The 288,358-nt window shown below is 43.3% G+C and overlaps 2 protein-coding genes across 6 annotated transcripts; one reads left to right on the top strand and one right to left on the bottom strand.

Moving 5' to 3' along the window:
• Window positions 1-112,232: 112,232 nt before the first annotated feature.
• On the top strand, window positions 112,233-115,759 carry GSDMC (gasdermin C). The gene is made up of 7 exons (XM_059902397.1): window positions 112,233-112,236; window positions 112,479-112,508; window positions 112,801-112,827; window positions 113,664-113,794; window positions 114,116-114,245; window positions 114,703-114,776; window positions 115,463-115,759. The coding sequence occupies exons 1-7, from the start codon at window positions 112,233-112,235 to the stop codon at window positions 115,757-115,759; spliced, it is 693 nt and encodes a 230-aa protein (XP_059758380.1).
• A 20,792-nt stretch (window positions 115,760-136,551) lies between these two features.
• Window positions 136,552-287,159, bottom strand: CYRIB (CYFIP related Rac1 interactor B). Of its 5 annotated transcripts, none has more exons than XM_059901876.1 (13): window positions 286,843-286,950; window positions 250,701-250,753; window positions 189,555-189,593; window positions 168,929-169,011; window positions 161,081-161,202; window positions 156,882-156,987; window positions 150,460-150,596; window positions 148,912-148,989; window positions 146,805-146,921; window positions 145,747-145,826; window positions 143,983-144,109; window positions 142,475-142,545; window positions 136,552-137,289 (listed from the first exon to the last, which is right to left on the bottom strand). In XM_059901876.1, the coding sequence occupies exons 4-13, from the start codon at window positions 168,999-169,001 to the stop codon at window positions 137,226-137,228; spliced, it is 975 nt and encodes a 324-aa protein (XP_059757859.1). In that variant the 5' UTR covers window positions 169,002-169,011; window positions 189,555-189,593; window positions 250,701-250,753; window positions 286,843-286,950; the 3' UTR covers window positions 136,552-137,225. The 5 variants fall into 5 exon arrangements, with proteins under 5 accessions (XP_059757859.1, XP_059757861.1, XP_059757858.1 ...); XM_059901878.1 differs by lacking the exons at window positions 168,929-169,011; window positions 286,843-286,950 and adding exons at window positions 167,934-168,016; window positions 287,106-287,159 and having other exon boundaries at window positions 136,553-137,289; XM_059901875.1 differs by lacking the exon at window positions 168,929-169,011 and adding an exon at window positions 167,934-168,016 and having other exon boundaries at window positions 136,553-137,289; window positions 286,843-286,949.
• Window positions 287,160-288,358: the final 1,199 nt, after the last annotated feature.

Genomic DNA, 288,358 nt, shown 5'->3' with positions numbered 1-288,358 from the left:
ACTTTGCATTATTTGTACCATCTTAAATTTATTGAAGTGTTTGTTTTTAAATGGCCTACCATATGATCTATCCTGCACTTGAGAAGAATGTATATTGTGCTGTTGTTGGGCGGAGTGTTCTATAGATGTTTGTCAAGTATGATTGGTTTATTGTGCTGTTCATTTCTTATGTTTCCTTGTTGGTCTTCTGCCTACTTGTTCCATATTATGAAGTGAGGTATTGAATGCCCCAATTATTTTTTTTGAATTGTCTATTTTTTTCATTTCTGTCAGTTTATGCTTCATGTATTTTCGTGCTTTCTTGTTAGATGTATATATGTTTATAACTGTTACATGTTTCTGATAAATCAACCCTTTTTTAATTATAAAATATTCCTCTATATCTCCAGTAACATTTTTTGTTTTTAAATCTATTTTGTCTGATTAACACTTGAGCTTTCTTGCTGTCACTGTGTGCATGATACATCTTTTTTCCATTCTTTTACTTCCAATCTATCTGTGTCTTTGAATCCAAAGTGTACCTCTTATAGACAGCATATTATTTGGATTTGGTTAACCCAGTCTGACAATCTCTGCCTTTTGATTGGATTGCTTAATCTATTCTATATTATTGATATTTTTGAATTTACATCTGATATTTTACTTTGTTTTCTGTATGTCTTGTGTCTATTTTATTCATCTGTTCCTCCTTTACTGCTTCCTTTTTCATTAAGTATTTTTAACATAGCATTTTCATTTCTTTAATAATTTTTCATCATATTTTTGAGATTTTTTAAATGCTTGCTCTAGGACTTGCTATATACATCTTAACTTATTTTTTATAAAACTTCAGTTTACTTATTTGCAATATGAGAAAATAAATCTTTGCCATATGGACCTAACACTTTTGTTTGTTTGTTTTTGTGGCAGAATGTGAAACCAGTATGTAAAGTGAAAGTACTGTAAAGAATGTAACTGAGATGTCCCTTAGGAGCTCTGAGACTTAAGTAAACCTAACTCAACTCCCCCACCCTTCTAATATATAAATACAGTTGAATTCAGGGTCTTCCTTATAATTTCCCCCAAATTCTCTTCCTCTTGGTCCCATCAGTCTCCCTTTCCCATTTGCTTAGAATAGTCCCTGGCACATAGCAATCACTCCATAAATTTTTATCAAATATATAATTGAATCATTTCAAAAGATCTTAAAGATTCCTTTCAACTTTTACTATTCCATCTTTCTTAATGTTTCCCACTCTCATTACCCTCCAAGGGGTAGCAACAAAGAGCCACAGGCTCTGAACTACTCCTTGAACCACAGATTCTGCCCCTCAGGAAAATCATACTTGGGTATGAGAAGCCCTGAAGGATGGGACTCTTGATGGCTGACCCAAAGAGATTGGTCCCTGTTTATGGAACTCTGTAGCCCCCCTATACATCTCTTAATTGCACATTGAAGGGAGCTGCCAGAGCCTGGACTTCAAGGGCTTAACATGAGCATTTCTCCTTCCTCTTCACCCTTCACAGAGACCATGAGAGAGTCTTTGTTCTCCAGGAGAACAGCAGCCACCTGGGGAACGATACCATCTGCGTCTTTTAAGCACTCAGAGGGAACGACTTCCTGCCTGGAAGGGACTCCCCAGGCCTGGACCACTTCACACCCATTCCTCACAGCCTCTAAAACTATAACCACTAAGAGTCAATTACAGATAAATAAACCAACAGGCAATTACAGAACGGTGGGATGAATGACATGCCAGAGGTAGCATAGGGTGCTCTGGGGACAGAGGGAAAAGGAGCTGAAGTAGACGCTCAGCGTTTTGTAAGTGGTGTCTCCTCTCTTGCCCAAGGTGACCCATCTGTGGAACAGGAAAATACACTTATTTTTAGACAAGAAAAAAAGTATTTATTTCCAATCCCTACTACCTTGTCCAGAAGGGTGTGACATGATCAAAAATGGTGAAGTTGCAAATTGGAGATGAGATGACAGGAAAAGGGCTGGATCCAAGGAACCTGGGGAGATATGGTATGTGGGGAAGGTGAATGAGGTAGAAGAGAGAGAAAGAGACTCAGAGTACATAGCCAAGGGAAGAGATTTTATGGACAAGAGCATTGACTAGTGAAAGAACTGTAACAAATAATTTTGGGTGATGTGCAATGTAACCTAACCTTCCCCTCCATGTCCACAAAGAAATAATCAACTAAAAATTAAAAACTCAATAAGGATGGAGTTTATTTGGGGGTGGGACAGAGTGAAGAAAGGTGCTAAGCCCTGCTTAGGTGGTGCAGAGATAAGAGTAGAAGCAAGGATGAGAAAAGAAATGGCATCTATAGACCTGGTCACATCCAGGTAACCGGACAAATGAAGGGAAGAGCCAGAGGACTGTCCTCCAGCTCTGTGGTTAGATCGGTCCTCAACAAGAGGTGTGCACTGAAGCCTCAGCAGGAAGCTCCTCCCAACGTTCAGGGTAAGAGACCCGGGAAGGGTTCCAAGAAAGGAAGAAGGATTCAGAAGAGCGGCCTGTGACCTTCCTAGAGAAGGGATGTGTTTTGTTCATCTCTGTAACTTTCACACTTAACAAAGTATCATTGCCTGGGCTCAGTGAGCTTCTAGTGAGTGAGTGAATTAATTAATTAATTAATTAATTAATTAATTAATGGATGGATGAGTTTAAAAACCAGTGCCCTACCTGTCCACTGGTTCCAGAATGATTTCTTGGAATTGGACAGCAACCCAGATTTCTCAGAACAGCAGCCGGCCTGTCTCCCTGGCCTCTTTGGTTTTGGAAATCTTACCCTTCCTAACTCTCTAAAGTCTGATTTTGCATTCCCCATACACATGGGGGGAGGGGTATATAAGCTTACTGATCAACTAATCTAAACACCTAAGAATCGGAAGGGTTTTATTGTCCCACGGGTTCAGACACATAACTATGAACCTGAATTCACTCTAGGCAGCTTTTTTTCCTAAGGACTAGATAACGCCCCACACAATTTTAAACCTGCTTCCTTAAATGTACTGTGAACTCAACCATGCATGCCACTAGCCATGAGACCTTGGGTAGGTCACTTCTCCTCACCATGTTCAGTTTTCTGAAGCAATGTCTTTTGTTGCTCTGGTATTCCATGAACCTGAAACTTGACTGGGTCCTTTCTGTTGTACAAAACTACAGAATCTAATCTATGGTCCGAAGACCCCAGCCGCAAACACAGAAGCCATTTTTTGACCCATAAAATCACTTCACTTCCATACTTTCGTACACTGATACTCAAAAGAACAAGTTTCTGTTTGGAAAAGTCTGTTCATTGCCAACTGTAAATTTGGAAAGTAGACAAAGAAGATAATTTACATGAAGGGTTACTTTGAGTCAAGCACTCTGCCAGACAAGCTGGACACATGATTTCATTTAACCCCTCCTAACAGTCCTGCAAGGTCAGCATGATTGTTCCTATTTTACAAATTGCAGAAACCAAGGCTGTCAGTAGGCAAGAAGCCTACTGACCGTATCCAAAGTCATACAGGTGACAAGTGAAAGTGCTGTTCAAACCAAGTCCATCTGACACAAAGGTGATGTTCTTGCTGCTACAACAGGAAAAAATAAAACTAAGGTTTTTCAGAATGTGATTAGCAATTTGATCAACAGCATCCTATGGGAACCCAGGATGTATCCAATTGTACTTTCACCCTCACCCAGTTCTGCAAGAGGACAGTCGGTCTCCTTTAACTTGACTACAGAAATAGAAAAATCAACATTTCCTAAAGCTGTGTTAGGAGCTGATGATAAGTCATGATGCAACTCATAACACAGATTTCACCTCCCAGGTCTCAACTTATTTCATAGTTTGGTTAAAATAAGAGATGTTTCAGAAATATTTTGAAAAATATACATTAATAAGCTCTGATGTTCCTAAAAACAATCAAAACATCTCTTAAGAACTCAATTTAAGAACAAATTAATGCTTTGTGTTTTCCTGATACATTCCAAGAATTTCTAGATTAAGTCTCCTTTGCAGGAGTATCAGCAGCAGCAGTTCCAAGTTCATTTCGCTTGGGGGAAAAGAAAAAAAAGCCAATAAAGGAAAATCGTCAAAAATCAAAACCCCTGACCTAGATACATGATTCTACAGTTTTCAAAGTCCTGTCAGGCCTATTATCTCATTTGAGTTTCTCCCAACACTCTAGGAGGTAAAATGGTCAGAAATTAATGATGCCTGATATACCTTCATTCAGTCTAATGCATTCATTGAGAGCCTGTTGTGTGCCAGGTTCTCTGTTGAACACTGTAGATACAGTGACCTAAACACACATAATCCCTGCCCCCGGAGCTCCTGGTCTAGTCACTGTACAGACATTACACACACACAGTCATTACACAAACCTATATACAAATGAGAACTCGCACATTATGAAATTCACCCAGTAACAAAAGCTAGCAGCAGCTAGTAAGCACTGAAGCCATGCCTCAAATCCCCAGTCTTCTCTCTTCAAGAGTAGCATTGACATATATACACTACCAAATGTAAAATAGAGAGCTAGTGGGAAGCAGCCGCATAGCACAGGGAGATCAGCTCGGTGCTCTGTGACCACCTAGAGGGGTGGGATAGGGAGGGTGGGAGGGAGACGCAAGAGGGAGGAGATACGGGGATATATGTATACATATAGCTGATTCACTTTGTTATAAAGCAGAAACTAACACAACATTGTAAAGCAATTGTACTCCAGTAAAGATGTTAAAAAGAAAAAAAAAGATTTCCGATTTCACTTACAGGGTCATTTAACCTATCAGAGTCTCGATTTCCTCACCTGTAAAATGAGATGATGGTGGTGCCTACCTTATCTGTTCATGGAGGGACTTAAAAGAGATAATATATATAAACACAGAGTGAGTGAGCAGTTACTCTTGAGCACAGAGTAAGTGCTCAAGGAATGTTTGTTCCCTTCTTCTGCCCCTACCTTCCTCCTTTTCTTTCAAAGTTCATCTTTGATGAGAAGGCTTTTCTGCCTACCTTATCCCTCACCTACTAGGGTATCTACACTGAACCACAACAGATGTTGCTATCTATTTCACTCCTATAGAGTCTTAAAATAAGTTATTTTATTGTTTTCTTATTTTTCTAATCATAAAAGCAATAAACACTCATTGCAGAAAAATATGTGATAATATTGATAAAGCAAAAAAAAAAAAGGAAGACAAAAATGAAGCAATGGCCTTAAACTCAGCTATAATTACTCTGGGTATATGTATTTTATGCATGTACTTTCAGATATTTCCTTAAGCATATTTTCATTAAAAATTTTATAACCATTTTACAATATGCTTTTTCTACTAAGTGCTATATCATAAACATCTTTCTATTAAAATAAATGGGCTTTTGCATTATTTATATCAGTCCATTGCATAGATGGGATCTATTCCATTGTATGGATGCATTTTCTTAATCAGTCTTGTACATTTGCATATTTATGTTGTTTACAACCAGTGTTGCAATGAATATCCATCCTCACAGCTATTTTTTGGATTTTTTGCACATCCTGAGTATTTCCTTAGTATCCACTCATCCCTTTTAACACAAAGCCTTGTCCTGACCATAAGTTCCATTAAGTTGGCATCCATCTATGTCTTGTACCGCTTAAGTTCCTCCTCAAAGTCTACGAGTCTTTAAAATTTGAAATTTCTCATTAAGCTTAGACTGATGAGCCAGTCTATCCCATAGTCTTTCTTTGAGGGTTTAGGGTTGTGTTGTTCCATACGGTAGCCATCGGCCTTGTGTGTGACTATTTAAATTTTAAAAAATTAAAGTTAAATTAAAAATGGAGTCACTCAGCCACACTTTGCACATTTCAAATCCTCGAGAGCCACATGTAACTGGCGCTGCCATGTTGGATGGCATAGACAGAGAACATTCCCTTCATCACAGGAAGTTCTACTGAATAGCCCTGGTCTAGGGGGATATGGCTATGAATTTGCTTTGAAACAAAAGGATTGAAGTGGTCACTTTTGTTCTCCCATCCAACTCTCTTCAAGGCAGCCCCCAAGTAAACCTAAGACATAGATCCAAACTTCTGTCATCTCTGTTTATAACTCTTTGGTGGGATTCCCCTGCCCTCAGGATAAAGTCCACGGTGTTCCTCACTCCTCTCTCATCTGCTGAATCTTCTACCTCTCCCTCTCCTCCTTCTTCTCCACCCACTCTGAATGGCTGACATTTTCCAGAACATTCCATGCCCTGTCACACTTCTGTGCTGAAGCCAATCATGACCTCTGCTTGGATGATCTTTCCTTTCTTTCTATGCTTAGCTAAATTCCCTTTGTCTTTCAAGACTTGGTTTAAGCTTAGGCTTCCTTTGCCACGTCTTTCCAGCTAAAGAAGGTAAAGAAGGTAAAGAAGGCCTTGGGCAGGAGCTCTAGCCCCGTGCTCACAAGTTCACACATTATTGTAAAACTGGCAAAAATAAGATATTTTCACTGAATCATTTAGGAAATGCTTCCCTCCTATTATACTTTCCTTCATGTCAATCACATTGCTGTGGCTACCAACATTTGTAGAATAGCTTTGGGGAACGTCACTTAATCTGGAAAACGGAGAGACATTTTATATCTATTAAATAAGACAGAAATGAAAGCCTCCTGATGTGACTACATATAAAGGAAGCTTTATACATTAAGTTGTGGAGAGAAAGTGCAGACAAAACATGGAAATACTACTCAGCCATAAAAAAAGAACAAAATAATGCCATTTGCAGCAACATGAATACAACTAGAGATGATCATACTAAGTGTAAGTAAGTCAGAAAGAGAAAGACAAATACCATATGATATCACCTATATGTGGAATCTAAAATATGACACAAATGAACATATCTACAAAACAGAAACAGACTCAGAGACATAGAGAACAGACTCGTGGTTGCCAAGGGGGAGGGGGAAAGGGAGAGGGATGGACTGGGAATTTGGGGTTGGTAGATGCAAACTATTACATTTAGAATGGATAAACAACAAGGTCCTACTGTATAGCACAGGGAACTATGTCCAATCTCCTGCGATAAACCATAATGAAAAAGAATATTAAAAAAAGAATGTCTCTGTGTGTATAACTGAGTCACTTTGCTGTACAGCAGAGACTGGCACAGCATCACAAATCAACTAGACTTCAACTTATAAAAAAATAAAAAATAAATTTAAAAATGGAAAATGGAAAAAAAGCAATATAGAAGATTGATAAAATCAATAGAAATTATTCTGACCTCAAGAAGTAAACTGCCAGGAAAAAAAAAAATCAGACCATACCAAAAGTAGTAATTCACTAAGAGAAAGAAAAAAATTTGAATCCTCTGAACACATTGAAAAAATATTTGTTTCTTGCTGATATAACTGACATTGATAAAAAGATAAAAACTCATAATCCACCACCAAACAAGAAATGGAAGACAAATCTGTGAATAATGTCATTAATGAAAAGAGTGTGGCAGGCAGAATAATGTCTCCCTTCCAGCAAAAGATGCCTACTTTCTAATCTAATCTGGAACCCGTGAATATGTTACCTTATATGGCAAAAGGGTCTTTGCAGATGTGATCAAGGGCACAGACCTTGAGATGGGGTAATTATCCTGGATGATCTGGGTGGGCCCAATCCAATCCCATGGGTTCTTAAAAATGGAAGAAGGCAGAAGAGTAGATCAGAGAGAAATTCAACCACAGAACATCTTGGGCTTTAAAGACAGAGGAAGGGGGTTACCAGCCAGGGAATGTGAGTAGCCTCTAGAAGCTAGAAAAGGCAAGGAAGTGGACTCTCCTCTAGAGCTTCAAAAAACGAACGCAATCCTGCTGACACCTTGATTTTGCTCTAGTAATCTCTGTATTGGACTTCTGACCTAAGAACTTTAATAAATTTGTACGGTTTTAAGTCACTAAGTTTATGGTAATTTGTTACAGCTGTGCTAGAAAACTAACGAGCCTTTAAGATTAGACAGTGCACTAGAAATGTCCCGAAATCTGATTGCTCTCATTCATGTATGAAGGAAACTTGATGAAGATTTCCCAAAATCTGATAACAATCCTAAAAATTCACAGGGCATTATTCAAAATGGACTATGAAGAAAAACTGAAACTTTCCTAAGCTATAATTTTTTTTTTTTTTTTGGCCATGCCACGTGGCATGTGGGATCTTAGTTCCCTGAGCAGGGATCGAACCCACACTCCCTGCAGTGGAAGCCGTGGAGTCTTAACCACTGGACCTCCAGGGAGCTCCCCCTAAGTAATTTTTTTTTAAACTTTGTGCAATCATGTTAGAGGAAAGACTGAATTATCTTTCTGTTCTCCTTATAGAGAAATCACAAAACCATTGCCATGTAAAAGTAAACAAAGGACATATAGCCAAAAAGTTACGAAAAATATTATAAAGGTGGCTCAGGCATTTAATTAATAAAAGTGCAGTTGTCTTCATTTTGAGGTATTTGTGGAATACCTCCGTGACGTCAGTTGGGTTCCCCCAGATGCAAATCCCAAGGCAGGGAAAGTACAAGTAGTTTCTTTGGGAGGGAATACCAGCCCCAGCTTCATAGGCACACAACCTATGCACTCACTCAGGGCCTGTTTCAGAAGGGTCCTGTGCTTGGTTTAATGCTGTGCTGTCAGCATCTTGAAACTCATAATAACTTTTCAACAAGGAGCCCTGCAATTTCAGTTTGCATTGGACCCTGCAAATTATATAGCTGGGCCTGACTAGGAAGTACCAACAGGAGAGTGAGGAAGTGAGAGAGAAAGGAAAGCAGCTGATAAAGGTGTATTATCAAGCAAGTTGCTGCCGTGGACAACTGGGGCTCCATACCCCTGGGCAACTCTGGGAGTTTGTGTAGAAGATACCTTAGAGTTTTCCTACCCAACAAGGGCTACAGCTAGTAGGCTATATGTTGTTACATCACACACTTCTGGACCCATCCATTAAGTTATATACTCACCAAGAGTCACCAGTATGCTTTTCTCAAACCAGTTCATGTCATTTTCTCCCCTGGGAAGTGGGGATAATAATATTACAGGCTGGCTGTAATGATTAATAAGTGAATTTAGGCCAAGTACTGAACACAGTACCTGTAGTAAAGTTAAGCTAATATCATAATAATATCAGCTAACATCATAGGGGTGTCATTTAATTAAATAATCTGTAAACCTGAGTATATAATCTCAGTATAAAAAAATAATCTGAGTATAAAAAAAAAATTATTGTTTCCATGAAACCTTTGTTGAATTCTTTAGAAAAATTTGATAAAGTCTTGTCGGTTTTAAAAATTTTTGTTAAATTAATTATAAGCTAACCAACCATAACATTTGGAAGGGAAAGGATTGTAAAAAGTTAGAGGTGTGAAATCGAATTGCTTCAAAAGTTTCTTTAAGCTCATCTATTTTAGAGAAAATAGAACTAGAAACTGGGTGATGTTGGGTGTCTTTGTGTTTTTGTGGTTTTTTTCCAAGAAAGATGAAAACCAATACACAAATGATTATATCAGAAGATGGGTGAATGAATATACAGACATGAGTTTTAAGTAAAAACAAAAAGTTTTAATAGTACATGTATTTTTTTAAATAATTCCCCTCCTTAAAAATCTTTTTGATTAACTGGTCAAATACAGGTCCTCCTCACGTTAAAGGCAGGACTTCTAATATAGATGCTCAAACTATTGAATGAATAAATGAACAGTGATGCATAAATGAAAGATGAAATGAATGGCTAAATAAAGTGGCCATTTCTCTCGGTAACTGACCTGTTTTACATACACACTGCTCATCAGGGGTAAAAATAATTGCCCTTTTGTTACTGGTTTGATGGCTTGCTAGACCTTAGAAGTAAACAAATGTGGGACAGCTTCTTTTGGTTTTCTCTTTCTTTTCAAGTTCCCTAAAGCTCTTCTTTTCTCTGCCATCATTTTCCCATTTTCTTCACCTGCTTGGGTGGATGAAAGAATCTTAGTGAAATAAAAAGCTCAATGAGGTGAAAATACATCTCATAAACACTCCCATTAAGGAGTTTACTGAAGGGGCTTGTACTCTTGTCACTTAGATGACCATATTTTATTTCTCCCAAGGAAACTGGACACCCTTAATCCAAAAAGAATGCCATGAGAATCAAAGAGCAAGAGAGAGGGTCAGGTTGCAATCCTTTTATTTTCCAAAGAGGGTTCGGGGGAAGAGATAGGAAGACATAACTAACTATTCTAGCTAACTAGCTAGCGATTCTAGAGTCTTCTAAGCACAAAATTTAAATCATTCTAACTTCTGCCTGACTTCTTCAACCTCAGCCTGATGAACAAAGTGAGATTCTGTGTGAAAGGGGAAATCTGGGCAAAATGTAAAATAAAAGAGCTGAAGTATAAATAATAAATTTAGAATATACCTTTACATATAATATGTAGATATGTTGCACAAATGGATGTTGTCTTAATTGGATGAAGCAATGTAAAGAAGGAAAAGAACATGGGGTGTGGAATTGGACAGAACCAGGTTCAAATCCCGCCTAGGTCATTTACTGACCCTGTGACCCTAAGGCAGGTTATTTAGCCTCTCTGAGACTTGGTTTCCTCATCTGTTAAATGAAGATAATACCTATTCGCAAAATTTGTGAGGATTATATAAAAAATACTAAATATAAAATTATCTAGCACAGTGCCAATCTCAAAATAAATCCTATTTATGGATTTAAAGTAAGGGGTTTTACAAACTTACGGTTACCAAAGGGGAAAGGTGCGGGGGAGGATAAATCAGGAGGTTGGAATTAACATATATACACTACTATATATAAAATAGATAATCAACAAGGACCTACTGTATAGCACAGGGAACTCTACTCCATACTCTGTAATAACCTATATGGGAAAAGAATCTGTAAAAGAAGAGATATATGTATATGTATAACTGAGTCACTTTGCTGTACACCTGAAACTAACACAACATTGTAAATCAACTACACTCCAACATAAAATAAAAATTAAATAAATAAATAAAAGCCCTGCTACATAGTGTATATTTTTTTAAATAAATAAAGTAAGGAGTTTTATTTCAGTCTGGATGCAAAATCTCACCATTCATATCCTGGGAGTATTAGTAACTTTAGTAACTTTAGGTAGGTAAGTCTTTTTTTTTTTTTTTTTTTTTTTTTTTTTTTTTTTTTAAACATCTTTATTGAAGTATAATTGCCTTACAATGGTGTGTTAGCTTCTGCTTTATAACAAAGTGAATCAGTTATACATATACAATATGTTCCCATATCTCTTCCCTCTTGCATCTCCCTCCCTCCCACCCTCCCCATCCCACCCCTCTAGGTGGTCACAAAGCACCGAGCTGATCTCCCTGTGCTATGCGGCTGCTTCCCACTAGCTACCTATTTTACATTTGGTAGTGTATATATGTCCATGACACTCTCTCACCCTGTCACATCTCACCCCACCCCCTCCCCATATCCTCAAGTCCATTCTCTAGTAGGTCTGTGTCTTTATTCCCGTCTTGCCACGAGGTTCTTCATGGCTTTTTTTTCCCTTAGATTCCGTATATATGTGTTAGCATACTGTATTTGTTTTTCTCTTTCTGACTTACTTCACTCTGTATGACAGACTCTAACTCCATCCACCTCATTACAAATACCTCCATTTCATTTCTTTTTATGGCTGAGTAATATTCCATTGTATATATGTGCCACATCTTCTTTATCCATTCATCTGTCGATGGACATTTAGGTTGCTTCCATGTCCTGGCTATTGTAAATAGAGCTGCAATGAACATTTTGGTACAAGAGTCTTTTTGACCTATGGTTTTCTCAGGGTATATGCCCAGTAGTGGGATTGCTGGATCGTATGGTAGTTCTATTTGTAGTTTTTTAAGGAACCTCCATACTGTTCTCCATAGTGGCTGTATCAATTTACATTCCCACCAACAGTGCAAGAGAGTTCCCTTTCCTCCACACCCTCTCCAGCATTTATTGTTTCTAGATTTTTTGATGATGGCCATTCTGACCAGTGTGAGATGATATCTCATTGTAGTTTTGATTTGCATTTCTCTAATGATTAATGATGTTGAGCATTCTTTCATGTGTCTGTTGGCCATCTGTATATCTTCTTTGGAGAAATGTCTATTTAGGTCTTCTGCCCATTTTTGGATTGGGTTGTTCGTTTTTTTGTTATTGAGCTGCATGAGCTGCTTGTAAATCTTGGAGATTAATCCTTTGTCAGTTGCTTCATTTGCAAATATTTTCTCCCATTCTGATGGTTGTCTTTTGGTCTTGTTTATGGTTTCCTTTGCTGTGCAAAAGCTTTTAAGTTTCATTAGGTCCCATTTGTTTATTTGTGTTCTTATTTCCATTTCTCTGGGAGCTGGGTCAAAAAGAATCTTGCTGTGATGTATGTCATAGAATGTTCTGCCTATGTTTTCCTCTAAGAGTTTGATAGTGTCTGGTCTTACACTTAGGTCTTTAATCCATTTTGAGTTTATTTTTGTGCATGGTGTCAGGGAGTGTTCTAATTTCATACTTTTACATGTATCTGTCCAATTTTCCCAGCACCACTTATTGAAGAGGCTGTCTTTTCTCCACCGTATATGCTTGCCTCCTTTATCAAAGATAAGGTGACCATATGTGTGTGGGTTTATCTCTGGGCTTTCTATCCTGTTCCATTGATCAATATTTCTGTTTTTGTGCCAGTACCAAACTGTCTTGATTACTGTAGCTTTGTAATATAGTCTGAAGTCAGGGAGCCTGATTCCCCCAGCTCCATTTTTCGTTCTCAAGATTGCTTTGGCTATTCGGGGTCTTTTGTGTTTCCATACAAATTGTGAAATTTTTTGTTCTAGTTCTGTGAAAAATGCCAGTGGTAGTTTGATAGGGATTGCATTGAATCTGTAGATTGCTTTGGGTAGTAGAGTCATTTTCACAATGTTGATTCTTCCAATCCAGGAACATGGTATATCTTTCCATCTATTTGTATCATCTTTAATTTCTTTCATCAGTGTCTTATAATTTTCTGCATACAGGTCTTTTGTCTCCTTAGGTAGGTTTATTCCTAGATATTTTATTCTTTTTGTTGCAATGGTAAACGGGAGTGTTTTCTTAATTTCACTTTCAGATTTTTCGTCATTAGTGTATAGAAATGCAAGAGATTTCTGTGCATTAATTTTGTATCCTGCTACTTTACCAAATTCATTGATTAGCTCTAGGAGTTTTCTGGTAGCATCTTTAGGATTCTCTATGTATAGTATCATGTCATCTGCAAACAGTGACAGCTTTACTTCTTCTTTTCCGATTTGGATTCCTTTTATTTCTTTGTCTTCTCTGATTGCTGTGGCTAACACTTCCAAAACTATGTTGAATAATAGTGGTGAGAGTGGGCAACCTTGTCTTGTTCCTGATCTTAGTGGAAATGGTTTCAGTTTTTCACCATTGAGGACAATGTTGGCTGTGGGTTTGTCATATATGGCCTTTATTATGTTGAGGAAAGTTCCCTCTATGCGGTAGGTAAGTCTTTACCCTGGCAAGATGCATTTACTCTCTTTTTTTTAAATGAGTATATATGAATTGTGCTAAGCATTTATATTCATCTACTTGTTTAATCGTCATAACAATATTATGAGGAACCTGAGATCTAGGGCTACTAATTCACTTGTCTAAGGCCACACAGAGAATAAGAGAATGCCAGGGACTGACTGCAGATCTGTTTGACTTCCCTTACTTTCCTGGATTCTCCAATACTGTATCAAAGAGATTACAATTGCAAATATAAAAAGAACCTAATCTTTTCTTTTCCTGATAAGCATTCATAGGTTGCATTGACCATACTGTCTTGATTTGAAGAAAGTCTCTTTGATATTGTTTATTTGGGGAAATGTACTGCATGTGTTTATTTAATTTAAACTAGGGAGTCCTAAAAAATGTTTATACTCTTGGACCAAGTAATTCTCCTTCTAAGAAACTAGAAGAGAAATGAGAAGATTTCCATAATACATTCATTACACCATTATTAAAAATTCAAAACAATTGAAGCCACCCAGATGTCCAGCTAGAGAGGAGAGTCAAATTAACTCTGGCGTACCTATTTGAAGTAATATTACCTAGTGATTAAAATAACAGTTTCAAAGAATTTTAAGGACATCAAAAAAATTTTAAATGCTTCTGAAATAATGTAAATGTTAAGAGGCAATATACCCTAAGACTTAAGCTCTTTAGCCCTTGTATTAGTTTTCCAGGGCGGCCAAACAAATACCGCAGACTGGGTAGCTTAAACAATAGAAATTTACTTTCTCACAATTCTGGAGGCAACTTCTTAACAATTCTGAAAGTCTGATATCAAGGTGCTGGCAGGGTTTTCTTTTGAGACCTCTTTTCTTGTCTTATAGATGGCATCCTCTCTCTGTGTCTTCACACAGTCTTCGCTCTGTGTGTGTCTGTGTCCTAATCTCATTTTCTTACAAGGGCAGCAGTCACATTGGATTAGGACCCACCCCAATGACTCCCTTTAACCTTAATTACCTCTTTAGAAGCCCCATCTCTGAATACAGTCACATTCTGAGGACTTCAGCATGTGAATTTGGGAAGCGGTGGGGAGGATATGTGAACACAATTCAATCCATAAATGTCCTGGAATCAAACAGACCTGCATTTATATTCTGGCTCACCTACTAAAACTAAATCTCGAACAAACTATCCTCTCTGAGTGTCAGTTCCCTAATCTCTAAAATAATAATAATAATCATGTCTGTCCCACAGAGTTTTTGTAAGGGCTAAAAGAAATGCACATTTAAAAAAATTAACACAGTGTCTGACCTGTGCTCAAAACACAGTAAGTGGTAGCAAGTATAATTACTGACTGAAAAAAGGAGGATGCAAAACTGTATACAAAATTGATCTCCCCTGTGGTGAAATACATCAAAAAAAAGAAACTATGATAAATCTTTACATTTTTCTATTGGTAATATATATCAAGCAATTTTTCTCAATAGTTTTCGATAATATACACAAATTAATTTTCTAATTAAAAATACAGAGAATAAACTAGTGGTTACCTGTTGGGAGAGGGGTGGGGGCAGAGGCAAGATGGGGGAAGAAGATTAGCAGGTACAAACTACTAAGTATAAAATAGATACAAGGATGTAATGTACAGCAGAGGGAATATAATCAATATTTTATAACTTTAAAAGAAGTATAAACTATAAAAATATTGAATCACTATGCTGTACACCTAAAACTAATATAACATTGTAAATTAACTATACTTCAATAATAAATGTTAATCAAGAAATTTTATCAAATTAGAAAATTATCACCTTAATTTCATCAGGTGTACTAGAAGTTAGAGGTGAACAGGTCGATCAATATGACTTCATAAAAATTTCAAATTCCTGCACCACAAAAATCATTGTGAATAAAAACAAAACCATAGTTTTCTGGGGAAATATCAGAAATACATAGGTATTATTAATTTATTGCTGTTTAACAAATTGCCCCAAAACTTAGTGGCTTAAAACAAGCATTAGTTATCTCACAGTTTCTGTGGGTCAGGAATTTGGGAGCCACTTAGCTGGATGGGCCTGGCTCAGGGTCTTGTATGAGTCTGCAGTCAAACTGCCAGCTGGGGCTGCTATCATCTGAAGGCTTGACTAGGGCTGCAGGATCCTCTCCCAATATGGCGCCCTCACATGAGGGGCAATTGGTGTTTGTTGTCAGCGGGGTGCCAGAGTTTTCCCCCATGTTGCTTCTCATTTTCTATGGCCTCTGCCCATGACCTCTCCTTCAGGATCACCTGGACTTCTTTACATGGCTGCTGGGCTCCAATTCAGAAAGAGGTAGAAAGTATGCCAGTGAGTGAAAAAGAGCACCTAAGAGAGAAGCCTTAGTCTTTTCATAACCTGACATCAGAAGTGAGATCCCTTCACTTTTGCTGTGCTGTGTTCATGGCAAGTGAGTCTAAAAGTCCAGCCTAGACTCAGGAAAAGTGGATCACACAAGGGCATGAAGATCAGGAGGCAAAGATCATGTTAAAGGTTGCCCACCACAATGTATGATTAAAAATCAATAAAAACTACTAGATATAAAATCCAACGGAAAAATAGAGTTGAAGTTACTTTAGAAAAAAATAAATTGGAATGGTTAATACACATAAAACAATACTCAACCTCACTCATGCATAAAAAAAATGCTCGTTAAAACAACGAGATAGGGCTTCCCTGGTGGTGCAGTGGTTGAGAATCTGCCTGCCAATGCAGGGGACACGGGTTCGAGCCCTGGTCTGGGAGGATCCCACATGCCGCGGAGCAACTAGGCCCGTGAGCCACAACTACTGAGCCTGTGCTCTGGAGCCTGTGCCCCGCAACAAGAGAGGCCGCGATAGTAAGAGGCCTGCGCACCGCGATGAAGAGTGGCCCGCGCTTGCCGCAACTAGAGAAAGCCCTCGCACAGAAACGAAGACCCAACGCAGCCAAAAATATAAGTTAATTAATTAATTAATTAAAAAAAAAAAAAACAATGAGATACCAGTTTTCACATCATACCAGAGAATATTTTAAAAATCTGATAGTACCCAGTGTCGATGAGTATGTCGAAAACTGCTGTTCATTGTCAGAGGTGCTATCCTTGTAGGACAATTTAGCAATAGTTCTGCAAAGATGATAACCCACAATACCATTCAACGCAATAACTATATGTTCTGAAATTTTTTGTGCAGATATATATGTAAGTATATATATATTGATTTTCATTGATGCAATGCATTTAATTGAAAATTACTGAAAATAATGGACTAAATAAATTACAGAAAGCTAGGCAGCTGTTAAAAAAGAATGAGGCAGATTTCTCTATGCTGATAGTAAAGAGCTCTTTGTTATTTTACTCAATGAAGCACAGGGGAACAGAGGAGTATTTATAATATGATTGCTTTTGGAAAGAAAACATACACACACTTATATATACATAAAACTTTCTGAAAAACAGCTAAGAAAAATTTAATCGCAGTTGTTTCTGGGGAAAACGATAGTATATTTTACACTGGTCAAATTTTTTAACCAAATGTACTTGATTATAATTTAAAATATTAGATGTGACAATAACAAAAGCCTTAACGAAAGGTCATATACTAAAACAACACCAGGCTGACAGGGAGTGTGATTTGCCAGGAGAATTTCAGGTGAGGCTTAGGCCAAAGGGAAGAAAGGAAAGGAACCCTGATGTATTCATCACCCACGAAGCTCCAGGCACTTGGATTTAAGTCATCCCTCACCACCTACACTATGCTTTAACCATATAGAATGACCGGCTGCCTTCTGACCACACTGCAACATGCCCTTCCCTGTCATGAGTTAGGTCCTGGACCTGTACTGCCCTCCCTAACCTCCTCTACCTGCTGAAATCAAAGAGCATGCTGTAAATGTCTACCCTGAAATTACAACTTGTAGTCTATCCTCCTTTAGAAAAAAAAAAAAAAAATTTAGTTTTTAAAATGCTCAAAAAAAATTTTTTTTAAGGAAATAAAAAATGCTCTTTCTGAATTCTAAAACAGCCTGGGGACTTCCCTGGCCTGGTGGTCCAGTGGTTAGGACTCTGTGCTTTCACTGCTGAGGGCCTGGGTACAATCCCTGGTCAGGGAACTAAGATCCTGTAAGCTGCTCAGCATGGCCAAAAAAAATGAAATTAAAAAAAAAATAAACCAGCCTGGGTGAGCCCCTGCTTAGCCACCATGCCTCCAACACACCCTCTGAGGGCCTTGGCTCTCCATGGACCAGAGCATGGACAGGGTACCAGAACCTCCCTGCACCCTGGGAAAAAAGCACTCTCACTATCCCTCAGTGGGCAGTCACTGTGGTTCTACCTGCCTGTCTTGTGAGTTGGGTCAGCCTCAGTCTTTCGGGGCTGAGATCCTGCTTATGGGTCTGTGAGGCTGACAACACCTCCAATTCTTCTGAAGAGTGTCAGCAGCTTGCATTTCCTCATCAGTTGATGGTGATGTGCACACAGTGTGCCTCCAATAAAAGCTTGTTGAAAAGCAATGGGACTGAGCTGATGTGAATAACATCACCTCTGCACAGGTCCCATCCAAACCAACACTGACGGTCAGTCTAGGAGGAGAAATGATGGCAACAAGATCATCATTTCTGAGGAGTTCCTTGGGAAGAAGTTGTTAGTTCCTCCTTCTGCAATTCTCATCAGCCCTCTCCTCACTTCCTTGACATGGAAGATTATAGGGTAATAGGCACATTCAGACTTAAGGTACACCCCCTTGTTCCTTAGCCCCCTCTTCACTAACCTGGGCTGTCTCCTTTATCCTCCCCAGAGTCAAAACTCAGGGGATGCTTCAGATGCAGGGCATGGAGGTTTAAGATGCCAAGATTCATTGTGCATATGTTGAATTGCAATACCAGTTGGACACGCCAGGTGAAGGTAGAAGGGCATTTGGGGCAAAAGGGACTATGTAGACAAAAGCAGGGCAGGCGAGAAGGCCCCCACAGAGATATGGGTGGCTACAGCCTCAGGGGAAGGGAGCAGAGCCTGGATTAGAGCAGAGACGGCCACTGAAGCAATTGGCCTCCGTTTTATAACAGCAGAAACGGCAGCAAGAACCGCAGCGGTTCAGCAAAGCCAAGAAGGGGGAGCCAGATCTGAAATGGAGGCCCTCACCCACCCCACGCCCGCCCATCTTCTCCACCACCAGGGACAAAGGGCCAGTTTGAATGTGTGCCTCGCTATTTTAAGAACCAAAGATTTTCATTTGGCAGGCACTGTTCACGCAACACAAACTCTCTTTCCTCTGACATAAATTCTTTCTTTAAGAAGAAGAAGAGGAAAGCCTCCATCATCACAGCCCACGGGTCCAAACAATGGCCAGAGAGTAGCTGCCAGGGCTCTGTGAAGGAGGCCTGTGTGCCTGGGGGGCTGCCCTCCTGATCTTTTATCTCCTGCCTGCGCCAGGGCTCCTGTTTGTCCTGGGTGTTCTGACGACTTCTCTCCTTCAGCTGCTTTGACAGAATTTGCCGGCTGCCGGCTGATGCAAAACAACCCTCTTCTTGTGCCTCGGCCGCTCTGTCTTCTCTCCAGGCCACAGGGGAGAAAACGTGTCTTTGTGGCTTCCCTTCAATAGCTTTCTGAATCCAAACCCCTCGTGGGCTCTGGCAGGAGGAGCCCCGAGACCGTGAATAGATGGTGTTGTTTGCTCCTCTTTGCAAAGCCGGCCTCTGGGCATCCAGAAAAGCATCCGCCGCCCAGACCTGGTAGTTTGGGGGTAGATTCATGGGCGAGCTGGCAGATGCCCTAGCCCATGCAGAATTATTATTGCTCGTCTGTGTACAGCTCATTCAAGTCCATCTACAAAATGCCTTCAGAACTGCTGGCTCAATGGATTAACATTTACTGTGGACCTACTCTGTGCCTAGCACAGCCCTTACCATCTACTATCTCCTTGAGCCTCTAATTAGGCTCCACTATGGGTACCATAATAGTATCTTCATTTTATAGTTGAGGAAACCAAGTCTCAAAGGGGCAAGGTGACAAAAAGTTACAAGGATCCAGCCGGAGGTACCAGTGCTTCGGAGATGCTCAGGGTCCGCTAAAAAGCATCTGATTTTCTGCTAAGCAAGAGAGGGACTATAACCCCCACCAGCCTAGATGCTGGGTACAATGCTCCTCTCCCCACATGAAGGGCAAAAGGGGGAAATAACTGATTCCCCTTTCCCTCACCCCATATTCCTCCCTCCCACACTCCGCAAAGTCTCCTTCAAATAAAGAATGGAGCCTGCCACCAGGCCAACAGGTCAAGGTGACTTTCTTCACTATAACATTTTGAACCTAAGCATCCCTGATGTGTGCAGTTTGCCTTTACAGGACATTGTAAGGTGGCCTAGGATGTTCCTCAGGCTCAAGTAGCAAAGCTCAAAAGCCTTGACTCTGGAACTATGAGCTAAGGGACCTTCAGCAAGTCACTTCTCTGGGCCTCATTTTTTTCTCTGGTAAAATGGGAGCGCTGATCATACCACACAGAGTGTTGAAAGGGTTAAATGAAAGGAAAAAAATGGCTGTGGAAGGACAAAGCAATAATACCAGTTAAACTATTAGCAGCAGCAGCTGTATAAATACCGGTACTAGGGATAGTAGCAGTGGTAGTAACAATAATCTTACTACAGTCCTGGAGGCCTGAACATCAATGTCAATCCTACACTTTGATCAATCATAAAGCAACGTTTCACATGCGCTTACCAGAAACAATGCCGTATTCCAGAAACTCTCATAGCTTCCTCATCTGCAAAATGACTAGTGCTGGCACATGGGAGAGGTGGTCTAGTTGATATCAACCAGTTAGTACAGAGTATGCAATCTGACTACCAATGGGACAGATTGATCCCATAGATATGTTTTATCTGGAACCTAGTTGTTTTTTTTTTTAAGTGAGGCTGAATTATAAAATTGGAAGTTCTGACCACACTGAGCCTATATTTATACAAGAGAGCAATCAGGTAGATCTGATAAAGCATTCCTCCTTATACAGGGCAAGCAGGCTCCAGTTCACCACAGTCCCCACCACTCCCTACTGCCTCATCAACACTCAGTGTCATTACCATTTGTTATTGTGATTATATTGCTGTTATCCTTGTAGTAAATATCCCGTCCATGTGTATTAGGGCAACACTAGCTGCTGTAATTAACGAACCCCCAAATATCCATGACTTAATGCAATAAAAGTTTATTTCATGGTCTGGTAACAGTTGATGATGATGGCTTTCCTCTAGGTGGTGATTAAGGACCCAAGCTCCTTCCATCTTGTGATTCTGCCATTCCCTCTGGCTTTGGTATTTGACCTTCATCCAGAAAATGGGGAGAGAGAGAGAGTAGGAAAAAACCAATCTGCTTCTTAAAAGCTCAGGCACAGATGGGACATATATCACTTCCCACACACCTCATTGGTCAGAACTCGTCACATGGCCCCACTAGATGCTAGGCGGGCAGAGAAATATAAATTCCAACTGGAAAACCATCTCTGACAATAACTCAAGTACGGAAGAGGGAGCACTTACTTTTTGTTGCCATCAGTCTCTGCCACATCTTAGCTCTAGGAAAAGTGGGGGAAATAAAATACAGACTAAGAGCTATAGGATTTTTCTTACACTCACTTATTGTACTCATTTATATTCCATCCCTTATGGGTACTTTAGTTTTCAATGCCTGAATTGCAAGTCCAGAAACAGAGCAGATTCTGATTCCATAGTCTGGGTCTGAGCCTCAGATTCTGCATTTGTAAAAGTTCCCAGGTAATGTCGTAATGCCGATCTGTGGACCACGATTTCAGTAGCAAGACTTTAGCATGCTATCCTTCCTAGACCACCTGCCTCTCCTCCCAAACTCCACCCCCCTCCTATATAAGCTCCTGTATCTCTCTCTCTACCTCTGTCACACTTCAATGAAATTATGTTTATAAATCTGAAATGATGTTTATTAGTCTGTCTTCCCTAGTAGACTATGAAACCCTCTACAGCAAAGACTGTATTACTCATGCTCAGTACATGTTTGCTTGGAAGAATGCATGAACTTTTACTGAGAACCCAGCTATACTGTAGGCATACAATGTTGCATATTCCAGGATACATGGCAAACGAAATGAACAAACTCTTAGTACTTCTCGTGTACCCACCATGGTGAAACATGAGCCATAATGTGGCAGAAACACTCTGGCCTCAAGGGGCTTTGTATCTAGTTGAGGTAATGAGACTTAGCATGGGACTTAGGCCAAAAGAAAACTGAGGGAGAACAGTCAAGGGTCAGCTTGCATGCTGCTCACTCAGGGAATCTGGAGAAGGGAGAGTGAGAGGGGATTAATCGCTCTTTTATACACAGAATCAGCCATGTGTTTGCACTGGGGCCAGTCAGAATCCTCCTGTGTTATGGGCTGAATTTTGTCCCCCCCCAAATTCTTATGTTGAATTTCTAACCCCTAGTACCTTAGAATGCAACCATATTTGGAGATGGGGTCTTAAAAGAGGTAATTGAACTAAAATGATTAGGGTGGCCCCTAATCCACTATGACTGGTGTCCTTATAGGAGTTTAGGACACAGACGTACATAGAGGGGAAACCATGTGAGGACAGAGGGAGAAGATGACCATCTACAAGCCAAGGAGAGGGGCCTCAGAAGAAACCAACCCTGCCGATGCCTTGATCATGGACTTCTACCTCCAGAGCTGTGAAGAAAAAATGTTTTGTTTTCTCAGCCACCCAGTCTGTGGTACCTTGTTACAGCAGCCCTAGTAAAATAATACACCTTATGTATTAACTTCTTTGCCACTCAGGGTCCTTTCAAAGCTGGAGAAGGAGGTAGAAGGTGGATATTTGTTGAACACCTCTGCTGTGATGTGTTAGGCAACTCTTCATCACAGCCATGTAGGATAGAGAATTCCCTGGCAGTTCAGTGGTTAGAACCCCGCCCTTCCACTGCAGGGGGCACGGGTTCAATCCCTGGTTGGGGAACTAAGATCCCGCAAGCACGGCGTAGCCAATAAAAAAAGAAATAAAATTGTTTTTTAAATATAGGATAAATAGCTATATTTTCCGCTTTTTGTAGATATAGGAAAGTGAGGGTCAGAGAGATGAAGAACTTTTCCTCTTTCACAGAGAGAAATCAAGGAAGCCAGGTTTATAACCACATCCATTCACCGTAGACACTAAGCTCCCTAGGCTACACCACGCTGCTTCTCTCAACATCAGCCCATGGGCCTGTTGAGAACATCAAAAGGTAGACTGTGTATAGGAGCCGTGGAAAGTATTTTTAAACACTATACATCTGAGTAGCATTGCAGTTACTAAAACAAATCCGATGCCATTCCTGAACAAAGGGGATGTAAGAAAATATTGGGGCTCAGGCCTCAATATCCACATTTCGAACATTTTAACACTGAACAGCCTACAGCGATAGCGAATTCTACTCATGTTCCTAATCTTCCCACTCAAGTTGGCTTTGTGAGTTGTTGGTTTTATCAAAATTGAGTGAGAGAGTGTTCAATACAATGTTGGATTCATTGGGGAGAAAAAAGCAAAAGAAAAACCTCGGTTCTTCAATGCCAGGAGCTTACAAAGACATATAAACCATGAGGAATTCCAAGGACTTACTCAGAAGCCGCTCTGCAAATGCATTTCTTGAACAAAGGGCCAATGTTCCTTTCAGGGAAGAGTGCGGTACTGGTTTCCGGCATTTTTCTTTAAGTCATTAGGACCATGCCAACAAACAAACATATACTTCTCCTGGGAGAAAGACTCTCATTCAATGCAGCTTACAAGAGTGTGATTATTGGGGAAGGGGTGCTTCATGGCACGTGCCTCGCCAGCCGGCCCCCAAATGTACAGATCTGCTTAAAGGGCTTTATTGATGGTAGCCACAGACAGACCGGGGCTTGTGGAGAGAACTGACATCCCATGGATACTGACGGATCAGCACCATCCCGATGAACACACAACTCCGCCAGAAAGAGCTGAACAGTCTGCCTCATTCCTCAGGAAACTTGTTTCCTAAACGTGCAAAAATATAGGAATAAAAAACGCGTGTCTAACAGGTTTGCAATTTCCTTTGCAATGACAGTTCAAGGGTTTTGAAGTACCTGGGATGATACAAAATTGAATGACATAAAGTGACATGATGATTGAATTCTTAGCCAGATGCAAATTTCAGCTTTTAACGAACTGGAAATATTGTGGGGTGGCTCTGAAAACACACAAGCATTGGATTAAGACGGGCGATAATTCAGGCTCCCGCTCTGCTACCTACTAGTTATATGACCTTCCGTTATACCTCAACCTCTCTCAGCTTTAGTATCTTTATCTCTAAAGGATGATAATACTACCTCCTAGGAACTATGGGAAGATGAAATTAGATTACACAGCATGTTCAGACAGCGCCTAGCATGAGGATAAACTCTTAAAATACCTGACCATTTCTTCCGTTCCTTCAAGCAACTGGTTTCAAATACACAGCGTGTTTTAAGTACACCGAAGATTAAAGCGCTACTACTAGTAGTGCTAGTTAGTGAGGGGGTGGGTTGTTCTACTCCAGCAGTTAGGAAGGGACGGGTTTTCGACTCACCCATACCTTGACCTCCATATTCATTCATTTAGTCAAGCAACACTTATCGAGCACCCACTGTGTGCTATACTAGCTTGCTGGAACGGGGAGGGCCACAGGAATGAATAAGACAGTCTCTGGGGGCTCAGACTCTGAAGGGGGTGATAAATGTGTGCAACACACCATACAACAGGCAGAAGAAAGCAGAGTTAAAATGGAAGAATAAGCATTATGCAAAGAGAATCTGATGGATTTTACCTGAAGGCCAGCCACACATACACAATATACCATTGTAGACTGCAAGCTTTATGAAGATTAGGGCTTTGTTTCCTGTTTTGTGTGCTAGTACTTAGCACATTGTCTAATACTCAAGTAGGTACTCTAAAAAAAACAAAAAGGCTGTGGAATAAGTGAATTGATAACTACCTTAATCCACTTTGACTAGAAGACCCTAGAGGTAGAGAACTGCCGCAATCTGGAACAGAGGATGCGAGAGCAGGGTACTTTGGTGGGAACCTCCAGATGCAGAGAGTCATCGGGCACCTCCATCAGGGAGGGGTGGTACTCAAGACACGGGTCTGGGCTGGAGGTACAGGTCTGGGGTCACCTAAAGATGGGGACTAAAGCCAAGAGAGGCAAGCACCCGGAAAGGAAAGGGAATGCTGAGAGCCAGTAGAGGAGTCAAAAGAGAACAGTTTTTAGGAGGAGTTTGAGAAGACCTCTCAGAACAGAAAGCTCCATCATTGGTGAGTCAGGATATAAACGAGGAGGGAAAGGCTGATCAACCACTGGCCAGGAAATGCCAGCGGGAAAGGCAGCCCAGGGGGAGCATATGTTCCCTGGGCTCCCAGGCCCTGGTGGAAAATGTTATCTTCATATGACCACACACTCCCACGGACCCTTCTCCCACCCCAGCCCTTCCTCGGCTATTTGTGTTGATGCTGTGGTTTTCCTTTCTGACCCTTCTTACTGAAACTTTGGAAGAAAAGGGGAAGAAAGCCAGGAAGTCACAGAGGGACTAGGGTTGGTGGAGGGTGGAGGCCTTGACCCTAAGGGGGTCTCTAGGGAGGCAGCATGAGGCCATAGGAAGACCATAGGTTCTTCAGCCTCTCGCTTCATAATGACATCAGCAATTCTGTATCTTTTCTGTGCCTCTGCTTCTGCGTCAAATGGGCACACACACACACATACTTCACAGTGTTCTCTAGACCATGCAATAAAATTACGAACATGAAAAGCTTTCACATCATGTCTGATACATAACAGGTACCCAATAAACGCGAGCTTCCTTTCTTTTGGTCAAGTCTTATAACTGCTCCAGGTCTCTGATCTTTTAGAAAATAGAATTAAACTAAGTGCTACCTGTCTCACATGATTATTCTGAGGATCCAGATCAAAGGTGCTGGGTGTTTTATAATACAGATACCTTTCACCCCTGATATGCTATTTCCCTGCCTGCTTCTCCTATTGGAGAAGCTAGATATAAGCAAAAGAGTTGGTATGCTAGAACTCACATGTACCTGAGAGAGAGATATTTAAACAAGCGCATGAATGAATGGATGATGGAAGGATGAGAGGATGAATGGATAGATGGAGGGGTCTGAGTTAATTCTTACAGAATCTTCCAAATTCATGCTGTTGCAACTTCTGAATGGTCTCCTGAGAAAGAGGGGTCACAGAAATCATCTCTCGGGTGCCAGGACTATGAAAAGACTTTCCCCTTATTTTGTGTACCAGCAAGCTAGCCATTCTTCATCAAGTCTTGTTTAGAAATGGTTGTGCAGCCTGAGAAAATTGGGTTCAACTTGCATGTAGAATTTTGGTAATGGAGTTGTATAAACATAGCTCTTTATTAATCTAAATTACTGGCCTTCAGGGTGAGTTTATTTTATTTGCACACATGATCTTCAGTCCCTGGGAACCCTGAAGGACAACTGTGTTCCAGTGAGAACAAGCCTTTTGTGAACCACTTAGAAATGGACCCTCAGGAGGTGCTACGTAAACAAAATGTAATGAATTGTTCCCTCTGTCAAAAACGAACAATTCATAATGTGCCCTTGAATGAAACCAACTGGTCCTCTTGTCAAACACTCTGTACTTTGATGTCCATTTCATTGGTTAGGAAAAAAAAAGAAGAAAGTAACAGTCCTTTTTAATAATTTTTTTCAGAGTAAAAAGAGAATGAAGTATCAGCTACCAAGACATAAGCATCGATCCTAGCTGAGACAGAAGTCTGGCTATATAAATTAGACTTCCTTAACTGAGAAAAACTTGGATAATGCAATTAAAATATTTTTTACCAGTGTTGGAAAAACAAACTAAATAAAACAACAACAGTATTCTTAAGTGACAAGTGAGTGCAGTGGAAACAACAACAATAGTAATTACTAACATTTCTCTCTTACCAGGTACCAGGTACTGTACTTTTATACTTTACAGATGCAGTATTTAGCAATATAGTCTATACCACAAACCTACAGGGTACATGCTACTATTATCCCCATTTCATAGGTGAGAAGACTGAGGCAGAAAGAGATTAAGTGACTTATCCAAGATCACGCAGATAAATACATAGTGGAAACAAATATTCAAACTCTGGGCTGAGGAATCATTCTTGAATCACTGTGCTATAAAGAATACCAGACGAGGAATGATGAAATATCTTTTTAGTCCAGATTCTACCACTAACTCCCCATCTGCTCTGAGGCAAGTCACAGATAGACCTCAATTTTCCTATCTCTAAAACGAAAGGTTTTCATGAGATGACTTCAGCATTAGTTGGGGTTCTCCGGTTGCAGGCAATTGAAACCCACTTTAGCTAATTTAAGTCAAAGAAAGAGGAGGAAGAGGAGGAGAAGGAGGAGGATGAACTATCAGGAAGAATTCACTCCAAGACATTTAGGCAGCTCACAGAATGGACAAAAGGGAAGACGCTGGAAAGCCAGGCTTGGAAACAGAACTTGCATCAGGACAGGAATCAGCATGGCGTTTATGGTCTGGTTGAAAAGACCACTAAACTATCGCACTCAGGTGCCACCAAGAAAACAAATGAGCCCTCAAAATTTGCTCCATTCTTATGTCATTCTTTAAGATTTAAAGTCACCGTAGAAAGTACATTGGCCTTGCTTGAGTTAAATAATCATCCTTGCCAGGGGAGGGCAGGGCACCTGATTTACAATCCTACCAATACTGCATCCCCCAGTGAGAGTGGGTCCCAAAGAGAATCCTGTTAAAAGGGTATGAATTGTTTTTTAATCCGCTGCTACATGGAAGGTTACTTTCAGATGACTGCATAGCTTAAATAAGATGTACATAAATTCTGAGTTGGGCCCAGTTTATAGTCAGAGTGCCATAAATGTTGGGGATTGTTGTAGGAAGGTGGAGGCGGCAGCTACCATCCTGCTGTTTTTTCCACTATTGTTGTCATTCTCAACATAGAAATTGTAGGATTCTGTGAAGTAGCCAGGACTGGGTCAGGGGATCTATATCACCAAGTCACTGAGGGTCTATCAAAGCCACTTCTAGTTCAGTGGGGTGTTCATGTCTCCCAGAGATATTGATTACACTAAATTGTGCCCTTTGATGTGATTCTTCCTACTAGGGGTAGTATAGAGAATAAACGAGAAGGTAAATCATTTGGATGGTTTTTGCCATATTTCAGCTGAGAGATGATATATGTCTAAAGCAGGTCAAAGATAATAGGAGTGGAGAAGACAGAGCACTTTCAATAGACACTTTAAAGACTGACTTGACAGACCTCAAAGACCTGGCAAATGAAAGGGAAATGTTAAGGATGGCCTCAAGGTTTCTGGTATAGGTGACTGGGGGGATGGAAAAAACATTTACTGTGGAAATATAGGAGCCATTGGCGGTTTATAAGAAAAGGTAATGGACACAGTTTTGGACATGTTGAATTTGAAGTCCTTGTGTACACTTCTAGGAGAGACATCTAGAAGTCGGCTGCATGTAAGAATCGAAAGCCCAGGGGCTTCCCTGGTGGCACAGTGGTTAAGAATCCGCCTGCCAATGCAGGGGACACGGGTTCGAGCCCTTGTCCAGGAAGATCCCACATGCTGCGGAGCAACTAAGCCCGTGCGCCACAACTACTGAGCCTGCGCTCTAGAGCCCGTGAGCCACAACTACTGAAGCCCATGCACCTAGAGCCCATGCTCCGCAACAAGAGAAGCCACCGCAATGAGAAGCCCGCGCACCGCAACAAAGAGTAGCCCCACTTGCTGCAACTAGAGAAAGCCCGCACGCAGCAACAAAGACCCAACGCAGCCAAAAGTAATAAACAAATAAAGTACAAAAAAAAAAAGGAATCGAAAGCCCAGCATGGAGTCTGAGAATGATACTTGGCAATAATCCACAGTAGCATTAGTTTGAGGCATAGGTCTGCTTAATCAGGGAAGAGTTTATGAGTTGAGAACGAGTGAATGCGGGCTGGAGGGGAGAAAGAACTGGTGGTAGATCCCTGAGATACAAAGGGAGGTGGGAAAGAAGCCTGCAAGAAGATGGAAAGGAAGAATCAAGGAGAGGGGGAAGAAAACAAAGGGAGGAGACACTGATGTCCAAGACTAGGAGAGAGTCCATTAGCAATAAGATCTAAAACTCAGAATACAAGAATCTGAGGAGAAAAATCAGGTAGAAGATTGCTTTTGCAAGGGTCCTTGTGGGAGGGCAGAGAACTACATAATCAGCTGATGGACCTAAAAAGAGTAAGACGGACCATAGCAAGATGAGGCTGGAGGGTGGGCAAGGCCAGACCATGCGGTCTTGTAGACCATGATAAGGAGTTTGGACTTTATACTTAAGGCAAAGGAAAGCCATTGGGAGTTTCAAGCAAGAAGATTACATGACCACAGTGAGATTTGAACAAACTGCAGGGTAAAGATTCCTAGAAGGTCAAGAGTGGATACAGTGAAACCAGTTAGGAAAGTCTTGCAAAAATGTTGGAGTAATAAACATGGGCAATGGTCCAAAGCATGAGCTCCAAGTCAGACTGCCTGGATTTGATTCCTAGCTCTGTCACTTACAAGTTGTTGGCAAAATGTTGAACTTTTTGTTGCCTCAGTTTCTGTTATCTGAAGATAGGTTCTGCAAATACTCCCTACTTCCAAAGTTGTTATTAAGATCAAATGCAATCATATGTATCAAGCACTCAAAACAGTGTCTAGCACCTAGTGAACACTCAAAACATCACCCACTATTGTAGCAGTGCAGTGAGAAATAATAGTAATCAGAACTGTAGCAGAAAAAAGGAAAGACGTGGATGAATTCTTTTGGTGTCAAGAGCCACTGAACTTCAGCAAAAGCTAAATGCATGGAATTTGTCTTGTAGGAATGTAGAAAATGATATTGAAAGGTAGCTTGTAAAAGTATGGTATTTTGTGAGTTCTTTTTAGAAATTGTTACAAATTCAGATTGTGTATAATGAACATGCAAGTTGAAGTTCGATAAACAAACAAGCAATGTAAAGGTTTGCATTTCTCAGAACGGATGTGAGAAGCAAATTGTAACCTCGTCTGCAAATAGGCCCATTATGTGTGAAGCATTACCAATTGTTATGCCTGCATTTTTGGAGAGATTTCCCACAACAACTGCTAAAGATACAAGTGATGAAACAGAAAAGCTTGCAGAAGCAACAGCAAATTCTCATTCTTCTCTTGACACTGAGGTCCAAGAATCTGGGATATTTTATTAGAGAGGATTAAAAACTATATGTGAAGGCAGAAAGCACATAGCACAGCCTCTAGTTCATAGAGGCTGTTGAATAACTATTGTTTTATTTCATCACATTTGATGGCAATAGTTACTTCTTTGTTGGTCCTACTAACATTACAAACCATGAAGGTAAAACTAAAACGCTGAGGGCTTCATTAGCCATATAGGTTCAGAATATGCCACTTTGCTTGAGAAGATAATAGCTCAACATTTGCTATATTCATTTTCATGGCAACATACCTGATTAATGATAAAAATTATATTGGCTACATATTTGTTTTCAAACTTTAAAAAAAAAAACTAGGGAGTCATTTACTTTATAAGATAAATGGCAGCATTAAAAACATGCTATAAGTCCCTGCCCAAAGCTTCCTCACTCCATGACCCCCATGATCCTTTCTTATATAGACAGTAGACTGTTTTGGTTGAAAGAAAGAAAGAAATAGGAAAGGAGAAATGGAGGGAGGAAGTGAACTACTACCAAGCTGGCTACAGCCCAAGTGCTATGCTAAGTGCTCTCCATACATCTAATGTGAAACTCCCCACTCTCTGTGCAGTAGGAATTGTGTTCCCATTTGATAGAAAAAGAATCCACAGCTCAAGGAGATTAGGAATCAAGGTAGCAGAGCTACTGCATAACAAACCAGGGTCCAAATTTAGGTCTGTCTGACTCCAAAACTCATCTCCTTTCCCCTATACTGGTGTTCCTGTGGGACTCTTAAGGCCCTTAGAGCCCCGGGGGAAAGCTTTCTTCTTGAGAAAGGAAGCAAAGAGCTTATCTTTAAAAACCTAAATTTGATTAAAGAAAAGTACAGGTGTCACTTCCCTAGCAATAGTAGAATCAAAAACTCCTTGCTTAAGAATTCTTTGCAACAGTGAAACTGAGAAACTATATTGAAAGTATCGGTGTTCTTCTGGTCATCCACCATGCGCTCGTTAAGGCAACCCCAGGTGCACCTGCAACTAATTTTTTTTTTTTTTTTTACTAATTTTGTGGAGTCATAGGAGTAGAGTGCAAGCTGACCTTCATAAGTAAAGGAAATAGAGCAGTCATAAATAGGGTGAGGAATAGTGAAAAGTTGAGGACATTTATACAAGGAAAGTAGGTAGGAAATAGAAACTGACTCACAACACACCAAAAAAGCACAATTATTTGGAGTTTAGGTTAATAGTTGTTTTTAAAGACTTCTTCGTCATTTTATAAAAACATATGTTATGGGGCTTCCCTGGTGGCGCAGTGGTTGGGAGTCTGCCTGCTAGTGCAGGGGACGCGGGTTCGAGCCCTGGTCTGGGAGGATCCCGCGTGCCGCGGAGCGACTAGGCCCGTGAGCCACAACTACTGAGCCTGCGCGTCTGGAGCCTGTGCTCCGCAACAAGGAAGGCCACGATAGTGAGAGGCCCGCGCACCGCGATGAAGAGTGGCCCCCGCTTGCCCCAGCTAGAGAAAGCCCTCGCACAGAAACGAAGATCCAACACAGCCAAAATAAATAAATAAATAAATAAATAAATAAATAAATAAATAATAATTTTAAAAAAAAACAACATATGTTATGACTGTTAATTGTTTACATGCCTGTCTCTCTTACTTCGTTTTGAACTCCTTGAGCTTAGAGTGTTGTTTATCCTTGTATCTTAGTACCTAGCACCATAACTGGCATATGGAGGGTATTTAGTATGTGTTTTGTTTTGTTTTTTTAATTTTATTTATTTATTTATTTATTTATTATGGCTGTGTTGGGTCTTCGTTTCTGTGTGAGGGCTTTCTCTAGTTGCGGCAAGCGGGGGCCACTCTTCATCGCGATGCGCGGGCCTCTCACTATCACGGCCTCTCTTGTTGTGGAGCACAGGCTCCAGACGCGCAGGCTCAGTAGTTGTGGCTCACGGGCCTAGTCGCTCCGCGGTATGTGGGATCTTCCCAGACCAGGGCTCGAACCCGTGTGCCCTGCATTGGCAGGCAGACTCTCAACCACTGCGCCACCAGGGAAGCCCCTTAATATGTGTTTTGATGAGATGGATAGGTAGATAAAAGAATAAAGAATAAAGAGATATTAGAATAAATGAATGAACGAACAGAGTGAGTGCATTTATGGATGCATTTTCATTGATAATATTTCTCTGAATAGTAAGTGCTTTAGAGTTAAGATTGTTATCAAAATCCTATTATCCTTTCTGCTCTGTTAAAAATAATTAGGGCTAGATTTTTTTGGCCAATGGCCATGCAGACAGTGGTAGTGAATGGGTTTCATAGGGTCAGGAATTCGGGAAGGGAGCTCCTCAAATACAAAGGAAGGCAGTAGGTCAATCCATTATTTTAATAGATCGCTGGTATTCAAATGCCAAGAAGACCAAGCATAAATCTCCTAATGGACGTTGGTTGGCTATCTCTTTGCTGTCCACCAACCTCCTTCCTAATGGTCAGACTTCCATCTGCTCTCTCAGAGCACAGTTCATAACTTAGACCAACTCAATCAGCCCATTCTAGGCTCCAGCCAGAAAGTTGATTCACGGAAATTCTGTAACCTTAGCCAATTCAGAATGAATCTCAAGGCTTATGATGAGCAATTTCTGGGAAAGTAGTTTTCACACCTACTGGATGAGACCAGAAGACATGTTACTCCAGGAGCCATCGGTATGCATCTTGGGAACAAAGAAAGAAACAGACTTAGTGTGAAAGCAGGAAGAAAGATGGTAGAAAAAAATCAAGTCTTTGGTGATAGCATTATCTGAGGCTGAAGCTTCATCTCTGAACTTTTCAGTTAGTCGTTTGTTTGTTTTCCTGTTGTTTATAGTGTAATGTGTCCTGATACCATCATCACTTATGAAGCAAAAGCACATCTGGAGCAACAGGTGGAAGAGGGTCCTGAGGGATTTCCTCAACTTCAGCCAGTGCCCACACTTGCCTTTATGGGCCAGTAGATGTCTGATGCTTAAGAATGTTCAACAACTTAAAAGGATCGTGAAGGTCAGATGGATATGAAGATGTAGGTGTGAGCAAACTGTAAGGACTCTCCATGCTCACGAGCTTGTTCTTGTGCATCTTTGGGGAATCTGGATGGATCAAACACAGTCCATCCCTACAACCAGACTTTGGGATTTACTGGAGAAGCTAACTGACCTCTCATCAAGACACAGATCTAGATGACTCCCCTACCCCTCAGCTCTTTCCTTAAAATGACCCTATTGCTAAAACAGGCAATGCAATTAGGTGTCCCTCTCCCTAATTGCAGCTGCACCAAAAGTAATTATGACAGAATGGACTGAAAATGTGGAACTGAGGAATTGGGGAATGAGCAGAGCTCTTAAGGGGCTATCATTTTTTTTTAATCCCAGAGCACATCAGGGGTTGGGGGGTAGGAGGACATTGAGCAACAGCTGTCAGCTGGAAATCTAATATAGGGTAATGTAATCAGGTTGGATTTGCAAAGCCCATGTGGTTTACAATATGGGATAGAACTTTCTGAGCCCACATCACCCAAGTTCAAGAATCTGTTTTCTTCTGGATGGGAACCGAGGTTTCCAGCCACAACCACTTCATTCAGTGAGCTTTGACATGGATCTGATTATTCAGGGAGTTGCTCTGGTGGGCCAGAGCAGGCAGCCCATCCTCCAAAGTGAATGCTAAGCCCCCCTGCTAGCCCATACCATGAAATCAAGCGAGGAAAGTACAGGGTGATGCAATGAATTCCAACAGGATGGGGTAGGAACAAGAAAGAGAAACACTCAAAAACCCCCAAATCTTTTCTAAGTCAGTACAGCAACTGGAGGATTTAAAGATGAAATTCCTATCCGTGAGCCGATGGCCAAGCCAGGAGACAGCATAATTACAGGAGATAAGACTTGGAAGAGGATAAATTAGAAACATAGCCCCAATGTTACAGATTTGACAGGAAATAAAGATAACACACACAGTGAAATTTCTGTGATCAGGAGAATACCTCAGGAGAAAAGAATGTATATTTTTAAGGAACTACATTCACATAAAAATTTGTATAAATAAGAATGCATGTTCAGTAGTTTTATTTAATTCAACAAACATGTAAAGTGAGCCTCCTATATACCAGACACTGAGCTAGGCCCTGGGACTAGAACAGGATTTCTCAGCTTCGGCACTATTGACATTTAGGACTGAATAATTCTTTCTTAGGGGGTAGGTGGTGTGGATACTGCCCTGTGCATTGTAGGATTTTTAGCAGCACTTCTGGCCTCTTCCCACTAAACACCAGTAGCAAACCCCTCTCCAGCTGGGCCAACAAAACTATCTAAAGAAATTGTTAAATGTCTCCCCGGGGCGAGGGGGGTAAAAAATTTTCTCTGAGAACCGCCAGAATATAGCAATAATTAAGACAGAATCATCACAGGTCAATGCGTGTGCTCTGGAGTTAAAACTCTCTGTGTTTAGATCCTGAATCTGCCACTAATTGGCTGTGTAACCTCGGGAAATTTATCTAATACATTTCTAACTTCAGGATCCTCATTCATAAAGTGGAAATAACAAGAGTATCCTCATCCATAAAATGGAAATGACTCGGTGGAAATGTTGTGAGGATTAGTGAGAAGATATATGTAAAATATTTGACACAGTACCTGGCCCAGATTAGGAATGCAAATCTTTCTCCAAGGAGCTCACAGTACAGTGCAAAACAACTATAGCAAGTAAACAATTAATTTTCCTAGATTTCCCTTGAGTAGTAGTCAATATTTCTCCCAGATTGCCATTTCTCCCATTCCACCTCCGATTCACTTATATGAATATATCTGACCAAGCCCCGTATCCACCGCCATGAATCACACTAGACTTTGCACAAACCCTCTAGTTTCCATCATCTGTCTCCAATGCATCCTTCACCTTGCTGACAAAGTTTATTTGCTGAAAGATCAACTCTGAAAACCATGTTATTTCCCTTACTTTTTTGGTTCCATATGGCTTTGTCCGGCATTCAAAGTCATGCACAACTTAGATTCACCATGGTTTTCTAGCCCACCTGTCTTTCAAGAGTTAGTTTAACTCCAAACTCCTTCCAAAAGTTTTCCCAGATCCTCGCAGGTAGACTTCCTTTCTTCCTCTGCCACATGTTCCCTTGTGCTTTCACGCATTTAAAAATTAACTCATAACAATTTCTTCATTTAAGAGTTCTTCACGCTTGTCTGTCTCCTTCGTTAGCGTGAGAACCACGAGGGAATTGAAACCAATCTTTCCATCATTTCTGTATCCTCAAGACCCAATCTGCAATTGTACGCTACACGTAAAGGAAAGGAAACAGAACTTGCACGTCACAAGAAAAAACAGAATCCAGACAAGCACCAGCCAGAATAGATACCATTTTGTCAGCCAGTGGTTCTTGGCCTATTAGAATCGCCAATGAACCAGAATCTCTAGAAGAGGACCCCAAGTCTCAGTATATTTTTAATTCTTTGGGTGATTTCAGTGGCAGAAAACTATGGTTGTACAATTATTTATAGTATCTGAGAATGGTTTCCCCACCTGGGAGGGCCATTTGTCGGGCCTAGTCCAATTAATTGAGAGCGGCTGCCTGAGCATTGCCTTGAGGAGGATTTTGAGGATCCCTTGTGTCTCCGTAGAAGAGAGAGCGGCGATTGACTTGTCATGCCTCCGAGAGCAACTAATCAGGGAGCTGCGACAATCATGCTGCTAGTTGACATCTCTGTGATGGAGGCATTAATGAGGAGGAACTGGACGGACCTAATGACTATAATTTATATATGTATGTATCCATGTATATACACATATATAACACTATCATTTATATATATAAACATACACAGAGACATATATATATATATATATATGTATATATATATATATATATTTGTTATATACATCAATAGCTACCATCTTTAGCTATGGGCTAAACACTGTGTTAAACACTGGAGTTATTACTGAGCATCAGTGGTGTGGACTCTGGCCTCAGAGTGCAGACAATCAAGGGGAAGGCAGGTGTTTATAAAATAATCACATAAATAGATAATTTAAAAGTGGGAAAGAAAATTAAAGGATACTCTAGAAATCTCCAAAGCGGGGGTACTGAACTAGTTTGGAGGGCCAAAAGAGAAATCGCCCTAAGAAAGTGGCACTTGAGCTGAGATCTGAGTGATGAGAAAGATTTAGGAAGGGAAGTGTGAAGGAAAGAGTTTTTCAGACTAGAGGCCAACACATGAGGGGAGGATTAGAAACAAGTTTCCTACAGATAGAGCTCTGTGTTCTTAGCAAGTCGCTTCAACTCTGTTGGACTCATCTGTAAATGGGAAACTAAAAAATCATAGCACATTGGATTGTTTCAAGGCTGCAAGCAGCTACTCTGCGTTACATACGTAGCACTGCGTGTAGTACCATCCAGCAGCGGCGAATTGTTCCCCGGTAAAAAGTATGAATACTTTGGAGCCAGAGAGACCTGGGATCAGGTTTTGGCTCCGCCATTTACTAGCTGTGTGTCTGGTCAAATAATTTCACCTCGCTGAGCCTCAGTTTTCACATCTGTAAACAAGGTAGTAATTAGTTGAATTGAGAAGAAGACAGTAGTTAAGAGCCTGCGCTCTGGAGTCAGACTACCCCCATGAAAATTCTGGCTCCGCTAGTTTCTAGCTACGTGGCTTGAGCAAATTAGCTTCCCTGTGTCTCAGTTTCCTCCTCTATAAATGGGATAATAACTGGGTCATCTGTGAAAATTCGACGAAGCAATGTAATGAAAGAGTTTAACACAGAGCCTCTCACCAAGAATGTACTTGGCAAAACTGACTCTGTTGATAATTTCTGACTTGTTGGAATTTGCTCTGCATTATGATTCAGTCAGAACAGTACCTACTCATAGGAGTTAATTCTGATTATGCCAAAATGAAAGCTACAAAAGGCCTTGAGCTTTCAAGAACCCTCAAGCTAAGAGACCCATGGCAGAGCTGTCCCACAGTATGTTTCTGTCTGTGACCAAGCAGACCCGGTGTTGTATGACGCTGTAGGTTCACCTGGCACCTTGCTTCCTTGGTCCCAGCTGCATCTCTAGAGGTTTTGAGTTTCGCTCTCCACAATGCCAGGGTCCCACACAGAACCTACACACTTAATAAGAGACAGCGAGCCTGACTTCCTAGTGGCCAGCACAACATCAGAGGAGGCCTGGAATCACAGGTCATCATTTATTAAAAACACAGCATGAGGGAAAGAGTTGCAAGAGGCGTAGTTTGAGATTTTCCAGGTCTTTAAGGCCAAAGCACAGTTCAGAGCAGCAAGAAGATCAAGAAACTCAGACTACTTCCATCCAGCAAGATTTGGACATTTTGGCAGTCAATAAATATGCACGTACTGAGTTTCTGAATAAACGAATGAATGAACAAAAGAAGAGAGTGAAGGAACAAAAACAGAATGATACTGTACTGTTCCTTTACGTAGATTCTCTTCTTGGATCCTCAAAACAGTATTCCAGATACTATTCACCTCATTTGGCAAATGAGAAAACTTAAGTTTACCAGGTAAGGGGCAGAACTTTCTGACTTCAAGGCTTTGCTTTGAAACACAAGATCAGCATCTCTTACCACATGCTTCACGGACATTAATAGACATTAGTCAACAAAGAGCTACAGAGTCAAATCCCAACATTGTAAAATGCCTGCTTAAATAGCTTAGGACAAGTTTCTCTCCTGCAGTACTTCTCAGTAACATCAAAGTGCATATAATGAATTTGCAAGAAGGAGTATTATATACTATATGACCTTTGAGCCCATTCATCACAGAATACCTTGCAGGACTCGTATTCAGTGGAACAGACGCTGGGAAATTCCACAGTATGTTATACTACCTTTCTGACTGATGAGTAAATATAATGAAAGGGTGAATGAAGGAATGAATTCAATGACATTCTAGCAGTAAACTCTGGGTATCAGGTCTGGAATATGAGGCATGACCTGTATATTAGTTTGCTAGGGCTGCCATAACAAAATACCACAGACTGGGTGGCTTAAACAACAGAAATTCACCTTCTCACAGTCTTAGAGACTGGAAGGTCAAGATCAAGGTTTTGGCGGGGCTGGTTTCTCCTAAGGCATCTCTCCTTGGCTTGTAAATGGGCATCTTCTTGCTCTGTCCTCACATGGCCTTTCTCCTCTGTGTGTGCATCCCTGGGATCTCTTCCTCTTCTTAAAAGAACATCAATTATATTGGATTAGAGCCCCACCCTTATAATCTCATTTAACCTAATCACCTCTTTAAGGTCATCAAATACAGTCCCATTGGGGGTCAGGACCTCCACATATGGATGTGGGGTAGGGGACACAATTCAGTCCATAGCAGCCTATTGTTTCGGTCAGATGGGGTAGGCAAGGACATGCCTGGCATTAGTTTGCAAATGAAGGTTGGGCAGTGAGGGCAACCTCGGGACAGAAGTAACAGTAGAGGCTCCACCTGGTAGGAAAAGACATGCTCTGAGAGGGTGGGCAGCCCTGTCCATGCAGACAAATGGTAATAAGAAAGGGCAGCAAAATGCATGGGGGAGGGGAGAGGGGTTGCATTCTACAGGACTTGGGGCAATTTCAGGGAGATGTTTCCTTGGAAGAAGAGTAGGTAGGAAATAGCAGGTGGTGGTGATGTCTTCTGTCTATGTCCATTTTCCAAAAGTAGCACATTTTTAAATGAAAAGACATTAAATCAAGTGGTATAGTTAATCAAAACTGTGAGACCCAAGATAAAGTGGTAGAAGGACAGCACTTTTTTTGATCTCACGCCCCTCCCAGCGCCCCCCAGCCCTACTCCAGCTCCCCTCCTGAGACGTTGAATAGCGTTATGCTCCTGAGAAGAAGGGTGTCAGGAAACAGAGAGTGTGTGGGGTGTCAGAAGCAGAGTTCTAGGAAGGAGTTGGGGAGGTAGACAGATTACTGGGATGTTGTATTTTATCCAGGACGATGCTTTGGGCTGCAAGTTATTACTTGAAAAAAAAAAGCCATTTTTTTTTTGAAAAACATCCAAGTGGCTCAAACAGGGGCCTCTGGAGAGGAGGGGTGTTTACAGGGTTGCTTAATCCAGTGGCTGAATAACTTCCTGAAGGACCCAGGTTACTTCCAACCTTCCAGGCTGCCGTGCTCGGCATCTTCTCCTCAGGCTCACACCCTTTGTGGTCTCCACAGTGATGGTTGAAATTCCAGTCATCTTATGTAGGCAAATCGGTATCCAGGAGCAGCAACAGAGCACCCAAAGTTCCTTTCTTAAAATGAGGCAAACCTTTCCAGAAGGCTCTGAGCCATCACCCACTCATGCATCATTAGCCAAAATGAGTTACATGCCTAAACCAGTCACGGGACTGGTCCTGTGATAACTGGCTTAAACCAATCAAGAGTCATTCCCTAAGCCTGGGGCTGGTGCTGAGGCCAGCCTCCCTTGATGGTCATTAGAGGATGGACAGCTGAGCAAAAGCAGAGTTCTGTTAGCAAAAAAGAGAGGGTAATGGCCACTGGGTAACAGCAGCCAACAGTGTCTGCCAAAGACTGAGTAAGCTAAAGCCGGGTGACATGAACAGGGAGACAAAGCAGAAAGCACGAACCCAGGAATTGGGAGCAAAGAAGAATCTCCATTACCATGACTAAATTAAGGGGACGTACATGCTAAAAGGGCTACCTGAAGAGAACGTACCAGCCACGGTACGCAGACATACCTGCCCTGACTTGAATGAGAGACAGAAGTGGCAGAAGGGGTGCTAGGCTGATTGCATGGAGAGGAAAGTCAGTCATCCCCCACCTGAGTTATTATCTAGAGCACAGGATAGACCCTACCCTCCACCCCTAGACCCCAAAGCAGCAAGGACCAGTGTGACTGACTTTGCTCTTGAGCATTCTCAAGGTGAGCGCAGAGAACGCTTCATATAATATCAGAAGACTCCTGTTGAGCGTCCACCATAGCCACTTCCTGGGCTAAGGTACTTGGCAAGGTACCTCTGAGCCTTGATTTCTTCATCTGAAAAATACACGTGATAAAAATACCTCTCTTCAAAAAGGGAACCCTCTTACACTGTTGGTGGGAATGTAAATTGATATAGCCACTATGGAGAACAGTATGGAGGTTCCTTAAAAAACTAAAAATAGAACTACCATACGACCCAGCAATCCCACTACTGGGCATATACTCTGAGAAAACCATAATTCAAAGAGTCATGTACCACAATTTTCATTGCAGCCAGGACATGGAAGCAACCTAAGTGTCCATCAACAGATGAATGGATAAAGAAGATGTGGCACATATATACAATGGAATATTACTCAGCCATAAAACGAAATTGAGTTATTTGTAGTGAGGTGGATGGACCTAGAGTCTGTCATACAGAGTGAAGTAAGTCAGAAAGAGAGAAACAAATACCGTATGCTAACACATATATATGGAATCTAAAAAAAATGGTTCTCATGAACCTAGGGGCAGGACAGGAATAAAGATGCAGACATAGAGAATGGACTTGAGGACACGGGGAGGGGGAAGGGTAAGCTGGGACGAAGTGAGAGAGTGGCATGGACATATACACACTACCAAATGTAAAATAGATAGCTAGTGGGAAGCAGCTGCATAGCACAGGGAGATCAGCTCGGTGCTCTGTGTCCACCTAGAGGGGTGGGATAGGGAGGGTGGGAGGGAGACACAAGAGGGAGGGGATATGGAGACATATGTATACGTATAGCTAATTCACTGTGTTATACAGCAGAAACTAACACAACATTGTAAAGCAATTATACTCCAATAAAGATGTTAAAAAAAAACAAAAATCCTCTCTTCAAAGCCTCACAAGAATTCCAAGAGATCATGCAAGGGCTAGGTATTATCAATTTTATATGTTAATATATTAATTAATGGCTGTATTAATAGTCATTTGTACTCAAGGAAAGTCTCTGGTGCCCTCAGACTGAGCAAAGTATCTGACTCATTACACAAAATGTCAGAACCCTCGCCCCAAATCAAACCAGCCAAGAATTCAGTTAAAGAAACCATATCAAATTCATTTCTAATCAAAATGTAGATCCTTAAAAAAAAAAAAAAAAAAGTGGAGATCCTTGACTTTGGCAACCTCAGACTCCAAGAGCAGACAGCTCCTTCCTAGCTGTTATTCAAGCTTCCTTCCCATTCCTTTTTTTTTTTCCCCCAGAAACAGAACTAGTGTCTACCATGCTCCATGCTCAAGCAGTAATAACTACCCAACATGTCAGTTCTTGGGTTAAAAACTTATGGTTTTTCATTTCTGCTCCGAAGAAAACACCATGCAGAAATATGATCATAATATTCCAAAGGGAATGTGTACTCATTTTTCACATCTCTTGGATGCCTGTGATACTATCTCCCAATTTGTGCGTACCACAAATCCAGCTTTTAAAATAAAGATGGACTTTGATTACAGACCTCCTCTGATAGCACTTTGATTTTAGTGGCCAAAGTGTTTTCATCTTAGTTCTGCAATTAATTTGCTGTGCAACCTTCACCACGTCACTACCCCTCTCTTGGACTCACTTTTCTTCATCCAAGAAATGAGGGATTAGACTAGTTGATTACTTGGATTCATTCGAGTAGCCAGCACTTAGTAAGAGCTTTGGCTGGCAATTTTTAGCTCGAATTCTCACTACAGACCAAGACCTGAGTCTCAGCAAGATGAAGTCTGGGTTCGAACCCCAGTGTGACAGTGTACTACTCCTTCAGGCGTTATTATACTCTCTTGAAAAGTCCGCTCTTTTGTATTTTATCATTTTTTAATTTTTCTAAATAAGTCACTTATTTCTGGGACTTCCTTGGTTGTCCAGTGGTTAAGAATCCGCTCTCCAGTGCAGGGGACGCAGGTTCAAACCCTGATCAGGGAGCTAAGATCCCACATGTCGCAGGGCAACTAAGCCTGTGTGCCACAACTACAGAGCCCACACACTCTGGAGCCTGCAGGCCACAACTACTGAGCCCACGCACCACAACTAGAGAGAAAGCCCGTGCGTGCAATGAAGAGCCTGCGTGCTGCAATGAAAGATCCCGCGTGCCACAACTAAGACCTGACGCAGCCAAAAATAAATAAACTTTTTTTTTAAATTAAAAATAAGTCACTTATTTCTAATCTCTTCTTGATCTGGATTGTGATCTCGAACCATGCTATAGGTTATGGAATTTAAGTGTCAGTTCCAATAGCTTCCTGCAAAGGAAAGGACCAAGGTGGGAGAGTGCGGGTGTCCTGAAGGGGTGGGGAGTGGAGGGGAAACCTGAAACTCCGGGCATCCTGAAGCCTCTCCAGGCACCCCATTTTCGTGACAGGCAGCAGCCTCCCAGCTAGGTGCATCCCCGCCCACCACGTACACTTATTAGAAGCCATCCAAGCCCTTCTGAGAACTGTGGGTGAGAAGGGCAGGTCCCTCCCCAGGCCCACTTCCTTTCATCAGCTTCACAAAGACTCTCTCCAACACAGGTCATTACCGGGGATTAGGCCTCAGAGTTCAGGGGACCCCGAGGCTGGGTCACCTCCTGCAAAGCCCTCCTTTTCGGCCTTTCCCAAGCCTGGTGGGCCAGCGCCTTCTCCCCTCCTGGAATGATCATCTACAACAAAGAGTGTGATGGGGGGGGGGGGGGGGAAGAGGGAGATGATGCCCATTCTCCAGTCAGACAAAAGATGAGAGTAAATGATTCAGAGGAAGGTCCCTCCAGGTTGCTGAGGGGGCCTCTGTGAAATTAATATACTTCCCTAGGCCCGCTGAGAAAGCTGCTCCCCCTCTAAATCCATATGCATGAGACTGTCAGCTCAGGAACCCGGTCTGAGATTGGCTTAATGTCAGGAAGAGAAAGGGCTGCAGGCAAGAACTAATCCAAGACTTTTGTCTTTCTCAAGTCATCTGTGGGACTTCCCTTGGGGCAGAGGCACTCAGCAAAGACACTGATTTCATTGCCATTCTTAACAATCTTTGGAATGAGAGCAATAATCTGGGAATCTGGATTCTAGCTTTGTGAGTTGCCTCAAGAACAAAAACACCACTACTTGGCCGCTGTGTGGCCTTCAGCAAGTTGCTTGACCTCTCTGATCTCAGGTTCTTCAACAGTATCTCTCTTACTCAGTTGTAGGAAGGAATAAGCATGAGATAAGGTATGGAGAGTAAATAATTGGTCACTGGGGTGCTGTCTCCTCCCTTCCTCCCTGCCTTCTTCCTCCTCCTTTTCTTCCTCCCTTCCTTTCCTCTTTCTTTCAATTGAACATAAATTTCAGTACCTGCTCTGGGCGAGTGATTTTGCAAAGAGCTAAGGTTACCAAGGTAAGTGTTACACCACCTCTGCCTTCTTGTCCAATGAGGAGACAATTTCAATTGTGTGATAAGAGCAACAGAAATTATGCACAGGATGGGAATCTATAAATATTAAACACCTTCACCCTAAGTGTTTTAGATGGTGCTTCTGGGGCTCTCCTAAGCAGTTGCTAAGTCTGTAATTCACCAAGTTTTTACTCAGATGACCCCTACATGCTACCAGGGCCGAGTTGGGACCAGGACTCACATCTAGTGACTCCTGGTCCAAGTTCTTTCAACGTGAGCTTGATGACAGCAAATTAAAAGGTCGTGAGGGACTTCCCTGGTGGTCCAGTGGGTAAGACTCCATGCTCCCAATGCAGGGGGCCCGGGTTCGATCTTGGTTGGGGAACTAGATCCTGCATGCATGCCGCAACTAAGAAGTCTGCATGCTGCAACTAAGAGTTCACATGCCACAACTAAGAGTCCATATGCCGCAACTAAAGATCCAGTGTGCCACAACGAAAATCCCACATGCAGCAACTAAGACACAGCGCAGCCAAAAATAAATAATAAATAAATAAAAGAAAATTTTAAAAAAGGTCATGAGCCATGATATTAAAATATATCATTTAATCCAAGCTCAGACAGGAACTGTACTCCTTTTTGTTTTTATTCTTCCATCTCAAAAGAAAAAAGAGATAATGATTTTTAAAAGTAAGATCACTTTGGTGATAACACGAGTCTATACAAAATTTAGCTTTCAAAAACAGCTCATGGAAATGTAGACCCAGAGAAAAAAGGTCATTGGGGGGAGGAAGCATCACACTTACCCCACCCTTTTTGAAAACAAACCACAGAGAACCTTAAGTGGGCAGCTCAAATTCTAGCTGAGACGGTAGGCTGAGATAGATGCTTTAAAAAAAAATCACATGCACAGCTGGCCTTTGTGGTGGTGTTGATTATGTCTAGAAGGGCAGTGTGGAAAGGGCTCTAGGCATGACATCAAGAAGGGACCTCTGTAACTGCTAGCTGGGAGACTTGAGGCTAATCCTTCATCTCACAAGATGTACACTTCCTCACATGTAAGATGCTGACAGGGTCCAGTATGTCAGCAGGTGAGAAAGTGTTTCAAAAATATGCAACTGTGTTGTCCAATATTGTAGCCACTAGCCACATGCACCTACTAAAACTTAAATTAATTAAGATGAAATAAAATTTAAAATTCAGTTCTTCTGTCACACTAGCCACATTTCAAATGCTCATTATTAACATGCGCCTTGTTGCTACTGCATTAAACAGTGCTGAAATAGAACTTGTCATCATTGCAGAAAGTTCTATTGGCTAGCACTGACCTAGAAGGATATAATAAACCACCCTGTTAACAGCTGCTGTCCCTGGGAAGAGGATGGGTGCTGAGGGAAATGTTAAATGCTCACTTCCATATTGTTTGTTTATCTTGCCATGAGCATGCATCTTATTTATAACTTTAAAAATAACGAGCCACAAGGAAGTGATTACCATGAAAGACAGAATAATAGTTACCTCCAGGGCAAGGGGGGATGATCTGGAAGGGATTCAGGATAGACTTCTGGGACACTGGCCATGGACTATTTGGGCACAGACACTCAGCAAAAGAAATTGATTTTCCCGTTCCTAATAACCATCGGTACGGATAGAGTTTTATACATACGTGTGTGTATACATATATATGTATATCCACTTTTAAATTTTTATAATAGTGAAATTTGTTTTGTGCATCTTTTTCTATGTGTGTTTTATTTTGCAATACATATTTTAGTAAGACTTTTTTAAATGTATAAATAAGTTGTGGGGCGCTCGTTCTTGACAAGAAGGTACCATGTTTAGCATTCATAAATGATGTTGGTGTGACAAAGTGAGAGAGTGGCATGGACATATATACACTACCAAATGTAAAATAGATAGCTAGTGGGAAGCAGCCGCATAGCACAGGGAGATCAGCTTGGTGCTTTGTGACCACCTAGAGGGGTGGGATAGGGAGGGTGGGAGGGAGGGAGATGCAAGAGGGAAGAGGTATGGGAACATATGTATATGTATAACTGATTCACTTTGTTATAAAGCAGAAACTAACAAACAAACAAAAAAAACCAGTAATAAATGATGTTGGGCTTGGTAAATGAGAAACAGGGTTCAGCCTTCCCCTTCAACTCCTCTTTTTTAAGCTGCCCTTAACAATGGCAGCCCAGCACACATCTGCTCAGCACATACTCCCTAACTGGCTCCCACCAGGGACGCTCAGGAGAAATCAGCAGAACATAGCAGGTAATGGTGACATAATTTTTCTAGGGGGCGATTTGACAACATATACCCCCAAATTTTTAAACATGCATATGCTTTGATACATCTATGTTAATTAGATTTTTACCTTGAAAAACATAACTGTACAAAGATTTAGCTAGAAGGATGTTAATAATAGTGATTTTTATAATATCCAGGAAAAACAATTGGAAACAATTTAAATGTCCAAACTAATAAATGGATTAAATTTTGACATACTCAGACAACTGAAACCTGAACTATGAAAAGTCATGGTGTGGAGGAATATCTGATGTGAAAATCCACTCAGGCTATATTATTAAGAAGAAAACAGAAGATTACAGAAAAGCACATCTAGTATGAATCCTTTGTGGTCAAGAAAAAATTTGTATTAATAACTACCTTTGCTAATATACGTAGGTCTTCCCCATTCTAGGAGGTGGAGCTTAATTACTCTCTCCTTGAGTGTAGGCTGGGCTTAGGGGTTCACTTCCAAAGAATAGGGTATTGAAAGAGAGAGATAGTTAACTTACAGTGGAGAAATTTTGATCAAGAATAAGCCATGTACTCACAGACATAGAAAACAAACTTATGGTTACCAAAGAGGAAAGGGGGGAAAAAATTAGGAGTTTTGGAATTAACATATACACACTACGGTATATAAAATCGATAAGCAACAAGGACCTACTGTATAGCACTGGGAACTATACTCAATACCTTATAATAACCTATAATCAAAAAGAATCTGAAAAAGTATATATATGTACAACTGAATCACTTTGTTGTACACTTGAAACTAACACAATATTGTAAATCAACTATACTTAATAAAATTTTTTTAAATAAAGTAAAATTCTAAAAAAAATTTTTAAAAAGAATAAGTCATAGCCTCTAATTGGACCACTCCCAAAGTAGATCAGGTTAGATTATCAAGAAAAAATGAGTTGAATTGAACTGAAATGAAATGAATTGAATTAGACTGAATTGAATTTTAAAGTTAAATATGAGTCCCAACACAGGAGGTATTAAATTGGTATTGTTTGATTCTTTTTTCCCCAAAAACAATAAGGACTCAACTTCTCTTTGCATTACCATGAAGGCAGGAGACATAAAATGTCTCAGTCACTACATTATCCTCAGTGACTTCCGTACAACTTGGCACATAGTTGCAACCCAATGAATTTTGTCTTCTCTATCTGTTGCTAGCTAGAAATATATTGTACCCAATTGTATGGAATGTGAAAATCATCGTGTCTCCCCATGGTTTCATAAACTATGATTGAAGCTAACATACTTTACTGTTACTCTATCAGTTGAATATGCAAAGTGAAATATAGTATGCTACCTGAAATCTCCTCCACCTCTGAGGGAAATGTTCAAGTTTCCAATGACTCTATTAATGGAAATTGAATGACACGTTAAAAAGTTCAATTTTTTTAAATAGCTGCAGGACTCCCCTGGTGGCGCAATGGTTCAGAATCTGCCTGGCAATGCAGGGGACACAGGTTCAAGCCCCGGTCTGGGAAGATCCCACATGCCGCAGAGCAACTAAGCCCGTGCACCACAACTACTGAGCCTGCGCTCTAGAGCCTGCAAGCCACAACTACTGAGCCTCTGTGCCACAACTACTGAAGCCCACGGGCCTAGAGCCCGTGTTCCACAACAAAGAGAAGCCACTGCAATGAGAAGCCCGCCTACCACAACGAAGAGTAGCCCCCGCTCGCCACAACTAGAGAAAGCCCACGTGCAGCAATGAAGACCCAACACAGCCAAAAATAAATAAATAATTAATTAATTTTGAAAAAACATTAAAAAAATGAATAGCTGCAATGTCAGTGCTGTAGATGTCCCCCAGTAGGCAAAATCAGAAACATGTTAGACTCATTGGACTAAGAAATCCAGTGAAGGAGAGAAATAAACACAGGGAGCATGAGTGAATAGATGTCACAGAGGATCAATCCAATACAGGTGAGGCGAAATCATTCTTAGATCACAAGGCGAAATTTTAGGAAAGGTCCTTTCTGAAGAGTGGAGAACCCACGCTTGAGCATCCCACCCTCTACATTATATTCCTTTAGCTCCACATGATTCCTTCTACCATCATCAGTACATTTATTGACCACCTGCCATGTGCTGAGCACTGTTCTTTCTCCTGCAAACCTCTCAATAATGCTAACAGTTAATCATTATTATTATCTCCATGTTATAGATTAAGAAACTGAGGTAGTGGGGCTTCCCTGGTGGCGCAGTGGTTGAGAGTCTGCCTGCCAATGCAGGGGACACGGGTTCGAGCCCTGGTCTGGGAAGATCCCACATGCCACGGAGCAACTAAGCCCGTGAGCCACAACTACTGAGCCTGCGCGTCTGGAGCCTGTGCTCCGCAACGGGAGAGGCCGCGACAGTGAGAGGCCCGCGCACCGCGATGAAGAGTGGCCCCCACTCGCCGCAACTGGAGAAAGCCCTCACACAGAGACGAAGACCCAACACAGCCAAAAATAAATAAATAAATTAATTAAAAAAAAAAAAGAACCTACATATCACACAAAGGAAATAGTCCTTCAGATTCAATTTAAAAAAAAAAAAAAAGAAACTGAGGTAGTGAAAGATTAAATAACTTGCCTCTGGTCAAACAGATTAGCAGGGGTGGGCCCAGGATTTGAACCTACAATACACTGACTCTCAATCATAAAACTAAAAAAATAGCCACAGCAAGTGACTATTCACCAATCAACATCCCCACAAAACTATAAGCTCCCAGAAGACAGGGATCATGTTTGACTGTTGTTCCAAACTTTGGTGTCTGAGGCAGAGTTTGTGCTCAGTAAATGGTTGAGAGATGAGAGCTGCTTAGTTTTCATATTTTTCTTATTTTTTCATAAGAAATGTACATAGCATTTAATGAGCACAGAACTCAGAGGTTTATAATATTGACTGTTCATCTCTGTATCTTCAAGTCCTAGCACTGTATCTACGAGTTATTTAACACATTCTCAAAAGAATGAGACTGAATGAGGAGGTTTCTTCAGTGTCTCTATGTTCATGCTCTTACTCGTCCCTCAGTTAATACACAAAACCTGGCGTGAAAGACACAGGTGGAGATGTGCCCGCCTAATTGAGCCACGCATGACTAATGAACTAACACCCAAAGCCGATCCTCAGATTTCTTTCCACATAAGAAAAAATAAAATTAGTATGCTACCAATAATCACATGTTTGCCTATCTTCCCCTCAAAAGTCTAAAATTAGACTTTTGTATTATGATTCTTTTCATTAAGTATATATTGTTCACCTAACTGGGAAAAACGTAAGATTTGAAATATCAGAATAGATGATATACAAATAAAGTCCATTTAAAAATAAAATCAGAAGGGACTGGAAATTATCTAAAGAAAAAGGCTGACATTACTGTAGGCCTCTCTGTCAGAACCTAAAAATAAACTTGATGTGGTCCTAGACCCTCCTGTAGATCTTCTTTGGCATCTGCGTATCTCTTGTGGTTCTTACAACCTTCCACTGCTAAGGTGTGGTAGGTGAACTCCTGCGATCTCTTATGTAAGATCAGAAGACCTGCAAGGGTGGGACTGCGGCTTGTTGGTCTCTGCATTCCCCAGCTCGTAGCACTTGGCCTTGTGCATACTAGGCACCCAAGAACGTGAGGGCTGTTAAGCTCTTCTCAGATGGTGTCTACATTCCTGGAACACAGCATAGTGCCTGGAAGGCAGGAGGCACTTAGTAAACATCCACTGGGTCCGTCGATTGAATGGAACTGAACTGCCGTAATGTCGGTGCTGTACTTTGGACTCCCCCCTACTCCATTCTTTCAAACTACTTCAAGATGGCTAAGCACAGTCTGCTATGCACTCCACAGCCTTGGCTGTGCATCTAAAGTCAGCCAGTGTTCTCTCTAAAGTGCTCACTAGAACCAGAAAAGGTAGGCATCGCTTTCTCCTTTTTATGATAAAGAGACTGAAGCATAGAAGTTGAATACTTTTTCCAAAGTCATGTAGATACTAAGTGACAGAGCCGGGTTTGGAATGATGAACTGTATGGATGCAAAACCTGCCTCGTGTCCATTTTGCCTCCCTGCCTTCTCATCCCCAGACACTCAAATATGTACGTGCACGTATACACACAAATGGTCCTATTAGTTCTTCTGCCTGCAAGATATATGGGCTCCAAAGACTTACACACCTAGAGTCAAAACCAGTCACAACATCCTGCGTTCCCTCATTCATTAAATTCATTTGATGAATATTTATTGAGCACCACATGCACCTGGAATATCCGGGGATTCACCAGTGACCAAGGCAAGTTGGGAGAGAGAGCAGGGGTCCACAGCGCTTTCTGTGGAGGGCCAGAAAATAAATATTTTAGGCTTTGGAGGCCAACATGTCTGTCACAACTCCAGCTTTGTACTTACAGAGCCAAACAGCCGCTAGAAATATGTAAACAAATGGGTATGGCTGCATTCCAATAAAACTTTATTTACAAAAACAGGCAGGATTGATTTGACCCACAGTCATTGCCAACCCCTGAGATAGAAAATAAACATGGAAATAAATGGAGAGGAACAAAAGTTCGGAGATAAAGGTAGGTTCTATGACTAGAATAAAGCAGTATAATTAGTAAGATAGAGAAAGCTTTAGATTGGGTAGCACGGGAGGAGAAGACATTTGAGGTCAGGCCAGAATGCTGATGAACTAGCCATGCCCGGATCCCGAGAAAAAGAGCTTTCCAAGTAATAGGAAGAGCTAGAACAGAGAGCCTAAGACAAGGTGTGTCTGGGGAACAGAAGACCAGCATGTCTGGAACAAGGGAGATAGACGATAACGTCAAAGGGTGAACAGGACCAGATCCTGTGGATATTAAGGGCGTGAGGAGGAGGTGGGATCTTCTAATTGGGATAGAAAGTATCTGGAGGATTTTTCGCAGCGTTATGGCATGCTTTAATTTACAAGTTTGAAAATATTAACTCCAGCCGCTGCTTGGTAAATCAATGCTAGAGATGCAAAAGTGAAAGGGAGGAAAAGCAGGGAGGTGGCCTGCATATGGAAGTAGCAGAGCAGAGAGTACGAAGGGGTTGGATTCCAAAGAGATGGTAGAGCCACCGGAAGAAGTTGCTGGAGGACTGCACGAAGGGGAAAGACATTGAAGGATTCCAGCCTGTGTTCCTTTGGCTTGATGTATCAACAGAGAACAACTGCCAGGCAAAGAACAGACTCTGTGGAGGTCAAAAGGGAGTGGCGCAGACAGAAAGCACAGTTGGTTTGGGGACTCTGAAGGTTGACACTGACTTCACGGTGGCTCCACTCAGACCCATCTAAGAGGCCGCCACAGAGCCACCGGGGAATCCCTGCTGCATCACACCGCGTTGTGAAACATGCAAACCGGACAAGTAGGAACGATTCAAAGACTGTTCCAATTTCTTATCACCAAAACACCAAACCATGAGGAAACAAAAAAATAGACATGGCCCAGCTCAGCCGGGGCCAATGTGACCCAGGGACAAAACTCAACTATGCAAGTGCATTCTCCACCAGAAATCCCTCTTTTGGTTCTACAGGACGACATACTTAGAAGATCTTAAAAGTGATTGTAAGGAATGTGAATATAACACATTTCCTGGGGAAGGGGGTGCAGAGACACGGGACCGGGGAGACAGCCTGAGGAAATCAGTGGCTTCTCTAACGCTCTAAACGGCTGAAGACCAGGCTAATTCCACTGCAAGGAGCTCGAAAGCCTTTCACTCAGAGAGAGGCATACTTTCTGTTCTCTCATTATCAGAAAGGCTGTCAGGCACATAGTAAGAGTTATGTAATAGGAAGCAATACTTTCCGGCCATTTCTCCATCCTCCTGTTATATAATAATAGTGCCAAGATGAAGTGCCCAACGTCTAAGCCGCAGAGATGCAACCCTGTCAAGTAAATTTATAGCTTATACTTCCTTTTCTCTTTTTTAGCCAGAGCTCCCACCTCCTCCTTTCCCCTTCTCTCATGCCTTGCCAACAGGCCAGTCTCCAAGCTGACTTTTTTCTCATTAGGGGGACCTGCTCCATTCATGAAAAAAAAAGGGGGAAAGGTTACTTTCATTCATTCATTCATTTGCTCCTTCAGCCAATAACTAATCATTTAATAGCCTACCATGTAAGAGATTCTGTAACAAGGAGGAAAGAGAACAAGCTTCAAGTCATGGATTTGTGCCTACCAACTAGGTGACCTGGGATCTGTTAAAGGGGCTAAGAAGGGCAACCTAGTACAGTCTGGGGAGGATTAGAAGTAATAGAGGCAAAGCACCACTTCATAGCTATTATTCTCCTTCTTCATATTATCACGTATTTCGCATCAGGGTTACCAAAATGAAAAAGACAAAGTCTCAGCTCTTAGAAAATTCAAATCTAGTGAGGGAAGATACTAAAGTAAAAAAGGAAAGTAACCATTGTAATTTGGTGTAAAATGTACATGCTAAAAAGTAACAGAGTGCTATGGTGATGATGAGAAGGTATACCTATCTCAACCTGGTCTCTTTCATAACAAGTAGTAGCATTTCATGTCATGTGTGAAATTTTAGGATTCAAAACATAAGCAATCTTATAGCTAAATTAAAAAGGGGTCAGGACCATGGTAGGAATTTAAAACAGGATGTACCAACAGCCAATCCTAGGAATTCAAATCTCCTTTAAGATTCAGAATTAATCAATGCAACTCACCATATCAGTAGAATAAAGGGCAAAAAAAACCCCATATAGCCAACTCAATTGGTACAGAAAAAGCATTTGACAAAAGTTAAAACCCACTGATGATAAAAACTCTCAACAAACTAAGATTAGAAGAAATTCCTCAAGCAGATAAAGAGCATCTATGAAAAACCTATTCTAACATCATACACAATAACGAATGATTTAATGTTTATCTCTAAATTTGGGAAGAAGGCAAAAATATCTACTCTCACCTTTTTTTTTTTTTTTTTTCACTTTTTGGGATCTTAGTGCATGTGGGATCTTAGTGCCCCGACCAGGGATCAAACCCGCACCCCCTGCCTTGGAAGCACAGAGTCTTAACCACCAGACCACCAGGGAAGTCCCAACTCTCACCATTTTTAATCAAAATTTTACCAGATGTCTCAAGCAGTGCTATAAGGTAAACAAAGAAACAAAAGGCAAACATATTGGGAAGGGAGAAGTAAAATTGTCTTTATTTACAGATGGCCTGATCATAAGTGAAGAAAATCTTAAAGAATCTACAAAAATAAAAAGCTATTGAACTAATAACGGAGTTTAGAAAGGTCACAGGGTAGGAGGTCACATTAAGAAAATAGTAATAAGTTGTACTTCTATACACCAGCAGGTGAAGTTTTTAAAATACCATTTACAATAGTATCGTGAATATGAAACACGTAGGGATAAATTTAAACTATATTCAAGACCTGTACACTGAAGACTATAATTTAAAGGAGACCTACATAAATAGAAAGATGTGCTGATTTTCATGGATTGCAAGGTTCAATATTGTTAAAATGGCCATTCCTCCAAAACTAATCAACAGAATCACACAATTCCAGTCTTAATCCTAGCAGGCTTTTTTGTTTGTAGAAACTGACAAAATGAGTCTATAATTTATACTAAAACTTCAAAGCACCTGGAATAGTCAGCAATCTTGAAAAAGAACACAGTTGGAGACTAGCAATATCTAAGTTCAAGAATTATTATAAATTTACATTAATCAAGACAGTGTGATATTGGCATTAGGATAGACAGAAATCAAAGGAGAAGAAGAGGGAGTTAATAAACGGATCCTTGAACTGGTTAATTAGTGTTTGACCAAGAAGCCAAGGTAATTCAATGGTAAGAGAGCAGTCTTTTCAACAAATGGTGTTAGAACAACTGGATATTCATCTGGGGAAAAATTACCCTTAACATTTATCACACACCATTCACAAAAATTAATTTGAAATAGATTATAGATCTAAAAGTTATACTAAAATTATAAAATTTTTAGATGAACACATAAGAGAAAATCTTTGTAGCACTGAGTCAGGCAAAGACTTTTTAGGGAAAAAAATAAGGCATAAAGGAAAAAATCGATAAATTGGACTCCATCGAAATTTAAAACTCCTGCTTTTTAAAGACACCATTGAAAAAATGAAAAGGCAAGCCTAGAAAAAAATATTCACAACACATATATCTGACAATGGATTTGTATTCAGAAATAAAGAACTTTGCACCTCAATAATAAGCAAAACAGCCAAATTGGTGAGGGGGTGGGCGGTGAAACATTTGAAGAGAGATGCATCACAAAATATACAAATGACCAATAAGTACAAGAAAAAAGGCTCAAAAGTATTACTTATCATGGAAATGCAAATTAAGATCACCATGGACACCATTACACATTCACTAGAATGTCTAAAATTAACAAAACAATGCTAAGTGCAGACAAGGAAGTAACTGATATTCTCCATGACTTGACCTCTGTTAACATCTCCAAACTCATCTTCCCCTCTGCTCCCCGGAAACCTATATGAAGCCATAACTCACCACTCAGGGTTGCTTATATCTAATATCCCCTTTCTTTCCCTTTTTTGCACTCACTACTTTCTCACTCCCAACACACAGATGAGTTCCACTTTACCCCTTGATAATAGCTGCCTTCTGAGATAGTAGTATTTCTTTAACCTAGTTTTATCAAGAAAGAAGAATCTCAAATGAATGGATTTTCCAAATTATTAAAAAAAAAACTTTTAAATGTGAATTAAATATCTTCATTATCTTGGAAGGAAAAGTGTCTTGTCTCTCTTGGCTATGTAAATTGAGGGCATTAAACATAATTTGAGTCCTGTTCAGTGACCAAGGGTCCGCCCTCATTGCATCGCAACAGCCAAGGGAATTAGTGACCAATAGCACACTGTTGTCTTTGCACGAAATGCCAGAAGATGGCAAGAGAAGTTTTCTCTGCTTTTTCCTGGTTGGTCAATATCAGGGTCTCTGGATTTTATGCAGCTTGAGCTGAATCTTGCAGCCCCTTCCTCTTCACACTTTTAATTTTCTGTATCTAATCGGCTAGGTATTGGGAAACGAGGTTGCCAAGTTAGAACTGTTTCTTAAGTTCGTTCTTTATTTATTTACCTATTTTTGGCCGTGCCACGTGGCATGCAGGATCTTGGTTCCCTGACCAGGTATCAAACCTGCGCCCCCTGCCCTGGAAGCACAGAGTCTTAACCACTGAACCTCCAGGGAAGTCCCAGAACTGTTTCTGAAGTAAGAAAAAATAAGTTCTGCACCAAAGCCAGAAAGAAAGTACTTTGCTTTACTCCATGGCCTTTTTGACTCTCTGGCTTTGACATCTCTGAGTCTTTTTTTTTTTTTTTTTTGCCCATTTCCTGGTTCTCAGATGTTTGTCACACAGCCAATGTGGCCAGATAAGTGACCTCTGAATGAGGAAGGTCTCATCCACGTCCTACTAAATTACTGGGTGTGATCCCCTAGCGGTGGCTCATTAAACTGTTCAGACTAATGTTCACATCTGCTCCCACATCTCAGGGGCATTTTCCAGAAAGTTTCTCTCTCCCTTTCTGCCTTCTTAGCAAAACTGAATTATGACAGGAAACAAATATGCTGGGGAAGGAGCAATCCTGCCATCCTGCAAGAAGAGGCCATTCTTAATCAGTATCATCCCAGCCTGAGTTTTGCCCGGGTTTACTCTCACTGACCAACCCAAAAAAGGCCTCCAATGGTCTGCCTTTCCCCTCAGGCCAGCAGCTTAATGGGATGAGTATGAAAGTGTCCTCCCTGGACACAGCATAATTGGACCTTCAGTAAAAATTATAAAGGGAGTGTTTGGTACTAGTAAGGAAGAAAGGAACAACAAAAAAAAAAAAAAATCAAATTTTTTCAGCATCTTTCCAGACTCAGCTCAAACTTCACTGTGAATCTTTCCTGAACTTCCTCTTCTCACATCTGCAGTTAATTTTTCCTCCTATTTGCCCTTGCTGTTATGTGTAAACCCAACAAAACAACGGTGACACTTTCTTGAACTCATGTATTTACCAGTTTCACTCTACTACTAGTCTCTGAGCCTCTTGAAGGTAAGAATTGAATCTTGGTCATCATGGCGTCTCCAGAACCAGCACGGTGCCAACATACAGAAGGTGTTTACTTCATGTTTAAAAGCTGGACTAGAGCATGCTTTCATGAAAGCTGCTCTCTTGTTTTATGATTTTTCCTTGGTCCAAGTCAGTCTGGATGGGTTAGTCTCCAACCCACCTCACATCAGAATTTTGGATGCTTTTGAGTGTATGGCATTCAGGACTCAAGGGCTCAGCACTCAAGACTCAACTTTGAGCTTGTAGCATTCAGGACTAAAATAACTTGGGTTCAAGGATACGGTCACTGTGCAACAGTTTTGCTTAAATCTTACTTTTTTATTTTGTCTTTTATAGAAGAAGGAATGTGTTTCTTTAAATTGCTGACATACTTTTTGCAAAAGAAGGTTTAAGTGCCCTCGGGCAGCCACCGAGGGGCATGTAACTACTACCTATCTTTCTTCGTGCTCCTCGAAGGTAGAACTGGGGCAGAATAAGGCTGGTGGGTCTGGATAGGAGCTGCTTAGACCCTGTTCTGTGGCCAATTAAAAAGACATTTGTCTTCGGCCTAGCGATGCTACTTCTGGAATTTATTTGAAAAATAAAACCAGATACATGCACATGGACGTTCATCATAGAACTACATACATATATTAACAAAAACTGGGAAGAGCTCAAAGGGCTAAGAATAATCAAAGAATGTGTGGTTCATCCATACATTTAATTCTAGGGAGCCATTAAAAGTTATGTTTTCAAGGAACATTTACTGTCATGAGAAAATGCTCGCAACATAATATGGTCAACACACACTACAGAATATAAATATATACACATACATATATGTTTATTTGAGAAAACACTATATATACATGTATATTTGGGAAAGTATGGTATATGCACACACATGTACACATAGTATTCTCTTAATTCTAGATAGCAGCAATTTAAAACTCACCATCTATTTAACATCAAATTTGGGTACTGACAGACACTGTAATATTAACAATAATGTAATATTGGTTGTAAAACGTGCCCCAGTTTAAGAAGCATCAAAATATAGGAGAAAATTCATGTTTGTTAGAAGAAAGGAAATAAAGCCATATGATTTCCGATTTAGAAAAATGATATATTTAAGTATATGTTAATATACTTAATATACTGTTATATACTGTTAATATACTGTAAATATACTGTTATATACTTAACAGTAATATAATGAAACATATGAAAATGTTAATGATGGTTTTCTCTAGATTGTTTATATTTTTCGATACTCTACAAAATTTTCTGAATGGATACTATCTCTTCCTTCAAGATGCTCAGAGCCTGGTAGAGAGAAACAGACACATAAACCAATGTGAGGAAGAACTGCAGGTATGTGACAGTGTCTGCAGGGTTCAAAGAGTTGACAGTGGTCAATTCTATGGGAAGTGATGAGGTGTCAAGGCAGTTTTCATCCGAGGTTAAGTCTTCAAAGGGGAGCGGAGGTAGATGGGCAGCCAGTTGAGGGAAGGGCATTGCACATGGCAGGAACAGCATGAACAAAGGCATAGCTTTTTCTGGTAATCACAAACACTCTAGGGTTTGTTGACTGACCACAATGAAAACCATGTGGGGTGCTTAACTTTTCCAGGACTTGAAAGACCTCCTTCCCTACCACACAAAGATGTTTCAATATTCAGGTGCCATAGGACCTAAAATTCAAATACCTAGAAGAGCTCACAGCACAAAGCAGATGCTCAAAAAAAATCTTTGAAATGAATGAATGAAGAAATGTAACTCAGGATTCAGCTGTTCCGGTCAACCATTGTCTTTATGCCCTTCCTCCATCTTAGGTTTTTAAGAAAATCTTTCCTTGGGAGGGTTATCATTGGTTACTCCACTTCAATGTCAATAAATTAGATTTGAATACCTAAGAGATTCTTTAAATTTTAGAGGGTTAGGAAACAAGAAGTTGAATTTTTATTCCATCTTTGCTGTTTACTAGCTTTGTGACCTCAGACAAATGACTTGAATTCTCAGAATCTTGGTGGGGAGGGGTTGTCTGTAAAACGAGATAATTAGACCTTCCCCGACCTTACAGAATTGAGAGGACCATATTAGCTAATAACGGTTAAAGCCCTCGGTGATATCCAAAATTCTATACAGCTACAAGAGACTATCACTTCATAAGTCATGGGGAAAACTAAAAATAATAATTTGCCCAAGAATGTGGGAAATAGCAAAACGATACTCTTGATCCAAGTCCTTATCTCTGTTCACATAACGTGCTCTCACCTGGCGCTCTCTGTCGGGATGGAAAAGAGGGGTTCTGAATCTGTCTGCCTGATCTTACAACTCTGTCCTCATCTGTTCTCTTTTCCAGCTAACTTCTCAGAGAGCCATGCAACCAAGTGGTCACAAAGCTATGCACAAGTGCCATTTCTTCTTCAGGGATAACAGTCACCAGGACCCTGTATAAGGAGAACAGCCAGATCAGGCTTGGGAGGCCAAAGCCGATGCAGGTTTGCACGTCCATCCACCCTTCATTATGATTAACTCTTCCTTCACAGGCCAGGACAAGAGCATTTATCTTTTCGGGTTCTTCAACTATTAGCACCCAGGACCCTTCCCAGGCCATACATCATGGCACTGGAAGCAGGAGGTATAGACAAAAGTTGTCGATGTGGTGTGAAGAGGATGATTAATGACAGTCAGACATGGCTACCCAGCTTCTGACTCACCCAAGCTACTAAAGACACTGACTTTACTGTTTTCCATGAGCCATCTTTCCCACCCTTTCCCCACTGCTGCTTTCAATAATAGCTTCAGCTTTGGGAGTCTTGCTTTGAAAGGAAAGAAGGGAAAACATTTCTTGTCGTCACCGAGATCACACCAGCGTCTCTGACAAGGTTGCATACTCGACTTTGGGTTCTCTGATTCCTGCTGCTTTTGTTGAATTTGAAACTCATTCACACATTCAACAAATATGGAGGAGTACCTCCTCTAGGTGCTTGGGACACATCAGTAAGTAAAACAGACAAAATAATTCTTGCCCTGGTGAAGCTTCCATTCCAGAAATGGAAGATAGGTATTTATAAGTGAATTGTGAAATATGCTAGAAAGTGATAAGTGCAATGGGAATCAAAGAGCAGAGAATGGGAGGTAAGTATTAGGGCACGAGATGGGTTGTAATTTTAATTAGAGAGTCAAAGCAAACCTCACTGATAATATGATGTTTGAGCAAAACCTGAAAGAGATAAAGGGGTCGGTCAAACAGATAACTGAGGGAAGAGTTTTCTACAGAGTAGGAACAGCCACTGCAAAAGCCCAAAGGTGGAAGCATGTCTGAATTTCCTGAAGAACAGCAGTGAAGCCAGTGTGGCTGGGGAAGCGTGTGTGAGGGATGAACGGGGTAAGGATGCAGTAGACAGGAAGGAAGGGCCGGATGCTATGGGGACATCAGCTTTTTTTCTTCTTGAGGCAGAAAGTCATTGGAAGGTTTCTAATTTATGTTTTTAAGGAGTCACCCAGCTATCATTTGAGAATAGACAATGGATTATCAAGGGAGAGGCAAGGGGACCACTCCAGAAGCCATGACAGTCATCCAAGTTAGAAATGATGGTGACCTTGACCCAAGTGTTAACAGTGGACGGCTGAGAAATGGCCAAATCCTTGCTATACCATATCTCATTGAATTTAAGATGCCATTTCATGAGGCCCATTCCTAATTTGGAGATAATAAAAGTTGACATAGTCTGTATCTTGGTATCAAGGAAATGGAGTGTTTTAAAGTTGAACTAAAGCGTTTCTGGCAGATTTGAAGTGGGGATGAGACATAAAGAGTCAAGGATGTCTCCAAGATTCGTGGCCTGAACAACAGGAAGGATGGGGCCGCCCTCAGGTGAGATGAGGAAGAGCACAGGAGACACAGGTTGGGAGGGGCAGGCGAGGGGTAGACCAGGAGTGCAGTTTGGGACAAGTTGAAGTTTAGATGTCCATTAAAAATATAAGTGAGCAAGCCCTGTAGGCAGTTGAATGTGTGAATTCAGGAGAGAGGTTTGGACCAGAAATACAAATTTGAGAGTCATGGGATATAAACAATAATTGAAGCCAAAAGACTGAATGAGATCACCAAGGGAAGGAGTGCAGACAGAGAAAAGAGGTCCCAAGGATGGAGCCCTGGGCTTTCTAATGTAAGAGGTATGAGCAGAAAAAAGAAACCAGCAAAGGAGGCTGAGAAGTAACCAGTGACATAAGATGAAATAACAGAAATAATTGAAAATGGCCACACCCTGGATTGGTTTGGAGAGCGGGGCAAAATAACCTAATTGAGGGCTGCTAAAATAGGTACGATAAAAATGGCTCATACCTGTGCTTAGTTGATGACAAGAGGGATGGGATTACGGTGGGAAGGACCATAGCAAGGGGTGAAAAGAACTAGGGCAGAGAAGAAAAGAAAAGGGAAAGGATTACACTTCTTATTTAATGTATTTCTTCACAAGCCACCTTGATCTAGAAAGATTTCAGGTGTTTGTGAGGGATCAGCTTGTTTGTTGCATTGAATATTTTTAGCCTCGCAAAGCAATTTTACCTCCCATTGTAAGGTCCTCCCCATCACTTACTGTCACTTTCATTCACTGATTCATTCATGCCACAAATACTTATGGACAACACTGTGAGCCAGTGTTCCCAGGGCTGGGTCTGGAGGGCTGACCTGAAGACACATGGTTGCAACGTCCTTTTCAACTTGAAGCCAGTCCAGAGACAAGACTAAGCATTTCACAAGCTAATTTCTCAAACACTCACAAAATCCTGTTTTTAAAGCCACAAAAGGCAGAGAAGAAACCCAAGACACACAAGCCATGGGTATCCAGGCCAGCAGACACCAACCTTCCAGGCTTGGAGAGTCCACACTGCCACCGAACTCATGTGTCCTTCCCGAGGTAGGCAGGGAAAGTAGGAAGCCGCCAACAGCAACAATAGCCAATGCGTGCAGTGCCTTTCAGGTTCAAAATCAATTTCATAGCTTGCATTTAAGTTAAACTATATGGCAGTGTCTTGAGGTGAGTACAGCTATCACCTCATACTGGATGAGAAAGCAACGGCTCCAGGGATCCCTGGGGCACAGCCAGGAGGGGGCTCAGCTGGAACTCCAGTCCAAGTCTTCAGATGGTTTGTAGCCAGCCATGGGTTGGGTGCTCGGGGGAAGCTCCAAACAGATGAACGGTAGAGGGACAGACTCAAAACAAGAGCAAGCAGGCAATGGAGGGGCCAGGAAACAGCTGGGAGGGGACAAGGCCCTGAGCAGTGGCGGAGCAGACACTTGGGGACACATAAGGAGGAGCATGGCACGTCCCATAGGGGGTTTCAAGGAGAAGCGCAAACCACATACCGCTGGCTGTCAGGAGAGGGGCGGAGGACCCTTCCCAGCACCGCCATGGCACAGCAGAGAGAACCCAACACACGTGCATATTAGGCTGACCAACCATCCCTGCTGCCCAGGACCTGGGTGGTTACTGGGACATGGGGTTTTCAGTCTTAAAACCGGGAAAGTCCTGAGCGAACTGGGCTGAGTTGGGCACCCTAGTTACAATTCCAGCCCGGCTGCTCTCCAGCTACGGGAGCCGAGGGCAAACGACTTCCCCCTCTTCCAATCCTCCACTAATGCGGTGTAAGAATGGGGCCCTGGCAGGCTTCTCATGGATTTCAGTGCAATAAGTGAAAACTCCCTAACATAGCTTCTGGCACTTGGGAGGCATTCAATTAATGGCGGCTAAGATTATAACTGCAATGTTATGAACACGGGATTTTCAACTTACTTTCTCGCTGGTCTTGAAGCTGAAACAGTCCTCAGAATCCTCCCGGAAACGATTCTCCTAGGGGCCGGGTTTGGAGCCAGCTGTTACGGATCTTCATAAACACCATAAACGTGGAGAAGCTGAGGCAGCACTATACAAAGAGCAAGGGAAAACCCAGCTGGCTGCTTTTTGGAAGTTTCTGTAACTTCCAAGATAAAGCGTATCCTAGATAAACTGGACTGCTGGAAAAGTTTATCACACCAGGTTGACCCTGGGAATTACAGGGAAGCCAACCAAGTGACCTCATGACAGCTTAAATACCAGGCACTCAGTGCTCTTAGGCTGCGTCTGTTTATCCCAGACTGCCCCCCCCCATCCTCTTGCCCTCCCAGCACGTTCCCCCAAAGACTGAAAGGGGGGACTTCCCTGGCGGGCCTGTGGTTAAGAATCTGCTCGTCCACTGAAGAGGGCACAGGTTCGATCCCTGGTCGAGGAACTAAGATTCTGCAGGCCGCACGGTGCAGCCAAAAAAAAAAAATGTCTGAAAGGGGTCTGGCTCATCTGGTACCATCACACTAACTACCCCTAGCATTCAAGTTCTAAGTATCCTCTCTATCAATATCATTTTAATTTCCAGGAGCATTAGATGCATTCATCCACAGCTCTTGTTATAAACAGAGAACTCAGGTCCTGTACAGAAAACAATTCTCTCTGTCTCTAGGTAAAAGTCCTTGCTTTTGAAGGTCTGCATTACACTCTAGGCCATTTGTTCTTTGGGCCTCAACTGCCATCGTGTTAATTGCATTGCAATGTAGTAATCTACCTATGTGCCAGCAGAACTCTTGGAATGTGGAAGAGAGCGCCACGCTTCTTTCATTCATGGAGATGGAATACAGTATATCCAAACTGAAGTCCCTCCCAGAAATTGGTTCTGCTTTTAAAAATGACCCAGGTTTCTCTCTTACCCCTAAAGTCCTATTAAGCATGCGCAGGCTCCCTCACTGATTCATCATTGCAGGAACATCTACCAAGTATCAGACACAGGTGAAGTCTAACCCCAGTGAGAGAGGAAAGATATAACTGGGATCCAAGCACCAACGTGGTCCAAGTGTACTGTGCCCTAGTGGGGCTGGGAACGCCAAAGAAATGCTTTTGCTTTAAATGTTGCGCCTTTGTGGCTCACAAATGAATAAATTCAGACAGCAGCTGTCGAGCCCAGCAACAGAAAAGCCTTCCTTCCAGGGCAGCGTTCCCAGCACTGCCAGGGTGAGAGGATGAATCAGGAGGACCCAACAACCCTACAAGCCTCATTCAAAGGTCTCTAGCGCCATCTACCGACCCGCTGGGGACTCTGCTGACAAAAAAGCCAAAAGGACTGGGCAGGGGCGGGGGGAGGGAGAGAAGGGGGGGTGTAAGCTTTAGCGGTTCTCCCCAGGCACAAGGGAAGGGAATTTAGGGACCAATCAGTCCACCCCCTCATCCTCCAGATGGAGAAACTGAGGCCCAAAGTGGTAGAGTGGCTTGTCTGAGGTCACATCGCTAGCCCATGGCCGCCCACGTCTCCTAGATCCAGGTCTTACTTAGCTCTGCCCGCCCCACACTGTTCCTATCTAAAAATACGAATTATCAGCGAAGCTGGCTTGGAGAAAAGAGTTTCTGTGAGGCAACCCTTTCGTCTCCATTTTCTGTTCCACCTTCTTCCTTTTGCACCAACAGCCCCAGACTAGACCTGATATTTTCCTCTCCTTCTAGATCGCTGAAGTCTTACACTGTCCAGCAATCCCTTTCAGGGAGAAAGTGTTGAATCATTCACTTGAAGCCAGTTGCTTGCATTTTTAAGAATGTGGAGGGCAGGGCAGACCCTGTTTTGTAGACACTCAAGGGCCCCATATTATAGATAAGGAAACTAAGGGGAGATATAAGAATTTGTTTGGGGCAGCTGTTCCCAATGCGCCTACCATTAGGCTCACCTAGGGATCTTTTACAAACTCCAGCACCCAGGCCATACCCCGGGTCTGCTCCATCAGAATCTCTGGGGATGAGAAACACACATCAGTAGTTTTTGAAACCCTCCCTCCACTCCCCTGCCAGGTGATTCCAGACAAGCTCGGGAGCCGCTGACTTATGTTCACCCAATTAGTAGGCGAGACAGCAAAGCCACAGGCCTCTCAACTCCCCGGCCAGTGAGGAATGGTGTTGCCCACATCTCAGTGGCTTGCATCACTTGGAAGATTTTTGCCAATTCCACATTCTAACAATATTATTAACATTATAAGTGACCCCATTTTACTTACATCAGTGTACTTTTAAAAGAACGCCATTACTTTCAGAAATGGAAAAACAATGTCACTTTCCGTGAAACAAAATGAAATACATGAAAAGAAATACACTTAAATACAAAAATTAAAATAAAGGTTACATTCAGTGTGTGTATATATATATGTGTGTGTGTGTGTGTGTGTGTGTGTGTATTAACTGAATCACTTTGCTGGACAGTAGAAATTAACACAACATTGTAAATCAACTATACTCCAACAAAATTAATGTTTTTTAAAAATTACATTCAGGCATGAAATAGTTATTTCATTTTCCAATTTTGGAGCCATTGCTTACTGAGAGCAAAGAAAGGTACCCCTCTCTGCTCCTGACAAGGCTGAGAGAGGGAATTCGCTGGCGGTCCAGTGGTTAGGACTCCGCACGCTCACTGTCGAGGGCCCAGGTTCAATCCCTGGTCAGGGAACTAAGATCCCGCAAGCCACGCAGCAAGGCCAAAAAAAAAAAAAAAAAGACTGAGAGAAATGTGACAGAAATACACCTCGGAGCAGGGAATCTGCGTGTTACGTTGATGCCTCTACATGTGCAACCGATGCCTCTGCGTGTGTGTGCGCGGTTTTCTCGCTCTGTCTTTCTGTCTCTCTCCAGCCCTCCTAGGGGGCTTACGGGAAAACTCCCCTCAGGATCCTCTGTGTTGAAAGTCCTGAGCCCAGGGACTGTGGGTTCTTGGCCAAATTGCAACAGTATCCTGCCCACGGTCTTGTCCAACAGCTGGGGCGCCCTCGCTCATTGCTAAGAGCAACAGACATTCTGCGTTGCTCCAGCCCTTTTGCGATTGGCCGGCCCACCTGCTGGAGTGGGACCGTCCGCTCTTTGTCCCCCGGCCTGCAGACCAAGCGCACGACCCCCATTTCCTGCAGGTGAGTGTCATCACGCTGCTTGCTCAGAACACAGCTGTTTGGCAAAGGCAAGCAGCAGATGTGGTGCCCAGAGGCCCAACGGCGCTTGGCAGTGGCATCCTCAATCCCACTGACCCCCGGGCAGCTGGAAGTGCCAGTCTTGAACAAAAAGAGGGTTAAGCAGCAATTACTGGGAAGAACACAATTTGCTTTGAAAATTTGGGGGAATCGGTCTTATTCAACCACCCCCTGGAAGTAAACTGGTTATCCAATTGTTTTCCCAAATAGAATCCTCACCTGCACACCTTTAAAAGAAGAAACTTTAAAAAAAAAAAAAAAAAAGAATTAACACATAACACATAACATACAGTCAACTTATACGTTTAAGGAAAACCATAACTGGCCCACGGGGGATGATCCTTCTCTCTTCATTGTATACCTTATTTTACATTTTTACACAAAAAGAGTTCATACAAAACATACTACTCTGTATTGTTTGTTTCCCATAGCAACATATGACAACCATCTTTCTAGCATTCCACGTCCCTATATGGCATCATTTGTAATGAATGTCAAATATTCCATTTACAAATAATTAAGAGGAAGAGAGCAAGAGAACTCCTGTACGAGTATCCTAAACATTGGATACGATATGACCCATTTTAAAGATGGAAAAACAAAGGTAAAGGAGCAGCCAGTTAATGGTGGAAAAGAGATGCCCACCTGCCTCGTTTCCAACCTAGACCCCTCCTACCATTCCCTTGGTGCCTTTGCATGCCTGGTTATAAGACCCACGTTGGAAATCTGCATTTTTAACATGGAGCGCGTTTGACTGTAAACTGGACTCCAAACGGGAACCTTAGAAGAACCGCCTGAGGTGGCTGATAACATTATTCAGAAAAGCAAGCGGAGCAGGATTCTGTCTCTGGCAGAGACCAGCCATGGTTAGACATGGTTTCTTGCTCTGTCAACAATTTAGGTGGCAAGATTGGGAAGAACTCATATCTAGACTAGATATCAGGAGATCTGAGGTTTCGTCTCACCTTCTCTGATCACCAGCCAGAAAGTCCTGGCCTTGACACTCAGCTGACCTGAGCCTCAGTTTCCTAATCTGTACGCTGGGGTAACAAAACCTTCCTGCCACGCTCAGAAGCTTCTCAACAACAAATGAAACAATGAGGCACTCTGCAAACATCAGAGATCCTTACGAATTCTGTAATGGATCTATCAAGGGTGAATTCATCTAACACTTGAAAATACAACAAAGAATTTTAAATAGGGAAGGAAACTCTGAAGCCAACTAATTTTAGAAATAGGGAAACTGACTTCCTGAGAAGTTAGGAGGTTTGCTCACAGTTTCACAGTGAGTTAGAGGCCCAACTAGTGCTAGAAGCCAGGGTTGGGATTCACACGGCAGTATTCCTCTTATAAGGTCACCTTTAGAGCGATAAGTGTTCCAAACTCACTCACAGAAACGTACTGAAGGCAATTCAGTTCATTTCCATTGATTTGGGTTCCAAAAAAATGAACATGTGCCATTCATAGTGACCTCTTTGGTCATCGAGTTGCACCTCTGATTTTTTTTTTTTTTTTAACCTAAACTTAATTTCTTTCCACTTTGAGGGTTGTATATTCTTTCCCTTAAAAGAGCTGCCTGGAAAGAATATGGAAAATCATAAACAAACTTGGGGCTCGCGTTTTTTGCACGCTCTCACACTAGATTCCAGATACAGCCTTCTCCTGATTCTGACCTGAAGTCGTTTGGTCACTTGATCACGTCCCAGGAATTTGGAGAATTGCCAGAACTGGGAGAATTAGTTACAGAGTCACAGAGCAGGGTGGCCCCATCACATGAAAGTCACTTCCCGCTTGGAACGGACTGCAAATTCCTGCCTTCTGAGTGGTGTTTCAGATGCCTGGGAGCTGGCCTGTCTGTGGCAGTCACCAAAGCAGCAGAAGGAAGTCCCGGGGAGCAGGGGCATTCCAACACCCTGCCCGAGAGCCACAGTCTCAGAAAACGACGACCTTCTGGTGCTCCACCAAGCCTTGCCTTGACTTACAGTTTTTGATAAACAAAAATACCAAGCTTCAACGTGCCTGCATCTTGAAACACAGAAAGCATTTGTCCTTGTTTTTTTTTTTTTTAAAGATTTAATTTTATTTATTTTTGGCTGTGTTAGGTCTTCGTTGCTGCGCGCGGGCTTTCTCTAGTTGTGGCGAGTGGGGGCTACTCTTCATTGCGGTTCATGGGCTTCTCATTGCAGTGGCTTCTCTTGATGCAGAGCATGGGCTGTAGGCACGCGGGCTCAGTAGTTGTGGCGCACGGGCTTAGTTGCTCCGCAGCATGTGGGATCTTCCCGGACCAGGGCTCAAACCCATGTCCCCTGCATTGGCAGGCGGATTCTTAACCACTGTGCCACCAGGGAAGTCCTAAAGCATTTGTCCTTTAACCACACAAGGACTCTCCTGCCCCAACCTGGAGCTTTTCCAAACTGTCCACACCACATAAACGAGGACGACAGGGTTTCCCATATATGTGTCAGAACCTCTAAATGCTTACTGGGTGCCAAGCACTGTTCTAAGTGTTTTTCCTGCCTTGACCCATCTGATCTCACACTCAACGTCAAGGAGTGGATACTAGTATCGCTATTACAGCCAAGGAACCTGAGATGGTTAAGTAACTTGTACAAAGTCAATAATTGGTAAATGATAATGGAGGAACTTCACCCGGGCCTGTCTGAGTCCAAAGCACAAGCTCTAAACAAGTTGGATAGATAGAGGCTTCTCATCCCTCTACCAGGCAGGAAACCCTCCAAATCCACAGATGAGAGTTAAGGATCTGGCCCCCGTTTTGTTGATTCCGAGGCCGTCTCATATTCCCAAGTCAACCATTGCAAGGTTTTACAGCCGTAACTTTTGGAAAGGCTTCCTTAAGTCAAAATGTGTCATCACCCTTAACTCCTGCTTCTACACCCCACCGTCCTCCTTGTTCCCAAACTCTCCTGAGAAGTCAGTGTCAGGACCCTTTCCCATGAAATACATCCCCCATCATCACAAAGGGATTGTTGTCTAACTTCCATCCTTCCAATCAAAGTGTAAGCAGTGTTCCTTGCTCTAATCTAAGCAAAAAAGCATGACTGTCCCCTATTTCATGTTGCCCTCACAGTTACAATATGTGCTTACATCTGGTGGCGTACAACATAATTAAATTTTTTCCTAAAACCTTAGTGCTTGAAAGGGCTTGGAAATTTTATCTTTTACTTCCTCCTGCCTTCATACAGGACCCCCCCCAAATCAACAAAACATAGAAACACCCTATGAGATCTGTAGGAAGAGTGAGCATTACTAACTAACCCCACCTTACATCCTTGGAAAGCAAGGCAGAGTGACTGATCTGAAGTCCCTTAAGTAGATTGTGGGCAAGGAACAGATCTGAGGAAGCTATGCCTTCCCAAACAGCCTTTCTCCATGGCATCTGTGCACTACCGCTAACTAAGCTGTAGACACGTGGACATATGAGCACAGTGTCTTCTTATAGGCATTAAATTTCATTTGTCTGACATTTTCTGCACTGTGTTAGGGATACAGAGGCAGATAGATCAATTCCCCATCCCCCAGCAGCTCAGGTCAAGGCCTCAGAATCAATAACCACCTCCATAACAGACTTACATTGAGCGCCCTCTGTGGGCAAGGCAGAGCCTTGAAAGCCGGATTGCTAAGGACCGTCCTACATTCTCTGAGGTTCCATAATGCTCTTTAGTAGACGGTGCACAAAGCAAGCCCGAGGGTGAGTCCCAGCCCAGCTCTGCCACCCATCAGCTGAGTGACCATGGGCAAATTACCTCCATGCATTGAGCCCAGGTTTCCTCATCTCTACAACAGTGTTAATAATACCTTATAGTGGGTTGAATGACGGCTCCCCCTCAAAAGATATGTCCACATCCTCACTTCCAACGCCTACCAGTGTGATCCTAATTGAAAAAGAAGTCTTTGCAGATGTAATTAAGGATCATGAGATCCCCCTGGATTATCCACTGATAAGTGTCTTTGTAAGAGACACCGGGAAGATACAGGAGAGGAGATGTCTGTACAAAGACAAAGGTAGAGAATGAAGTTATCCAGCCACCAGCCAAGGAATGCCTGGAGTCTTCATAAACTAAAAGAGGTGAAGGTTCTCCCCCAGAGCCTTCCGAGAGAACACAGCCCTGCCAACGCCTTGATTTCGGATTCTGGCCTCCAGACCTGTGAGAGAAATAATTTCTAGTGTTTCTCTTAAGCCACTAAATTTGTGGTAATTTGTTAAAGCAGCCCTAGGAAACCAATATATTCCTATTTCATGCACTGTTCAGCATGATACCCATCCCAGAATAAGTGCTTCATGGTATCATTGGTAGGATTCTTGCCCTGACTGTGTTCAGGGTTAACTTAAGTCCCTTTTCATTTTAACCATCCCCACTGGACACCACTCACCCGACCAAAGAGACAGAATAAAGGTTTTAGTGTTTTGATTTAGGGTTGTTGGAGGGAGTGCATTTACCTATTTCCTATGGACATTGTTCAAAATAATAGCCCTCACGTATATCCAGACAAAACTATAATTCGAAAAGATACATGCACCACAATGTTTATTGCAGCACTATTCACAATAGCCAAGACGTGGAAGCAACCTAAATGTCCATCGATAGATGAATGGATAAAGAAGATGTGGCACATGTATACAATGGAATATTACTCAGCCATAAAAAAGAATGAAATTATGCCATTTGCAGCAATACGGATGGACCTAGAGATTCTCATATTAAGTAAGTCAGAAAGAGAAAAACAAATACCATATGATATCACTTACATGTGGAATCTAAAATATGACACAAATGAACTTATCCAAGAAACAGAAACAGACTCACAGATATAGAGAACAGACTTGTGGTTGCCAAGGCATTGGGGGTTGGGGAAGGGATGGGTTGGGAGTTTGGGATTAGCAGATGCAAAATATTATACATAGAATGGATAAACTACAAGGTCCTACTGTAGAGCACAGGGAATTATATTCAATATCCTATGATAAACCATAATGAAAAAGAAGATGAAAAAGAATATATATGTAAAACTGAATCATTTTGCTGTACAGCAGCAATTAACACAACATTGTAAATCAACTATACTTCAATAAAAAATTTTTAAAGTAAAAAAATAAATAAATGAAAATAACAGCCCCCCAATTTTATTCAAATGAATCTGAATGGGACCCAAAGAATGTATTTTGAAAGCACTTCCCATATGATTCTAACACAAAAGCATGACTGACATCCGACCAGTTCACTAACCAGCATCCTTTCTGATCAGTTTGTGACTGGGTCATAATGGGTAAATATTTTGACCCCTGTCCCTGTACACAAGCACCGCTCTGTCGTCTCTGTTGACAGAGAGAATCACTGAAGCGGCCTGGGAGACCTCGAACAGACAGCTGTGAGTAAGTAGCCCACGGGGTTTCAGTCATGTCTGGGGAAGCCAGTTTTACACAGATGTGCCTTGGGTACATGCCACGTGGTAGCAGTGAATGGCAGGAAAGAGCTGCTCCTTTTATCTGTTTTATAAACTTGGAATATGCACACGATTCCCTTTTGGAAAAAACTTAAAAGCATTCTGATTTTTTTTTTTAAATGTTTAAACCACTGATATGACACGTTTCTTTTCTAGGCAGGAAACTGAGGTCCAAAGAGCTTGAGTGACACGACCTGGATCAGACTTCACCCAGGGCCCGTCTGCTCCAGGAGCCGTAGCCTTAGCCACACGGCTCCACGGCTGAGGCCTCGGAGAGCTGCCATCATGGGCCCCAGGGCTTCCTGCAGGTGCAAGCCTCCACGCCTCTCAGGAGGCACCTGCCTCGACAGGAGAGGGTGCCCAGGCAGTGCCAACAGTCCCTCCTCCGGGGGCGGGCCTGGTCTTCACATGCACCCAGGCAGCCCAGGCTCCGGGCCACTGCTGCCAGAGGTGGTGCCCCTGCCTGAAGAACCTTCACTGATCAGATCGTCCCCTCTGCTGTACCTTTTCCTTCCCTGGAGCCCACAGCCAGGCCTTATCTCAGGTGAGGCCACGTCCAGGGCACAGGACCGTTGAAATGTTTCTTGGAACAGAATTGCAAAGCTCATGTTTTCACAGAGAAGAAAGAGAGGAGAGGAAGGCGCCCAGCGATCACCAAGCTGGTTCTGAGAATGAGCTCTTATCTGCTCTGTCCCAGCTCTGGACTCAGGGGCTGGCCTCAGCCTCACAGCTGGTCAATGGGGCAGCTGGGAAGGTCCAAAGCTAGGGAGGAAGAGTGTCCCGTGCAAAGGTAAAGATGCAAAAAAACACAAAACTTATGAGAGAGCTGGGACCTTGAAGCCATAGCTGCACCAGGCCGAGGTACCACCCTGGAAAGTTAATGAGGTGTTGGAAAATTCAAGCCCCGCATGAGGCTCCTGGAACAGCAGTTTGCTCAATAAACTATGGTCAAGTTAGAAATGCCTGTGCAGGGTCTTCCCTCAAAGACCCCCCATGGCAGTGAGGAGGATACTATGTGTGTCTGAAAAGCTAAACAGTCATAAGATTCCAATAGTAGTTCCAAGCAGGGAAAAAAAAAAAAGGTAACACAAAGTACTACACGGTCAATGACTAACCAGATAAATATTAGAACCATTAATTACTAGAAGAGTTCAGAGGGGACGTTCAGACAGGAAGGACTGGCAAGACTTGGCTTAATACGATCTATCATTTATTAAGCACCAAATACCTGCCAGAGTTTGAGGATGGTACTTTCAACAACTCCACCAGGTCTGTATAATTATCTCCACTTCCACGTCTTGGCTATTGTAAATAGTGCTGCTAGGAACATTGGGGTGCCCATCAACAGACGACTGGTTTAAGAAGATGTGGTACAGGGCTTCCCTGGTGGCGCAGTGGTTGAGAATCTGCCTGCCAATGCAGGGGACACGGGCTCGAGCCCTGGTCTGGGAGGATCCCACATACCGCGGAGCAACTAGGCCCGTGAGCCACAACTACTGAGCCTGCGCATCTGGAGCCTGTGCTCCGCAACAAGAGAGGCCACGGCAGTGAGAGGCCCGCGCGTCGCGATGAAGAGGGGCCCCCGCTTGCCGCAACTAGAGAAAGCCCTCGCACAGAAACGAAGACCCAACACAGCCAAAAATAAGAATAAATAAATAAATACATAAATACATAAATAAAATAATAATAATTAAAAAAAAAGAAGATGTGGTACAGATATACAATGGAATATTACTCAGCCATAAACAAGAATGAAATATTGCCATTTGCAGCAACATGGATGGACCTAGAGAATATCATACTAAGTGAAGTAAGTCAGACACAGAAGGACAAATATGATACCCATTATATGTGGAATCTAAAAAATAATACAAGTGAATCTATATACAAAACAGAACAGACTCACAGACACAGAAAACAAATTTATGGTTACCAAAGGGAGAAGGGGGAGTGATAAATTAGGAGTATGGGATTAACAGACACACACTACTATACACAAAATAGATAGGCAACAAGGATTTACTGTATAACACAGGGAACTATATTCAATAGCTTGTAATAACCTATAATGGAGAATAATCTGAAAATATATATATATATATAAAACTGAATCACTTTGCTGTACACTTGAAACTAACACAATATTGTAAATCAACTATACTTCAATAAATATATATATATATATATATATATATATATATATATATATATATATCCACTTCACAGAGTGGGGAGCTTAAACCCAGAGGCCAAATGATCTCCTGCAGTAACTCAGCTGTGAAACCAGAGTGCAAGGGAGGGTCTGTCTAGGTCCAGGCCTTTCCTTAAGTTTCCTCGGCTTTGAACAACAAGGAGGATTTGTATACAAGCAAAAGGAAGGAGAGGTCATTCCAAGCAGGTGAAAAGAGCATCTGAAATCAGAGGTAAGAAAGTCAAAAGCACACACGAGGCCATTAAGAGAGATGGATTTAGTTAGGATGGAGATTTCTAGGATGGGTAATATTGATTGAGTACTCACCATGCTAGGTGAAGTTCTAAGAGCTTTACATGTATCATCTCATTTAACCCTCACAATAACCCTATGAGGTATGAAGTATAATCATTCCCAATGTATGAATGAGACTACAGAGGCCCAGAGAGGTTAAATAACTTGCCCAAGATCACACAGCTTGTAAGTGACAGAGGTAGGATTTGAACACCATCTGGCTTGAAAGTCCACACTCTTAATTACCATGTTATACTTGAAGGAGTTTGTTGTGAACAAGCTGAAAAAAGCTGGATTCAGTGTGGGCGTTGCCTTGAATGGCAAGTGTTTGCACTTGATCCTTCTGCAGAAAAAAAAAAAATGAAATTATAATGAAATAATCGTCCTTATAAAAACAAAACAACGTGAGAGCAGAGAAGACCCCCACGAGAACAAAGTGCAGACAGGAAAGGGGCAGCACCCTCCTTGTTTCTTCTAGTCATCTGCATCTTCCGCTTCCATAGCAACCCTGAGATCAAAGCAGAAAGGATCCCTTCACTGTGGAGAGGACCAGAAGGAGGGAAGGAGGGTCAATCAGATGTTAGAGGCGGAAGCAAAGCACAGAGTGACAAAGGCATGAAGTAAGTGGGAGGTTGCAGGAGCCTGGAAAAGTAGCAGTAGGCATGGGGATGGTGGAGAAGAAAGCACAAAAGGGATTTGCTGAACAATTTGAGGACAGCAGTCGTTGCTGCCTGTGGCTGAGTTGAACCCACCCTGGACCCACTTTCTGACCCACAACACAGGCTAACAGGTCCTCCCAAGAGGAATGAGGCAGGATGTCTGAAGCTGTCTCTGGGCCAGAAAGTCAAGGACAGTCTGTCGCCGTGTTCACGCCTGTTGCCTTCTGCACGCCTCTGGGGAAGGGTGCACGGGTCCAGAGGAAGGCCTGTCCAGCGACCTACTACAAGGAGAAAGGACCGGAGGAGAGGCCGCAGGGCCCAACCTCAAGAGCCTCCGGACTCCCCATGTAAGAAATCCATGGGGGCATTTCCTATTATAAGGAAATTTCATAGACAGTGGACCCTTGAACATCATGGGTTTGAACTGTGCAGGTCCACTTATGCAAGGATTTCTTTCAATGATTATACTGGAAACATTTTTGGAGATTTGCAACACTTTGAAAAAACTCGCAGGTGAGCAGCATAGCCTAGAAATATCGAAGAACATTAAGAAAAAGTTAGGTATGTCATGAATGCATGAAATATATGCAGATACACACTAATATAAAATATGTGTGAATCGGCTCTTTATGTTGTCAGTAAGGAACTGAGCTTCGGTGTGATTAAATAACTTCTCACAGTTACACAACTAATAAGAAACAGGCTCACAACTGGACACTGCCCTCTCCTTTCCACTAGGATAGGAAGGCAGGTCAAGTTTCAGTTTTGGGGAGGTGAGGAAACCAAGGTGCTGAAACACCGTACAGGTAAAAGGCAGAGCACGGCTAACACCCCGGGCTCACAAGCTCTAGGTCACTGTTAAGTTTTGCCTTTTATCGTTTTATTTGCCCACACTTGGTTTTTTACTCACTGGCTGGCATGTTGCTCAAGGAAAAGGGTGGATCATTTCATCTTGATGTCCCCGCACTGCCCAGCACCAAGGATGGCCCCTGAAGACAAGAAGTGTGCATTGCTGGCTTGTTGGATGAATTCACTGCTATAACTCATCTTTTGGGGGCCAACATTTCACTTCTTCAACCCATCCTTCACGCTGCCTCTAGAGGTACAGAGCTAAAGTATCTGTTTCCTTCAACAAATGCAATCCTTTTCCTCCTTGAAGGCACAGCTCAAAAGCCATCTTGCCATGGAACCTTTTGCATTCTCACCATGACAATCCACACCCCCCCCCCGCCTCTTCCATGCCACTTGGCTGGCACCGCTGCCCTGCACTTGTGGGCGTCCACTCCAACACGCTGACTACTCTTCGAAGCGCTGTCATGTCCATCTTTGTATTCTTAATAAATGTTGATGTGTGAACACATAAAGGAACGCATGAACCAATGGATGGGTTAGTCAACGAATAAATAAATGTGCACAGAGATGACAGGAGGGATGTATTGGGATGCAGGGGTTAAGTGGTACCCTGTACAGAGTGGAAAAGGCAGTGGATTCCACGTCAGAGGTTCCAAATTCTACAAAGAGCTTTATCTCTGACTTGCTGCATGATCTAGGAAAAGTCACTTCCCCCTCTTGGACTCTTTTTCCTTGTGCTTAAAAAAAAACGCTTCAAAAAAGGTTTCAAAAGACTAGAATTACTGCAACTCCCGCATTCACCAGTTCTGTGAATGAAAAGTTCACCCTTGGACAAACTCATTAACGGATGTTTTGCACCTCCACCCTCGAAAACAGCCATTCTCCTCAAACAGCATCTTATCTGAAGCCACCCTTCTCTGCCTCATCCCCACCAGGAGCGTTGCTATCTCACATGGGACCTCCTCCGGGTGTTTGTGAACGAAAGCCAGGGTCTTATCTGGTCACTCTCTCGTGCACCATCCTGCCCTTGGAAAACGTGAATGGATTTGCAGACTCCGTGGCCTCTGATAGTCTTCCCATCCCAGGAATGGCGAGAAAGGCAGCCTTGGCTTTCTCAGAAAGATTGTGCAATTTCATGCTGCTATCAGGGCTGACACAGAGGCAGCCCTAGCCCTGGACCCTTCAGCTAAGTTCAACTTCAGGTCAAGTCAGGGGGCCCCAGCAGCTCAGGGGCACAGGATCCACAAGGAAGACATTCCAGGACGTTGCCAGAAGCTAACAACCGTTCCCAGCTGTTCCCAGCCACCTCCTGCCACTGAAATAGTTTGGAGTGGGAAGTCTTCACACAGATGCGGCAGAAGGAAGGGTCAAACGAGCAGCTGTGCCCCTGGGCCAGGGTGGAGGTGGGGACGGGCGAGGACAGGCATCTCTTTGTTATTGGCAGCTCCTGCACATGCCCCAAGACCCTCGGCAGAGACCTCCCTCTCCCTGGACCCCTGGGGGACCTTGACATCAGTTGTATTGATGCACTGTCCTTGTGCAGTGACTCGAAAACCTCCGCTTCCAGCTCTCCTGTGGCCAGGAGCCTGATTCTACAATTGCTTTTGGAGCCCATGCTTCGAAACTCTCTTGAAAGATAGTTCCAGGGACTTGCCTGGCGGTCCAGTGGTTAAGACTCCGCAATTCCACTGCAGGCGGCACGTGTTTGACCCCGGGTTGGGGAACTAAGATCTTGCGTGCTGTGCTGCATGGCCAGCAAAAAAGATAGTTCCTGAACTGATCTCCCTCACGTGGAATCAAACCAACACGTACCTTAGAATGAATTTTGCTTGGAACCTCCCCACAACCGCCCCCATCCTCGTTCTTCGGCCGGCTCCTACTTAGCCTCTGGGTCTCCCCTATGATGTCCCCCACCTCAGAGATGCCTGCCTGGCCCACTCTCCACATACCAACTGACGCCCCTCCTCCCAACACATTCATCCATTTTTCCTGGTTTTTTTTTTTTTTTTCCTTCTTGGAACTCAATTTGTACTTGTGCGTGTGTGTGTGTGTGTGTGTGTGTGTGTGTGTAATGATTATATCCCACTAATACTTTAATCTCAGGATAGTGAAGGATGTGTTGGCTTTTCTCATCTTCATCTGCCAAAAACCTACACATGGCCTGGTACACAGTAAGTGATCAATCAATCGTTGACCAAATGAATAGAATCGTGAATTAATTAATTAATTAACATAGAAGAGTATTATGATCAAAATCCTAAAAGAAACTTTTATATTTATAAGAGCTATGAAGCCATTGATATATATCTTAACTGTTTATGTTTATGTAAAAGGATTATGGAGATGAAGAAAGCATCTCCATACGTCTTCAAGGAGTCCACAAGCAACTAGGGGACCAGACATGATTTGTAGATTACCAATAGTGCAATCTCACTAAGTCCTCATGAGTGGGGTAAGCATTATGATCCACGTGTGACCAGAGGGGCGCTGAGGCTCAGAGACATGAAGTTCTTGGCTCGAACCACAGAGTTCGTGAGTGTCAGAGCTAGACCCAGATCTCCTGAATCTCAGCACAGAAGGTTTTCTCCTTCCTGTCCTCTTGCCCTTCTTCACTTGGATGAGTTTATTAATTGTTGCACTTGAGAACAGATGGGTCCAGGGTTCTGGGAACCCACATCATTTGCCAGGAGTGACTCTGATAAGACCAGGAGGTGGTCTTGCTTCTGGACCCTGTTACTACTCTGTTCTCTCTTCCACGGTGGGTACTGGATCAGTCTGAGCGGGAAGCCTGGATGACCACTGTCGTCCCGCTGAGCTGGCTTTCACAGCTTTCCTGGCTCTAGGGGTTTTACTGGGTTTGTGCTGAAGAGGCTTCCTTTGGATGCCAGCAACCACGGAGGATGCGAGCCACTAGCAAAGGACTGCTCGGTCTGCTCTGCTTGGTGCTGAGGACGCCCAGAAGGAAAGACACGTCCTGACTTAGAAAGTGCTCCCTCCAGGGCTTCCCTGGTGGCGCAGTGGTTTGAGAGTCCTCCTGCCAATGCAGGGGACACGGGTTCGGGCCCTGGTCCAGGAAGATCCCACGTGCCGCAGAGCAACTCAGCCCATGCGCCACAACGGCTGAGCCTGCGCTCTAGAGCCCGCGAGCCACAACTACGGAGCCCACGTGCTGCAACTACTGAAGCCCGCGCGCCTAGAGCCCGTGCTCCGCAACAAGAGAAGCCACCGCAGTGAGAAGCCCGCGCACCGCAACTAAGGGTAGCCCCCACTCGCCGCAACTAGAGAAAGCCCGCGCACAGCAACGAAGAACCAAAGCAGCCAAAAATAAATAAATTAAAAAAAAAAAAAGAAAGTGCTCCCTCCAGAGCTGAGTCAGGGATCAAAGTACCTCCACTGGGAAGCATGAGGTTTCAGACTCACACAGAAGTGCCTCTGACACCAACTGTGTCACTTGGGGCAGGTTAGCCCAATTCTTTGAACTTCACCTTTCTAATCTGAAAAATAGATTCTTATGATTATTGTGAAGACTGTGTAAGAAATACCACACCACTCTGGGGGCACTTAAGAAGTGTCCATTCTATGACAGTACTCACCAGCATCCCCCCTGGTTTTTGTTTTGCTTTGTTTAAAAATGTTTTTGATGGGCCACTTTCATAAAATCTTTATTGAATTTGTTACAACACTGCCTCTGTTCTGTTTCTGGGGCTTTTTTTTGGCTGCAAGGCATGTGGGACCTTAGCTCCCTAACCAGGGATCGAACCCACACCCCCTGCATTGGAAGGTGAAGTCTTAACCACTGGACCACCAGGGAAGTCTCCATCCCTCCTGGTTTTTAAACCTTTGTTTTCCTTCCTACTTCCTATTCCATGTCTCTTTTGGTCTTTATCTCATTCTGTTATTTTCTGACTGTTCCTCATACGATCAAGGACCATCCCTTCTAGAGAGTAACTCCCACTGCCCAGTGGTCAGCATGTGGAAGACCCCAAAAGAAGGAGCAATTCAATTTTCCTAAGAGAGTCAAGAACAACGGCATAGAGGCGGTGATTTTGACCTAATGATTGAGTGCAGAAGGTTACCAGGTGGAGGAAAGTGCAAGGCCCCTAAAAGCCTGGCGTGGCTGAAGCATCCCAGCCACTGTCACGGAGCTGGGCCGGGACAGCAGAGGAAGATGAGACCGGCCAGGTTTCCTGGGGCCATTGTGAAAGCTCTGGATGTCACCCTAAACCTTTGAACGCCATGCTGTGGCTCTGGGAGGGTTTTAAACATGGGAGAGAGATGATCACATCTGCTTTTAGCTCCAGCCCATGCTGGCAATGGGAAGCATGGACAGGAGAGAAGAGAAACTAGGGAGTAAGAGACTAGTTAGGAGGTTTTCAAGGGGAACCCAGGCGAGATACGATAAGGGCCCTGATTAGAGCAAAAAAGAACGAAGATGGAGACAAGAGAATGGAGCAAGGGACATGCCCAAAACCCAGCACACGGGGTTTGGTCATAGATTGACACGGGAGGCAATGGAAAGACAGCATAAACATGCCTCTGAGGTTCTAGCTTGGGAGCCAGGTTTCCAGTGTCACTATTAACAGCGATTTGAGGGCAAGAGAGGCACACCCAAAACAGGGAGAGAAATGAGTTTAGTTTGTGATACGCAGTGTTGGAGTTACCTATGGGACGTCCCGGTGAGTCCAAAAGGTATGCAAGCACGTGGATCTGGAGTGGAACCAGACGTCTGGATTGGGATATAGTCCAGAGGCCATTTGTCATGAAGGTGATTGATAGCATTTAGGGGAGTAGATGAGATCACCATGGGATAGAGTCCCTGCTTTTTAAAAAAAATGCTAAAACACCAGCATTTCAGAAGCGTTTAGAGAAGGAGAAGCCAGGTGAGAAGAGCAGGAAGGAATAGGCAGAAAGGTAGGAGGATGAGGAAAGGCTGAGAGGGGCCGGTGAGGGTGAAAGGAGGAGAGAAAGCGGCCATACAGTCGTTACACAAATCCGCACATATGCTACAGTTCACAGAACTGTACACCAACATATGACAATTTTGCTCTAGGATGATTTAAAAAATAAAATCAATAAAATACAAATACTGAAAAAAATGAAATCAATAAAAATCAAAAAAATACAAAAATGTCTCCTAGCCACAGAGGAAACCCCTGTTAACATTTTGGCATATTTCCTTCTGGTCTTTTTTTTTTTCTTCTGCATTTTTTGACACGGAATTGTTTGTGCAATTAACAAGAACAAATATAATCTTTCCTAATTTATGTTACATTGTTTTAAAATTCCATGTGTTAAATAAAGTGTTGCCAACACAGGGAAGGAAAGAAGGAAGGAAAGAAGGAAGGAAGGAAGGGGGGAAGGAAAGAAGGGGGGAAGGAAGGAAGGAAGGAAGGAGGGAAGGAGGGAAGGAAGGAAGGAGGAGGCGGGGGAGGGAGGAAGCAGGGAGGGGCCATTGACATTGTTGAATCCAGCAGAGGGGAAAGACAGAATAAGCCTGAGAAGAGGATATAATTTCTTTCGGATTCATTTTAAATCCTACCTAAAGCTTAGAAGTATACATCCTTTTAGAAAGCTCTCTCCCCAGTTTTCAAAGAAGGAAAAACAAACAAATAAAACAAAACCTGCCTCTTATTTTTTTCTGGAAAGGAAGGTGGAGGTTTCAAGCCACTGTCCACAACTCCTCGTGCATGAAGCAACATCGCCATCTGCTGGACGTGGGTGACATCACCACACAGCATAAGCTCAGGGGCCCAGACCCTCCCAGCAGCCTAACCCAGGAGTGCCTTCATCCCGGCCCCTCCCCCATTAAATATGCTACCACCCCCATGGCCACAAAGAATTAAGCATCAGACATTACCAGGGAATATAGGGGTCTGAACCCCATTGAATGCGAGGGGCGCTGGATGTGATTTAAGCCATCTTATGGCAAAAAGGCAAGTTGATAGGTTGGTATGGAAATCGGAAGCCCCCAGTCCCAAGGCTGGCATGCTGCTGGTGTGCTGAGACTCAGATCCTCCAAATAAGACCATGGCTTTGCCACTAACAGAGAAGCACTTGGGGCTCACATCACAGCAATGTCCTTAGTAGTAATTAAGTTAACTGTTAATGCTTCCAATCGCCAGTTTCCTCTCTCAATTTCTTAGTAAGTTCTAGACTCTGAGTAATAAAAGGAGTATGATTAATTAGCGTCCTCAAATGCTGTTCGTTCGCAGAGAGTATCTGCACAATAAAGGAAGCTTGGCCAGGCAAAGCCTGTCATGGAAGGCAAGGGATCCTCAAGACCCCACTGGGAGAAGTGATTTGAAGAGAGGGATTTTTCCTTACCCACTTCCGTGATCTGACATGAGACCACCCATCTGCTTACACAAGATCAAGCCCTGTACCGTCGCCACATTTGAGCCTTTGGTTGTAGCTCAGAGATGGACGTGTCTTAGTCTCCCTCTTCACGTAGATGAGCCGCTGAAAGCCCCTGGACACTCCGTTAACTACAGTGCTTAGAGGATAGAAACTCCTGGTAAAAGAGAAAAGGTTTCATTTCCTGCTTACTGGTGAGGGAAGCAAAAACACAGTTAATTTAATTCTTGGGAAGGATACTCCGTCTCTCTACCATGCCTGATTCCTCTTCTCTTGCTCAGTGACTCCACGCAGAGAAACAAGTCGTTGGGTTTCGGGTATGTTATGCTTTCGTTCACAGAGCATGTTTATTTAGTGCCTACTGTAATCAGGCACCATACAGACACACACGGGGGATACAACAGTCAGTAAAACAGACTCAGGCTCTGTCGTCCTGGAGCTCACAGCCATGGGAGGCTCTGGGACCAGACTGCAGGTCTCCAGTCCACCACTTCCTGCCTGTGTGACCTGGGGTGGGTTGCTAAACCTCTCTGTGCCGTAATTGTCCTCACCTGGAAAACGCAGATCATGATAGTACTGACTGCATAAGGCTGCTGAGTATTAAGTGAGCTTGCAGTTAAGAGCTTAAAGCTGTGCCAGAGACACGGTAAGCATCTAATAAATGTAGGCAATTATTATCACGTGACAAGTCCTAAGGGTCTTCATTTTTTTTTTTTTTTTTTTTTACAGTAGGTCCTTGTTGGTTATCTGTTTTAAATATAGCAGTGTGTACATGTCAATCCCAAACTCCCAATCTATCCCTCCCCCTCCACCCTTCCCCTTTGGAAACCATAAATTCATTCTCTAAGTCTGTGAGTCTGTTTCTGTTTTGTAAATAAGTTCATTTATATCATTCTTTTTTAGATTCCACACATAAGCAATATCATATGATATTTGTCTTTGACGCTCTTACTTCACTCAGTATGACAATCTCTAGGTCCATCCATGTTGCTGCAAATGGCATTATTTCATTCTTTTTAATGGCTGAGCAATATTCCATTGCATATATACACCACATCTTCTTTATCCATTCCTCTGTCGATGGACATTTAAGCTGCTTCCATGTCTTGGCTATTGTAAACAGAACTGCAGTGAACACTGGGGTGCATGTATCCTTTCGAACCATGTTCTTCTCCAGATATATGCCCAGTACTGGGATTGCCGGGTCGTATGGTAGTTCTATTTTTAGTTTTTTAAGGAACCTCCATACTGTTCTCCATAGTGGCTGTATCAATTTACATTCGCACCAACAGTGCAAGAGGGTTCCCTTTCCTCCAAACCCTCTCCAGCATTTATTGTTTGTAGATTTTTTGATGATGGCCATTCTGACTGCTGTGAGGTGATACCTCATTGTAGTTTTGATCTGCATTTCCCTAATAATTAGCAATGTTGAGCATCTTTTCATGTGCTAAGGGTCTTCATTCAAACATAATAACTGTATTGAACAGTGCCGATTACAGGGTTTGAAAGGGGAGGAGATTACCCTGAGATTGCACTGACTTAAAACCTTACTCCAGGGCTTCCCTGGTGGCTCAGTGGTTGAGAATCTGCCTGCCAATGCAGGGGACATGGGTTCGAGCACTGGTCTGGGAAGATCCCACATGCCGCGGAGCAACTAGACCCGTGAGCCACAACTACTGAGCCTGTGCTCCGCAACAAGAGAGGCCGCGATAGTGAGAGGCCCGCGCACCGCGATGAAGAGTGGCCCCCGCTCGCCGCAACTGGAGAAAGCCCTAGAACAGAAACGAGGACCTAACACAGCCAAAAATAAATTAATTAATTAATTTTTAAAAAAAAAAGTTAAAAAAAAAAAAAACCTTACTCCAATATTGTGGTAGGCAGAATGACGGTCCCAAAGACGTCCATGACCTCAACCCTGGATCCTGTAACTTTATATGGCAAAAGAGACTTTGAAGATGCGACTAAGTTAAGGATCTTGAAGTGAGGAGATTATCTTGGATTATCCAGGTGGGTCCAATGTAATCACAAGGGTCCTTATAAAAGAGAGGCAGGCGAGTAGTCAGAATCAGAAATAGAAGGAGGTGATGTGATGCTTGGAGCTGAGGGAGAAGAGGGGATGGAATGAGATTCCTTGGCCATGAGTCAAGGAATGTGGGAAGCCTCTAGAAGCTGGAAAAGGCAAGGAAGCCTCCAGAAGGAAGAGAAGCCTGCTGACACCTTGATTTTAGCCAGTTAAGATTCATTTCAGACTTCTTGCCTCCAGAACTATAAGAGAATAAATTTATGATCTTATTCGCCACTAAGTTTGTGGCAATTTTTCACAGCAACAGTAGAAAACTAATACAGATTTGAATAAGACCATAAGCTTATTTGTTTACAATGTGTACCTTTTTTTTTTTTTTTGAATCCTGCCATGCGGCATGTGGGTTCTTAGTTCCCCAACCAGGGATCGAACCCATGCCCCCTGCAGTGGAAGCGCAGTTTTAACCACTGGACCACCAGGGAAGTCCCTAATGTGTACCTTTTGAAACACAACCTCACAGAGCAGACAAAGCACTGGGCTTGTGGTTTGAACCCTGCCTCTATACATTACTGTGTGACTTTGGATAAGTTTCTTAACCTCTCTGAGCCTCACTGTTCCATCACTAAAATAAACATAATTAGTTCAAGTGTTGGTTGCAAACATACACAGGAGGCACCCAACGGTTGATCGCTCTTTCCATTAAAAATACAGAGCCCTCTCCCCTTCCCCAAGACGCTGGTAATTTAAAAGCTCCAGCTTTTCTGCACTTTAATTAAAGGTATTCACTTGAACACAGGCCACTGTCCATTTCTGAGTACTCAGCTTCTCATTAGAAGGTTGTTAGAAGTTGAGACTGACAACCTAGATACCGTATGTTTGCCAGAGATAGTATTTTGGTTTCTGTTACCCTGCCCTGCTGATAACCTGAGCTCCACCCAGCCATGCGCCCCACCCCTACTGGTGAGTCAGAGACCCCCTGGCTGAGAGTCTGTCCTCTGCTCTGGGGCACCTTGTCATCAGCACACCAATTCACCACCCTATTTTGGAGTGCTAGAGAAATAAGATCAGAACCTTCACATGCCCATTGGAAATACCGCTGCTACTATTATTGCTACCAATAATAACGATGGCCAGCACCTGTTACTGCCACTGCACTGGAGACTTTGTATAAGACCCCAGGGCGGCAGGGGGTGTGGGGTGCCATTCATCCCTCCCAATCTTTTCCTGGGAGGGTGTTTTGGTAAGAAGAAAAATGTAGCCTCTGTTAATAGAATAGCATGCTGCAAGTATGCAATAAAGGTGGTCCATATTAGCAAACAAAAAAGTTTGTCTCGTAGATGTCCCCCTCACAGACGAAAGTCTCCGCCCCACTTCCCCCTCCCCCAACCCCATCTCTGCTCCCACCTCCAGCTTCAAAAGGAGCCAAGGAATTCATTCCACCCTAAACCACTGTCAAAGAATAACAAGATAGTACTCGTGGAACCAGAACGTGAACTCTTGGTGGGGAGTGAGGTGAAGATGGAGGGCTGCACATAAAAAAAGATGAAATAATGCCATTTGCAGCAACATGGATGGACCTAGAGGCTGTCATACTGAGTGAAATAAGTCAGACACAGAAAGACAAATATCACATGATATCGCTTAAATGTGGAATCTGGAAAAAAAAAAAGGGTACAAATGAACTTACCTACAAAACAGAAATAGAGTCACAGATGTAGAATACAAACTTATGGTTACCAGGGGGTAAGGGCGAGGGAGGGATAAACTGGGAGACTGGGATTGACACATACACACTACTATATATAAAATAGATAACTAATAAGGACCTACTGTATAGCACAGGGAACTCTACTCAATACTCTGTAATGGCCTATATGGGAACATATGGATATGTATAACTGATTCACTTGCTGTACACCTGAAACTAACACAACATTGTAAATCAACTATACTGCAATAAAAATTAAAAAAAAAAAAAAAAAGATAGAGCACTGCCCCGTGGGCACCCTGGGGGGCAGGGTGAAGGAGGGATGGTCAGGGAGGAGGGACTCACGGATGTCCACATCCGATTGAAGAGGAAAGCTCCCTCTTGCCTTCCCCCTGGACCTTCTCCAGGCAGGGTCATCTAAGTGTGTGGTTTTCATCCTGGTCATGAACTGCACCTTTGCATCTTTCCCAGGGTTGCAGACAGAGCTAAGATACTGCCTGCATACACCTTATTTCACTGACTCCTCATGAGAACCTGTTAGATGGTGATATCGTTCCCATAATGTAGACGAAGGGTTGATGCCCGAGAATCAATGTGTCCAAGGGAACCACCTGTCAGAGCCAAACCCCAGTCACCCAGGGCCTGCACCCTCCCCAGGCCTGGCCTGCCCCGCCCTACCACCGCTGCTGGCCTTCACATCCCCTCCCCACGACGGTCTCCAGAGCCAAGAACATTTCTAACGCCTCTTCCAACAAGGCCCGAAGTCCTGGGTGGTCTAGAAACCTTGAAGCAAACTCCGAGCTTTATCCCAGAACAAATGCGAAACGGGAAGGGAAGGGTCCTTCCCAAGCTGGAAACAGCTGGGCCCAGCTGAGGGGCAGGATGAAATCATCTCTCGGCCCAGCACCGTCCTTCAAGAGGAGGCCTGTCTACCACAGGGTCTTGGAGGGAGGCCAGGGACTTCTGCAGAGAGCGGGCACTGCCGGGCCACACAGTGTGGAGAAGGGGTGGCAAAGGACGCGGGCCAGCTGCTGGGAAGGGGCGGCCCCGAGCCCGGAGCACTGCAGAAACGCCCCTGCAGCTCTGAGCACAGCGGGAACTCAGGCCAAACTTCCAGGGTCCTCCTTGCCCTCACAGAGGACCACCCTTTCCCGGAGCACCTCCTGTGTGTGGCAGGCAGTGCGCTGTGTGCCTCAGATGCTATCGGACAGTCAGAGACCTTTTCAGGGTCAAAAGCCCTCCATTCCCAGCCCGCAGTGAGCCTGCAACCTCCTCCACTGAGGGCTCTGCTTGAGCTCAAGTTCAACCCTATCCTGGCCCTTTTTCTTTAAACTGAGCTGGACCATAACGGCGCTGCTCTTCCTGGGTTCACATCTGGTTCTAAATTGTCAGTGTGCGTAAGGATCACTGATTTCGTAGGTCCAGTGAGGAGGCTGGGAACCTGCGTATCTAACAAGCATCTCCAGGTGACGTCACCACCCCACCCTGGCCGCGCCACGCAGCCTGTGGGATCTCAGTTCCCCAATCAGGGATGGAACCCGGGCCGCGACAGTGGAAGCCCGGAATCCTAACCCCTAGGCCACCAGGGAACTCCCCTACAGGTGGCTTTTTTAGGCGGATTGGCCCCAGGGCACACCTGGAAGACGCTGCTGCTTTTCTAGACCACGGCCTCAAAGCCCTCCTTCTTCAGACCTCACACTAGCCTGTGGTGCCAATACCCTTGCTCTCAGAGCTCCTGGCTCCGGCCCGGACATCCAGGCCCGCTTCGTGCATCTTCATTTCAGCACCTCAGCGGCACAGCCAGCACGTGCTGCATTGAGTTTTTTGGGCTTTTTTTGTTTTTTTATTTATTTATTTTTGGCTGTGTTGGGTCTTCGTTTCTGTGCGACGGCTTTCTCTAGTTGCGGCGAGCAGGGGCCACTCTTCATCGCGGTGCGCGGGCCTCTCACTATCGCGGCCTCTCGTTGCAGAGCACAGGCTCCAGACGCGCAGGCTCAGTAGTTGTGGCTCACAGGCCTAGTCGCTCCACGGCATGTGGGATCTTCCCAGACCAGGGCTCGAACCTATGTCCCCTGCATCGGCAGGCGGATTCTCAACCACTGCACCACCAGGGAAGCCCTGCATTGAGTTTTGAACCTCATTAGGCACCTGACTGAGAAAACCTTCCTTGTGTCGCACTAGCAGAGCTGTGTCCACAGGAGGTCTGCTTGCAGGAGGGCCCTGCTTTGAAATGTGTCTTGCCTGGTGGGTTCATCTCTTTGGTTTGTTGGACCCCAGCGTCCCTTCCTCCCTCACTTGACTCAAGAATCTCTTCTCCAGGCTCAGTGACTCTTTCCAACCCCACCCCAGCCCCTCCCGATCCAGCCTGGGCCCCGATATCTTCACCCATCCGAGATTGCTCTCTGCCCACCAAGGCTCCACGGCAGGGGAGAGAGTCCTGAGGCTTCCAGAATTCTTGGGCGTCACAAAAATATGCGGTCTGGCAGGAAGGAGAAATAGAGCGAAGAAGTACTTCTCAGAGTTTGCAAAGGATGTAGGCCAAATGGCAGGAGAGGATGAATAGGTAATCGCAGAAGTCAGACACGGGAGCCCAAATTAGCCCCCCTGGGAGGAGGACATTTCTTTGAAGTTTCTGGTCTCAGCTTAAAGTTTAAAGGCATTGTGCATTGTACTCCACCATAGAGCAGTGTGCTGGTTTGAACATACAATTAATGTTTGAAATCAGTTGTCAGTAAGGGGGGGAATATGAAGAAATCCCTCTCATGATAAATCTAGGTCTTTGTCTACTGTATAACATTTTTTTTTATTTCAATTTTTTTTCTTTCTTTACAGCTTTTATTTCTTTGCAATACTACTTTTTTTTTTTTCTATTTTTTGGCCGCACCCCAAGGCATGAGGGCTCTCAGTTCCCCGACCAGGGATCAAACCCACACCCCCTGCAGTGGAAGCGCAGCATCTCAACCACTGGACAACCACAGAAGTCCCCATGATTTTAGAAGTTAGGTTTTAATGCTCCAAGACGTAGAAAGATTCTCTGATTCATTTCTCAGAGATGCCCAGAAAGGGTGCAGCAAGAGGCACGTGGTGGCAGGGAGGAGAGCGGCAAGGATCTTGAGCATGAAATGAGCCAGGGTCTCAAGGCTCCAAGACAGACTTGGGATTTAAAGGGGAGGGAAGTTAAAGGAAGCAAGGAAGATGGTGTAGACAACGTGACCTGCCATCACTGGTCCCACTAAGAGACACAGATGCAGAAGAATATGAGGGTATTGTTGCTGGTGATGAGCACAGAATATGGGAAGCACAGGAAAAAACTGACCTCCCCCCGAACCCGAAGGAAAGCACCTTGCTCAGCCCCCTCCTTTTACAGATAGGAAACCGAGGCCCAGAGAGAAGCAACCTGCCCAAGGACACCGGCCATGAGTCTAGACCCTGGCTGTGCTCGGCCTCGCACTGTTCTCCCAGCCTGGGCTCTGTCCCCGGAGGCACGCTGCTTCCAGCCCAAGCATCTCCCCTTCCAGTACCTGGCTTCTCATTCATCACGAGGCTTCAAGGGCTTCTGTGATAGGCACCAACGTGCAGCACTCTGACCTGCAATAAATCACTGCGGCTAATGGTCTTCTTGCTCCCCATGACCAACTTCAGACAGCCCTGCTCTCACTCACTCATGCAATAAAGCAGCTGAGGCCGCGGCTCGCCTTGAGGGAAGTGTGGGAACCAGGAGACAGGAGAGAGCCCAAGGGGCAGCTGGATTGGTATCCCTTTCCCCTCCCCCTTGCCCCCTTGCCTCCGTCCTTCCTCCTTCCCTCCCTCCCTCTTTCCTCCTTCCTTCTGGCATCACACACATAGGACACTATAAACAAACAATTTCTTTGTTAAACTGTGATTCCACCACCTCGGTCATTGGGAACATCCCCCTAACACAACAGGGTCACTTTAAGGTTCTGAGGGTCTTACTCGGTGTGAAAGCACATGGAGGGCAGCCTTGGTGAGTACCACCCGTCCACACAGGAGGCTGCAAAGATGCTCGTATCCCTGTCCCCAAGTGTTCCAGGTGGGACAGCTCTTTACTGCTTCTGGGCCAAGCTCCAGCCTCCGGAATCCCTTACCAGCTGCCTCGGGTGACAGCTCCCGTGACAGCCGGCCAGCTCTCCCTCAGGCAGATCTCACAGCCTTCCTGGTGTGCTGCACGGGTCACCACTGCTCTGAAGCCTGCAGACCCCTCTCCATCCCCCCAACGTGGGAGAATCTCATCCGGGTCCTGGGAGCTAAGCCAAGGACTTCCCTTGCTGCTCCCAGACATTGTGTCCATTCTTGAGATGCCCCTCCCCTAAGGACACAGGCCTCAGCCATTTACCTCTTTGTGCCTCTTCTTCTATAAAATACTCAAAGGATTATTGAGAGATTATATGAGTTGGTATATGTAATACATTTAGAACATCGGCTGCCATACAGTAAATGTCATATAAGCAATTACTATTGTCATTCACGGTGTGCAGCGGCCGCTTCCCTCAAAAAAAATCAAAGATTCCTTAGGCTGCATTAATGGGAATATGATCTGTAGATTGGTGGAGGTGATAATACTTATGTAATTTCCAATGATCAGACCACACATCGTGTATGTCAGTTTCAGGGGGGGAATATTTTAAGAGAAATTTAGATAAACTGAAGGACATTCAAAGGAGATGGATCCAAATGGTGTAGAAACTTAAGACCTTCTCGTATGAAAAGGGTCTGAAAACTAGAGATGGTTAATCGGAAGCAGAGAAACTTGGAGGAATGAATGGGGGCCTAGAAGTCATCCTCAAATATATGAAAGGGCAATTTTGTCATCTTCATCTTTGTGTCCCCAGCTCCTGGTAGGATGAGTGGCATTTCAGCCATGCTTAATCAGTGTTAGCTAATGATTGAGAAGGCAATCAGGTAATCCATCAACCAACGAATACTCATATGGATAACATCTGAATGGCCCTCACAGGCAGAGACCTGATATAAGAAATTACAGGGAAATAAAATAGTAATTAATATAAAGACATTTTAAGAATAATTTTTACAAAGAGTCAGGGAGCTTCTTTGCCCTTGGAGGCACCTCTACTAGCGTTCTGTTCAGGATGACGTGCAGGATGGTGATCCTGATGGATGAGGGACTCAGAACCGCAACTTGGACACGAGCACTTTCCAGGTTTTGTATGTGGGATCTTAGTTCCCCCACCAGGGATTGAACCACCCGTGCCCTCAGCAGTGAAAGCAGTGAAAACTTGGAGTCCTAACCACTGGACTGCCAGGGAATTCCCCAGATTTTGTATTTCATGGACAATAAAAGTTTTCCCCACCAAAACACCAGAGGACTGACAGAGGGTTGCCAACTTTCGGCCAGCAGTGGATATGACAACAAATTCAATTATCATCTGCTATTGTAGCCATTCGGTTAAAAAAAAAAATAAAAGGGCACATTCACATTTTAACAAGAAGGAAGCATATGATCTCAGAATAAAGGAAATCCTTTACATTCACAATTTCGGCTCTCTGAAACCTCAGGCTAGTCTCACCATTCTTCTGTGACCCAGTGAAAGCATCACTCAGCAGTACCAGTTTGCGAGTCCATGTTTGGGAGTGAGTGCACGCAATGAATGGCTTCCAGGTCCTGTCTCTGTCTGGGTGCTGATGGTTCCTGGCCCATAAATGGAGCCAGATCCTTAGTAGATGCTCATTATATATTTGTGGAAGGAAAGACTGAATTTTGTGCAGCCATTGGATATCAGGCAGCACCACTCACCCCAAGATAGAAACCTCATCTGGATAGACACAGAAACAGGACATCTGTCCAACACCCCCAAAAAGTACATGGAGGAAAAAAATCAATCAAAACTTATGAAGACAGAGGAGAGTGTCCCTTGCTCTGCTCTGGCTGACCTTCGGAAAGCTGTATTCTCTTAGCACCTATATTTCCCCCACCATTAGTGATAACCCTCTCATTTCTATAGTGTTCGGCAGTTAACGTGGAGCTTTCATGTCCATTACACTGCTTGTTCATTCATCAAATATTTATGGATACATAAATATTTAGTACACCCTGTACTAGGCACTGTGCCTTGGGTAGGTGCACCTCACCCAGACGTAGCCTTCCCTACCTCCCCAGACACCAGGGTGTCCCTGCTCTGTGCTCCCCTCCCTAGACTGTAAGCTCCTTACAGAGCAGGTGTTGCATCCTTTTATCTCTGGATGCCCAGCCTCTGGAAGGGTGACATGATCAGAGAATGGAAAGAACCAAGGTAAGCTCTGCTGTCTCTCAGCTCAGATAAGTACTGTAGCTGTCCAGGTTAGGCATCTCAAAAATACTGGATAAGCCCTGAATGCAGGGAGAGCTACAAAATTTGCGGAGCCCAGTGCAAAATAGAAATATAGGACCCCTTGCTCAAGAGCGAGGACGAAAGTGCCCTTAGAGGAACTGAAATACAAAGGTTTTTCCTCTCTTTCGTGGCCTCTCTTTCAATTAGTCCTAGTGTGTTTTTATGTGCTATTTAACATTATTCTAAGGAATGAATTTGGGCATTTTAAATTATTCGCATGAATTTTACTGTTCATCTTTATATTGTGCAATGCTTTTAAACGCAAATGTAAACACATTTAACTCATGAAGAATCACCGACATTACACAATTTGAATTTGGTAGTTTGTACCTCATTCTTACCAGAACAGTGGAAACAGCAGAAACTAAGTCAACTGTTTTTATTTCATTTCTGGATGCACACACATTCTACCCATCCTCTGTCTTCAGGAAAGGGAACTCTGGGTTGCCCTGTCTTTGCCTTTTGTTCTATGCCATCATCCCCAGCATAAGTGGGGACTCATACCAGGAAGTAACACATGTAAGAACAGATAGGATAGGGTAAGATTCCTCGGTGGTTCATGCTTCTTAGAACGCCATTGCCTCCTTTCTGCGTTCAAACCAAGTTCCAGCTCAGATGGAAAGCACGGCTTCTCGGGTCTGTCAGCACCTCCACTTACTTTGGTGTAGACATAACACGCCTACCTTGTACTCATTTGGGCCATGCTGCCCTCCCACGTATCAGAATCCCGTGCTCACGACACATCACAAACACTACCTGTGAGTGGAGAGCTAAGGCACTGTGGGCACACATGCTGTGCACGCTTCATTGTACCATTAGATCCACTGACAAAATGCAAGGTCAAGGATAAAATTAAGGATTTCAAGACTGTGGCAGCAGAGCACGAAACCAAGCTGGGGCCTTTCTAAGCATGGAACCCTATGTGGCTACACGAGTCACATGCCCATGATGCCAGCTGTGCCTAGATGGGACCAAGGGCTCACAGACAAGGGAATGGCCCTGATGAGGTCCTGGCTGGAGCAACAGCAGCTCCTGAAGAGCCCAGAGGCCCACAGACAAGTTTAGCCAGTTAGACCTGGGTAAAGAGGGAGTACTGGTTACTTTGGGGAGCCTCCTTAGCCAGGAGAAAAACACTCCAGGTCCTGCCAAGAGAACAGCAAGCAAGGCTCTGTCTCCCCCTGGGAATTACGGATGAAAATGTGGGGTGAGATGCAAGCCTCCTAAGCCCGGCCTCAGAGGAACCTCTTTGAGCCTAGAAAGGGGGAAAGGGCCAAAACAACATTTCCAGGCTCACCAGGACTCAGATTCCCAGGCAATTCCAGTCCTAGCCAAAGAAGGGTGTCTTGCATACACGCTGATGAGAGATGCCATCAGATGAGAAATGGGAGGGCACTGAAATTAGATGGGACCAGCCATTTGTCACCGGCAGTGCAGCCAGGTGGGTTTCCTGTTAGGACATGGTCCACACCTGGCCCTGACTCAAGCATTGCCAGATGGAAATTTGGGCCACCACCCTTCACCTACGGCAGACAAAACGGCTGAAAGTCCTCTTCAAGCACAAAGCAGGAGAACTGTAGAACCGTTTCTTATGCTGTCCCCTCTGGAGTGCCCTTTCCCCACGTCTGGCATAACCATCTCTTTCTCTTAATTGAGATCTCAGAATAATTGTGGTGTTCTTTGATCAGCTAGTCTAAGGAGGTCTCCCAAGGCTCCGTGATGGTAGAAACAATGTACTTGTCGCTCATCTCTGGGTACCAGCATCTAACATAGTGCATGACACACAGTTGGTAATTAATAAGTATTTGTTAAATGAATGAATGGATGAATGCTAAGGGAAGTAATATTTTTTTTCTTCTCCCCTATGCATGTAATTCTTTTCTGGGTGTTTTGCAGATGCAAATCGTACCTCTCATTAGGATGCAGGCAGGGGAAGCGTTATAGATTTCATTTGTATGCAGTACAGTACAGCGCTTGTATACAACACTCAAAAAATGTTTGATGAATGAATGAATGAATCATTGAATGAACGAGCAATTGGGCATTTGCCCAAAACTTGCTGGACTGAACTGAATTAAGCAGACCTGTGTGTGTAAAGAAAGTGCCACATCCTCACGACAGCCAACATGTGTTCTGCATTTGTCAGTGGGGCTTTCTTTCACTTGCTTCCCTCACATGGTTGTCACCCATCAGCTCGCTAATGGGATCGTAAAGGAAAGGGATCCAGGGTCCTGGGCTTTCTCAGGGTCCTCCGCTCAAAGCCCTTTTAATGCGAGTTCCTGACTCGATTGGGTGTGGAAAGAAGAGAAAAGGTGATGAATGGCCCCAATACGGGGAAACTCAGATACCTGACTTTGTTCTTATCTCGGGAAGAATGCGGCAGCCTGAAAGAGTCAGCAGCCGGCACACTGAGTCATGATGAACCAAGAAACTCAAGAATGTCCCTTGATAAATGTTTTCTGGATAAATGAATGGGGGCTTCTGTTGCTTATTACCTTTTAAGTGAATAGGGTCAAAGGTTGGTATTAAGCCCAGGCTCATGGGGTAAGATAGTCTTTGTGAGCTGGCAGGAATTATTACCAAGGGCAGACCGGGCCAGCCAATTCACATGGCTAATGAAGGCAAGGTCACAGGTTTGAGGCCCCCTAGAGGCTAGTTATCTGCAGGCAGAGGGAAAATCTGCTTCGCAGCCACACTCGGTGCGCTACCTCTGGGCAACCACCTTGCAAATTCATGCATTTGTCTGGGAGGGGAGGGCATCGCATGGATGGCTTAGCTGAAAGCCTCCGTCAGAGGAAAACAGGTGAATTCTTGTTTGCATTTGCACAGGACGTCTTAAGGATGAGAGTGATGGCCATGCTAGTAGCATCAATTGAGAAGTCGCTCTGTGCCAGGTGGCGTGCGTGGATTTCCTCACTTAGTCCTTACAAGCAGCTATTAATCGTCCCACTCTCCAGAGGAGAAAACAGAAGCGGTTAACAAGATGCTTTCACACCCGCTCTCATTCACGCAATCAAATTGAATCCGATGCAGCCCTGCGAGGGAAATTTCATTCTCCTTCTTTCATAGATGAGAAAACAACAGGAGGAAGAGATCAGCTGACCTGCCCAAGATCACCCAGCTGGGAAGCGGCAGAGGCTGATCCCAGATGCAAATGTTCCCAAAACCAATTCTGTTCTCTGAACCACGAGACCAAGAGGCACTGTTTTTTCTTGACAAGCAGATTAATAACATGGTCTTTACCGATGCAAAGGGACTAGTTCAAAATCAACGAAAGCAAGGCCTTGGTTGCAAAAAACTGCCACCTAAGGCATCACCTGGGCTAATCTCCCAGTTCCAAGGCTCAGAAAAGGGGCAGTGAGATGCAGAGGAAGAGAGAGCCTTCAAGCCAGTGGGCCTTTCTGCAAGTCCCAACTTTACCATTTACTGTGTGTTGCCAGGCACGTGACTCAACGTCTCTAGGCCAGGTAGGCGCTGTTCTAAATGCTTTAAATGCATCACAACCCTTGGAAGTGGGCATTAATGGTCTTATTCTGTGGGTGAGAAAACTGAGCCAAAAAGAGGCTAAGCATCTTCTTCAAGGCACCCAATTAGAAAGCGGCAGAGTTGGAATTTCAATCCGGGTCCTCCAGCTATAGTGCCCGTGCTCTGAACACAGGAATAATATAATAATTGTAATAATAATAATACCACCCATCTCATAGGCTTTGGGGATCTGATGCATGTGAAGTATTACAAGCAAAGTGTCTGGCCTGTAGTACTTATTCAATACAGGACACATTTTATCCTTAAATAAATTTCCCACCTCCAAAGATTCATTCTCATTTTTCAGTAGGTGCTTAGGAATATCCTGAGTAGCTACAGCTGGATGATACAGACAGATGGTCCCGGACAACCCAGGATTTGAAATTAAACATTTTGTGCAGGGGCTGAGCTACAAGTCCTAGAAAAACATCTAGCCCAGCAGCCTGACTCTGGCACAGAGCAGGTTCACTAGTGATGGGGGCTAGCTCAGGGTTTCTACTGGCCACAGAAGACAGAGCACAGCAACAAGAAATCGGGAGCAACTTACGCTCAAAGTACAAGTCTACAGCGAGGAGGTCTGCCTTCAGCCAGCAGGACCTGAGTCCTAGGCATGGGGCTCAGGGACACGGCTACAAGCTCTGGGAAGACGATCTTCCTAGGACAAGGCAGGGCTGGGAAGTATCTGCACTATGAAAATGGGGACTTTGGCACAGAGAATGAGGAGGGATGGGTAGCTGGTATCAGGATGGCTTCATCCCAGTTACCAGATAACCGGGCAAAGACGGGGAGTAGAGGAGCAGCCCAAGGGGGTCCTGAATTTTAGTTTCATTCAACCCACCTAGGGTTTCTAGAAGCTCTCCAGCCTTGGGGCAGCAGGGGTCCTGAGAGCTCCAGCTGACAGCGAAAGATGCGTCCCGAGGCTGCGAACAGGCAGGGCCCGACCTTCCAGTCTGCAGCTGGATGAGCATTTGTCCCAAAGGTCAGGGTGGGGATTCTTTCATTCGGTAGAGTGTTGGACCAGACGCCCTCTAACACACCTTCCAAGTCTGCAGCCCCATGATGGCAACAGGCTCAATTCCCCTGTGCTCCCCCCGCCCCCTCCTGGATCACCACGCGTTATCTCTGGGCTCAACCGAGGCATCTTAGGACTGCTTACATGATAACGCTTCCGTTCCAAATACAGAGACGGCACAATTCTCTGATATCTGAACCTGGCAGAGATGTCTCTGAGAGCCATCACCCTATAAAGTCAAGGCTCATCCTGAGATCTGTGATTCCACAGTCGTGCGTCTGTTCTCCAAGGGGATGTGACGGCCGTGGGGAGGCCGGAGCCCCTAGCGTGGCGCCAGGTCTCTCGAGGAGCAGGGATGGGATGGTCCCGGCCGTCAATGGAGCTCTGTGGCCTCCGTGCAAAGAGGGGAACACCCTGTCTGAGGAATGCAACCTCCAGAGCGCTGAAGACAGCCACTCTTTGCCATTATGAAACCCCAAACACTCTGGGTGTGGTGGGTTTTTTAAAAGCATGTTCTGCTGCCACTGAGGAGCCTTGGAAATGTGGACAGCGCACCACCCAAGCCATTAAATGCCCAGACAGCTCGGGAGAGAGGCAAGAACAAGGAGCCAATGAGTTTGGGGCAGAGCGTCTCAAAGAAATAAACATGTGGCGAAGGCATTTCCATAGCCGGTAAATACTGTCTTTCAGGGGGTTCAGAAGGAAACCAGACAGCCTGCCCCCGCGATCCCCTGATAAAAAAAAGTGACACTGTGTATCGAAGGAGCAGGCAGCCAGGCTCAGAAGCCAGCTTTGCCAGCCACCCTTTAATTTATAGGCTGTAAATGATGGAGCTCATGATCTATTGCCCCTGACTCGGGGGGATTTATTCTGGCTAAGAGCACACACAGAGCCACTGATAGAAGTCATGGCCTTGGGTGGAAAAAGGTCGGGCTCTCGCTAAATGCTAAGTAAAGATGTTTGGAACAGACAGCTATATTACTGAGAGATGGTTCCAAATACATCACAGGAAGCAGCTCCCACTACCCATCCCCGCTGAGGTCGAGCTGGAGGGGAGGAAAATCTGGGAGGCCGGATCCTAGGGAGGGAGGGAGAGTCTGCAGCAGCTGGCAGCAGGCCTTGACCCCTAACGACCTTTCCACCGCACACCTTTTCAAGTTGTCCACTTACCCCAGGTCTGGCCCCATCAAAACCTGCTCTCAGGTAAAGGCTGGTTCCTCTCCTTCACGAGAGCTGCTGGACCAAAATGCCTTGAGGTCCTAAACCTCATCTGTTGCGTGATCACTGTGATACCAGAGACAATTCAGCGCCATCAGAGAAGACAGGCTCAATAAATCTTTATTTCATGAATAGACAGAAAGTCTGTTTCTATTCATTCATTTATCCATCCATCCATCTATCTATCCATCTATCCATCCAATCAGTATTTCCCAAAGGGCATGATCGTTACAAAGACAGAACATATTTCATGCTCAGTGCCAGGCCAGCAAGAGAGAATTTGATAGTGTTTCAGTTTCACTGTACCTATATTTCACTGTTGTCATCTATACATGGCAAGTGATACTGATTTTTCATTTATGGTATGATATAAAAAAATTTTTTGTCAGCTTTCTTCATGTAAAAGAAGGGTGTCACTATAAATTAAAATAATTAAAGAATAGCCCGTGTGTTACAAGAATACGGTGAAAACCTTAAAGGTGTCTCAGGAATGGCTAAACGCTGGGCAATGCCACAGCCAACAAACACTTACTGATTAGAGACAGTTGTAGAGGTAGTAAAGTCCAAGGCAAAAGGCATCCAGAAGGTAAGTTACGTTTTTCCAAAATTATTCTCTGTATGCTTATCGACATTGTCTGTCTTTTTCACTCCTGTTGTTTGTCATTGGTATAATCCTATCCTTTTCTGATTTTTTTTTTTAAATCAGTCACCGTTGGGAGTTCCCTGGTGGCCTCATGGTTAGGATTCCGGGCTTTCATTGCCGTGACCCAGGTTAGATCCCTGGTAAGGGAAGTGAGATCCAGCAAGCCACATGGCACAGCCAAAAAATAATAATAATAAAATAAAATAAAACCAGTCACTGTTATGGACTGAATTGCGCCCCCCACCCCCGCAATTTGTATGTTGAAACTTTAACCCCCAGACCCTCAGTATATAACTTATTTGGAGACAGGGCTGTTAGAGAAATTAAAATGAGTCTGTTGGGTGAGCCCTAATCCAATCAGACTAGTGTCCTCATAAGAAGAGGAGATCTGGACACACAGAGAGACCCCAGGAATGTGCGTGCACAGAGGGAAAGACCATGTGAGGACACAGCAAGAAGATGGCCGTCTGCAAGCCAAGGGCAGAGGCCTCAGGAGAAACCAAACCTGCCGACACTTTGATATTGAACTTCCAGCCTCCAGAGCTGTGAAGATATAAGTGTCTATCAAATGTTTGAGCCCCCCCCCCCAAGTCTGTGGCGCTTTGTTATGGCAGCCCTGGCAAACAAATACAGTCACTACGCTTTGCATTTTATTACGTTGCTCAGGATGTGCCACATAAACAGGTCTGGATGTGAGTGCAGAGAACTGGTGGAAACCTGTGACTGTGCACGTGGGACCGGCATGGAGCTGGAGAAGCTGAGTTCTCATTGGTTAACATTACCCGTGAGTCAGCTGCTCTGAAAGCCACTTCTGAGGCACCTTCGCACGAGCAGAGATTTTGAAAACACACATATTCCTATAAGTTATATTATTTTATTTCATAATTTATATAGTGCCAAATTATTTGCTAGTCCTAGGTAAAGTGTCTAACCATTCTGTTTCAATGGGTTGTGTGAATGAAACCTCAAATTTTCTCCCTAAATTGGCTGAAAATTCATGCATTTTGTGTTGTATCATCCACACAAACTACACTTGCGTTCACATGCGGCGTCAAGTGTTCTGTATCCTCTGGTTAGAAAATGAGTTCATCATGAAATAACGCCATTTTCAGCAACATGATGGACCTAGAGATTATTATACTAAGCGCAGTAAGTCAGAAAGAGAAAGACAAATACCATATGATATCACTTATATGTGGAATCTAAAATATGACACAAATAAACTTATCTGTGAAACAGACCCACAGACATAGAGAACAGACTTGTGGTTGCCAAGAGGGAGGAGGGGTGGGGGAGGGATGGATTGGGAGTTTGGGGGTAGCATATGCAAACTATTGTATATAGAATGGATAAACAACAAGGTCCTACCGTAGAGCACAGGGAACTATATTCAATATCCTGTGATAAACCATAATGGAAAAGAATACGAAAAAATAATGTGTATATATATATACATATGTATGTATAACTGAGTCACTTTGCTGTACAGCAGAAATTCACACAACATTGTAAATCAACTATACTGCAATTAAAAATGAAAATGAGCTCATCATAGCAGGTTAAGGCCCTTACCCACATCCTTAAACAGTGGCGTCGTTCGCCTTATGAAAATGACGATGGTGAATAACATACAGACCCTGCCTCATAGAGCTTCCCATCAAGTAGAAGGAAAAGACAGGGGAAAACATCAGGGCCAGCCGAGACGGAGTAAGCCGAGCACAGCCTATCTCCTCCACCAATCGCAACTGAAAACTCTGCCAAGTAAAACCTTATTGAGCCAACTGGCAATTCCACGCTGAGATTTCAATACCTGTCTCTCAAGAGTTGCTAGAACAGTAAGGATATAGAAGATGTGAACAACACAATCAACCATCAAGACCCAACTGACATTTATAGAACACCACTCGATACCAGCATAATACACGTTCTTCCCAAAGGTACATGAAACACTTACCAAGATAGATTGTATTCTGGGCCATAAAAGATCTTAATACATTTAAGGATTCAAGTCACACAAAGTGTGTTCCCTGACCACATGGATCATATAACTTCTCTGAGAGGCAGTGTTCTCATCTGTAAATGGGAATAATAATCTCTACGCTTTAGAGAGTTCATATGAAATTTAGACACATTAATAGGTAAAAGAACTTCAACATAAAAGGCACTCAACAAGGTAACTATTATAATACAATGTAACTATTATAAAAATAGCAAATCTAGTAAATTGGCAGCAGCCAGAATAGAAGCCCCAGTGAGTTCCCCCGTCAAAACATGTGCTTCTCCCAACATACAAATCAGGTGCCTCATGGGATGTGGTGAGAACAAATAGGAGGGTGCTCATGACCATGCTTTATAGGCTAGAAACCACAAATTTACTCAAAGTAAAGTTTAATAACTATTATTATTAACATCCAGGATTACAAATGTATTTATGTGCTGATACCAGGACATGCCACATTTCTTTTTTGCCTAAATTCCTCTTTAATAGTGTACATTTTAAAAGCCAGTAACATGGTTGTTTTCAGAGTACCGAGATAAAAACACACACATTCACCCCCGTACACATACATCATACATATCACACATATATCATGTATAAATACACTTATAAGAATAATTGCAGGGACTTCCCTGGTGGCGCAGTGGTTAAGAATCTGCCTGCTAAAGCAGGGGACACGGGTTCGATCCCTGGTCTGGGAGGATCCCACATGCCGCAGAGCCATTAAGCTCATGCGCCACAACTACTGAGCCTGCGCACCACAACTACTGAAGCCCGCACACCTAGAACCCATGCTCCACAACAAGAGAAACCACCGCAATGAGAAGTCTGCTCACTGCAACGAAGAGTAGCCCCCGCTCGGCGCAACTAGAGAAAGCCCGTGTGCAGCCAAAAATAAAATTAATTAATTAATTTTAGAAAAAGAATAATTCCTAACACATAAAATATGAATGCTATTCTGTATTCATATACACATGATTTACTACATATTAATGAACATATGCACAAACATTATGGCCATTTGTCATAATGCCACCTTAAACATACACAAACATAAATTATAAAGGCTTATAATAGGAATGTCAGCTTATAATTAGATATTAACTTACTATTTACAAAGCAATTTCATATTCATCGTTTCATTTTAGGGTCTCAATTGTCTTGCACCGGAGTCAGGCTAGAAATCATCCCAGCAAAGCATAATGGGAAAAGCATGGGTTCTAGGATTTGGTTTCAAATCCTAGTTTCGAATCCTAGCTAAGTCTGTTGCAGAAGCAAACTCATAGGCATAATGATAATAAAACATGGTAAGTACAGTGGGAAACTGAAATAGGTATTAGGAAGCCCAACCTCATGTGCATGTGAGCGACAGGCAGGGCAGACTGCCTGGAAGAGGTGCCATCTGAACTGTCTTCAACGAGTGACTGACACAGAGCAGTGGATCCCAGGGGATCTGGAACACACACACACACACACACACACACACACACACACACACACACACACACCAGGACAAGAAATCACCTTCACTGGTTCCTCTTCTTCCTCTCAAGGCCTAAACCTGGGTCCTCTCTTTGGGTCTATCCATGGCCCATCTTATACACATGCTAGGGACTGAACTGTGTCCCCCTAAAAGTCATATGTTGAAGCCCCAACACCCATTGTGACTATATTTGGAGATAGGACTTTTAGGAGGTAATTAAGATTAAATGAGGTCATAAGGGCGGAGTCCTACTCTGATAACACTGGTGTCCTTATAAGAGGGAGATCCCTCCCCCCTTCCCCTCCACGCACATGCACCTAGGGAAAGCAAGGAGGTGCTGTCTGCAAACCAGAGGCCTGACCACGCTGGCATCCTGAACTTGGACTTCCAGCCTTCAGACAGAACCATGAGAAATAAATTTCTGTTGTTAAGTCACTCAGTCTCTGGTGTTCTGTTATGGCAATTTCATATTCATCGTTTCATTTTAGGGTCTCAATTGTCCCAAGCAGACTAATACACCCACCCCCGTGCTCTCCTTTGGTGATTTCACTCATTACGTTTTTGTTTCTAATTATTTCCTCCCACTTTAAAAATAGTCTCTCTCCTTAGCTGCAGTCCCAAATTTCCAGCTACCAGGTTGCATGCCCAGCCAGCACGGGCAACTCAACACATCTACAGCGGGTCTCACGCCTCTGCCTCACTCCACATCATTTCCCTGACTTCGCTGTTTCCGTTAAGGACACCACCATCCTAATCATCAGGCTCAAGACGCCAAATCTTTTTGGCCTCCTCCCTCTCTCCTTCATCTGCCGTATTCTTTTGCAGTTCTTCACAAAAATTTCCCTAATTTCAGTTACTTTACTCTGTTAAAGCCTTGCTACTGTTCGCCTGTGTTACGCATTCTGCCATGTCAGCCGAGATTCTTTCTGTGACAATGTCAGAAATTCCAAGTTAAACTGATTTAATAAAGAAGGTGGTTTGTTGACTAGTATAACTGAACGTAGGCTTCAGGCGAGGCTGCATCCAAGGCCTCATCATTACCAGATATTCCCTCTCCCTCTCCCTGATCTGATTCTTCGAGTTGACTTCACTCTCAGTCATGCTTTCCCCATACAACAGCAAACATGGCTTTGGGCTTACATCCTACCAATTGGCCACTGCATTGGTAAGAAGGTCTCTCACCCATGGTTCCAGCAACCATCCTATAAATGACTATTGTGGTTTGAGAATAATTTGATGTGTGTGCTCTCATTAGTCAGATCTAATCCACTAACCCCAGCTCCAGATCAGCCCCACCCAAATCATAATGACTTTGAGTAGGAAGGATGGTTCCCCCAAAGCAAAAATGAGGAGCTCTTGCCCAAAATAGGGAAAGACTGCTAATCAGCAAGAGAGATAGAGGATAGAAAGAAAGATGGATGATAGAGAGACAGATAAAAAAAGAAATCTGTCCAATATGCCTCTTAATTGTATTTAATTCCAATTTCACTCCACTTCGATTAACTCTATTCCCTGTCAGTGAACTCATCTTAAAGACACTGCTGATCATTTCTCTCCCTTGTTCACAAGCCTTCATTTCCTCCCCACTGGAGGCCCTGTGGTGTTCAGGGAATGGCAATTTGCAAGCTCAGTGAGAAATTTCAGAGCCCTCCTTGAATGAGAGGGAGGGACTTAAAAAAGAGGTGAAGCTGTAATGTCATAATCACTGGGAGGGAGAGAGTTAGAGTTTTGTTTTGTTTCCTGTAGCCCAACTGGGTGCCTTGGGTTGGTGTGGCTTGTAAACTAGTCTTTTACATAAGAATCCACACCTCAGAAAAGGGAACCCTCTTACACTGTTGGTGGGAATGTAAGTTGGTGCAGCCACTATGGAGAACAGTATGGAGGTTCCTCAGAAAACTAAAAATAGAATTACCATATGATCCAGCAATCCCACTCCTAGGCATATATCCAGATAAAACCATAATTCAAAAAGATACATGCACCCCTATGTTCATAGCAGCATTATTCACAATAGCCAAGACATGGAAACAACATAAATGTCCATCGACAGATGAATGGATAAGGAAGATGCAGTACATATATACAATGGAATACTACTCAGCCATACAAAAGAACGAAACAATGCCATTGGCAGCAACATGGATGCAACTAGACATTATCATACTAAGTGAAGTAAGTCAGAAAGAGAAAGACAAATACCATATGATATCACTTATATGTGGAATCTAAAATATGACACAAATGAACCTATCTACAAAACAGAAGCAGACCCACAAACATAGAGAACAGACTTGTGGTTGCCAAGGGGGAGGGGGAAGGGAGAGGGATGGACTGAAAGTTTGGGGTTGGTAGATGCAAACTATTACATTTAGAATGGATAAATAACAAGGTCCTACTGCATAGCACAGGGAACTATATCAAATCTCCTGGGATAAACCATAAAAGAATATTTTTAAAAGAATGTATACACATGTACAACTGAGTCACTCTGCCATACAGCGGAGATTGGCACTACATTGTAAATCAACTATACTTCAATTAAAAAAAAAGAATCCACACTCGAGCATGGGGTTCACAGCAAAGCCTCCAGAAACGCAGATTTGGGCAGCTCTGGGTTTCCTGTGTAGCGGTCACAATCCTCACCCACCCACTGGAGTCCTTTTCCCTTCTCCTTCCCCAGGAGAGCTACGAGGTTTTCTCTTTCCCATTACGTCATGAGCCCCACTAGAATGCCATACTATGAGGACAGGAAATATATCAATTTTATTTATGTCTATATTCCCAGCGCCAAGCAGAGTACCTGGCAAATTGTACCCTTAATAAATTTTCATTGATTGAACAAATGAATGAGAGGGATCAAACATTATTATTTTTTGCACAGCATTTAATCCAGAGCCTTGCATATAGCACGTGCTCGATAGCTGTTTACTGGATTTCGTTTATTTCAAAACATATTTAAAAAGGAAAATAAGATTTTCTTGTTTGGGGCTAGTGCAAATTTTGGGAAGTAGCTGGATTTGCATTATCTATGTGCCAGCGTCTCCAAAACGGATCGCTTTTAATCATGAAACTGCAGAATGTTTCACTCACAAACAGGTCGTGCTGTATTTCCTGTGTCATTCCCATTTCAATACAAGTGCTGCAGAAGCAAGTGTCAAGGATGTTCGAAAACAAGTGTTATCCTTTCTTAGATGGGAATCATGTCATTCTTAGCCATCCATAAGGAGAAATACTGGCCTTGTTCGCACACCCCTCCCCCGACCCTAGGCAAACTCCACTCCCTCCAGGGTCTCCCCACGTCGATCTCCACCCTGTGCACGGCCAGGTGACCAACAGGGCTCAGCATCCAGAGTTTCTCTGCTGCTTGGGAAACCCAATGAATTTTAATGCCACTGAGCAACTCTGTTCCAACACTCACGGTGTGAACTGAGAACAAAGCTCTGGTTGCTAGGCAACCGTTACAAAAGCAGAAGGATTTCCAAAATAAAAAGCCACCCAGCATACACTTGATTCGAGTGCATTTGCACTCTTAATTTGCACCTGGTTGGAGTGCACTCTTACCTTGGTGAGATGGTCTACTTCTTGGTTACTCTATATGACAGCTCTTCAAATTTTTAACTAAGCTGAGAGTATTTTTTATTCTTTCCAGAGTCCCAATGAAGAAACAAAGAGTTATGTTTCTATGCTGGGATTGCCAGCAAGTAGTGGGTGCTCAGTGAATACTTGTTGAATGAATGAATGAACAAATGAATGAATGAATATGTGAGCACAAGGGCCTGCTTCTGCATCTTGAGGGAATCGTGACATTGGTAGATGGATACAAACATAGTTAAACATCTATGTGATGGTTTTAAAATAGGTCCACAAATTCTTAGGTACCTCTCCCTTCAAGAGATGGAGCGTGAGGAGAGTTGGGGGTAGGGACTAACTTCTAACAAATACAGGATGGCAGAATTCGCAGTGCGTGAGTAGATCGTATAAGGCATCGAAACTTTCTCCCTTCTCTCTCTCTCTCCCCCTCTCTCTCTGTCTCTCTGTCTTTCTCTCTCTCATCATTCACTCTGGCGGAAGCTACCTGCAATATTGTGAGGACACTCAAGCCATCCATGGATTGGCCTGCATGGTAAGGAACCGAGCCTCCTGCCAACAGCCATGTGAGAGAACCATCTTCAAAACAGATTCTCCAGCCTCAGGTAAGCCTTCTGATGAGCACGGCCCCAGCCAACGTCATCTTCAATCACACAGAAGACCCCAAGCTCGAACCATCCAGCTAAGGTCTCTCCCAAATTCCTGACCCATGGGAACAGGGAAACATACATTAAATGTTTGCTATTTTAAGCCACTATGTTTTGGAGTGATTTGTTACACAGCAATAGATAATATAATCTTTCCTCTTTTCTGAGATGACAGCTTATAAAATATAGATTCCCTCAAGGTGTCTTCTTCACTCTGTGTCCTCAACACCTAGCATCTTGTGTGCACTCAGTAAACCATAGGTAACAGCTCATTTAATGACAAGCTTGTCCCTAATCTTTTATGAAAACCTATACATACAGATTCACACACAAAAACAGAGCATAATTCACCAATAAAAAAGGGGACTTTAAACAAAGAACCATTAGCATAATTATCAAAAAAGGAACTATTAGAAATTATTGAAAAAGTAGTTAGAATTTGTATAATCCTTCTCCCTAATTGGAGTGAGAGGGAGCTACATGTAGAAGGAATATAAGGCCTTGATGTAACCAAGGTAAGAGAAATGAACAAAGGGCACAGCCTGAGAAGTCCATTCTTCTCACAAGAAGGAAAGGGAATAGAGGGACTGAGGTCTCAGATCCCACTTGGGGGTTTTCTTGAAGTTCTCCTGAAGCAAAGTCATCAGAGGCATTCAAGCCTACAAAGGCCAGTTGGATGGCCCTTAAAGATTGTTGAAAGTGAATGGGAATAAATTATTCTTGTAACCTAAAATAAATGCCAGAATTTGCTTCTTGGGGAAAAAAAAAAAAAAAAAAGCCAGCTGGAGGAGATAACCCTTCAGTACCTTGCTGACTTGAGCTGCCATGATTGGAAGACCCCCTCCTGCCTCTGCTCCCTGCACACCTGGGAGGCAGGTGGGGCGCACACTCTGCTGCCCTCTGCTGGCGGGAACAAAACCAAAGAGAAGGACAGGACACCAGCATTTCCCACATTCAGGTCCACACACTTCCCATCACCATCATCGGGATGAGACTCTCAGTTTGAGGACCGGCTACGCACCTCCGTAGAGATAAGAGAGGGTGAAAAATCGCAGCAAATCGTTGTCTTGCTTCCTCGGTGACAATGAGGACGATGCAGATTAGAAGCTAGACTTGCCCTCCAAGCCACCTCAGATCATTGAGGGCTAACTGTGCTCAAATGCAAAGACCCCCGATGCTGGCTTTTCTTTTTAACAACTGATGTGTACTCTACTACAAGTGTGAAACGTTCAAGAACAGTAGTATCTAGCCTCTGATTCCCAGTTACTCATGGTCCCACTCCAGAGGGAGGGGACATTTTTAAATACGCTCAATTATCCACGAATAGCTAAAATTTTTAAAGAGCAATTTAAACGTCCCAAAAGAGAGAATCACATTTTTCTCTTCTTCCCACCCACTGCTTTTAAGCCTCTGTAAGGCCATGATACCAAGGATACAGCCTTTAAAACTCCAGGTTACTATTGCCATTATTTCATTTCATTCAAGGAAATCTCATTGAGCATCAGCTATGTGCTAGATGCCGTGGTAGGATCCTATATACCTTATTTAATTTGATCCAACAGCAATTCAATAAGATGAGAAAAATGAAGCTTAGAGAATTTGAATTATCTCCCAGAGGTCACAAAGCAGGTGATGTGTCCAACTCCAAACCCAGATCCTTACATCCATCCCCACTGACCAGTCACAATAGTCCTCTAAGTATTTGAAGACAATCTTTGTTTCTACCAAGACAGTGAATCCCAAGATTTTTCACCAGCCCTGCTTTCCTATGTGTTGATCGAGGTTCCAAGATTTTGAAAGAGTTTAATTGCCTGGCAGAATTTATCTAGAAATAATATTTCCCTGCTTCTTGAAAGACATTTAAAGTTGTCAACCCAGGCTTTTGCTCAGAATGAAATAATCAGATTTATCACAGAATCCATAGTAATCCCGGCATAAGCAGTTGACATTTTACCAAGTCACAGCTTCTCTGAAACACTGAAAATAGCTCTAAGTTCCCCCATAATTCAGGTCTTACCTCCTAGAGATTTTTTAAGGAAGACACTTAATACAATCAATGTCATGTTTAAGAGGGAGATTCTATTCTGAGGATATAAAAAGAAACCAGTGTTAACGCCCTCTGCCATTGTCCCATTTCTCCTAGCTCATTCCCTGTAAACCCAGCAGGGAGGAAGCTGGAAGAGGGAGGAAGGGAGAAGTGGGGGAGGGCAGGCAGGAGAGCAGAGACAGGATTGAGGAGATGTCTTTATTTCAGTAGGTCCCAAAGAAAATAAAGGAAGGCAAGTCTGGCATCCCCAACAAGCCTCCAGCTGCTTGACAATGCTGCCACCCTCTGGCATAAATTGGACATGCGTGAGATAATATTGTCAGTCACCGTCTTTCATTAGATGAACCACAAAGATGTAATCCTATATACCAATAAAGTTTCAAAAAACAAAATTATGCTCCAAGGTCCTCCTGGGATCTATTTAAACTATAATTCGGTATATTCCCTTTTTAAGCTCCTACCATCTAGTGCCTGGACAACTAGAGAAACTTCTTCAATGTTCTCCCTACCCTTCTGACCCATTCCCCCACCAGCAGCCAGAGTCTCCACTGACTTTGAACTGGGAGACAAATTTTGCTTGGGACAAATTTGTTCCTCTGGCGCATGAGGGATCCACAACCAGCAGCCTGCAAGCCCAGGTTCAGCGGCTCAGATTTTGTGTGTGCATGTCCAGAGCAGTGTTGGAAATGGCTTTATGGGGGGGCACCCCCTATCTCCTCAGTCTACTGCCAACCTCTCCCACATGCCCGGTACAGACATGCACATCCCTTCGCGGGTTTATTTACCCACGTGGCCCCTGAAGTCAGGAAAGCTCACTTCCCTGAAGACAGGAAATTCACGTCCACCTGGACCCCCAAAATGTGACCTTATTTGGGAAATAGAATCTTTGCGGATGTAATGAGTTAAGCTAAGAAGAGGCCATCCTGGATAAGAGTAGATCCTAAATCCAATATGACTGGTGTCCTTATAAGAAGAGACACAAAGACACAAGGAAGAAGGCCGTGTGAAGATGGAGTCAGAGACCAGCATGATGCAGCCACTAGCTGAGGAATTTCAAAGATTGTCAGTGACCACCGGAAGCTAGAAGAGGTGAGGAAGGATTCTCCCTACAGCATTCGGAGGGAACACATCCCTACGGACTCCTTGGAATGTATTTGGGGAGCAAGAGAGATGGCCAACAGAATATAAAAAGTTTGACTTTAACAGAAGGAAGTTCCCAAAGATTTGTAAGAGCCGAAGCAAGAATGAGAGTTTAGCTAAAAGTGAAGACGATAATCACAGAACAGGAGCACCTTAGAAATAACTAGAAATCATCTAGTTGAAAAAAACTCATTTCACAAAAGAGGAAGGAAGAATCACAAAATAACTCATCTGCATCCCTCATCTCTCCCGTATTTTCAACCTCTCCCTCTTCACTGATAGTTCCCATCAGTGTTTAATCTCGCTCAAATGAAGAAAAAGTTCTCACCCAACTCTTCAACCCCCTCGAGTTACTTACTGCCTTATAATGATCTTCTTTTCCCCACCAACAGGAAGGGAACTTTAGAAACGTCTATACCTGCCACTATTTCTCAGTGCACGGCGACGAGACTTCAGGGCCCATCACTCCACACAAACAGATCTTGCTAACCTCCCCAAACGACATCCACGTAGCTAAATCTCATGTGTATGTTTAATTCACTTTTTTACATTTCTCAGCAGCATTCAAATCTTTTGGCCACTTTCTCCTTCTTGAAAAACACCCCTTCCATAACATGGGTGATTCCTCCCTGGTGTTTCCTCCTAGCTTTAGCCATCTGCATTCGTTCTGTTGTTGTTTAACAAACTACCACCAGTTTAGCAGCTGGTGGTAATTTGTTAACAATTTGTTAGCAACATTTATTTATTACCTCACAGTCCGTAGATCAGGATTCCAGACAACCTTGCCTGGGGTCTTTGCTGAGGGTCTCACAAGGCCAATGTCAAGGTCCTGGAGGCTCTGGGAAGAATTTGTTTCCAAGCTCATTCAGGCAGAATCCAGTTCCTTGAGGCTGTAGGACTGAGGTCCCCATTTCCTTGCCAACTCTCTGCTGGGGGCCTCATTCTCCACTCCTTATGGTTGCCCATATTCCTTCTCACGTGGCCCCTCCATCTTCAAGATTAGCAACAGCTTGTGGAATCCATCTCATGCTTGGAATTCCTTTGAATTGTTCTGCCATCAGCTGAAGGAAATTCTCCGCTTTTAAGGATGTATTTGATTAGGTTAGACCCATCAGGATAGCACTGTGCTTTAAGACCAGCCGTGCCATATAACATAACATAATCCCATGAGTGAAGTCACAGTCACAGGATCTGGGGACCAAGGCGTGGAATCTTGGGGACCGCTGTGAAGAATTCTGCCCACCATACCACCTCATTTTTAGTTTCCTTTCCTGGTTCAACCTTCTCCAACCACCCTTAAATGTTGGGGAACCTCAGAATTGGTCTCGGGTACACTTCTTCCATATATTGCCTCTAGATCTAGATTAACCTTATCTACCCTCATGCCTTCAATTACCATTTATAGAGCAATCTCTCCCAAATTCACATCATCAACCCAACTTCTCAACTCCAAGACCATTACTTCACGCTACCTATTTGAAGCTACACCTTCACTGGGAGATCTCACAGACTTTTCCAATTCAATATGCCCCAAAACTAATAAAAGATCCTCCTCCCCCAAGCCTGTCAGCCACCGCTTTTCAAAGCACAGCACTACCAGAACCCAGGGGCACAAGCCATAAACTTAAACCCAGCTGGGTCAGATCCCTTACCCAGTCTTGTTCTACATCACTCTAAATATTCATTCCATCATCACATTGTTAAAGATTTGATTAGATATTTATCCAAAGGATACAATATGAATGACAAATAAGAATTTGAAAAGATGCTCAACATCATAAGCCATCAGCAAAATGCAAATCAAAATGACAATGAAATACCAATTCATACCCACCAGGATGGCTATACTCAAAAAAAGCAAAACAGCTATAACAAGTCCTCAACAAATGTTTGTTTCATGGAAGTAGAACCCAGTTTTCTGAGTCATCTCAGTTTTCATGGTCATCTCCAAGTTGGGAAATCAGTCTTATGGTTTTCCACCCAGGAAACCCCAGGTTCGCTCTTCATAAACACTCACCTTGCCAAAGGGGTTCCTATATTCTTCTTGGACAGAGAGTCACGAGTAATACAAGTAATCATCTCTTTCCTCATCCTCAATTTACTTTTGAGATATTTGGAGGGTCCTGCCCTCCTACCACCTCCTCCCTCTCATTTAACCTCTTCCTGCCCCCCATCCTGGTCCATCCCTCCACCTCCTAGGACCCCTCCCATTCCACAGAAACTAGGGCCAGGCCTCGGGGCAGCGGTGGCAAAGGCAGGGGCCATCTGCCCTGCTCTCCGGACGTATATGTGCCATTAGGACCACACCCCCCATCCCAGCAAACACACACTCACCTATTCGGAGGATGGGACCTCTCATGGTGCCTAGAAGCAAAAACTAAATTCCCCACCCAATAGTTAGTCAGAGGTCAGAGACTGTGCTGAGGGCACCAGGAGAAGGTAGTATTATTAAAGGTCATGAGGAATGATAAAGTGCTTTTAATTAAGGGAGGAGAAAAATGGATCCTCATTTTCAACAATATCGTGTTTTTGCAAGTGTTGGAAAGTATGAACAGAATGAACTTAGATGAAAGGCTAACCTCACAGAAGTGCCTGCAAGTCATGTGTTGACCACTAGGGGAGGAGCGGGGCTTGCTTGATATTAACAAAATTAAGGCCTAAGGGTGAAGAGAAGGAACATTACAACGTTGTCCAGTGCAGTAAACATTGGACCTACATGAACTAATTTAATCCTCATAACAAACCAAAAAGGGAAATAATGTGCATAACAGATCAATCATTTGCCAGAGCACTTGCGGTATAACCGGTAAAAATGTGAATCCCTCATTGGGTTTCAGCTGTTGGGGAAATATAATTAGAATCTCCCAATCCAGAAAATCTGTCCACGAAGGTAATAGAGAAAGAAAATAATGTTATCATTGAATAAGCATTAAAACAGAATGTGGTGCCTGTCATAAGCAATCCACTAAAAGATTGCAAAAACAGAAAGAAATCTCACCCTTGCATACATAGCCCCGCAGATACAACCAATTACATAGACTTATTTTCAAGATAAATAATAACTAGTCCTCCGGTAAGAAACCTTGACAGAACCGCCTATCACACGTAGTTTATCCTGACTTCACCTGGTAATCGAAGTGAGCACCTGTTAGCTAATTGGTTTTATCCAGAAGAAAAACAAACTTTTAACTTTTACAAGAGGAAGTAGATTTGTACCCCGGAGCACGTGCCCACTGAATTTAGTTAGGTTCTGCCCTTCCACAGAAACTGGGAGGGGTGATACTAGGTGCTTACATTTCAAAGAATAGTTCTCAGGTCCTTGAGAAAGACTTTCCTGGGTCCTAAAGCTGACTTTTCAAAAGGATTTATATACATTTCCAAGAGAGGAGAAAGTGTTTACACTTTTACCCAAGTTTTCTAAAATAAAGGTTCTAAGGAAAAGGAGGGGAAGGAAAACTCTTCCCTGATTTTCAACTGGGAGAAATAAGCCTCATATTTTTAATTTGTATTTGTTCTTACACAGCCTTCCCATCTGTATACTGGAAATGAGACCATCTCTCCAGAGTTGATGTGAAGATTAGAGAAAAATGTCTGACAAAGGGATGGACACAAGCATATCTTCATCATCTCCAGGTCACCTGGATCCTTCAGAGACAACACGATCAGGTCTCTGCCAGCTCATAAACCCCCTCACCCAAGTGTCCTCCTCCTCCAGTGATCCCCTCCTCCCACCCACTTGTCCCTCATAGAAACTTCCTTAAGAATCTCCTACACCCTGTGTCCTCACCCCCTCCCTGGCACTCACACCTCGACCCACTGGAGTCTGTCCTCCAGTGAATTTACCCCACGTACATCACCAAGGAACACACACTTGATTATTCTCTCCTTGGAGCTCTCTTCTCCCTGGATATTATGGCACCATGATCTATGGGGTCTCCATTTATGAGACCGTTTCCATAACAGTCCTCTAGGTCAGAGGGCATGATGATCACGTGAGGTGCTTATTTAACGTGCAGGTTCCAGGTTTCTCTTTAGAGAATCTGATTCAGAAGAAACAGAGTGAGGTCAGGGATTCTGAGTTTTAACAATCATCCCAGGTGATTCTGATGCAAGGGGTCCCCAGGCCACACTGAGGAAAGCTGCCCCACCTGATCTGGGGAGGAAGCTGGGGATGGGCTGGGGGTGACTACAGGAGCAGGGAGGTGAAAGGATGCAGCAGGAATAACCTGGGCTCTCCTGACCTGGCTTCTTCCCCATCCAGACGTTCTTCTCATCTCAGATGATCACAAGCGGAAAACCTTTCCAGAAGGTGAGTTCCTGAGCTGGGCAGGTTCTCTGTCTACACCTAGGGCCCCACTGAACTCTGACCCCCTCTGGATGCTAATAAGAGCCATGCAAGGTGTTCAGTCAGCAGACCCAGAGGGAAACTAACCTCCTCCTCCACAGCCTGCCAATCACTTCTGTCTTTTACAAGCCATAGACTCTTGGGGCCACAGAGGAAGCCACCTTTCTCCTTTGAATACCGGTGTGTGTGTGTGTGTGTCTGTGCGCGCGCGTGTGTGCATGTGTGTGTGTCTTGGGGGAGTGGAGGTTAACTCTTGGTGAGTGAGTCCTTCTATTTATCTTTCCAGAAGAGCATCAGCTGCAATCAGTGATGGGTGAGTGGGTGATTTTACAGCCAGGAAAGTGGGATCTGATCCCTCCCTGAGGCCTCTTGTCACAACCAGAATGCCACGTGATTGCCTCTGCTGTCCTTACCCAATTCGCTGGGTCTGGCCCCCTGGGAGGGAAGGGGTAGATAGAAAGGGGACAGGGGTCAGGGAAGTAGGGGGCAGAAGGTCAGAGGAACCGAGTGCCTTCAGAGACTAACTCTTGGGTAAGGATTTAATTTCTCTTCTAGGCACCATGAGAGGTCCCATCCTCCCAATGGGTGAGTGTGTGTTTCCTGGGATGGGGGATGGGTCCTAATGGCACATATACATCTGGAGAGCAGGGCAGATGGCCCCTGCCTTTGCCACCGCTGCCCCGGGGCCTGGCCCTAGTTTCCGTGGAATGGGAGGGGTTCCACACGGCCAAGGAGGGGGAGGGACAGATGGGGATGGGGGCAGGAAGAGGTTAAGCAAAAGGGAGAAGGCGTTAGGAGGGCAGGACTCTCCAAAATGTCTCAAAAGTAAAGTTGGGGAATGAGAAATGGAGATGATCACTTGTGACTCTCTTTCCAGGAAGAATACAGGAACCCACTGGCCAAGGTCAGTGTTTATTAAGAGGGAAGCTGGGACTTCCTGGGTGGGAGACTGCAAAGCCAACTACCCAAAAAGTGGCTTGCACGCAACTTACAAAACTGAGCTCTACTTCCAAATCGACGCTTCGTTCAGCCCCATTCATTCATTCATTCATTCGTGCATGCACGCAACAAACACTTGTTGAAGACTTATTGGGCAACAGGCACTATTCTGAGCAGTGGGGATACGGCCGTGGACCAAACAGAAATATCTGCCTCACTGGACCTCTCCCTCTCAGCAGGTCAGCTGGAGGCCACCTGAAGTCTCCTAGGAGAAGCAGAGAACCCCCAACTCCATTCCTTGCTAATTTTGCGTGGTCATAGACGATACAGGCAGAATTACATGATAAGGAGGGTAGTTCATGTGTGCCAAGTACTCCCCCCAAGCATTTTACATACATGAACTCATTTAATCCTCATAACCTTCCCACTAAACAGATGTGGAAACTGAGCCCAGAGCACCTAAGATTCTCATCTCTAGAGCCCAGCGCTAGAATCCACGTTATTCTAGACGTGTCCCAAAAAAGAGCACTTGGTCATTTTCTTCCACTTCCCACGACCTCTTTCCAGAATCTCCTTCTCTCCTCCCTGCCTTCTACCCACCCGGGTCCCTTCGCAGCACTAGGATTGCCCATCTATTTAGCCTATTATGATAGCTCCATCCCCAGAGCTCAAACATGCCACCTGCAGAGATGTTTTTGGTTGGTAGATAAATGAGATGGAGGTGCCTGACTTATCACACCACGGACGTTCTAATCAGAGAACTGTCTCCATTTTCTGGTTGATGTTGATGCCTGAGGACAGATTTCAAGCACCTACAAAAGGAGGTTTCCAGGGAAATGGCCCAGGTCCCAAAGGACATTCAGGATGCTATTCTCCATAATATCCTGGCCAGGCTCAAGGACCGAGAGGCTCTGCAGGACCTCATGGACATGGCAGGGGGGTCCTACTCTACCTAAGGCTGATCAAAGTTGTGAAGGGGCAGGTTTAGGAGATAGACTGCCAAGATACATGGGGAAGGAGGGCTGCAGAAGGGGGTCCCAAACGCTTTTCCAGGCAAAATGACCAGGTCCAGGGCATGCAGCCCACATGCTGAAGCTGCTTGGAATCTGGGGGGAGGTGAAGATCCCACCCCCTCCCACCTTGGTTAATCACTTGTAGACTCAAAAGATACTGGCAAAACTGCAAAACAACATCACTATTGCTATTACAATTATTGCTGTTGTTGTATTACTAATAATACCGGTTTTCTAAAGTTGGATCGGGGCCTCTTGGATCATCTGGACGGCTTTGGTGGCACCTTCCTAAGTGAGATGCAAGAGGACTCAAGAAATCTATGGCTCAAGTTAAGACTGCACATCATTTACCCCCTTAAAGCCATATTGGGTAAGAGTGATTTGAGGGAAATATGGGAACGTCACAAATTTGGCCTCTAGACCCAAAAAGAACGGGGTTAGATGCCACCCACCTCTCTAAAACCCTTCTAATACCATGGTCTTCATCTCACATCACACCTCTCTCCAAGGTCAGGAGAAGTCAGTGAGATAAATTCACCATATGATACAGAACCAGCCCGGGATCTAGAAAGACCAGCCCAAGTTCATCCAACCTATCATTGGGTGTGGATGATTCCAGGCTCCAGCCTAGAATCCCACCCCCTGGACCATGTTATGTAGCATCCTGGAGACCCTCCCAAGAGCAGGAGGGAACTTGACTTTCAAGTCGAACGGGCTTTATTCCTCTGCCTTCGGGTTCCCCCCTCATGGGGTCTCCTAGTTCACAGTAGGGAAGAAAAATCTGACTCCTCATCACTCTCTCTCCCCAAATGTCCCCTCGTTCCCAGTGCTGAGTGACACCCAACATGAGCTACAGGCCTGGTCCATGGAGAAGAGGATCCTGCTCCAGCAGCGGGAGCTGGTAAGAAATCAATCCCCAGGGGCCAGCCTCCAGGGATGGGGGTGAGGGGACCAGGGATAAGAATGATCCTGAGGAAAGAGAGGTGACATAAGATTCTGCTGAGAGGGGAGAAAGGATCCCGTGTGGCCACCGGGAATTCTCCAGCTGCCTCTCCCTCTGGGGAGCAAGGCCGGTGGGTGTGAGTCTACCTCAGGGGGGTCTCCGTCTCCATGGCAACCCCAGCAGAGGGCGCCCACAGCTCTAAAAGAGCCACATAGGAATACAAGTGTGGGGGGCTCAGGGGATCTGAAACACCTCTGCTTTTCTCACACAGTTACCATTTGCAAATTGCTCTTTCTCTCTCCACATACATGTATACGTGAGTACATATGTGTGCACAGACGTATGCACACACACACACACATTGCACACACGTACACATACACATGTAATTCCAGATACCACTATTCTGCAAGGTCAATGTTAGTATCACCATTTAGCAGCTGAAGAACCAAAGCGCAACAATTTCCAATAACATATCCAAGATCACACTGATCACAGGACAGGACAGGACGAGACTCCTGGTCCCCTTGACTCCATGACTTTGCCTCTTCCATGACCCGGTGAGGCCCCTGGCTCTCGGGACAGAAGGTTTTGTCTCCCGATCTCAAAGGCTGACCTGCAACACCCGACCTCATTTCTTCCAGGTGAAGAGCATCCTGGAGCCCAACTTCAAGTACCCTTGGAACATCCCCTTCACCCTGGACCCCAAGCTCCTCACCACGCTGCAGGAAGAGGGGGTGGCCGTCACCTTCAGCCTGCTGGAGGAGCACAGCCTGAGGGTGGCTCCCGACAGCCCCGAGGGGACCTGGGACCTGGAGGCCGGGAAGCCCTTGTTCGCCCTCTACGGGTCCCTCTCAGCGCTGCAGCAGCTGCCGAGGCCTGAGCCCTCCCGGGGGCGCTCAGTCCAGAGAGGCCTGGCCACACCCTCATCTGCGCGGTGAGCATCCTTTGTGCTCAGGGAGCCTGGGGCCATGCTTCTCTGCCTCTCCAGTTTGGGCGGACAGGGACCAACAAAGACTCGAGGGAACATTCTGGGGTGACGGAGACACTCTGTATCTTGTAAAAGGTTTACGCATTTGTCAAAACTCAGCAAAGAGCATCTAAAGATGTGAGCACTTTACTGCATGTTAATTTTACTTCAAAGCAATTACACAAATATTGAACTCTCGTTAATATGCACTCTGAATTGTACTGGGTAAAGTGTACTGATGTCTGTAACTTACTTTGAAATGTATCAGAAAATAAGGTGAATTGATGGATGGATAAATATGTGATCAAGGAAATGTGGTGAAATATTTAAAACAGGAGTTCTTTTTTATTCTTGAAATGTTTTTGTATGTCTGGAATTGTTTCAAAATAAAAATTACCCCCCACACACACACAATTATATCTGTGTGTCCATCAGTCATCCTGTGAGTTTTCCTGACTGTGCCTTCTGAGCTGTGGATTAGGTTCTTCATCATTTAAGGAAGATTCACTCATATCATTAAACACGTTATACATTCTGTTTGTTGAATTCTCTGTTTCAGTCACCAAATGTCCTTTGGGTCCTCTAAATACATTTTATCTTGTCTAATTGCTCTAATCTCTCCTTTTTCCCTTTGCTTTCTCTGAGATCATAGCAGGTCTTTCCTTGATGTCTGTGATTTCAACCCTCAACTGCAATGATCATTCTATCGCTTTTCTAATTTATTAGTTCAGAAATTGTCATTCTGATATTCAATTTGTTTCCTCAGCTTTGCAATCTCCCTTTTCACTTAATTCTGTTGTTTCATCTTCTCATCTTTGAGGTTTTGCTTTATTGAGATGATTTTGCTTCGATACAAAATAATTAGGATAACGTGTGCTTTTCTTTTTTTTTAATTTATTTATTTATTTTTGGCTGCATTGGGTTTTCACTGCTGCGCGCAGGCTTTCTCTAGTTGCAGCAAGGGGGGCTACTCTTCGTTGGGGTGCACAGGCCTCTCATTGCCGTGGCTTCTCTTGTTGCGGAACACGGGCTCTAGGTGTGCAGGCTTCAGTAGTTGTTGCGCGCAGGCTCTAGAGTGCAGGCTTCAGTAGTTGTGGTACACAGGCTTAGTTGCTCCATGGCATGTGGGATCTTCCCGGATCAGGGCTCGAACCCGTGTCCCCTGCATTGGCAGGTGGATCCCTAACCACTGCGCCACCAGGGAAGTCCCGGTGTGCTTTTCTTTAACCTAACTTTTCTACCTGAATGGATTCTTCCACTGTCTTTTTTCCCTATAGTGTTTGCACAGATGCCGTGTCACCCTTTTTTTATTCATCTTGCTCGTCCCCAGCCTGAGTGGCTCTGTCCAAACCCTCTATCTGCACAAAGGCGGCAGGGTAGTAAATGTTCCTTTCTTCCCCACCACCAGAACTGAGACCTGTTTCTCTGCTGCTGCAAATTATTGTTTGGAGCCTGTTCCTACTGGCTACGGTCATGGCATGAAAAAGGAGAGGACTTCCCTGGGCTCTGAGGAGTCCTGGACGGCTGGCCTGGGCTCCGTCCTGTCTTGCATGGATTGGCTAAATGCCCCGGGCTTGGGTTCCCTCACCTCAGCAGAGGCATTTGCCTCTCTCTCCGCACAGAACACCTCTCTGCGTCTTCAGAGAGGTCAGTGTGTGGGGGGGGAGGGGCTCAGGGGCCTTAGCTTCCTTGAGAGCATTCACCTGGCTTCCCTGCGGGAAAAGAGGTGAGTCAGCACCTGGGCAAGACACTCCATCGCTGAGAACCGGCTACAGGCGTGGCTATCACTTTTCATTAATACAGCTCTGCTTCCCCCAAACACTTGCTTGTGGTCAGTGTCGCCCCTCTTCCCAGAAGCCATGCCCAGACTTGCCCTCCTCCAATCCAGTTTCTCCCCTCCCCACAACGTCTCAGCCAAGCAGACGAGGGGGAGAAGATTTATTTTTAAAAACTCTCGGGACTTCCCTGGCGGTCCAGTGGTTAAGAATCCGCCTTCCAATGCAGGGGGCACGGGTTCGATCCCTGGTCGGGGAACTAAGATCCCACATGCTGCGGAGCAACTAAGCCCGTGAGCCACAACTAGAGAGCCCGCATGCCGCAACTACAGGGCCCACGCGCTCTGGAGCCCACACACCACAACTAGAGAGAATCCCATGTGCCGCAACGAAAGATCCTGCATGCCTCAACGAAGATCCCGTGTGCCGCAACTAAGACCAGATGCAGCCAAAAATAAATAAATACTAAAAACAAAACAAAACTCTGGCCTTGGGTTAAGAGCCTGTAAAGTGGTGCACGGCACTTCAGCCTCCTCCTGTTCCCCCAGAAGATCTTGTCCGACTCACGTTTTCTGTTCTCTCCTGTGTTGAAATGTCCTTGGATTTTTTTTTTGTTTGTTAATGATCGTGATAATTCACTCCGGGTGCTTAACATTTCCTCTTTTCTCTTTCCATCCAGCAAAAAGACAACAAAAGGATACATTCCAGAAGTCTCTCCTGTCACAAGTGGGGCACAGAAGTGGCCAGAGAGCCCTTTTTTCATAGAAAGTTCCAGTTCACCCCCCAGACAGCCTGCACCGCTCCGCTCTCCTCACCTTCTCTCCAAGCTGGGAGTTGTGAGCGTGGTCTTTCCCAATTGACTCCCTTCTCCCAGCGCTTCTATAGCAGGCAGGAGACTAGAAGATTCTTCCTGGGGACCTGGCACAAGAGAAAAACCTACTGGGACTTCCCTGGTGGTCCACTGGTTAAGACTCCACGCTCCCAACGCAGGGGACCCCAGTTGGATCCCCGGTCAGGGAACTAGATCCCGGGTGCCACAACTAAAGATGCCGCAACGAAGATCCCACACGTGGCAGCGAAGATCCTGCGTGCCGCAACTAAGGCCCAGCGCAGCCGAATAAATAAATAAATATTAAAAAAAAAAAAGAAAAAAGACCTACTGATATTTGTGCCTAACACAAATACATGAAAATGAGCCCATACCAAAACATTTTGAGGACATTTCAGAACATGTGGGACGAAGTAAAAATCCAGGGGGAGAAACAGGTTATTTACAAAAGATCTTATATGAGAATGACTTTAAAATACAACCACACAGCAAACTAGAGGCAATGGAGCAATGTCTTCCTAAATTTTGATGGAAAATTATTTCCAGTCTGGAAGTCTATATCATGTTTGAAGGTAGAATAAGGGCATTTTCAAACAAAGTTTTTTAAAACAATGACTGCCCATGTTCCCTTGTCCAGAAAGATGTAAGAGGATGTGATACATCAAAGTGAAAGAGAGAAAACATGAGGAAGACGCTGGCTACTGAGAAAGGAGATTTAGTGTGGAAGAGAGACAGGGGGATTCCCAGGATGACATTCAGTGCCAGGCCAGAGGACAAAAAGCCCTGACCTGAACAGACAGGAAGGCTCCCGGAGAGATTTCTCCAGGAAGATGAAATTGATTTAAATTAAAAAAATACCTTGAATCTGAACATAATAGGAAGGGATTTAATCATTTGGCAGAGTTTGGATTTAATTAGATATAAATACACAGAAAATAGAAAAAAAAAAGTAAAGAAAAAAACGACGATGAGAAACTATCAAAATCCTACAGGAAAGGAAAAATAATTAGTTTACTAATAGCTGAGTAGCGTTTACAGAGTCACAATAATATCAAAGAACAAAGAGAATTGTACCTCTATTGAGAGGATGAGGGATGGGACTTGTGTGTGGTGTAGAGGAAGAGGGGGCCCTAAATCCTCATCTTCCCTGGTGTAAGTCCATGGATAATGCCTACAACTCAGCAAGCTTCTTATTTAATCGATGACAGATACAAAAGCCCACATCTTGTATTATCGTAATACATTTTGTGGGCCCTGGACACCGTGCCCTAATGGAGAAGTCAGCCCCTCACTTCCCTCCCCCACTGCCCCCTTGTATTCATTTATATGAAATATCTAGAATAGGCAAATCCATAAAGTCCATCAGTGGTTGGGGTGATAAAAATGTTCTAGGATTGACTGCAGTGGAGGTTCCACAATGCTGTGAATATACTAAAGAGCCACTGAAGTGTACATTTCCAATGGGCGGATTGCATGGTGTCAACACAGTCCTTTAAGAAAGAGAGAGAACAGAGGTAGCTACCAAGACAAGCAACAAAAAGAGTTCAAAGCGATGCCTCTGGGGAGAAGCCACGGAGGAGATGGGGCTGACGGGGAACGGGAGAGTCGGAGGTTTAAAAAAAAAGAACTTGAGCACCATTTGATTCTTTAAACCACGTGAATGTATAACTTTGATTAAAGAAAGAAAAACAGAGCATAAATATTAGCGTACGTCTAAACGCCCTTGTTGAAAGCTGGAGAATCACCTCCATGGGTCAGGGTCAAGGTCAGGGTCAGGGTCAGAGGGAGGGGGTGGGAGACCCCGCCCCCCAGGGGCCACGACCGCGGGCAGGAGACCCCGTGGCCTGGGGAGGGGTCCTAGAGAGTTCCTGCGTGGGGCGCAGCCTGCGGTCCAAGACTGGCACGGCCGCCACGCCACGGCTCGCGGGGACAGCGGGCCCGGAGCCTCAGGTAGGGACTGGGTGGGGCGCGGGGTGGGAGGCCGGACTCGGGTCCTGGGGCCGCGGCGGGGTTCAGCGCGAGGGCGCCCCACAGCGGCCCCGCGGGGGAGGTCAGCCCCGGCTCCCCCCCCCCCCCCGCCCTCTCCCCGAGCTTCCCTCCCTTCTCGGGACCCCTCTCCTTTGGAGAGCGTGTCTCTCTGTCTCTCCATGAGGCTGAACCCTCATGGGGGGGTCGCGTGCCCCAGGCTGTCCCCCCAGGGTCCTCTCAACGGTCCCACCCTGAATTCCTCACCGTCTCCTGGAGGGCCCGACGGCGACTCCTCCCCGCGCTCGTGCGACGTGCCTCCGGCGCCCCCTGCAGGCCCGATGCAGGAACGTCTGCGGGCCGCTCCTTTGCCTCCTGCTGCTTCCCGCACCCCGGCGGCCACGTGGTCACCTTCCTCCGTAAAAACATTAAAATTACCATTTAAGACTGTACTGGCCCACTCCCAACCATACGTTAAATTTCTCTTTGGCCTTAAGTGTATTGGTATACAGATGACTATTCTAATATTAAGTATTATGACATTCTCTTAGAGCTAAAAGTTTTTCTTCTGATTTTAAATAAATTAAAACATTTTTGTGGGCCCTGGGCACCATGCCTAATGGAGAAGTCAACCCCTCACTTCTCTCCACCCCCTTCCCCCCGGCAGGGGACAAGTCTGTCCCCTCGGGCTGGAGCCCATGGTCGCACCCTCTGGATATAAGCTCTTCAAGTCTTCCCTTTCCACTCGGCTGGGCTCCCGGCTGCCTGAGCTCTCGTCCTAAAACACACGCACTGGTGTGCAGTGCCGCTGCCCTGCTCACGAGCCCTCTGTGGCTCCCAGTGCCCTCCGAGGTAAGGTGCCCACTGCAAGGTCAAGTGCTATCAAAGACTACGGACAAAACGCTACTGGAGTCCGGAGGAGGGAGGGGTTCTTAGAGGATCGTCCTAGATGCATCTACCCAGAAACCCAATGATGTGGGCTGGGAGAAGAGAGGACTCCCTGTTCCCTTCCTGTTCCACCCGCATCTCTCCTCCCCGTCTTTGGACCGTGCCTGGGCCCTGCTACCCGGGAAAAGGAGGCAGGGCCAGACCGCAGAGGGTAACAGCTTATTAACCTGTGCCAGCGCTGTTCTAGGTTCTTTACAAACAGCTCGTCGGTCCTGGTCACAATCCCGCAGAGGAGGTATTACTATAGATAATAATAATCTATAAATATTTTATGTAAATATGCGTAAAGTTCCACTTAACAGATGAGGAAACTAAAGCAAAGAGTAACATTCCCAAGGGAACAGCTGTTCCAAAACTGAGGAGTCCTTGGTCCTCGAGTTTCTTGGGGTCCCGCGAAGGCAGGTGGGGGGGTGACTGGAGGGGTGTTTCCGGGGGGTTTGACCACCTGTGATTTCCACCTACAGGCTGACTTTAGCACCCAGCTGCGGGCATCGGGAGCAGGCTTCCCAGGGCGCCCCACTCCTCTCTCTGTTAGAAGCTCAGCCGGCTGGCAGCCTTCACCAAGGCCCCCGCATCCACAGCCCTGGATGACACCCGCTCTTCTTAGCCCTCAAGGAACATGTCATCCCTGTTCTCGAGGGGCACCAAGAGCTTGGTCAGAGAGCTGGGCAGGAAAGGCGAGCTGGTGCCCGTGGACAGCCTGGCCAGTGCCCTGCGCCTGCGCCCCTTCTGCCTGGTGAGGAAGAAGCACAGACGCCACCTGTGGCCTTGGGACGCCCCCCTCATCCCCACGGACTTCTCCCTCGTGGATGCACTGGAACCCGGCTCCCCCACCCCGGGGACCTTCAGGTGGGGCTGGCAGGCGGCAGAGCTGGGGGGCTGCAGGGCAGCTCGAAGAAAGATCCACGTGGGTGAGAAAGCTGACACCCTCCTCCCGGGCACACAGAGCCCCCGGGCCTGCCTGGCCTGGAGCCACACACACCACGGGCACCCCGGCTGGCCCGTGCCTTCCGTGTGGGCGAAGGATGAACCGTTTTCTTCCTCCTGTCCCGGCTGTGCGATAGTTAATCATCATCATAATTTCAGTCACCATAATGGCTAACAAGGATGAAGTGCTTGCTGTGTGTCAGAGACCATGTTGGCAATTCCTCCGTGAATCCTGACAACCACCCTTGGAGGAAGACCCTGTCATTCTTCCGTCCCTTTTATAGATGGAGAAACTGAGGCTCCAGGAGTTAGGTGGCTTCTTGCCCAGGGTCACACCCAGCCAGTAAGTGGCGGAGGCCAAACTGGAGCCCGAGGCTGAGGCTTAGCCACACTCAGCCCTGCCTCCCTGGCTTCAGGCTGGACCTCTCTGCCCGCAGAGGTGAGCCGCAGCAAACCCATCCACCTCCAGGAGATGGTGGCAGGGGCCGTGACGGGGGGCGTGAGCGTGGGCACCGGGCTGCAGAGGAGCGTGGCGGGGAACGGCGTGGTGAGCCGCAGCTCTGCCCTGGCTGTGCAGACCCTCAGGGCTCCCCCCAGCACCTGGGAGACGCTGGGGGAGAAGAGGTGAGAGTTGGGGCACATCAGCCAGGCGGGCTGGGCTCTCCTCTCTGTGGGCACAGGTCCCCCGGGCTGGAGGGGAGCGTAGGGGGCAGGAGAGAAGAGCCCAAGGCTCCTGCCAGCTCGAGGCCTCGAGTGAAGCATTCTGAGGCCTGGGCTGGGACGGGGGAGTCCACTATTAGCAGCGAACCCAGGGGCCCAGGGAAGAGAGAGTGGGCGGTGAGAGGGACTCACTCATGCTAGGTCAGAGATTTCAACCCCAATGTTTCTAAGGCCAGAAAAGGAAACAGAAATGCGGTAGCTGCCAGGTGTGAGGCAACAGGGCGTGGTGGGGACTCCAGCAAAGCGGGGGACACATGCCTGCCTGAAGCTGGCAGCTGCGTCTCAGCTGCACCTGGTTATTGCCAGGCAGGAATGTGAGCTCAGTGGCACCGGTTTTTGAGAGAAGCTAGAAATGGGGTTTTTTTTGGTGAAATCTACCAGTTTTAATATTATCTCAAAATTTCTAAATGCCACGTGAGCCAAGGAACGTATGCCTTTTGCCCGACTGAGCTGGCAGAAAGCCCGGTGGTAGCCTCTGGGCTGGACATCTTAAACCCTGTAGAAGACAGATGTCTCAGAGTTCCGTCAGTTTCTCCCCTTTGTGACCTCGCCCACCTGACCCTGAACTCTAGGCCGGCGGACAGGCCAGCCGCCCGCTGTCCCCTCCCGCTGCCTGCAGCAACACAGAGTCCAGGCTGCCCGCTTCGAAAGGCCCCTGAGCGGGGGAGCCCTGGAGAGCGGCCCCACCAGCTCTGCCTCTCCTCCTGCCCACACCCCGCGCGCCTGGCAGGAGACCGAGCACTCCGAGGCCCTCGTTCCTCAGGGAGCTGCAGAGCCGCAAGGAGAGGGAGAGCCTGTGTGTGGCGACGAGGCCGTGGAGGCCGCAGAGGACGCCACGCTTCAGAGCCTCAGCCGAGGAGACGGAGCGGGGCAGCTGTCACTCCTCCGGCCCAGCCGTTTCAAGGTGCAGGGGGTGTCCCGGGGGTGCTGAAAGCCAGCAAGGGGCCCACCCCTCCACCCTAACTCCTGCCAAAGAGCTGCCCCCTGGAAGGCGCCCCATCTAAACCAGGAGTGGAGTTCCTGGGCACTTGTGTCGTGGTTCTCAACGCTGCGTTTTAGAATCCCCTGGAGAGGCGTCGTGTTGTGTTTTGATTTTTTTTTTTTTAATACCAGCACCCAGACACACACGCATGCACACGCACACACACATGCACACACAATCTGTTTTAACTGGTCTGGACTAGGACCCAGTTGCTGGTCTTCTTCTAACTCTCCCAGGTGAGTCTTACCTGCTGCCGGGGGGTAGTATCACAGTGCAGGGGGGTTCGCACCCGCTTTGGAACTGGGCGTGTCTGGGTGCGAATCCCAGCTCTGCCCCTGGCTGGCTGGGTGGCCTTGGGCAAGTCACTTGACCCTCTGAGTTTGACGTCTCTGGTCCACGAAGCTGGGCTGCAGAATCGGGGTGAGGATTAAGCAGCGACGTGAGGAAAGTGCCCGGACGTGCTGAGTGCAAGGACAGTCAGTTTTCCTTCCACCTGTCTTCAAGACCCGGGCCTGCTCCTCCGCGGCTCTGCTCTCTGGTCATTCAGCGCCCATGGACCGCCGGTCCCCACTGTGACGGGGGGGAGGCTGGGCCCCACGGGGCTCTCGTCTCCCACACATCGAGTTGCACTCTCAGCATCAGCTCTGGGCCCCAGCTCTCGCCATCCCCGGGCGTGCAGCTGAGTACCGGTCAGTAGCCCTTTTCCTGTGGGAGCAGGGCGATAACAGGGCCACCACTGGCCCACATCAGGAGCCCCGGCTTCCCAGCACCCCCCAACAGCCGCCCCTCTGTGCCTCGGTTTCCACCTGCCCAACGAGGGAGGGCGACTTCGAGATCGCTTGGCGGCTGTCCAGCTGCAGGGCCCCAGGATTCCAGCTCAGCCTTTCGCAAAGCGAACACTCCAAACTCTGGACAATGCTTACTGAGGCAAAATAAAACTCATTTCTTTATGGTGGGAACTTGTAGAGCTTTTACCGTGCCAGTGTGTACTGCTTTGACCCCAGAGTGCCTTGGGTTTTTTGGAAATACCTCGTGTGCAACATATTTGGCAGAATGCTGTTTGTGCTGTGCCTGAGTGTCCCCTGCCTTTGGATCTCCCTCTCCCCGCCAACCTCAGAAGGCCCTGGTCATCAAGAGGGACCCTCGCAGTCCCTCCCCCCGTGTCCCCCCATCCCCTGCTCCTGTCTGCCCCCGAGACCCCTTCCTGCAGGCCCTAGCGTCCTGTGTGGACAAGACGTCCTGTTCTCCCAGCTCCAGGGTCCCAGCACCATGGCCAAAGAGAAGACGGTGGCCATCCCACGGGGCACAGTCTTGGCCTACAGGGTGCTGCAGCTGGTGATGGAGGAGGACCGCTGGGGTATGTGGAGGCTGGAGGAGCAGGAACAGCTGGGACGCGACTCTCCCTCTGGGAGGGCTGGGAGTGGGGCAGGGGCTGCGTCCAAGTGTGGGGCAGGAAGCGGGAGAGGGAGGCCGTTTCCTCGTTGGCCTGAGTAAGCAGCCAGCCAGGCAGATACTGAAAGGATGTGCCTTTCACAGAGGGCTGCCGAGGCCAGCTCTCAGGGAGGGCTTACAAGCCAGCCTATGCCCTGCTTGTCCCGCGGGGCCGGGGATGGGGGGGATGTGACTGGAGGAAGGGTCGTGTTATCTAATTAGCACAGAGAATCACGTGGACCAGGGGTGGTCCTGCTCACCCGTGGCCTGGGGACCCTTCTCTTTTCCCTGCCTGTGCTCCCATGCAGCTGTGCTGTACCTGCCTGAAGGAAAGCTCTGGAGAGACAGCAGCGGAGGTGAGTGACCCCTGCCGGAGCCCAGGAACCCAGCCAGAAATCACTCCTTCCCCGAAGAATGCCCTGACCCCATCATTGGGGTCCCTTCCCTCCCCATGCGGTCACCCCGTGTCACTCGGGCAGGGAGGGCCGTGTGCTCTCTCCCCAGTGGGAAGGAGATGAGCTGGAAAAACCAGGACCAGGCTGTGGGGAGAAGGATGGTGAGTGTAGGAGTCGCAGGCTGGCTCCAGGCTCCAGCTCCAGTCTTGGTCTCCACACCCACACAACGGGGAGGCTGGGACTTTCCTTACCAGGTCGGGAGGATCAGTGATGAAGTCTGGACAGCATTCGGTACCTGGAAGGTTGGTTCTCAAGAGGCAGTTTGTACTGTTAACAAGACAGGAGTGGGAAGGCGGGGGCGCCTGACCACTCTGCCAGACCCACCCACCTCTGCCGTGGCGCTTAGAGCCTGAGAAGCCCTGTCCTAGCCATCCCAGTGGGGCAACTGGCCGGAGGTGGGGCTCAGCCTGGGGGGTCTGAGGAGCAGACACACAGCAGGCCCTTGGGCAGAGAAGTGGCCTTCCCTTGAGCTGAAGCATCAGCCCTGGGCAGGGTGAGTGAGGAGGGGAAGAAGGAGAGGAGGAGAGTGAGGTGGGTGAAAAGGGGAGAGGCGAGGATAAGCCCCGTGGGTGGTGCCCGCTATGTAGTAGGTGCTCAGAAAATGCTTACGGAAGCAAGGGGGGTGGGGAAGGAAGGAGGGAGGAAGGGAGAGGTGAGCCCATAAAGGTGTGCTCTGCCTGACACGGGCCAGGTCTGTGACCCCAGGACCTCCTGGTCAGGTTCAGGACACCAGGGCCTGACTGGCGCAGGGCAGGGAGCCCGGGGAAAGGCTCCGGCAGGCGCCGATGCCTCTCCCCACAGGCACGGCCTCTGGCCGGGCCCCAGGCGAGGAGCCTGACTTCCGGGGCCTGCAGAGGCAGGCTAGGGCCCAGTTGCAGGACCTGGCCACGCTGCCCCCAGAGCTGCGGGACCCGCTGCTGGGCGCCCTCCAAGAGCTGCTCCAGGACCCTTGGGCACTGCAGGAGCTCGAGGACACAGTAAGGGGCTCAACGGCCAGACCCGGGCTGGGGGCTGGCATCCAGAACAGAGAGGGATGGGCTAGGGGGATGAGGGGCAGGAACGGGACATGCTATGGCTCTTGGTAGCACACAGCCTCGGAAGGCCCTGGGGTGACTGGGTGCTGCCCCGTACCAGCTGTCATATCAGAATCTCCCTGAGCGTTTGTTCCCTGAAGCCCAAGGAGGGACCTTGGTTCAGCATTGTTGGCAATGAACCCAGGCTCGTCCCAGCCTCACTGGCATCATGAGGGGCTGGGGACCGAGGGCATGGGGACGGGAGCTTGGGGGGTAGAGTACGTGGACAGAGGGGGACCCACAGCTGCCTCTCCGCTCTTCCTCGCCGCTCTCCTGCAGCTGGAACAGGCCCTGGACACTGGGGTGCTGGGACAGCTGGGTGGCCCTGGGGGCCTCCTCCTAATCATCCTCCGGGACCCCTCAGGCAGCTGGTCATCCTCGAAAGGCAGAGCCATCCTCTGCATTCTTGGAGCGCTAGTAGGTAAGAGGACTCCCGTGGGCTGCGGACGGGAAGAAGAGAGCCTGGGGAAAGACGCTGTTCATGGCTGGAGCCTCACGTTGGGGGTCAGGCTGGCCTGGTTCTCGTCCTGGCTCAGCCATGGGCAGCCCTGGGCAGGTCGCACCGTGTCCTGCTTAATAACCACCTCGCAAAGCCACCAGGCCAGAAGACGAGCTAATACACATGAACGCCTCTTGTAAGTCAAGCCCACCATCCACCCGTAACAGATTGTGTTTTAGGAAGACTGAGGGGGACGGGAGCAGTCTTACTGAGGACCACGCAGCACTTCCACGGCAGGCACCGTTCCCACCTTCTGGAATCTTCTGGGGAAAGATGGCCCCAGAGATACCTGGTGGGGCTTCTCCGCAGCTCAGGGCTCCTGTGTCCCAGCCCTTCCTGCCGGGGCCACCAGGCTCACGAGGAGTCACAGGTGCCACAGACCCTTGGTGGCCCTCACACCCCCCACCCCGTCTCTCCGCAGTGCTGAGTGACGCCCAACACTGCCTGCTGGCCCAGTGCCTGGAGAGAGGGGTCCTGCCTCAGCGGCTGGAGCTGGGGAGAACCTGGGGAGAACCTGGGGAGGGGGTGTGGGGAGGACGTCCAGGGAAACAGACCTGCGAGCGTGCGCTGGGCTCTGACCTCTGTGTACCCAGACCTGAGCAGCCTCTGCCGGGTGGGCTACACCCAGGTTTATTCACAGATGGCGTTGGACTCCTCCCTTGCGCCCGGCCGTCTGCTAGGGCCCGAGAACACGGGGGCAAGAGGCAGCCCTGTCCGTCACAGGCTGCTCAAGGGGACACTCCAACAGGTGATTACAGACAGCGCCTGATTTAGCTTGTGTAGGTGGCGGTGGGAGCTCAGGGGTGTTTCCCAGAGCGGGGGCGCCTCCACGCAGTTCATGGATTAACAGATGAAGGATAGGGGGTGGCTGTCCAGGCAGAACAGCGTATGCAAAGGCTGGGAGGCACTGGGCGTGTTGGAAACCACTGACTGCAGGCAGCGCAAGGGAGAGCATTTTGCGGGGCGCGTTACCTGGAACCACAGTTCTGCTGGGAGCAAGGCCCCAGGGCCGAGGCTTCGCTGTAGGGAGGGCGGGGGAACAGAGGCCCCAGGCTCCCACCCTCAGCGGAGGGGTGTTCCACTGCTCCCGGCCTTGGGAGACCTATCTGTTCACTCTGGGTGATTCCTTGCAGGTGGCGAGCATCTTAGAGGCAGACTTCAACCAGATGGAGGAAACAACCTTCTCCCTCCCACCGGCCGTGCTCTCGTCCCTGCAGAGTGAGGATGTGGCCCTCACCCGGAGCCTGGTGGAGGGCTGTGAGCTGGAGCCGCAGGGCCCCGCCGCCAACTCACCTGGGACCTGGTGCCACAGCTGTCTGCGCTCTACGTGTCCCTCGCAGGGCTGCAGCTGCTGGCCGGCCCCGGCCCTGCAGCCCTCCGGGCTGATGCCTGAGAAGGGCGCCACATCCTCCCCCAGGGTCCCAGCCACCCTGCCTCCAGGGAGCTGTTGGCCTGGAGCCTCTGTGCAGGGCCGGGAGGCAGCCGCCCCTCCGGCAGCCACAGGTGACTGGGGGGCTCCCCGGGACCGGCTCACACACCCTCTTCTCTCCTTCACAGGATGGCCCCCAGACTTCAGTTGCCTGTCCGCATCTGGGGCGGGCGGCACCAGTTAGGGTAGGGTCCTACCTCGGATCAGGATTCTTCCTGGAGAGGCCGTAGGGGCTGGTCCCAGAACAGCCTGGCCTCCATTCACTGCTCCACCACCGACAGCTGGGTAGCCGGCACGTCCGGCCTTCTCTGCGCTTCCTCCTCCTGTAAAATTACCCCCGTAAAGTGGGGTGATGAGAATTCCCAGCTCACGGGATTGTAGCGAAGATTTTAAAAGTTGTACATAAAGTGCTCAGAACAGTGCCTGGCTGCCAGCTATTATTGCGCGATGTTGTTATTATTAATAATAGTATCACCGTTCTGGAAGAAGCTGCCGGACCTTTCTCCAGGTTAACAAAGGACTTGGACAATCTCCCCTTAATTTCAGCTCCCTGCAGCTCTCCTTCAGCCTCAGTTTTCCCATTTGTAAAATGAGAGTGACGGATCAAACTGCTCAGTTGTCACCCAGCTGCACCGTTCAGGGATTCCACTACAGACTGGGGTGCAGGCCAAGGGCTGTGCATCTTTGTGTGAGCAGTGGGGGGTGTGGGCACGCACACGCGTGTGTAAGGGCGTGCACAGGGAGCAGGGGAAGCGCCTGAGCACGCATCACAGGCCAGAACCGGCTCTCCTGCCTCCCAGTTCCGTGCTCCTCCTAGCAGAGCACACCCAGACAGAAACAGACCTCAGGAAGACAGCGCTCAGAGGCAGACCGATCAGCTGGTTTTGCCCACTCTCAGCAGGATCACTTTATATATTCTCGTCTACTGATAAAACCTGTCTAACAATCAAAACAATGGTCATTGTAAAAAAAAATAATAATAGGGGGCTTCCCTGGTGGCGCAGTGGTTGAGAGTCTGCCTGCCAATGCAGGGGACACGGGTTCGAGCCCTGGTCTGGGAAGATCCCACATGCCGCGGAGCGACTAGGCCCGTGAGCCACAACTACTGAGCCTGCGCGTCTGGAGCCTGTGCTCCGCAACAAGAGAGGCCATGATAGTGAGAGGCCCGCGCACCGCGATGAAGAGTGGCCCCCGCTCGCCGCAACTAGAGAAAGCCCTCGCACAGAAACGAAGACCCAACACAGCCATAAATAAATAAATAAATAAATCAAATTAAAAAAAAAAAAAAGACCACAGACTGGGGGGCTTAAAAACTAGACCTTTAAAAATAAATAAATAAATAAAATAATAATAATAATAAAGTTTCAGAAAGGTATGAAAAACATTTTAATCTCCTTAATTCCATTCTCCAGAAATAACCAGTATTGACATTCCGATGTTTATCCTTTCAGTATTTTTTCCATGTATTCATATAACTTATCTTGCAGAAAAATTTGGTATGTATAGTTTCATAAACTTGCTTTTTAAATATGTAATATATTATGTGTATGCCATCAAACATTCTCTGTAACATGAGAAGTGAGGTTTTGGGCAAGGGAATCTTTGCAGACCTTACACCAACCCCTGGAAAGCTCTATTCTGGAAATAATGCACCAACGTCACACTTTCACCAAATTTCAGCATCTTCAGTTCCGTCTGGAGAGTGCAGACACGGGCTCCTCCTTGTGGGGAGAGCAAGAACATAGATGCTTTCCACTCTTCATTGCCAGTTGTCCAGTCCATCACATTAATCAAGCCTTTCTTTTTGCATGTTGCTCTTATGGGCTCAGAGAGGCCCATGTTTCAATAAGTTAATGAGCCACAAGTAATTTAAAAGGGATTAATGTTCAACTCACATGTCTTAAAGGGCATTAAATGAGTCCACACACATGGTCTGCATGAAAATCCTCTTTCCTTTCCCAGCCCCTCACCTCCTGCAGCTGCCCCAGCCCCTCTGACCACCCCTCCGCCTGCCTGACTTCTCCTTAACCCCTCCCATCCCCCTCTTCCTCCTCACGCACCCTCCCCTCTCTGAACTTCATTACACAAACTGGCCTATCTTCTCTCCCAGCAAGAATCTCTCCTTTTGTAGGGGCGGGAATGGACATCCAGTGGCAATGAAGGCTTCTCTCTTGTGGTCTGGTGAACATAATAATAAATGTTGTTCCATAACACATACATTTTTAAGTTCAACTTTCTTGAAAACAAGCTTCTGCCTGAAATTAGAGGTGGTCACAACTTGAACCAACAATCTAATTAAATCAAACTAGTTCTAGAAAGTGAGAGTTCCAGCAGCAGCAGCAGCAGCATCAAACATGGAGAAAAATAACATAACAGAGAGCAAGGGCCCTGAAACCAGTAGATTTAGACTGAGCAGTGGCTCTAGCGGTAGCTGTGTGACCTTAGGCAAGTTTCTTAACCTCTCTGAATGTTTCCTCATCTATAAAACGGGGGTAACAATATCTCCCTATGTTTGTGCCCCTTGAATAGCATGCTTACGTACAGTGGTTTCCTCCCTTTATAGGACCTCTAGAGAGCCCACTCATCGGCGCTCACAGGATGGTCCTTGTCTGAAATCTTTCAGCAGCTAAGTCAGGGGCTCCAGGAGCTGTTAGCTTGGGGCCAGCAGCAGAGCTGGGATAGGTGAGCTGCCCTGCGGCTGTAGGCGTCTGAGGAAGCCGCCTCTCTGTGCATAGGCGCCTCCTCTGCCTTTGACCACCCGGAGCAGCTCTCCCTTCTCAGGACCTCCCCCAAGCACCTGGGGCGCAGCCTGGAAGCCACCGTTGTCTTAGCAGCTATTCCAGGTCAGAGGTGGGACCACGGAGATTGACTTTAACAGATGGGGAGAATGGGGCCCAGGGAAGTCGTAAAGCCAGTGAGTGAGGGGCAGAAAGGGAGCAGAACCCGTACAGTGGAGACTCTCCTCTACACGGACTGTCCTGCGGTCCACCCTCCATGCCCCTGCCCCTCCTCCCAGCCTCTCGCTGCCAAATGCTCCCTGGAGGACCACTCCCCCACCAGAACAAAAGATGCCGTTATAAACAGGAGGCGGGGAAGGCAGGCCTCACTGGGAGGATAACACCTGATCAAAGACGCAGGGTATGACCCATCTGCCACCCCACAGGGGGACCAGCCACTGCCAAGGGCCTGGACAGTGCAGCGCCCTCACTGCATTTGAGGAACAGCAAGGTTAGCGTGGCCGGGGTTACTTGATGCAGAGTGAAGGAGACGTGATATTTGTGTACATGCACGATGTATGTACAAGGTCTGTCCTCACATCACTGTTTACAGTGACAGTAGTTTGGAAATAAACTGAGTCCCTCAGATAGGGACTGGTTTAGCGAATTACGGTACAGGCATATAATGGAATACCACACAGCATTCACAGAGAACGAGGATGCTGTCTAGGTAAAAACGTGGGGCAATCTACAATTCTCATTAAGTGAATAAAGCCAAGTATGCAATAGTATATGGAACAAATTGCACTTGGTTAAGGGGATAGGAAGAATAAATACTGGTGACATAAAATTTGAACCCAGGTCTATCCCACCTACTGAAGGCGCACTGTTTCTACTACAACCACAGATGTAGAAATTTTTCCAAAAACAGTACTTGAAAGATCCTGGTGTTTTGTGTCAATATTCAGATCACATACTACTGGGAGGCTATATACCAACATTTGCTATTGCTCACGTGGCTTCCTTCACCCGAGCGCCCTCTTTATACACCCAGAACTCCGCTGCTCTCCTCCATGATGTCCCCACCCGGCACCCATCTTCAGTCCTAGGACACTGTCTAGGTGGGCTCTGGACAGGTACCTACTATTTACTGACACAATGATGCGAACACTGCTGCAGTTATCACCATACCGGCGCTCAACGTTTACAACAATTATGGTACTAGTTTTGGTTTCAGATACACAGTTAATCGCCTGCCCACTCAGAAACCAGTGCTTCCTCACAGTAAGTTTTTATTAATCAGTTATAGGATCATTAAAATTAGGCAGCTTTCCCTAACACCCTCACAGACTGAGGAAAATAGTTAGAACTGGTGCTGTGGACAATTCTAGGATCTGTGGAAAACCATACATGTTAATGGACAAGACACCTGAAATAGGTTACAATACAAACGTCACGATGGTCATAACAAGACTGGCACTCAGCACTCCTGACGTGCACTGGACAGTACAAGCATCATAGAGCACAGCCCTCAGGGCCACGGTGGGGGGCTAAGCATTTCAAGTATTCTGTTTTATAAATGAGGACACATGAGACTCATCCAAAGGCACACTGCGTTAAACTCAACTCCACCAACTTTGAAGTCTGTGTTTTAACTGTTTACACCAATGCTGCCTTTTGCTGACAGTATAGACAAGACATATAGTATATGAAACGGAATCAAACGTTAGAGATATTGTCTCAATTCTCATTTTACTGATTAGGAAAATAGAGTTCCAAAGAAGTGATATGGCTTGCATTTCCTGGGTTTTCTTTTTTTTTCAATCAAATATTATTTAATGACAGCTGTGCATATAAATGTAGTTGTATTAGCATTAATATTCAAATCCTGGTGGCTCTGAGCTCCCACCTGCGTAACTTCAAAGTGTTATCACCTCCCCCAGTTGTTGCTGGGAGACGCTGCAGGTGCCTCACGTGCCCTCAGGAGCAAACCTGACCCGCTCTCCTGCAGAGACTGTGGGCCAGTCAAGGAGGCGCCATGCAGACAGGACCCTCCATCCGGCCTGAGGGGGACTGCCCACCTCGGGAACTGCTCCCTGGCCCCATCCCACGCTGCCACTCAGTTCTAGCACCACACTGACACTGTGTGGGACCTGACCCCAAAGCGGGTCTCCTTGAGCTCTGAGTCTCACCACGACTTTTATTAATGCTTCTCGGTCAGCTTCTGCCCCATCCCCTCTCCCATCTAGGCCAAAACCCAATTCTTCAGGCCAGTTTCCTGAGTTTCTATCTACAGATCTTTGCATTACATCTTCTGGGATCACCACGTAAAGATTGTGAAATATGCTCTGTAAGGGATTATAAGAATTTATGAACTGGCAATTCCTGCAATCTCAAATGGAACCAGTATGGCATTTCAACTCAAAAGACCTGGGTTTGAGCACAAATGCTAATTATCCTTATGACAAGTCTAAAATACTTGGAGCAGTCTTAAAATAGTCCAGAGTGCTTCTTAATCCAAATCTCTAAAGTGAGAAAACAGCCAACTGAAGAGTTCTACTCATCTAGGTGGAGGGCTGCAGAAACAGGGCAGATAACAGATCATCGTGGGTATCATTGGTGGAAGACATGACGCAATGGATACTTTACACTGTGAAGGAAGAGACATGGGGACTGGGACAAAGGATGAGTAGAGAGATACCGACCGGGCTGTATTTTAGAGGGAAGAGGGGGTAAAAGGAGGCTGCCTTAGGGTGACAGAAAATTTACCTGCACAGAACGGAGTCACACCTCCCTCCAGAACACAGGGCAGATCCTGCTAATTAATCCTGGTCCTCTTTCCTGATGAGCCCATGGCCGGCCCCATAATCCTTCATTCTGAGGACAGACATGAATAGAGATCAGACTCGGCAGGTGAGAAGATGCCTTTTTGTTCTCTCTGGCTATCTGAAGGGCAAATATTAGACCAAATTAAACCCACTTCCTGGCAGCAGAGGTGGCTCCTTGTATCACTCTGCAGCACGGTGCTTCCGACACACTAGGTTCTCAAAGAAACCTGCTCTTCTAACTAGATGAGAGATCGGTAAACTTTCTGTAAAGGGCCAGACAGTAAATATTTTAGCCTCTGAGGGCCATATGGCCTCTGTCACAAGAATTCCATTCTGCTGCTGTAGTGCAAAAGTAGCCAAAAGTAACATGTAAACAAATGAGTGAGGCTGTGTTCCACTAAAATTTTATTTACGGGCACTCGAATTTGAATTTCATATATTTTACACATGCCACAAAGTATTATTTTGACTTTTGTCAACCTTTTAAAAATGTAAAAACTATTCTTAGTTCGTAGGCTGTAGAGAAACAGGTGGCGGGAGGATTGGCTCACAGATGAGTCTGCTGACCCCTGGTCAGAGGTTGAGAGATCTTTCCACTTACTCTCCAACGTGCAGATCTCAAACTATGTTAACTGCGAAGGTCGCAGCTGTATTACTTTATCTATTTCAGCTGCAACCTTATTTTTAATTTACGTCATTCACTCCGTTCAAGCACGCACACTTGGCACCTACTTAGATTCGGGCAGAGGGCAAGATCCTTGGGACACTGAAGGGACCTCAGACATGGCTCTTTTCTCAAGTTCTCACAGTATCAGGAAAGAGGTCCAGCGAAACATCAGCAGTGTTGCATGAGATACTTGTATTAGAGTCTTAGGGCTGCCCTAACAAGTTACCCCCCAACTGGGTGGCATAAAACAAGCTTATTCTGAGTCCCAGAAGCCGAAAGTCTGAAACCAGGGTGTGAGCAGGGTTGGTTCCCTCCGGAGGCTCTCAGGGAGAACGGTCCAGGCCTCTCCTCCAGCTTCTGGTGCTGCCGGCGACTCTGGGTTCCTCGGCTAGCAGACACACTGCTGCAATCCCGCCTCCATCTTCACACGGTCTTCTGCTCTGTGTCTGTTTCCCCTTCTTTTCTCTTACATTGAGTTTGGGGCCCCATGTAATCCAGGACGGCCTTATCTCCAGATCCTTGACTTAATTTCAGCTGCAAATACCCTTTTCCCAAATGAGGTGGCATCTCCAGGTTCCAGGTGCACGTATCTTTGGGAGAGGGGGCACTATTTAACTCATTACAACTCTCTTATTAGAAGGTGCCTAGAAGGAGGTGGCTCATGTATATCCCAAAGGCTTCATCAAAGTGACACAAGCTGGTCCTTGAAAAATGAGAGCTGCTGTTCATCAGATGGACACGCGGGAGGAAGTGAATGACAGGCTCACGGACCAGCCAGACCCGAGTTACGGAAGCGTGACACTGCGTGGAACAATATGAGCAGCTCACAGGTGAGCCCGGCTGGGAGCAGGGTGTGGGTGGGAGAGAGTGAGACCAAGGCCAGAGAGGTCAACAGGGATTCCATCATGAAGGGCTGTGGGCATGGTGACCTGGCACTACTAAGCCAGAAGGTTCTGATGGAATCCTCTGGGATTTTCTCCCACAGTTAACTGTTAAACTAGCATGGGTGAACTAGACAAGCTTTAAGCAGCTTCTCCCCATCAGGACACTTAGATTTCATGACGACGGTTTTATGATCTTCAAGTAATAAGCATGCGAGTTTCCTTGTTTCTTTCCTTGTTCTTGTCACTTGAAACAAGTGATCTTGCTTCTCCCAGGAATTCCCTCGTATACTCACTCTCCTCCCAGTCATAAGGACTGTTCTTCCTCCACACTCTGTTTCAAGTTGCTACCTTCTCGCTCCTGGAAAATGCCTATCAAGCAAGAGTGTAGTTTTCCTTGTCACTACATCCATACAAGAGTAAATCGAGGATAAAAAGTCAAGTATGACAAGATCACTAGTCTTACTGCGCTTAGCAAGATTTTAAAAGCAATTAAAATGATAAAAAAGAAAAAAGACCCAGCCCTCCTCTAAAAGAAGGAAAAAATATGTAATGTGTATATACGTTCCATAAAAATATACATGGGGAAAGCTCTAGAAGCCTAAAAACATAACACCAGTAAACCAAGCCACACTTAGAAAAATGAAAGCTGATTTTTATTTTATCAACAGCCATTCTTTAAACATGAACATGCATACGTAATATTCTACGCACACATCACAGTTTTTAACATTAGTTAATAAAGGTTAAACACACAACATACATCCTTACAAAAAAAGTCAAAATGCAAACTTAAAACTTTAAACAAAAGTCTTACTAATTTAAAAAAAGTTTGTGTTGGGTACCATTTGTACAACACAGTTAATTTAAACATTTTCATTTTGGCTGCACATGAAAAAAGCGGCAGTAGAAAATAAAGTCATTGAGGGTTTTTAAATAGCAGAATAGGCAGTTTTGCCATGCAGGAGAAGCAATATTAAATATTAGTTTTCAAAAAAAATCCACATTTAAAAATATTTAGTTCAAGTCACAGAATTTTTCTCAGTAGAGACCCCAATGCAATGCATAATTAGCTGCCTTAGATGGCCTGTTTGAAAGGACAACATCCCTTCAGAGTATAACTTTACTGATTTTGGCACAGAAAAGAAGTCTTAAGAACAAGAATATGATTAAAAAAGAGGGAGAGGAACAGAGGAAAGAAATAAAAAGCAAGAGTAAATGAGATAGTAATTGCAATCACTAAAAACTGTGCATTCTCAGTCACTGCAGAATACTGTCTTCTGTCTACAGCAGGTGCTTATTCCAGAACTGTTATTGCAGCATGGATTTAATCTGCTTGGAGGTAGTCTCATCATTCAAATGTTTTGTTGTGTACCTAAAAGGGAAAAAACATCAATTTTAGGGAGTTAAAAAACAAACAAACATAACCTGCATCAGGTTGCTATAATTATGGTAAGAGAGGCAACTGGCCAGGCAATCTTCTCTCACAAAATTATGCCTTTTCATTCCAGCTTTAACCCTGTTCAGGTCCTGCTAGCTTATGCTCCTCTCACCTTTTAAACAGAATATCCAATGGCTGTTTAACTTATTTAGAACTACCTTGTTGAAACTACCTGGTTAAATTCTAAAGTAACTTCTCACTCAGAGGAAAATAATTGTTGTCCTATATCAGGGGTTGGCAAATTAGAGCCCGTGGATCAAATCCAACCCACCACCTATTTTTGTAGGGCCTGTGAGCTAAGCATATTTTTACATTTTTAAATGGTTGGGAGAAAAAGTCAAAAAATAGTATTTCGTGTTAACATAGAAATTACATGAATTTCAAATTTCAGTGTTTATAACATTTTACTGGAACAGAGCCATGCTGATTCATTTAGGTAATGTCTGTGGTTACCTTCTTGCTACAATGGCAGAGCTGAATAGCTGTGACAGACAACACATGGTCTAGAAAGCCTAAAATACTTGCTTATTCTTTGGTCCTTTACAAAAAAAGTTTGCCAACCCCTGTTCTATTCTGTATTTAAGACAGTTCAACTATGACAGTTCTGTCATATCCCAAAATGTTTCAATTCTCTAAGTGCCTTATTTCCAGGCAGATGTGTTTTGTTTTAAGTATGTAAATGCAAATTGAGAACCTAAAAAAGAATCCCTAAGAGTGATTAGTATTTTATGAGAAGATTCACCATAGGATTCTTTTTAATGGCAGAAATTCAATAAGCAGGCCTACTGTGTGTCAGGCACTGTTCCAGTAGCTTACCACCTAGCAGAGGGAGAAAGATGATAATACACTACTCCTACAGAAGGGGTATTAGGAGCAAAGGAGGAAAGTACTGGTGGGGCCTTAGAGGCAAAGAAAGACCAGGTCACGCAGACACTCTAGGCCATAGTGAAGAGTTTCGAGATTACTCTGAGGTTAATGAAAGCCAGTGGAGGATGCCGAGCAAGGGGGTGATGTGTGACTCCTCTCTGGTTGCTGAGGGGGACGTGCAGGGAGAAGGAGCAGCAGAGGGGCCAACCAGGGGGCTGGGAAAGGGTCCCAGTGACCAAGGCTTGGACCAGATTCGGAGCAACGGAAACAGGTGCTCAATGCCTGAACGTGGGATATATTTTGGAGATAATTCACACAGAACTTTAATGCTGGATCAGTTAACCTGGTTTACAAGCATTTCACATATCTTTAAGAAATGTATCTCTTTAAGCAGATACACATGGATGGTCTCTCCTTGTTAAAGAAATTTAAACTCAATTCTCGTTAGGTTCATTTCAAACCAATTTAAAAATTGAAGAAAGTACCTCAACTCAAGTAAATCCTTAGAGAGTAAAGAGACAAATAAATATGTGCTTTAGTAAGTCTGTGATACACTCTACAATTTCACTCAGAGGTCACCTCCATACTGTTCTCGTATTGCTGAACAGACACCAGCCTGGCACGTAACAGGTACTCAATTAGTATTTGTGGAAGGAAGACAAGAAGCTAAGCAGCCAGCCTGAAAGAAAACTCCATACGGGAGAATTTTTACACTAAGTGGTAGGTGATGTAGCAAAGACTTAACCTTTCTGTTTTATTTCCCAAGTGCAGATAACGTATATATCGTTATACATAATCCTACTGATGCCAGGAAATAAGAATTTTCAACATCCATTCCTTCATTTCTGTTGTTTCCATCTCCTTTACACAGCTGCACAGTGGAAAGAGCCAAGTAACAGGCACGACAAAACGTCTACTGCAGAGTAAAGCACGACTACTCAGCAGTGCACTGCGCCCGTGCAGGAGTGGCGAGCGCTTTCCTCGCTACCCAGATATGAGCTCTCGCTCCTCCCGAGGGATGTGATCACAAGCTGCAGCAGTTCTCAGAGCCTCCTGGACAGAGCCGATCCAGAGGCATGTCGCATCCTCACACTCCTATCAAGAAAAGGCCAATGGCATCTAACATATGTGAAAATAATGGATGAACATGTATGGTATTATTTTACTTTATGCATAAACACAAAGTCCTTTTCCAAGTGCATATGACTCTTCTACTGAAGAAAAGCAACTATTATTTACCTTTCTTTTTAAACTTAATGAAGAAGGCAATTATCTAGCACTGAACCTAACTCCCAGCTCTAGCTTTCATTTTCTGTCTCTCTTTTAATCAAAGGCACTTGGTTCCATTTCCCCACCTGTAAAATGTAGACATGGCTCGTTGCTTTCTCTTAAGCACATAGTATAAGCTGGTGGGAACTATATCATTACCACAGAAAAGCACTCAAAATAGGCAACGTGTATATATATATATATGCAACTACACTCCTATTTGAAACTTGGCTCTGAGTAAAATGATGGAGTGAGCATCTCTAATAAATAAGCTATTCACTAAAAGAAAATAATGCAGCAAAAATGTGTTCCATTTTGTAGAGGCAGAAATAACAGCACTTCCACAGCACTTTGGGAATTCCAAAATGCTTTCTTAACAGTATCTTCTTTGCTCTGAGTGAAACATATTAAGGGTTAGGTTGCTTTAGTTTCAGCAGTGTTTCTCAAAATTCCAGCATTATCTACAACAGACAGGGTGTTTATCAAATGAGATGCCTGAGCCCCACCCCAGACCTAATGAAGAGACTCTGTGGAGGTGGTAACCTGGGAATCTGCATGTCCCTTTCCATCCAGATAATTCCAAAGTACACTGAAGTGCAGTCTCATGGTACACCTAAGGCTCAGTGATGTAGCATCAAGTATATGGGATTTCAAGAATAAAATCCTGAATTCGAAAATAGATTCCAATGCCTATTAGCTATATAATCTTTAAGCCTCTCAAGAGCTTAAGGTAACTATTGTATGATGCAGATACCCCCAACACCCCATACCCACCACCTACCTCACTAAGCTGTGGTAAAGATTCAATAAAGCCACAGACATGAAATTGCACTGTAAAGGTACAGTGACATAAAAATGATACTAATTATAACCACTACTACATAGCAACAAGTATACTGATAAACTTTACAAAACCTCCCAGGTGAAAATTAAGAACCAGACACAGAATATGTGTTTCACTATGAATAAAAACAGTTCAAGAGTTATCTCTGCAATAAACTTTTATTTTCTGATTTCCATTATACATTTGGAAAGAAAACTTAAAACCGACAGGTGGCTCTTGCCTCAGTGGTGCCTCTCTTCCTCTTTCCCTCAAACACAGATTGCTGCGTGGGAGACTTCAGCACCCTTTCACTCACCGCCACTGCCCTCCTTTCCCCTACACCAAACTACTTTTACACTTTGAAAAATAAAAGTAAACTCTGAGTTTTTAAATTAGTGTTTGAAGCACAGTCCCTTCAGGGTAAAGAAATATGTAATACTAAAACCTCTTTGACCTCTATTACCTCTTACTATTAAGAAAATGTCCTGTCACTTGCTGGCTTTGGAAGAGTCTAACCAATCAGAAAGAAAGGGCCTGGGAGAAAAATCAGGCTGACTGGGACACAGGGAGTCCTCAGAAAGGGACCAAGTAGGAAAGATTCACAAAACCATAAATACTGGTAAAACCAATGAGAAATCTCCAGAGTAAAAACTTAAGGTTTTTGATAGGCTTAACGGTTGAAATAATTTGACATTATAAGAATTTTTGTTGTTACATTACGTTCCTTAAGCGTTTGGTGTTCGTTTAGAATACATCTCCTTTACTCAGCGGTCACTGCTTATAGAATACTTTTCATCATCTTAATAAAATAATTTCATGGTTCCAACTCAGCTGAAATGACACATCCTAGATTTTGCTTTATGACTTACCAGGTGACTAAGTATTCAAAAGGAATAACAATCTGTTTTGCTCACAAAACATGTGGGGAATACAGTATTAAGTTGGAAATCATTTTACTCTATTATGTGAACTACAATGCACTGCAGTGAAAAGCAAAGATGGCCTATGACCTCAAAAAGTCACTAAATGAATATTTCTGCATTCATATAATTTTTGTGTTCAAACACAAAATAATCAAGTAACAAGCAAATCATCTTTTATGTTAGGGAATTTATACTACTAATTAAATATCTGTAGTCAAGATGTTATAATGTGCTGATATTTTCATTTAAAAATATTACAGGATTCTTAGGAGCTTCAGTAACTAACTCAAGTAAGTCTAAGCTGAGAAGACATCAAATAATGACTGACTACTTTATATTCCTTGTAAGAAATATTATAAGAAATGCAGGGGGCTTCCCTGGTGGCGCAGTGGTTGAGAATCTGTCTGCTAATGCAGGGGACACAGGTTCGAGCCCTGGTCTGGGAAGATCCCACATGCCGCGGAGCAACTAGGCCCGTGAGCCACAGTTACTGAGCCTGCGCGTCTGGAGCCTGTGCTCCACAACAAGAGAGGCCGCGACAGTGAGAGGCCCGCGCACCGCGATGAAGAGTGGCCCCCGTTTGCTGCAACTAGAAAAAGCCCTCGCACAGAAACGAAGACCCAACACAGCCATAAATAAATAAATAAATAAATAACATTTTTTAAAAAAAGAAAAGAAATGCACAAAAATAAGAGATCTGTATTATGAACACAGCAATGTAATTATACTATATTAAGGGAAAAGAGTCAGTTATTAAACAGTTTGTATGGTATTATTTTGTAAAAAGATTAACTATTATATAGAGCTATGACTATATACAAGTGTTTAAAAAAGAAAAACTCTGGAAGGATATATACCAAAATGTTAATAGTGGTTTATTTCAAAATAGTGAGGTTTCATTATTTCCTTCTTTTTCTTTAAATTTTCCTGTTTTCTGAATCTTATTTACAATTATTTTCATTAAAAAACAAAATATAAGCAATCCTTGCTTCAAGGGGGGCAAAAAGTGAAAGCCAAACTCTTTAGCAAAGAAATGAAGCTGCTATTTTAATTTATACACACACAAACACACACACTCATTATAAAAATACTGTAACCAATATCTGAAAGCAAGATTACCAATAAGCAAAATGAGATCTTCACATTTCTAACATTTATATTCATGTGTTATTCATATTTTGAAGCATTTTCTTAATACATTTGTTCTATACATATATACCTTTACATGTATACACACCTGAGAGCATTGAGAAGACCTTCTACACTATTAGGAGGCTGGTCCTTAAGAACTTTGATACAACCTTTCATCTAAGTAGAAAAGGAAACAGAAAAGGTAAAACATCGATTTTTCATCTAACATTCATTCTCAAAATAGTTAATACTTAAACCAGCTCCATAACTATGCACTCATGAGAAATTACACACTAGAAATGTCAAAATAATTATCCTTAGAATAGGGGAAAAAAAATCTACCCAAGTGTTATTTTCAGTTTGTCAATCAAACAAAACTTTTTGGGAACCAAATCAGACAAACTGAAGCACCACCCACACTAATGAGAAAACCAAGGGTTTACTAAAGGGAGGACTTCCTGGAAAAGGTGTTGAGTAGCCTTTTAAAGGACAGAATGGACACACTGGTAAGGAGAAAAGACACCTTCCAGGTAGACGAACCCCATGACAAAAGTAATAAAGTTCATCACATGCAGAGGACAGTTATTTGGCAGGGCCAAGATGACTCGCACAGGGGAGTTTACAGAGGGCCTCAAAAGCCAGGAGGACTCATTTGGAACTGATGGGGATGGCGGCAGGGACTTGTTACAGGCTATTTCGAAAGGGAACAACTCAATGAAGATGATCTGTAAGGAAGGTGAGCCTGATTATCGTGAAAAAGCATAGCACAGTAGAAATACCACAGGCTTTGGAAGCCATGGAGATGTGGGATCAGAATCCATGTACCATTCACTAGCAATTATATTACCTCTCTAAACTTTATTTCTCTGTTAGTACAGGGAAAATAACACCTATATCCTAAGAGTATTTTCAGAGTTAAATGAGAGAACAAATGTTAAAATTCCTGGGACACAGTAATCACTCAATAAATGTTGACTTAGTTCTCTTTACGTAGAATAGATATGAGCGAAGGCAAGAAGACGGCCTAGTCATCAGTAGTCTACATGTGAAATGCAAAGAGCCTGAAACTAGCTGTCAAGGGGTAACTGGAAGACAATTCTCAGTAAAATACAAGTTATAATTTTTATGAACCAGATGTGAGAGTGAGGAGAGAAATTACAAAGTAGAGAAACCCAGGCTACAGCCACAAAACATTATGACTGGGAGGAGGAGGGAAAATATGCAGTCTTCAACTTTTTTCACTGAGGCACCTCGACTGGCTTTTAATATACTTTTGTAAGTAAATCACTTAAAATGGGCTTTGGCCAAAGGAATGAAAGGATACAATAAAAAAAATTTACACATATTGCCAAATATGCAGAAGTATCACTTATCAGTATTGAGGAGATACTCTAAAAGACAGTACAGTTATCCTTCAATCATTCTATTCCATCTGTATGTAGGCTATAAGAAATACCGCAATACCGCAAGAGAGAGGAAACCAAAATCCACTATTATCACAAACTATAAAAATAAATTCTGTGACAGAGTGCAGCTTGCCAGCTCTTTAAATAAAAGCCTATGGTTTCCACTTATGGAAATTATTGGTAATTATATAAAACAAATATAACTTACATCAATTTTTGAAGTTTTGGCAAATGCTCCCACTGGATGTACGTGGTCATAGAGTATTATGACGCCTACCATTACCCTCAAGCAGAATGACACTGTTTCTTCATTTGTAAATCTGCTTCTGTATTCCCTGGAGGGTAGAAAAGATATGGATGGATGAGGCACATCACAAACTCATGAGCTGACTGACGCTCAAAGTTGTATTCTGTTGATATCTAAAAGGGACGCTAAGCTTATAGCCCCACCTTCTCTGCAATGAGATTCCCAGAGAAATGACGGGGGTGGAGCAGTTATCACTTACATATTCTGGTCTCTCTATGCACGTTGGTATATTACCCCTTCTGCTTAGCGGAGATGAGACAATTTTAGAGAAATCAAAAGTGGCCCAGGGACTTCCCTGGTGGCGCAGTGGTTGAGAATCCACCTGCCAATGCAGGGGACACGGGTTTGATCCCTGGTCCGGGCAGATCTCACATGCCGCGGAGCAACTAAGCCCACGCGCTACAACTACTGAGCCTGCACTCTAGAGCCCTCGAGCCACAACTACTGAGCCCACGTGCTACAACTACTGAAACCTGCATGCCTAGAGCCAGTGATCTGCAACAAGTGAAGCCACCGCAATGAGAAGCCCGCACATTGCGATGAAGAGTAGCCCCTGCTCGCCATAACTAGAGAAAGCCCGTGCGCAGTAACGAAGACCCAACGCAACCAAAAATAAATTAAAATTTAAATAATTTATTAAAAAAAAAAAAAAAAAAGTGGCCCAAAGTAAAAGTTTGGGGATGGCTGCTCTGAAAGGCTGTCATCACCAATATGATGAAAAAGCCACTAGCATCACAGAGAAAGTACATTTGCTATTTAGGGGCTAAGTTGATGTAAACACATTATTGTATTACTGGATTTTAATTTCCTAAAATTCAATTACATTCTTCTCTCAAATGGGAAAAAGGAAATAGCACTTTTGTCTACATAAAAGGCAGCATGGCATAGCAGAAAGAGTCCAGAACCAGAATGGAGACATCCAAGCACACGTGTGAGGTCAGCTACTGTGCATCAGCCCCTTCATTTCCCAGGACCCTACTCCCCTAAATGAGAATGATGATATATGATGATTAGCAGCTGCCCTCTTACTTCATAAAGTTTTCCAATAAGATGAGCATAAAATAGTGCTTTGGAAAATAAAAAGCTCCACAAAACCTGAAGTTATCTAGTAAAACCATATATTATTCAGGAACACAGGAGGAATTCTTTCTGCCTGCTGACAGGAAAATCCAGACAGACAACACTGTGGTACATGTTACAAATGGCTTGAGAGGAGGAACCCAGAAGAGAATTTAGGTGAGTGTTGGGTTTTAAAAAAAAAAGAAGACTGAGACCTAATATTGAGAGAAAGGGATAAGTAGAACAACTCTAGCCCTCTAGGAAAAAAAGGCAAAGTTCTCTATGAAAAGGGAACGATAATGTTTATGAGAGGCATAACCAGATGAGCTTTTAAGCTCTTCCCCTACTCCCAAAAAAGCACACAAAAAATCCCTATTCTGAAGAGTCTAAGTCAGTCTGACTGGTCTGACACACCTGAAGATCAAATGTACTTTATATACTTAACTAGAACTTACATTAAGCTGTCAAATTATTTTAGTTTTGTTCATATGTTAGCATTACATACTTGGGATATACTTTATTTCCACCTTCCAAATACAACTTATTCACATCTGGACAATCATTTCAACAGGACTGTTAAAGTGAAAAAGATCAGTGAATACTCACGGTGTTTCAAGCATGACTCTGCACACACTAGCCATGGTGCTTAGACAATCTGTGGTATTTTCTATTGGTAAATTTTTATTCTGTAAAAGTGTATGGAGAACAAAAAAAGTAAGAGTGACAAACAGTTATTACTCAAGAAAAATTTAAAATCTAGCAAAACATGAAAAATTAGCAACTTTAAAATTTGGTTCCTACTCTTAATTTTGTTAAAAAATGCACTAGATTCTAGGTACTGTCCTAAGCTCTGAGGATACAGCTATGAGCAAAACAGCTACGAGCTTCCTTTCTCCCAAGAAGCCCTTACATTCTAGAGCTGAGTGGAAACAACCACAATATGCAGACAAGGCCTCATAGCCACAAGGTACTTGGATTTGATCCTACAAGTACTGGGAAGTCACTGGAAACATTTTAAGCAGAGGAGGAAGGGAATGTGGTTTATGTCTTAAAATTACTTGGCTGCTCTCTGGAGAAAGGACTGCAGTGGGTCAAGAGTGGAAGAAATAAGAATAGTCAGAGCATGAATGCAGAAATCCAAGTGAAAAGTGGTGGGCTGATCTGGAGAGGTAGCTAGAGGTAGCAAAGGGTTAAGTTTTCAGATTCAGGGTATATCTTGTAAGAAGAGCCAATAAGACTGCCTTGCCTGATGGAGTGGATATAGGGGGTGAGATAAAGGAAGGAATTTAGGATGATAATCCTTAAGTTATCTGCTTGCACAGTGTTACTGTTAGTTGAGATAGGGAAAACTGGAGAAAAGGCGGGATTGGGAAAAACAATCAAGACTTCGGTTTGAAAAAAATTTAAAAAAATAAAAAAAAAAAAGACTTCAGTTTGGTCATGGTACTACTGAGGTGTGGCTTATACATCCAAGGGGCGACTGCAAATAGGCGGTAGATGTGCACACGTGGGCCTCAGGGAAGAGGACCAGACCCAGTGCACAAAGTGCATCTCAGTCTATCAGCTTAGATGGTCTTTAAAGTCATGGTCTCGCTCAGATCATCCTATCTTCAGACAGGCAGAAGAGTAACAACACAAAGAATAACTTCCTAGGCAATGCTTACCTCTGATACAAATTTTGTTGTGGCATCACTTAAGGTTTTCAGCATTGGGGTTGCCTCAGCATAAAACAAAGACATTCGATTTGCCAATTCATTATTTACTTCATTTTCTCCTTCTGCCTGTGTGGAAAATAAAGACACTTGATATCAGTTCATAAGTTATTAAATAACATTATAAAAGAGCCTAGGCAGGGTGCCCATCTAATGCTTGTTAAATTAATCCAATAAATACTCTTATATTGTAGACCCTCAAATGCACACAATACTTAAATACTCTTTAAAAATAAAAAGATTAAAAATAATATTAAGCCATTTTTAAAAAGATTAACTTCTTTAAAAATATTTTAAATGATATTAAGCAATTAAATAAAACCTTGATGTACACAAAGGATCATCCTAAATGCTATGGAGGATGGACCGATGCCTAGGACACCGTACCTGCCTCTACTAGGAGCACGTAAGTACCCGCACAGCAGCCACAATGACATGCTAGGAGACAAGGGATCAAAGAGGGGGTGAGGGGAAGACTAAGTTAGACTGGAGGAAACTAAAGTGGACTCATGGAAGAGTTTTTTTGTAGGTGATGATGGGCAGGCACACAAGGTATTCCGACCAGTCGGGCGGAAGAGCACGCTTTCAAGAGCTTGGTAGAGTGTAAGTCAATGTAGTCAGTGTAATAAGGGACAGCAACTACTGAAAGAAGGGCTGGAAAGCAAAGCTGGGGTAGGACTGAATCCTAGAGTAAGTGAAGTCCTAGCTTAAGGTCATATTTTTCTTCTATATGGAATGCGGAGCCACTTACAGTGTCAAAAGAAGGAATAACAATTAAGTCAATCTTCTAAATAAATTTAACTAATGATAGTGGGCAGATTGTACCAAAAAGAGACTGTATGTCAGAAAATAAGTTCTACACCTATTATAGAATGGTTGCCAAAAAGAGAGTGCGTATTAGGCTCTCAATTGGGATAGAAGTACAAAGAGATGGAAAGGGGGGCAGTGAAGAGGTGTGAGAGAGATGTCACTTGACAACGACTGGATTTACCTATAATTACTGAGAGCAAAAGACAGTACAAAGATGATTTCAATGCCTTTGCCCTTGAAGCATGGCAGGATGGCTATAATAGAGGATTGGGTGATTGTATTTTATTTTATTTTACATGGTGAGTATGAAAAAGACAGATGATAAGGTCAGCCTCACAGAAGAAACCGGTCTATGCAAAAGCAAACTAATGCATATACCAGAGGCTTCATGGAAAAGAAATCTTTCTTCCAATCCAGGCCTGTCTTAGAGCAACTACTTCATAAAATATTTATTCAATGGTCTCCTTTGGTTGTTTTTTCTTTTAACCTCTTATGCCACTTATCACTCCTTACAATCTTATATAGTATTTCTTTATTAAACTATCTACTTGAGGCCAGGCCTGATCCTAGGAATTTTCTGTTTTTCATACCAATTAGCACAATATATTGATAGGTCCTCAAAATATCTAGAGAAAAAGATAGTATTTTCTTCATATTTAAGGTTTTACTTATGGCATTTAACATCCTGGAGAAAAGGGTATTAAACAGCTTAACACGAGGAGAAGTCAAGACGCTAACAAACCAGAAGAGATGCTATGCTGGCCAAGCAACAGGCACAGAAGCCATTTCCCACACAGCCACGTCACACACGGACGTGCTCGACGTCCAGGACCTCACTTTCCCTTCCTGCCAGTGTTAGTATTTCTCCTGTCCCTGGTCAATTTCTCCCCAGGACTCTTCCATTCTAAGAATATGGGGACAAATAACTCATAACCACTAATTCACACAATTTTCGTGCAGTTAAAATGAGAATACAAAGAGGAATTTTGTAAGTATCAATGTTATATAGGCAAAAAGCAATTTTACTGAATTAGTTATGGAATAAGGGACTGGGTGGAAAAATAGGTAAAAACAACATGGTTTGCTACATTTTGCTCTTTCTTCCCACAGCTGTGGATGCCCATAATTACTAACTTTACTACTAGCTTTAGCTGTATCTGAATGAATGAATGCATGAACAAAAGATTAAACTGAACAAATTGAGAGCTGAATTATTATTACCACCCTGTAATTCAAAGCATTAACTTACTGGAACATTATTAATCCTCATACGACTCAATGTTCTTCTATAATAGCTGAAATCATTCTGTATGGCAGGATTTGTCATCTAAAGAAGATATTTATGAAAGAAAAAGGTATTATTTACGAAATATAGTACACAAATTAAGCGAAAGATCTACTAAATAGTTATAATTAGTTAAGTAACATTCCCTAATTTGTAATATCATCTTAAGAACTAAAACCGTTATCATCCAAGATGACTATCTGCACTTAAGTTACATAACACCGTATTCAGTCATTACTGAACATAGAAGACTGTGCACACTGTTTTTCAGTCACAGTCAGTATACTTTCTTTCTTTCTTTTCATTAATTTCAGGTAATATACTAAAAGGTTGTTTACCAAAAATGATATTACCAAATAAACAAAAACAAAAAGGAATGTGTAGGCACTTATTTTGGGTTATTACAATAAAGTATATATATGGTCAACAGGGCAGTCTTCAAACAGACTAAAATTGTATATACAAATCATTTGTGCTCAAAGTATTAATAAAAGAGAATAATTGTCTATGATACAATGTTGATAAAATGCTGCAGTTAGGAATCCAGCTCTTCCACTCTCTAGACAAGATACCTGAGGTGCTGAAAAGTCAAAGGACCTGCTTCATAACTGGTTACTGTGCCAGAGCCTAAAGTGGAGCTAAGGTCTCCTGATACGGAATTTAATGCTTCTTTCTTTACACTCTCACTCCTTCCAGCAAAAAGGACATTTATAGGTAGGTAGGTAGATAGGAAGGAGGGTGGTGAGAAAGAGAGAGGGAGAGAGGGAGAGAGGGAGAGAGGGAGAGAGAGAGGGAGGGAGGGAGGGAGGGAGGGGGATGGGAGAGAGAAAGAAAAAATATCTTAACATTTTTATATAGAACAATGTTGAAAAAAGTGGGGATGAGCAGAAAAAAATATATTAGAAAAAGTGAATATTGTTGTTTCAGAGATGATTTTTAAAATGAAGTTAAATGAAAACTGATGGACTTCCCTGGTGGTCCAGTGGTTAAGAATCCGCCTGCCAATGCAGGGGACACGGGTTCAATCCCTGGTCCAGGAAGATCCCACATGCTGCGGAACAACTAAGCCCGTGTGCCACAACTATTGAGCCTGTGTTCTAGAGCCTGCGAGCCATAACTAGTGAGCCCGTGAGCCACAACTAATGAAGCCCACGCGCCTAGAGCCTGTGCTCCACAACAAGAGAAGCCACCGCAATGAGAAGCCCCCGCATCGCAATGAAGAATAGCCCCTGCTCACCGCAACTAGAGAAAGCCTGTGCGCGGCTACGAAGACCCAGTGCAGCCAAAAAATAAATAAGTAAAATAAATTAAAAAATGAAAACTGAATATTGGGTAATTTGCTGTTTGCTATGTATATACCAAAAGGCCTGCATAATTGTTAAATCCTGCATTTTTGCTAAGGACCAGCAGGCATTTAAACACATTTTAAAAAGGTCTCCAGGCATCTCCTCCTAGTGCTCTTTGAAAGACTCCTGATTTCCATAACAATGAGGACCAGCAGGACAATCCTACCTTGAGTTCATCAAACCGGAGTGTAAAATGAAGAATTTCTGCAAACTGCTTAGCAAGAGCCTGCTCTCGCTCTAGATGCTGGGTAGGAGAATACGGGGTACTTGTCAAGGCTCCCAGAAGACCTCTTAATGCTGCTTCTAAAGAATAAAAAGATTACAATGTTGTTTGTATCTGATATTTGTTTATTAAAACGTGAGCGATTTTAAAATGTTTTGATTTCAATTCCCATAAAAGTAAGGTCTCTTTAAAAGCCAGATTATCTAAACGTAACACTCAAACTGAATACTGTTTACTAGAATAGAAACCCTGAAGTGACTCACTCAATTTCTGTAAACACAAATTCAAAATCATGCGGAATGTGAATTTGAATGAGATACCAGGATCAAAGGACAAATTTTATATTATTTTCACATTCTACTGTGTTGATTTTTATGAAATGGTAACTGTTACTACAGCTGAGTAACTTCTTCAGGGGCACTGTGGCCACAGAGACAAATCGGTACATGGGTGTGAATGAATTACCAACTTCACATACTTTGAATATGCTGTTTATTTATAAACACAAACTGCCTTCTTTCAGTTACTAAAGGAAACCAAATATTTGCTTTAATAATTAGCTCTCTGAGTGTTTTAGAACTTGGTATCTCAGGACCATAATATAAATATTCTAATTTATTATATAAATAAAACTGTTCCTTTGAAACAACTGCTACTTTTGGAATGCCAGACGTAGCACTTTATTTTATATTCCATTTAAAAATGGAAATACTGACTGCACTTCAAAAAAAAAAAAAATCACAGAAATCAAACTATTTCAGTTACAGATTGCAGAATCAGAAAACAATGGTAGATCCTATTCAGAGAAAACAAGAGCTTGCAGAGTTAGATGGTCATCTGACATTTATGAATAAATGTTAGATTAATAAACAAATATTTATTAGTGATAACAAATTTATGTCAGATCATCAACCTTTCACTTAAAAAATACCAACTCTACCGTTTATGAAGACCCAATTATGAACCAACATTCATACTTATGCATTTAACCTAGTCTGTCATTTAACTTCCACCATCAACTATGACATCGGCATTACAGATGGATAAACTGAGTTTCAAAGAGGTTAGACCCCCAAGGGTATAGCTCATAAATGCCAGGTGTTTCTGATTTCACAGCCCTATTTTTTCCACCATAATAAACCGTTTCTCAAAAAAAGTGACATTCTAACTAGCCTTCTGCAACCTTATAAAAGATTAATTTACTGATCAGTACCAACAGTAAGTACTCCTTATGTGTCTATTATGTGGCAGGTACTGAGCTAGACACTAATTGTAATCCACACAGTAACTCCAAATGATAGCTACTATCTTTTTCTTTATAGTAAGTCAGAAAATGTATTGATGGTCTAACATGTGCCAGGCACTGGGGAAACAGATGAAGATGGACATGCCCTACGCCCACACAGAGCCTAATTATACAGAGAAGAGAGACAACTTACTACAGCTGGGATATGTGTTAAGAAGGAGAAGGGGGGCTTCCCTGGTGGCGCAGTGGTTAAGAATCTGCCTGCCAATGCAGGGGACATGGGTTCGAGCCCCGGTCCGGGAAGATCCCACATGCCGTGGAGCAACTAAGCCCATGAGCCACAACTACTGAGCCTGTGCTCTAGAGCCCGTGAGCCACAACTACTGAGCCCATGTGCCACAACTACTGAAGCCTGTGCACCTAGAGCCTGTGCTCCACAACGAGAAGCCACCGCAATGAGAAGCCCACGCACCGCAACAGAGTACCCCTGCTCGCCACAACTACAGAAAGCCCGCATGCAGCAACGAACACCCAATGCAAAAAAAATAAATAAATTTATTAAAAAAAAAAAAAAAAAAAAAAAGAAGGAAAAGGGCACAGCACCGTGGGAAGGTATAAAAACGGGACCTTACCTAGTTCAAGACTCAGGAAAAGACCTCCCTGAATACACGACATCTGGGCTGAGACTGGACTGTGCACTAAGAACGAGCAGGAGTTTGCAAACAGGGCAGGGAGCCAGATCCTGAACTGAGAAGAGCGTGACGTAGTAGAGAAACGCACGACAACCAGTACAGGGGAATGGAGAGGCAAGAAGCAGAGGAACCTAAGACTAAAACAACATGAGGACCATCTGTGTGCCACATTAATAAGCACCCTGGCCGTGTCATCAAAATGTCCCTGGAGAAACTATTTAAGCAGGGTAGTGACATCATCAGATTAGCATTTAATATCTCCACTTCATCTGCAGTGTGGAGAACACATTGTGGGAGTATGGATGGCTTATAGAGGTGCAAGAGTGGATGTGAGGATCAATTAAAAGGAAAAAAATTTTGGCTCTTTTGAAAAATGGCTTACTTCTCCCAATACTCATCTCATGTGTCAGCATTAATGTAAGTGGAAAAACAAAGTTTGAGAGATGTGAGAACAGGAAAAACCATTTTAAAAACAAAAACAAAAAACACCAATACTGTTACAAGCTGTTAAAGAAAAAAGAAATTCTCATTTCCTGGATCTGATCCAGCCTCAGGGTGAAGTCCAGCATCTACAGTGCTCACCGCTCTGGGGAAAGGGAGACACTCCTCAGCCCCACACCGAGGGGTGAGTCAGGTCATGGCTGACCTGGGATGGCCAATGACTGGGGAGAACTTCTGTCCGTGAACGGCTGAAGTCCTCAATGGCACATCTGCCATGAAAGAGAAACTCAAAATGATAAGGCTGCTTACTTGCCTTTGAAGCAGCTAGATCAGCCTGGGGCCCTCTGCTGATACAAGACAGTCCTACTAGACTACAGTACCCTGCGACAAGAGGGGAATCAGAGACAGAGGATCTCAGAAGGTGGCTCAGGTCTCTGGCTGAGTTAGAAAGAAAGGGAGGTCAAAGAAGAGACGATGTAGGCATTGGTCTCTCTGATGAAGCTCCTGAAACAAAATCATGTGGTTATGACTCTTACAAAAGGTAGATGGCAAGGAGGAAATTAGTGGACTACTTAAGCCCTAAATTCTGGAAAACATTAGCTGGTAAACCAGTGCAGAAGCCAAAGTTATGTAAGAAGGCTGCAAGGAAGAGACTGAATGGAGAAATACTGACAGATCAGTCCACAAAGCAGATCCAGAAGGGGAAACAACGGATGACTAGGAAGAGAAGGCTCCTTTACAGACAAGAGCCATATATTCTCACCAACTGCCAACCATCCACTATCAAAGAGCACTCTTTGAATCCCCAGAAGACAACCCAAAGGATATGGAGTGCGGGGGGGGTCTGAAACAGCCAAGAGGTAATACCACCACTGTCGTGGGCACTTCAGAACCTTTTGAACAGATTTTGATAAATTTAGCCCAGTGAAAAGGGGTCAACACGTTGGACAGACTCACGCACTATGACCCCTGGAGGTGGCCCCTATAAGCCCCTGGAACAGGAAGACTGAGGAGACACAAAGCAGTTTATGTACTGTCTGGCCACACAACCTTCGCTCAGATAGCTGCCTCAACTGGGAAGGCCTCAGACTGAAACAAGCAAGTACAGGATGTTTCCCGTGCCAGCAAGGTTAAACCATGTTGGCAAAGCTCAGTGTCTTCCAAATTAGTCAAGTGGTCCCTTCCCTGTCCGTCTACAAATATGCAAACCAGCAAGGGATCAGCGTCCCTCTTCTGGAGTACACCCCGTGGTTTATCTGTAGTGCTTGAACCAAGCAACCGTCTTGGAATTCTGAAGGACCACGTGCATCTTCACAGCTGTGCGGTGCTCTGTGTGCTGTCTGTGGTGTTTATCCTCATCTCTGGCTCAACAGTGAGGTAGGAAGAAAAGAGACAAGAGAGGTTAAGTGGACTTAAAGCAGAGGGTTCAACTGACTGGAGGTCCAGATCGGATACTGAAGCTCAGAGAATTTAAATGATGTAGCCGAGGCCACACAGCTAATAACTGCAAACAGAGGAATTCAAACACAGGCCATTATGCCTTGAAAGCCTAAAATCCATTATTATTGCTTCTCCTGAATATCCGACACATATTTGATATATCAGATGTACGTATTCATTAATCTATCACTTGCTCACTCATTCAACATTGAGTTCCTATCACATGCAAGCAAAGACATGTACCCTGTCAGCAAGGAAACTGGAAACATTATAAACCAGGTTACTGGCCGAGAGATGAGGAGTAAACCACCAGATCTTAAATTTGTACTTTGTTCATACCTTTACAGAAGCCCTAGACTACACAATGAAGGTTCAAGGCTCCCACATGACAGAATAAAAAACTGACAGCTTTCTACTATTACCTGTGTTACTATATCCTCTGCTGAAATGGAACCCAGCACCTGTGCCGAAACACACAACACTAAACTGATGTAATTCCAGTAGTTAAAATATGAGAAAATATGTAAGCCTGATGGGTTTGGTCTATTTTATAATTATTCTTTTTTTTTTAACTGGCAAATGCTAAGAAGCCAAGATGAACTTGAGTAGGACCTGAGCAACATCTAAAGCAATTTAACTTCAAAAGCATCTAGGAACTAGCAACACAACAAAACTCTAAATAAGTAGTGAAGATAACTAAAATGAAAAGACCTAGGCTCTCTGAGGTTACAAAGCTACAGACTACGTAGACACTTGACTGAAAGAACTGACTGTCATGCTCCAGGAAACTAATTGATAATTCTTATTTCTAGTAAGAAAAGGACAATTTACACAAACACTTCTATCTCAACTATTATTTGTCTTTGCATTTAACAGTGTATACTGCATCTAAGGAAAAATAGCAATTCTCTTACTTTTTAAAACATATGGGCGTTTTAAAAAAAACAAAACTTCACAGGACTTCCCTGGTGGCACAGTGGTTAAGAATCCGCCTGCCAATGCAGCGGACACGGGTTCGAGCCCTGGTCCGGGAAGATCCCATATGCCTCAGAGCAATTAAGCCCGTGTGCCACAACTACTGAGCCCTCGCTCTAGAGCCCATGAGCCACAACTACCGAGCCTGCACGCGGCAACTACTGAAGCCCGCACGCCTAGATCTCGTGCTCCGCAACAAGAGAAACCACCGCAACGAGAAGCCCGCGCACCGAAACGAAGAGTAGCCATGGCTCGCCTGTGAAGAGAAAGCCTGTGCGGCAACGAAGACCCAAGGCAGACAAAAATAAATAAATAAATATTTAAAAAAATAAAAAGCTCAAATTAAAAAAAAATAATAATAGAACTTCAACTTTGAAGCAGAGGTTGTAAACACAAATGGCCAAGTAGCTAATATAAAGACATAAAGAGAGCAAGATATAAAAAACCAGGATGCAGTAGAGACCCACTGCAAACTAGAAAGCACATGCCCTAACTAATGGACACAGAGTCGGTTTGCCACTTAGCTTAGCCAACTGAGAGGCAGATCCATTGCTCAACTGCTAGCTAAGCTATGGATTTTTCCAAAGCAACCGAAGACTTAAAACACACACAACACAAATAATTACCAATTTTAAAACCTGGCAATTAATCAGGAATTTCTAAAAACCATGCGGGCCAAACAAACCGTATCTCAGGTCTAAATTTAGCTTATGAGCCCCCAGTTGACTTCTATCTTACAGTACTGGTTTCCTTATCAAATTGTATGTACTTATTTAGAATATATAACACATTTATATGATTCAAAAAGCAAAACTATATAAAAACACGTATCAAAAACTTAAACTGAAATGTTTCAAATTTCTGACACACATCTATACCACTCCTCCCCTATGCTCCCAACTTCACAAAGTAAAGTTCTTCCAATTTACATCTTTCAAATTACACAAGCAGCTCAATAGCTAAATCTTACCTGTTCTGCCTCCTCCTTCTCCAAGAAAAAGAACTCCAATTTTGCTTATTCACTGTATTAAAGGCACAATTCTGATCTCTGAATAATTTTTCCCATGTGAGGGAAGAAGCAGATGGTTATGAATTCTTGTTACTTAACGACTCCCTCGATAACTTCGCATATAACATTAGCTTCCTATTTCTCATCTTGTACAGTTTTAGGTACATGAACCGATCATAATCAGCCATGATCTTAAGAACACAAAAATCTAAATAACCCAGGAGACCTTGGATTAGTCCCCACACATGGGAAAGGATGTGCTATGGAGCTGGAGAGAAATTCTACCAAGCTGTTTCCCATAGTAGCACCCTGCAGGCTGCAAAAAATCAGAAATTTCCTTATGGAAGTCAAAATTTGTTGAGGAAAATGGTCTAAATAAATTGAACACCTGGTTGAACAGGATGATAGGAAGATTGTGCTATAATCTCATAGTCTACCAAGCTGCTTTACCTATGAAACATATAAGTTTAGCAATATGAACATAAAATACTGTAAATAACTTCCAGTATCAATAACTGTCTTTTTCACTAGGCAAGTCATAATGACAAAACTTTCAACTTACCTAACCTCTGAGAAAACTCATAAAATTTCTTTAATTTGCCTACTAGTGGAACAACTGCACCCCATGCCTTCTCTTGCAACTTCTCATCTGCTGGATGTTGGATGGCCTTCAAAATCCAAAGAATAAAAATAGTTAGATTTTTTTTAAAATCACAACAGTATTATTTTTACATTAAAATATAGGTTTGGGCAAACACAGGAAACCCTGGTACAGTCCATGAAATTCAGAATAATGGACCCAGAAATGCTAAGAGTGGCCTTCTCAACTCCACGGATACTTTAAACCTATTATAATACAGTCTTCGTTATTCTTGCAATGGATATGGATAGATGGGAAAAAAATGACACAATGTATGTTTGTTAGGTATATTATGCCTTGATACTTTTTAGAGCCACAAAAAGAAACCAAAATGTTTCCAATATCACAGACAAGCTTTCTTAGAAATTCTTTGTTTTAAGGATTATTTTCATAGAATAAAAGGAAACCAAAAAAGGCAGGCAATAATGAAATAAGACCCAACTCTGGGAAAAGGCTAATAAACTTTCAATCATTCAAATTCCAGGGTCCAAACTAGTTTTTAAAAAGTTACCAAACACTTAAAAACCTAAATCAGCCTGAAAAATGTGATTCAGAAATTGTCACTTATCCCCTCCCTGTAACCAAAATCCTATTCTGGAGTCTAAGTTTTTTTAGGTTTTCCTGAATGAGGTGAAAAACTAGCTTCAAATGTGAAAGGAGAGAAAATAAAACATAATCTAGAGACTCTAAAATAAACATGAATATGCTCTTTCTCTGTCCAGTCTTCCAAGCCATCAGGCAATCATTTGTAAATATAGAGGGTTATTCCCAAAGAAATATACTTTCTTGCTTTCATCTTCCTTTTGCTTACAGATGCCTTTCTTCATCGTTTTTCCACACCTTGGTTTGCTTTCTCTAACATCTTCAAATGAGCTAAACACACCATCTGAAAGGTGAAACGCATAACCAACTCCTGTTTATAACATATCAGAAATCTAAATGGCACATTTAGATTTTCCCAAGACACTAGTACTCTGACTCCATCCATACAAAACCAAAAAATAAGAAAGCAAAATAAAACTGAAGCCAGATAGACTTAGAAGATGCTTCAAATAAATTAGCTACAAACTAAATAAATGGGCTACACATTGTTTAAGCAATTTGCTTTATAAGCTTGCCACTGTATTCAAATTTTCTTGATTTTTTTTATATAAACAAATAGGAGTCTGAAATGAATCCCACTTATATGACTATCTAGAAATATTGTAATGTTAAAGAAAACCAGACATTACAACATGTAACAACCCTTATTTCACATTGTATTAATGTGACTATTTCAAAGGGACTGTGATAGTATCCTGATGTATATGAAAAAATCCTTTTAGCCTCAAGTGCAGTCTCAACGGTTTCATATCAGGTAGTAAAAATTTGTTTATTACTTGGGAAATATGCATATAGATAGAATTTTAAAATTTATTTTCTTCTCCTCAGAAGTCTATCCAACCTTTCTTGCAAGGATCTAAAAATGATTTTCTAAATATCAACTCATTCTCATAATATTAAAATGCTCCGGCAAATGTCACCCATTTTCATAACTGAATAGAGTTAACTATTTCCCTGGCCCTGCCTTGCCTGGATTTAGAACTGAAGACACTGTCTGCTCTTTTATGACATTTTATGGTTCTCCTTATAATTCTGATTCTTTCTCCTCTCAGATCAGTTTTACTGCTGTTAGATAACATTTCTGGTACAGCACCCATCATAGCCCACCATGAAAAAGGGCCCTTAAGTAAAATGTCAATGGTGAGGTTGTCATGGAGCAAGTATTATAACTTTCATTTTCAAAAATGTTAAAACTGTTATGGATACATCAAAGCATTAGGAAAAGTTCTTATTTCCCTCTCTAGTGGTTTATTCTAGAGAATAAGCTTTATTTATTTAATAGATTATATCTTAAATCAAATTTTATTCAATTTTAGAATCATGTTTAATAAAGTACTATTTAAACAAATATATATATAATCCACATCATTAGCATAGTAATAACAGTAAACTCTCAGTCTATGTTCTGTGTGTCAGCTTCTATGTGTCTTTGCTGATGGATTATCTAACTTTATCCTCAAAACGACTCTATGAATTGCTTCCACATTTTTGCTACGATGAATAAGGTGGCCGTAAAGGTTTTTACATTTACCTCTCTCTCGAATGATAGCCTTTTGGAGAATATTTTCTAAAATTACGTATCTGATAGAAGAGTATAAATAATTTTACACATCTAATTTTATACCTTGCCAAACTGACCTCCAAAAAGATACCATTCTACAATACCACTTGCATTAAGACTACCTGTTTCTTCATAAACCAACCAATATTAAACTTTTAACACTTTATTACTGAATGCAGTAAAACTTCTTGACAGTGATGGGCATTTATTGTAAACCTGAACATTTTTCTATTGTGTGTTTTCTCATAGGTAGAATGGTTGTTCTACTAAGTCAATTAAGTCTTCACATTGACCTATGGCAGTTTTGGTAGTTATATCTGTTCTTTATATATTTGGTATATACTCAGCTTTTATATGTTTAGGGAACTTGAAATTCACAGAAATGGTTACATGCCTTCATTTACTGAGATCTTAAGGTTTTACTCAAGCTAATAATATTGGCAAGATTAATCTAAAGCTCTTGCATTTATTTCTTCAACAGTTACTAACTGCTTACTAAGCACTATACTAGGTGCTGATAACACAAAAATAAGTAAGAAACCAAGTTTACCCTCCTCAAGCTAGAGGTACAGCAGTGGAGATACAGACATCATATATCAATGGTTTAAAAAAAAGTGATGGCTACCATAAAAAAACATGTGCAAGGTGCTATGGCAAAAGAGTACAGGGAAGTAGAAGATTATTGGGATTTGAAGGAAGGATAGCAATTGAACAGGAAAAGAAAAAAAGAAGGGCATATTCCAGACAAAAACAAAGGCAAGTAACTGTACGTACGTGAGACACTCAGGAAACAAGCAGTCCAGTGAAGGAGAGGTAAAACATGGAATTCACATTATCTATAACTTCCCTGCTAATGACACCACCAACTGCTAATCTAAACTAGACACCATGGAATCATTTAACTCCTCCTTCTCCTTTACATTAAACATCCAGTCAATCACCCAAACCTGTGGCCCCTCAGTCCAAAACACTTAGTGACTCAGTGTCTTCAGGTGTGTGCGCTTATTTCTTCCTTTACTAGTACTCCAAATGTCATTAGAGGAATCAGGTTCCATATGGTCTGTAAACCCAAGAGATCAATCCTTGAAAACCTCTGCACTATTAGTTACAGGGAAGAATAACAGAAACACAAGGGCAGGAAAAAAATGAAGCAACAAAGTGTGAGCTATGCCTTCAAGAAATGTAATGAGAAAAAGAGAGATAAGGTCCAGAGGCCAGGGAGTTTCTTTGGGTAGTACAGGACACTTGAGTATATGCGTACATGCACCGGGAAGGAGTCAATAAAAGAAAAAAGAAAGAAAATGTAATTAAGAGAAGGAAATTAAAAGAGTAAAGTTCCAGAGGAGGGTGGAGAACAAAGGTAGAGAAGTTAGTCTTGGTAAGAAGTAGAGACAGCTTCTTCTGAAAAAAAAAAACAAACAATCAAAAACAAAAAAACCAGAAGAAATGGAAAAAAAGATGGATGGAAACCTGGATAAGTTCAGAGGTTTGGGAGAAGAAAGCTGAGGGAGACCACACCAAACATTTGCTCTGTGGTATCAAGTCATCAGACAGAGTTGAGGGGGTCCAGATCACAAGGATGGTTTCAGCTTTCTCCTCGGAAGCTTAGGAGGAGCAGAAAAATAGACTGGCAGGACCAAAAAAAGCCACAGAAAGTCTCATGTTCTCCCCTCCAAACACAATATAAATAGCCACCATGGATACTGTAAATTTCAGGTGTGAGAATAAACCAAAAAAATAAACTTTTCTTTAATATATATAAATTACATATTTATAGAACCTTGTTTTCCTTTTACCCCTTATATCACTGCAACCACTTTTGAAATAATACAAGTGATCTTCCTTTAAATAGAATATTTAATATGCAAACAGACAATAAAGTATAGAAAATAACAGAGATTAAAAAGAGGGACATAGTAATTTTTAGTTTACTGGAAAATGTATAAACATGCTTTACCTCTCGTATTTCATGGCCAGCTCCTCTGTATGACTGCAAGTCCTCCAAGATGCCTTCTGCATCTTTTAGTACTACATTCACCTGATTATAAATTTCCTTCTCAGACTCTGTAGGCTGGGCATCTAAATAGCAGGAAAGCACAAGAAAATTTAGCGTCACATGATTTTTTTTTTTTAGTACGTGTAATAACTCTAAGCATTGATTAATCCGATTTTCTAAAGATGACTAACATTTTGTCCAGTGCTAACTTTGCACTTCTTAGAAAAGACTGACAATTTTTCCATAGTTCTACATTTGAATAACTATCCTCAAGTTTGTAAATATCACAAAGAAGCAAGGGGACACCAAACATTACTATTTAAGTTACAAATCATGACGTGGTATATTAAACAAAAAAGGATTATAATTCAAAAATTTTAACTGTGAGTGTTAATAATCACTGCTTCTACTATATGCATCACTAACAGTAATGACTGTAAATGTATGAGTAATGATCTATTTTAATGCAACAGAAATGAAAGGCCTATTAATACATCTTGCTCATCTATGGTTTAAGACATAAACTATTTTCCTATAAAGTTCATTTTAATGACTGAGTTTTGATATAAAAAAATTAGAAACTAAAAAAAAAAAAGGTTTTAGATGCTCCTTTTTTCTAAAGACCTTTATATTCTATACCAATGAACTTCTCTGCTGATGAACAAAAGGTCCAGATTCCTGTGCAGAGGAGTTCAAACTATGAAACTGCTCCAGAATCACTAGGCTACTAAAAACTAGATACTTTAAGATACAATAGTATCACTGAAATTTTGAAATACTAAAGCAAAAACCGAGTTCCTATACACTTGGGACTGAGTGAGAGGAAAAATGGAAAATTATACTTATAAAAAACATAATCAGGAACACAAACATATGGGCATTTCCACTACCTGTGGTGTTAGCCACAAAACATAGGTTAATAGATGAATAATTCTGGATTTCTCTCTGTTAGACTCGAGGTGACAAAAATCCCATTTTCAATACCTTGGTCATTTGTTTCTCTAAGGATAAATCTTTTTTATTCAATACATTTGATTCTTTTTTTGGGTGGGGGAGGGGAGAATTGGCCACTCTGTGATGAAACTGAGTTTTTCATAAATCTTTCCAACTAGACTATATCCAATACTACAGATAAGGCATAAAGCACTGAAAATAATGAACATTATGATTACCATAATGTTTTAGAGAGCAACTTTGATGTCAGAATTCCTCCATGCTAAAATTTTCTCTTACTCTGGAGGTAGGGGAGGCAGACCAAATTTATAATACGAATTAAGAACATTTCTGATAAATCTCTTGTTCACCAATCATATAAAACTACTACCTAGAATTTTCTGCACATATTCCACCTCCCCATAAATACACAACGATCTATTTATTCCTTTCCTTAGAAAAATTTTACAAACTTAGTTCACACATGAAACTAGGAGTCCAAATGCCTAAAACCTGTAACTTTATTTTGTGCTTGGGGCAAGTCATAATTCAATTCCATTTATTAAACCTGCCAACTAGTCAAAAATATACCATTTATATTTTTTAAATTAACAAGTACAGTATCAAATTTTAATTTCAACATACTTAAGACATTACTACAGCAACAATAAGTAACATTCACATGCAAAGCCAACTTAAGAATTTGTGTTTTCATATCTGTTCCCTTATTTTTCAAATTTCCTTTCAGAAATCATGTATTTTTTTTTTTTAATGAAAATGTTATGACAAAATAATTACACAAGAGGAGTCAACTGAAAAATTAAAAAGACCCTGTCTGTGTCCAAAGCTATAAAGGTATTACTAGGAGCAAATACTGATATTATAGTTAAATGATTTTTTAAAAATCAGAGTTTGTCATTTGGTAGTAGTATTTTTTCACATTTAGCCAGACCATGTTCTCCAAAGTCATAGTTAGACACACACTAAAAAAAAAAAAGGTACACCTCATAACTTTTATACTTACACCAGATGCAGTAGAGAAAAATAGTTTTACATGCAAAAACAGCAGTTTTATACTTTTCATATGGAATTGTGAAACTACAGACATAACATCAATAGTAGACACATATCATAGTTTGAATTCATGAAGTGGGAATTCATGACAAAGGACAATATTTTGACTATTATATAGTAAAAGATATTTGTGAAGTTTGAACATACTGAACTATGTATTTTGGGTGTGGTGACTAGCTGTTAACAGAAAAATATGACACTGAGAATTACATACAAAAGAAACATTATCAGATAGATTTAAATAGACCTTGGAAGTGGTTAATAATTATTAAAGGTTTAATAAATACCAAGAAATTTAAAAATAAAGGAGAAGATTCCAGTTTCCCCTAAGGGTGGAAAAAGTACCCAGCACCACACTGATTAAACATTTTTTAGACTGTCACAGGAAAGTCACATTTATAATTTTGAAAGCTGCTGAAGACTGCTGTAGAGATGAAGACAAACAGAAAATAGCAGACAGGTAAGCACTACTTTACTGATAGCAAGTCATGCAAAAGGGTGAAATACTAGGGAGGGGAAAGGACTCCATAAAATAAAACATTTTTTTCCAAAAATGGTATCATATAATACAACCAAGACTTGTCACTTTGATTTTTCATAGCAAAAAATGAAAACTTTTATTACTTGAGGAAAAACATATCACTTAGCCAGCTAACAGACGGACATTCAATTGATTGCAAAATGTATCTACTATACTACTGAGAGTAACCATAGTGATTACTCATCAAGCTTAGTTTTAAAAGCTGTTCAAGGGAAATTACAGCATATTTCAGTTGCTCGTACTATTTGAAGGTAAAATTAATTATTTTAATAAATTCACACTAGTTTCCTACAGCAGAGTCACTGAAAATAATTGCTAAAATTGAAGCTGTTATGGTACAAAAGGAGGCAAAGGATCAGCTATGAAAGGAAAAAAATTAAAAGGCACGTAAAAATTGTAATTGTGATAAGGGGTCTGTCTGCTTTAATCTTGCATTCATTCATTAAAAATTTAGTCTATCAATCACCACAAGTCTCATCGAGGCAGGGACCTCAATGTAGAGTACATACCATTGTACAGTATATAAACTCAGTACCTAGTAGATTTTCCATAATAAATATTTGTTGAATGAATGAGAAGGTACAGAGATATAAATATGCCTCCAGCATGTATTAAAGAAGGTTATTATGCATTTTTATCTCTAAATAAATATAATCCTACATCATTTTAGAAAAATAAATATAAGAAAATGCCACCAGAAATTTCCAAGTATGGGGCAAAAGCAATTGAAAATACACAAAAATAAAATGGAAAAACAAAGTTAGACTAAAAGAGTGGGTATTATCAATATTTTTTGTAAATGGGGGGTAAGCGGAACAGGCAACACAAAAGACACAAGAATTAGAAGAAATGTATGACTAAGTGGAAAGGCACTATAACAAAGAATCAAAGGAAGTAAGATTCATTTCTCACTTACAAATGACCACCTATATTTACTCTCCTATTTTGGCCTACCTGGAGATAACTAAATCAAGGTTAGCTAATGAATGCTGAACTTCTATGATTACAGAGCACTATGCTAAGGTTGGGAGGGGACATAAGGATAAAAGTCCCTCTTCTCCCAAGAAACAATCTAGTGAACTAATAGATATAGTAGTTACTCAGGCTAAAGATCTGTCATTAGAATGACCTATAAATTAACAATGTCATTATAAAATAAGAAATTTCAAGAACTAGAAGAGGTTGTACAGGCCCCAATTCACTGCTTTTAATATGTTGTCATTAACATAACTGCTGCCAAACTGTAGGGGGCAATTCTGAACTTACATATTAATTAAACCACTATTCTTAAAATCATATAGGTATAATTTGTTTTCAGAAAAAGACCCTCTTTCTAGTGCATCGAGTAGATAATGATATGTTTCACTGAACACAGAATGTCATTTCACGCCTTAAGGCTTTTTTACACGTTGTTCCTTCTTTCTACAACATTCTGCACTAAATTAGCCTGAAACATTCTAATTCACCCTTCACAACCCAACTCAAATATCACCATCAGAAAGTCTTCCATGCCCAATCTACTCACAGCTAGGTAAAGTTAATCCCCTTCCTGAACTACACCTACACCTTGAATGATGTAAATTATGTAAATAATTAGTTTGCATTTCTATCTATTCTAATGATTTGTATTTCTCTCTATTCTACTGAACTGAAAACTCCCCAAAGGTGAGGGGTGTATCTTAGTTATCTTTGCATCCCCAGTACCTACTGGCTGGCATACAGGAGGCAAGCTGAACTGAAGTGAAAAACAGTATGTGTGTGTGCAAGCACGTAAATTAAGGGATAATGATTAAAGACCATCTTCATTCGGTAAACTACAGGATTCCACTAAATCATAGTTTAAAATTACTAGAATAGTTAATTTTTATACAGCTTGATGCAAAATGCCAGTACATCTGTCTGTATGGAACCATGCAGATGCACTGAGCTAGATTTAACCAATTAGAATGATGGAAATAGTAAAGCTAAATTATTCTGGTAACCTAAATATTACTGTTCATCTAGAAATAAATAATGTAGTACTAACACTCTATTTAATAAAAGGATATGATTTTACCCTCAGTAATCATAATGAACTGGCAAATCAACTGTGTTGGCAATTTTGAATCTGGTATAAAACAGGTTAAAGAAAGGAAGTTTCAAGGGGTCACTATAGTAGCCTAATGATTAAAATACACTTTTACAAATGCATATTTCCAAAAAGATGAAAAATATTCAAATGGATGAGAGATAAAATTGATTAAGAGAACTCTGATGTTAGATTCAAAAGAAAACATTTAAAAATGTAACTAAGAATTAACAAGGGACAAACTCTGGCCTAGTCTGCAGTTTGTTTTCACTAAATTTCATTTACAGTGTACCAGTAAGTGTCAAACCAAAAGTTCTACATTGGCTGATATAAGCAACAAATATTTAATTTACATCTGCCTTTAAGACATTAACACTTTATATGTAGTTCTTCATTGTTGGTTATTATTGTTCTTGTTAGCAATTTTTACCTTTTCCTGCTACTAAATTAGCTATTTAAATTTTAAGGATAATGATCTAAACTCCCAAAGATTAGAAAACCAAGACCAAATAATATTAAACTACAGTAAATTCATGCTTTTCACTTGACCACAACATAATGCTAGGTTTATAAAAAGATCAAGTGCCAAGTCTTGAACAAGATCTTGACTATATCAGAGCCAAGATTCTGCAAACGTAAGGAACTTGAGACAAAGAGTAAAAAGGAGACAGAATAGCAGGAAAATATACAACAGCAAGTTTGAAACAGATGCAAATAAACTAAAATACAGCTCTAATGTAAGTTGCCTCATCTGAAAGAATAATCTTCAAGCCAGCAATCTGCTCAACATCCCCAAGCTGATTAAAATTCATGCTAAACATGCATTTAAAACAGCACTGTTAAATTGTTGAGAAGGGTCAAGAAAACTACTATTCAGTAACATTGTCCCCTAAAAACCAAACAATATGGTCCTGATATTGACATTATTACTCTTTGCTGGCCTGCACACAGTACCCAAACTGTAACGGAACATTAATAGGAATGTAATAAAAGAAAAATATCAGAGACCACAAATTATCCCATCAAATGGAGATAAGCTATAAATTAATGTGCTCATATGAACTGTCCTGGTTTAAAGAAAAAATATATAAATTATCCATAATAGAATGAATTGTATAATATCACATAAACTAAACTGAAGTTGATGGAAAAATGCAATGTCTCAAAAAAAAAAAAATGCAATGTCTCTCTGTGGATTTATTTTAAGAGATTTATTTGTTTTAAAAATTAGAAAAGGTCTTAAATTTTAAGTATTTAAAAATCTGTTCAAATGTTTTAATCGCAGATGAAAATGCGGGGAGGGGGTCACATGATTTATAACCTAAAAGCTCTCTCTTCACCCTTTCCTAACAATTTTCTAATGATGAGTTAAAATAGCAAGATTCACACTAAAACACCAATTTAATATCACTGTTCCCAATTTGACAACCAGACAAGCTAAAGCAACACTGACAGCCAAAAAAGCAAAAGCTTTTCAACATGCACAGGGGTCAATGACACTTACCTGCCACTCTTAGACCATATTATAATAGGTCATGCAACATAAAACAAACAGAAGGCAAATTACTTAAAGGTCTGTGAACCCATTATTTTTCTTTTCAGAGTTAGAAAAAAAATGAATTCCTGAAATAAATACATATAATGAATTTAACTTTTCAAATTAATTATCTGCAAAGATTAAATAATTAAGGTTCACACTTACCTTTTAATATTATGCCCAAATTACTGAGCTCTGAATGGCCTTCATGAACAGATTTTGTATTCAAAATATTTCAATAGGTACACAGAGTAACTGAAACCAAGTCAATTTTTCTCAACTGCAATAAATTTTTCCCCAAATATTGCTTCTGGTTAACAAAGCTTGAAGTAGCATTTGTCCTTTCCACCAAAATTTTTTCATAAAAATGTTTTCAGAGAATCTCAAATATTTTCATTAGAGATCTCAAATTATAAAATAATGTCCAACTAAGAGATATGAGTCTCTTACAAAAATTCAAGTAAAAACATTGTATCACAATTTAATCTATAAAATATGACTTCCAGTTCTAGAAGGCACCAGAAATTTTACTCAAACAATTCATAGCTCAGTCATGCAAAGCAAAAGTTAAAAAGATGGCAAAGTGAAAACATTCATTTAGTGCAAGACAAACGCAGTCTACTGCAGGCAAAGAAAAATAGATATAAAATCATCTTCTCACTTTCAAAATCAAGGAAAAAATTTGGCCCCTGCTCAAGGTCTGTGCATGTCAAAACTTTAAGAAGATTCCCCATGTTAAGGTACCTGTCAAGACAAGAATGAGAAAAGAGAAAATATCCCTTTATAAAAAAGAACATCTGAAATTTACTTAAAAAAAAAAAAAAAGTAACAGGGAAAATGTTCATTAGGCCATGAATTCGTCCTTCAGGTTACCCAGACTGTGCTCTGGCAGACAGCAAACCGGGTTCTCAAGGTGCTGATATGTAGGACCTAGAGGTGAAATGTAGTTTTCCTGTACACAATGGCACAACTGTTGCTCTAATTCTTCTTAAAATTCTCCCAAGTTTCATTAATGGCCTTATAATGAAAAATTCTTTAAGTATTCCAATAGTGCTAGTATTCTGAAAAAGAAATTTCTGATCAAGAATTATTCACATGTAATCTTGTTTAATATTGCATTGAAACAACAATTTATTTCAAAGCCAAATATTAAGAGTTTTGGCCACAGCTCACCTTTGCATTTCACCTTAAAATAGCAGAATATTAAACTACTTCCTGTATGCCATTAAATAAAGCATATATTTCTAACCAAATTTGGATTCTCAGTAATTTGTGGAGGTTACTTAAAGTATTGATTCTGGATATGCAGCACAACTCTGATTTTTCATAAAAATTATCATAGGATTATAAGCAAACAGATTGTTGGGCATAGTCACTAAGGCATACTATTAGAACGTTCATCATAAGGCTACTTGCTTCATGGACTAATGAAAGGACAGCACTGGCTACAGACTCAACATGATTTCAGCAAATGAAAAACTAAATTATACATATGATGGTGATGCTTGCCTACGATTAAGAAAAAAGTCATGCAAACTTTGTTTGATCCCCATACTTTATTAACAAATAGTCTGGCTGGCCTTCACTGTGGTGTGAGTATAATTAATCTTTCACCTTTACCATTATGCACCAGCCGTGAAGGGCTAAGAGACTTACTTTCAAAGTCCAAGAAAAAATGTGCTGCATTGTGGTCTATGTCCCTGGTTAGCACCTTAATGAGATTACCCATGCCAGCAAACCTAAAAATAAAAATGGCAACATCATTTAGTTCCAGTAAAAAAGTTTTTAAGCAGAGGCCTGGGATTCGGCAAAGGCTGGCTTGCTCATAATTACCAACAGGTGCAGGTTTATATGCTTCTGGCGTTGAAAATTTGGAATAACAAAAGCACATTTGGCTCTGAGTTTATATAGCTCTTGTCCCTCTTTTCCACATATCAAAAAAGTTACATAAAACAAAACTGGCAAAAAGATTAGATTTTTACATATAACTTGCAATATTTACATTTGATTAATATCTATGCTAGTGTTACTCCTTTAAAATGTTTGAGGCATATATTCTCAATTTAAATTAACATCAAAAATAGATTTCTCAACTAAGCAAATATTGAGACCATTATTCTTAAATAATAGGGATATTGTCCTTCTTGCAGAATCAAATCCTATTGGGAATACATGGAAAACAGTACTCAAACCACATAAAGACTGAAGGGAGATATCAATTAATGACCCATTTTTTAAATTTTACCACACATAAACCAGTATTTCTTACATTTTCTATACTCCTAAGAATAATCAAACTTTTTGTTATTTAACTCATAGATTGATTATTCAACAATATCAACTATATACAAAATATGTAACTTAGAAGTTAACACAGCAAACAAACACAAAGGGAGCCAGCAATTATTACAACTTCATAAATTTGCAGAGGAAAAATAATGCGATGGTATGAATCTTGCCCAAGAATTTGCCATGACTCAGTGAGGATGAAGGTGGAAGGAGGGGGTCAGGAACATCCAGGAAACCAGATTCAAACCTTGTAGTTGCAGTAACTATAGGAAAGGCAGACTATGGTATCACAGGCATCCCATACCCTCCCCTCCCCCAATCTCCATACTTTTTCTCCAAATATGGAACTATTGGTAAATGTAAATGAAACAAAATACAAAAGTAACAATATTCTTATCAATGAAAAAAAAAACACCTTATTGCTCACCCCTATTACAAGAAATCTGAAAAGAGCACTCTGGCCAGCTGTGCTGTGCCCCCTTCCTCCACTTACTCTCTAGACAATGGCATATGTTCCTCACTTAAGCTTCGCAAAGAGGAAATAACAGTATTTGTATAACAGTTATTTGCTTTAGAGATCAAAATCTGATGGACTGACACACACTTCTTAGAAATGTTAAAAGCAATCTAATTTATTCACAAATATGGTTAATAAGAAGGATCCCCTCTTTTAAAATGATGCCCCATATGGGAGAGGTAGGGATCTATGTTATTTTTGATATTAAAATCCCTATTACACAGAATTTCACTGGAAAGGTTCTGTACAATGTATGACACAGATGGACTATGTGAGATTAAAAAAGGGAAACATTTCATCTTAATTATCTTTTACACTGTAAAAAAGTTTAATAATACCAAACTTTTATATATAAGGAAAATATAACCATGTTTCCAAAATCATCACATCCAAATAATTACCTTAAATTGTTACTAAATCTATTCAATAAATTATTTTAGGAACATTTGGAAAAAAATATTTCACAGCTTCAATTTTTAAAAGCTTTCAAATATACACGGAGTATCTGTTTCCAAACATATATAAATTCTCTCACTAACAAGACCCAAGACCAAATATACAAAGAATTACCTAGTGGTATCAAAACTTCAACCACAGATGGAAAATCAGTATGAGAGAGGACTGTAATCGTCTTTAAGACAAAAAGGCCGCACACATTTGGTGTTAAAAGAGTTTAGACTATGGAATCAAACCAAAATTCCAACTCTAGCTAAATAGCTGTTTGCCCTTCAGGATGGTAGTCAACCGTTCTGGGACTCATTTTCTTCCTCAGTAAAACACACATTTCATTGTAACCATCTTAAATAAAGGGTTATTATGAGAGTTCAATGAGATTAAACACTGACTTCTTATTAGCACAGTGTATGGCACACAGAAAGCATTCAATAAAAATGCTGCCTGTTGTTATAACCCCAAAATCACAAAATAACTTTAAAAAAATAATAATAGCTCTACTTCTTTTAACACAACCCCCAGTCTTCAATCTGTCAATGAATCTCAATGTTATAAATCAGAGTAAATCACAAAACCCACTTTTAGCTCTCTTTTGTCAAGAATATTGCTAAAATGCTGTCCTAAAATTAGTCCGATGAGAGCTTCATCAGGTACAGGAGAGAGGGAGAAGGGACAGATTTAAGTTTCCTTACCTTTGTACTTGTATGCACACAGTTGATCCTCAGGGAAAATACTGAAACTATCCAAGTTTGCTCCATTTTTCTACATCTACTTCTGCAAATTCCTTCCATTATTTAGTCCTTCTTTCGAGGCACCCCAGCCTAATGTGACCCTAACACCCCTCACCCTGCATCATACTTGGTCCTGACCTATTCACTCCTCACAAGTACTCAAAGATTCGGAATTTTTTTATCTCTTCATCCCAAACAGTGACTCTTAGCTAGAAAATGGCCCAGTTTATCTAGTACAGGTTTCTCAACCTCAGCTCTATTAACATTTGGGGCTGGGTAATTCTTTTGTTGAGAGGGGTCCGTCTCACACTGTTAAGATCTTCAGCAGCATCCTGGGCCTCTACACACTGGATGCCGTAGTAACCCACCACACAAGCTGTGACAACCAGAAATGATTCTGGATGGTGGCAAATGTCTCCTAGGGGGCAAACCCTACAGCACAAAAGAAAGAGGCTGTGCAGGGCTTCCCCGGTGGCGCAGTGGTTGAGAATCTGCCTGCCAGTGCAGGGGACACGGGTTCGAGCCGTGGTCTGGGGAGATCCCACATGCCACGGAGCAACTAGGCCCGTGAGCCACAACTACTGAGCCTGCGCTTCTGGAGCCTGTGCTCCGCAACAAGAGAGGCCGCGATGGTGAGAGGCCCGCGCACCGCGATGAAGAGTGGACCCCGCTCGCCGGAACTGGAGAAAGCCCTCGCGCAGAAACAAAGACCCAACACACCCAAAAATTAATTAATTAATTAATTAAAAGGAAAGGAGGGGGGAAATTGATAAATGAAGATTAGTGTTACTATACGTACACAAATACATATTAAAAAAAAAAAGAAAGAAAGAAAGAAAGAAAGAGGCTGTGCAGGCAACCCACATCATGTGTGTCTCCGAACAAAAACTCATGGAATTTTTCAAAGCTCTGAGAACAGTTCATTATAATATTATCAGTTGTCATACCTTTTTATAAGAATAAACAAAAAAATTAAAACCATGTCCCTGCTGTCTTGCATAGTTTAACTCTTCAGTCAAAAACAAAACCAAACCAAAAAACCTCTCCATCCCCTCAGTGTGACTGATTTCAATGAATATGACATAATGGCTACTTGGCAGTTCTGCAAGGTACCAGACTGCCTGGGTTCAGACCCCCCAGCTCTGCCACTTTCAAGCTCTGGGACTTCAGTCAAGTGTCCTAACTTCTCCATTCCTCAGTTTTCTCATCTATAAAATGTGTATAATAATAATATCCACTGCAGAGGGTTCATAAAATCATTAAATGGGTTAATACAAGCAAAACATTTAGTATCATGCCTGGCAAAGTGTTTGCTGCTGTCGCTCTGGCTGTCGTTAGAGTGACCTGACTGATCCCCAGGATCTGTGCCCGGTAGCAGAACCTGTGGATGTGAGGCTTTGGAGCGTGTGGCAGCTGTATTTCCTGCCCTAGAGGAAGCCAGTCTGTCACAAAAGAATGAAGCCAACATGCAGTGGAGAGTCTCAGAAAGCGTTCACAAGTCCTTAATTTCTGATTCTATTTGTTCCCAAGTTTCAGCTGCCATTTACCTCAGCTGAGTTTAGATTTTCCTCTGGTTTTAACATACCCTCGTTTCTTTCAATTTCCCTTTTACCTTTTTAGTTGAGTTGGGCTTCTGTTATTTGCATCTAAAAGAGTTCTGACTAATACGATTTCTAAATTTCAGATGAATAAATAAATCTGATACAAAGGATATAAAAGATTTTTCAGAGTATATAAAACTTGGTCCAAAATACTGATATACTATACTTTAAAGGCACTATTTCAAGGTAAATAATAAAAATTACAACTTAGGATAATAAACTGTCTTCCAATCTGAATTTAGGAGGAAAAAACTAAAGAATTTTCTTTCAGTGCACTTTTTATTGTAATCCTTGGATTTAAACTAAATATTATAAATATTTAATAAATAAGCTAAGAAGAAATTTGATACACAGAAGTCAGATATAGTTTGAGTGTGTGCAATATTTTCCGCGTCTTTTTGTGACTACGAGCTCTCACATTATGTGTTTGTTTCAACGTTGGAGGCTTATCTGGAAAGGAGCATGCTCTTCCTGGCCGGTAGTCTATGGAATGTATTTCTGAGCTCACGAAAGGCATTTAATAAATACATCGGACCATTTTCCCATAAAACATCTGAAAAGAAGCTTCCTTAACTAGAATAATAGAAGCCACTAGAAACACAAATACATGGTACCGTTAATATGTTACTTCATCTCTCTTTCTAGAAAATTCCTAAGAGACGCTGTTACTTCATCTACTCTTTTGGGCTCAGGGGGGTTTTATAAGGCTGTCTCCTATGCCTGGAATGCCACTTCCAAGGGCTCTCCCACGGCTGGCTTCCGTTCACCCTTCAGGCCTCACCTCAAATGCCCCTCTTTGGAGAGGTTTTGTCTGCCAACCTCACCAACAGTAGTTGCGCCTAACACAATCTAAGTGACTATGTTTGTTTAGTGTCAGTTTTCTTCACAGCCAATTTATAAATTTAATAAATACTTCTTGGTGGGGGAAGAAGGAAGAAAACCTCATAAACATACTGACAAGATTCACTATAAACCACGGTTTCTTAAACTCGGCACTATTAACATGCGAACCATATAATTCCTTGTCGTGGGGCCGTCCCGTACACTGTGGGATGTTTAGCAGCACCCCAGGCCGCTACCCCTTAGACACCTGGTATCACCCCACGCCCAGCTGTGACCACCAACAATGTCTCGAGATAGCGCCAGATACTCCCTAGGGGGCAAAACTGCCCCCAGTTAAGAACCACTGCTTTCAACGTGTGACCACAGACATGAAGCGCACTCAGGTTAGCCTAGCGATCCTACTCCTACCTGCAGCCGCTCTACTTCCCCCTCCACCAGCTGACCTTTCCCCAAGGCTTTTAAAAAATATCTCCTCAAACCTCAATCTATCTTCCATCCTCACATGAAGAAATGACCTCCCTACATCTTTTACCCGCAAAAACCAAGAAAAGGAAACACCTACTATCCTTTCTACCCCCCTTTCTTCATCAGTAACCACTCACTTTACCTCTGCACCTGTTCCTGATAGACAACCTTTCCTCAGGGCACCCGTTCTCCTACTCTCTATATGAAAAGCAAAGCTTCACGTCCCCTCTCTGACCACATCGTCCTGCCCGTCTTCTTCATAGCCACCTGTCAAATGAGCTGTCTGTAGTTATATCTTCCTACTTTTCCTCTTTTCATTGTCTCAACTCATTCCAATCTGGCTTTTACACCCACCACTACGATGAAGCTGGTCCCTGTCAAGCTCACAGAAACCTGCATCTGGCGAAATCCAAAGGGCAATTCTCACACCTCAACTCACTGGACCTCTTAATAGCCTTTGACCCAATTTATCATTTGCTCCTTTCCGACACACTTTCTTCATTTGACATTTAGGACACCACATTCTCCTGAGCTTCCTTCCTGCTTTATGGCTATTCTTTTTCTGGATCCTTTCCTTTGGCATACATGCAGTTATTTCTCCCACCTTAATACAAAACAAAAACCTAACTCCATTCTATTTCCCTCCCCAGCTCCCACCCTATTCCCTGCTTCTCTGTGCAGCAAATTCCTTAAGAAGAGTTGGCTACACTCATTGTCTTTTATTTCTCTCCTTCTACCCTCTGGTTAAGCCCACTCCAACCTGGCTTTTTGCCCAATCCTGTACCACCAAAATTGGTCTGGCAAGGTCATCAAATAACATCCATTGCTAATTCCAATGGTCAATACTCAAGTCCATACCTTATTTCACCTGTCAGGAGCATATGACACTCTCTCCTCAATATACTTTTATCATTAGCTTAAAGGATACCCTGCCTCACTTCCTTCACTGCTATACCAGTCTGGTTCGTACCACCATTACCTCTTGCTCAGATTACTTCCAAAGCCTCCTAACTGCTTCTACCTTTGCCTCCTACTACAATCTCTTCTTAAGAGGCAAAGCAATCTTTTAAAAATACAAATGGACCACATCCTTTCTGTGCTCAAAAACATGCAATGGCTTACTCCTACATTCAGAATAAAATCCAAACTCCTCACCAGGTCGTACAAAACCCTACATGATCTGTCCCCAACTCACTCTGGCTTCATCTCCCATCACTCTCCACAACAGCCTATTGCAGTTTCTCTAACACAGCAAGATTTCTCTCTCCTTGGAGCCTCTGTACACCTGCCTTTCCCTGGCCTGGGATGCTTTGTCCACAGACCTTTAAATGACAAGCTACTGCACTTCATGTGGTCGTTGCTTTAATTAGACCACCTCAGAGAGCACTTCCTTCACCAATCCATCCATAATACCTCTTCCTCTCTCTCCTCTCTATCCCCTTCCCAAATTGATGGTTATCACCATCTAACACATATTCATTCCTTTGATTATCTGTTTAGTCTGTCTTCTACTGCAAGGTGAACTTTAAGGAGACAGGAGCTTTGTTCTGTATGCTACGCTATCCCCAGCACCTAGAGTAACACCTACAATGTTGTAGGTAGTAACAAATATGTGTTGAATAATTCCATGATCAAAAATACACATAGAAAACAAAAATTTGTCTGTAAAATTACAGGAGTATTCCAAGGAGAGATGAAAGACCAAAATAAATACTGACTGAAAACTATGAGTTGAAAAAAGAAAAAAAATGGCCTGAGAATTTAGGAAGAGCTCACTGCCTTCTCAGTCAAATGAATGAAGACAGTCCTTCCCTCCAACCGCCCTCCCATAAAAGCCATTAATTTTATGTACAAAAATTAAAAATTTTTGAAATGTTAAATATTAGGAAAATAAACTGACAGACACTATGAATACCAAGAAAATTACAGTTTGCCAAGATAACTTAGGAAGAACATAATATCCTCCCATAGCCATAAACATGGCTCCAAAATATAAATAAGAATGGAGACTAGCCTGTATCAGAATTCTGATCTTTGTAAAACTGAACAGCACTCATAACATTAAAATTTAAACCCACATTTTAAAGCTTATTCTATTTAATTTCCTTTAGACCATACATCCTCCAAAAAAGTCCTATTTGGGAATTCTTCACATCTTCTGATAAAAAATTAAAAGCAGAATGTCAGTTCTGTCCCCTCAGAATTTTACAAGGAGGACAAACTCCAAAATCAAGCCAATATCCATTACCATCTTCAACTCAGATAAATGAATAAAGAACGCAGAGAAATGTGGTGTTAAGAAAATAAGGAGATACTGAAAACATACTTTGTTCTAATAAAACCACCAAACAATAGATTTCATAAGAATGCCTTAACACAATCCCATTTCTTCCAATTTACGGGGAATAAAAATGTGTGAATGTGAAAAAACTTGCCAAAATGATCACTAGAAACGACCAACCGTTTTTAGTGTTAAAAACAAATAATTTCTTATATTTACCCAAGCTCTGAATCCTAGGCAAAAAGGTCTTCTAGAAAACATACTACCATACAATGTTCCTGAACTATATTCTGTCACACATAAAATATTACTTAATATTAAAAATGCTATTTCTCAATCTTACAGATATTCAGACCTGTAGAAGCAACTGAAAATCTTTAAAATTGACAAGATGGTGAGTTACTCTGGAATGCAACTATGCTTCTGCTTTACTTGTCAACCAAGAAATTTCTGGTTCTCATGTAACATGTACCGTGACTCTGAAGCAATATTAACGGAATGGAAAATCAGTAATGAAAAATATGATACAATGTTCACTGACAATGGTACACACGTGATGAAGGCCAGGAATCACAAGTTCACACCCTTCAGTTGTGTATTCAAAAACTATAACACAATGTAACATCACAAAATGTAGTATTTTGCACAAGCAAAAAAAATAATGAATCGCTTTAATAATTGTCCTTCCAAAGACAAACTACCAGAGATACAAAGGAGTCTGGAATCGCTTTGTCATTCATATATTCAACCAAGTAGTTATTACGTGTTTAAAAATCTGCTTTAACATAAAAAAGCATCAATATTGTACTAAGATAATTAATGCCAACAGCAAAAAAAATCACTAATAACTTCCACCTGCTGGAGCCTGTTGAAGAAATATCCAAATTGATGTGCTCGAAGAGAGCAATTACAGAAATATGATATGACACATGCTGAAAAAAGCCTTCTAATCAACCTACTACACAGAAAATGTTGCAATTTGGTGAATAAAAAAGTGAAAGGCAAGTAGAAACTATCCTGAAAACCAGTTATGTAACTCCAGTGCCACATTTCTAGGTCTAAGGTTAAGGATAAACATTTCTCAAGTGATTACATAAAGCAGAAAGTACAGGCTAAAATAGTAGAAACTTCAAAATAATTCAAATGATATCAACAATCTCACTTAGCACGTCTGCCTCTGAAATAATTCAGGCACCATCTTTTTCAAACAGTGCACAAAGTCTTGTTTGCAGAACTGCTCCTAAACTGCATCATCACATGATTTGAAAGCAAGTGTCAATTTAATAATGAACAGCAGAAGTGACTCCAGCAGTGATCCAGCAGCTGACAACAGGGCAAGAATAAAAATTTCAATATATCAAACTTTTAAAATCTGACTATTACAATTAATAACATTAATAATTAAATTCTGATAAATTTTCAGATTTATTCATGCATCTCAGAAGTTAATTCTGTGATGATTTTCAGCTTTGGCCTTGGCTGAATATTGATTATTAGCCAAATGTGTATTTGGTGTACCCTGATACAAGTACACAAAGGAAATATTCAACATAGGGCAGAGTTAATATTCAATAAATATCTAATGAATTAATTTAATGACTGTAAATAGGTGGATCCAATGGTATTTCTTTTATGTAAAGGATCAGTTAGGTACCCAATAATTTAAAGGAGAGGTGTAATCATAATTCCTTCTTAGCTTCTGATAATGCTGCAACTCACATTAGGAACACAGCAGTTAATGGTATTAAACATGATAATTTTACGTAAGAAGCTGAAATAGCTGAGTGCCAGTATAATGGAGAGAAATAACCAACTCAAGCAAGTCTATCAAAAAGTATATGTAATAATTATCATGACATTATGCTATGTGCTTTCCCGATGGCACTGCAAATGCACATCACACCCTAATCTTCTCGCACCTACTTCTCCACTTTCCTTTCCCCCTTTCTTCCCAACAAGAGAAGCTGCTAAACAGAATCTTTTGTTCTAACACAATGACAGTGACTGGCAACAAGTATCTGTTCATTAAATAGCACAACCGAGATTTCCCGTTTGCTCTTGCCCTTGCAGTTTTCCGACATTTCTGTGGTGAACATGCTTAAGCAGAAACTGAGCTCCCAGGACTGCAGCTCTCCCCACATCTGGCTCCACTGAACTTGCAAAGTAAGTAGACTCAGCATTCTCTCTGGGACTCTAGATTCACACAGCGTTTTTTCCCTCCCACCTGTACCCCTAGAGCATGAGCTATCCAAGAACATTCTGAGAGGAAGCATGAAAATGCTGTTACTGTCGTCGCTAAATCAACATGGATAAAAGAACGCTGTGGAGTCAAAGAGGTGGACAGTGACCGTTTGTTAGCTATTTCTCACACCCCCAGCCTATCCTTCTATAATCTGCTTTGTGATGCTGGGGAAAGGAAGCTGTGAGGTGTACGTCCTAGACTACTTTGTCAGCTGACTTCTCAGTATATTCCATCAGTGGGAGCCACTAAAAGAAAACTGGAAGATGGGAAGAAAGAAGGTCTCTCTTTCTGTTTTTCAAGTCCTGTCAGCACTTCCTATGAGCAAAAGACAGCTATGGTTTCAAGCTCTAGCTTCTTGTGGAATTCCTGGCAGCAGCAAAATGCCTGGCCCCCTTCAGAGGTCTAAGCTTCCAGCCTTCCTCCTTCACACACCTAAATTCTGGCTAATCCACCTCTTGCCTTTTCTCCCCCAGCTTTAGGAGTGATGGTTACTTCCTGTGGTTACCATTAATATCTCAGTTACTTGACTTCCCTGGTAGTGCAGTGGTTAAGAATCCGCGCGCCAATGCAGGGGACATGGATTTGATCCTTGGTCCAGGAAGATCCCACATGCCGCAGAGCAACTAAGCCTGTGTGCCACAACTACTGAGCCTGCACTCTAGAGCCCGCACTCGTGAGCCACAACCACTGAGCCCGTGCACCACAACTACTGAAGCCCATGTGCCTACAGCCCGTGCTCCGCAACAAGAGAAGCCACCGCAATGAGAAGCCCGTGCACCACAAGGAAGAGTAGGCCCCGCTCGCCACAACTAGAGAAAGCCCACGTGCAGCAACAAAGACCCAATGCGGCCAAAAATAAACAAATAAATCATTTTTTAAAATTTCAAAATATCTCAGTTACCTCTTGTGATATAATAAGAAATATATATTTGGCCTTTATCATCAGTTCCTAACACAGAGCTCCTAAATCCCTGGAATTTCCTGGGTGGCAGGAGCCTCCTTTGTTTTTTAGATGATACTAGGCGAGCCCCTAGTTAGCTTCAAGATGGGGACTGGTTGCCACAAAGACCAAGGCGTGACTAGAGAGTTGGAACTTTCAGCCCCATCTCCTGACCTCTGGGGAGGGGAGAAGGACTGGAGATTCCCACAGAGCTGGGATTCAGGCTGGGGCGGCCTGTCTCCATGTGCCCTTAGCCACTCTGCTCTACTGAAATATGGCTTGATGTCGAATCAGAGAGAGCCTTAGACGTCAGGTTAAGGAATTTTATTCTCTACAATGAATATACTCTCTATAATGGAAGGGTCATGGGTGGCATTAAACATTTTTTAATTGTAAAAAAAGAATTGAGTTTGATCATCAACAATCAATGATTTATCATCAGTCATGCCTACATAATGGAGCCTCCCGGTTGGTAAACGCATCCACATGCTGGGAGGATGGCACAGCCCAACTCTATGGGGACAGAAGCGCCTATGCTCGGTATACTTCCAGACCTCACCCTATGTACCTCTTCATCTGGCTGTTCATTCGTACCCTTTATAAAATCCTTTATAGTAAACTGGAACGAGTAAGTAAAGTGTTTCCCTGAGTTCTGTGAGTCATTAAAGCAGATAATTGAACCTGAGAAGGGGGTCGTGGGAAGCTCCAATATATAGCTGGTTGGTCAGAAGTAGAGGAGGCCTAGGATTTGCGACAGGCATCTGGAGTGGAGGGCAGTATTATGGGATGGAGCCCTTAACCTGTGGGGTCTACACTCACTCCACACAGTGTTAGAATCAAATGAATTATAGAAAACCTAGACGGTGTCTGGAGAGCTGAAGAATTGGTTGGTGTGGGGAAAAATACCCACACATTTGGTGTCAGAGGCGGTGTTGGAAAACAGTCCAGAATTGGTGACAGAAGTTGGTGTAAGTAAAAACACAGACCCCAGCATCCTCTTTTTGCTCAGGCTTCCAACACTTGTGTAAATTATACATATATTAAATTTCCTGTTTTAAAATACCTAGCAAACTCTAATGAAAAACTGATGAACTCATAAAAGTGCTAACAAAAGATCAAGATGAAAAAAAAAATTAATTACATGGGACTGAGTGAACTGATGAGGATGAGTATAATTTTTGCGACTTTCTGTTTGAATTAAAAAAAAAAAAAATCCCACAAGGACTCAGAGGCAAAGAATATACAAATCAATTTTCACTGCAAAGTAAAGGAGCTGCTACAGTGGAGGATTACTGGACTGAATGTCAATATTATGACATAGTATGAGTGTGTTTCATGTTTGGTAATTGCAATCATTGTTGCTTTTGTTGTGGTCATCCATGTACAATGCTTGATGTCAGTCTATCTCTTGTAAAAATAAAATACAGTGTGTGAAAAAAATAAAATAAAATAAAATAAAATAAAATACCTAGCAAGGTTTCTGCTTTCCTAGTTGAAATCTGACTTATACAGAGGAACTCACAGAGAGTAGCTTAATTCTTAACCTTACCAACACTACCTAATCCATCATCACCAGGTATTAGTGTATCTCTTAATAAAGTGACTCTTTGATTCTCCTTACTCTGCAAAATATAAAGAAAGAGAAGCATGATCCAGGTATTCCTGGGTGCCCAGCTACAATACCATCATACTAGTACTAAAATCTCACCACCAATCCCTAGCACAATGTATTTTATTAGTCTAGTGATTAACATGGAGTTAAGTTACTTGCCTTAAAGAAATATGACATAAACAAAGAATGGAATGAAAATTGGGAGACTTGATTTCTAGTTTTGACTCTATCACAAAATATGTGACTTTACACAGGTCAGTTTACTTGGTAGACTGAATGTCTCACATTTCTTCTGGCTCTGATTCTACATATGGTATGATATGCTGACATCTAGTGGATACACTTAAATTTAGTATTTTAAAAAGAAAAATCTTAGTTAAGCTATTTTATTTTTTTTTATTTTTTTCAATTAATTTATTTATTTTTGGCCATGTTGGGTCTTCGTTGCTGCGTGTGGGCTTTCTCTAGTTGCGGCGAGCAGGGCTATTCTTCATTGCGGTGCGCGGGCTTCTCATTGCGGTGGCTTCTCTTGTTGCAGAGCACGGACTGTAGGCGCGCAGGCTTCAGTAGCTGCGGCGTGTGGGCTCAGCAGTTGTGGCTCGCAGGCCCTAGAGCACAGGTTCAGTAGTTGTGGCACACGGGCTTAGTTGCTCCTTGGCATGTGGGATCTTCCCGGACCAGGGCTCGAACTCATGTCCCCTGCATTGGCAGGTGGATTCCTAACCACTGTGCCACCGGGGAATTCCCAGTTAAGCTATTTTAAATAAAACACTCACTAGGATGCCTGGCTATGTGCAATAAGTACAATAAATTAGGAGACCAATGTTGCTCCTTAAATGGAAGTGAGCCATAATAAAAGAGTATTACATCAGATTGTCATGGCATCTTGGAGTTTGATTCAAAGATTACTTGTACTAGTACTCTTCCATGCACCCAGCCATTAAAAATTAAACCACCAATGCAAATTAGCTGCCTGAGTTGCAAATTTAGAAGAAAGCAAAGAAATGCTTCCTGCTCTAATGTCCTGCATTCAGGGACAGACAAAGGTTATGAGAAGGACCAGTACAAAGTTCTGAAGTAAATAATTTAGGAGTATACAGGATGGTGCGTGATGGAAATATGAAAGCAAAACAAAACAAAACTGAAACTCAGAATTACCTAGTTTATAAGGATTTATTATGAAAGTTTCTCTTTAAAAAAATATATGATCATTGAACTGAAGTCACTTTCTTAAAATTTACCACTATTTTCAAATCCAGGAAAAAATTATATATACTTATCGGTGGTAAAAAGAATACATGTTAAAATGCAAGGGAATGACAAACACAAAAGTTAAGATACTGGTTATCTCTGGCAAGGGACAGGGCCATAGGACTGGGAAACTTCAAAGGTTTAGGGAATACTCTAGTCCCTCAATTACTGGTGGATTCATGGAAATCTTTTATTTTTAGGCTGTTAAATTCACAAATAAAGGTATACATTCTTTTGTCTGTATCAATAATTCTAAAAATTTAAAAACTAAAGCCACTGATGCTCAGAGAAGACATGTGACTCATTCAAAGATGCCCAACAAAAATGACCGGAGTGGAATTCAGGTGCCTGAACTCTCCCAAAACACATGCAGCAATGCATGAATGGTCTATTAAATGAAAATCTTACCATTATAAAACCCTAACTTCTATATCTAGCTGTTTACAGTGCCTGGTGGTTGCTATTGCTGTTTTAAATCAAACAATGTTTCCTTGGCTCCTATCTGCCAATCACTGTGACAAAGACTGAATAGCTGGCATTGAAAAATTCTCAGACAACTGGAAGAGACCAGACAGATAATGTGGCATGCTCCCATACAGAAGCATGCCAACAACTCTATGAACATACAGAAAAAGGAACACCTAACCAAAGGCTTCCCAGAGGAGCTGATTCTTAATTTTCTTATTTTCTATCTCTTCAAATTAGGAAACAATTCAAACATTAAAAATATCATATTCACATACTCTACCACCCAGCAATAACTTTTTGCCATAGTTGCTTCAGACGCTGGCCTACTTTTTTTGTGTAGTTAATCTCCCAACCTCCCCCAACCAACTTTCCTCCCTTCCCCTCTCACATCTCCTAAGGTAATCAGCATCTTCAAAACATGCTTCCTTGCCAAACATATTTTAAAAATCTTACTGCGAAGGTACGTATTCATAAACTACATAGTACTGTTCTGCTTTTCAATTTGCATTCATGATACACTGTCCATGTTCCTTTAAAACTCACTTTTCCCACTCAATGGTGTTTTGAGAATTATCCACGTTCAGTCATTTTAGATGTTACATACTATGCCACTGTTCAAAGAAACCAGTTTGTTTATTCATTCCCCTACTGAGGGACAATGGATGTTCAATTTTTCTCTATTAACGAGTTATGCTTTACACACACTACCCATACTTTGTGCCCATGTACAAGAGTTTCCACAGAACAGCTATTTAGAAATCAAAACGCAGCTTTTAACTTTACTAGACTGTACCAAATTGCTCTCCAAAGTACTTCTATCAATGCACTGTTCCACTAGCAAAAGAATTCCTCTCTTAGCCTCCAAAACCTCAAGCTTTAATTTTTAGATTGTGAAATATCTAATGTTTTAATGTGCATTTTCTTGATTACCAGTAATAAATGTGTATTTCTTTGTATGTTTATAGGCCATTTGTAAAATGTATGTTCATATCCTTTGCCACCTGTGCCATTTATTTTTTCCACTGTCTCTCAGCCCCACACCTACCTTTGCATACACTACTCTCTCTACTCCATACTGCTGGGACCTCGGATCTGTAAACGACATTCCCTAGACATCCTGCCCTGCCAGCTGGGTTCCTGTTGGGTTATTTCGATAAGCGGCACTAGAGGGTGAGGAGAAGGCTGAAGAGAGAGAGAAGCTTCCTGTTTCTAGCCAAGACAGACTAGCAGCTGCTGTAGGAGAAGTTCAGTTGGGGTGATTCCGGTATCCAATGCCCCAGTTAGAGACAGAAGTCTAGCAGAGGCAGCAGCTTACCTCTGGTGGCAGCAGGCAACACCCCACCTTTTTTGTTACTCTATTCCTCTCCTTCTCCCTTTTGTTCTTCCAGTCTTTCTAATACCTTTAATAACCAATCCTCTATGTTACATTCCCTCTATTTGAAATACTCAGAGTAGTATGTTCTCCTAACTTGACTCCAACTGATATACCACCCATTTTTTCCCCCAACTGGGCTTTAGGAATTATAAATACCAATCTTTTGATGCTTATATACATGGCAAATACTTTCTCCTAGTCCGTAATATGTCTTAACTTTGTTTATGGTGCCCTTTGTTCCATGCAATCCAATTTTTCATCATTTTTTTGTAGTCTGTGCTTATTGTTTAAGTAATGCTTCATCCTCAAAACTACCTTAGCAGTTCTTGGCCTTTTACTCACTCATGTGATTGTCAGGTTCTACAAAAAAAAATCTTGATGGGACTTTGATTTGATTTTCCATTAAAAAAAAAAAAATATATATATATATATATATATATATATATATTATTCTGAGGCAAAACTACCATTTTTATAAAATATCAACAATTTTTTCATTTAATCTATGAATATGGTAGATTACATGAATATATTTTCTACTTCTAAACCATCCATGCATTCCTGGGATCAACTCTATTTGGTCAGTTAAAGAAATATGAATTCCTAGATTTGATTTACTAATATTTTACTTTGGATAATCATAAGACCAACCAATAATTTTTCTCTCTGTTTTTGTCTTGTCTTGATATTTTATACACTGGCTCTTTCTTTTCTATAGAACAGTTTATAGAAGATAGAGCACATCAGTTCCTTGATGAGTTTTATGGGAAAGTTCTTCCAAACATCTTTTTCATCTTTGAACCTCTAGCCTCCGGCAGACATTTTATTATACAGTCACTACTCAATAAACATTAGTTGAATTAATGAATGAATTAAAATTCAAGTAAAAAAAGCTTGTTCATCAAAGAAAAGCATATCTAAACGAAGGGCATCCTGTAAAAGGTGTAGCTTTAGGTCAAATGAAACAAACTGCAACTTTACGAAGTAGGGAGTGGGACTTCCCTGAGGTTCCAGTGGTTAAGACTCCGCGCTCCTACTGCAGGGGGCGCGGGTTCGATCCCTGGTCGAGGAGCTAAGATCCCACATGCCGTGTGGTGCAGCCAAAACACAACAAAACAAAACAAACAAACAAAAAACACACAAAGTAGGGAGTAAGCTTATGGAATGTGTTGCCTACAAAGGAGTAATGCAAATATAAGCTCCACAAAGTTGAGAAACCCAATCAAGGGCAAGGTTAGCAGGCAAAGGTTTACTGCTAACACATCAAAGCTGGTCTAGACAGCACTGATACTTTCCCACAACACCCTTTATCACCACTGAACTAATCGTCATCGGTATTTCTCGTGTTCCTATGCATTACAGCAACGAGAGCCCAAATTCCTAAAATCTTGATCCTAAAACACAACAGTCATCCTCAGAAAAATCGCTTTTTAATATACATTTTGGCACAGAGGTTAAGGGCTACAGAGAGGTTCTCATCCACTACATATAAACATTCCGCCTCACCCTCCAAGAATGAGCGCCTCTGATTCCTCTCCCAGCCACCAAACTACAGCAAAAACAGCAAGGAACTTGGGCCTCAAAGCCAGGTTAGGAGGTCTCAAGGTAGTGAAAGGATAAAATACGAACCTGTCATCATTCTTTTCCCCTCAGAGATTTCAGAGGAGGAGAAAGAGGGGGAAAGCAGGAGACCTCCAATCTCAAGGAAATCTTCCAGGATTTGATATATAGGAATAAGCATTTCTAGTTATCTTTTTATGATTGAAATGGTTAAGAGGCTCTTAAAAATTGCCCTTCCAGGACTTTCCTGGTGGTCCAGTGGTTAAGACTCTGTGCTTCGGGTTTCCCTGGTGGTGCAGTGGTTAAGAATCCGCCTGCCAGGCCCCTAAATCACTCAGCACAGACCCAACAATTTTTTCTTTAGGGCCCATTAAAAATTGCTGGGGTTTCCCCTGCCAAAATAGCCATTCATATATATCTGAATAACTTATGAATACGGTTTATATATAAATAAAGCATTCCAACAACAACAACAAAAAAAGAATCCTCCTGCCAATGCAGGGAACACGGGTTAGAGCCCTGGTCCAGGAAGATCACACATGCCGAGGAGCAAATAAGCCCACAAGCCACAACTACTGAGCCTGCACTCTAGAGCCCGCGAGCCACAACTACTGAAGCCCACGCACCTGAAGCCCGTGCTCCGCAACAAGAGAAGCCACCGCAATGAGATGCCCGCGCACCGCAACGAAGAGTAGCCCTAGCTCACCGCAACTAAAGAAAGCCCACGTGCAGCAACGAAGACCCAACACAACCAAACATAAATAAATAAATTTATTAAAAAATTAAAAATAAAAGGAATTTAAACGTTTTCCTTATTCTTGAACTTAAATTAAAATCTCTTACATATAACTTCTCCAGGCTCATCATAATCAAACAGAATACAAAAACGAAATATAAATTTTCTCTTCTTTGTAATCATATAAGTTTTAAGATACATACTTCAATAATTTTTCTACATTTTGTAAGATAATGATAATATGATATCTCTCTTGAGAGATAATGCTAAAAAGACTCCAACAGAGGCCATTCATTACACTTTGATCTTTCAGAGGAGGTGGTAATTATAACCGCTTATATATGTTTTATTTTTATCATTTTTAAAAATAGTACTTTACTTCAGTTAGAGAGTAGACAGATTCCCTCGGTAAATTTAACAAGCATACTCTATAATTATTTTCAAATACCATGGTCTGATACCTTTCACTAAATAACGTTATAAAAGCTGATTTACCCAAAAACAAACAAAAAAAAATGATTTACAAAAAATTGGAGGTAATCTACTGTTTCTCAGTATAGTGGAACATATTAATTTTAAATGAATTTTTGAAACCATTAAGTAAGACCAAAATGTAGTATGTGTATATCATATAAACTTTTTTGAATTAAGTATGCTACCCAATAATTATAGCGTTTAAAGTTTCACATAGCATATACAAGGACAATACTTATATAAATCCAAGGTCAAATCACTTAACTACTTTGAATATTTTTACCATACGTCTAAAGTTGCTGGGAGGGAGAAAGGAGAAGAGAAAGGAAGGAAATGAAGGGAATGACAAGGGATAGAAAATCTGAGGCCAGAATATAAGGTTCATGAGATGACTTGAAATCATGTAGCTCAATTCTCTAAATTCATAAAAGAAGGGAACTGAGGACTAGAGAAACTTGGTGACTTGGGCAAAAGCAGCAAATTAGTTTTTTTAAAAGTGGGGCTTATTCCAATGACGTTGACAGTGCAGCTTTTAAGAACATCTTTAGAATATCGCATCAGAGTCAGATCACACTGATAGAAAGAATCAAGGACCACAAGCAAAAAAAAGGAAAAAAACCAAAACAAAACCAAAAAAACCCAAACAAACACCGCGCAAGTCAGATACCCCTTCCATGTTCTCTTCAAAACAAATATTAGGGTTATTTTTGTCGTCAACCAAACTTCAATACACCTGCCATTCCCTTTATTAGTAGTCAGCTACAAGGTGCTGGACATACAAATTTAGTGACACCATTCCAGGCTCTTCCTGGCTTAGGCTGGCATATTCTCATGTATAGTTCATACTCCTGAAGTAAATGGAAGACACTTGGTGACTTCTTACAAGTCTTGACCTTTTTTTGTGCTTCTATAACACAAGCATCAGAGCACTTACTATTTGCATCCTTCCTATGACAATTAGGACATTTCTCTTGTTAAACTTTTAGCATCACAAACTGATATGTTACTTTCTACATGTTTATTTCATGTTCCTTGAACAAGAATGTGAGGTCTTTGAAGGCAAGCACTCTCCAGGGCTTCACACTTATCTTCTGTTCCCTTTTCTACAGAATATGCTGTTGTTTCTCTGATTACTGATCAGCAAACAGAAGTTTCTTCAAAGCTATTTCAGTTAGAATATTTCTTAAGGAATGGATGTATAACTCTACTTCTTTAAGATCAGTTATACAGAACATAAAAAACTACACTTACTCAAATATGATGGAGAAAGAAAGGTCTAGCTGACTTTTCACTAATAGGAGTTCTTAATCTGAGGTTCAGAGAGAGAATTCAGTGATCTGCTGAATCTGGATGGGAAACTTCTTACTAACCTCTACGTGAGATTTAGCAATTCCTTCAATTAAGATTATAGGTAACAAACCACAGTAGGATTAGAAATATCTATGAATTTGTCATTAATAAACATCACAGGTATTTTCACATTACATTACAATTACTGCAAACTCATCATTATTTAAAATTACAGTACTTAGCAGAATTGTCACTAAAGCTTATTCTCTAATGTGAGAAGCATATATAATACTCTATCAAAAATTTGCATTTTTAATATTTGTTAACTACATTTCAATACTAACTGGTTTCCTTTTTAATTCTATGCATTTTACTTCATAAAATCATGGATTATTATTAGAATTCATGGAACAAAAAAATGGTTGAGAACTCTTGCACTGTAACACAGAGAGTAGGTGAGATGATTACAATTCCAAAGGACTACTATGATAACTGTCATATCAGTTCTAATAAAATGACAGGCAAGTTTTGAAATATAAATATCTGTTTATAATTAGAAAAACACAGAGACTTTAAGCTGATCATTTTCACTCGAAGAACACAAAGTATGTCTATAGAAAAATTACATTTTCAAATACCTATTAACTTGTTATAATTAAAACGATTACAGGATTATAAATGGTTAGGTACTCAGGACCTTTTAACGGTAATTATTTTTTTGTTGTGGTTGTGTTCTTTACTTTCAAGACTTTATAAAAGGACCAAAATCCATTATAGGTAGAAGTGTCTTTCCTTCTAGCTAGCTTTCAAGTATATATATACATTTTATTTTTAACTACTAGAATTATGGCTTAGACATTTTTTGATCAACTATACTGGTGACAGCTAAAATGACTTAAAAAGGAATTCAAAGAAAAACACATACCTCTCCTATTGAAAGGAAGCTGCAAAAAAAACTTCTAATTAATCTATATTACTTCCCATTCTAAGCCAGAAACTAAACAATATAGGGTATTTCCTACAGACATTTTTAGCAGTTCAATATTATATACAGAACATTTTCCTTAAATTATGTTTAGTCAATGTAGTTTTTTATTTAAATCATAACTTTTCATTTGTATTTGAATAATCATTTCCCCCAAAGACATATTTACCTTCAGCCAGTGCTGGTGATTCTGTTCTTGTCCCTCTATCTGTTTAAAGAAAGGAAAAAGGAAGAAAGTCTAAAACATTATTATAATTTAAAACAAGTTTTAATTTTATGAAAACTAACTTTAACAACAAAGTTCATCAATGCTATTACATACCACATGCATGAGCCATATATTTCTCCCCTTGGATTAACTCAACAACTATTTATGGAGGACTTACTAAGAGTAAGGCATTATCTTAAGCCCTGAGAAATACCAATAGGTGATACAACACCCTAGTTGTCACCCTCAAGATATTAAAAGACAAGCAGGTGTACCAAGAAAAGTACACAATTCTCATCATAGCTTATGAAGCAGGAGATAACGAGAAAAAAATTTAGTAATTCTTCTTTATTCACATACCAAGAGAAAAAATTAGTAATTCCTCTTTATTCTTGTAAAATTATCAAAAGAAGCATATTTCTATATTCTTATCACAGTTTAAGTTCAGTTTCAATGTATTAAAAAATCAGTTTTATTACAGACACTAAGATCCTTATATTCCATGACAATAACCTATTATAAGCCAGAGGCACATTGGCAAAACTCACTGAACCACAAAGTCCTCTCTAGGACTGGTTTTACTTTTTCAAAGCCTTATTAAACAATTTTAGGTGAAATGAAATTTTCAGAATGAGTTTATTCTAACTTTGCAGCTAAGAACAAAGCCAGATAACAAACCAGCTTAATTCAGAGTGAGAAGATACATTTGACTAATGTAACTAATCACCTTTATGTGAAATTTTCTTCCCCTAATTATTTATGTTATGTAACCCAAGAGTCCTGGATTAACAAATGCAACAAAAATTTCTATGTATAAAAGATTGGTAACATCTTGAGGGAACTGGGCACTGTCATCCAAGCGGGTAAGTGATCTGACACAGTCTTCCCAAGGCCGAAATGCGGCACTGTGTCTCTGACAGATTTAAAAAAAAAAAAAAAACACGAGTCCAGGAACCAAAAGATGAAAAGTAGACTGGCAACCTTAGGCTCCACTGGGTTAAAAATTCTGATTCGGCGGGAGAAGGGGAGGCACTTCGGTCAGGAGCTACAGGAAGAGTTCTAAAGCAATAATCAAACGGGAGAGGAATGAGGGGACGTGGCAGCGCGGGGCGGGGGGTGGGGGGGGAGTCCTGTAGACTGACCTTAACAACCACGAGGACTTATGGCTGCTGCTACACAACAGGCACAGGAGAGAGGGTATCGTGAACCTAGGGGATTCGACTGAGGCTGCCATGCCCAGGGATAACCGTAAATGGGCAGCTGCAGCAACTATGGCCCGGCAAGGATAAAGTCACTACAGGCACTGATCCCTTGGGGAAGAAAATCTGGGTCACTCTACCAGGAGCATGGATCAGCCTGTTGAAGTGCTGGCTGAAGGTGAGGAAAATCTAGAATAAGCAGTGGACTGAAATAATGAACGTTATTCTACTAACCCTCCTGCTGTAAGTCTGATGTAGAGACTGTGGCCAGCCACCACCTTGAAAGCTTCGCAGTGAAGGGCACGCATTCAGTGGAGGGTACAAGAGGGGGGGCTGTATGGGACACCCCTCACGCTCCGCCTCACATCTGCACTCCAGCTGAGGCACCTCCCCTTAGCTGCTTGCTGCACTGGTAGGGCTCACTTCCTGCTCAAAGGCTTTGCAATAAGAGATACTTAATGGAACTCTTCGGCCATCCTGAGTCATAATGAACCTGGAAGCGTGAAGGTGTTAATACCAACACCCTGGGCAACCCCTAACCAATGGGGGGGATGAGGTCTGGTAGATAAATACCCTCTTCTTCCCACCAAAAGGCATATTCGTCATGTCCTCTGAGGGCTAAGGATCAAGCCCCAGCTGCTCACAGAAGTGACCAGGTCAATAATACAATAATACACCCTTAGATTGACTTTCCTTCTCTGTTTCACTTGCCCCAGTTCTCCAACTTCTGTTTCTTGTTAATATTTCCCCATATAAATCACCTGCCTAAAAAGTCCCTGTCTCAGGCTCTGCTTTGGGGGTGAAGCCAGGTCTAGACACTTGTCCTTCAGGATACCACACCTCCTTCCTTTCTGTCCCACCTTACTGGATGCTCCTTCTTCATCTCCTTTGCTGAACTTCTCTTCTCTAAAATCCCTGAATGCTGACATGTCCCAGGGCTCAGTCCCAGGTTCTCCACTCTCTTTGTGACCTCATCCCGTCTCAGACTTTCTGGATCATCTATATAGCTCAAATTTATTTATCCAGTCCAGACATTTCTCTCCATCTCCGCACTCTCATAGCACTGCCTACTCAATTATCTCCACTAGGATGTTTTAACAGAGACCTCAAACTTAACATGTTCAAAACTGAACTCCTCATCTCACTCCCCAGACCTGAGCTACCTGCAGTCTCCCTCATCTCAGTTGATGGCACTTCTGTCCTTACAGTTGCTCAGGTAAAAACCTTGAATTCCTCTGCAACTACTCTTTCTCACACATCCCATATTCAACTCAAACTCTCACTACCTAAAATCTTCATGGCTACTATTCTATCTCCTGTTTACTCAATGTTGAAGGTGCAGTGGCATTAGCAGTATTAGATCTACTATTACTTCTGTATTCAAGCGCCTCTAGAACAGGCGTTGCAAAGTTAGATGCTGAGACCATGTTAGAAGTGCTAAGTGGGGCTTAATATCTACAGAGTGCCACAGCTATTAACATGCCAGGCTGAAGATACAGGTGATCGATCCAGTGCAAAGTACTCATATAAAACAATTTTTAGATGTTATAAAGTAATTAAATAAGCTTTGGAAACACTCAGTAGGCAAAAGAAACAGTCTGAGGGCTATATTTGGTTGACAAACCATCAGTTTACAACTTCTGCTCTAGAACTCTGTATTGTCTATAACTGATATAGTATTAATCCTTAATCTTTTACTTTCCTCTAGCAGTTAGGAGATGAATGGGAGCTATTTATGTTCAAAGCCTAACCGCTCTGGTTTTCCTCAAAAGCTCCTCTTGGATCAATGCTACTACAAACGGAATGAATAAACACATTTTTGCTTTTTCTGCCAAAGGAAAACTTCCTTCCCTAAGACCCAATGCAGCCACCCAGAAATAAAACAAGTGGCTTGGCTGGCCACTTGCATAAACCACAGGAGAAAAACCAGTGCCACTTACATAAAACCACGGGGGAAAAGTTCCACTGATTCTAATTTTTAATAAATCAAGAAATAATAAAACACTTGTAACTGTTTTCACCCTTAGAAATCAAATGTCAGGTCCTAAGTAATGAATATTAGATAATATGTAAATTAGATAATCCAAGCATCTAAAATCTATAAACCTAGAGGTTCCTCAAGTGTTAAAAATTTCTCTGCCTCCAGCAAAACATAAGAGCTATGACTTCAGAGCACTGTCAGCCACATTTACAGCTTTCCAATATTTTGAATGATGGTAAATAAATCTAACTGCATTAAATAAATGGTGTTGAAATAATCCCATGAAAAAATGAGACACAACCTTCTCAACCTAGATTGCATTCCTTCTTCATTTGGGTACATGATAAAATCTAATTGAATTCAATTTGTTTAAGCTCCCCTTAACATACACAAAGCAATTTAAAAAGCCATCTTAGAAACAGAAAAGAGCACTTGAAATAAAGGGCCTATTGACCATGTTTGCAGATCAGACAATACTACAAAAGTGCATTATTACATAATTCTAACAAATATCTGATTAAGTTTTAAATTTGAGAACTTGAAAAGGTTATTCTATATCTATTTGAGAAAAAAGAAACATGCAAATCTACGAATTTTTTTTGAAAGACAGAAGAACAGGTGAGATGGACTCATCCTACTCATTAATAATTAAAACTTTGTGGAACTGGTATAGATATATAGTGAGGGAAGAGAACAGAAATCAGAATAGGCCCAATTGTATATAAATGTAAAAAAAAAAAAAACACCACCAAATATTTATCAGAAAGTCTATTTATGTATACAGCACCAAAATAGATACCCTACGAGATACTATGATGAAAAAGATTGACTGTGCTCTCTAAAAATGTCTAGTCTTACCATAGCAATTAAAATGTTCAAGGTAAAAATGAGTAGCATGAGAAACAGCTACATACAGTGCTGTGGCAATTACAAACTTCCAGCTAGGAAATCAGGTGTTAGAAAAGATTTTATGAAGCTATGGAGCTCTGGCAGCTGAAGCAGATTTTGAAGAATAGCATCTGGACAAGAAGGTAAAAAGTACAAAGAGAACATTCCATGTGAGGAATGTATAAAGTAGTCATCACAGGGCAATGAAGAAAGAAAACTTTATTTAATAAATTGTGCTGAGGGCTTCCCTGGTGGCGCAGTGGTTAAGAATCCGCCTGCCAATGCAGGGGACACAGGTTCGAGCCCTGGTCTGGGAAGATCCCACATGCCACGGAGCAACTAAGCCCGTGAGCCACAACTACTGAGCCTGCGCGTCTGGAGCCTGTGCTCTGCAACGGGAGAGGCCGCGACAGTGAGAGGCCTGCGCACCGCGATGAAGAGTGGCCCCCACTTGCCGCAACTAGAGAAAGCCCTCGCACAGAAACGAAGACCCAACACAGCCATAAATTTTAAAAAATAAATAAATTTAAAAAAAAGAATACAAGATGAGAAAAAAAATAATAAATAAATTGTGCTGAAATAATTCCATGGAAAACTAAGATACAACCTTCTCAGCCTACATAGTCTAGATAGAGAAGAGTTTAAGTTCTTAAAGCTAAATCTCAAAAAATAGAAAATAATACCTTACTTATCTTTAGACGAATAACTTGAAACACTGTAAGAAATTTAAAATGGAAAGAGAGAATCAATCATATAAAAATTTAAAATAAAGGAAATCTAAAATGTTTTAATAGTTCATGTAAATATACACAAAATCACATCAAGAGAGGAAAAGATTATCATGGTAATTTGTATGAGAAAGCAAAACAGTAAACACATATATGAAAAAAATGTATATTCCCTAATAATAAAAAGGAAATATAAGCAAAGTGGTTTATAACACTGATTCTGGAATGAGATAAACCTGGGCTGAGTTTCCACTTATTTAAAATTATTAAGTTATCTGTAAAATGTTATCTGAGCATCAGTTTCATTTATCTGTAAAATAGCAAAAATAATCTTACAGATTGTGTGAAGATGAGTGGAAATGCCAGTTTTGTTGAACATAATCACTATTTTTCTCATTTAATATTAAAATTACAATAATATATACGTATCTATTTTGACATTCTATCTCAAGTACACTATACTTAAAAGTATCCATGTCTAAGACACAGCAGAACTCAAATACATGAATACAAATCTCAGGCTTCTATGTCATCCTACACCATAATTACTATCACAAAACTGGTTTCATTAGAAGAAAGTGTGACGGTTACATTAAGAGCCCCACTCCGTGCTATACCAAGAACTACATTTTCTATATTGATAAATTATCAAGGTATATATAATATATATCATCAACCTTGATATTATGTAATAATTAATACCTTATTTAACTATATAATCCTTTGATACTACATAACTTAAATATCAAGTATATTTTCACATCTTAAATTGGCACTATGAGTAAATTCTTACACTCTATTGTAAACTCATGCTCCCAAAGGTGTAAATTATAGACGTTTCTCATGAGTCTAAAGAAGTTGTATTATCTCCAGGAAGAAGTAAATTTACAAGTAACAGTTGAATAGACAGCTGCAGGTCTTCAGAACAGGACTTTATTTTTGTAGGTTCTAAAAATTTCTTATAATTTTCATTTTCCCTTTTACTATAAGAGCAACACATGCTCACTAAACAAAATACATAGGGAAAATAGAAAGAAAAAATATCACTACCTGTAATCCCACAACCAAAGCTAACTACTTGTGACAATTTATTTCATTCCCTTCTAATGCTTCTTCTATGCATACCTCTACACAACTGAACACCATTTTCTTTGTATGTGTCCTGTTTTTTATCATTCATATCATAAGCACCGTTTTCACATCATTAAAAATTCTTCCCAAATCATTACATCCCATCCTATCATATGGGTATATCACATTTTTTTCAAACACTTTCCTACTACTGTACATGCTATATCCAGGGCCTCCAAAAGCACATAAAGACTTTGTGCAGATTAGCAAAAGTTATCCCATTCTCAAATTATGAACTGGTATTTTATTGTACCACTTGAACAACTACACAAGGTAGCTGTGCCAGGGTTGGGGTTCAAGAAACGCAGCAAGCAACAGATCTGGCTGTGCATACATGTATCCCTGCCCATGAGTCAAGCTCTTACGTACTCACAAAAATAACCCCTGGACATCAAGGCACAAATATGCCTAAGCCAGTGCCATACACGCCTGCCCCAAATTTCTCAGAAGAGACTATGACATTAGTTCCTGTCAGAGGGGGTGGTAGGGGTAGGGAGGTGGGAGTTTGAGAATCATCCCCTAAAAGGGCAGGTAAGTGAAAAAATAATCTCAGGGGATGCCTGGAATTGAATCCAGACAAGACACTGTTGTACACACCAGTGTGGCCGCGGAGTGTGAGCACTCCTGAGTCCAGAAACGCCACAGGTGCTGCTGTGGGTTTACATACCAGGCAACCGCTGCTCCAAAGTGTGCCCAGAAGGCCCTGATCCCTAAACCCACCCATGACCTCAGAAGTGACATTTCTGTGTTGTGCCTGATATACAGATGTGGCCCCTTTGTGCAGAGAACAATGTGAATAATTATCCTGGCCATGACCAACACAAATCTGTTGAAATAAGTTTAAGTTAAGAGACGTAGAGGTCTTGATACCTAATGCCAAATTGCTTTACAAAGGTATGTTCCAATCTATACCGTCATCAGAACCATGCATCCTGGACAGGAGCTTCACTGTTTAAAAAGTGTGCCTGTATGCGTGCTTGTACACATACACATACAATATGGTGCCTTCTTTCACACTGCTTTTACTGAACTACTAATATAGTAGTTTTTCCTCCGCATTTGTAAAACTAACCCTTTCTCATTTTTCTATCAAGGCCTTACTTATTTTTAAGAGGATCACTGTCAAGTTTGAACTTCCTAGATCAGACACTCAATATAAATGTATATGATAAAGTTAGATACGGTCTTTAAATATTACCTTTCTGTCTACTAGGCTGCCATTTCATAAGTACTTACGGTGTTTGAGACACTATGCTAAGCACTTGGCATGATTTGTTTCATTGAAGACTAACAATCTAATGAGATTAAAATTATTACCCTCTTTTCCTTGATGAGGCTTTAGAGTTTAGAGGGTGAAGTCGCTTACCCAGAGTCACGAGAGAGGGAGGGGGGAAGGCAGAGAAGAAGGAAAGGGAAAGAGGGGGAGGAAGGCAGGGAATAAGTGAGAGAACTATTTTTCAGGAAAATGTTAAAGCAGTTACAGTTACAATATTCCTTTCTGTAAAATAAATACTACTTCCCTACTAACTTCCTCTGTAAAGTTACAATGATTCGTTAAAAAACAACCCACAGCAGCATAACTGGAAACCCTGAGGCAGGGGCTTCATAAAAATGATCACCAGGCTTTGGGAACATTATGCAGAACCTTCTTACTTCTGGATCTCCTGGCTACCGTCATCTCCTTGCCCTGATTACTGAACTTTCTACAATGGGATTTCTCTAATACCTAAACTCAGGTATGTTTTGGAACATACGGCAATAAACAGACTGTAAGATGCATTTGTGGACAACAGGTGCTGCAACCATTCCAACCTAAAGATTCCACAGGCTTAAGATATATTCTGTAAAACAAATACATACCCTATTTTGCAGTTCCATAAACTCAAATTCTGTAAAATAAATGCTTGTTTCAAAGAAAAGATAAGTTTTTAGTGTTGTTCATGTAATCTACTCCATATATTCAAAATCCCTTATAAAATTTACACATAGGATTTAATTTTAAAGGAATGGTAAACAAGAAGAGAGGTAATAACAGGAAAAATTTACAATTCTATATGTAAGGAAAATATCATTTTCCCTAGGGTCAATTTTAGAAAAGATCAAATAAATACCTACTTGTTTAATTATACTTCCTCCTAAGAACATAATGCTCCAAAATCATCATAAGTCACTGTATTAGCACTGAAATGACTATCTTTTCCAGCTTCTTGCCCTGTTTCATCACTTCCACCCCTCCCACCACTGCCACTCTCTCCACTCCTAGGCCTACTCTGAATTAAAACGTTTAAAAAAACAAACTATGACTAAATTTGGTTCATCTCAGAAATGCAAAGTCGGGTCAGAAAACCTAGAACTGATTTTTACCACATTAACTCACATATGATCAGGTAAAGATGCAGAAAGAGCTTTTGATGAGAGCTATACTTACTTGTAATTAAAAAAAAACAACTTAGCAAAATAAGGATAGAAAGGATAAAAGCCTACCAAAAGCCTATAACAAATTAAATTATTCTTAACGAAGAACTGTTAGAAACATTCCCTTTAAAATATAAGTGAGACAAACATGTCTGCTATTACTACTTCTATTCAACACCTTACTGCAGGTTCAAGCCAACTTTAAAAGTCAAGAGAGGGCTTCCCTGGTGGCGCAGTGGTTGAGAGTCTGCCTGCTGATGCAGGGGAAACGGGTTCGAGCCCTGGTCTGGGAAGATCCCACATGCCGCGGAGCAACTAGGCCCGTGAGCCACAACTACTGAGCCTGCGCGTCTGGAGCCTGTGCTCCACAACAAGAGAGGCTGCGAGAGTGAGAGGCCCGCGCACTGCGATGAAGAGTGGCTCCCGCTTGCCGCAACTAGAGAAAGCCCTCGCACAGAAACGAAGACCCAACACAGCTAAAAATAAATAAATAAATAAATAAATAATTTAAAAAAAAAAAAGTCAAGAGAAAGAGATTAAGGGTCAAAAAAATTTTAAGGAAAAATCAATTCATTGATTGAGTTTGGCAAGGTAACTGAATATTATTATCAACATGAAAATCTCAATTGCGTTTCTATTTTCCAGTAAAAAGCTCAAAAGAGAATTTTCCCCACAGACACAATTTACAATAGCAAAAAGAAATACAGTAACTAGCAATAAATCTAACAAAAGTTCTGCAACATATACATGGAAAAAAATCATAAAACTTTATAAAAAGCCATAAATAAATGTAAAGACATCATGTTCATAAGAAGACTCAATACTGTAAGAAATGTCAATTCTCTCTAAAATTCATGTAAATATTAAATGCATTTCCAACCAAAATCCCCAAAGTATTCTTTTATAAAATTTTATAAGCTGATTCTAAACTTTACGTGAAAAAGCAAAAACCCAAAGAACAGCCAAAACACTCAAGGAATCAAACAAGACAACTTGCCCAATCAGATATCAAGATGTAAAATAAAACAGGGGCTTCCCTGGTGGGGCAGTGGTTAAGAATCTGCCTGCCAATGCAGGGGACACAGGTTTGAGCCATGGTCCGGGAAGATCCCACATGTCGCGGAGCAACTAAGCCTGTGCACCACAACTACTGAGCCTGCGCTCTAGAGCCCGCGAGGCACAACTACTGAGCCCACCTGCCACAACTACTGAAGCCCGTGCGCCTAGAGCCCATGCTCCGCAACAAGAGAAGCCACCGCAATGAGAAGCCCACGCACCACAACGAAAAGTAGCCCCCACTCGCCGCAACTAGAGAAAGCCTGCACGCAGCAACAAAGACCCAACACAGACAAAAATAATTAATTAATTAAAATAAATAAATAAAATAAAACAAAACAACAGTAATTAAGACAGAATGGTATTAACATAAAGACAAACTGGCAAATGAAAGACAGCGCACAGTCCAAAAGCAGAATGCATAGTAGAGGAACAAATACAGACTTTTATGAAGAGGAAGTAAATGTTAAGGGACTGCACTGCAGATCACTGGGGAAAAGAGGCTGTTGTGTAAATGGAGCTGGGGTAATTGATTATTCATATAAAAAATAAAATAAAATCCCTATCTTATACCATACATAAACCAATTCTCACGGGATTAAAGATTTTAACTTGAAAGGCAAAACTCAAACTTTTACAAGAAAATACAGGAATGGTTCTTTACAATCCCAAGGTAGGGAAGGGGTGTTTAATTTAAATGAAATATAAAAAGCATTAACCATAAACAAAAAGACTGATAAAATTGATTATATTAGTATCAAAAACCTGTTTATCAAGACACTTTAAAGAAACTGAATATATAAACAACTAAACTACAGAAAGATACTGACAATGTATATAACAGAGAAAGGATTAGTATCTAGTATACAAAGAACTGCTGAACTCATAACAAGACAAAGAAATCAATGGAAAAAAGGCCCACAGTCATGAAGAGGCATTTCAATAAAAAGAAGCACAAAAGGCAAATCCTCAGCCTTGGCATTTATCAGCTAAAACCATATGAAATACCATTTTACACCCATTAGATTAGTAAAAATTAAGAACTCTAACAATATTAAGTGGGCAGAAATGAGTATCAACAGGTACTCTTAGATACCCAAAATGTGGGATTATAAATTGCTACAATCACTTTAGGAAACATTTGGCATTATCTTGTTAAAGTGAACACTGCATACCCTACAATCTAACAGCTCTACTCTCAGGTATATACCTAGAGAAACTTGCATATAGATGCCAGTAGAAATGTACAAGTATGCTCAAAGCAGCATTCATTGTTACAGAGGGAAAAAAAAAAATAACAAAACACTGGAAACAATATAAACTTTCACTGATAGGAGAATAAATAAATTGTAGCTTTTTCACACAATGAAAACGTATAGAGCAGCCCAAAGGAGCTACAGACACCTAGAAGGATAAGGTTGATTTCAGAAACAATGATGAATTCATTAGAAGTCTCAAGAAGACTACATAATAATTTTTATATAGCTCAAAAAACAGCAAAACTAAAATACATATTATTTAGAGATGCAGACATTTGTGGGGTTTTTTAATCTATAAAAGTGATAAACACAAAATTCAGGAGAGTATTTTCCTCTATGGCGAAGCAGGGAAATTGTATAGGGAAGCAACAAAGTAGGTTCCTAGATCTTAATTAGTGGTGAGTTCATGGACTTTCACTTTATGCTTACTAATGATTTATAACTTACATATCTTTCATATATGAAGTGTTGAAGCACATTACAGAATGGTTCAGGTAAAATGAGTCAGTGAATTTTCAATCTGCATGTCATGCTTATGGTGACAGCAAACAAGCATGTTTTCTCCTATCACTGTTAAAGAAACTGATAATCTACACACAAAGCACAAAGGTGAATGGTACAATTTAGTACCTTGACTTTCAGGAATCTGCTCCACTTTCAAAACAGCAGAAGCTTTTGAGAGAAGCCTTGCCTCTTTCTAAGGTGTTTACAGTTAAAGCCCTCTTTTCTCCATCAGGATAATCAGAATCAGAAGTTGTTCAATTCAGCAAAATTCTTGATTGAGATAGATAGATAGATGTAATATATATGGCACACTCATTAGCTAATCCTTTTATGAAGACCAAGACACATTCTTTGAATATGGATCACTTCTAGAGTACTGCATAGGATTTCCTGCATAGCCTACTGAGATTTTTCAAGCTCTCTGTGGTGAAGGACAGCTGTTTTGTTTTTATATTTTCCATCCATCATGGTCCAAAGAGAAAAAACCCAGAATACTAATATACTAGGAAAAAAAACCCTAGAATACTAAAAAAAAAAAAAAAAAAGTAGTTTTTAAAAGACTTGCAAAATTCAAATCCCAATTCTTTGCAGACTGGCAACAGTTTATGAACTAGTGCTGGTTTACAAAATGTAACATAAAGCATGAACTCTGGAGCCAGACTGTCAGGATAAGCTCCAGACAAATTACTCTCTGCCTTTGTTCATCTGTAAACAGGATAACAAACAGTAATACCTACTTCATTGGATTATTGTGAGGAGTAAAGGAATATATGCTTAGCACTTTAAAATATGGTTTATTGTATAAACCATACCCATAAATATATTTTTTCTAAAACATCAGGCTGTCTCTTTAAAATGTAATGAGAAATGAAGATACTGAAAATACAGAATGCTTTATATTTCTAGTTTTATAATTTTCTCCAATCTTTTACATCATTATTAGTGACCAATCACAACACTTCTCGCAAAGCCGGTCAACAACTGGTCACTGAACATCTGCTATCCAGGTCATACACAGACTGCAAAGCATATAGTTGTGTTTCCTCCTTGTCTCCCAGTGACAAACCCATGTGACGTTTTACAAAAAAAGGATAACCAAACAAGAGAACTTGCCAACAAAGATAAAGTTACAGTAAAGGAACAAAAGTGTTAACAATGGAAGTCAAATTCTAATGGAACACAAATGGAGTTATAGAAGAAACACCTGACTGCAAGAATGTTGACACTGCTGCCATTAGGGAGACTAACATGCAGTCAGAGGAAGAACTCTGTGGAGGCAAACTTATCAATATAAGTGAGAAAAGTGGTTATGATGAAAAGGATGAAGATGTCTCAGAGGAAGTGACACCGGCAAAAAAATTCTTATTAAAGGAACTCATGGATATGTTTCATGACATTGAGAAGGCAATGGATGAAATGCTGGAAGCCGATCCAGACTTAGAAAGAAGTATGACAATTTGGCCAAGGCATAAAAATGATACTCCATATTGTAAGCTATACAACGGGGGGTGGTGGAGGGAAGCATGTGATTTCTCACTTGTAATTACAGTAAATATTATAGATCTAACCTATGTAAAAATACATAAATATTAATAGGTCTAACCTACATTAACAAAGGAAAATGGTCTCTTTTGGAAGCAAAGAATACAAAGTCCATCCATTCATGTCCCTTTCTACAACTGTGGCAGCCCACAGAGTACCTCTGAAAATTACACTTCACAGTAACAGAAACACACAAGTCCATGGTTGGAAAATCCAAAGTCCCAAGGCTAAGTCCACTTCTTAATTTGCTCTAGCCATTTTTCCTACTGCTGGAAATACACAACATAAGTGTTTGGCAGCAATATACCAAAAGTGCCAAATATTGAGATAATGCTCTACAAAAGTATATATTTAAGTGCAACATGTTCTCAAACTTCTGGGTCTGAACTGCAGTATCACAAATTTCAAAATACAGATGGTCATATTTTGAGTCATCTATGCAGTCTTTTTCAAAAAGCCTTATTCCATACACTAGAATGAAAAAAACCAATCTATGCAAAATAAAACTAGGAACCATTGATAAAATCAAAGGTACGCATGCCACTCTTAAAATTTCTTAATCCTTAATATAGCATTAAAAATTAAGAGAAGTAACTTGCAAAATCTGGTTGTATTGAAAGGTAACTTGTGTTGCTTACAAATAACATAAGCCAGTGCACCATTTAGTCTGAGCTACTGCAGCATGACACCAACCAAGCCGGCATTACAGACCTGATCCATATTGGGCCTGTGAGCTTCAGAGAGAAGCTCTGTGCCTGGGTCACACACTGCTCTCCTAATTCCAGAGAGTTCTATGACCAAAACAAATATTTAATCATCTTCCTGACAAAAATATGGATCCATATGTAATACAATTTGACAGAAAGAAAACATTAGCTTTTAAACTTAAAGCAAGAAATCTCAAGTCTCCCAAAGCTTCAATTTCTTCATCTGTAGAAAGGAAGATAATACCTATTCATAAGATTGAGAGACTCAGAAATAAGGTACGAGGGGCCCTTACTCCATTGTCTGCCTCTTTTTCCAGGTCTTAACCTGTCACATTAGGCCAAAAGCATTCCCTCTGCATAGGTGCCGTTACTACCATTCTTGTAGTTTTCAAGGCCCAAAGAGTTTAAGCAGCACCAGAGGGTGACAGAGTTTCTGTTTGTCGATTCAACAAGCAGTACTAAAATCTTTATCTTATCTCCAGCTGTGCTTGAGATACAAAGAAATAAGCAAATCTTTATCCTGAAAGAGGTTAATGACTTCCTGTGGAAATGATACTTGCATATGTAAAAAGTAACAAGTCCTTAACAATTCTGTCCATACTAGATCACTGTTACAGACTACAATTATAATAGAAATTTAGAGAAAATTTAGTGTGAGAAGGTATATTCCAAGATACTTAAGAATCTTTTCATGGGGCTTCCCTGGTGGCGCAGTGGTTAAGAATCCGCCTGCCAATGCAGGGGACACAGGTTCAAGCCCTGGTGCGGGAAGATCCCACATGCCGCGGAACAACTAAGCCCGTGCGCCACAACTACTGAGCCTGTGCTCTAGAGCCCGTGAGCCACAACTACTAAAGCCCACGCACCTAGAGCCCGTGCTCCACAACAAGAGAAGCCACCGCAATGAGCAGCCCACGCACCGCAATACAGAGTAGCCCCCACTCGCCACAACTAGAGAAAGCCCACATGTAGCAACAAAGACCCAACGCAGCCGAAAATAAACAAATAAATAAATAAATTTTTTTTAAAAAAAATCTTTTCATGGACCCCACAACACATCAGTTCATTCAACAAAATGTTTGGCTCTTTCCCAGGACTGAAAGCCTGTTCATTGTCATTGTATCCCCTGCACTAAGCACAATGCCTGACACGTTGTAGTCTCCAATGTGTGTATCCTGGATGAGCGGATGAGTGAATTAAGCAAACAATATGAAAAATGATTTAAAGATACCAGAATAAATGTGACATGTTTAGAGTTATGGCCCCATAAGACAGGCCATTCTGCTAAAAGGATTTGTTTGGGAAAATGAGAGATGAGGAGAGATCAGTAAAAAAGTAATGGGTTAGGGGACTTCCCTGGTGGTCCAGTGGTTAAGAATCCGCCTTCCAAAGCAGGGGACTCGAGTTTGATCCCTGGTCGGTGAACTAAGATCCCAATACCGCGGGGCAACTAAGCCCGTGCCCTCTAGAGCCCGCATGCCACGACGAAGACCCCGAGTGCCACAACTAAGACCCGATGCAGCCAAATGAATAAATAAATAAATATTTTTTAAAAGCAATGGGTTAACTGATAAAATTTAGAAAAATGTGTTATTTCCCCTATTTAAATTTAAATTAATAAATAGACTTTAAATAAAATACTCTAAGGTGTGCACCATGGTTTTATAGATAATGGTTTTTCCAGGCTAACAAAATAATTCAATTGCAACAAGCATAGATAACCACTTTGAAGAGATACTGTATGTCTGATTTGTAGTATTACTGCACAATTATCTGAGTAGTCATCAAATAGTAGATTTTTCAAAACTATTAAAAAATGCTTTGTCACATAATTTTTTTTTTTTTAATGTGCTAAACTGTTTCCTAATGGCAATTCAACAAAGATTAGTAGAGGACTTCCAACACCAGATGTCACATGCAAGGCAGAGTATAAAATGCTGAGTAATAATATAAGACCTGCCCTCCAGAAGCTCACAGTCTATGAGAAGACACGTAAACAAATTATTGCAATACAGTGTAATACAATGCTACACCAGAGTTCTGTGGATAAAATGCTTTGGGAAAACAAATGAAGGAGTAATTGAATTATGCCTAGAGGACAGTGTCAGAGAAAGCTAGAGAAGTGATGGCCCTTGAATTTGCCTTGTATGTTTAAAAACACCACCACCACTAACAACTTCCAAAAACATTTTTCATATGCTTTAAATTAAGTAAAACATTTTTTTAAGTATTTATATGAGCATATCCATTAACCTGGAATAAAAGGATATTCTCTCCTCCTAAAAGGGTTATTTTAAATGCTATCCATCTGGTTGCTAACAAGGGGCACATAATAGGTTAACGCTGAAGTCCTTAAGAAAAAGCTTTGTTAAATTGAGACCGAGGCAACATATAGAATTCCAGAGAACATGGGACTTCCCTGGCAGCCCAGTGGTTAAGACTTCACCTGCCAGTGCAGGGGGTGTGGGTTCGATAGGGAAGCTGAGACCCCACATGCCTCGGGGCCAAAAAACCAAAACATAAAACAGAAGCATTATTGTAACAAATTCAATAGAGGCTTTAAAAATGGTCCACGTCAAAAAAAATCTTAAAAAAAAAAAAAAAAAAGAATTCCACAGAACAACAGGTAAGATTTTTCAGTCCCACTAAACAACAAAAACCACGCCAATTTTTTCAACAATTACTATCCCATTTGCTATGCATGTTTAAATCTTAATCTGTTTGTCTTTCTTTTACTTCTACTTATTGGAGAGTTTAGATAATTCCAGATATTGACTACTCAAGCCTGAACTTATACACCAACTAAGGGGGAAACACGTTCAAGAGAGGACATGTACTCATTGTGGTAATCATTTCACAATATATGGAAATCAAACCATCATGCTGTATGCCTTAAACTTAAGCAGTGATGTATGTCAATCACTCCTCAATAAAACTGGAATAAACAAAGAATAGGAAAAAAACATGTACTATTCTAAAAATTATTCTTTAATGACCAAAGTGTGTGTGTGTGTGTGTGTGTGCGCGCGCGCGCGTGCGTGTCTGTGTTAAAGCTTTATCTTTAAAACACTGTCCAAAAAAGCTACACATCCTGGGATAAAATCGATTTTTTCTGTGTCTATCTTCTCCTCCTTAAAAACAAACAACCTTACATATCCTACAGGCTTTTTTCTTAAGAATGAAAGTAGCCACATATCTAATGGGTTCAACAGATACAAAACATCAACAAAAACAACTACAAAAGCATCACATCATATAGGTTAATTTAATTTCTCAAAAGAGCTGGTAATTCTTTAATGGAACTTTGCTTTTCCTAACTTTAAGAGGTTTTGCAGAGATATACAAGTGGAAAATAATCAGTTATTTCCAAATTTTGGCATACATATGTATATTACCTAATGCTGCCTCTTATGTACTAAGAAGGGACTGTCATTTCCTGAAATTACTGTCAACATGTACACATACCATTTTGTTCTACATGCTCAAAATAGTGTATGAGTGTTATTCCTAAACATTAGTGTAAACACAAGAATAGAAGGCAAATCAATAAATTAAAACTTCTCCAACCTATGTAGAGAAAAAACTAATATTGTGCTATCTTTATTTTACAGACTTAAACACCTTAGTTTACATGATTTAACAGATGAACATCCACAAACCAAAGGAATGTATCACTGCAAAACTTCAACTGCTGTTATGAATACTTTCATATCATCAGTAATTTTTACCTATATATTTCAGAATAAAAAAATAAACAAGATATGATTTTAAAACAAATCACGTAATTTAAAAATAAATCTAAAATTTTAAATGTGCCTTTACAAGGGAAAGATCTGGCAGGCACTGCCTCAAATGAGGGATCAAACTTAGTATCATCAAGAAATGTGACAGACATTGCATGCCTCCTGATGTGATACAATGGGACATCCTCAATAATATCCTATGTAAAATACTTGTCAAATATGTTTAGCCTGAATCTATTTACAAGGAGACATAAAACAGACAAATCCAAATTATGGAACAATTTCTAAGACAGCCTGCCTGGATTGGAAGGAGCAGGTATGAGGTTACCATAAAAAAAAGCAGGCGTTCCATTTCGGCCATGTTAAATGCGCCAGGGCAAGGGCCTCCAAATGAAACATATACACGGAGGGTGGATGGAGTACAAGAGTGGAGGTCATAGAAGGTCAGCCCACAAATACTGCACCTCCACCCCTATGACTTCTTATTTTGAGAAAATGATCCAAAGACCAGGGATTCTTGAGAAATCATTCACAGTGGCAGCAACGAAAGACCAGTGCCAGGGTCCTAACCAGACGATAACCCGGACTGTGTTTTCCTGATGCTTGCCCTCCTTTGGTTACTGCTCAGCTTCTGGAGCCTGAATTCCCAGTCTCTGCACCAATTTTGTGAGCTACTTGCCAGCCTCCCAATAAATTCCTTTTCTATCCAAATTACCCTGTCAATTTCTGCAAGTTGCAACCAAAGATGTTTGAATTAATTATAAAGAATATTCTGGGCTCTTTACATGAAATTTCTAAAAATCTTATATTTGTATTTGTATGGAAATATGTATGGAAATATGTTAATATAAATGTTTCAGACTTTACATGAAATTTCTAAAAATCTTTAAAAAATAAAAAATTAAATAAAGAATATTCTGGGCTCAAATACAAAGCTAATTATAATTTCCTTCCTGATTTAAAGCCATTCCTACAAATAAGCAAAACTTAACTAGGTTACAAATGTAACTCAGGTGCAGAGTATGAAAATACTATGAAATTAAAGATGACATAAATCAGCATTTTGAGACATTTAAGAGGTGACTGTATCACTAAAACACTTTAAGTTCCAAAGTATAAAATTTGAACATTAAAAAAAGTATAAGAGAAAATCCAGAAGAGATGACGAAATGCCAAGATCATTTTAAACTATATCAATCAAATAAAAAACTAAAAAAACTTTCCAGAAAAATTAAACACTGAAGCATGTTTTGAGAAAATAAGAACACTAAAATGATACTGGTTTTTACAAAGTGTTCTTCTCTCTGGGGTAGGATGCCTTCTTTTTGCTTTATAAATTGCTCCAAGAACAGTAATGAAAAGATTCTCCACCTGGGTCTACCTTTTCTTTAGACCCCTATTTCACATGCTTCCTCACTAAAAACCAACACATAAGTAAAACTACTTTTCATTGTTTCTGAAAACCTTTCACAATTCAAGTCAAAAGTGAATTTTTAGCTCTACTAAAAGCTAACACTTCTTACATCCTTGATAGTAGTACCCTATAGTCCTATAAATCCCCTAATCCATTTTGTGTTTTAAAGAAATACATTTAGAGGAAGTAAAACACATGTTAAGGGGAGTAAGAACATTTAAAACTATAGGAAACATCTGCTTTAAAGAGGAAAGAGGGCTATTAGTACTTGTGAATACCTACTGTGTACCACACATTTTGCTGTAGACCATAACCTCTCTGTAAAACACTAGAAAGCAGGTGATGTTACCCTTTTTATAAAAAGTAAATGAGGAAAATTAACCTCAAAAATTGGTTTACTTACTTCATGTCACTGCTAACAAGGGGTGACTCAAGCACAGATCTGCCTGGTCCCAAAGCTGATGTCATTTTATCCACAACAAAATGCCTCAATGGGCACATTCTTCTCGTAAAAATTTGTTTTCATTGATATTTCTCTCATTAGAAAAACAATAGTACCATTACCCCGAACAAGCAGAACCTGTGGGATGTAACCATAAAGCAACTTTTTGTTCACTGCTGTCCTTTAAAGTTATTCTTTGGCGATAGTTAATGTCCCTGAACTTTTATTTCGGCAAGCCTATGACTTTGGTCATTTTCAAATTATAAAAACTACCTGAGTTTACAAATTGATAGGTCCAGTTTAGTATAATCGTCAAAATTTTTCATTCAAGGTTACAGCTTCTCCCCTATGCCAGCTCTGCCTAAGGCAGGCTAGCAGCTTAGGCAGTATTAGAGGACTGTGCTTTACCCCTCTCCGTTCTACCTTAGTAACGCTGGGTGGGCAATTAAGCGTCGCTGCAGGACATGGGCACCCTCTTAGCTCAAAAATGCATAAAGCCGATCTGTCAGGAACTGCTTTCAGGGCCCTGGGAAGCTCTCACCCACTCCAGCCCTTTGAGATCTCTCACTGAAATTCCCTTGATGGAGAACAATGCATCTCCTCTGGGAATCCAGCTGTTTATTCCTCCCCACTCCGCCCCATACCACCCTGCTCCTATGGGCTTTCTCTCACTAGTGGCCCTCAGCAGGTCCACAGGAAACACGTACCCCTTGCCCCAAAGAACACTAACCCACACAGGGTCTTCGTTTTCCTGAGCTGCCAGAGCAGACAGCATCTCCTTCGCCCAGGCATGGGTGAGACCGACATCAACCCACTGTGTCCCCCAAAACTGAACCAACCGCAGAGTAAGCTGTCCAAGTCACTGCCTGTACTTGGGGGCGGGGCACCAGACTGGGAGGGGTATTAGAAGAAACTCCTAGCACACCAACAACTCGGTTCAAAAACTTTTCTAATTTCCAACTTCCTGAATCCTTTTATACCAACAGATGGGGTAGGTGTTAGAAGTCACAAGATCCATTTTCTGGCTCTTTCTTTTGCAAGACCTGAATGGCGTTCTTACAACTCATCTCAGAATTGTGCATCTACTGACTGAGGGCTAAACTCAGAATAAGAGTTCCTTTTTAACATCTTATTACATAATGTACTTAACACTTTTTCTAAAACTTCCACCACAAGTGGGAAGAAAAATCCATAATCCCACCAGTTAGCCACTGCTAACTGCTTTCCATTCTGTAGAGCCCATTTGTCATCTGAAAAATTTCCTATTTCAAGTTTTAACTTTTTAAAATCGTGAACGAAAACACCTCATTTATATAATTTCATTGAGCAATCCAGTTTTCCACACAATCTAAGCATGCCATTTTCAAACACCAAATTTCCACTGAACCAATGTGCAAGTGGCTTTCTGAAACCTGTCTCTCTCTCTGTCACTCCCCAAAGTCAAAACCTTTAATGGCTCCCCACTGCCAGAAATTAAACTTCAATCTTTTTAAATTAAGCATAATCTGTATGGTCTCCTATATCTGCTACCCCTCTAAATGTGGTTTTAAACCATGTATTCATCATATAAAATCATACTGCAAGAAAAATGTGAATGTCAGAGGAGTTTCTGATCATGTAATTTGACCTACACTCATATAAGTCTGGTCACAGCTCCACAATGGCTACTCAAAGTATCTCAGGGTCCAGCTTCATCAAGGCGACGAGACTGAATTCACAAAGTACAAAAGAGCAAATATGCTCTTCCTTTATAACACGGTAAAAACCAAGCCTGCAGCAGGGATCAGTCCCCACCTGACTGCAAGTAAAACTATTACTACCCATACGTATATATTTATTGGCTCCACGCTCATTGTCACAACTGCCAAAAAGTTTATCTAATACTCAAGAGGAGATTTATGGGAACTTTAAACGTCTGGGTTTTTTTTAATTATTCTCTTTTTAAAATTTCATTTATTTTTGGCTGCGTTGGGTCTTCGTTGCTGCACGCGGGCTTTCTCTCGTTGCGGCGAGCGGGGACTACTCTTCGTTGCGGTGCGCGGGCTTCTCATTGCGGTGGCTTCTCTTGTTGCGGAGCACGGGCTCTAGGCACGCGGGCTTCATTAGTTGTGGCACGCGGGCTCAGTAGTTGTGGCTCACGGGCTCTAGAGCACAGGCTCAGTAGTTGTGGCGCACGGGATTAGTTGCTCCGTGGCATGTGGGATCTTCCCGGACCAGGGCTCAAACCCGTGTCCCCTGCATTGGCAGGTGGATTCTTAACCACTGCACTACCAGGGAAGTCCCAAAACTTTAAATGTTTAAAACTGGATTTGGGGATTAATTTTGTTAAAGTTTCACACATAATTTGCCATCCATTCACAGAGCACACATTTAAAATTTTGTTTTAAAGCCATCTTTCAGCAGATGAAGTGAGAAATAAATTCCTTTTAACATGCTAAGAAGAAAACAGCACTCACAGTTCTCAGTCCAAAGAATCTTCACTTTTCTCACAAGTTTGTGTCAGTAAAAACTCACAGAATTACAAAAGCACCCGAAGAAAGAAAAACAATCAGTTCTCTCTTAAAGCTGACAATAGATGCATTCACTCAAAAAGTACACAGGAACAAGGAGCGTGGGCAAATACTGACGTGTCTTTATGTATAACTGTGGAGGGTGTGTGTGCACTCATACAACATGCATATATGTGCAGAGACGTCTGGAAACATGTTCACCAAAACAGTGACTACTTCGATGGTGATTTTTGCTTTCTTCTTTTACTTTTCTATATTGTTTCAATTTTATGAATATGAGTATATATTTTTACAAGAAAAGAAGAATGCTATTTGCATTATTACAATATGGTATGAAAAGCAACAGTAATCAAAGTACATGGTACTGGCAGAACGAAAGACATGTAGACCAATGAAACAGAAATGAGAGTCCAGAAATAAACCCATATACCTACGGTCCATTGATTATCAACAATCAATATCAATCAAAAATACCAAGGCAATTCAATAGGGAAAAGGACAGTCTCTTTCAACAAATGGTGCTGAGACACCTGAATACTGATATACAAAAAGATGAACTTAGATTTTACCTCACACTATATACAAAAGTTAATTAAAAATGTATCAAAGGCCTAAATGTAAGAGCTAAAACTATAAAACTTTTAGAAGGAAACATAGGAGTAAATCTCAGGACCCTGAGTTGGGCAAAGATTTCTTGGACACAGCACCAAAAACACGATCCTAAACACAAAAGAAAAAAAGATAAACTGGACTCCATCAGAATTCAAAAACCCTGCAACTCAAAAGAGACCATTAAGAAAATAAAAAGGGGGCTTCCCTGGTGGTGCAGTGGTTGAGAGTCTGCCTGATAATGCGGGGGACACGGGTTCGGGCCCTGGTCTGGGAAGATCCCACATGCCGCGGAGCAACTAGGCCCGTGAGCCACAACTACTGAGCCTGCGCGTCTGGAGCCTGTGCTCCGCAACAAGAGAGGCCATGATAGTGAGAGGCCCGCGCACCGCGATGAAGAGTGGCCCCCGCTTGCCGTAACTAGAGGAAGCCCGCGCACAGAAACGAAGACCCAACACAGCCAAAAATTAATTAATTAATTAATAAAAAAAAAAAAAGAAAGAAAATAAAAAGACAAGCCATTGACTGGGAGAAAATATTTGCAAATCATGTATCTAATAAGGAACTTGGATCCAGACTATATAAAAGTACTCTTATGACTCAGAAATAGACAACGCAATAAAAAATGGGCAAAAGATTTGAAAAACATTTCACCAAAAAAGATATAAAAATGGCTTTAAAAGATATTCAGCGTCATTAGTCATCAAGAAAGTGAAAATTCAAACCACAGTAATATATCACTTCACACCAACTAAAATTGTCATAATCCAGGGACTTCCCTGGTGGTGCGGTGGTTAAGAATCCGCCTGCCAACGCAGGGGACACAGGTTCAAGCCCTGGTCCGGGAAGATCCCACATGCCGTGGAGCAACTAAGCCCATTCGCCACAACTACTGAGCCTCCGCTCTAGAGCCCGCGAGCCACAACTACTGAGCCCGCGTGCCACAACTACTAAAGATTACGTGCCTAGAGCCCGTGCTCCACAACAAGAGAAGCCACCGCAATGAGAAGCCTGTGCACCGCAACAAAGAGTAGCCCCCGCTCACCGCAACTAGAGAAAGCCCGTGTGCAACAATGAAGACCCAACGCAGCCAAAAATAAAATAAATAAATTTATAAAAATAACTAAATAAATAAATAAAATAAAATTGTTATAATCCAAAAAGACAATGACAAGTGTTGGGAGGATTTGGAGAAACTGAAATCCTCATATGGTAGTCTGGACAATAGCAGGTTTTTAAAAAATTAAACATAAATTTACCATGACCCAGCAATTCCTTTCCTAGGCATCTACCCAAAAGACATGAAAACATATGGCTGCACAAATGTTCAAAGAAGCCTAATTCTCAATAGTCAAAAAGTAGAAACAGGGACTTTCCTGGTGGTCCAGTGGTTAAGAATCCACCTTCCAATTCAGGTGACACGGGTTCGATCCCTGGTCAGGGAACTAAGATCCCACATGCAACGCGGCAACGAAGCCTGCACGCTGCAACTACTGAGCCTGCGTGCCACAACTAGAGAGCCCGAGTGCTGCAACTACTAAGCCTGAGCACCACAACTAGAAGGAAGCCCACGCGGCACAACGAACAGCCCACGCACCGCAACTAAGACCCGACACAGCCAAATAAATAAATAAATAAATATTTTTTAAAAAGAGACAATCCAAATGTCCATCAACTGGTAAATGGATAAACAAAATGTAGTATATCCATATAATGGAATACTACTCAGCAATAAAAAGGAACGAATTATTGGTGTACACTTGACCCTTGAATAACATGGGTTTGAACTGCACAGGTCCACTTACATGTGGACTTTTTTCCAATAAATATGCAATAGAGTAAGTACTACATGATGAGGTTGGCTGAACCTGAGAATGCAGAACTGCAGATACAGAGGGCAGACTGTAAAGTTATACACAGATGTTCAATTGTCTATATATACTATGTTTTTCCCTATACATACTTATGATAAAGTTTAATTTATGTTAGGCACAGTAAGAGATTAACAACAATTAATAATAAAATAAAACAATCATAACAACTTACTTTAATAAAAGCTACGTGAATGTGGTCTCACAATATCTTATTGTACAAATTTAACACTTTTTCCATCTTAACTAAGCACTTATACACTGTGGCCATAACTTCTGCAGTTTGAGGTGTGACAGCAAAACAAGCACAAGTTTCTTTTTCCTTCTTCACAATTTCACAAACAGATTTGCTCTTACCTTAGATCTTAGCAACCTCTGAATTCGACTTTTTTTCTTTCCTTATTAAGTCAAGAACTTTCACCTTTTCACTTAAAGGAAGCACTTAACAGCTTCCCTTTGGCATATCCGAATTGCTAGCATCACCACTCTTGCAGTTGGGGCCATTATTAAGTTAAAGAAGGGTTACTTGAACAGAAGCACTGCGAAACCATGACAGTCGATCTGATTACCCAGATGGCCACTCAGTGACTAAGGAGCAGGATATACTGGACAAAGGGATGACTGACATCCTAGGCAGGATGGAATGGAACAGGCACAAGATTTGATCATGCTACTCAGAACAGCACACAATTTAAAACGTATGAATTGTTTATTTCTGGAATTTTTCATAGAATATTTTCAGACCCAGGTTGACCAGGCTGAAACCACAGATACGGGGGAACTACTGTAAGCGGTTACCTGGGGCTGGGGGTAAGGATGAAAATGAAGTATAATAGGGAACAGGGAACTTATCGGGTTGATGGTAATGTTTCAAAACTGGATTATGATTCAGTAAATTCAGTAAATTTTCAAATTCAGTAAATTTCCTAAAAATCATAGTATTGTACAAAGTGGGTGAATTTTATGATAGGTATACTTCAGTAAGATTGTTTTTAAAACAATAGCAGGAAAAAAGTTAACACATGGTTATGTTTATTGACGGAATTACTGGTTTCTTCTAGATGCCAAAGTTAAAAATCAGTGATACAACAAAACTGTGTTAAAAGAAAATATACATTAAAATAGCATATCATAATAGCACACGTAACACTTATCTCCATTATCAGGACTATAGGTGATTTTTACTTTCTACTTTTCTGTACAGTACTTCAGAGTCATGGGAGTACATCTGTTTGACCAAATTAGCTAACAGCCCCGCATTTTTACTAAGATTAAAAAAAAAAAGTCACCTGCTTCTTTTATATTAATTATATAATCTGGCTATACAGGATTATAATAGGAATAAAGCTATATAAAGACAAACACACACATATGGATATTACATATTTGTATATTACTATACCAGAGACTAAAAAAGAAAGCAGAATTATCCAAAGTCTGCTCCAGAACTCTCTGGATAGGAATCCAGCAAGGTCATACCTAAAGAGAAGGGGACTGAAGGTAAATTCAACATATGCTTTAACCCAAATGAATGTAATGAATGAAGCTGACTTCTCGGTACTTTTGAAAATAGCTTGGTAAGTATATCTATGAAATACCAGAACATGTTAAATATTTAAATCTATTCACTACTATTCAAGTAATGAATAGTTCCTAGCAGTCTTTTCCAGAAACCTCAACTAACTCATGAAAAGGTAACTTACAGTTCCCATTTTACAGAAGACGATGGAAAAGAGTGTATATAAAGATTTTAGGCACAATGAATTAGTTAAGAAGCCCTGATGTGCAATGTGACCTTGCTACAAGGGGAAAAAAGTGCCTGGGATAAATTGTCTTAGAGCACCTGTTTAACCCTACTTTATGACTTGAGGGCAGTTTCCTGTAACACCATAAACTAGTTATACTTTTTAAAAAACTGTTCTTTCATTTTTCACTTGTGAGGCCCAAATAAAATCCTAGAAGGGGTCTGAGAGACCAGAGGCAGTAAAAGGACTTCACAAAAAGTTCTGCTTGTATACCTCAACTAGGAAGAATTTCAAAGTGCTTAAACATTTTAAAAAATTATTTAAATGCATAAGCTATCTACCTATCCAAACTAGACAAACTGAGAATGGTTTAAAAAGTTAAATTTGATTTTAATAAAACAAGATAACACTATTTTTAAGCTGCTTATAAAGAAAACACTGAAAATCAACTAAAATGAAGTTTGTAAAAGGCACACATTAAATATGCTAATAGACTACTAAAAAGGGGTCAGTGACACATACCAAAGACAGAACACTGGCCAGTTGTCACCATGACACATACTATAATGGAACTTAGGCACACCCATTTCAGAGGGTTGCCAACCCCAGGCTACATATTTTGACTATTGCTTCAACATACTGTTCTATAAATAAAAAGAAAAGCTTTAGTTTAATTATATTCACATTTTAATATAGGAAGTCCCACTTATCAAAGACTATTTCCAAAATGCTTCAGCCTTTCATTTTTAGGCATCAACCTACTTTTACCCACTAGCAACTGAACACTAGTGCCACCATAACTAGAAGATTATTTTACATTTCCAAGTCTAAATTCATGTACACTTTAAGCCAAATGAATGGAATAAATGAAGCTGACTTCTCTGTACCTTTAAAAACAACTTGGATAAATATATTTGCTTAATATCAGAACACATTAAATATTTAAGTCAAAAGAAGTTCAAACATAATCTTCAGCAAGTAAAGCCAGCTTTCAAAATAATACTTCTATAAGTATTGTTTACAGAAAATAACTGGAAAGAAGGATTTAGAAAATGCAAGTTGATAAAATGGAGACCCACCCCCTTAAAAAACAAAACAAACATGAAAAACTGCAATTTTAAACCTCCCTCCAACTAACTATGCTAGCCTCTCCCCTAAATCTATACTGTCTCAAGATCTAGAGAAAAAGAAGCCTCACTTAAAAAAACACTGTACTTAATTAACATTGTTTTGTTTCTTAAAATTTGCCAGAATTCTAAGTAGAGCAATGTAGTTTGATATAAAGAAAAACAAAGTGGTCCCATTCCTTGCAACCCAAGGTGATTTTCTCATATTTCACTTTAATGTTCCTGAAATTCTACATATGATTTTTTTTTTCAAATCAAAAGGCATCTGAACATGTTAGACATTACTTTTTGAGTAAATGTTATTGGTTAGCAACTTACCTTGGAGAAAATTAATCCCAAAATTCCACGGAAGTCATTGCATAGAGGTTTGCCCTCAAAAACAAGTCAAGGACATGAACACCAATAATAATACGTATTGTGTTCTTAGTATATGCCAGCTTCTTTTTAAAGTCAGATTTATTGAAGTGTAATTTACATATGCTGGGAAACAATTCTCTATAGGTCTGTCTTGTTAATATGTTGCAGAGGTACCAAATGCCTTTTGCTTCGAACTATATTTTCAAGGACATCCGTGCAGCACACAGCCTTGAAAGATAAAGACAGTGGCTCCCTCTAGAGCAAAGGATGGACATGCTTACTGTCCAGTATAATGTATCCCTCTAGAGCAAAGGACAGACTTGCTTACTGCTCATTACAAAAGATTTGGGTTCCCTAAACGCAGGGCTTCTCTCCAATATGGACCACTATGGGTGCCTGAGAATCAGGAAACCATTACAAATGCTGATATTCTGGCTACTACTATCACTGAGAGGAATAAACTGTCCTTCATCTCTTACACAGGAGTCTCATGTCTTCTACCAGCATCCATGAAAACATGGCAGGGAAACTTATTCTCTTCAAAGTAGGATAAGATCTCAGATCGTCATGATTCTGGACAGTTTTGGCAACAAGAATGGGATACTGACATAGCCATGACTTCCTAGGAGAGAGAGAATAAAGGCCCCCTGAGGTCAGAGTTCTGGGAAATGAGAAGACACACTGGAATCAGAGAGTGATCCTGGTGGTGGGTGGACAGAAGGTGGGAATAAGGATCCCCACTGTCCGGTTAATGAAAGGAGTTGAATTCATGTTTGGAAACAGCACAGTGAGAAGTGGGATCAAAATCAGGCATTGAAATGGTGACTTGGCTGTTACTCATTCTCCCCTGGGCTGGCAGAGGAAGGGATGTGTCATGATGATGGGCAACAAGCGTTGTGTCTCCAGGTGAAAAGCCATGACTGCTGAGCCAAAGAGTCCCCAAAGCTAAAACAGACTGTGTAAGTAATGATGACCTTGCTGACAATATAGAGCTTTAGACGGACCAAAAGTATTAGAAGTTCTTTTGGCTGAATCACAAGGGAATGACCAAAAGTGAATACAAAGCCTTGATTCCTGGCACAGAGTTGCTCTCTCCCTCCTGCCTCCTTCTCTATCCCTCTCTACTACTATCCCCAAACTCTTCTGCTTTACAGAGAAAAATAATAAGGGATAGGGCTGAGGTCTCCCTGACCCCCAAGAAGGACTGAAGGCCATACAAACCCCTGAGAAGCTGTCCAGGAAACTTTAGAGAGGGACTCAAACTTTTATGGCTCTCCTGGATACAAACACCCTCCTATCTGGTCCCACAGAGGAAGGGACATCAGATTCAGCTAACAGGGTTTGGGCAGGATTTACAGTAGGGAAGGGAAATGAAGTGACTTATTGCTGGGGCTCTTTGGGCCAATTCAATGTCCTCTTGTTGTTGCTTCTACATCCATCCTCATGTATAGTAGGAACTTATGTGGTATACGGTTGTCCCCTTCCTGTATGTCCCAGAGGGGATTCTCCCGATCAGGAAGGGCTGCATGTAGAAAAGTGCTAGTATTCTAGTACCTTTGGGGCTCCACAACCCTCATAACCATTTTTAGTCACAAGTCTCTGTGACTCATGATTTTACTGATTGGAGCCTCTGACAAAGGTGCCACCTGTAGGTGCCCCTGGGGTTTGGACTCTTTTGCCTCCCTGACACAGCTATCAGGCATGCTCCTTTTGTTAAGCAGCTATTAGCTTGCTACTGGGCTCTTGTGGAAACTGAATGCCTAACTCATGGAGGCCTCATAAGTTCCAGTCTGATATTCCTACTTTGGGGTGGATCAACTCATACTCAATGACTAACAATATGGAGAGTCAACTGAAAATGCATATTTGCAAATATAGCTGGACTGCCTTAGCCCCACATCTCAACTTTACATGAAAAAGTGGTAGTGAGCCCTCTGGGGGAAATTCATCCTCTACTCTACCACTGGACACAAAGTTATGGGTTCAATGGAGCCCACATCCAGTTAATCATCAAATCTTGTAGACTTAACATCATCCCTCCATTGTCAATAGGGGTACTGATCACTATCAATTCTTTCCTGGAGTTTAGCAACAGCCTTTTAACTTGCTCGCCTGTATTCAATCTTACTTTACCTTCAATCCATTCTCCAACAGCTGTCAGAACAATCTTCTGAAAAGACGAATGAGTATTTCACTCTCATCCCTTTTAAAGTCCTATGATGGTTTCCCCTGGCCTTCAGTCCAAACTGACTTGAACTTGTTAACATGACTCAGACAGCCAGCCTTACAGCTTACTTACTGTCTACCTCTTTCCCACACCTCCTTTATAACCTGTATTACTGCCATACAGAACCAATAACCGTCTCTAAGATGCACAGGACTTCTCTAATCTCCAGGCTCTGGCCTCTCCTTCTTCCAATGCGCATGCATTCTCCCTTCTGCCCAACTGACTAATGGTCCACTCTTCAGATCTTAATTTAGATGGCATTACAACATGGGCATTTATCCTGACTCATAAAATAAGATTAGGTACCTGCGAAATTCATACTGTCTATTTTTCTCTATCTTTTCTTCTGCTGTAAAAAAGGGACCACTAACATTTTATTCACTGTTATATAACCCTGCTTATGTGCTCAATAACTACTTGGGTAATTAATGGCAATCATATACCAGGTATTGTGCCAGGTGTCAAAGAAAACAAACGACCAAAACCAAAAAAGAATTTTAATGAACATTCGACTTAGAAATGCATCACATCCTTCCCTATTATGTTGCATTGAAATTAATACAAAAATTTCACAAGAGTGTTATGAGGCACGTAGCAGAGATAGTATTATTCCTATCTTATAGATCTGACAATACTATCAGACAAGAGCAAACCAGGGCTTAAATGCAATGTTTTTGTCCATACATACTAAAATTTTACAAGTAGAATCTATCAATAAGACAAGTTGAGAATTCCCTGGCGGTCCAGTGGTTAGGACGCCGCGCTTTCACTGCCAAGGGCCCAGATTCGATCCTGAGTTGGCAACTCAGATCCCACAAGCCATGCGGCACGGCCAAAAAAAAAAAAAAAGAGCACAAGTCAACAAACTACAAAAGTCCACTTCAAGAACTAGTTATTCTCCGTTTTCATTTAAATTAGCGCCTTCAATTCTCCACTACCCTCACTTAGAACAGAAAAATGGCATAAATAATCCCCCAAATAATAATATCTGGGAATATGTCATAATTTTTTTTCACAGCGTTTTCTCAAACTGTTTGACCTTAGTAGTCAGTGTAATTTGGATTATCTGAGAACATGCCAATTTAAAACTGGGAGGAGGATTTTAGGCACAGTATATGTAGACACAGTGAAAAGTGTATCAGTTTAAATTTAACATAGACCAGACATAATGCACCAACTAGAATACATGAAGCAGAGATTACTTGCATGGCAGAAAATAACTGTACAGGATTGAAAGCTTCACAATGCTGCACAGAATAGTACCACAGAACATCATCTTTTCAAATTAAATAGCTACAAAAATACATCTTTGCATTAGGTCTTCTTTTTAAACAAAATCACCCAATGTCTTTGTAAACAGCCATTTTCACCCACGGTACCACAATCAGGAAGTGGCACATGTCACAAGAAATGCGTACAGTTAAAGAATCAAAATTCTTAGAATGATTTCCTTGTTTAAATAGTTTTACAAATGTCACTCATTTGTATTGCAATATACTTGCATGAGCGTGAAAGGGGCGAAGCTACAGCCAGCGAGCAGGAAAGTATAATCCTGTGTGTGCTCAGAGAATAAAGAACAGTGATCACTATCCATCCTGTGTGGCAGGTGAAAAAGTCTGGAGATCTGCTGTTTTAAGTAAGCCTTCTAAATATATAACATAAAATACAGGACCTCAAATTAGTACTTTGAAACAGAATTTTAGGGAAGACTACAAGTCACAGAGGCCTGGGTTTAAATGCCAGCCTTCCTCATCCTACTTGGGCATGTGCTTGGACAAGTTACCTAAGCAGTTTGAGCCTTACTTTCCTAATGTTAATTAACAGTTAACTAGGAATTAACCTACACCTTACACAGCTGTCATAAAACTAACTTAATGTGTACAGAGAACTTGGCACAGAGGTGTTCACTATTACTGTGTAACAATTAAGAGCCAAGACCCAGATCTACCACTTAGTAGTTGTGTCACTTTTGTTACTTAACCTTAGTTTCCCAGCCTGTAAAATGTAAATACTAACACCTATTAGCATTATGGTGTTGTAAAGATTAAATGTCTTACAACACTGCCTGGCAAGAAGCACACACTAGGTAAGTGTTAGTTACTAATAATGTCATTATCATCACCACCACTGAAATGTGAAGTAACCACTGCCACATTATTGGATTATTCCTTACATTTCTACTATATGAAAAAATGCTCCTTGAAAAATTAACCGAATTTAGTGAACTGATCATAGTATAACATGAGCTCACACATTCAAGAATTTTTATGCTGACTTTTAGAAACTTTAAATGCACAGAAATTATTTGAATTGACCACTGCTCATGAATGCTGACAAGATACATATATCAAATACCCATTCTAAGTGAACAAATCCATTCAGTGAACTAAAGTATAACACAAACCAATGTCTATTGTACTTTCTCCCCAAAGATTTCAAAGCAGTTTAAAATAATCAAATATAGCAATCCTCAAAATGTACAAGTTACTTGAAAAAACTGCAGCTGAGAGCAATCAACATCTTTCTCCAAAACTTTTGCCACATAATTACAAAACAATGTTAGAGTCAAACTCTTTGCAACCCTGCCATTCATTCAATTAGTCAAAACATTTACTGCATATCCACTGTGCACTAGGCAGGCACTGTGCTAAACTCTGGTGTAGTAACAGAAAAGGGGAGACCAAAAGTAAGAGTGGGCAAGCCACTAACAATATTATTAAATATTTTGAAATTTTATAATTTTGTTTTCCTTGAACAGTGAAAGAGGAAATTATAGGCTCTAACAGTTGAGTGCATCAATACTTAATGAGTTAAGTAACCTCATATAAGTGACAGTACAATATTTTCCCCATGGAGACTAGGATTAAATGAAATAAGCATCCCTCTCTACTGCTCAAGCAATTGCTTACTAAGTAAAGGTAAATGGCCACTTCAAATGAGTCAAGTAATCTCAAGAGTGACACTAACTAACATAATTTTTTACCCATTTTGGGGGGAAAGTTCAGAGAAATAAATCTTAAATTTGATGTTACATGTCACCTGTAACCTATCAGAAATAAGCTACATTCACTTAGTTTTACTCAGCAACTGAAACTGCATTTTTGCTGAAGCGACTAGGACCAATTACTAATCATGCCTCCCTCTGATGAACCATTTTCTTAGGAGAGAAAAATCTAGCCTCGATGCAATTATCAAATAATCTAGAGTTCATACTATATATCCTACATTTTACAAAACAAGAGTTTCCTCTCAAGTAGCTACATAACTGTTAAAGTTTTAAGGAATTTTAAAAATATATTATCCAGCAATATTGCTCTGCCAAAAAAATGCAATCTTGACTCTGAATTAAGTAATCTTAGTGCTTAAAGTGGTCATCCAACACCTGAAAGGGGACAACCAACAAACCACCTTTTTAGTACCTAGCTCCCCAGAAGAAAGGGCTGTTAGGAAAATGCTATTAATATTGATAGCAATTGTATCACACTGATACGCAGGTAAGTGTACTTGAGGACTAAGTACCTTCCTTGGAGTTCATCATTATGGACTATGAATGTCACATAAAAAAAAAAAAAAGTGCTGTCATTTCATTTTATGAATGCTGAATCAGGCAGTTTTAGTTAACTGCAACACTTTACAAGCAGGCTATCAAATAAGCCCCAATTATCAAGTTGTTTCAGACACAAAGCTTCTGTTTCTATTAAGTATAATTAAAGAATTAAAAGGATCAGTGTATTTTTCTTGAGATATATTAGTCTAAAATGATTTGCAATAAGTCCCTGAACACCCAAGTGACTGAAATTCCTTCAGCTATTCAAAACACTCCTCTGGAATGCCAGTCTTCCAAATGGCAAGACTGTAAGAACACACAATTGATAAATTGATATTCATTCTCTACATTAAACATTAAGGAGTAAAAAAATGGCAAGCTCAATAAATTCACAGGAGGGGGGAAAAAAAGTGTAAACAAATGCCCCAAATCTGTCTTATCCAGAATGGCGTTTTGTGGTACTGCACGAATTCAGGCATTTCATCAGCATTCGGCACACCGGGGGCCACTCAGTAACTAATGTTGACAAATGAGCCGAGAAAAAGTCTCACCAACAAACAGTATTAACAGGTAATGTTGCAAATCAGTCACGGAACCGCGCGGGAAGGAACGTGGAGGAATCGAAAGAGTAACAATCTTCCGCCAAATTTTACATTCAGAGCAAATTAATCCATCATAGATACATACTTCTCCGGGGCGGGGGGGAGAAAGAGCGAAAGGAGATATTTGGTACGACCCAGAATAGCCATGCGGACAACACACACACACACAGCAACTGCCACTTCCATTACAGTTTGACAGTCATGGATTTGGGTAATTAGAGTAGAAATGTGTGTTCTGGAAACACACTAAGACCACACCCTAGGACTGAGAATCTGGACTTTAAATGCTGCGAAGTGAGGTCAACGCAGTACCTAAGGTGGACGGTCTGGCCGCACAGGTGGAAGGGATGGGGGCACCAACTTCCACGCGGGTGACCGGGAGGGCCGGGTGTCCGGGCGAGGCATGGCGGAGTCCGAGGGAGAAGGGGGTGTGGACTAGGGACCAGCACCGGGAGAGAGGGAAGGAGAGAAGGCGGCCGCTAGGAGTAAAGGGTGGTGGGAGCTGCGGGTAGGGGGCGAACGTCGACGCGGGGGGGGAAGAACCCGGGGAGCCAAAGGTCACGGGTGGCGGCAGGGTTCGGGGGTGGGAGGGGGCGGCAAGCACGCGCGCGGAGGTGCGAGTGGAAGGAAGCGGCGGAAGAAAGGAAGATCCGAATGAATGAGTGCCGCGGGGGCCCGGGTCGCGGAGGAAGGGGCCGGGGGCGTCCGCGGAGACGCAGCCGCAGCGCCGGGGCGGGCCCCCGCGCCAGAGGATGAGGAAGCCCCGCACCGGCGCCGGTCCCACCGCACCCGCCTCTCCGCCAAAATGGGGTCGCGCGCGGAGCAGGAAAGCGAGGACTGTGAGGGAAGAGGGCAAAATGGTAAAAATAAATCACTCACTCTCCGCGCGAACCTCCAGGCTCTCTCAGCCCCGCTCCTCCGCGCTCCTCGAGCCGCGACGGCAGCTCCTCAGCGGCGCTAGGGGGAGCCCCGGGCCCGGAGCGGGGCAGCGGCGGCGGCCGGACCGGGAGCCCCTCCGCACCTGCCCCTGTGGCGGAGCCGCGACGAGCCAGGCGGCGGCGGCAGCGGCGGTAGCGGCGGTTCGGAGCTGGGAGGGCAAGTGACCCGGATGTACAGGGTAACGGCGAGGAGGGGGAGGGGGGAATGCCAGGAAGTGAGTGCGCCGCGGACCTGTCCGGCCGTGCGCATGCGCCGCGCGCCCGCCCCGTAAGGTAAATCCTCAGCCTTCCTTCCCCGCCCCTCCTTCCCCGCCTCTCCCCAAGGGGGCGGGGCGAGGCCGAAGACAGGTGGTCCGGAGGGCTCAGCTAGGAGACGAAGGGGGCGCGGCCACCTTGTCCGCTCCCCCCGCCCTCCTTAAAGGGGCAGCACTTTCGCGCGGAGATGGCATCTGGGTGAGTCGGGGTCTTGCAGCCGTCTCGTTTTACAGATGGAAAACTGAGGTTCAGAGGTGACGGTGACCTGCCTCAGGTCAGCGAACTCAGAAATGGCAGAAACTGGAACTCGAGACTCGCGGATCGGGGCTCTGTGCTGAACCCATCAAAGTCGTCACATAGCATCACTCCCCCACGCATGGAATGGCTGGGCTGCTGGGCACGCCTTTCCCTCTCTGCCAGGTACTGAGCCTCACACTCCCAGACACGGCAGATGCGCTTGGCAGGCTCCCCAGAGCCGAGAGGTACTGGGGGTGCGAAGGTATCGCCTGCGAAGGTATCCTGGAGACGCCCTTGGGAGGTGTTAAATAATCAGTCTGAGAACAGAAATCAGGCGCCACGTGAGACTTGTACGGTGCTACCCATAGCACTTTCAGATAAACGAGACTATGTTCTGGGGTCTGCTCTGGGCAAAGATATCTGATGGACAGAGAAGTTGGATGTGACAGAGGGCGCAGCTTCCTCATTTTCCCCTAATTCCCTTTTCACTCTGAGCATAAATGCTCCCTCTTTACCTACAACACCAGAACATCCCATCTAGCTAGCTCAACCTAATCTTGTTATGAAACTCAGATTTTTTCATTAACACTAACGTATAAACGATCACAACGTTACCTCTCCCAGGGGTATTTTCAATGTGACTGCGGAGCAGATCGTTACTATGGAGGTAAATGGTTCTAAACATTTTGGGGTCAAGAGCCCTACTGAAAATCCCATAAAAGTATGCGCTTTTCTCTCCAGGAAAATGCATATATGCACACAAATTTGCACACAATTTCAGGAGATTTTTGGATCCAGGAAGCCTATCTGTGAAACCCTGATTATGAACCCTTGTTCTAGTCAAATGGGTAAGATCCCAGTAACTATCTGGGCCTCAGCACATGTAGCCAAGAAATCACTCCTTGCCCCAAGTATAGAAGGGCAGCCCTTAACCTTATTTAGCCTTCTGTCTTCCTCTTCCTCTTGAGTTACACGGAGACCAAGTGATATTGGCCATATTACAAAGAAACGTGTTAAGAGAGTCATGGAGAGAGTAGGTGACTTTTTCAAGGCACACTCTAAGGGCAAGAGTCCTAGGCCTCATACTTTTACCCTAATTATCATACTTATGGATGATTTGGGGGTCCTACACTGTAGCCATTATAATCTTCATCAATTTCAATTAAACACAGGGAGCTGATGTTTTGCAAACACTAATGCTGAGAGAACAGTCTTCACAATCCAAGAACTCTGGTCCATTTGTTTGACACACTGACACCCACTCTTAAATAACCCTGGTCCGTATCGACCCACTGTCCTCTATTTGAACTCTATCTAGTTCTTACACCTGCTCAGTCCCTTAGATATGAGCTCTGAGTAATCACACACCTGTAACCCAATCTCCCACTGAGAGCAGAAATCTCTTCTGTAATATCCTCAACACCTGAACATCCAGTTTAGCTCGAGTATCTCCATTTATGGGGAGCTCATTATCACAATGGTCAGCCTCCTCTAATTGTGAGGAGCCTCTTCTTTTACACTGATCAGAAATCTGATGCCCAACAACTGTCATCCATTGGTTCTAATTTTATTTCTAGAAAGCAACATAGACGTGATGCTGGCCTGGCAGAGCTTACCGTCCAGCAAAGAAAACAGTCCATTTGATGAGTGATAACCATAAAATCGGATGAGTCCCGTAAGGAGGATGCAGTGCCCCTTTCAGAGGCACCTTTGTCCTTATCAGCCTTAGACCTGTTCCTGATTTGTGTAAGAACTCATGAGGAAGCTCTACCACTACCCCATGGGGGATGTCCTGAAAGAAGGAACAGAAAACAAGACCCTAAGTGCTTAATTTATTCTTCCACGATCCTTTCCTCATCATTCTGCATGAATGTAATCACATTTCAGCTGAGGTCAAAGTTTTAGGTTGAAAAAACAAGCGGAAGGATGCAAAAAAAAAAAAACGATGTTTACATAAAAGCACTAAGCTCCAATGATAATTTAATCATGGTGGCTTGCTAGCATTCTTTTGAGTTCTTAGTATGTGTCAAGCACTGTACTATCAGCCCTTGACTCGCATTTCCTCTTTTACTTTTTACAAAATCAGTCATTGAGTCATTCAGTCAACACATGTTTTTGCCCCTCTGCTATGTCCCAGGCACCATGCTGAGAGTTTAGGGTGGAGGACAGTAAGCCACGTGGTCCCTGCCCTGGAGGGGCTCAAAATTTCGTAAAAGGAAGGGCTATAAGCTCACAATTATAACATGGCATGATTCGTTGTAATTTAGGAGGGTGGAGGAACTAACCCTCCCTGGAATGGCTGTGGAGGCTTCAGAGAAGATGAGCTTGGTCTTGAAGAGATGAGGCAAGGGCCAAGAAGAAAAGGCACATGGGCACAGAGGCAAAGGAAGAGGAGTTCACACATGCTGGGGGGAAGACTGGGGTGGTAAGACTGTAAAGGACCTCCTCATACGCCAAGCTAAGGAGTATGAACTTACCTCCTGAAGGCAACCACCGGTAAATAGAAGCTTCTAAGCAAAGGAGAGACATAATCAGATGTATTTTATATCAAGATCACTCTGACCACAGTGTCCAATAGGGACTACAGTGGGAGAGAGAATGGAGACCAGCAGACCAGTGAAGCTGTTGTGAAGTGCAGGCGAGAGATAATAAGAGCCCGTTCTAGGAAACTAGCAATGGAGAGGAAGAATGGGCACCAGAATTAAGATATTTACTGATGTAGAATCTACAAGAGTTTGTGACTAGCTCAATCTAGGGGAAGAAAAAGCAGGAGCTGTGGCGCATGACCCTGAGGTTCCTAGCTTAGTGGACTAATTGAATGGTGACACCATCCAATCCCAAAACCTTTACACAGTTTTCATTCCTGTTCTCTTTCAACCTTTATCCCTGTAAACGCACATTGCTTCAGTTGGTATCTTCAGATGTCTGCAGCTATTTCCCAATACTTTTTCCTATTTCTCCAGTCACATTTATCATTTTAATGGCTGCAGAATATTTCATCATGTTGAAATAGCTCTGTTTCCTTCAGTTGCTAAAGGTCCACACCCTGCACGCCTGGTTCACCCTAGACTCATTTGGCTCTGGGCATTTTGCAAAGGATGAGTTGAGTTAGAAAGAGAGCCTTTAGGGGAAGGGTATTGGAAAAGCATAGCCTCAAGGGCCAGCAAAGCTGCAACTCTTGTGGGAGAGGCTGGGCAACTGTATTGCATGCAGAAATTGCAAAGCTGTTGAAAAGAACCTATCAACTGTGGGAATCCTGATGTCTAATTCCCTGTGGAAGCTGGTTCTCAAGTCCTAATCCATCTAATCCATTCATTCCTTCATTCATTTATTCCCTCTTGGAGCAATGCATTCTTGTGAAGCAGAGGGCAATAAAGCAGAGCTGAAAGCAGCTTTATTTAGCTGTGGATTTAGCCCCGCAGGGGTTTTGAAGTCTATTCAAAACCCTTCACAAGTGAACCTCTCAGAGCCTCAGTTTCCCCACAGGTTTGTTGTAAGGATTAGTTTGGGTAAAATTTGTACAGTATTTGGGACAGAACGAAGCATACATTAAGTTCAATAATTATTTTCAGTCTTGGATCCTTCCCTGTGCCTCCTTGACTCCCAACATTTTCCTTAGCTTCTGAGCACACCCACCAGGCGACAGTGCACATGCTGGAGTTCAGAGACTGAATCTGCCAGAGTGAAGCAGGGCACTCACTTCATCTCTCTAACCTTCCATTTCCCATCTGTGAAATGGGAATAAAAACCTATCCACGGGAATGCTGTGATGCTCTCATAAATACTATGTAGGAAAATATGTTCAAAACCCCAAAGCACGATGTCATTATTGACTATGACTGCTATTACAGACCTCACTGTTTTCTTGGTTTCTCGCCATTTAAAAAAATGATGACTTCAGCATAAGTTCCGTGGATTGTAATCACTGGGTCAAAGGATCTGAACATTGTTATGGTTCCTGATTGGTACGGCCCAGTCGCTCTTAGGACTCTGTGAATAGCTGCTGCCATCGTTAACTCATATACACCATTCAGTATGTTTAAGCGCCTCGATTACAGCTTTTGCTGCCTCTGTGTCCAGTCTTTGTCCTTAATCGAACATTCAGGAACTTCTCTCAACTGCTTGTCTCCTCCTCTTCAAGGAATGAATGAATACTGAATCCCTGAACAAAGAGGCGCCTTCCCAAATATTTTCAACACAGCCGAGGCTGAGGACTAAGACTCCAGGGTCATGCCTTTCAGATGAGTGTCCACCCAGGGGGTGCATTTAATGAACGCAGAAGAGGACGAGGAAGGAGGCCTGCGAATCCCTGAGCAGCACTCAAAGCCTGTCCAGCATGAAAGATGGCATCAGAGCTGCCCCTCGAAAAGAACCGAAGAACAAAGCCGACAGCTCAAACCCAACACATTCCTGTTATTTAGCAAAGCAGTCACCAGTCTCTCAGGGGCCATAAAGTTGTCCACGTGACCGTACTCCCCCAGTTACAGGGTGTATCTGTGAGCCTCCTCACATTTCCAAGTGTAACACATTTCTCACAAGTGGGCAGCTCCAGTTCAAGTTTCACCAGCCCTCTGAGTGACCTGCAGGAAAGCAGCAGACTCTGCCTTGCATCGGCTGGTCCTTGCCTGCGTCTCCAGTACGCTTTCCAGCATCTTCACGTGGCTGTCGCTCAGCCTCCAGGTTCAAGGGTCGCTTCCTCAAAGTGGTCCCATCATCTTTCCTAACGTCGACCATCCATCATCCATCATCCATCATAAAGTCTTCCCTTCCATCATCCCCTTATACATCACTGGCTTCTTTTTCCTTCATAGCACTTATCACAACCTGTAATTATTGTTTTTATTTTTGAGCTTAAAAACCATTTTAAATAAGAAAAGACTCTCAATACAATGTCAGCTCAGTGAAGTCAGAGGCCAGGGCTACCTTGCCCACTCCTACACCTGTGACTGTGCCCACCCAGCTCCAAAGAGGCCCTCAATAAATACATGGAATGATTTTTTTGGGTAAAAAGAGAGATTCCTGGCCCCCTCTACCTTTCTTTCACTCTGATTATATGAATAATACATGTTGTTTGCAGAAAAAAATTGGAAAATACAGATGAGCAAAAGGAAGAAAATATAAACACCCATGATCCAACCTCCCATACCTTGTGGATATGCTTCCAAATGTTTTTTTCTGTGTCTATACCCGTATAAAGATAATGCATATATTTTTATAAAAATGGTTCATATTCTGAATTATCATCTGCTGTGTTCATCTCAAGATTTATCTTAGTCACCTTTCCTTAACAAAGGTACTTCAGCACCTGGTTGTTAAAGGCTCTATAATACGTATATACTGGACCACGTAGCTACACCATAAAGTATTTAACAAGTCTCCCAGTGTTAAGCTAAAGGGGAGGTTTCTTCAATGTCCATAAAGGTAACATGTTGTAATACAGCACTTCCTTCTTGACAAGCTTCCCATTTTTTCCCTCTGTGTTTGTACTGCTTTAGAGCTGTATTTCTACAGAACTGTACTCCCCACCGCCCATTCACCACCTGGAGTTATTAGAGTCCCCGTCAACTAGAGAAGCAAAATTGTCTGCAGCCGGAAAAGCTGAAGTATGACGAAGCCAGGATGAGGCCTAGGAGTTCAATTCGGGAATCTGCTGCTGATACAGGCGACAGAAATAAAGAACGTGTTTTCTTGCCAAGACTTTAACGTAAAAAGAGGAAAAGAAAGACTTTCTGTACGTCTTTACTTCTCCTTCCCAAGCCCTGTTTAGAGGCCAAGTTTTTCCCAAGAGGGATGGGCTGGTCCACGGAGTTTACTGCTGTCGTAAGCAGTCCACAGGCCAAAGCCCACTGCCCCGTTTAAAGCAGAGGTGGCTGCAGAAAAGTCTAAGAGGGCACGCAAGGATGTGCTGGCCTTTTCCACAAACAGCTCTCTCAGCCCCATGTGTGGTTCCGGAGCCACTTGGCATTTTCAGCTCTGACAGTCACACCCTCCACGAGAAAAGGCCTCCCTCTGCCCACCTGGCACAGCAGACCCCACTCCAGCAGGACCCGTCGGTGTGCCAGGGCGCCCGCTGCCTGGACCACCTGCCCACCCCCCCTGCAGGTGGGCCACCTTGTCAAGATGCACAGGCACAGGAGGGGGTCACTGAAGGTGGGGCTGAGATGATATAAAATCAGAGATGGTGCCGGAGGGAGGGAAGGGAGAGGAAGGGCTGGGTGGGCCATCCATTCCCGGGCCTCACCACCCTGTGACCCAGAAACCCAAATAGAGGTTAATCTGCTATTCCACCACCTTATATGGCACCCCATTGGAGGCAGAGGGAAACTATCTGTAAAGAAATAGAATGCCTAACTGTGTCATCAGTCACTAATTTATCGATGCCATTTAAAAAAGATTTTGTGTGACTTCCCTGGTGGTCCAGTGGGTAAGACTCCGCACTCCCAATGCAGGGGGCCCAGGTTCGATCCCCGGTCGGGGAACTAGATCCCGCATGCATGCCTCAACTAAGAGTCCGCATGACACAACTAAGACTCCACATGCCGCAACTAAAAAAAAAAAAAAAAGATCCTGCATGTCACAACGAATATCCTGCGTGCCACAATTAAGACCAGGGCAGCCAAAATAAATAAATAAAAATAAATAAATAAAAATAAAAATAACAAAGATTTTGTCTGAACTTACAGTTACCAAAAGGGAAGGGGGGGCGGGTAGAGGGATAAATTAGGAGCTTGGGATTAACAGATAAACACTACTATAGATAAAATGTATAAACAACAAGGACCTACTTATAGCACAAGGAAGTATATTCACTATCTTTTAATAACCTACAATGGAAAAGAATCTAAAAAACAATACACACATATAACTGAATCACTGTGCTGTACACCTGAAACTAACAAAACATTGTAAATCAACTATACTTCAATTAAAAAAAAAAGATTTTGTATGTGTTTTCCAGAAATACCATGGTTAGAGAAAAGAGAAGGGAATTTGGTTTGAAATACAATGATGACAGAACGAACTATTACCACCAACACCTCTGATCAATGGTTTCATTTCGGCTGGTTTTGAACAAAATGATTTCCACTCGTTTTATAATTCAATCCTTATAATGACATCATGAGAAAGATTTCATTGCTCCCAGTTTCCAGGTAACAAAATTCAGGTAAGGTACAAAAAATTTTTAAGTATTTTGCTAGAGGTCACAAAGCTACTAAGAGATGGAGCCAGGATTAGACCCCAGGTCCTAGAGCTGTTTATATTCATGAGTCACTCAACCTTCCTTGCTTCCCACCCCTCCTTTCTTTCTACAAATATTAATTAAACCACTTAATGTCAAAGCTCCATCTAAAACACTAGACTAGTCATTTATAAAATAGGCACACGCGGAGCAAATAAGCCCGTGCGCCAAAACTACTGAAGCCCGCGCACCTAGAGCCCGTGCTCTGCAACAAGAGAAGCCACCGCAATGAGAAGCCCGCGCACTGCAACAAAGAGTAGCCCCCGCTCGCCTCAACTAGAGAAAGCCCACGCGCAGCAACGAAGACCCAACGCAGCCAAAAAATAAATAAGTAAAAATTAAAAATAAAATAAAATAGTCACAATAACCACCTAACTCACTGCTATTGTCAGGGTTAACTAAAATAATAGATGGAACATGAAATCGCTAATATTCAACCACTTTTTACTCTAAAAACAGCAATTACATACAGCTAAATCTAATAGGGTCCTGGTCTTGGTAAACTCTTAAGTGGTAAAAAAAATGTACATTACAGACTATCTTGGGTTTTGAAATTTGCGGTTTTAGTATTCAGACTCGGAAGGCTGTATATCACAGTGGCTGAGAGCTCAGACCCTGGACTCAGAGTCTGAATCCCTTAATTCTCTCATCTATAAAAAAAAATAGGAAAGTAGGGACTTCCCTGGTGGCGCAGTGTTTAAGAATCCACCTGCCAATGCAGGGGACACGGGTTCCATCCCTGCCCGGGGAAGATCCCACATGCCGCAGAGCAGCTAAGCCCGTGCACCACAACTACTGAGCCTGCACTCTAGAGCCCGCGAGCCACAACTGCTGAAGCCCACGCGCCTAGAGCCCATGCTCCGCAACAAGAGAAGCCACGGCAATGAGAAGCCCACGCACTGCAACGGAGAGTAGCCCCCGCTCGCCGCAACTAGAGAAAGCCCGCGCGCAGCAACGAAGACCCAACGCAGCCAAAAATAATTAATTAATTTTTTAAAATAGGAAAGTAATGGTATTCACTTTCAGAATTAAGTTATTTCATGTAAAGCACTTAGCGCACTGCCTGGCAAAGGTAAGTGCTCAATAAATAGTAGTCTCTTCTATTATTTGTTATTATTGTTATTATTAACTTGCTACTTTCATTAAGACAGTATTTGCATAAAGCTGCCCATATTAGCATTATGTATAATAAAAACCAGAAACAAATGAAATTTCCCACGATAGGGAAACTGCACAGTTGGGTTTGAAAGAACTGTCTTTAGAATTAATGAAAACCAATTTAATTAAAATTTAAAAGCTCCTGCTTTGCCACTTAGGGGCCATATAATTTTGAGCAAATCATTTCTTTTCTCTGGATCTGTTTCCTCACTTCGAAAATGAAGGGTCTGCTCTCAATGACTCATAAGCCCTCTCCAGATTTAAAGTTTATATTCCTAAGGTTCTAAATAAATCATAATCCATCAACATCAAGGATAATAAGCAACCCCTAGGTACACAGAAAGATGATAGCAACATGAGAAAATATTTTATGAATTAATAATCCCAACCTTCTTTAACCCTGTTTTTTTTTTTTCTGTAACAGTGATTACCTCCTAACAGAATTTGTATTATGTTTATTGTGAATATGAAATAAGTGGAAGCACCAGGAGAACAGGGATGTAGGTCTGGTTGATTCACCAATCTGTCTATCCCCAGCCACTAGAGTGATGCCTGGCACATAGTAGGAGCTCAATTAACATTTGTTGATGGAAAATTTGTGAATATTAAGTTAAAAGAGCAAAGTACAAAAGTATATATATAAAATAGAATGTCATTCATATAAAATATCTACACTTATGGGAAAATGGCAAATGGGATCAGAGAAGTTAAAACTCAACGACAACACAATGAGAGCAGGGATGAAAGAATTTTACTTTCCTTCAATGTTTTGAACAATTTTATTTGTTCAAAAAGATAGCATTCGAACAGAGAAGCATGTAGAGAGGAGAAAAGTGAAAGAGAAATGGAAGTAGCCTAGGGAAATGGGAGTGGACCTGAAGGAGGGCACGAGGAAGGGCTGGAGGGGCCATAGGGGATAGAAGGCTCTTGGGGGTTAGTTACTCTGTGAATGGAAACAGAATCACAGGGGCAGAAGGAAAAGTAGGTAATTTGATGCAGAAAAGAAAAGCCAATTTATTTTGAACTTTTAATTACAAGCTAATATCTATTAAACTATTCCCAGGTTGATAGAAGTTCCCCATTAACTGCCTCAATCAACGGAAGCTTTGGTGAATTTGAGCACTAAGGGGCCCTTGGGGTGTTACCTGTTCCTGTTCTCATCAGTCCTGAGCCTTCTTTTGAGCAGCTGCTGTGGATGCAAGAAGAATGAGGCCCACATACTACGGTTAACTGGTAAACCATAGGTCTTTCATGAACCAATTGATCGACAATTCCATCCAGAGTCACACACTGGGGGGAACACACAAAGTACAGGAAACAACCTTCCCTTCCAGGGGATGAAAGGCACACTACCTTATTACAATACAAAGCAACACACAACTGCCAAAGAAATTGATACAGACAAATGGCCTGGAAAATTAAAGGGAAAGAATCATTCCTTTTGGTTTGGGGGAGTCTAAGGGGAGGGGGAAGGGAGGAGATGTCCAGCCTTGTCCTGAACTTTATCAAATCACTGGGCCCCTAGTGCTGTTTGTGGACTTAATCTTGAACCCTTCACCTGGTCCTGTCTTGCCTTTGGGATCACATGCTACTCTGAATGCCTCCAGTCTCCAACTGCTCGCTTGAGCTGTTCATCACGGCCATGCCTGTGAACTTTGAGCGAAGCAGGTCAGATCCCCAGCTGGGAGAGTCCTTGGGACCCGTGTTTCTTGTTTCCAGCACATAACATAATTGTAATTGTATGGTGATTTGTGTACTTCCCTGAACACTGTGAGCTCCAGCAGGGCAGAAGCCATCCTGTTTTGTCATCGCTGTATCCCAGTGCTAGCACAGAGCCGGGCACCATGCCTGCTACAAGGCATGCACTCAAACCGTTGCAGCTTGTCAAAGAGATGGCATGGGTCCAGCTTGAGTTAACCCAGGCCTAGGGCCTTTACCCTACTCTGAACCCCCAACATGGCCACAGCCCTGGAACCAGGGAATTGGATAAGCAGCTTAAGAAGGTGAGATTTAAGCCCTCCCCAAAGTAGCCAAAACGATAAGGTCATTAGCTGTGTGACCCAATAGTTGAAATACAGAGCTTTAGACAGTACAATAGGGATAAGTCAAACAGGAGCTAAGAGCCTGGAAAGAGTTTAGATTCTCACAGTTTCGAATTTGGGGGCTACAGAAGAAAAGATATTGCATAAGGTTAAAAACAAAAAAAAAAAGAAAAAGAAAAAGAATAAAGGAAACCTTTCCAAGAGAGAACCAATATGGTCCAAGTTAAGAAGAAGCTTAACTGGTTTAGCTAGCTTCCTCTCTAAAATCCTGGTGCTGATTTCATGTTAGAAGACAGGTTTACAGGGGCTTCGCTGGTGGCGCAGTGGTTGAGAATCTGCCTGCCAATGCAGGGCATACGGGTTCGAGCCCTGGTCTGGGAAGATCCCACATGCCGCGGAGCAGCTAGGCCCGTGAGCCACAACTGCTGAGCCTGCGTGTCTGGAGCCTGTGCTCCGCAATGGGAGAGGCCGCGACAGTGAGAGGCCCCCGCACCGTGATGAAGAGTGGCCCCCGCTCACCACAAGTAGAGAAAGCCCTCGCACAGAAACGAAGACTCAACAACACAGCCAAAAATAAAATAAAATAATTAATTAATTAATTTTTTAAAAAAAACCTATCCTTCCTCATTGTTTAAAAAAAAAAAAGAAGACAGGTTTACAGAGAGAGCATCCCTCCTCAGTTGTTTTTTTTTTTTTAACAGTATCTCCTTTTTTACTTTTTAAATTTTATTTATTTATTTTTGGCTGTGTTGGGTCTTCGTTTCTGTGAGGGCTTCCTCTAGTTGTGGCAAGTGGGAGCCACTCTTCATCGCGGTGCGCGAGCCTCTCACTGTTGCAGCCTCTCTTGTTGCGGAGCACAGGCTCCAGACGCGCAGGCTCAGCAACTGTGGCTCACAGGCCTAGTCGCTCCGCGGCATGTGGGATCTTCCCAGACCAGGGCTCGAACCCGTGTCCACTGCATTGGCAGGCAGATTCTCAACCACTGCGCCACCAGAGAAGACCCCCTCCTCAGTTTTAATGCACAGAAGAAGACAGCGGAATGCTACCATGCCCCAGCTCTGGTCCTGTCTGAACCCACAGACTTGAAGAAATGTCTGTGGTGTCCACTTCAGCATTTTATTTAACATTTTTGTTTAATAGGTCACTTGTATTAATGAGTGCCTGCATCAGAGTTTCTGAATGAATCACCTAATTTTAGACATGGAAAGAACCTTGGAATTGACCTTTAATCTAACATTCTGCTCTTTAGAAAGTGGAGGGGCCCAAGACAGGTCCAGAGGGGGCCCACAGAGCACAGCCCCCCAGGCCTGGACTCCGGGCCTGGAGTGAGGAGCACACGGGTTCCCGTCTACACTGTCAGAGAACTGCTGAGTTCACTTCCAAAGGTGAGTCTGGATCACTGAGGCGTCAACAGAGTCATGCAAAAAAATCTCTACTAATAAGCAGTGTGTAACATTCAGTGTGGTATCTGGTGTGATCTTCCAGGGTAAACAAGGTCAATTAAAACATTACCCTTATTTGGCCCTTCATTACTCACAAATCTCTTCCAAGGTAGAAAAAAAAAAAGTTAGGAGACATGTACAGACGGATAAAGAAACAAGTGGGACTTCCCTGGTGGCGCAGTGGTTAAGAATCCGCCTGCCAAGGCAGGGGACACGGGTTCGAGCCCTGGGCCAGGAAGATCCCACATGCCGCGGAGCAACGAAGCCCGTGCGCCACAACTACTGAGCCTGCGCTCTAGAGCCCGCGAGCCACAACTACTGAGCCCACGTGCCACAACTACTGAAGCCCGCGCACCTAGAGCCCGTGCTCCGCAACAAGAGAAGCCACCACACGAGAAGCCCGCGCACCGCAACAAAGAGTAGCCCCCACTCGCCACAACCAGAGGAAAGCCCCCGTGCAGCAACAAAGACCCAACACAGCCAAAAATAAAATAAATAAAAATTAAAAAAAAAAAAAAAAGAAACAAGTGGAAATGCAGATTTCATGGGACTTCCCAATCACCCTTAAGTGAGGAATGGTATCGTTCTTGGTAGTAATACTGAACTACTCACAGAGTTCCTATAAATACTATTCCCTGCTGTTGTGTCTTTGCCCATGCTGTTCCCTCTATTACAAACACCCTTCCCACCACTCCCATACTTCCCGTCCAAACTACCCACCAAGACTCCGGTCAGGCATCTCTATGGACATTGGATAAGGATTTCAACGTGAATTAGTTCCTGTTTTTACCTTTCAGTAACACACAGCCCTACTTAAACTGGCGGTCCTTCTAGGAGGTTTCAAAAAGACTAGCAATGGTATGAGGTTTGCATAGCACCATGTCCTCCATTGAGAAAAGAGCTACAGAAATACAAGGTAATGTTTTATTAATTTATTTCACCTGATTCCTTGAACTGATTTTTTTTTTTGATGGATGAATCAACCAACCCAAGATTAACAGCCTGGTTTACTACACTCATTTCTCTTTCCAAGCCACAAGCCAAAATAAACTCCCCCTCAATTTATAATTTTGCAAAATGTGCTTTTGCGTGTCGACTCCTGAATCCACTGTGGTTATTAAAAGGATGGCTGCATCTGTCAGGATGGGCCAGGTTACTCTGTGGTAACAAACAAGCCCTAAATCTCAACCCCAATGATGACCACACTGGTCACTCTGGGATCAACACGAGGAACCCAACAACTCCATCTTTGTAGACTTTACCTGACACTCTGGATTAAGCAACTCTGTAGCTGACATCAGTTTCAAAGACATGACCCCCTCCTTTCTTTATCCAACCACCTATAAAGCTGTCTTGCAGGGCTGCCGTGCGGACTGGATGTGATTCTGTTTGCTAGACACCCAGGACACTGCCTAGCTTATAGGCGGCAGTTGGTAAATGATAATGGTGGCTCGTACCCCTGTCATTACCATTATCCCTACTCATCTTCAAATGATGATAACGATGTTATTATTATAATTCTCATACACCAGTGGTTCCTTTACTCATCGGCACATTGGAATCACCTGGAGAGCTTAAAAACTACCAGTGCTTGTGTCCCAGCCCCAGAGTCAGTGAATTAATGCATCTAGCGTGTTACCCTGGCTTTGGAATTTTGAAAGCTCCCCAGGTGATTCTCATGTGCAGACAAGTTCGAGAACCACCATCATAGAGGCAGCAAGATTCACATCTATACAGACACATATGTCCCTGTGTACACACACCAGCTGGTCTGCTGCCAGGTTCCATAAATCCAGCCACCTTTATGACAGTGGTATTCATATCATTCGGGTGAGGTTATGAGTGGCAACAAATAGCCCCTAAATATTAACTCTAACAACAACTACGGTGGGCACCGTCCAGGGTCAACTAGATGAGCCCAGCAACCATGTTTTTCTGGTCTTTACCTGACACTGAGGCCTATGCAGTTTACCCTCAGACCTCATTTCCTCTTTACTTTCACAAGTTTGCCAGGCCCATAGTAAATCAGAGCCAAAAAATTATACTAGTGGAGACAGATTGGGAGGACATCTGGTCAAAGGAGAGCCACCAAAAGCTATTAGTAACTGAGACTATGAGTTTGTTAATTCTCGATCCCCAAGACCCAAAACATAGTAGCCAACTGAAGAGAAATGTGGATAGGTAAATTCATTATCATCACTAATTACCTTAGAAGTGAAAAGCAGACGCAGAAACTCGAAAAGTACAGCATCTAAGTTGAAAACCTTATGGGTCAAGTGTTTACCAACCATCATTTTGATTTCCCTCTTTTTGTTCCTTTCTCTCAGGATGAAATTACGTCTGCTGGGGTGGAAATGAGATCAGGAGATCTATGAACAAAACAAGGGCCTTTCACCTGGCAGCAAAGCACAAGACATGCACGCTGGGTGCAGGCAACAGTATGAACACAGACATTTTGCCACCAGCACACAAGCAAAATCATCTCCTGCTCTGTTGGATGCTAAGGCTCTGCAGAGTCTGGAGAAAACTAAAAATCCAACTTGTTTGCCCTTGTTTGGGCCGTTTAATTTAGGAATCACTCTGGCTTTACATAAACTCTTTACCAAAAAATGTATTCTGTGCTGTGAACACTCACGTTAACTTGGGGCCCAGGGGGAGGAAGCATTGTATATGATTACATAATAGTTACTCTATTATTTTAAAACCAAATGGAAGCCTCAGGCAGCAAAGTCAAAAGGAGAGAGAAATCATTTTTGTAAAACTATCTGAATGCAACCATCTCTCCTGATGCATTGTGAGCTAACAATTGTTCTGCTTTTCTCAGAAGCTCATTCAATTATCTGTTGCTTATCTGGACCAGGGAGAGGGGTTTTCCTCCCATTTAGACTTAGTTAAAGAAAAAAAGCAGGCAGGATCCCTCTAATAAAAGCCTGAAATGAAAAGCAATAACTACTCCCAAGGCCCTGCTTATTGTGGAGGAGTCATTAGAGGAAGCTTTGAAGGGTTTTTGTTAATCTATTTTCACTACATCACAAAAAGGAGAGGAAGAAATGTGGGATCCACAGTCTCAAAACACCTTGCTTCCCTCTCCTAGGTGTGCAATTGCCAGCAAGCCACTTAACCTCTCTGAACTTGTTTGTTCACCTGTAAAATGGAAATACCTGCTTGACAAGAACATTATAAGAACTGAGAAAACATGTAATGTGCCTAGGCTTCAACAATGTAAACACTCCTTCCTCTGATCGCTGCCAAACTCTCAGGAAGCTCACTAGAATGGGAGCTTTTTAAGAGAAGGGACAATGCCTTACTCATCTTTCTATACCCAGATCCTAAACGCTGCCCCTTAGAGAGAGCAATTGCTTCTTTAACATCTGTTCCATTCCTGTCCCACCAAGCAGCATCCCTCATTCATTCACACCTCATCTCCAATTCCAGGGGTGGGTCCGGAATGGTCTAAGCCAATCAGTGTTATCCCATTTCCTCTGCCACCATGATTGGTTGAGAGATAGGGCGTGTCCTGAGACGATCCAATCCGAGGGAAGCTCAGAAATTTTGTTCAATGGCTCTGGGGAGAGAGGGCAGCTCTTTCTTCCCTGGATGTAAACAAGCAAGCGTGCGTTCTGAGAGGTACCAGCAGCCAGGCCACCACACAGGACAGCTCTCCTCTGTACTTCTTAGAGCACGTGTATTCTACGTGGTGTCTCCTGGTGCTGAACAATACAGAAGCCCTGCTGGCAGCCCTCTCACTATTATGAAGGGAGTCACCAGAGAATAGAGCCAACAGACAGAAGTGCAGAGCCAAGAGAATCACAAAAAGAGGAAGCTGGAGCCCTGATCAAAGTGTGCCTGAAACCTACATTACCTCTCCATTTTTTGGTTATGTGGACCATTCAACTGCTTCTATCAATTATCCAATCTGAACTGGGTTTTCTGTCCCTGGCAACTCAAAGCAGCCTAATACACCCTCTTGCAGGGCTGAATGAATCACTGAACAGAGAATTGTGCAGAAACATTATCGCTCTTTCAGTGACTTAACTCAGACTTCAAGTTCCCTAGGAGCAGGAGCCCTCATTGGTCTTGGTCATCCCATATCCAAGCGCCTGACAGAGTTTCTGGACCCTGGTCCTCGATAAGTACTTTTTAAAATAAGTGAATGGAATGAAACCAAAGCACCTGGGGCTTCAGAAGCTTCCAGAGCCCCACTCCCCAGATGTGTCTCGATCAGAGGAGCATGAAGAGGAAGCTCGTAGGATTTGGAGCCATCAGATAGGCCTGAGCTCAAGTCAAAACTCCAAATGAACTTCAGCTTCCTCGCCTGTAAGATGAGGATAATAATACCCATCTTCCTGAGCAAGAGGAGCCATGCGAAAGCACTCAGGGGAGGCCATATTCAGGAAATACGTATTTCCCTCCTTCCATTCAGCTAACCCTGCTTCATACTGTGGGTTCTGATCCGGAGTTCAGAACATAGAGTCATCATATGGACATGATGGTGGGCCACACCCCAGATCACTCAGCAGAGCCAGCCTTGGGACAGGTAACACACACCCTGAGCCTCCCATCCTTCGACACAAACCCACTCCCTTTAGGAGAGGGGTCTTGGGCAGAAGGCATATATAAAACCAGGTTGTCCAGCTTTCTGGCTGTGGTGCTTCCTTTTGGCTTTGCTGTTTGCTTCCTCTCACAAGGGGTGTGAGACTTGTGCAACTGGCAGTATCCCAGATCTGCACATCCCTAGAGGCTGTTGATTCAACCATTTACAGTGATGCAGAACTCAGCTCAACTGGCAGCTCCAAGAGGGGCAGGAACCTTGCTTCATTCACTGGGCTACCCCCAGCACCCACAAAACACCCAGTGAAGTATTTCCTGAGTACATGAATAAAGACGAATGTGTGGACAAACAGAGTGATGAAATCAAGATTCTCGAATAAAACTGTAGTAAAACCCTGTTAGTTAGTACACAGACTGCTGGTTATGCAGCAGGTAAATCAAAGACCAGGGAATGAGAGAGGGCTTCTGAGGCTGACAGGTGTGGACCAAATTCTGGTCCTAGAATTCTAGTGACTACTCCTGGGACCTCAGGCAAGTTCCTAAACTCTCTAAGCCAGTTTCTCTCTGACAAACACAACTACCAAGATTAGATAAGAATTTTTAAATGCATCTGTAAAACAGGGAGTAAAGATTGAGAGAATATACATCAAAATACTAATAGCAATTAGCCCTAGGTAGTTAGATTATGGAAGGACTTTTATTTTTCTCTTTTCTTGTGCATTTTTGGATTTTCTATAATGAACATAAATTGGTGGTCTAATAAAAATAAAATGAAAATAAAAGTAGGGTGGTGGCAATTAAAGCATCTAGCCTAGAACCTATGACACAACGTAGGAACCCAGCAAATGTTTCGTTCCCATGAACACCCTTCAGACATTCGGAAACAGCCATCATATGTCTCCTATTTCTTGTTAAGTATCTCAGCTAATTTAATGTCATCCTTACATGACTTGATTTCAAGGCCCTCTTTTATCCTCCTCTCTGCAAAGGCTCCATCTGTTAAAACCTCACTCCGGGTATCGTATAACCAGCTCACAGAATCAGTAGCAGCTCTTGTTTGCTCATTCATCTGTTAATTCATTCACTGGGTAAACACTGATTAAAAACCTACTATATTGGACATCCTTGCTTTTGCCTAACCCCCGTTCACAAACGGTTCCCAGATTTTCTCAGGGAACATCTGCCTTCCCTCATTCTCAGTTCTTGGGCTCTGGGAGGTGCAGACCCGACCCCAGCTTCTTCAGGGGGCGGACATTTGATCCAAGGTGGCCAGTCAGGGCATCTCATTCACCTGGCCACAGGGATTGGTTAGGAACGGGCACCAATCAGGGAAGACCAATCAGAGACATTAAGACTTTTGTTGAACTGTTGGGTAAGTGGCCTTTTCTCCCCTGCTGCTAGAACTGCTGACAGGTATCTTGCCACCACGATCCAAAAAGAAATAGTAGGCAGCGCTGAGAGATGGAGAAAACCTGTGTAAGCCTTAGCAACACCGTCTAAGCCTCCATGCCTTCAGTTCCATCCCTGGACTTTGCAGCTACATAAACCAGCAAATCCCCTTTCTGTGGAAGCCAGTTCAAGGTGGGGTTCTGTTACGAGGTCAAAAGAATCCTAACTCATGAAATTTGAAGTGCCGTGACATAAGCTGCGTGCTGGCTATAAACAGATGAAGCGAGAGGATCCAGGCCATCTTTCTTGGCACTTGGTCTGAGGTGGAGATAGCTACAAACAACTACAATTATTCAAAGCCAGTAGAACTTCCCTGGCAGTCCAGTGGTTAAGACTCCGCGCTTCCACTGCAGGGGCCATGGGTTCGATCCCTGGTCGGGGAAGTTCCGCGTGCCGCGCGGTGCGGCCAATAAATAAATAAGTAAATAATAATAACAACAAAAGGGCATTAAAAAAATAAAGCCAATAAGATAATTGCTTGAACTAAATACTACACAAAGCAATGCTCAGAGCAATGGGAGCACAGGGAGGAGGAGTCAGGGCGGGCCTCCTGCAAGAAACAGCATTTCAACTTCCTCTGTATCTTCATTCAGGCAGTGAAGATAGAATTACTGTTTGGGGAAGTCAACACGGTTGATACACAGTCATCTCACAGTAAACTAAAAGCACTACATCCCACATTGCAGCATGGCCAATGATACTTAAAGCACTAAAGGGTGCCCTCTGGATGAGCCCACAAAACAGCAACAGCCGAGAGCAGGGTCAAACGGCCCTCCCTTGCAAGAATTTCACCCCAGTGTTACAGATGATGTCACACTCTTAAATAATATTCAGGTCAGGTTTTGTGATTTTGATTCCATGAACTTAAGTTTTGACTCCAGTTTTTCTGCCCGTTTGGATTACTGTTGAACAAATCACAAAAACATTACAGCAGGGGCTTCCCTGGTGGCGCAGTGGTTGAGAACCTGCCTGTCAATGCAGGGGACACAGGTTCGATCCCTGGTCTGGGAGGATCCCACATGCCGCGGAGCAACTAGGCCCGTGCGCCACAACTACTGAGCCTGCGCTCTAGAGTCCATGAGCCACAACTACTGAGGCCCGTGCTCCTAGAGCCCATGCTCCGCAATGAAGAGTAGCCCCCGCTCTCCACAACTAGAGAAAAGCCCCTGCTCAGCAGCAAAGACCCAATGCAGCCAAAAATAAATAAATTAAATAAATAAATTAAAACAGAAACATCACAACAGCCCTCTCAAGATGAATAACCTACTTACTGAATTTATTACCAAATGATGAGAGAGAGAGAGCGAGCGAGCAAGCCTCTGGTTCCATAAAACATGTCATGATGGGCTAGAAACGTGGCTGATTGCTGAAAACAACAAGGGCAACAATGAAAGCACCTCTGGGAACATCTATTTTGCTAAGAAAGGCCCTGAAGGTCCCTCTTTTTAAGTGAACAGAGCCAATGTCTCTTAGATCTTTGATGATGTGAACTCAACAGGAGAGTTGTGAAGATAAAATAAGTCAGAAAAGGAGGACAGCGCAGGACAAATTCTCCTTGCCTTTGTGGTTTCTAAACACATCAGCGATTCATTTGGTCCAGAAACACAGCTCCAACTTTCCAGAGCAAAGAATCTTAGAGCTGGAAAAATTAACACTGATAGAACACTTCCAGGTGGTCTCAAGAGAGATTCCGGGGATTAATGGCAGGAGGGAGAGAGGCTTGAGATGCCTTGCAGATAACTGGGATTGCTAAGAAGCAGCTTGGTTCCCTCTGTTCACAAAGCACTTTTAAGATTGCTGTTGAATTCCACTTCTTCTCCTTGCATGCCACATGACTTCCCACAAAGACTTTACCTCCCCTCTTCCTGAAAATGGGATTATTGTTTATCACACACTGACCAGGCCACTACTAGAGTCCAGGAAGAGTCAGACAATGGAGAGACCCACAGCGTATGACAACACGGGCAAGTGCCTGGTCCTTGGCACGTGCTCAATAAATGCTGGGGATCAGCAACCCATGGAGACCTGCCAATCTCCCCTAAAAATAAGAGGGGTTTGGGTTGAAAGCTCCCAAAGTGAAGTTTTTGTTAATTAGTTTGTTTTAAACAACAACAAAAATATCATATGCTTATGCTTAAAAAAAAAAAAATTTTTTTTTTGGTTGCTCTCTGCGGCGTGTGGGATCTTAGTTCCCCGACCAGGGATCAAACCTGCGCCCTTGGCGGTGAAAGCACAGAGTCCTAACCACTGGACCGCCAGGGAATTCCGTAAAAATTTTTTTTAAAAAAAGGATATACAGTAAGATATCCTCCATCCACCCCAGACCCACCATTGCCTCAGCTTTTCCTCAAAAGTTAAACAGGGGGGCTTCCCTGGTGGCACAGTGGTTAAGAATCCACCTGCCAGTGCAGGGGACACGGGTTCGAGCCCTGGGCCGGGAAGATCCCACATGCCACGGAGCATCTAAGTCCATGTGCCACAACTACTGAGCCTGTGCTCTAGAGCCTGCAAGCCACAACTACTTAGCCCACATGCCACAACTACTGAGCCTGCACTCTAGAGCCCGCAAGCCACAACTACTGAACCCACATGCCACAACTACTGAGCCTGCATGCCACAACTACTGAAGCCATGTGCCACAACTACTGAAGCCCACATGCCTAGAGCTCATGCTCTGCAACAAGAGAAGCCATGACAATGAGAAGTCTGCACACCACAACAAAGACCCAACACAGCCAAAAATAAATTAATTAATTAATTAATAATAAAAAAAGAATGCATCCTGGAATAAATGGATAAAGAAAATGTGATCTATTATATATATGTATATAATGAACTATTACTCAGCAATAAAAAAGAAGGAAATCTTGCCATCTGCCACAACATGGATGGATTACGCTAAGTGACATAAGTCAGAGAGAGACAAATACCGTGTTATCTCACTTATACGTGGACTCTAAAAAACAAACAAACAAAAAAATCCCTAATCATAGATGCAGAGAACAGATTGCTGGTTGCCAGAATTGGGGGTTAGGGAGTGGGAAATATGGGTAAAGGGGGTCAAATGTACAAATTTCCAGTTCTAAAGTACATAAATCATGGGGATGTAATGTACAGTGTGGTGACTATAGTTAATAATACTACAGTCCATATTTGAAAGTTGCTAAGAGAGTAGATCTGCAAAGTCCTCAGCACAAGAAAAAAAAATGTTGTAACGATGTACGGTGATGCATATTAACTAGACTTACTGTGGTGATCATTTCACATTATATCCAAATAGGGAATCATTATGTTGTACACCTGAAGCTAATATAGTGTTATATGTCAACTATAAAGAACACCTCAATTAAAAAAAAAAAGAATGGGGACTTCCCTGGTGGCACAGTGGTTAAGAATCTGTCTGCCAGTGCAGGGGACACGGGTTCAATCCCTGGTCCGGGAAGATCCCACATGCCGCGGAGCAACTAAGCCCATACGCCACAACTACTGAGCCTGAGCACCTAGAGCCCATGCTCCGCAACAACAGAAGCCACCACAATGAGAAGCCCACGCACCACAAGGAAGAGTAGCCCCTGCTCACTGCAACTAGAGAAAGCCCACACACAGCAACGAAGACCCAACGCAGCCAAAAATAAAATAAATAAATTTACATATATTAAAAAAAAGAATGCATCCTGGAGATGATTCCTTCTTGGTATATACGACCTACTACTTTAAACGGTGGCCCAGTATTCTCCTGTAAGGATACACCATAATCCCTTCGATCAATCCTCTCCTGACATACATTTATTTCAGTTGCTTCCAGGGTCTTGCTACTTCAAACAATGCTGCAATGAACATACATTACACACATCTTCACACACATGTGTAACTACAGGAAAGATGAGATTTATAAGATAAAACCCTTGAAGTGGAATTGCGGGGTCAAAGAGTACTTGCACTTAAAATGTTGGCAGATGGTGCTGAATGGCCTTCAAAGAGCTTGGACTCACTTTCATTCTCACCAACAGTGTCATAAGGATGCCAGTCTCTCCACACACATTCACAAAATGTTTTCTTGTTTCTTAAATTCAAGGGAAGAAAGCGGGGGCAGAGCTCCACTCTTGTCCCACTGTCTCTTCCTGCCCCTGTGATATTACACAGGATACTACTACTTCCTGAAATTTCTGTCCCTTGGATGCACAACCCAGAGATCAGAGCTTAAAACAGAATGAACGTCAGACCCACTGGTGTACTGAGCTGGCTCAGACTAGCTCAGAAGAGCCAACTATGCACATCTCTTCCCAAGGCCATGTTCAGTGACATTATGTCGGTAGCTTGAACTTGGTCGTGGTGGAAGTATTTATACCATAGAAATCGGTAAATGCTACAGTCAGGGCTTCTTTTCTTTCCCCCAGAGAGACCTTTGTCAAACATCAGCCCATCAATGCATACTACAGTGGAAACTGAGGCTCTGCTACCCTTCTTTGAATATTTCTGCCCTCAATAGGGTCACAAGTTCTTGGAACCTAAGGACTGGAGGAGATCTGAAGGGACAGCTAATTATTCTGTCTTCTAATGATGCCTCTCCCCTAGTCCCTGTGCTGAGACCTAAGTAGTACCCTCTCCTTCTCTCCTCCATGCCTCTCTACCATATTCCCATCTCTTTATAACTTATTGCTTATTCTTGATGATTTTCTACAGTGTAGTAATTGCAAACACAGACTCTAGGCTACACTAGACAACCGGGGGTCAAATCCCAGCTCCATCATTACCAGCTCTGTGACTTTGGGCAAGTGGCTTGAACTACTACACCTTAGTTTCTTCATCTGTAAAATACAGATGATAATGATAATGCCTTCCTTATAATTTTGTTCTGAAGATTAAATGAGTTAATGCAAGGACACAGAACAGTGTCTGGCACATACTAAGGACTTAACAAACGTAAACTGTTATTATTGTCTTCCAGTTCACTGATTATCTCTTTTACTATGTCTAGTCTGTCAGCTAACCCTTTTTGTTAGATTTTAATTTCAATGACTATTTTTCATTGCCATGTGGTAGCTTTTCAAATCAACCTATTCTTTTTCCATCTTTCATCACATTTTTGAATCATCTTTAGTCTTTAATCATTTGAAAATATACTGGCTTGGGACTTCCCAAGCACAGTGGTTAAGAATCTGCCTGCCAATGCAGGGGATACAGGTTCGATCCCTGGTCTGGGAAGATCCCACAGGCCACAGAGCAACTAAACCCGTGTGCCGCAACTACTGAGCCTGCACTCTAGAGCCCGTGAGCCACAACTACTGAGCCCGCATGCCACAACTACTGAAGCCCGTGCACCTACAGCCCGTGCTCTGCAACAAGAGAAGCCACCAAAATGAGAAGCCCGTGCACCACAACAAAGAGTAGCCCCCGCTCGCCACAACTAGAGAAAGCCTGCGCTCAGCAACGAAGACTGAACGTAGCCAAAAATAAATACGTTTTTAAAAATAATAGTTAAAATGAAAAAATGATACTTTAAAAAATATATATATACTATCTTATAGTCTCTTTTAGATGGTTCTATTACCTTCAACTCAAAGTCATTCATTTCCTGAATAGTCCATATGATTTAATTGTGAACTCATCCTAGGGTTCTTTCTGTAGGAGTCCTGTTAGGTCTGGGTTGTTGAAGTATCCTTGTGGAGTGATTGTGTGTTTGTGCTAGGGATTCCCACAGTAGGCAGCCAGTTTTTATGTTAATTTCTCAGCTTGAGGAGTTCTCATATCTTATGACAATAACAATATAGATTTCACAACCACATACGGTACAGTCCCAGGTTTTTCATTTCTTGCTGGTGACTTTTTTCCACTCAAAACAAGCTTCCTCTCTGTTTCTCCAGACAGTGGAGTTTTTCTAGCCCCTTTTCATGAAGACGTGTAATGTTTAACGCTCCTCAAGTCCACCTTGGATCCAGGTCTCACTTCTAGACCCACTGTGGTCTTAAAACCTTAACTCCCAGACTCTACAGCCTCCATCTGGGTACAAAAGCCCCATAAGCTGTCAGGCTTTCAGCTCACATAACCATTTGGCTTAGATTTCTCTCTTCATTTTTGACACTTGTGGACTTCCCTTTCTGATGAGCTCCCCTAGATATAGTTGTTGTATTTCAGTCAACTCTGTGTTCCTATCAGGAAGGAGTCACACAAGTCAGTCCGCCATGTCGCCAAAAGTGTTCCAGGTCACCAAGTCTAATACACCCACTTACCCATGCTGGAGTTCTGTCCACGTTACAACTGCCTCTTACTCAAGGGTTAGCCTCTAAAGTCTACTTGTAATATGAAAATGGAAGGGCATCAGAATTCCCCTTGAAAATCCCATAATAAAGCCTCATCATGGAGACAGAAAAACCATCTCTCATTAAGTGCAACACAGCCAGTTTTTTCTTCAGCACTGGATTGGGTTTCTTAGGTTGAGCACAAGAAGAAATAGCCGGCTTGGATTTCGGGGCCATGTTGTATGATAATTAAAATCTATAAATATGAGAAACACACTCGAGAGCACAAGATGCTCACCCCCTAAAAAGCCATCGGAACAAAGACCAACAGAAGAACAGCAGATCTGTGTCTCCCATTCAGCTCACTCCAAGAGAGATGCCTGCTTGGTGGAAAGACAGGGTCACCCACGCTATTGAAAGTGTGATTTTTACCTCTATTTTGTTTTTGTTTCTTTGTTTTAATTTATTTATTTTATTTTTGGCTGTGTTGGGTTTTCATTGCTATGCGCTGGCTTCCTCTAGTTGCAGCGAGCAGGGGCTACTCTTCGTTGCGGTGTGCGGGCTTCTCATTGCTGTGGCTTCTCTTGTTGCAGAGCATGGGCTCTAGGTGCGCGGGCTCAGTAGTTGTGGCTCGTGGGCTCTAGAGTGCAAACTCAGTAGCTGTGGCGCATGGGCTTAGTTGCTCCGCAGCATGTGGGATCTTCCAGGACCAGGGCTTGAACCCGTGTCCCCTGCATTGGCAGGCAGATTCTTAACTACTGTGTCACCAGGGAAGCCCTCTATTTTGTTTCTGTGGAGCAAGTATATATGGATCTGGATAGGATAGAAGCAGGAACCTATGCTATGATAGACATGATCTGACTTCTATAAGTCAGGATAGTGGCTATCTCCAGGGGCAGTACTAACAGCAAAGGGGCATGAGGGAACTTATGTGATGGGAATACCGTTTATCCTGATCTGAGTGGCGGCTCAGTGAGGGCAACATGTTAAAAATTCATCAAGATGTATGATTAAGATGTGTGCATTCTATGGGTATGACTGAATCATTCTGCTGTACACCTGTAACTAACACATCATTGTTAATCAACTATACTCCAAAATAAAATTAAAATTTTTTAAAAAGATGTGCATTATGCAGTCTGTAAGTCATACCTCAACTAAAATAAAAGTTAAAGGCATGCAGGAGAGACTGCTGGATAATATTCTGCCAGTTCTTTCTCCGCTCTATGGCTAAGCCTCTCCAGAGACTGGACAGTCAAATGGAGGGGAGTGAGGGTACCAGGAAGCTTAGGGAAAGGGCAGAAAAGGGAAGTGCCCTTTCGGGGGTAGAGGGCACCCAGGCTCACAGAATGGGTTTTCCGTGAGGGGTCTTACAAGAGCAGCAGGTTTACAGTGGTTAAGAGCACAAGTTCTCGAGCCAGACTGCTGCATGGGAATACTGAATCGACCCCTGCAATGGACTGTTTGTGACCGCCCCCACCAGTATTCATATGTTGGAACCTAACCCCCCATATGACAGTATCTGGAAGTGGGGCCTTTGGGAAGTGAATAATTAGGTCATGAGGACGCAGCCCTCACGGATGGGATTAGTACCCTTATAAAAGAGACCTCAGAAAGCTCTCTTGCCCCTTTCACCATGTGAAGTTATAACACAAAGAACCAGGAAGTGGGCCTCACCAGACACCGAATGTGCCAGTACCTTGATCTTGGATTTCCCAGCCTCCAGAACTGTGAAAATTAAATTTCTGTTGTATATATGCCACCCAGTCTATGGTACTCTGTTACAGCAGCTTGAACGGACTAAGACAACCCCTTACCAGTGGAATGAACATGGGCAAGGTTACTTCTCTTCTTTGAACCTCAACTTTCTAGGGCTGTTGCGAAGCTTAAGATAATTCAAATGAAGCTCTTAGTTCTGAAGCCGGGTGGTCAAATCCAGCTCTGTTACTTACCAACTTGGTAACCTTGAACGAATTACTCAAACTCCAGGCCTCAGTTTCTTCTCCTGTAAAACAGAGTTATAGCAAGGATTAAGCAAGTCACAAGTTTCCAGCACACAAAAAAGCCTCCAGTAAATCCTAACCACTGTTGATTTTTCCTGTACCAGGAATAACAACCCAGTATAGCATTTCTATCCAACAGCATTTCAATCCAAATAACATTTCTCCCGACCATTATAGTTTACAGAGCATGTTTCACAAACGTTTTTCTCATTTAATGTTCAAAATAGTCTTATGTATTACAAATAAAGAAATGAAGATTCAAAAAAAAAAGAAATGGAGATTCAGAGATGTTAAGTAACTTGCTGAAGGTTGCACAGCAAGTAAAGAGCAAACCCAAATCAAACTCCTCTGATGAAGGCACAGTTTGGCTGGACTGCATTGTCCCAGGGACATAGAAGGCAGGGCCTGGCTGTCCTTTCAGACTCAGAATTCTAAGATAAAGGATGCTGGAACTCTGGGGTACCTCAGCAAGTCTTGGTCTCAGCAAAACACCCAGCTCAACTTGAGTTTGAACTGGTCTTAGTCATTCTACCCCTGAATCGCTTCCTGCTTTAGGTTTCTACACTGCAGAGAAAGGAAAACAAACATGTACATTACACCATCCTTGTCACCCTCAAAATCTCTTACAGTGACAAATACCTATGAATCAAAGGGAGTCTTCATAAAACCATAGTTAAACAATATCCCATTCGAACCCATTCACCAGCATTTAGTGTGAAGATAGGAGCAAGATCTGCAGTGTCTAGACGCTCTTATTATTGCCTGGAAGAATGCCCTCTTCTGGCCTTAATTTTGATTAAATCTTCAGCTGCCTTAGTGTTTTCTCTTTGCTTTTCATCGGAGGCTGAGACTACCGGAAGCCACTTAACCAGCCTCACTTTATTCACAAAAGGTTTGGGGGCCCTTCCTAATTGTCGTGGGAGAACATTATCAGCCGATCATGTCAACCACTCCTGCTACTTTGCCAGCAATCCTCTTGTTCACCAGTACAGGTTTTCTTTCCGTTGTTGCCTGAGTGTGGTTTAAAATTCTCTTTTAAAGAAAAATCACAAAACTGCCCAGTGGCCAAAGAAAAAGGGGATTTCACTTAAGAACCATTTAAACATCCTCACAAGCTAAGACCTCACATGTGTGCACACACTCCACACCCTGCGTGTATGCGCGTGCACACACCACACAACACACACGCGTACACAGATGCCCAGAGACATGATGACAGTTCTGACTCCACTCGCTATGTCTTGCAGCTACATAAAGGACTTTTTTTTCTTTCTTTCTGATTCTTTGACCAGATTTACAAAACAGAAAACAGGACAAGCTGCTGTTTACTTGGGAAAAATTTTAAGGTCCTGGGTGAAAGTCCTAGAAATTGGAAAAAAGCATACTAACTCTCACAAAACTTTTTTTTTTTTAAAGAACTATTTTTACATTATTTTATTTTTTTGGCTGTGTTGGGTCTTTGTTGCTGCACACGGGCTTTTCTCTGGTTGCGGCGAGCGGGGGCTACTCTTTGTTGCAGTGCACGGGCTTCTCATTGCAGTGGCTTCTCTTGTTGCGAAGCACGGGCTCTAGATGTGCGGCTTCAGTAATTGTGGCACGTGGGCTCAGTACTTGTGGCTCACGGGATCTAGAGCACAGGCTCAGTAGTTGTGGCACACGGGCTTAGTTGCTCCACGGCATGTGGGATCTTCTCAGACCAGGGCTGGAACCCGTGTCCCCTGCATTGGCAGACGGATTCTTAACCACTGCGCCACCAGGGAAGCCCCCAAAACTCTTTGTTTGGTTTTATTTTAAGAACATGAAGAGTAAGCTGGTCTTTGCATCACTTAGAGACAAACCCAGGAGATAGAGTATGTCTCCCCTAGAAGGAAAGTGTTCATCTCAAAACAAGGGTGACCTTCTTTCACTTCCTCTATATGGGCAGAGAGAACCAGGACCATGACTCCAGAAACTGGATCTGATCTTGTCTCCTTTTTAGGCTGATAGCATGGGCTCTAGTCTGTCTCGGTCTCCCAGAGCTGTGTGACTTTGGTCAAGTCACTGAACCTCTCTGAGCTCCTGCAGCCGCTGCTGTCAAGTGAGGACACTCATTCATTCAAGAACTATCTACTGAGCACCTACGATGTACCAAGCATGTGGCCATGGGAATAATTCCAGGAATTAAACCATCCCAGCCACAAAGGGCTCTCATCGATTAGTGGGGCATTACAGGCTGACATGCAATTACAATGGAGTAACAAAAAGTATTACAACAGGGGTGAGTACAGGTGCTGGGAAATCACAGGAAAGGGTATTTAATTAATTCAGCAGGGGATGGAAAGTGATGGGTATAACAAAGACTTCCCCAAGAAGGTGTTATCTAAGCTGAGAACTAAAAGACAAGTTCGAATTTGCCCAACCGAGGGGATCCAAGCAGAATTGGCAGCACTTGCAAAGGCCCACAGACCAAATTGCTCGTTTACAAGGTCAAGCACAAGAGGTAGGAAGAGAGACACAGGATATGTAGGCAGGTGGGCTTGCCAGGGTAACTTGCCTGGACTAGATGACTCCCAGGGTCCCTCCCAGTCCTCAGGGCTAATTCTGGGGTCTTCTGAGAGCCCAGATCCTCCTCTTTTCCCGACAGCCCTTTCACCAGCACGGCCAAGTCCCTGAGTCCACTCCAGGGCACGAGGGAAGTCCCAAGCATCCCACTTGGGCCTTCCTCCTTCCTCTTTCTTTTCCCTTTGAGAGTGACTAGGCAGTGACTCAAGGAGGGAACTGTCCTCTACTTGTCATTTGTTTCTAAAAAAATACACCCAGGGCTCACATACACAGTCAGTCATTTGACCAACCTTCTCCCACCCAGCCCCTGACCTAGCTGAAGAAACACTGGAATTATCTGTGTCCCTGTCTGTCTGCTCCAGGACACTTCCAGCTACCTGAGGGCTCACACTCTGTTTTGGTCATATCCTCGTGTCCCCAGCACCTGGTATTATTCCTGACTTATAGCAGGTCCTCAAAAACACATGCAGAACGAAAGGATTTCCTCTCTCTGCAAATGAGCACCCATCCAGAGCCGCCCCAGACAGCAGCTCTGTCTGAGGCCAGAGCAGGAAACCCAGAGACCCAGAGAGGTGCCAGCTCAACACTCCTCCGCCAGGGCTCGAAACCCAGAGACCCAGAGAGGTGCCAGCTCAACACTCGTCCGCCAGGGCTCTCGAAGCCACTCCAGGTGCTCAGCAAAGCCCCATCGGAAAACTAACAGCCCCCCTTACTTACCAATGAAGAACCTCAGGTCCGAAAGAATGATATGACTTGCTCCAGGTCTCTTAGCAAATGCAATATAATGTTTTTAAAAGGGGGACAATGTTCTTTCTTTTTCTTTCATCTTTCTTTCTTTTTTTTCTTTTTTTTTGGACAACGTTCTTAAATGGAAGGCTATGTAGTCACACCTACCAGAAACGTTGCTTATTTTAGGGGAAAATGCTTAATGTTCGCAGGTCTAACGGAATCTTTCCTTTACCTGACTGCCAATTACACCACACTTTCACAACTCCTGGGATTTTCTAGGCAGGACTAAAAGTTCCCACTAAAACAAATCTATTTATGAAGGTGACTAAAAAAATTCTTAGGGATTGAATATGTTCTTGGATTATGGATCATTTTTTAGGTCAAATCTCTATTATGTGATCTCAGGCTATGAGAATTTTTAAAGAAAAGTTGAGCTCCCCAAACCACTTAGTTCCCTCTTGTTTTTTTAATGTTTTGATATTAACTTTACTGTGACAGCAAACACGATTTTTAAGGAGGCAATTTCGACCTATATAACCCCTCCATCAAAAGAATTCCTCATAATTCCTGTGTCCTCTTAAAAGTTTTTTATTCACAGATCTATACTGTGTACATACATATGTATTTCATTTAAAGGAACTACCTTTAGTGTAGAAGTTCCTTAGAGTACGTTTTTCTTAAAAAAAGAAAACTTAGTATGCAAGTCACTGGCATGTTGTTTCGGAAACCACTCCCGAGCAAAACCCAGGTGACAAATTAAGTGCACCTGGAAATTCTGGGTCTGAGACACTGAGGGTGACATTTTCTAGCCTGCTTCATTTAATCATTATTCTGACACTTCCCATATCCCAGTTAATAGGAAACAGACAAAGGAAAGCAGGTGTTTTACTTATATCCACCCGGCACAGCAAACTCCCAAAGTTTGCAATAGTTGCTAATTGCTGAAGAGTTTAAGGCAATATTTTTCTGCCAGTGAAATAACATCTCAAACAGCCTAGCATAGTGGTTCTCACCCCGGCTCAACCAGAGCTCACAGCGGAGGGAGGAAAACCTTTAAAAATACTGCTGCTGGATCCCAAGCCTGCACAATTAAACAGACTCTCTCAGGACGAAACCCCAGCACTACAGTTTTCCAAAGATCCCCAGGTGATTGTATGGTGCAAACAGGACCGTAAAGCAGGGGCCTAGGATAACTCATTAGTCAAAGGAAGCCCATGGGAAATCTTATCTGGAAGTGAAAAATGCATGGTAATTAAATAAAACAGCAGATGTAAAAGTACCTAACAGGGCCTGTTACCCAGCAGACACTTAATAAATGTTAATTAAACAAAAAAATAATAATTCAAATAATTACTCCTTCTCCTCAGTAAATTCATCTTGTAATTTTATTGGCTTGTTTATCACATGCTGTTTTTTCTTAGCCATGATTCATTCTATCCCTGTTAATAAAATTAGAAACGTATACCCATAATCCTGTTCACTTACACGAGCTCTGTAGTATTTCCAACAACTCTTAATCACTTATTTAATAAAACTTTCCCCCAGAACAGTGGCTAATACATACTAAATACTCAACAAATGTTAGCTATTTATAAGAATTCATGATAATTCTTATAACTTAGGTTGAAACTTATTTTATACTATCTGGAGGACTTAGCAAGAACGTAAAAAAATTACCAGGGCAATATTTAACAAACTTATAAAAACAGACTTTTAAGCACATCAATTCTTTCTATAAATTTGTGAAAAAAATATGAAATGTGATCACTGCACAGGTAGCTAGCTTATCTTGCACATTCAAGGGGGCCCTGCAAAAGTAACTTGTGAACACTCAGCAGTTTCCATAGCCACTTGAAAATGCTAACGCTGCAATTAGTTCAAAGTGGTCTCTTAATCCGACTTTTCCCTACCACTGCCTCCCTGACCCTGAATTAGGAAGGCGATTTTTCTATATGTTCACATTACCCCTCAGTTCTAACTAAGAAACCAAAAATCTGTTTTAAAAAAAAGAATACAATTTCTTAATCAGGATGAGGAGGTCTTATTTAGAACATTTCCAAACCTCTTGTTGCCCCGCTCGGATGAATTACGGCCAGTCCGCATCTGTCTCGGGGTGTGCTAAGCAGGAGGGGCGTTCAGCAGCTAGGCTGGAAGACCTGCTGTGTTTGGCTCAGGGTTCACACTGTTAGCGGGAGACCCTTCCACCCCTCACACCTGAGCATGCTACCCTTTGCTTCCCTTTGCCTTCCATCTCCAAACATCGGCCATTTCGTGTTTTAAATCAACACACGTGCAAAAATAATCATGACATGCCCTTCTTTATAAGCATATTATACGTCAATAACAAGCACTATTGGTCTGAATGTTTACGTCCCCCCCCCCCAAAATTCCAATGTTGGAATCCTAAGCCCTCAGTGTGACGGTATTAGGAGGTGGGGCCTTTGGGAGGTCATGGGGGTGGAATCCTCATGAATGGGATTAGTGCCCTTGTAAGGGAGACACCAGACAGCTCCCTCACTCCTTCTGTCATGGGTGGAGGGCCCTTACAAGACCATGCTGGCGCCCAGATCTCAGATTTTCAGCCTCCAGAACAGTGAGAAATAAATGTCTGTTGTTTATAAGCTCCCAGTCTGTGGCATTTTGTTATAGCAGCCTTGACAACTAAAACAACAAAGTCGAAAGTGACCACACATGGGCCTTTGGCTAGTAATAGCTTGGTTTGCTCAATAAGAATGTCGTGACTGACTGTCACATGCCAGGCAGCTCCAAAGGTGCCAGAGAGATGGACATGAGGACAGAGTTCCCATCTTCAAGGAGCTCAGGCTCCAAGGAGAGTGTGGATTGGCTACTGTGACACAGTGTGACTCTGACCCAAGGGCAACAAGGAAACGCAAAGGATAGGGTCACAGGGGCAGCCCTAAATATTTAGAATCAGAAATTAGGAAATAAAAATAAATAAGCACATAGGAGATAAATGGTTGTGGATAACAATGTTAAGATAACTACTGCAGCTTTCATCAATCACACCACCCTCTCGACGCCCATCACCTAAACTTATGCCACACTAAATCCTATGCCACTGTGTATTATCTGACAACACAGGGTTGCCACAAATCTTTACTTGTAAAAAACGCAATATCTTCAAAGCACGATAAAACAAGGTATGCGTGTACTCGAGCTTCTTTTATTCACATACTCTCTTCCCTGAGGTGGTAACCCTCTAAGTGGAAGGACTCTGACCTGACTCCAGAGCTCACCTTTCTCCCAAATCCAGGGCCTGAGATGTGGGGAGACACTGCTATTGTACTGAGCTGTTCTCTTTCAAAGATAATATTCAGCAATAACGTTTATTATCATTTCCCTCTGCATCCCTTCTCTCCTGGAACGATGGACCATTTTCAGGGTCGAATTCTGAAGCAGGATAAAATCCAAAACATAGTTTCTACACGTTGCTTAACCATTCTCCTTGCACAGGCTGATTTCAGCTGAAGATGTATACACATCTTACACTTTTTTCCAGAGTATCATGATCTACTGCTTATATATTTTACAATATTTTTAATGAAGCTGTAGTACTTGCAACTCTATGTCCAGGTAATAAATTTGCCTTTAACCTTAAAAAAAAAAATCCCTCATTTATGGGGAGTGGAGACACTACATAGTAGAGTGCTTACATGTTGGTAAATGTTCAAAATATTTTAAAGCTTTAACCAATCATTTCTTTAAACTAATGACATTAATTATTACTGTGTACTTTAATAAGTGGCCTGGGGGACTTCCCTGGTGGCGCAGTGTATAAGACTCCACGCTCCCAATGCAGGGGGCCTGGGTTTGATCCCTGGTCAGGGCACTAGATCCCACATGCATGCCACAACTAAGAGTTCACATGCCACAACTAAGGAGCCCTGGAGCCGCACTAAGGAGCCCGCCTGCTGCAACTAAGACCCGGTGCAACCAAATAAATAAATAAATATTTTTAAAATAAATAAAAATAAGTGGTCTTTTTTTTCTTTTTACGCTGCAGCTCAGCACATCACTGAGTTAAGAAATCTAACAAGAAGGTGAAGAAGGCAGACATAGAGAACAGACTTGTGGTTGCCAAGAGGGAGGGAGGGAGGGAGTGATGGATTGGGAGTTTGCAGTTAGCAGATGCAAACTCATATAGAGAAGGGATAAAAAACAAGGTCCTACTGTATAGCACAGGGAACTATATTCAATATCCTGTGATACACCATAATGGAAAAGAATATGAAAAAGAATGTATATATATGTATAACTGAGTCACTTTGCTGTACAGCAGAAATCAACACAACACTGTAAACCAACTGTACTTCAACAATTAAAAAAAATAAATTAAAAAAGGTGAACAAGGAAGGAAAAGACCTCTTGGGAATTGAACAGCCAGACTCAATACCCTCTCAGGAAAAACCTCAATCCTGTGGGCTAGCCCTAGCCCTACCCTTTTCAAACTGGAGAAAAGGAAAGAAGCTCATTAACAGAGAAGCAAGGTAAAGATGTTGTTTCTGAAACACTGGAGAACCGATTATCAAACACTTTGTCAGCGTAGGGCTGTGTTACCTTTAAAGACATATCACAATTTACTTGAAAAAGTGACATTGGTGGAGCTAGAGAATATTATTGGGGGTATCTGGTCTAACTGCCTGGGTTTACAGGTGAGAGAATCTGAAGCATGGAAGGAAAGGAACATGCCTGTGGTGAAGACAGCAGGGTCAGAGCAGAGTCAGAACCATCTCCCAAGATTCCCAACTCCTAACTACCCAGGGCTGATCACTGAGCTTCCGCACACTTCCGAACTCCTTCACCTGGTTAACTGCATCTCCGATGTCCACTCTCAGCTCGGGTGTACCCCTCTTCAGACAGGCTTCAGGGCACACCACACCTGACGCTCCCCTTTCTCAGAGCACTCTTCCCATTTTACCTGAATGATGCCGCCACTCCATCAGCTAGCTTCCCCCCGAACTTTCAGCAACTTTTTGTTCAACTCTGTGTCCTGGACCTGAGCACAGGCGTAACATCTACAGGGACACTGTGCCGTGAACAGAGTAACTGACTCGACTCAGGTTGCCTGGGAATTTTCCAGCTTTAACAAAGCAAGTCCCAAGTCTCAGGAAACCCCTCAGTCTCAGGCAAACCAGGACAGCTGGTGACCCTAATAGTGGATGTCAACAGGGTGAGACGGCCTGCTCACCACGTCCCCTCCTCTAACCATCCTCGGCCATACGTGCCAGGCCCGGAGCCCTGTCAGTGCCATTCGGTCACTCTAGCTCAGCACTACCTGATAGAACTTTCTGCAGTGCTGAAGATGTTCTGTACCTACATTGTCCAATACCACAGCACCAGCCCCATGTGACTACGGAGCAGCTGAACGCTGGCTAGTGTAACTGAGTTTTTAATTATGCTTGATTTTTATTAATTTCTATTTAAATAGCCCCATAGGGCTAGCAGCCGCCGTATGGAACAGTTCAGCTCTGATTTTACATAACTGGAACTACAGTCCATCTCTGTGCACAGAAATGAGCTTTGAAGTCAGACCGACCTTGGTTCGAATCCTGACTCAGTCATTTGCAAATGTGTCACAACTCCTCGGGGAAGCTTGTTTCTCCCTCTGTAATCCTTGCAAATTTACTATGACACAATGTTCAGAAAGTGGCTGGCCCCTAGTAGAACTTCAAGAAATAGGATTTCTCTAGAAGCAGAGAAACCACATCTATGTAAAAATGCTAGAAGAATCTGATTCTGAACCCAAGAGTGCAAGCGCATCGTATCGACCAGATCTCCAACACCCCCGTCAGGCTTCTCATTGCGGTGGCTTCTCTTGTTGCGGAGCACGGGCTCTAGGCGTGCGGGCTTCAGTAGTTGTGGCACGTGGGCTCAGTAGTTGTGGCACGTGGGCTCAGTAGTTGTGGCTCGCGGGCTCTAGAGTGCAGGCTCAGTAGTTGTGGCACATGGGCTTAGTTGCTCCGCGGCACGCGGGATCTTCCCGGACCAGGGCTCGAACCCATGTCCCCTGCATTGGCAGGTGGATTCTTAACCACTGCACCACCAGGGAAGCCCCTAAACTCTGCACCCTCTTGCCTTTCTCTTCCCACAGGCCACCCTGGGCCAGCTGGCCCACCACCCTGCGCCTGGCCTGGCCTCTTGGGTGCCTGCACCGCCCTGGAGGACCAGGTGGCTGGCGGCATCATAGGTCATGCCCACCCCCACCCCCGAGTCCCCCAGAAATAATAAACGAGAAGTAACTCTTTCTATTCCTCGTTCTGGACTTCCTTAATTAAAGTCAAATATTTGCACACTCTCCAAGGCCTGTAAACCTGAACTGCTCACAGGAAAAAGAAAAAAACACTTGGGTGCAAAGAGAGTAAGTGCAGGCAGCAGCGGCCTCATTGAAGCTCAGAGGAAAGGGCAGCCGATGTGAATAACCACACAGCCCAGCTGAGGGTGTGGGGTGAGCAGGAGAAAGCTGCACTTCCAGAGCAATCCCTGCCCCTCTCCATCGACCTCCACAAAAGTCAATGGCACACGCGCTCTGCGGGCGGCCCAGTGGAAATCCTCGGGGGTGTGAGTGTGAGGAGGGCTGGGGGAGGGTGCGAGTGAGAAGCAGCTTCTGCAGCCCCGCCCCAAGAGCCTCCACACCAGCCGGCAGTGTTCAGCTGCTTCATACCAGCATGGCTGCCCAAAAATACCGAAGGACTCCACACGGGTTGGGAGAGAGCTGCTGTCCGGAGCCCCTCTCCCCGGCTGGCCCTTCCCCAGAGCTCCCAGACCTCCCCCGGCACCCAGCCAGGGAAGGATTAACATCAGGCACTGTGGAAGCTTCCAGAAAGGACTCTGATGGGTGCCCAATGTTAAACATTCTGACCATCACCCCTGGGCACAGTTAAGGCTCATGAAAAAGGCAAATAACATTCTGAGGGATTCAGAAAAGGGACAAGGCCCTCAATAAATGTTTGCTGGAGGAAGAGAAGGAGAGACCGTTTCACGTGGCAGTAGCACTAGGACAGGCCACGGAACCACGGCCCCTCCCTCCCCCTGGGCCACGCACTCCACCCAAGGTCATGACACCACTGTCACAGAAGCCTCCCTGGCCAGGCAAAAGGAAAGTCTGCTGACCTCTCACCCTAACCCTAACCGTAACCAGGCAAGAGGAAACTTCTGGGCTCCTGCCCTGCCCAGCCTCCAGCCCCTCTGGGATGGCACCAGTGTCCTCTGGGGCATCCCCTGACCCTCCCCTCCATGTGCCCCAGGGGCTAGCATATCACCAAGGGGAGGGCTGTCAAAGCACAGAATCTTCCAGAATCAGTGGCTGCTACAAGAACAAGCATGTGACCAAAACTGGCCAGTAAGAGCCCTCTCAGGACTTCCCTGGCGGTCCAGTGGGTAAGACTCCACGCTCCCAGTGCAGGGGGCCCGGGTTCGATCCCTGGTCAGGGAACTAGATCCCACACGCATGCTGCAACTAAGACCCGGCGCGGCCAAATAAATAAATAAATAAAAGAGTCCTCTCGAGGTTCAAGAATGGTCATGTGACCCTAACTGGCCAATAAGAACCTACTCTAGCACTTTGGCTGAAGGCACCAGGAAAGGGTGCCCTCCTCGCCCACACACAGGGTCGTTAACATGAAAGGCTGAAAGCCTGAACCCATCTCACAGGGAGAGACTGCCTGAGACACAAGGAGGGAGGAAAGCAGGGCCAAGAGACAGTGCGAGACAAAACCCGGCCAGCATATGGTTGGGCCCTGGTTCAGCCACTCCTGACCATTTAGCGACTTGACACAGTAAATGATCTTTTTCAAACCTAGGCCAGCTTGAGTTTGGTTTCTGTCACGTGCAACCCAGAGCACTGACTGACACGTTCCTCAGTGGGTGCGTGAGAAGATGCTCGTTGCTAGCCGGCCCCGCTTCTTGCCCTGGCTGCCATTTCTTGTGACTCTGTGGCTTGCTGGTGGCATCCGGGAGGCTGGCTCCAGGCCCTACAGCCTCCGCTCGCTGCAAACAGAGCACCCCTCTCGCTGGACCCCTAGACTCCGGTCTCTTGCCCTCCATCTCCCAAGCTACCACTAGCGACCTTTTCTTTCTCCTTTTCTTTTTTTTAAAAATTTTTAAGGTTTTTTTTTTTTAGTTTTATTTATTTATTTATTGGCCAAGCAGTGGGGCATGCGGGATCTTAGTTCCCGGACCAGGGCTCGAACCCGCGCCTTCTGCAGTGGAAGCGCAGTCTTAACCACTGGACCGCCAGGGAAGTCCCTAGTTACCTTTTGTAATACATAGATCCTGCAGTGGCCCCATACCGCCTGAGGATTATGATGCAAGTTCCTTGAACACAGCTCACGAGGCTGCCATCACAGGCCCCGACGACCTGTGTTCTCTACACGAACCCCTCCGGTTCAGCCATGCAGACCTACGCCGAGATCTCTCCCAGGTCCGGGCACTTGCACGCTCCACCAGATAGGAACAGTGTTTCCAAACCATCCCAGCTGACTACATAAGCTCTTCCAGAGCAAGGGTGACACCTCATGTTCTGTAACCCACATCCTGTCCACTGAGGTCACAGACCCTACTCTTCACAGGGGTTAAGTCAATGTTGAGAGAACTGCATAAACACAGCCTCTTCCCCTGACAGATGACTTTCAAGGCCCTCCCAAAAGCTTTCTAACACCCACGGAAGCCATAAAGTGGCTCTGAGTTAAGCCTTTTTTATGTAAATTAAAGCACCCCCCCCAAGTTTCCACTGAAAAATCAGCCAGCTGTGTAAATTTCATTCAAAGCCACAGGAAAAAGTCTATGGATAAAACGTCTCTTGACACAGAACATAAACAGACAGAATTTATAATTACAGAGAGTTCATTTCAAGAAAGATTTTAGAGAACTTCCAGTGCAACCTTCCCATTTTACAGAAGTGGAAACTGAGATTCCAAGAAGTGAAATGACACCCCAGGGTCACACAGTCAGGAGGCAGAGGAGCCAGGACAAAACACCAGGTTCTCTGCTTCCTGCCCCCCTAAAAATTTATAAATAATAACCTTACTTTCATTTACTTTATTACACCACTAATTCATACACACTCACTTAAAAATGTGAGCCACAGAGAAGTTCTGTATGTATTTTCTGCTCTTTGCACCACATCTCACTGGGTCTCTGTTTCCTGGCAGAGTCGCTGGAGCCCTCCAGGCCTTAGACTTTGTGTGGTTTCTCACCCTCCCTGCTGCCCGTAAACAATGTCAACAGGGGCAACACAGACAATAAGAGTTGCTGGTTGTGCAATGAGAGGCAGCCTCTACTTCCTAAAGTGGGCCTAGGCAGTGGAGGGGGCACTCTGTAAAAATGTCTACCCACCCCTGGACCCAGCAACTTGTCATGAGGACATTCATTCATTACTCAGTGCGGGTTGTTTTGTTCTGTGTATGCCCCATTCATCTCTAAAGAAAAAGCATCTTGCAGAGTGACAGTGACTTCAGAAACAGCCTGGAGTTTGAATTTCTGGTGGCTCCTTTCACTCACTGTGTGACCTTAGACCAGTCACTTAACCTCTCTGAGGCTCAGCTACTTCATCTTCAAAAAATGGCAGAAACACCATCCGCGGAACAGAGTTTGAGTCCCTCGGGCTCTAGTTAAGGGCTTGGCGGGAATTCCCTGACAGTCCAATGGTTAGGACTCTGTGCTCTCACTGCTGACGGCCCAAGTTCAATCCCTGGTCAGGGAAGTAAAATCCCACAAGCCACACAGCACAGCCAAAAGAAAAAAAGAAAGAAAGAAAAGGGGGGGCTTGGCCCCTCTGCTGACCTAGGTCATCACCTTGAATTCTCTAAGTCTTTCCCCTCCCGCCTCCCATTAACTGCTTAACTTACAGGCCACGATCCTCAGAGACCCGCTCAGACCAGGCCAGCCAACGCCATCCCATCCACACCTCCCTCTCATGCAGAGTCAGGTCCTAGGTGGCCGCCTTCCTGCCTGGGGACTAACCACTCCTTGGTCAGGTGCCCCCAAGGCCCTGTCAACTCCAGGGTCCAGCTCTACAACCTGGTCATCCAGGTCTGGCCAAGAAGTCCCACGGTCAAGTTTCTCCTCAAAGGCCTAAAAACCTCTAACGGTCACCATAAAATTACTCACTTTTTCCCTCGTGGGAATTTAAAGTAAGTCACTGAAGTCTATACAACACTTTCCCACATAGAAAACGCAATGCCTGCAAGATTCCTTTACCCATCTCTGTCCAAAATGAAGCTTGTGTTCTGTTTACTGCTGTCACTGAGGAAGCGAGAGGGACCTGCCTACCCACCAAGCTCAGACTGAATGATCAGGCTTTCTGTCTGCATCTCATCTCTGTCGATCCCACCCCCCTACGGCAGGGTCAGGGCCCCTCACCCCCATCTCCTTCTGGGTAGACATCTGTCTATAGACCGAACCCTCTATGTCTGCTCGCCAGCCCCCAACCCCACCCAGTGAGGAGTCTAGATGGGCTCAGACAAGGGGGGAGAAGCAGAACTCAGAAGCAGAAGCCGGAACGGGGCGGCGGGGGGGATGCTAGTCTGTGGCAGACCTGCTTGGGGTAAGAAAGGAAGGCATGGTGTTCGCAGCAACATGGATGGACCTAGCGATTACCGTACTAAGTGAAGCAAGCCAGACAGACAAATACCATATGATGCTGCTTATATGTGGAATCTAAAACAAATGATACAGAAATAGACCCACAGACACAGAAAACAAACTTATGGTCACCAAAGGGGAAAGGGGGGAGGGATAAATTAGGAGTTTGGGATTAACAGATACACACTGCTATATATGAAACAGATAACCAACAAGGACCTACTGTAGAGCACAGAACTATACTCAATATTTTGTAATAACCTATAAGGGAAAAGAATCTGAAAAAGAATGTATGTATATCTATAACTGAATCACTTTGCTATACACCTGAAACTAACACAACATTGTAAATCAACTATACTTCAATTTTAAAAAATAATAATAATAAAAGAAGAAAGGCACGGTGAGTTAACCCTTCGACTCACCCAATGTCTCGACCTGAACTTTCTGCCTCATTATTTATATTACAAGTACCAACGTCAGGTCTCATCCAATGCCAAAACCCCAAATTTTGACAACACCCAAAGCAAACCTGGTGACAAGAGAATGCAGGATGGATCAAGGATCACAGATCTAGAACCCCAACAGACTGTTACTAATAATTTCTTGAGTTGTGGGGTTTATAGTGGGGGTGGAGGGAGCCCTCATGAATTGCTGGTGGGAATGAAACCTAGTGCAACCACTTTGGAAAGCAGTTTGGCAGCTTCTCAAAAGTTAAATGTAGAAATCCACACAACCCAGGAAATTCCACTCCTAGGCACCTACCCAGGAGAAATGAAAACCCACGTTCACACAAAGGCTTTTACACGAATGCTCATAGCAGCGTTGGTCCTAATAGCCCCAAACTGGAAACAACACAGCTGTCCATCAGCTGGTGAGTGGAGAAACGACGGGATACACCCGTACAACAGAATAGTTTCCCACAGTACAAAGGGACCAAGCGCTGACGACGTGGATGAACCTCAGTAACACCATGCTCCATAAAAGAAGCCAGACACACATCACATATTCCACTTACACGAAATGTCCCAAAGGCAATTTTACAGACAAATTTACAGAGACAAAAAGTAGATTAGTGGTTACCTGGGGCTTGAGGACAGAGATTATCTGTCAATGGACATGAAGGATCTCATCGGGGTGATGAAAATATTCGAAAAACTGTATTACGGCCATGGCTGCACCACTTGGTGAAGTGACTAAAGATCACTGAATTGTACACTTGAAATGGGTAGATTTTAGATACATAAAATATACCGTGCATTGGTTTCCTATGGCTGCTGTAACAAATTACCACAAATTTAGTGGCTTAAAATAACACAGATGTATTGTCTTGTAATTCTGGAGATCAGAAATCCAGAATGGGCTTCACTGGGTTGAAGTCAAGGTGTCAGCAGGGCCAGGCTCCCTCCAGAGGTTCTACTAGGGGAGAACCTGTTCTCCCGTTCCTGGTGGCTGTGAGCATTCCTTGGTTTGTGGCCCCCTCCTCCAGCTTCAAAGAAAGCAGTGTTAGCAGCTTCAGATCTCTGATTCTGACCCTCTGTTTCCATCATCACACCTCCTTCTGTGACTCTGACCCTCCCATCTCCCTCTTCTAAGGCCCACCTGGATAATCCAGAATGATCTTCCCATCTCAAGATCCTTAGGCACATCAGCAAAGTCCCTTTTGCCACATAAGGTAATGTATTCACAGGTTCTGGAGATTAGGACCTGGGCATCTTTGGAAGGACATTATTCTGTCTAACATATACCTCAATAAAGCTGTCATGGGACTTCCCTGGTGGTCCAGTGGGTAAGACTCCATGCTCCCAATGCAGGGGGCCTGGTTTCGATCCCTGGTCAGGGAACTAGATCCTGCATGTTGCAACTAAGAAGTCCACATGCCACAACTAAAGATCCTGCACGCCACAACTAAAGATCCCGCACGCCGCAGCGAAGAGCCAGCACAACCAAAATAAATGAATATTAAAAAAAAAAAAAATTAAAGTTGTCACAAAAACAAAAAAATAGCCAGTGCAGGATGTGGCCAGCATGTGGGGCTCATGCAGGTGACCGCCCAGAACCCCCGCCCCGGAAGAAGCCCTCCGCAGCCCTGTCCTAGGGCAGCACGCGCAGCATAAGCGAACCGAGAGGGTCCTCGTTCTGGCCTCAAAACCTAGGAGGGAATGGGCCAAGAGAACAATTAAATCCTGGCAAGAAGACCCGGATAATCGGTCAAGTTCTAGATGAGCGAGAGGATAAAAGGAGAGTGGGAGAAATGCCTTTAGTCTCCACTGACTTGACCCCCTGCCCTGGTCCTCCCCTCACTGTCAATTCTAAAGAAAAAGAGAACTTTCATGTCTGCACAGATCTGGGCGTCTTAGTGTTCTGAAATTTCCATCTCATTGATTACTTTAAAGGAGCCTAAATTAAGTTAGTCCCCAGAGGACCTCTGATTTTGGCAAGCACCTAAATCAATACGTAAGGAGCCACTCAGAGCTGCTACCTCAGCAGATACCCGGACCAGACCGTCCTTATCAAGGTAACGAAGGAAAGCAACCAGGACTGGCCTCTGCTCCGCGGCAGCCTGATGCCCTCTCTCCCTTCACGCCTTACGGTAACCCTGCCAAGGTCACCTCTCTGCCTAGTCCTCATCAAAGTTATGGCCCTTCCCAGCCTATGAAAACAGCGTTTTCTTCTCTGTCTCTTCTGCTAGGCTATGTTCTGCCACATGCCTAGCACAGTGTAGGCACAAAGCAGGTATTCAGTAAACACTTGTAGATACATGTAGATGTATACAGTGTATGTACATGTTTTATATATATATAAACATGTTTTTATCTGTAGCATACAGTTGGTATTCAAGGAAAGCTTGTTTTCATACATATATGCATGTTTTATACAGCAACATATATACGTATATAGGCATTTTTATAGCGAGAACATAGGTATTCAGTGAATGATATATATGTGTATGTATATGTGTGTGTGTATGTGTATATATGTGTAAGTGTGTATACATACACACACATATATACATGAATGAAGGAACAGGCAATGAATAAGACATGGTTTAAAGGAAGAAGAGGAGGAAGAGCTGAAATGCAAACTCCAGGACGGCACACATTCCGTCTCTTTGGCTCTGCATCCCTAAGCCCTAGCACAGTGCCTGCTGGCACTTAGCAGGTGCTCAATAAATACTGGTTGAAGGGATGAACGGCCCAGGCCAGGATTAGGGACTCTTGATCGCATCCCTGTGCCTTTGAGTGCAAACCTGACACACAGTAGGTGGCCCGGTGTTTACAGAGCTGAACTGCAGCAGACTGGGTCTTCAAGGAATGGGATCAGGCTGGATGGTGTCTACACCACAAAAAGGGAGGCATCGAGAGCAAGCTCACCTGTCTCACCATGTTACCAAGGTCCGTGCTAGGGACGGGATGCCTCACTCTGGCCTCAGTGGTACCTGTCAGTCAGGGTTACTGATTACAGACAGCAGGAAAGAAAAAACGGAATTTGATGAGACAGTAAGGGGAAGCTCCCAGAATCACCAGGCAGGCTAGAGAACCAGGCTGGGATAAAGGACCAGGGGAGATGGGCAGAGGGGAAATGTGGCCAAGGCTGTGCCAACAGGACATCTGCTTAGGATACTCCTGACTCTCAGGAACCTCTAACTCACCTGCATTGCTGCTGCACGCAACCCGGAATCTAAGCCACGTGGCCACGCGGAGGCCACACGCCACGGCCTGAGCAGCTGGACGCGGGAAGAAAGCATGTCTGGTCCACCTCAGCTCCCGTACCGGGGGGCAGGGCTCTGCTCCCCTCCAAGACCTACATCCTGGGAGGTCCCCCAAAGAGGGAGGTGGGTAGGATGCTGAGTACCCCAAAATATAGACAATGCCCACAAGACATACCAACTCACTGAACCGTGGAATTAGGTCACTGCAGACCCACGAGCCCTGTCTCACCGTAACTGGTCCACAGGGTGGACCCAGGGGCTCCCAGGGCGGCAGAAGTGAGAGAGGCCTCTGCCTGTCTACACAGCCCCGGAGCCAAGTGTGAACAAAGGAAGTGTTTCTTCATCTCTCACCCCAGAGAGCAAACGTCAAGCAGAATTTCAAGCATCTGCTATTGCAAAACACCTAACGTAGTAGCAAAAGGTCATTTCCAGAAACATCCCTCTCTCTCTAGCCCATGAAGACGTTAGGCATCGGCTACACTCTGGATAACTTAATTGGCATTAACTGAAGTTCATTCGTTCATTTGTTCATTCGTTCATTCACTCTGCAAACTGTTCCAAGATCCAGATGTGCCAGGCTCCCTGCTGGGTTCTAGGGTTACAAAGATGAATCAGTTGCCATCCCTAGCTTCCAGAAGTTCAGCTGGATGAAGGAGAGGATTAAAAAAAGAGCAAGCTCTGCTTTGGGGATGGCAACTGTACTGCAGAGTTAGGGATTTGAATATGAGCTGCAGACCTTTTTTAGCAATTGCTGGACATCACTCCATGTACACACACACACACACACAATGAGCTACCTCCTGAGTCAGCCATCATGGTACCGAGAACAAGGTCTGTATGTCCAAATCCAGATCCCATTAAGAAGGGCTGCTGGCTACTGAGTTGGCTTCAAATGTCCAGGCACAGACAGTCTCCCTCCCTGAGTGGGGCGACAAAAGGCAGAGGCTGACAGTGTCACCCAGCTGGCTGTGCTCTAAGGGAGACCCTAGGTCTTGGCAACAGTTGGTCCTCAGGAAGGCGGGAAATAAAGTTTGTCCTAGGTGCCCCGGCTCTACCCTCCACAAATCATAACACCAACACCTGCCCCTTGTTCTATACTTTCTGGTTTATAAAACACTGTGACACGTATCTGCTCATCCATCATTCATTCCCCAAATACCTCTTATATGTGAGGCACTCTGCTTAGAGCTAGAAATCTAAAGAGTAAGAAAACACAGTCCCTACCCTTTGGGATGCCACTTCCTCTGGGAAGCCCTCCTTGATCTCTCAGGCTGGGTTGCATGTCCCCCATCCCAGCATGTCTCCCACCCCAGCTCCCTGTATCATCGCTATCTGTCTCTCCATCTAAACTCCCCGGCTTAGATGAAAAAGGGACTCATTTACCTCTGACAGCGCTGTCCTCCCAAGGCCTAGTACGGTGCCTGACCCAGTGGGAGCTGAATGAATGCCTTGAGGAAGCACCAGTGGGAACACCTGGGAGGACAGAAGGGCCTTCAGGGAAACCGAGATCTAGGGGACAGGGCAAGTAAGACTCTTCAGGTAAGAATCTGGCATTATCATTCCACCCCCGGTTTCTAGATCAGGAAGTCTATCTCAGAGAGCTTGGGTGACCTGCCCAAGAGATTCTTGCTCATACAACTAGCTGAGCCTCTAATCCCCCTCTCTTCACACCGATTTCCATACTAACAGGGCACCCCAGCCAGCTTCTGGCTCACCCTCTTGCCAGGGGCCACAGAGTTCCATCTGCTTTCCTGCGATCAGCTCATTGTTGGCACTTAATGTACTCTTTACCCTCCCCTGGGGCATTGTTTTAAGATACAAGGAGACTCCAATAAAGATGTTAAAAAAAATAAAATAAAAGATACAAGGAGATAGGAGCCTATCATTAAAACAAAGAAATGGATTCCTAATGATGAAATGTCGAGTACTCATTTATTCATTAAACAAATATTTACCGAACACCCACGGTACGCTCAATTTTAGGGGCAGAGAAGCAGGACTGAACATAGGCAAAAATCGCTGCCCTCTAAGGTCTGATCACGAGATGGTGTTACAAAAAGGTGGTGTCCCTTTGATGAATGAATGAATCAATCAATCAATCAATCAAAGGTAACATCAAGTGATCTCTTGCAGGTAATGTCTATGTAACTGATGCTGACTCAGGGCACCTGATCTGTTGGGGGGTGGGAGACCACACAATCCTTCACCCCCAGGTCACTCTACTAGCTATTGGGGATCCCCCTGCCTTCACTTACACTTTCAACAGCTACAGTACGAAAGAAACAGACAGAATGAACCTCCTTTTCTGGCCACTGCTGGCTTCCTAATTAAAGTCAAGGATTTGAGTTTACTTAGGGTCTATAAACACAGACCCAAAAAAAGTGTTTAAGAGAAGGCAGATGAAATGCGGGTAAGGACTAGCTAATAAAATCAGGGGAAAATGCTGGGAGTTTTCAACCATGACTGTGATTAAACAAAACTTGCTGAGAGGATGGTCTGAGGGCCAAGGCGCATGAATGTGTGCAGGGCCTGAGTTTCCAGGGCAAAATGTAAACCATAACTTCCTGCAGAATTAACTGGTCCCCGGTGGGAGATCCATGCTAAGTTCCTCTGGACCTTGCAGCTTTCCCTGCCCCCTCCTGCCACTAGGTTGTTGCATAGCTCGTCAAGACTGCATCTAAAAAGCCTGTGGACTTGCAGGTTCGCTGGGGACAGCCTCTGGTAGATTAAAAGAGGTACCTAATGAAGCTCAGAAGCTGAGGCCGCCCCCTTCCAGAACATTCACTGTTATCAGGAGACTCAGTCTCCTCATCTGGTCACTGCACCAGACACTGGCTAAGGTCCCTTCCAATGACAGCTGCCCGCAAACTGCTCTTCCTCAGCCCAGGCAGGAACATGGGGTGTGGATGGAAAAGGACCTCTCTCCTGAAATCTGGGTGCAGGTCTGGACTGAATTTGAATGTGAGTGGCAGAGATGGCCAGGAGCCCCAAGGATCTCCCAAAAAGCCGATGACTTCCCAGAGATCAAAGTGGGCAAACGAGGGGTGACACCCTGGGCCAGCTGTAACGAAACCCTAATGAACAAGTTTCCACAATTAAAGTCAACAGCGGGAGAGGAACCAGTGAGGCCCAGAAAACAGTCAATGTCTTTGATTAAGCGCTGATGAAATTCCCCGTCACTGCTTTGATCTGGCTCCCCCAGGAGTTTTGTTGGCTTTGCAATGTTTTCAAAGAAAATGATCTTGAAGATACATGATTCCCCAAAAGCCACTAAACAGACACTGGCCCTTCCGCCTCCTCCCCCCGCTTCAGAGCACACAGCAGTTTCCCAGATGAGTCTTCAGTGTCAGACAATGGTAACCTCGGCCCTTTTTCTGTACAAGATGATCTTTCTCGCCAGTGTTTGCTCTCTGCTGGTCCAACTCCTTTATCAGAGTCTCGGTTTACCAACGGCTTTCTGCATTTGAAACCGAAGCCAATCTCCTTGGGCTGGGACCAATCTCTCACAAAGCCAAGGTCCCGATAAACATCAAAGTGCTCTTGGGAAACTGACTTCGTGTTAATACCAGAGCGAAGCCCATCCCCGAGTCAACTCAACTCTACACCACCCTGGATTCTGAGCCATTCTGAGTATAAATGATCAAGAGCAGGGACTTCCCTTCTGGTCTAGTGGTTAAGACTCTGTGCTTCCAATGCAGGGGGCGCTGGTTCAATCCCTGGTCAGGGAACTAAGATCCCACAGGCCTTGCTGCGCATCCCAAAAAGAAAACGGCGGCAGGGGGGTGGGGGGCTTTGGGAGAGCAAATGGGTTCCACCCATTTGCATGTAGCTCCTTGAACGCTGGCCTGCCTGCCAGCTTTTGCACACGATGTTCCCTTTGCCTGAAATGCTGTTCCCAGAGCTAGCCCTCAAGATTCAGTTCAAACTGTCGCCTTATCTATAAAGCCCGCCCTAGCCCCTTCAGGCAAAGTTCAGTTCAACATGTCCTGAATGTGTGAGCCTGGCCTGTGCTTGGCTAGATGCACAGAGAAGAGAAACTTCCCCATATCTGGCTGTTGACCCTCCCAGGCTAGTGTCTCCAAATAACTTCTTGCTTGCAACTTTTTAAAAAAAATTTTACTGTGCAATATTTCAGATGTACAAAAAAATACATAAAGAATAATAAAACCGCCTCTTCTGCCCACCACCAAGCTTAAGGAACAAAATATAGTGAATACAAGCAAAGTGCCCTGGGTACCCCACCCCAAAACTATCTGTCTCCCCAGTTCCCCAGAGGTAAGCACTGTCCTGAATTGGGTATTCTTACTGCCATGCATTTTTTTATGCTTTTACTACGTATGACTGTACTCCTTAAACAATGTATATCATTGTTTCGCAAGTTTTAAATTTTGCATAACCGTAACACTTTGCATATTAGTACAATGACTTGTTTTTATGTCCATCTCCTCCCACAGTCCAGGACCCTCTGTGAGCAGTGATTCCTGCTAATCTCTCTGTATGGGCACCCAACCCAAACCCTGGCACATAGTTCATGCTTGATGCTTGCTTGTTGAAAATGGTAAAAGGAGGGGGAGGGGAAGGAAGAGGAGGAGGGGAGAGAGGGGGAGGAGGAAAAGGAGAAGAAGAAGAAAACACTGAGGACAGGGTTTTTCCCCACTGGACCCAAAAAGGGAATGGGGGGAGGGGTGCAGGAGCCCCCCCCCCCCAGTGGAGCAATCCGATTGCCTCCCAATCCCTGGAGTCTGAAGGCGTACAGGACCAAAGTAAGACACAGCCCAGAGCTGGCTGAAGGGACAAAGCAGCATTTAATATGAGAAGCAGAACCCACAGTACTGTACTTGGCACACAGTAGGGGCTCTGGACCTGTCTGGTGAACGAATCACCATTTCTACAGATAACAACATGGAGAGGCTGGAACAAGAAAGTGTGATGGCCCAGAGAAGACCTAACCTGGGGACCCTCTGATGGACAGCAAGGGTCCTCTCTCACTGAAGACCAATGTACTCTTTCGTTCAACTCCAGCTCCCACAGCAGAAGCCACGGGCTGCATTCTGATTTTCAACAACGGTACTAAATAACACAGCCCCAGGGGGCTTCCAGGAGCTCTGGAGGAGACAAATGAGAAACTGCTTAAACATGTGAGGGTGGGAGAGATGGGAGGACACTTCAGGTGGCCACAGAGAGCAGGCTGATTTCCAGAGTACAAGGAATACCAGCCTTCAGAATAAAGGAGGGATGAGGCCTCAGTAAATGCCCTTTTCATTCATTAGGTGTGTCTCTTGACTTCTGAATTCTCTGCCAGCCTGAAGTGCACCTGTAAGGAGGCCACCAAGTGGAGCTGAAGAAGAGCCAGGGCTAAGATTGAGTCCCAACTCTGGCCCTCAGCAGCTGTGCAGCCTTAGGCAAATCACTCAACCTCTCTGGGCTTCAATTTTCTGAAAAAATTACGCACTCATTCTACAAACACTCTTGGATCGAGGCCTGACCTGTGGACCTCAAGGAGAAAAAAGCCCAGTCCCAGGGCTCAGCAATGCTTAGTGGAAGAAGGCCACGGCATAAACACAAAGCACGCTACAGATATAAGGTACTGTTATTAGACTTTATTTTCTGTCACAGAAGCCCCTTTCTTTTTTCTCTTCCTTCCTTGTTTCTTCTTTTAACGGTCAAGACATGGTGTGTGGTCAACGCAAAGTAGACCAGAGAGCCAGGAAGCTCATCTTTAATTTAGCGCCGACAATACTCAGCCGGGCTTACACTTGGCCAAAGGCTTTTTTCCGGCACATCTATTCACAGAGGACTGTTCCTCGAGTTAGCTCTCAATGGTTCTCCAACGGAGGGCTTGTCCCAGGCTCTGACAGAGGCGAGGAGGGCAGACAGGGAAGGAAGATGGGAGGGGAGAGCAGGGAGGACCTAGAACAGACGCCCCCCACACACCACTGCCCAGACAGCAGCTACGCCCCTCTGGGAGGACACGGGTGACAGAGCCCTCAGAGTATGGTCCTTAGGAGAGGGAGGCAGGGAGGTGACAGGCCTATCACACACCCAGCTTCCTCCTCCTGTAAGGATGCTTCATGATGCCCCCTCCACAGAGAAGCGAAGGGACATGAAGCAACTGGCAGGGCTGGGCGCCCATGGCAGAGGCAAGGCCCCGTGTCCAGCAGCGGGTCTCCCGCGCCTCCGCCCTCTCGGGAGCAGATGAAACCCACACCCTCAGGGAACAAAAACCTTGGCGTTTTCATGGGCTTCAGCCTCGCCCAAGGATGAAACCTTTTGCTAAACCCGCCTAACACCTGATGGGCCGCCCGCTAGGAGTTGCTGAGCTGACCTGCATCTCCCGGCAGAGCGCGGGTGAGGTTAAATGAGGCGATGGGCCCAGGCAGAAACTCATCCCACCACCAGATTTTTAACCGCGTGTTCTAGTCCTGACCCTGGAAACTGCGAAGATGAGGAAGGGGAGTGACTCAGCTCTGTGGCCCAGGGCTCAGCTCAGCAAGTAGCTTCCGTCATTCGGCCAGAGCAGCACAACTGCCTGATTTACCTGTCACTTCCTCTGGAAGGTGCTTGGGAGCAGAGGGCCCAGATGCCGGGCCCAACAGAGAACAGAGGGGGAAGAGAACGGAAAAAACAAGGGCTTTTCTGGACACTCAGTAAATGGCTATTTGGAAATGATGCTAAAACGTGTCCCCGTTTCCTATGTGATCATAGAAACACATACACAAAAAATATGAATCTTGGGGTTTGAAGTGAATATTTTTTTTTATACCTTTTTTAAAATTTATTTTTGGCTGCGTTGGGTCTTCGTCGCTACACATGGGCTTTCTCTAGTTGCGGAGAGCGGGGGCTACTCTTTGTTGCGGTGCATGGCTTCTCATTGCGGTAGCTTCTCTTGTTGCAGAGCACAGGCTCTAGGCGTGCAGGCTTCAGTAGTTGTGGCACGCAGGCCCAGTAGTTGTGGCTCGCGGGCTCTAGAGCGCAGGCTCAGTAGCTGTGGCGCACGGGCTTAGTTGCTCCGCGGCATGTGGGATCTTCCCGGACCGGGGCTCGAACCCGTGTCCCCTGCACTGGCAGGCGTATTCTTAACCACTGTGCCACCAGGGAAGTCCTTGAAGTGAATATTTTAAAACACTCCCATTTCCATTTTCCACCCAAAGCAGAAAATTAATTCATACGCTTCTTCCTCAAACCCACCTTTGGCACCTAGTTCCCAGGCACCTTTTTTGTGCCTCCCTTAAAAAAATGGCTGAGGAGTTATTTGAATCAGAACTGCTCCAAAATGAAGGCAAAGATGACAGGTGAGCTACAGAACTTGAAAGAAAATGGCATTTTAAACACAACAGAGACTGTCTGGAAATTTGCTATCCCCGTAACTGGCTGTAGCTCACCTCGGTGCCTTCACCTGCTTGTGGACATAAGGTTACATCTCTTCCACTAAGCACACACCAGGGCAGCTGCTCCTCCATCGGAACCAGAGTTCACTCTGCTTGCCACTTACAAAGACAATGCCACCCAAACAGAAAACAACCTTGCTATTGTTCACTGGCAGCTGACCCTCATCTTACCCTTCCCAGAAAATGATTTCCATGTGACCGGAAGAGAGTTCCTGGTATTGTGGTGTCTCTAGACACCATGAGTCTAGAAAAGTCACGTGACCTCCTCTGACCCCCACCCCCACCCCACCCCACCCCCGGGTCACCTCATTGATTATTTTACTACTATTAAATGGCAAAAATAACGTCTTCTGCCTGGGTCTAGGGTGTCTGATCCAGGGTGGCTGTTATATTCAAGAACTGCCAGCTGTTCTTTCTCCAGTTGTCTTATATTCCTGTTAACAGGACTGTTAGTACTGGAACCTCAGGAATGCCCGGGACTAAGCTTGAGGAGCTGGTCTGTTTTGTTATGCGCCGTGTACGAAGGGATCTCCACTTTGGTTTTCTTGCTTTTCCTGGAAACAGCAGAGTTCTCAGTCTCTTAGAAGAAGAGACAGAAAAGAGGTTTTCTTCCCATAAAAGTAACATAGCCACCACATTACAGAAAATGCGTCAAAGAGAGAAAGGAAAAGAAATTCGTCCAGATTCTTATCCACCTTCCACAACCTCTGACACCATTTTGGAGTGTATTTCCTTCCAGTCTTTTTTCCTATATATGACTGCTTTGCTCAGTTTCGCCCAGCCTCCCTGGGCCTTCACCTTGAGTGGCTACAGCAGAACTGATTCAGGTCTTTGGTTATGGTCAGACGCTTAGGTTATTTCCAACTTATTTTGTTATTGTCAAAAAAGCTGAGTTGAAGATCTCTGTGCAACATTTTGTCTAGATTTTTTATTGTTTCCTTATGACAGCTTCCCAGAAGTGGGGTCACTGGGCCAAAGGTTACAAAGATCTTCATGGCTCTTGATATAAATTGCCATGATTGCCCAGAAGGGTTGATCAAGGACCCAGATGGCCACCAGCAAGAAGATACAGGTGCCTTCCCAGGATGACACGGTCCACAGGCATCCTGGGGGGAGGACGGGGCACCGCATGGATTTTCTCGTGAGTGAGCTCTTAAGAGAACATTCCAGTCTCCGCACATCAGCAGGTGCATCTCAGGTGCTCTTCAATCCCCGCTGTTGAGTGGCAGCTCCATAATGCGTAGGAGAATAAGCTCCACGGTGGAATCAAATACTCCCTCCCTCCTGCCCCACTTAACATGATCGGGAACAAAAGATCAGGTTCCTTTTCTTTGGGTTTTAAATGTCCAAGGTCTTGAGACAAAGATCAGGTTAGCTGGAGAGAAGCATTTTCCAATCACATTCCCAGCCACGATCATGGGGGAGGCGGTCCCTGGGGGAATGGGTGGGGGACATTCAAAAGGTCACACCTCACCTATTCCTCATTTACTGCTGAGAGGAAGAGGGCCAGGGTGAAGTCAAAAGTATGCAAATTCGTTTTTCTACACTTCCTCTGCATTTCACCACTGAAACTTTGAGAAACACCACTTGGGGAAAGAGACAGTTCCACTGGGGGTGTCGGGGTCAGGGGGAGGAGGGGTCATCTCTAAAGGCTGGAGTCCCCCATGGGCCCAGGAGGCTCTTTCAGATCAACTCCAGAATGGGGCATTCAACCACAGACGTGAGGTGTGCAGGAACAAGGACAGTCCTAAATCTAGGAGCTGTTGTGATCAGAGACTGCTTTTATTCAAAAAATGGAGTCGGGCCTCACTAGGCCAGGAGAGGCTGTGTCCTTCCAGTCTACTAGGTCTCCCACACTGGAGCTGGATCCCCCAAAACTCTCCAAAGTTAATCACACTCAAGCAGAAGAGACCCCTGGAATAATTGTACATACACGTGTAATATATGGAATGCCACCGGGTCAGGACAACTACACATTCTCAAGATGTCCTCAGTGTATCACAACATATAATGGAACTGTATCTCATGATCATTTAACTTAGCTATATTCAGCTATACTTCAAGGGCCAAATGCTTTTTTTTTTTTAATTTAAATAATAAAAGTGTACTTTGTCTCTTGTATTTAATTGAATTTTTTTTTGGATATTGTACATTGTACTTTACTGTACACTGTACACTACTGTTTGTGCTATACATTTACACACACGTGTTACTGCACAGCATCACATACACAAAATCACGTGTGCACAAACGATTCTTCAGGGGCAAATTCGGAGACTGAATCATTTTCACCATGCAGTTTTGCCTGCTGAGCTGACTTCTGGACTTCACGACTGAGACGTGTCTCCTGTGTAAGGTTTCTTCTCCTTTGGTGCTTTTAGGTCTTGAGGGATGCGTCTGTCTGTTAGGAACTAGCAGAAAATCAGTTTCGGATGAGAACAGGAAACCGGACCTCCAAGGCTGGTGAGCGCTGGGGAGGCCACCATGGCTCGGTAACCCGCCTGCCACGGACAGGCTGTCTGGTCACGAGAACTCCTCGCTGGGCCACGAGCTGGCCGTGTGGTCCTTGGTAGGGCTTTCACCTCCCTGGTCTGATCACTCATTCTTTCAGTGAGTGACCTAGATGACTTTCAAGTTCCTGCGTGACTCTGGGCAACTCACATCACCTCTCTGGGCCTCCATGGGCGGTGTGAACAGGTTCCAACCTTGGACGAGAATCAGAGCTTCCCAAGCGGGACTCCTAGACGAGATTACACTGTGTGGAGATACTGATCTCCTCAGCACTTTGGGTGGGTGGCCCCAGGGTCAGTCATCTCCAGCCGAGAGATGCTTCCTCTTTTACTGCCCATTCCCCAACCCACACCTTATAAATTCTGTTTCCCGAGTGGGCTGTGGCCTGAAAAAGGCTGAGAAGGATGGGACTAGGTGATCTTCGATGTCCTTTCCATCTTATACCAACTGCCCCACCCTCAGCAGTTAGAAACAGGTGGTACACAGGTAAAAGATTATGCCACGTGGGGTTCCTCTAACTGGGTGACAGGGACCAATGCGTCAGAATCATTTGGGTGCCTGTTAAAAATGTGGATTCGTGACCCTCCCACGCAGGAAGCTTAAACATACGCAAGTTATGGTCAGATAAAAGAAATACCGGGCAAGAGGAAACATACACATAGAATGTTCTGGCAAATTCACACACTGAAAATGGATGGGGGGAACACTACAAGCTGAGCGATTCGTCCTGTATCCACCTTATTTTCTCAAGTCTACAGTGACCAATGCCCAAACACTGGGATTTTCCTGTCCAATTCAACCATCCACCCCAAAGCATGAACCCATAGCACGCTTCCTTCCCCCAAAACTTTGCCTTGTTGGAGGTGCGTGCAGACAGAGTAATGCAGACGATTAATGTGCTACACGTCCCAACACCAAACGCATCAAGAGGTGTATTAATAGCACCAGTCAGTTTCACACTGAATTTACCAAGAAACCTCACCACTCAAATTAGCCCAAGTAATCTACTTACAAGAGTCATTCATAAATTCGGAACTTCCTGGGCTGACAAGTTCACAGTAGGTGGCCCTCGGCAGTGATGGTTGCCAAGGTGCCTATCATAATGAGATGCCCACTTAGAAAACCACCACCGTCTTCTAGCAACATCTAGCAACATCCAGCAGCAGCAGCGTCTGCTCCTTGGTAGACAACTCTCTTCAGAGATTTTTCGAGTTGTGTTTGAAGTACACTCAGCAGAGGTAGTAAAAACAATAGGTGGGTGTTGAAGCTGGTGTAGCACTTTGCATTCCAGCTCTGCTTCTTATTAGCCTCTAAGTGTTCTCTGTTTCCTCATCTGTAAGGTGGGGATCATATAACCGGCCTCACAGAGTTACTGTGAGGTAAGAAATACCATCTGCAAAGTACACATTGTCCATGCTCGATAAGGGAAAGTTATTACTGTAATAAGGTAGACGAAAGAACCCCAAAAAACCAAAATCACAAAAACCCGCAATGTGACATTTACAGGAGCCTTGTTATTAGGGAGGCCTTTGTCTGGGTCATAAATGCGACACAAAGTGTCAGACATGCTGTCTCGCTCCTCAACTCCCGCCTCCCTGCCCCCATCCCCTTCTATCACCTTGCCGCCCTGTCCTCTGGTGCCCGGTGACTCTCCCTACTGTCCTATCTCCAAACCTAGCTAGAGCACTTTTCCAATTCCTGAGGGACAGGATAGGCTTGGAGGGGCTGGGCCTGGGTGAGCCCAAGGAAACACATCCAAATGCTTCCTTCTCAAGCTGCTCAGGCCCTTAGGGACTTGTGTGGGGTGTCAGGGGTCACATAGTATTGATTCCCCCCAAGGACCCATCATCGGGCCCAGCGCGTAGCAGGTACTCACTCAGTGTCTGTGGCTGAATAGCAGGATGGACCTGCTTTCTCCACGATGAACTGAACACTTGATAGCTACGAAAGCGTGTTTGGAAAGGACCGTGAAATACCCCTCAGCTTTCGTTTGCAGCCTGCGGGATCGGAATGCCCGCACCGGCCGGTCTCCAGTGCCTCCAGAGCTTGGGGCAGTACACAAAACCAGAGTTCAGGGGAGCAGAGCAGACATTTTAGGATTTTACTGGCTGAGTTTCACTTCCTGGCTGCCTTCTGTATTTTACTTCAGCTCTGGTTTTGAGCAAAGCTGGGGCCAGGCCAGCACACACACACTGGCAGCAAAGGCCTCCCCTGGTCTACATGCCCCTCCTCCCAGAGTCCCAGACCCTGAGGCTGAGCGGACAGGGCACTCGAAGTACCGAGTACCTGTGAGACGCCAGGCCCTACGCCAGGCAGACTGTGTCCGCTTCTGACTTAAGAGCCACAACAAGCTGCAAAACAGGCATTGGGATGCCGGGGGAGGTTAGGCAAGCTGCAAAAGACTCCACAGTTAGGGAGCCATGTGTGAACCAAAGGTACCAGGTCCTAAGTTCCACGGTCCTTCTCCCTTTCAAAGGAGAACCCCAGAGGGGCCAACCCCAGCATTCAGTTTTGCATAAAAGCACTGCAGCAGTTTGCAGTTACCTTACAGAAATACCTGCCCTCCCATCAAATCCATATCCCATGTCACTGCCAGAAGGATACAGCCCTGGCCTGGAATCAGCACTGGACAAATCAGTTCCCACCCAGCGGTGACTATGTCTTTGTTGGGGGGGGGGGTGTCTTTTTGGAGTGTTTCTACGAAGGGGCTAGGTTAGCCGCTAGAGCACACATTACCTCATTCAGTCCTCCAGACAACCCAGAGAGGCAGGTGTCATTAGCCCAGCTTCGTCCGAGACGGTTCTGGCTCAGCAAGGCCCTGCGATTCGCCCAAGGTTACACAGCTACTGAGCGGTAGGGCCGGGACGCCGTCGGCTCCACAGTCCAACAGTATCTGCTGAGCGGGCACTGGGTTAAGATTCCACAGAGCTCCAAGTAGCCGGACACAGCCGGTCCCAGGAGACGCCACTAAGCGAAGGAGTCAAGGCCGGAGCTTTTCTTCCTCCTGCTGCCCAGGTCTCCTCCCAGCCTTAGCCCCTCTGCGTGGCTGCACCACTGTCCCCGCCTCCTTACGTGAGGGGGCTGCGCTGACTGGGGTAAGGGAGGGGGGCCAGGAGCCCCTAACGGGGCGCTCGGCTTCAAAGCCATCGCTTTTCCCGCGTCGGGCCTTCTTTTTCACTGTGGGTTTAAGGGCTCGGTCCCCTGCCAAAGGAAGGTCAGGGGCAGAGGTACCTTTTGCGCTGGAGGACCTCCAGCCCCCAGCATTTCCTTGGCCTCAGAGCCTTGCACTAAGGCGGCCCCGAGGCGCTCACAGAAAGACACTCTGGAGCCGTGTGATAAGCTCGGTTTGGGAGCCAGAAGACCTGGGTTCCGGTCCTGACTTTGCCTCTTGGGTAAAATGCTTCCCCCTCTGGATCCCAGTTCCCTCATCTGTTCAATTAAGAGTACGGGACGCCTGAAGCCTGAGACCCTGAGCTAGAGGTTCCTGCTCAGCCCTTCCAGACCTCATCACGGGTGAAGGCCTGGCACAGTCCGCTGCTTCCCTCCCTTCCCTCCCTCTCCCACCCCACCTCGACTGCCCAGAGCACCCGGGCCCCGCTGGGCTACGGAGCACCTCTGGGTGGGTGGAGGGAGCTCTTCTCCACCCTCCCTTCAGTCCCCACCATCTTCCTATCGTGTGATTTGGGGCACGTCTGTCTCCTCTGCTAACTAAGCCATCAGCTGCCAGGAGCCTCCGGGATCATATTCTGATTCGCATCCTCAGTGCCAGCTGGGGTCCCAAATGAATGAGGCAGGTGGGGACCTCCAAGCTCTCCCTACTCAAAGCGTGGTCCACAACCCAGAGCATCACGTGGGGAGGTGTTAGAAATGCAGGCCTTCCGCCCACCCCAGCCTGTGACTCAGAATCTGCAAGGGAATCCCCAAGGGATCCGGGGGCACACGCCAGTTTGGGAAGTGTTGCAAGGTGTCCCCCAGTTCTGACATGCCCTACCCCACATCCCTCGATTTGACCACCCAGCTGCCTCCTGACTTGTGGGCTTTAGTAGGGCTCACTAAAATGTAGCCTGTCATTAAGCAAAAAACATTCACCTTAGGAACCTTCTAGAAGCCTGCCACTGACTCTCAGATTCTAGAAGCAGCATCTGAAATGTACAGCCCCCCAGGGTGATTCCCGGCATGTGTGACCCACTGGCTCTCTGAGTCTCAAGGAAGCCCAGGCAGCTTCAAAATGTTCAGGGCTCTCCCCCTCAGTTCTGTGGCTCTGGCTACCCTCGTGCTCCCCGTCCATCAGCCCCCATAAATGGATGACTGCCAACAGCCAACAGCAGAGACAAACAGACCGGCAGCCCACCTGCCCCTCACGGGCCCTGCATCCACTACTCTTGACATTTATTCAACTTGGAAAGAAAAGGAACCCTTCCAAAACAAGCTTTCAGTTTTTTTTTTTAATAAACCCTGCAGTTCCTCTAATAGCTTCAGATTATCTTAAATATTTATAAAACTCATTCTCAGCATCACTTCTTTAAACAAATCTCCTCGTCAACTTCGATTATTTATGTATTTATGAACATGATGTCTCCTTCCCTTGGAGCAGATGGCAGCTAGTAAGTCTCTGGAAAGGAGAGGAAAAAAAAATCAACGGGACAAAACGTAAACTCAGTGACTCCCCAGTTTACTCTCCTTGACAAGCTCTGGTACAAGGATCTCTCCATTCACAGTGGAAGCACCATACTGTGGCCAGTCAACAAGTGGTTTGGGAAAGCATGGAGACTTGAACTTGAATCTAGGACGAAGCTGTCACCCAAGGGCTTGATCCTCAGTGGGAACTGGAGCCCCGTTAACGGAGGGACAGGACGATGGGACTGGGGCCAGGACAGAAAGAGCCCAGGGGTGGCAGGAAAGTAACTGACATTTGCTGAGCACCGTCTATGTGCCATACACTGTGCTGGGAGGCTACCCAGACCACCTCTGTGTGGACCTTCACAACAACCTTTCCAGGCAGCAAACATTGTTCTTCATTTGAAAGATGAAGAAGGCCCAGAGAGAGGAGGTCACGGAGCTAGTAAGCAGCAAAACCAGGATGGAAACCCAGACAGTCTGGCCCCCAAACTCATACCCATGCTGCCTCTGAAGCAAAAAAGGATGAGAGGAAAATACAGTTGCTGTTAACCTCATGCATCCTTGGCTACAAAGTTATTATCTTCCCTTCAACCTGGTGAGGCCAATCACCCCTTTTAAGACCATCAAAGACTTAACTCCCAAAGTTCTACCCATGCAACAGAACTCTGTCCATTTGACAATCTGGAGGGATCAAGTCTTGGGTGAAATCTGGAAGGAGTGGATACGAAGTTTATGAGAAGATATGAAATGAGTGTCATAGGCACATAAAAAGCTCACTTTATGAGAGACAGGAAAAAAGGTCTTTTACCCTCAGGGATGGATGAAAAACAGGATCATAATGATTCTTTCTTCATCACGCCTTTATCAAGTGTCCCAGACAGGGAAGGAGAAAAAGAATAAAATCAACCCTTCCCCCCACCCTTCCTCAATTTACTTCTCTCCAGAAGCTCCAATTCAAGTTAAAAAAGGGACATGGGTCTGGCCTTTGAGGCGCTTATGCTCTCTCTAGTTGAGGACACAGGGATCATTACTGCTGCTGCTGTTGATAATAATAATCACTGATGATTATGGCCATTTAATGGGGGCCTGTGCTGAGAGCATCACTCACACGACCGCAATGAGCAAAACCATCCCCCCGATAGATCGTCCCATTTTACAAATGAGAACACTGAGGCTCTGAGAGGTGAAGAAACTTGGTGACATGCACACAGGCAGTAAGAGGGGGCAGTGAGGTGTGAATGTGGATCCTGCCCTCAGGTTCAGGAGTCCTGTGAACTGGATGGAATGGGGCAGGGATGATTTTGCCTGTTTATACATGAGGAAAAGAAAGTTCTAAGAAGGTCACGACCTCTCTAAGGCTTCAGGCCAGGGCATAGCTTAAGTGGACTGATTTTAAATCTGACGTTTCACTGACACAACACTATCGCCACAATGCTTGCTGGAAGATGGTTTCGCTGGAGAGAGAGAAACCGCTTTGGCGGCCAAGTCCCAGACCTCCAAAGCCACAGGACAGTGGTCTCTTCAATCAAGGAGATGATCAGCGTAAGGCCACAACCTCCGGGCACTGGTACCCCTCAGGAGTCCCTCCTGTCATGGGCTCTGGGTCCTGAAGCAAGAGCTGACAGAGACTGCGATTCCACAATGGGGAACCAAGACACACTTGGGAGGAAAGGCCAGAGAACAATTGCAGAAGGTCACCTACAGGCCAGTGCGCTGACCTTGAGGTAGAGACAGACTGTACCTCCACAAAGAGCAAACCATCCCTCTTTTGTTCATTCTGTCAAAAAAAAAAAAAAAAAAAAGCATGTACTGAGTATCCAGCATATGCCAGACAGCCTGCCAGGTGCCAGGGGAAACACAAAGGCCCTTCAGAAGGGAGCGCAGCCCACAGGGAAGAGAGGGAGACCTCTGCAGTTGCAAGTCTGGAGTAAGGACCTTGAACCTGCTACTTAATTGGCTGAGGGTCTTGGGCCAAGTCCTGCACTTCCTCTAAGTCGTAAGATGAGAATAAAATCTCTACTTCATAGGTAACTATGGCCACTCTATGCCTTAAAAATGAATCTGTGCATGCTTAAACCGCAGCTGGCCACACAGAGGTGCCTGCTTTTGCCTCTTAAAATAATAGCAGCACTCAGGCTCATCTCCTGCCCTCCAGCTGTGAGAGAAAAAAACACCAAAACAAAAAGCACAGCTAAGGATCCTAAGAGAAGTGCACACAGGCCTTTGGGAGCTGAGAAAGGAGAAAAGGAATGGCTGTCAGAGAAAGCCAAATTACCTGAAAAGCTCCCCAAGTGACCTGCGGAAATGCATAGTGAGCCTTTATACGAAGGCCATTTCCAAGTACCCCTGAGGGTGAATCCACCCTGGGATCCTTCAGCACGCACGCTCTGCCCCTCCCCAAGCCTAAAGTTTAGCAAGGATCCAGATAATGCAAATTACAACGTGCCTCCCCAGGAAGAAAACTCAGGCCAGCTGACCACTTCTGCATGCCCCACCTAGGAGAAAACCCACCTCTCCCTAGCTTCCTCCTGTTTACAGGAACCCCAATGCCTGGGAAATCAGCCCAGCTGTCAGCCCTGGCAGCCCGCCCCGGTGGCCAGTCATCTGGCGGTGGCAATCAAAATGAGGCTTCCTTTTCATTTCCACTAAATGCAATCTTCCAAGAATAGGAGAGGCTCAAAGTCAGAGTTTAAGCTCCTTTTCATAAGAAGTCAATATTTTCACAAGCTAATCCTCCTTGGGAAGGGGGTGGATTACATATATCCCAGGTGGCAAAACGTGGCTCTCTGGGGTGGAATGGATGTTACAGGGCAAGGAAGCCAAAATGTGGAACCACACCCAGCCACTCACTTCTCAAAATTCACCACCCACCTATTCATTTCACAGGTATCTATGGAGCACCTCCCATGTGCCCCAGGCCCCCCTTCTAGGCGGCGGGGGTGCAGAAATTAAAGGTGACTGACAATGACACGTCCCATCACTGCGCCCTCTCCAGGCCAGGAAATACACGCTCCTCTTCTCGAGGCCCAACTCAAAGCAGCCCATTTTAGAGACAGGCGCCTAAGACTCAGAGAGGGCAAGCGATTTGCCCAAGGTCACACAGCTATTGAGTGGCAGAGCAAGGAATTAAACCTAGGTGCAAAGTCCTCGTGACACTCCCCGGCGGGGCCTCCTTCCCGCTCAACCCCTCCCCCTCTGGCTCCATTTCTGCGGCAGGGGGAGGATCAAAGACCGCTGCCGGGGGGCTCCAGTAAGGGAAGTCCTCGGTTCCTCTTTCCTTCCAGCCCCGACACAGGACACACAAGGTTCCATACCCACGGTGTGTGTACCCAACCCCAGGGAAGCCGTGCAGGCTGCAGGGGCATCCACTCGTTAACACTGAACTTCCATTAAAAAAAAATGGAAAAAAAAATACGATGAAAAGATAAAGGGCAAAGAGGAAGTGCTCTTTAAACAGAGGCGGGTGGTTACCCCACGAGGAAGTCTTGAAGCCAAGGGAGATTCTGTTCACCCCCTCCAGTTCCTCAATTCTAAGAGACTGGCCTTCCAAGCCCCCAGTCGAAGTTAGCTGGGGGGTTGGGGGGGGTGCACGGCGCCCGGGGTCAGACCCTGCGCCCGCACCTGGCTAGCAGGAGGGGTCAGCGGGGGGGCGGCCACGCCAGGCACCCCTCCCTCCGGGCGCCGCCGCGCGCTCCCCACAGCTGGGCGGACCCGGGCGGCGGCCCCTCGGCGTGCGCCCCTCGCGCCCTCCAGCCCCCTCTCCCCCGAGGCGCATCCTCGGGGCGCCCCACGCGCCGGGGGCTCCCACCGCTGCGGCGCCCCCTCTCCAACCGCAGGGCGCCCGGCGCGGCCCGGATCGCACTCCCACCTCTCCCTGCACCCATCGCGCGCGCGCCCCGCACCCCACGCCCTCCCCGGTGGCAGATCGGCTCCCAGGGCGCGCGCAGGCGAGCCGGGCGGCGGCGCCGGAGGAGCCCCGGGCACGTACCTGGTGGCCCGGGCGAGCGGCGAGGGGAGCGCGGCCGCCGGCGCTGGAGCGCAGGAGCCTGGGAGCCTCGGAGCCTCGGGTGCCGCCGCCGCCGCCGCCGCCGCCGCCGCTTCCGGGTTGGCGGGTCTCACGTCACCGCCACAGGTTTGCGAGCGGCCCCCGCCGCGGCGGCCCAGCAGCAGCAGCAGCCCCGGCGACTGCCAGGCGAGAAATAACTATAAAAGGAAGAGACGCATCGACGAGGAAGAGGAAACGCCGCTTACCTTCGAGAAGCCGCGCCGCCGGCGCTCGCACAAAAGGAGGACGCCCGCCGAAGCCGCCTCCCCCCGCGCCCCGTCCCCGCCGCATCGCGGAGCCCGGCGTCAGCGCGCGCGGCGCCCCGGGACCGCCCCGCGCCGGCCCCCACCCCACAACCCGGGGGCCGGGGCGCGGGTGACCTTGGGCAAGTCGCGGCAGGAGGGCGAGCGGCCGCCCGGGGGCGCGCTGGGGGGCTCGGCGCCCTCCCGGTGGCGTAGACGAGGGAACTCCAGCTCTGGGAGGCGCGGGGGTGGCCCAAGGGCACAGCCCGTCGGGCCCTCAGCGCCCCCGACCTTCAGGCCGGCCGGGTTCCCGGCCCTGGGTCCGCTGCCCCCTCACCTGTGCGCGGGGAAGGATGCAGATCCCTGCCCCGCCCCCCTGGCGGTGGAGGCGTGGACGGCTTGTGCGTTCAAAACATCCATTCGGCCCTCGACAGATATTCGCTGAGGGCCTACCAAGTGCCAGGGCCGTCCTAGGTCCCGGAGAGGCAGTTGGGAATCCAAACAACATCCCTGCCGCGGGGGGCGGAGGTGGGGAGAGGGGGTGACGGGCAATAAACAAGCGTCCGATGTGTCTGGTGGTGCTAATGCTACAGAAGGAAAGATAACGCGGGGCCGGGGAGGGGGAGTGGGAGTATCTGTGCTGCCCTACGAGGCTCTCCAAGGACTTCCAGCACTGAAACTCCCAGACAAAATGCCCCTCACTAGAACTCTCGTTTCCGGTATTATAAGAGACCTCATCTTTCCCCTCTTCTGTAATGGCAAAGAGTGCACTTCTCTCCATGTAGGAGGACATGCCTAGGAAATTGAAATGCTTCGTTTTTCCCTCTGCCTTGCTCCCCCAGCCCTCAAAGCCATCCAACACTGTCTTGAAATTCAGCCAAATTTCTTAGGAATATAGACAATGTTCTTTAAAGTATTTCCTCTGACCTCCAGCAGGACATCAAGAATCACCTCAGAAGCTTCCATAGTCTTTCCACCCTCCACCTCTCCTGGATGTGTTGCCAGGAAAGGGGATGTGGTGACCAGTCACCAAATAATATTGAGTGCTGACTTACCTGATTTTGACCCGTTTGTTTCTTTAGCGAGCCCCTTCTAAAGCCCTGTGCTAGGAGCTGGGGGCACTGAGACGGTAGGATTCCAACAGGACTTCCAAGAGGCTCCTAGTCCTGGAGGGAGATGGGGGCCCACATGAATCCGTACCTGAAGGAAGGTAGCAC

Source organism: Balaenoptera ricei, chromosome 17, assembly GCF_028023285.1.
Source record: "Balaenoptera ricei isolate mBalRic1 chromosome 17, mBalRic1.hap2, whole genome shotgun sequence".
Classification (NCBI taxonomy): domain Eukaryota; kingdom Metazoa; phylum Chordata; class Mammalia; order Artiodactyla; family Balaenopteridae; genus Balaenoptera; species Balaenoptera ricei.
Note: the sequence above shows the minus strand (reverse complement) of the source record. Positions and strands in the feature narration are given on the sequence as shown.

Excerpts from the sequence above, each read along its gene's own strand:
- GSDMC (XM_059902397.1), top strand. Across the intron at positions 113,795-114,115 it reads TGCAGGACCTCATGGACATG|TTGGATCGGGGCCTCTTGGA; the intron begins GCAGGGGGGTCC and ends GGTTTTCTAAAG. Across the intron at positions 114,246-114,702 it reads CCCCCTTAAAGCCATATTGG|TGCTGAGTGACACCCAACAT; the intron begins GTAAGAGTGATT and ends CCTCGTTCCCAG.
- CYRIB (XM_059901878.1), bottom strand. The coding sequence starts at position 168,006 with ATGGGGAATCTTCTTAAAGTTTTGACATGCACAGACCTTGAGCAGGGG. Across the intron at positions 150,597-156,881 it reads TGAGTTTTCTCAGAGGTTAG|AAGCAGCATTAAGAGGTCTT; the intron begins GTAAGTTGAAAG and ends TTTATTCTTTAG. Across the intron at positions 146,922-148,911 it reads TGAGGATTAATAATGTTCCA|GCAGAAGGAGAAAATGAAGT; the intron begins GTAAGTTAATGC and ends TTTTCCACACAG.